The 288,358-nt window shown below is 42.4% G+C and overlaps 1 protein-coding gene across 2 annotated transcripts; it reads right to left on the bottom strand.

The window, feature by feature from the left end:
• Window positions 1-165,567: 165,567 nt before the first annotated feature.
• SNX10 (sorting nexin 10) lies at window positions 165,568-287,368 on the bottom strand. 2 transcript variants are annotated; one of them, XM_073630144.1, is made up of 7 exons: window positions 287,250-287,368; window positions 227,534-227,587; window positions 207,330-207,413; window positions 204,880-204,980; window positions 200,890-200,988; window positions 169,894-170,097; window positions 165,568-166,748 (listed from the first exon to the last, which is right to left on the bottom strand). In XM_073630144.1, the coding sequence occupies exons 2-7, from the start codon at window positions 227,555-227,557 to the stop codon at window positions 166,637-166,639; spliced, it is 624 nt and encodes a 207-aa protein (XP_073486245.1). In that variant the 5' UTR covers window positions 227,558-227,587; window positions 287,250-287,368; the 3' UTR covers window positions 165,568-166,636. The 2 variants fall into 2 exon arrangements, with proteins under 2 accessions (XP_073486245.1, XP_073486246.1); XM_073630145.1 differs by lacking the exon at window positions 287,250-287,368 and adding an exon at window positions 248,319-248,404.
• Between the last annotated feature and the right edge of the window lie 990 nt (window positions 287,369-288,358).

Genomic DNA, 288,358 nt, shown 5'->3' with positions numbered 1-288,358 from the left:
GTGCGTTACCGCAGTCCTTGGTGCATTTGCTGCACTTAGGGAGCCTTTACCATGTAATGACAACACAAACATGATGCACATTTGTAGCAAAATGTGTGTTTGCTTCTGTGTTTGGTGTGCCGTTAACAATTAATGACACTGAAAGCGCAACTAGGTAATTATAGGTGTATAAATGTGGCCATACACTATACAAATTAATTGTACAATCTTCTTTAGATTTACCAAAACTATATAATAGGAGGACACACCCTCTATCCAATCAATCTGTATCTGATCAGGCAGGCCCTTGCACTACATCAGGGGTGTCCCGTGGACTGCATGCGTCCCCAAGGAGTTCAGCATTCAGCCTGAGCCCATCTGGAGGGACCCTGGGGAAGCCAGGCAAATGCATGCGTGGACAGATGATGGGGATATTGTGCAAACATAGTTCATGGGTGAAGGGTGTGTGCTAATGTGGTCAGCTGGTAAACTCTTTCCTTTGTCTAATGCCCTGTACACACGATCAGACTTTCCGACGGAATATGTGCGATTGGAGCTTGTTGTCGGATATTCCGACCATGTGTGGGCTCCATCGGACTTTTTCCATCGGAATTTCCGACACACAAAGTTTGAGAGCATGCTAAAAAATTTTCCGACAACAAAATCCAATCCTTTCAATTCCAATCGTGTGTAGACAAATCCGGCGGACAAAGTGCCACGCATGCTCAGAATAAATTAAGAGACTAAAGCTATTGGCTATTGCCCCGTTTATAGTCCCAACGTACGTGTTTTACGTCACCGCGTTCAGAACAATCGAATTTTCCGACAACTTTGTGCTACCGTGTGTATGCAAGGCAAGTTTGAGCCAACATCCGTCGGAAAAAAATGATGGATTTTGTTGTTGGAATGTCAGATCAATGTCCGATCGTGTGTATAGGGCATTACTGTTTTCTCCATACCAATCTACATGCTAGCAAGTGATGAAGCTTTCCAATAAATCCATAAAGAGCTAAGGTAAGGCCGTGTTCTCAAAATCGAAAAAAGCTTGAATTTTTCTGCAATCAAGGTACATTTATGGTATATTTGTACATAGGGAAGCTGGATTTTAGAAAAAAGTGAACTCAGCCTTTAATAAATCAGGATGGTTACTAGCCTGCCAATTATTTATTTTTTTCTTGATTTATTTAAAAGCTCTGCATTAGGTCACTGCTTAGTCCTAGTGTTATTCAGATATATTCAATTTGAAAAAATAATATAAATATTCTATTCATATTTTCCAAGTCTCTTCTTATCACGGTATCTCTGATATGAACAGTGAATATAAATGCATTTATGGTCCAATCACAATTAAATGTTGAGTGTACTGTGGGAATGAGCTCCCAACATGCACCAATGCATGAAAAAGCTTGTATGTGCTATTTTAATGCTGAACACCATAATGTTGACATCATTTCCATCTGTGCTTTATGGTGTACTACAGTGCAGGTGAGGATTTTCTTACTGTATATGTAGGTGAAGTGTTATTCCGAATAAGTGGCATCCCACTGCAAAGCACATATACCCACACTTTAACATGCGTTGCAGTACCATGCGGTAAAACTAACATTTTACTGCATGTTACTGCAATGCACAAATATGAATTGGCCCTTAGGGTGTGAGTAACTTAATGTGTACCTAAGTAAAAAATTGTGCTATGGTCCGCAGCTTCCCTAAGCTACTGCCAGGCTATCCTGTAATCCAGTGCACAAGAGATTGAGAGGGAAAGGCACAGCTATTAGCCAATCAGACTTAAGCGGCCCATAGATGATTTTCTTTCCTTCCAATCGTTCGATTACCCTATCAGCACAGTCAATGTTGGTGGGGGAATGTCCCCACGTGGGGGAACCTTCCCAGTCAGCAGAACACAATGACTACTGCTAGTGGCTATAGCCACCGGCAGTAATCGGTTGCAAAAAAAGCCAACAGGCTGGTTGTACCAGCAAAGTGGATCGACTTGGGTAAAATCAGCCTGCCCATAGATGATTAAATCTCAGCAGGTCCCTGCTGAACCAGATGATTTTTTAACCATGTATGGCCAGACTTAACACTGAATATTATTACAGAAAGGAAGAGCTTAGGGGTGACTCATTAATTCCCTGCAGCTCACTCCTGCATTGCCAGATCACAGGCTGGGACAGGTCTTGGACCATGTTGCATTACTGCAGTATAGTCTGCAGAAAGGTCAACGACCTACTGTACAAACAAATGGCCACTGCCCTCACGTATAACTGGCCTTTGCAGCAAGGAGCACATGGAAGGGCAACAATTACAAATACATGCCTAAATTACAGAGCCTCGCCAAGGCACCCCAGTTTCTGTAGTCCTAACTCTAAATTTTGTGAGCCTCCACAGTGGAAGCACATGCATTATAATGGATAGGTAGAGGGCAGGTGAGTTTGGAGGTAGCCCATCTCTCCTTAAAGGCACATGGGCACAATGGACACCCAGCATATAGCACAATGGCAGCAAAGTTGTCAAGTGCATCTCCTCACCAATATATCAACAGTACAAACAAATGGCCACTGCCCTCACCTATAACTGGCCTTTGCAGCAAGGAGCACATTGAAGGGCGACGCATGCAAAACAAAACGCATGTGTTTTCAAATGCATGCAGACTAAACCCCTGTTTTTAATGCACACTGTTAGACAGGACAATTGGGTTGGTCGCAGACTGGTCAGTAAGTTGAGCCGGGAATTTCTTTCTTTCGACCTACTGTACAGTATAGCAGGGGACATATCACAAGACTGACTGAACAAAATTAAAAATCCTTTTGCAGGTGAAATATGTATACAGTTGTGCTCCTAAGTTTACATACCCTGGCAGAATTTATGCTTTCTAGATAATTTTTCAGAGAATATGAATGATAACACAAAAACTTTTCTTTCACTCATGGTTAGTGTTTGGCTGATGCCATTTATTATCAATCAACTGTGTTTACTCTTTTTAAATCATAATCACAACAGAAACTACCCAAATGACCCTGATCAAAAGTTCATATACCCTGGTGATTTTGGCCTGATAATATGCACATAAGTTGACACAAAGAGGTTTGAATGGCTATTAAAGGTAACTATCCTATCCTGCAATCTATTTGCTTGTAATTAGTGTGTGTGTATAAAAGGTCAAAGAGTTTCTGGACTCCTGACAGACCTTTGCATATTTCATCCAGTGCTGCACTGATGTTTCTGGATTCTGAGTCATGGGGAAAGAAAAAGAATTGTCAAAGGATCTGCGGCAAAAGGTAGTTGAACTGTATAAAACAGGAAAGGGATATAAAAAGATATCCAAGGAATTGAGAATGCCAATCAGCCGTGTTCAAATTCTAATCAAGAAGTGGAAAATGAGGGATTCTGTAGAAACCAAACCACGTTCAGGTAGACCAACTAAAATTTCAGCCACAACTGCCAGAAAAATTGTTTGGAATGCAAAGAAAAACCCACAAATAACTTCAGGTGAAATACAGGACTCTCTGAAAACATGTGGTGTGGCTGTTTCAAGATGCACAATAAGGAGGCACTTGAAGAAAGATGGGCTGCATGGTTGAGTCGCCAGAAGAAAGCCATTACTACGCAAATGCCACAAAGTATCCCACTCACAATATGCCAAACAGCACAGAGACAGGTCTCAAACCTTCTGGCACAAAGTCATTTGAAGTGATAAGACCAAAATTGAGCTTTTTGGCCACAACCATAAATGCTTCATTTGGAGAGGAGTCAACAAGGCCTATGATGAAAGGTACACTATTCCCACTGTGAAACACAGAGGTGGATTGCTGATGTTTTGGGGTTGTGTGAGATACAAAGGCACGGGAAATTTGGTCAAAATTGATGGCAAGATGAATGCAGTATGTTATCAAAAAATACTGGAGGAACATTTGCATTCATCAGCAAGGAAGCTGCGTATGAGACGTACTTGGACATTCCAACATGACAATCATCCAAAACACAAGGCCAAGTCGACCTGTCATTGGCTACAGCAGAATAAAGTGAAGGTTCTTGAGTGGCCATCTCAGTCTCCTGACCTCAATATCATTGAGCCACTCTGAATTTACAGGAGCTGGAGGCTTTTTGCCAAGAGGAATGGGCAGCTTTACCACCTGAGAAGCTAAAGAGCCTCATCCACAAATACCACGAAAGACTACAAGCTGCCATTTATATTAAAGGGGGCAATACACGGTATTAAGAACTGGGGTATGTAAACTTTTGATCAGGGTCATTTGGGTAGTTTCTGTTGTGATTATGACTTAAAAAGAGTAAACACAGTTGATTGATAATAAATGGCATCAGCCAAACACTAACCATAAGCGAAAGAAACGTTTTTGTGTTACCATTCATATTCTCTGAAAAATGGCCAAGAAATCATAAATTCTGCGAGGCTATGTAAACTTATAAGCACAGCTGTATGTGCAGCTTTGTCACATTTTTAAAAAGTCCTCACTGCAAATAAAAGCATTAATATTTACCAGTCCCACTACCTGCATCACTGATCTGTACTGAAAATATAAGTTTAATGAACAATTTTCTGCATCTAACACTTCTAGGATTGTTGTACGCCCGGTCCCTGTCTGCATCTTGTGGTTCCTTCCGCTAGCCCCTACCTCACTACAGGACACAGTAATGGCATAGGGCCAGAGTAGAGAACCACAGTGTGCAGCAGAGGACCAGGCAACTGATACACCCAGCAGTGTGTTGGATGCTGAATGACTCTTCTGCAAACTTGACTTTTCCAGAAAGTAAGAGCAAAATTCAGTGGTGTGGGTGCTGAGAAAAATTAATAAAAATGCTTTTCTTTGCAGGGAGGATTTTTTAAAAGTTTTTTCCTGTAGCGACAGAATTGCTTGTATTCAAGATTTTGCATTAAATAAACCCAGTGGTAAGAGCAGTTAACTGGGGTTGCCATGTTTCTTCATTATCAATATTTCTTACCTCAAACTAATCTCAGTAATACAGAAAATGAATAGTGCATTCTATCATGTTGGTGACTGGTACAAAATGGCTGACTCTTCATAGACAGATGAAATACTTTAGGAACCGTTTTTTTTCCTTTCAAAGTAAGAAAAGTCTCTTAACAGTTTATTGCGCGTAATCAATTTTATAAATAATGAAAAACATTGAAATTTACTAAACAACACCAGACTATAAATTATTGAGTCAACCAGAAGACAAAAATCTATTTTTCTGCTGAAATTAAATTATGTTTGACATTAAAACTTAAAGAATCTGTCATTCCCCGCAGCACGCCTGTATAATGAAAATGTTTGGCGTAAGTGAAAAACAGAATTAGTTGCGAATTTAATAATTGAAAGATAAGAGAATCACTTTCAGGGCAAACAGATGTACACTATTTTCACTTGTCTTTTTGTTTGGTACAGTACTTTAGGTTTTTAATATTAAAATCTCAATTTCTCGCTCTCTGCTCCCATTATACAAATTTTACTGATATTTCGTAGTGCGTCCTCATTACAAGACTGGGCTTGTCACATGGTCTCACTGGATACATTCATCACTCAGGTCACAGGGTGAACATTGTGATCTATTATGCACATAGAAAGCTAATGAAAAGCCACATAATTATCCAATTTAAAGGGATGCATGTAAAGGGAAGTACAGAGGGACATCAGCTATAATTTAAATTGTTTTGTTTCCCTGAAGCAAAAACGAGCAGTGATTGACAGCATGTAATGATAATTCTTATTGATATGGCGATGCTAATTGTAAAGATACACTTAATAAGTTCTAGAGGTAAATTCATGTTTTTAACCTACACCTGAACCTGAATCTTGACATGGTGCGTATATGAGGAACTGATACAGGCAGCTGAACACAAGTACATTTTCACTCTAGTGTGGCAGAATAGAAATTGGAATCTTTTATAGTTTATTAAAAGAATAATTTTCTCGACTTGCTCTCATTTCTACATATTACACTCTCTGAGGTGCTAAAATGTAAAGTTATATTTAACCTGAGAAAACTATCTTGTTTCTTTTTTCTATATCTATCTATATCTATCTATCTGAAACAGACAGACTATTTAAAAAACAGGTAAAACATAGTGGTTGCAGTGAATTAAGGGTATACTGTAATATCTTCATATGACAACAAAGATTTGCTCATCCAGTTTAGGAGGAGGAGATGGGGGGAATTATTAATACCACCCAACTCTTTAATCCCAGTTTCTAATAGTATTGTACTGATTGTGCAAAGTTTTAGTCCCTCTATTGGAGAACTGGTAGAATGTCAGAAGTAAGGTTGATCTTTTTGATATCACACCTTGCCGATGTAGCACCCTGCCCTAGGCTGGATAAAGTTAGTTTTTGACTATTCTGTACTCAGTTGAACAGCAATTAAATTTTTGAGGTCTGGTCGGGTCTATCCCTAAACCTGGGGGTTGATTGCTCCTGCCTGCCTCTGGAAAAAGTTTCCAGAAATAGAGTAGGCGGTCCAATCCCTGAGCTATGTATATTTATCTGACCACAGCCTATCCCTGGGAGGGACACCCAGTAGATATGGCAGAGGAGATGATAAACCTTTGAGAGGGCCTGTTCAGAGCTTTCTCCTGGGGCCTCTGGCCTGGGAGACAACCCATATTACTGAGGAGCTGCTGTTATCAGGCCTCAGCATATGTTTTGTTAGGGGCAACTCTTAAATAAGTTGCTTTAAGTTTATATTGCTTTGTCAAATCTTAGCTCTATAAGAAATAGACACAGAAGCAGGAGTATCCGTGTATCAGTCTCTGGTATTGAATGTCCCGTACTGAACTGAAAATGTCTTGTTTATTGCATCTTTTTTTATAGGGTTTGGTTACATAAACACAAGTTTCAAAGTGCAACATAGATATCAGATAATAAAAGCAGTTTCAACAGAGAATGGTGTATCAGCAGTCAAAGGTTACATTTCATAAGAGACTGCAACGCAGGCATTATTATATTTTATAACAGATATATTTCATAACAGACTCACACGTAGGCATTAGATTAAGTGAGAACTCTAAATCATGTCCCTAACCTTATCAATTTCCCCCTTTGACATCATCCTCTCCCTCCCCCTGGGTCCTCATGAATAAGTTCTAGTCAGTTTTTCCCCAGAGTACTTTCCCTGACCGCGAGTTGTCAGAGGGGTAAAAACCCATCCCCCTAGGTATTACCAACATCTTAAAATTCAAGAAGAGGAGTTTTATGGGAGAAGGGTGATGTCAATTTACCTTAATAGCCCCTTTCTATTCTTTTTATCTTTTTCTGTATTCTCCGATATATGCATATATATTGGTGACAGTGAGTATCATTAATGTTAATATTATAATTACCATAGGACTGAATAACCAACTGAATATGCTAGTTGCCGTGGGAGACATACCATTAAAAATATCGTACCATTGTGGAGTTATGTCATGTTGTATCTGGGAGGATAGATGTACGAGTCTGCCTTTGTCTATTACAGCGGATATAAAATTATTCTGTAACGTGTGTTCAAGCGTTTCAATATACTGCCTCAAAATTTCTGATTGCTCCAGAACCTCTCTTAGTGGATCTAATGAAATGACGAAGGGTGTAGTATCAGTAAGATTGGATACTTTATAAATTGAGGAGAATACTTTTTCTGCATCTGGCTCGAAGAGGTATGTATCATTACCCCACTTTAGTAACTTTATATTCTTAATACATCCTGAAAAGGCAGCTGATCTATTTAATGCTGACATGGTATAGTTACTACTTGTAATAATACATGTGTGCTGGGGTCCTATTTCAATAAATCTATTACTTTCATTCACCGGTGTTCTCTGGAGCCTGCATATACTAGTCTGATAGTTTAACAGGCAAGGTTCATACACCGGAGAACTTCTCCCACACACCATTCCTTTGTTCGTTCTTCCACATAGACCAAGATTATGGGTTCTGTTCTGCTTATCTACATACTTTCCATAGATTTCAGGATACTAGAACTCATTTTTTTATGTTGAGGGGCATTACCACTAATTTGCACATTTCTACTATCTTCTCCACCCTGTAAGCCTCAAACCTGCCCGTACACCACCCATCTTCACATTCTATTTCATTCCCTTCTACTTGGAACCATATGCCATCATTATCTAGTCCCTTGAAGTATTTCATCCAGGTGTGATAATTTCCTAATTGTAGCTCGGTTCTAGCCCGGTTTATTTGTATATGGTAGGATAAAAGATTAAAGGAACACTGGGTAAAATTTATGAATTGTTGAGTCAGATTCCACAGCCCGAGTTCACTTGTTATTGTATAATTTATTAATCCCCCCATAAACTGTAGTAAGGGTATTTCTTTAAGTTGGGTTTCAAAAGCTGTGGGTAGCCATTTACTTGTAATTGTAAAACTATCTGCTATATGTCCTCCTGCATGTTTCCATCTATTATTCATTTCTTCTATTTCTATCGAGTTTAGAACTCCCATCCCTGTACCTGACAGTCCCAGTAAAGTGTCATACCATGCTCGTCAGTACCTACATTTTGGAATTTCAGGAAAAGTTACATTAAATTTGACTTTTGTCTTTTGTTGTGATACTGATACATTGATACAAGTGTGGGGCACGGGTGTTAGCATTGATGATTCAAATGTGGGAACTACTTCTTCCTCCATCTGTATGTGAAACCCATAGGACTGTGCATTCCAATACCACCCGTCCGTTCTGTTTTCTCTCCACCAGGAGGCACAGAGAAAGGTACTTGATTGATTAACCCCCCTAATGTCCGTTAGATTGAACATTTCTTCGGATATATTTCCTCCCTCCGACACTGTTACCAGTATTTGATACATTTGCCCCAAGACTTGTATTTGGGCCTGTCTCCATATCTCAGAGGGTTTTAATTTTTGACATCTATGGTTTCTGGTATAATTAAAAGAAATCCCATACTAGTGTTTAATTGAAATGTTATATTTACCTCTGACTGTGGTTCTGCCCTTATCCATGCTATGTTTTGGTCTATGTGTAACGGTCTCTTGTGTCCTTTAACCGTGAAAATTACCCACTGTAATGTATTCGTCTATTTTGTAACCTGAAACATTCACTTCATTAGGATCGTCTATAACCCATTGTAAATTGGCTGTTTCCTCTACCTCAATTACATTAATACCAGGAGCCCATGCATGTATTTGTAAAACAACAATCTTCAACAGAAAATATGTAAGTAGATATTTCATCATGTTGTTTTCTCGGGTTGTTTCTTGCAATGTGATGCGTGTATCCAGGTAGGTTTTCCTTCCAGCTTTACTGAGGTGGCTGTGGTCAAGAGTACTTGATATGGACCTTCAAATCTAGGTTCCAATGTTTTTCTGGCGTGTTTCTTTACATATACATAATCCCCTGGTAGCAGCGTATGTGTACCTGCTATTGAATTAGGGTCTGGAAGAGAAGAATACACACTTTTGTGGATCTTAGTTAGACGTTGTTGTAATTGTATCACATATGCAGTTAAACTGTCACATTGCAATTGCATACTCTGTGGAAAGTATAAACCTAATCTAGGCGCATTCCCAAAAAGTTTCTCATATGGGGACAATCCTGTTTTTCCTGTTGGAGTGTACCTTATAGAGAATAAAGCCAAAGGCAGACATTCAGGCCATGGCTTGTTTAACTCTTGCATGGCTTTTTGTATTTTTAACTTTATTGTCCCATTTACTCTCTCCACCGATCCCGAACTCTGTGGGTGGTAAGGGGTGTGAAAACTTTGTTGAACCCCCAACATGGTCATTACATTCTGCATGATTTCTCCTGTAAAGTGTGTTCCCCCTATCTGATTCTATGGTTTCAGGAAGATCAAACCTAGGTATTAACTCAGTGATCAGTTTCCTAGCTGTGGCTTTTGCTGTAGCTGATTTTACTGGATAGCTTTCAGGCCAACCTGAGAATAAATCGATACACACGAGGACAAACTCAAAGGGGCCGCTCTTAGGCATTTGTATGTAGTCAATTTGCAGTCTCTGGAAGGGGTATTGGGTCCGGACCTGGTGTTTTCGTGAGGTTTTTACTCTCTGTCCTGGGTTATTCAGGAGACAGATTTGGCAGGCTGCACAGTAGTTTCTCGCAGTACTACTGAATCCAGGGGCGAGCCATCCTTGGTTCACAATCCTATACATGGAATTGGAACTAATATGTGTGGGTAGGTGAACTGCCGCTGCCATTGCTGGGTACAGAGAGGCAGGTAGGCATACTTTGCCTCCTTCCCTCCATACATTGTCAAAGTCTGGTGCTGCTCCCATTCTGACCCACTTATCTTTCTCGCTCTCTCCTGCTTGCTCCTGTAATTTACTCAGCTGCTGCCATGTTGGTTCTGGGATACTCACCTCTACCGCTGCTAAGGTCTCAGGGCTTCCTTCCCCTAGAGCTGCCTGTTTTGCAGTCAAATCTGCAAATGCATTTCCTTTTGCCTCAATTGTTTTTGCGCTCGTGTGTGCCGCTATCTTCATAATGGCCACTCGTTTAACCTTTTGAAGATTGTTCAGGACTCGCTTAATCCCTTCTCCATGTTTTACAGGTGTACCTGCTGCTGTCAGATAACCTCTAGCCCTCCATATATGGCCATAATCATGCGCTACACCATAAACGTAGGCGGAGTCAGTGTAAATATTCCCTTCTCGTCCTTTTGAGTATTCTAGGGCTTGTTCTAAAGCTTTTAATTCTGCTTCTTGTGCTGACATGTGGGCTGGTAAGGGCTGTGCTTCAATCACCTGTGTATCAGTCACTACGGCATACCCTGTGTGATATTTACCCTTGTCATCAGCAAACCTACTGCAATCTATGTACAAAGTGTGCTCAGCATTTAAAATCGGTGTATCTGTAACATGTGGGAATCCCATTGTCTCCTGCTCCAGGAGCTGAAAACAATCGTGCTCATCTACCTCTTTAAACAGAAGGGTGTCAGTTTCCTCATCTCCTTCCTTATTAGCACTATTATTCCCCCTTGCCAAATCTGGTGACTGAAGAGGCAAAAAAATGGCCAAATTTAAAGTTGTACAGCGCTGAAAAGTGACATTTGGAGGTAAAAGTAAAGTACACTGTAACCTTAATTGCCTAGCCATGGAAATGTGTTTGGGCTGTACCTGAGACAAGATTGCATGTATGTCATGGGTGGTATGCACTACAACTGGATTGTCTAGAACAATTTCTGATGACTTATCTATGATAATTGACACTGCAGCTACCGCCCGTACACAGGACGGTGAACCTCTAGATACTGGATCTAATGCTGCTGAAAAGTAAGCGACTGGTCTTTGTTTTACATGTGCCTGTGTCAGAACACCTGTGGCGTGTCCAGTGATCTCAGCAATGTACAGATTAAATGTCTTAGTATAATCTAAAGTGATAAACAACTCATAAGCTACTTCTGTAAGCATATACGGTACAATTTTCAAACAATCGTATAATGGCTGCATCAAAGTGCTAGCGTGTGGTATCCATTGTCTACAATATGACACAATACCTAAAAACATACGCAATTGTTTGAAATTACGTGGGGGTAACATTCCCTTTATCACTTGCACCCTCTCCTCAGTGCGATGTCTTGTACCCTGTGATATACAATGTCCCAAAAAGATAACTTTTTCCTGACACACTTGCAACTTTTTCTTATTAACCTTGCAACCTTTTTCTGCTAAAAAGTGCAACAAATTAAGGGTGGTGGCCAAACAAGTTTCCTTGTCCGGGCAGCATAACAATAAATCATCCACATATTGTAACAATACACAGGAATCAGGTGGTACCCATTCTCCCCTCAAGTACTGGATATATCTTGTGTGGTTTACGTTCTATGTCAGTATATGGGGGTGGGATGGTTGAACTAAGATTATTTAAAATTTCAACATTTTTTGTTCTTCTGTCTTTCATATCCCAACCATCACAATCTGGATTATATTTCCACCCCCCTTCTTTCGCTCTATTTGAAACCTTAATTAAGCATTGAACCTGACGCATCCATTGCTTCTCTAATGCCGCGTACACACGGTCGGACTTTCCGGCATACTTGGTCCGGCGGACCAGAGTGTGCCGGACAATCCGCCCGTTTGTGGGCGGCGGCGGACTTTTCCGGCGGACTTCTTCCCAAAAGCCCGCCGGACCTAGATTTGAAACAAGTTTTAAATCTTTCCGTAGGACTCAGTTTCGGGCGGAAGGTCCGCTCGTGTGTGTGCTGGTCCGACGGAAAGCCCGCTCGTGTGTAGGCTGGTCCGACGGACCAGATACGACACGAGGGCAGGGTATTGCATCTCGCGCTCTCTGCAATAGGAAAAACAAATTTTCCTATTGCGGTGAGCGCGGTGCATGCCAGGCCCTTAGGTCTGGTATGGATTATAAAGGGAACCCCCTACGCCGAAAAAACGGCGTGGGGTCCCCCCTAAAATCCATACCAGACCCCGATCCGAGCACGCAGCCTGGCCGGTCAGGAAAGAGGGTGGGGACGAGCGAGCGCCCCCCCCCCTCCTGAACCGTACCAGGCCGCATGCCCTCAACATGGGGGGGTGGGTGCTTTGGGGGAGGGGGGCGCCCTGCGGGGCCCCCCCACCCCAAAGCACCTTGTCCCCATGTTGATGAGGACAAGGGCCTCTTCCCGACAACCCTGGCCGTTGGTTGTCGGGGTCTGCGGGCGGGGGCTTATCGGAATCTGGGAGCCCCCTTTAATAAGGGGGCCCCCAGATCCCGGCCCCCCACCCTATGTGAATGAGTATGGGGTACATGGTACCCCTACCCATTCACCTAGGGAAAAAGTGTAAGTAATAAAACACACTACACAGGTTTTTAAAATATTTTATTAAACAGCTCCGGGGGGGGATCTTCCTCCGGCTTCGGGGGTCTTCTTCCGGCTTCGGGGGTCCCTCCGCTTCATCTTCTCCCGGCGTCCGGTTGGTTCTTCTCCGCTCTCTTCTCCCCGTGTTCCTGTTCTTCGGCCGGCTCCTCTGCTGTCTTCAAGTAGCTCTCTTGCCAGCAGAGGTCCGGACTTCTGGGCTTCTGGGCTTCTGGGCTTCTGGGCTTCTCTTCCCCAGATGTTGACACGACGCTCTCTCCTGCTGGACTGCTCTCCGAGGGCTGCGTTGTGACTTATATAGGTGGAGACCCCGCCCCCTTTTGATGTCACAGTCCCTGGGCATGCTGGGACTGTGACGTTTTAGGGGGCGTGGTCACTGGGTGATGTTGACCACGCCCCCTAAAACGTCACAGTCCCAGCATGCCCAGGGACTGTGACATCAAAAGGGGGCGGGGTCTCCACCTATATAAGTCACAACGCAGCCCTCGGAGAGCAGTCCAGCAGGAGAGAGCGTCGTGTCAACATCTGGGGAAGAGAAGCCCAGAAGCCCAGAAGCCCAGAAGCCCAGAAGTCCGGACCTCTGCTGGCAAGAGAGCTACTTGAAGACAGCAGAGGAGCCGGCCGAAGAACAGGAACACCGGGAGAAGAGAGCGGAGAAGAACCAACCGGACGCCGGGAGAAGATGAAGCGGAGGGACCCCCGAAGCCGGAAGAAGACCCCCGAAGCCGGAGGAAGATCCCCCCCCCGGAGCTGTTTAATAAAATATTTTAAAAACCTGTGTAGTGTATTTTATTACTTACACTTTTTCCCTAGGTGAATGGGTAGGGGTACCATGTACCCCATACTCATTCACATAGGGTGGGGGGCCGGGATCTGGGGGCCCCCTTATTAAAGGGGGCTCCCAGATTCCGATAAGCCCCCGCCCGCAGACCCCGACAACCAACGGCCAGGGTTGTCGGGAAGAGGCCCTTGTCCTCATCAACATGGGGACAAGGTGCTTTGGGGTGGGGGGGCCCCGCAGGGCGCCCCCCTCCCCCAAAGCACCCACCCCCCATGTTGAGGGCATGCGGCCTGGTACGGTTCAGGAGGGGGGGGCGCTCGCTCGTCCCCACCTCCTTTCCTGACCGGCCATGCTGCGTGCTCGGATCGGGGTCTGGTATGGATTTTAGGGGGGACCCCACGCCGTTTTTTCGGCGTAGGGGGTTCCCTTTATAATCCATACCAGACCTAAGGGCCTGGTATGCCCCGCGACGGGGCTCGCAAGGTGTCAATCTCGCCGATAAAAGCGGCAAGATTGACATCCTTTTCTAGTCCCGTCGCACCTGAGTCACGTTCAAAATGAACGGACTTGTCCGTGTGTGGGCAAGTCCGTTCATTCTGAAAGTCCGCCGGAACTCCGGCGAAAGTCCGTCGGAAAGACGGGCGGACTTAGCCCGCCGGAAAGTCCGGGTGTGTGTGGGCAAGTCCATCTGTTTTAAAGTCCGGCGCACCTGGCGGACAAAGTCCGTCGGAAAGTGTGCCGGACCAAGTAGGACAGAAAGTCCGACCGTGTGTACGCGGCATAAAACCTCTCCTTGTCTGTCCCTTTTTATTTCACTCCATACATCTGGGTCTAAACCCGCTGCTCCTTTCACCTTAAATTTACGAAAGACATCCTTTAAGTCCCTAGCCTCGTCTTTCCCATAAATGTTTTTAATTATCTGTGGCACCGTGTAATGTGCCACAATTCCCTGACGGGGTTTTGTGTTCCTCTGGCCCATTCTAACAGTCCTGCCTAGGTAGCGTGTGGGACACTTAGTGTACAATATAAAACACTTAACCAAGTTACACTAGTTCCTCGTTGCCTTCCTCCTAGGATGCCAGAATACTAAAAACCTTTCCTAGATGAGATTTCTGAAACCGAATTACTTTATATGCTAGTCAACTGACAAATATTATGACCAGACTGACGACTACAACATATACAAGCATTCCTTGAAGTGACCAGGTATCCGACTAGATCTCTGGACTTTATGGAGACCTTATTCCCCCCCCCCCCCGTATCTGGGATCCCTCTCATACACTCTTATCCCTGCTTTATGGAGCAGACAGGGCTTATACTTTCAACCCGTCTATGGTTTATGAACTAAATTGAATATCAAACTTAAGCGTCAGACCCCCCAAGTCCTCTTGCGAGGTAAGGGCGCATTCCGTTGCTCATTGGGATGATATTCTTTCAATTCATACCAACCTAGGCAAGGCTCATTCACTTTCTCAACAAGACAGACAAGACAGACAACAAATAATTCCAGCAATATAAACCAAAATATTCAGTAATTCTAGACTCACCACTACAGAGGCTGGTGTTTTAAAACCAGGAGAACCATAACTGACAGAACGGATAGGCACAAATCAGGGGAGCACAGAATATAAGAAAAATAAAGCTTTTTCTTACCTGCGCAGGTTTTCGATCTGTGGTTCCCGGAATGCCTGTCCTTTTGTTCCGTCAGCGTAGCTCAGCCACCTCTTGTAGCAACTTGGTGGGTCCCTGTTCGGGCGCCAAAATGTTAGGGGCAACTCTTAAATAAGTTGCTTTAAGTTTATATTGCTTTGTCAAATCTTAGCTCTATAAGAAATAGACACAGAAGCAGGAGTATCCGTGTATCAGTCTCTGGCATTGAAAGTCCCGTACTGAACTGAAAATGTCTTGTTTATTGCATCTTTTTTTATAGGGTTTGGTTACATAAACACAAGTTTCAAAGTGCAACATAGATATCAGATAATAAAAGCAGTTTCAACAGAGAATGGTGTATCAGCAGCCAAAGGTTACATTTCATAAGAGACTGCAACGCAGGCATTATTATATTTTATAACAGATATATTTCATAACAGACTCACACGTAGGCATTAGATTAAGTGAGAACTCTAAATCATGTCCCTAACCTTATCTGAGGGCGCTGAGGGCGTGGAGAAACCTAGATTTAAATACAATTGCTGGAGGGCACTGCAATAAATCTACAAAAAGACATTCCCCAGACTAAGCCTGTGTTTTTGGTGTCCTTTGGAACTGCTGCCTGGGCCTCGAAGTCAGGTAAGGGAGACCTGGATCATTTCCAGCGGCCCCTCCGGGGGTGAGCGCTAAACCATGCATGTTACATTCTGATTGTACAGTCTCTGTATAACCTTCATTAGATATACCAAAGAATATATCATACATACCTCCTGGATTAACCAATACGAAAAATGCACTAAGGCAAGGGGACAACACAGAGTTTTTCCCATAGCTACCAGAGATCCTCATACTTCTATGGAACTCAGTTACCTTTGTCAACTAGCCAACAAAGGTATATGAGCCCAATAAACTTCTATGGGGCTGTAATGTGCCTACACAGCCAGGAGAAAGAGGGCCTTTGGTGCAGGATGTAAAAAGGCAGCGAAGGCCATGGCAGTGTAAACACGGTAAGTTTACATATGTAGTCGGATCCCTGAGGGACACCTTTTTTGCACTGTGCTTACATTATCACTTGCCCCTAATCCAGCTCTGATATCATATAAGGGGTTTGTCACAGAAAGCATGTACCTATAGTGACAATGGCAAAGAGATGGCTTTTCCCTGTAAGGAAGTCAGCCACACATTGTCACCATAATTAGAAACCACAGTCATCTTATATAACCATTTTACAAAGTGTTAAAATAATCTAAATGATGTTAGGACCAATAAAGGAAGAATGTTCTTTGTAAATTAAGTGTTTCTTTGAAAAATTGTGTTGTTTTTGGTGTGAGTGGTGGTGGGTGGATTGGGTGTCAGTAGGCTACAGTGATAGAAATCCCACATCTACCATGCCAGGGATGTGGGGATGAGGTACCCTTCCTATGTTGAGGGCATATGGCCTGGTATGGTTCATGAGAAGCACATGCTCGCTACCCCTCCTCCTCTTAGCCAGCCAGGCTACATGCCTGGATAAGGGTCTGGTATAGCTATGGGGTGGGGAGCAATGCCATTTTTCTTTTTTTGTTTTATCGTCCTTAAAATCTATACCAGACTGCTAGCTAGGATAAGGGTCTGGTATGGATTGTAACGGGGACCCCACAACGTTTTTTTGCTTATTCTTACCTGTAGGGTATATGGCCTGGTATGGCTTGCATGCTTGCAGCCCCCCCCCCCCCCCCCCGTTTTTTTTCTGGCATCCCAGGTGCCCAGGTAAGGGATTTTTAGAGGAGACCTAAAAAAAAAGTCCTCTGCATCCAGACTCTTGCTGTACATGTGAATATGCATGTCAAACCGGCCAGGGAAGTGATGTAACTGCTATATTTGGTTATGACCGTAAGTGCACAATGGTGTCACCTGGCTAATTTACAATCTGAAACAAGTTGCCAGGTGGGCAACCAGAAGCTTTTAGTGATGATAGTAGAACCACAACTAAATAAATAGTTTCAGGTGCAGCAGCTAAAGGGTTGGGCAAGTGGACAAACTAGCCATATCTGACCATTTTGTTTTAACTATTTAGCTACCTGGAAACAGCTCAGATTGAGGTTGAACTCATGGCTGACCAAAACTTGAAGCTCAAACCTAATTATTGCATTGAGGAATTTAATTAATTCAATTAATAAATTATTTTCTGTTTCAGAAAATTGTTATTGCGCAATCATGGAAAACATAGGTACACTAGTTTTTGCGTCAATGTAGTTTCTATATAAAAGCACAACTAACAGTATTATGAAAAGTTCTGACAGACAAGATAAGAACATATGAAACATTCCCACAGAGTACATCGACACACAAATAGTATATTATACCAAAAGCTTAAATAACATAGGACCCAATGGTCCATCATTCGGGTTACCTGGCTGTCAGTGGACCCAAAAACAGAGGCCCACCAGACAAAATTAACTATTTAAGGCCAAAACAGTCTTAAAAATAGCTTAAAAGGTAACTCCACTTTCATGGGGAAAAAAATAGTCAATTAAAAAAATATATATAGCATATACAATTGTGACTCAAGTCATATTGTAATTGAACGTTATTGAAAATGACCTTTCCTTTTCAGTCTGCAGCTCATTATTTTCTGTAAAGTGCAATGCAATATGGCTACCTCAGGTGTTCTGTACACAGAATGTGTGCAGAATGCCCCCAAGAAACATAATTTCCTGTTTGTGTGATTGGCTCACTGATTTTCCCAGAATTCTACACTAAGATACAAGTCAGATATCAGGCATCCCCTGCAACAAAAAAATTACATATTTGGTGAGATACTTCCAATAGGAAATCATGTCTAAAGGGATGAAGATCTAGCAGTTTTCCTCATTAGAGCACTGCTGGTGCAGCAGCTGGTTGATAATTATGAGACCACTCCCATTTAGATTCACGTACCATATGGACACAAGTACGCGGGGATTTCTCCAGAATAAGAAAAGGTAGGACTCTGCAGCAAAGTTTGTTAAAATCCTTGTACATACCTCTCAACTGTCCCAGATTCACCGATACCATCCCGGGAATTCAAGTAAATCCCGGTGTCCCACAAATCTGTGCTGAGTCCCGCAGCAGAGCCCAGTGCCGGAACAAGTTGCATCTCTTGTCTGTTAGTTGTTGTGTTGTAGAAGCTTGCTGTTTACAAAGCTCGACAGCTTAGATGGAAATATACAGTACACCCATATTTGAATGAGTCAGAACAGTAACTCCTACCCTTCTTTATCCCCGCCTACTCTTTCAATTAGAAATAGAGAGTATTGAGGCAAGCAGCTTATGCTCTCTCTTTAGAGAACTTAATACTCTGTAAAACTAGTGTCATGGCAAACAAATAGCACATATATAAATCACCAGTTTAAAAACTTACGAATTTTAAACAAAATACAATTGAAGATTCCTTTAATTTATGCATTATACATTTTGGTAAGGTTTTAGTAACTACTAATGCAGAGATAATCCTTAGGATCCACCCTTTTTTTACCACTATATCACGATGACTGTGTTGCATATTATTATTATACAGGATTTATATAGCACCAAAAGTTTGTTCAGCGCTTTACAATATAAAGAAAGACAATACAGCAACAATACAATTCAATACAAGAGGGTTAGGAGGGTCCTGCTCCTGGGAGCTTACAATCTAATGCTTAATACACAACCCAGCAGGCTGAACAAACATGGGGACAAGGTGCTTTGGAGTGGGGGGCGCAGAGCCTACCCTGCCCCAAAGCACCCACCTCCCCATGTTGAGGGCATGTGGCCTTGTATGGTCCGTGAGGGGGTGCTTGAACGTTCCCCCCTTTCATGACCTGCCGGGCTGCATGCTCGGATAAGGGTCTGGTATGGATTTTGGGGGGTAACCCACACCTTTTTTTTCAAATTTTGGCATGAGGTTCCCCCTCAAGATCTACACCAGACTCAAAGGACCTGCTATGGTCGGATCCTGTTCATTGAAATCGTAGGGCAAAGTCGGATCAGAAGTTGTATTACTTCTGTGTCGGATCAGTGTGAGCATAGCCTTATAGGCATATATACACATGCACCATAAACATTATCGAACTCACCCCTTTAACTAAACCACCAATAATATTTGTTAAAAAAAAAAAACTAAATGCAGAAATACTTACCTAAATCTGCAATCACATAAGGAATCACATTAGAAAAGATGCCATATAGGGTCAAATAATCAGGTAATTTGAAAGGAACTTAGGCGGGGAGTTAAAAAAATTGTCAAAGGGTAGGAAGGTTGGGGTTGTTAGAAAAAAGGAAAGGCTTTAAAAAAAAGGAAAATAAATTCCTTATAGATCAATTACGCCACAAGGTAATTGTGATTGTGGTAATAGTGTTAACAAATCTCCACAACATGTTTCAATTACACAGTGAATCAAAGACATTTTTACTGAGAAAAAAGCATTAACCACAGTAGGTTGGTAACACAATGCACACAAATGAAAAGCTAGGAGCAAGATCTCGTTTTTATATTCCCCAAGCCATCACTGAAATATAAAAAGTTAATTGACATAAAAACATATCAGATGTGGATTATTGGTTTAGAACTTGATCCAGATCCCAAGAAAGCTGTCAAAGAGACAGAGAGAATGTTCAGCGGGGGGGAAGCTGACAGCTGCAGCTGGGGTAAGGTGCCAATTATGACTGCTTGTTTTAAACAGCTTTACATGCCAACAGTGAACAGTGAACAAAAATGATCAAAACCAGGACAAGCTCCCATTATTCAGCTAAGGTGCTAAAACCATTGGATCACTCCTTGGTGTTGCATTCGCGTCATTTTGTTTTCTAGTATCTATCTCCATGAACACTTACACTGTGGTCATGGTGCATTCAACTGTGGCCTGAATGGTTGATATAAGTATTTTATAGCCACAGTAAAAGGGCCTTATTGATTTAAATTGCAAGGCTGGTTCTCATCATCTTCACTTGAGGGCTAAAGCACCATAAAACATCCTGCAGGCTTAAAAGCAGACATATCACACAGAAAATCTACAGAGATTATTTTTTTTCCTTTTCCATATCATTCCCTGGTGCTATTTATTTGTCAAGACAAGGTTATCTTGTTTCTGCGTTAAGAATCTTATTTTCCTCAGATGCCCTGACGTCTATAAAAAGGGTCAGAAGAGCAATGAATTCTGGGAATTCAAGTTTGTTATTGCTTAACTAGGCATGCAATAATTTCCAGGATGGCACTCTTGTTAATACACTATTCACTTTAGATACAATCAGAGCTTTTAGACATGTGAGGGTATTTTTCGAAGGCAGAGCAAAATATACAACAGGTCAGTAACCTACTAAAGGCGGCAAATTCCCTACTATTGTCTACAACAGGATGAACAAAAAAAAAATCCAATTATCAAGCTTCACATAGGGCCTAATTCTTTTTAATAGTAAAACGTAATGGAGATAGCTAATAGAAACAAATCCATATATTTTGAATATTGTTCTGGAGAAACATAATAAGGGTTTTGTTATGCAGTAATATAATCACAGAGTTAATAAAATGTGTTTCTCTTTTATTTTTCCACTAGCTTGCTTTGGATAGAAGACTACAAGATCGCCTCCAGACACTTATATAAACAGAAAATGTCTATTATGTCCCTGACATTTGAAATAACATGTTTTGCGGGCTTGGCATTATAAGAGTCATTTCACTTCAAAATGTTTTTCTTAATGTAATTTTTTTTTTAATTCATTGTAGTATTATAGTCAACCTGAAACAGAGGTCAAATTCATTTCATTGCCTTTGTGTTTTCTTCCCAGAGTTAGACGAAATAAATGATTAAACTCGGAACGTTTTGGCAGTTCAGCGAATGTGCTCACTAGTACCACCGCGAGATCGATTTTCTGAACACAGCCGACTTTCTATGGTACATATTGCTTTACCTTGACATCTGTCGTGGTTGTCATGGCAGCCCCCTTCTTGTTCAGGGAGAGGTCAGGTTTGACAGCGAAGGCCTCACCAGCGTTACCCTATTCACTTCAAGGTTAACAACCAATAGAGCAAAAAGATTGGCTATTATACTAGAGTCAATTCCAGTTAGGTAAATATACAAGAATCAAACACATCCCATAAGAAAATTAAATGTTATGCTACTTCCAAATCCTAAAATAAAGGTATATGCCCTTTTACTAACAGTTTGAAAATACTTCCACATTTCAAAAAGCATCAGTAAAAGAAAGTAAGTTATTAGTATCAGATGTCATCATACTATAAATCATATTAGAGGAAACTCCAGTCAAAATTGAAAATTAAACCAAGATAAATACACTTTATGCTTAGTATTTTGTTTTTCAGGTATTGCTGTAGTATAATACTGGGGTGCCAAACCTAAGATCTAAGAAACCTTCTTGTGATGTAGGAGAGCTATTTCCACTTAAAAAAAAAAGATTAACGCTTAATTTAACTTCCTTACACCACAATAACCCATATGTACATCTGCAAAAAGCTGGGGTTTAACGACTACACACCCAGTGCTTTATTTTGGCCTAGGCCGACAAGGCCTAGGCCTAGGACGGTACTTTGTGGGGGGGGGGGGGGGGGTGGCCCCGGCAAGAAAAAAAAAAAACCCCTCCTCCTCCTGAGTCAGTCCACTCACTGCCAAGGTTGCTGGCTGCAGCGTCTCTCATAAAGCAGGGCAGTTCCCCCCTCCCCCTCCTCTCCACATAGACAGGAGAGTGGAGAGAGAACTGGTCAGCCATGTGTTGTGATTCCAGGACAGGTGCAGATGGAGCCTCCGGGGTCGGTCGGATTGTGGCTTCAGCTGGCAGCTATATTCTGCATATCCTGGAGGGGGTGAGAGTAACTAAGATGCCAATCCTCTTCACTAATGGGCACGTATGATCAAACTAGTCATACAGGCTGGAATCTCTATAGTAGGAGGGCCACAAATGGGCTTTGTAACATTACTGTTAGGATGTTTTTTTTTCTATTAATGATATAAACCATGACAGCATGCAAACTAGTGCATAAGAATCTCCAAAGATTAAAGACTCAGCCTGGGTTCCCACTATTGCAATGCGGGAACAGCGCGATTCCAGTGTCGGTTCCCGCATCTCCCTTTCAGGCAGTTCACACTGCCCTCTGCGAACAGCTGCAGGTGTCAATACAAAGTTAATGACACCCCCAGATCGGTTCGTAGATCGCAGTGCGAGCTGTGAATTTGGACATGAATCGAATTGCATGGGTGTGGACACCCATTCGATCTGATTCCAGTGCAGGGGAAAAAAGTTTCCTGTACCTTTTTCATGTGAATCCCATGCGAGTTCGGCCATACAAGTGTATGGCTGAATTCGCATTGCACAGACATTGCATGTGATCGGCACAGCAATGTGGTGCGAATCACATGTGATGTCTGTGTTCGCAATAGTGTGAACCTAGGCTGAAAGTCCTAGAGTGAGGATCTAGATTTTTCCAATTTTAGGTGAACAGGCACAGGATGCAGAATACATTTTCACTCCACGTTGAGGGCAGTTGTTCTATGTACAGTATGTTTTCATTTTTGTACAGCCACTGTTTGTTCTTCTGTTATATGCTATTTGGTGTAACTTGCAAATAAATGACCCACATTTTTCACATCACTTCACTGGGGTAATGAAGGCACAGAGGTGTATTTTTAAAGGGGAAGACCCATGTTCAGTCTTCCACTTGAATCAGCACTGGTAAACCCCACAGCAACAATATACCTCTCAGCAACAATATATCCCCCCAGCAACAATAGACCCATCTGCAACAATAGATCCCCCCACCCCAGCAACAATAGACCCCCCCCAGCAGCCAGCGACAATACACCCTCCAGCACACCCTAGCATCCCTTGTCATTACATACATTTAGTGCTGGGGTTGCCTAAACTGCATTCCCACTGAAAAAAACGCCCTGGAACACCTCATATTTAAAGCTGAATTACAGGGTTACCTCCAGGCTTGCACAGTTGTACAGGCTTCTCTCCTACATTGAAACTGCTTACTTTGATTTCACAGCACACTGTAGGCCTCTCAGAGTGTGCATTAGAAGCTGCAGGAAGTTAGATACAGCCCACCTCATTTCCTGGGTAGAGGACATCCAGCATAATCTAGCCATCTTCAGGCCCTGTCAGCCCTCCTGGCTGCAGCTGCCTCTCTCCACTGCCCCATTTACCACAGTCCACTCTTCTGGTTTGGCACCCATCTCAGACTGCATGCTCCCAGTCCTCTCAGGAGTGCCTCCCCAGTCCTCCCAACTGTGCTCCACTCACCAGCCCTCTTGGCTGCGACCAGTTGTCCTCACTAGAGTCTTTTAGTAGTGCTCTCTCCTGCTGTCCTCTCCTTGCTCTCTCTTGTGCCTCCGGTCCAGGACCTCTTCATGCATTCTTGAAGGTGGTCCTGACTGCATCCAAGCACAGGCCCAAGACCACCACCCCCCCAGACTGGGGAGCTCCATCAAAGGCCCGACAGCTCTTCCACCCGAAAACACCTCCCAGCTGGGCTGACCCTGAGTATTGAAGGAGGCCTGCCCCCTGCCAGTCTAGGTTGGGGATTGGTCAGGGCTCCTAAGAATACCCCAGGCATCTCCACCTCTCCTCTCCTCCTCTCTTTCCAGAATCTTCTGGAAAGAAAAGGGAGATCTCAGTGATGTTGCCTGTGAGTCACCAGCTGCTACTCTAAGCCACTCCCAGCCCAGATCAAATCAAAACAAACAGGCCTGGTGATCAGCCAAGCTTGCCTAAATGTACCTAATCCTAACCAAAAATCCTCACTCTAGCACCTACCTACCTAAAGGGTGCTACACTTGGATAGTCTGTATTCAAATGCTGTCTAGAAAATCCCACTTCTTCAGACTGATATCCACTCATCAAGGCATTTTGATATTTGCAAGATTCCATCTAAGAGCCAGCTAGAGATGTGAATGACAGAAAAATTTGTTTTGTTTCGGATTTGCTCGTTAAGTTAATAATTTTGTTTCATCATATTCATTATGTTAGAATGATTTATTGTTGGATTTGTTTTGTGTATGCTGATTCGTTTCGTGTATTTGTTATTTTCAAATTGATTCTAAAGTCAAAATTCTAATTTTGTAAGACAGCTATTCTATATTCATTCTATTTTATTCTATTCTAATCTACTTTTTTAAGTTTATTCTGTTCTATTCTCATTCTATTCTGTTCTATTCTACTCAATTTTTTCTATTCTATTCCTTTGTTTTCTATTCTATTCTTTTTTATTATTTTCTTTTTTTAACAGAAATAGAGTTTATTCGAAAATGTACACAGTAACATTGACACAGTGCACAGTCAATACATGAAAGCATAAAGTCAAAAGGGAGACAAGACATCAAGTGAATCTACTAATGAGCATCACATTCAATACATAACTACAGGCAGGGCAAGCATCACGACAATCACAGCCACCATAATGCCCTACGAGGGAAGGGGAGGGAAAGGAGGGGAAGCGAAGGGAAGGTAAGGGGGGGGGGGTAAGGTAAGGGGGGTGGGTAAAATCATAGGAATATCAAAAATTACATCACAAGTTTAGGATGCAAACATAAAGGTATCATATAAAACATCCCAAGGTATCTTCAGGCTCCAAGCCATGTGCATCGATCCATTGCGGCTAAACCTTATCAAATTTTTTGGGGCAGTCCCTGCTATCATAGGTCAGTTTATACAGTGGCAAGACAGAGTTATTTGTTGCTTTCCACATACTAAGCGTAGGCGGGGTAGGTTGCTTCCACCTGAGAAGAATTTCTCTTCTAGCGTAATAAAAGGCATAAAAGAGAAATCATTTCACTTGTCTAGAGGCCACAACATCCTCCATACTACCAAGTAGCGCTAAGGCCTTGTCCAGACCGAGGGACCAGTCTCCAAAGGCACCCAGGGCCTTAAGTACACTCTCCCAAAAGGGACGGATCAAAGGACACGTCCATACCATGTGAAAGAATGTACCTGGGGCACCTGGAGCAGAGGGGACTTATCTCAAAATAAATGCTGGCTAACCTCACAGGGGTGTAGTAAGCTCGGTGGAGAAACTTAATTTGGATGAAACAGTCCTTTGCAGAGATCATAGTAATAATATAACCACTTACAGAGTCCTCCCAATCTTCTTCAGTCAATCCAGGAATATCAGCCTTCCATTTATCATACACTTTCGTCAGAGAGGTCATGTGGGCCTAAGACAGATAAAAGTAAAGGGAGGAGAGATTCTTGTCTAGAATTCTGGAAATCAACAACCGTTCCGCTGAGTCAGTCTGAAGAGTGATAGAGCTGGGGAATTGGGCATGTGTCGCATGTCTAATCTGGTAGTATCTAAAGGTCATTGAGCTGGGAATAGCATATTTGTCCCTTAGTACCGAAAAGGAGGAAAGAGAGCTGTGCGTGAAAATATGTTTGAGGGCCGTAATTCCCCTAGATGCCCATAGTTGGGGATCCGGTAGCGTATAGAAATGCGGACGTCTTGGATTACCCCAGAGGGGGGTGTGAGGAGAAATTGTAGAGTCGGTTTTATAAACGGCCCCCGCCTGTTATCTCACCCGGATGGTCGTTCTCATAGGGGTCTTCACCTCAAGATGAGCTCTAGACCCTCTATAGACCAGGTTGCTCAGGGCCGCACATGACCCCTTTTATTATTTTCTAGTCTAATTTATCTAATTTGTTTTATTTCTATTCTATTCCTTTTTTTCTATTCTATTCTTTTTTATTCTATTCTCTAAACAGCCTAAGTAGAAATCATATTCTTGAGGCTGGGATCACACCAGTGCGAATTGGATGTGGGTTTCCCTGTATCCAATTCGCATAGCAGAAGATTGTGACCGGTACTCTGTGGAGCCGGTTTACACAACTCCGGAGCGGCTCCAGTGCGAAATGCACAGAAGCCCTGTGCATCTTTTGGTCCGTTTCAGGTCCGAATTCAACCCAAAATTTGGGCTGAAATCGGACCTGAAAGGGTGAATGGAGACGCACCGGACCCCTGCTGTGAGCCGCTGCGATCTCAAGTATGAACCCAGCCTAATTCCTTTGTATACCATACTGTATTTATTGCAATATGTTTCCATCTCAAATTCATGTTTGAATTCTAATTCATTCTCAAATTTGAATTTATTTTGAATTTGTGGAAATTTGTTACTATTGTGATTCAGAAATTTGGATACATCCGAATCTCCGAATAACAAAAACTTCATCCAGATTTCAATTCCGGCCGAAACAAATCACACATGTCTAAAGCCAGCCCACTGATTGCATTAAGGCAGAGGGCACTTAAGACTAGTACTGGGGAGGAGGAAATAGGAAAGGCAAAGTTAAGTTAAAAATAAAAAAATACATTTTAAGATTGAACTTTAGGGTTAAAGCTGAAGCCTGGGATAAGCAAATATTGTCTGAATACAAGAAGCATGTGTAATCTTACTGGAATCTTGAAGTACTTTGTGTCTTAGATTGTAAGCTCTTATGAGCAGGGCCCTCTAAACCCTCTGTATTTTATTGTATTGTAACTGTAGTGTCTCCCTTTTATATTGTAGAGTGCTGCATAAACTGTTGGTGCTATATAAATCCTGTATAATAGTAATAATAATATTTCTTCCACATCTGTGCAGTAATTCATCATAAAACTTTGCCTTTGAGCAGGTGCTTCCTGTGATAAGACCAGTCATTGCTCCTGTCTCTCCTTAGGCAGGGTGACTGGTCTTGTCTCCGCCCCTCCTGTAGTTTTCTGCAGGCAATCTGTAGTAGGTGGACCTGTTGGGTCCCTTCTAGAGCTCTTCTCTCTGCACAGGCTAAGTACAGTCCTGTGATGATGTCAGTGATACTTTAGAAAAGTGATATTTGTCTTGGCACAGACATTTGGCACACTCAAAGTGGATTTATATCCTTAACAGATGTAGCTTGCAAATAAATGCCATGCTGGTGATAAAACAATAAACAAACAGGGGGGATTCCAAGAAAGGTGCTCCGCTGTACAGTGAACTCTCTGGCACACTCGCTCTCACTCTGTTAGCGAATCCCTCTCCCTATGAAGTGTACACTTACCACCAGAACTCGGCAAGTGAAAAGCCTGGATGGATGGTCTCATCAATTCTCCTTGTGGGCTGTTAATAACGCTGCTGGATGATTATGGGTTGTCGTCCTCACACAGAGATCCCGAAGATGTTACTGTGACCTCATGAAACAGATAGCAGCACCATAGCGTAATTCCAAAAAAGTGATTTATTGATAGAAAACGTTTGAAAATCACATATGCTATGTGCATAGGTTCAAAAACTTGAATGGTTACAAACACCGGATGATAGGGTATCAGCTATGCGCTCTTATATTTATAAATGAAAGCAAATTGGAACCCCCTCTCGTCTCTCCGGCAGCCTAGCTGACCCTAAATGGACGCTGTGTGCTCAATCCCTGACATGTTTCGTCGAGTTGACTTCTCTGTGTGAGGACAATCGGGCGGTGGATGATACAGACGGAACGATCAGCAGGACGAGCCAATCATTCCCTGATGTCCAGACACACCTAACCCATATTTATCCAGCAGCGTTACTAACAGCCCACAAGGAGGATTGATGAGACCATCCATCCAGGCTTTTCACTTGCCAAGTTCTAGTAAGTGTACACTTCATAGGGAGAGGGATTTGCTAACAGAGTGAGAGCGGGTGCCAGAGAGTTCACTGCACAGTGGAGCACCTTTCTTGGAATCCCCCTTGTGGAACTGTTTGTTTATTGTTTTATCACCAGCGCTGCATTTATTTGCAAGTTACATCTGTTAAGGGAAGATGTAGGAACGCTGTTTGTTTCTGTTACATATATTGTTTGAGGATCTTTGCTTGTAGGTTTTTTTAAACAGCTGCCCACAGACTGATTATATCTGAATTGTTATATTTATTTTATTGATTTGTGTTCAATAAGTGCCTTTTTTTTCAACTGTGCCCTCAAGCACTTGGTGGTGTGGGCACCCATATACACTGTTTTCTATATTCATATTGAGAAGTATATTTAACCACTTCAGCCCCGGAAGAATTTACCCCCTTCCTGACCAGAGCACTTTTTGCAATTCGGCACTGCGTCACTTTAACTGACAATTGTGTGGTCATGCAACGTGACTCCCAAACAAAATTGACGTCCTTTTTTTTCAGAAATACAGCTTTCTTTTGGTGGTATTTGATCGCTTCTGCGTTTTTTATTTTTTGCGCTATAATCAAAAATAGAGCGACAATTTTGAAAAAAACGCATTATTTTTTACTTTTTGCTATAATAAATATCCCCCAAAAATATATATAAAAACAATTTTTTTCCTCAGTTTAGGCCTATATGTATTCTTCTACATATTTTTGGTAAAAAAAAAATCACAATAAGCGATTATTGATCGGTTTGCGCAAAAGTTATAGCGTCTACAAAATAGGGGATAGTTTTATGACATTTTTATTAATATATATTTTTTTTTTTTAATGGCGGCGATCAGCGATTTTTATCGTGACTGCGACATTATGGCGGACACATCGGACATTTTTGACACATTTTTGGGACCATTGTCATTTATACAGCAATCAGTGCTATAAAAATGCACTGATTCCTGTGTAAATGACACTGGCAGTGATGGAGTTAACCACTAGGTGGCAGTGTAGGGGTTAAGTGTGTCCTAGGGGCGTGTTTCTAACTGTGGGGGGGTGGCTACATGTTACACGTCACTGATCTCTGCTCCGATGACAGGGAGCAGAGATCGAGTGACACTGTCACTAGGCAGAACGTTCTTCCTCCCCGTGAGGCGATCGCGGGTATCCCCGCGGCGATCAAGTCCACGGGACCCAACTCACGGAGCTTGCCGCGGGCGAGTGCGCACCAGCACACGCGCGCCTGCTGGCCACCTCTTAAAGGGCAACGTACAGGTACATGGTTTTGCCTGTACGAGCCCTTCTGCCGCAGTATATCTGCGTGAGGCAGTCGGCAAGCGGTTAAGGAAAAATATTTTGCCCAAAGATCAGCTTAAAATTGAGTTTGATGTGTGCAATCACAATGCACAGATTGTGTGATAACGTTAGAATCCAGGTTTGCTGCTGGACTTGACCCGTGGTAGAGACCTCATTTATTGACCCCTCAGTATTTAGTAGAGCATTACTTTAATATACCTTCATAGACTGTTTTAGAAATGTAGAGCGAAAACAATATTAGAAAAAATAAGAAAATATGATTGCATGACATTTTCCACTTTTTCCTCTTCAGTGGATAAATACCTTAACATTTAACAAAATGTTATACTTCACACTGTAGAAATTTTTTTTTAAAGAGGCAGTTGGGAATAGTTAACATTGACCTCTGTGATGCATTAGATTAATTAAGAAACATTCCTTTACTACGTGATGTCCTTGCCCTACTTGACATCCAATATATATGTGGTAACATTCTGCAGTATAGTTCAGCTTGCTGTGTAAATGTTTCTGTTTTTTATCTTCAAAGCTTTAATGACACTTATCTCATACACATAAGGCAGGCAGTCATTTTATGGGTTGTATATCCATGGAAATACAATTTGCAATATACAAACCTTTGAATGGTGGCTCTAGCATTGGGAGAAAAATCTTTAACCTAAGGTCTCTAAACAAGACATGCAGCCACACAATGAAGTTGAACGAAAAGCAGTTCAATCCCTATCCATAGGGGGCTCACAGGCGCCGTCCCCCGATCCATGCATCCGGCCCTCTAATGTACATGAAGGGTGCCAGACGCATGGATTCTAATGTTTTTTTTCTTTCTTTAGCACGTGATTAGAGCCAGAGGCTCTAATTCACTTTGAAAAAGGGTGGGCTCAGGGCGCAGAGCACGGCATACTGAGCCCACCCAGTTGTGTGAAAATAGCAAATTAATATTCGCTATTGTTTTCCTGATTCTCCTCCTAGCCAATCAGGAAGCTGCTCCTGAGACCCTATTGGCCAGGGAGTCTCAGGACCCACTTCCTGTTCGGCCGAGAGGAGAAGCATCGGCCACGGAGCAAGGTCTCCAGGGATGGTTAACCCGCAGAGGCTCAGCACTCTAAAATAAAATTTAATACCGAAGATCAGAGAATTCTCTACAGGCACCGCCTCCCCTATATATAATTAGAAAATACCAAGAAACAAGATTGGGAGTTTTGAGGTACCAACAAATCAAATTGATAATACAAATTTCATAGTTTTATTTAAACATACATGATTTAAAAATCAATAAAGTTTTAAAACCAGAACATGAATGATCACGCGGTCACAATACAAAAGTTGGTTGTCTCTACATGTTTCGCCATAATCATGGCTTCTTCTGGAGCTTTTGTAGGACCTATATACAATGTCGCTAAAAGAATAAACAATCATTTTAATAAATACAAAGAAAAAAAGAAGAAAAAAGAAAGAAAGAAAAAGAAGACAATAGTACAAAGACCCCAAAGGGTGTGTTAAATTTACTATTCATATATTTACATGGTTACAAAAATATATATAGATTGTCTGATGAATGCACTCTCACGCCAAATGTGATTAAGGTTCCAAAGGACCCTTGGGGCCCGCCAGGATGTCCAATGAGGTATCAGTGTGCATGCAAAGGCATATGGTTGATTAAGCTAATACATCCTACTTATCATTCCTTAAGCCAATCATTTGACCATTAATTAGTCCACCTTAGACCTACCCTGTTGTGATAAGAAGTCAAGGAGTTCATAGGCTGATAATTATATCACTCCTATAAGGTTTAATTCATATACTTGTAGTAAGTTTCAAAGGGACCGTGCAATCTGAAGAAACACATAAAACATCACAGTTTTCCTACAAATGTAAGATTTTTCCGGAGGGATGTAATAATGAATTTAGCAAGCTCCTCTTACCTAAGCACTTCCTTCAGCGAAGATTACCAACTACTTTGCTTAGTATCAATATGATATCATTGAACCAGGGAAGTTAATTAGTCCAACCTAAGGGAATATCCCCTATGGAGGAACGATAGGTTAAAGTCAGAGAAGTTAAAAGTAAGTTGCTCTTGTGTGAGATAATGGCAATTTGATTTCAGCTCATTGCTGAACATAACCATGGTTCTGACTTTAACCTATCGTTCCTCCATAGGGGAAATTCCCTTGGGTTAGGCTAATTAACATTGGTCCCTGGTTCAATGGTATCATATTGATACTAAGGAAAGGAATTGGTAATCTTCTCAGGATCAAGCACGCACGAGTCCCCACATAGCAAGCGGCTTGCTATGAGGGCACTCAAAAGGGGGTAAAAGCCAGGAGTTTTGGTAAGGACCCAAGAAGAGGAGGATCAGAGGAAGTTAGTATGGCATGTTTGTTATTTTAAAAAAAATACCTTTTGAACTTTACCTATTTTAAATCCTGTAAATGGATTGGAAGGTATATTATATTTACTTGTTTTAACTTCCAGGTTTCTGGCCTAGACAAAAATGTCATGCATCCCAGAAGTCTTCATTGCCGTTTTTTTCTTTTATCTGTCAGAGGGGGGAGGGACTTTCTCAGCTAAGTACACCCTCCTGCCTGCATTCTGGAGCTAAAGGCAGATAGATTCCAGGAAGTAAATGTTGCATGAATCATTGCCCTTACTCAAGATGACTGTGGCTAGAAATGCTATGGGGGTGTTTTTGAAAGTGATTTCTCAACAGAATAAAGCATGGAGACATGGATGGATGGGGGAGTTTGCTTTGAATATTAAAAATTGATTAAATAGTGTTTGTGGTGCTCAGATACAGTTAAGTTTGGCTTTTAAGACAGTTTTCAAATTGTTAGAAAATGCTTACTTCTTATTTGCCCTTATACTCGAACCCATGGCCCAATACATCAGAACAAACCAAACTATAACTGGCATTGAAGTAGGAGGTATTACACACAAATTATGTATATTTGCAGACGATATATTACTTTTTCTATCATCACCACAGGTCTCTGGTCCTAACTTAATACCAGCTCTTGATGGATTTGCAGCCCTATCCGGCCTTATGATTAATCCTAAGAAATGCCTAGTGCTTAATATTTCACTCACAAACATGGAATTGATCCCGGCTAGGGCTGCACTCCCATTCACATGGGCAGAAAAATCAATCCCATATCTTGGAATTAATTTAACAGCATCTCATTCTGACTTATTCTCAACCAATTATCCTCCTGTATTAAGACAGATCACAAATCTAATAAAACAATGGTCGCAACTTCCTTTATCCTGGATGGGGAAGATTAATGCAATCAAAATGACTATTCTACCCAAATTGCTTTATCTATTCAGAGTCCTCCCTATTCCAATTCCTTCCTATTTTTTGAGAATAGTACAAAAAAGAGCAACTTCGTTTATATGGGGCTCTTCTAAACCACGTATACCTATACACACACTACATCTTCCCAAAAATAAAGGAGGCCTGGGATACCCTAATTTTACTAACTACTACAGAGCAGCACATTTGGCCAGTCTGTCCAAATACCATGCAAAACAGGAAATCCCATTATGGGTATTTATAGAGGCTTCAGAAAATGACCCTCTATTAATATCAAATTTATTATGGCTTGATCCTAAAGACCGCTTTAAAATTCATAATCCCATAACTAAACACTTCTTATCTCTCTGGGATAAACTAAAAACCAAATATCAGTTACAATCTCCACACAATCCTCTCCTTTCTTTTATCAGAAATCCGGCCTTTTATCCGGCATGGATCTACCCAAATTCTTTTAAAGCTTGGACAACATCAGGCATTCAGACACTAAATGACTTCATAGCATCTAAATCATTCCTTTCATTCCCATTGCTTAGAGAAAAATATGATCTACCAAACTCTGAGATATTTAGATATCTCCAAATCAAAAATTTCTATACACCATTCCTAAAGGGGGATACACCATTATCCCAATTATCCATTTTTGAATCAATCTGTACAAAAGATCCATTTGCTAAAGGTACAATTTCATCACTTTATAATCAATTATATGGAGTAGCAAATCTTAATAAACCCTCTTACGTTCAGAGGTGGGAGGAGGACCTGGGACGAACTTTAGAAGACACGGACTGGTCTAACATATGGCTCACATCTAAGTCATCTTCACCCAACATCTTAGCACTGGAGACAAATTATAAAGTCCTAACTCGCTGGTACCTTGTACCCGCTAGAGTGGCAAAATATTCACCTAATACCTCAGCTCTTTGTTTTCGAGGATGCCCAGAAATAGGCACATATTTACACATATGGTGGACGTGCCCAGTAATCCAAACCTTCTGGAAGGAAGTCTTCGTGATTGCATCTAAAATATTAAAAAAAATAATACAACCAGATCCATATTTAACTTTACTTAATCTAAAACCGGAATGGTTAACACTCTCTCAATTCAAACTTATGATCCAACTAATAACGGCTGCAAAACAAACAGTGGCCAAGGCATGGAAATCTCCTACATTGGTACTAGCAGAAACAATTCACAGAATGAATAATACAATGTCCCATGCTAAGATGGTAGCCATCGATCAAAATCAAATTCCAAAATTTGAAAAACTTTGGCATCCTTGGATAAAACAACAGTTCCTGTCAAACTTCAATGACTCTGTCCTGTTGCCATGGTAACAGATTAAATGACTTACAGAGACACCCATTCTAAGGCTTCAAAGAGAACTAAAAAGAATAATAAACTGACGAGCGGGACAACCTTGTGGACCATACCTCTACCTTTCAACCCTTTTTCTTCTTTCTCTTTCCTTTTCTCCACCTTACGATTAAAGCTCATTATCAGAATTTATTTGACCTATATACACTCTACTTGTAAACAATATGTATAGTAGGTATAAATCATTTAAATACCTTCAAAAGTAACTAAGGAAATGATATATATCTTTAATTTAGGTTTACGTGAACCCAATGTTTAATATTTGAAATTTCATTATATTTACCTATATAAACCCTACTGTAAAACAATGAGCTTACTTTATAGATCCTTGTAAACTTACTTTATGTATCTTTATAACATTGTATACTCAATAAACTTATTTTGACAAGAAAATGCTTACTTCAAATCTAAACATGTGGGCTCACATAAGAACTGGCAGTTGGATGAAGTCTAAAATGTTGTCATTAGATGTTTGGATATTATAAAGTGGGCCAGAAATCTTACAACCAATATTTCTACATGTAGATTGTGAGATATTTTCTTTTCTGCAACATTTAACTTTTGCATAATTGACTGCACCATTAGATTGCAATCTTAAGAATAAAAGAGTTAGTAACCTAGAAAAACTATTTTTTTTTGGGAAGATAAGATAGTGTAAGTTAGGATTAGGCCGGCCATGCACAATTCAAATCTTGGCCATTTCAGCATGAACCGGCCGAGATTCAAATCATTAATGGGCATGCTGAATGTACCAGGTTGATCTCTCGATCATCTTGGGTACAACAAGCCTGCCAGATTTGCTTGTGATTATCGCAAGCGGCTGCTATAGCCACTAGTGATAATCACTGTCTCCTCCTGGCATGGATGGCTCCCCCCACCCCCCTGCCCCCCTGCAGACAATGGCCCGCCAGAAGGGATTCCCGAATCTGTGTTGATGGGGGAATCAAACAATTTGCTCCGTGTATGGACGACCTTAGAATCCCTGTGCACGAAGTTACCCAGTAAGGACTAAGTGAATGAGTGGAGTTTAAAGCCGGCTATACACAAGTTTAGGAGCATTCATTCATTTTTCTAGTAATGGGGGAAAATCATTAATCATTTTTAACCGTAGTGATAAAAAAAAGGAGCTGGATGGAAAATATTCCTTGAATGAACAAAATTCTAACAGTGAATGTGGTTTTTCGTTCACTAAAGTCCATTAATTCCAAAATCAAAAATTTCAAAGAAAACTCAATTCTGAAATATCTTAACATACTTGATTTGATTGTAGCCGTATTAGTGCAATTGTGACAGAGAAAATTGAGTACTGTCCGTGATACTTTTTTTATTTGCACTAACATACAATTTTTCAGGACAAGCTTTCGGGGTATGTCCCCTTCTTCAAGGTCCAAGCAGTACTGACTCACAAATTTTTAAGCAGAATGTTAAAGGAGAAAAAAAAAAAAAAAAAAAAAAAAAGAGAGAAAACCAAACACATACAAATCAATGGTAATAAAGATAGCAGCAGAGTTAGTGAGATAGATAAGACAGAGGGAGAGCTAGGGGGGAATGGGGGGGGGGGGGGAATGCTAGTCACAGAGCGGTCGTAAAACTTTAGCATAATGTGTAAGGAAACCAATATCTAAATTCAGGCCATTATTCTTCGTGTCAAAAAGAAGTATCATTCTTAGTTCAAACGTTTTCCTTTCCTGGATAGTTCTGAAATTCCCTTTAAGAACTAAGACATTGAGGTCTTCTATAGTGTGGTCCGATTGTGAGAAATGATGTCCCACAGGTGTGCATAAACTGTCTTCTTTATGTTCTTTGATGGTATGTCTGTGCAAATTCATCCTCGCTTGCAACTTCTGTCCTGTTTCACCAACATAAGATCCTTTGCTGCACCTTTTGCATTGGATGAGGTACACAACATTACTTGAGGTACAGCTGTAAGATCCCATGATATTGAAGGTCCCATTTGTGTGTGTAACACTTTTGGATAGATTTATCTGGTTGCATAGTTTGCAGCGTTTTTTATTGCAGGGTTTGCTTCCATTATTTGTGACTTCATAATCAGAGTGAAGTTTCCTGCTGATTAGTTTGTGTCTGAGGTTGGGTGGTTGTCTGAAAGCCAATAATGGGGGTTGTTGGAATATTCCTTTCAGAGTTTCATCCTCTGTTATAATGGGTTGTAAATCTTTGATTATCTTTTTGATCCCTTCAAGTGCTGGGTTGTATGTGGTGACTAGAGGTACTCGGTTATTTGTTTTTTTCTCTGTGTATTGGAGGAGATTTTCTCTTCGGGTTTTCAAGGCTGTGTTAATGCTGTTGTTGATGGTTTTGTCTTTGTCAAAGACAAAACCATCAACAACAGCATTAACACAGCCTTGAAAACCCGAAGAGAAAATCTCCTCCAATACACAGAGAAAAAAACAAATAACCGAGTACCTCTAGTCACCACATACAACCCAGCACTTGAAGGGATCAAAAAGATAATCAAAGATTTACAACCCATTATAACAGAGGATGAAACTCTGAAAGGAATATTCCAACAACCCCCATTATTGGCTTTCAGACAACCACCCAACCTCAGACACAAACTAATCAGCAGGAAACTTCACTCTGATTATGAAGTCACAAATAATGGAAGCAAACCCTGCAATAAAAAACGCTGCAAACTATGCAACCAGATAAATCTATCCAAAAGTGTTACACACACAAATGGGACCTTCAATATCATGGGATCTTACAGCTGTACCTCAAGTAATGTTGTGTACCTCATCCAATGCAAAAGGTGCAGCAAAGGATCTTATGTTGGTGAAACAGGACAGAAGTTGCAAGCGAGGATGAATTTGCACAGACATACCATCAAAGAACATAAAGAAGACAGTTTATGCACACCTGTGGGACATCATTTCTCACAATCGGACCACACTATAGAAGACCTCAATGTCTTAGTTCTTAAAGGGAATTTCAGAACTATCCAGGAAAGGAAAACGTTTGAACTAAGAATGATACTTCTTTTTGACACGAAGAATAATGGCCTGAATTTAGATATTGGTTTCCTTACACATTATGCTAAAGTTTTACGACCGCTCTGTGACTAGCATTCCCCCCCCCCCCCCATTCCCCCCTAGCTCTCCCTCTGTCTTATCTATCTCACTAACTCTGCTGCTATCTTTATTACCATTGATTTGTATGTGTTTGGTTTTCTCTCTTTTTTTTTTTTTTTTTTTTTTTCTCCTTTAACATTCTGCTTAGAAATATCTTAAGATATTTATCAAGTCTCTAAAGGCATCATTAAATGTGCAAAATTTTTTATACGAACGTTCATATGAAAATCTACCAGTGTATGGCCAGCTTTAAGTATAACTAAAGGTAAAGCTTTTTTCTTTCATTTAAACAGTGGAGGAGGATCCTGGGTATATACATCTTATCTAACCACCAGCTCCCGTAGTGTTGCTTGTATGGTTCTACATGGACTATTGAGCTGATGTACTCTATGGGCTGTTTGGCGCCCTGTTGATTGATGGAAGCCAATGGCAACTATTGAGTTCCTCCTTTGCTGGATATGTGCCCTGTTATTGCTGGAACGTAATGGCAATGTGTTGGTTCTTTTGAAATTAACCTGGAGATTTGATGTATATGGAAACAGATGGTGGTCACCCATTTCTATTGACAACACCCTTACATCCATAGCGAAAAAATTTGAACTATGATCATTTGAATTTTGAAAGCCTCCTCATAAGTGAGACCCTTTCTTGCATTAAACCTGTATGTGTCCTGAAGAAGTTTTTACGAAACGCGTAGACGCATCTGGGTTCTTATCATGTATATTCCTATGTAGATGATTTTTTTACTTTTTGTCGTTGTCTTTGCTATGCATGCATTTGTATGCAATAAAGTTTACTATATTATTATTTTGACTATGCTTCACTGGATTTGCGATGCCTCTAAAGTCCGACCAGGGGCTCCTTTTTTGAACCCCCTTTTCTTCTTTCTTGCAACTTAGACCAGGTTAATATAAGATGAACTCAGATAAAAAAGGGTCTTAATTATTATGAAGATGATAGTCTTTAAAAAAATAAATAAATAAATAAATAAATTATAGAATCTATCAATATATCAATATATGCTGTCTGTGCTCTCAAATTTTGGGGTGTCACTAGAACAGAAATAGAGGAGAAATCTTCCAATGGTGACCCTGGTGACAACCAAGGATTCCCTCAATTTGGAGGGAATTCCTCTCACTTCCTGTTTTGGCTATGGGACAGGAAGTAAAGGGAAATCTATCCAATGAGACATAGAAGGCAAAAAAATGACAGGGATTATAACCCTCCCTTACTCTAAAATGAAAAACAAAAAATGTTTACCTTTAGTTTTACTTTAAAACCTCATTCAGTTTTGTGTATTTAAATGCTTTCTTTTATCCAGAGAAGAATTTACCACTACCAGCCATCAGGCATGGTCCTTGCTGGCACAAATTTTATATCCAATATTTAAAGACGCACATCTCTGACCCCAAACAATTTCTGATTCATTTCTTTCCTCTTTTGTTACAAAGGAACTTTAACTAATACCCTTTTGCAGCAATTTGTTATGATTCCTCCACTAATAAGTTAGTGTTTCAATTACATTTACCCTCCAGAGACAGCAGAACGTGGCACAGAAGCGACATGGAATCTTACAGTGCATGCATGGCACTTTTATGTCTAGCTGAATTTAGTTAATTAGCTTGAATAAGTGCATGCTTGTGTTACAGAAAATGAACCCACCACATGGCATTGTATTATATTACTGGCCTGAAGCTTTCTCTTGTCATAAAACCTGGCGGCCCTCAACGTGTGCTAAGGACACCAATGATTCAAGAGTGAATTAATGAAATAAAGTGTCAGTGGAATGACTTTATAATTAAAATATATACCGATAGGAAACAAGTGCCTTGCAGTCATTCGTCGAGGTTAGAGCTGGTGTGGCTTCTACCATTCGAAGAACTGCAACAAAGAAAGAAGCTTCCGTTCGCTGCCTCCATCAGCACAGCTTAGCTTACATCCTCATTTTCAATAACACTGCTCCTTTATCTCACTCTGCCTGATGCCTAATAAGGTGATTGCTATTTACTTTGCACCAACAGCTAATCCGTTAATGATTGATTTTAAATTTGTGTAGCCATTTGTTTGTGGCAGAGACAGAGAGGCTAGAATACAGACTTTGTTGGATTGATGAATTAAGATTTTTTTAAATCCTTATTTTATAAATATGAAACTTTTTTTTATCTTAGACATTACACTTGATTGATATTTAGGAACAACACAAGATTATATACACGTTTTTTAATATGTATGAAAATATCTAGCGTCAGGAAATGTGCCATAGTAATCCAGTTACAAATATATCTACAGACATTAGTAGTGAGGAGCTCAAATGCAGTATATATTTCGGAAAAGAATAAAAACACATTCAGCCTATCTCTGCAATGCATGCACATTTAACTACGGTATGTTTTGTCTCTTTAAAAGCACTGAAAGAAAGGAAAAATACCTGTTACTCTACCAGAAATGCAGTGTACTCCTAACTTCCTGTAGGGAGCAACAACACTGCCTCTGCTGCACCGAAATCCAAAATGATGTTGTCAGCCTGACCGAGCTCTGCCCTGCTAGACTACAGAATACCTCCACCTCTTCTCATCTCTACACCACGTAAGGGGGGGGGGGGTCATTCTGCTTTTGTATCTTGTCCTGAATACTTAGGGGGAATATTTATAACAGTGAAGGTGACATTCACCAACCATTCACTGCAGGTGATTTTTCCTGGTGTATGTGAAATTACAGGTAGTGACTCTTCTGCAGTAAATATTTGGTGACAGCCACATTCGCTACTTTATCTGCCCAACAGATTCCATAAATGTCAGTGGTATTATTCCCCCTACAGGGCCACTGTCCCCTGCCTGGTCCTTTTCCCTGCCATCCCTCTCCCCTTACTTTCCCCACCAGCTCCAGCCTCCAAGGGGGTTGACACATATATTCTCCACATAGATTTATTATTTGTTAATTCCACAAACGGCCTGGGCCAAGTGGATACTACATGTATCAAACAACTTGGCATCTAAACGTCCTGTGTTAAGTGTTACATGTTGTATGTAGTATCTGTATGTTTTTGATTCATATCAGCTTGTTCTTATTGTCAAGCTGAACCACCATATATGGTCCACAATGTATGACTGTGGCCACTGCATTATAATTTTAGACTTATCATGAAATAAAGAATTTATATTTTCAATTGATCAGTAGTTTGCACCCTTTGTCATCTTGATAGCCCTCCTTTTCTCTCTCCCCTTCTGGGGAAATCTTTTTTCTTTATAAACATGCCCCTTAAAGTGGTAGTAAACTCTATCACTTTTTTCTCATGGGCCCCCTGCAGTGTTATACCATAATGTGCTAGTATGCACCACATACTAGCACATCATAACAGACTTACCTTTAAAACAGAGCCCTCCAGTGCTCCTATCTTCACCTGGTCTTCCTACAGGATTTGCGCTTTCTGGCCATTTGAATGGTCGGGCCACAATGACATCACTCCTGCACGTAAGCAGAGAAGGCATCATCACAGCATGGCACTCTGCATTCATAGCACATTCAATGTTTCCTGAATGCTGAGCATCATAGTAAGTAATTGTTAAACCTCTGTCAGGCTTTTTCTTTGTCCCTTTTGGGAGAATTCTTACCCTCATCTTACTTTATCAAAAACCAAACAAAAAAGTTTTGTCTAGAGCAGGGGTGTCAGGCTCAATTTCATTGCGGGCCGTATCAACAGTATGGTTGTCCTCAAAGGGATGGTTGTATTTGGGGTGTGCTATGTACAGAGTTCAGAGTTTAGAAATGCATCACGTACAGTGTACAGAGTTCAGGATTACGCTACTTACAGAATGCAGAGTTCAGTGCATTATGTGCAGAGTGCAGGGCTCAGAGATGAGCTATGTACAGACTGCCGTTCCAGGGGTGCTCTATGCACAGAGTGCAGAATTCAGGGGTGCACTATGTACAGAGGGCACGATTTGGGGGTGCGCCAAGTATAGAGTGCAGGGTTTAGGGGTGCGTTATGCACAGTGTTCAACCCTAACCCCTCCCCAAGCTTCCTCGCATCCCCACTCTCTCCTACCTGGCCCTGTGTGGGCGCCCCTAGTACCTCCCTGTGTAGGCAGCTTTACTGCCCATGTATTTGGCTCCAGTACCTCCCTGTATAGGTGGCTCTCCCTTGCTTTGCAGGGAGATCGTTCACACTCTCAGATTCTGGAGATCTGTCCCCGCCACACCCCACCTTGAGTGTGTGCAGTGACATCAGGGAGCAAGAATGGAGGGTGAGAGCTGGAGGTAGTGGAATGGAGTTCCACCACATTCTGACTGCAAAACTGGGTGCGAGAGCCATACGACAAGGCACGGCAGGCCCAATTCGGGCCGCAGGCCTTGTGTTTCACATGTGTTTAAAGTAGAACTATAGGCAAAACTTTTTTTTTTTTTTTTCATTTTGGAGAGAGTAAGGAAAGGTAAAAAACTTTGTCAGTTATTTTTTTGCCATCTGTGTCCTATTGGGTAGATTTACTTTAATTTCCTGTCCCAAAGCCAAAACAGGAAGTGAGAGGAAATCTGTGCAAATTAAGGGAATCCAATGCCTTCACCCACCTCCCCAGGTCACCAGAAATAGTGTACGCATTTGAAGATTTCTCCTCTATTAGTTTTCTGGGGGACAACTCAAAATGTGTGATTTTCTTTTACATTCACTTTCAATGATAATGGTAAATAGGACAAATAGAGAAAGTGAATCTCCCTAATGGGGGCACAGACAGCAATAAAAACTGACAGCTGTTCTTATCCATCTACACTCTATCCAAAACTAAAAAAAGAAAAAAAAAAGTTTTGCAGAAAACTGCATTATTTGCTCTGTTGCAAAGCCAATTGAGAAACAATTTTTACATTTAAGCAGAGTTTATATACAGTATACTTCTTCTTTATGCCTCAATACTCCCTGTCAGATTATTGTACAGCAATTATGAAAATGTATGCTATAACAAAAGCAAAAACAAACACAATACTAATTAGACATAGCAGTGTTAATTGCAGTAGATGTTGTGGTGGTAGCAGTAGTGGTGGTAGTATCATTGGATTGCATGACCTGTATTCAGCAACATTGGCCACACTATCTACAGTATATGTTCCCCCTGTGATGAATGGGTGCTTTTTTGTCCATAAGCATTAATAATAAGGATAAAACAGCAGCTGGAAGACAGGATACATGAACCTAAACAATGGCCCTTTGACCCTTTTGTAACAGAGATATCAAGTGACATAGAAAAATGCCTCTCACTGGACAAGTTGGACACGGGAGAAAGTGTTAAATATAAGCAGGTGGACAGTGATGAATTGACACGCTAAAATATTGAACGCTTTGGCAATCAAGCAAGAGATATGGTCAACAACATTATTCAGTTTTGTCTAAAATCATTAAAAGGTGTACTTTAACAAACTCACACCTAATCTCAAGGACTTTTCATCTTCACGTAGACCCAGGGCTGGTGTCATTAACAGATTGCTGGGACATTACATAGGAAAGCTTGCAATGCACTTAAGTAGCATTACCTGCCTTTGATACGAGTCAAGTATATTTTATAATACTGTTTTAAAAACAGAATTTGTAAGAGACAAATTTGATTTAAAAAAAAAGTCTGCATGTTTATTGGAATATTTGAATATGACTGTGGAATTTCAGCCAAAAATAATAATGTAAAATGAAAATCCTATTAAAATACCAAAACCAGCTTTTGTTGCAGACATCCCAACCTGGAAAATCTAATTTCACTCCGTGCCCGCCACAGCCCCAATCCACCCTACCAACCCCCCCCCTTCCCCCCTAGCGGCAAATCACGTTTTCAATATTTTTTCATAGTGCTTCTGGGAAAGGGGGTGGGGGGTATGTGGCAGTGGACAGTGTCAGCAGTTTTTTATTTTTACGTATTGATTTTTTTACAATTTAATTTTTTTCACAATGCTTTTTTGGGGGAGGGGGTTGGAGCAGTGAACAGCGTGCGTAGGGTAGGAGGGAGTGGTGTCAGCAGTTTATTTTTTAGATTTTTTTTTACAATAATTATTTTTATATTTTTGGGGGGCTTTGGTGAGATATCAGGGGTCAAAACAGACCCCTGACATCTCCCGTTTGAGACAGAGAAAGGGACTGAGGACACAGAATCCCCAGTCCCTTTCTCAGCATTGAAGATGAATGAACAGGAGACAGAGGCTCCTGTTCATTCATGAACTGAGCAGAGTAATGCCCCGTACACATGGTCGGATTTTCCGACGGAAAATGTTCGATGGGAGCTTGTTGTTGGAAATTCTGACCGTGTGTAGGCTCCATCGGACATTTTCCATCAGAATTTCCGTCACACAAAATTTGATATCTGGATCTCAAATTTTCCGACAGCAAAATCCGTTCTCGTAAATTCCGATTGTGTGTACACAATTCCGATGCACAAAGTTCCACGTATGTTCTTAATCAAGTACGAGACGGAAGCGCTCGTTCTGGTAAAACTAGCATTTGTAATGGAGATAGCGCATTCGTCACGCTGCAAATTTTAAAATCAGAGCATTCTCTTCTTCTTTATAATGCTAGAATAATGAAGTTGTTTTGCTGCTGATATTCACACAGAGTTCTGACAAACTGATTTCTTTAGTATTTTTCGTGATCTCATGAATATTTTTTTTTTCCGTCGGATCTCCATAATAATGTTTAGAATTTTTGTGTATATATATATATATATATATATATATATATATATATATATATATATATATATATATATATTTTTTTTTTTTTTTATCCAGATCTCCTATTTTTATTTTGTTTTTTATAGCGATCTCCATAATTTTTTCTTTCATTTTGTGTCAAGTTACCACAACACCATTATTATCTTGTATTTTTTAACCTCAAGGAGGTTGGTGTTGGTATCCCTTGTTAATTTGACATTGTATTTTTGAAATGTACCTGCCTACTCCAAACAAACTGTCCTTTTTGAAGAAAAACACATAGGCAAGTATTTGTGAAAAATAAATAGCCATTTATTATGGGTCATAACAAAATAAAGAGGAAGGCAACGCTAGAGAAACTGCGAAGCCTTTGTACCCCAGGGCAGACATCAATTATTTTACAGTCAAATTGGTGGCCTAAGGAGTCATTATAATATAGTGAGCACAATTCGGTCCAGGACTACAAGAAATCAGGAACAGCAGCAGATGACATATATGTCCCCAGGCTGTGGTCTTACCACAGCCTGCGTCTTTTGTCAGACCAGACTGAACCCAGGCCATCACTTTCTTGTCTTCCTTCCACACGTGCGTCCAGGCTGTGGCTCTGGTGTTGGAGTTGTGGCAGGAGGTGGAGGAGGAGGACCATGGTTGAACTCGCAAACGTGGCTTTGGCTTGTAAGTTCGCTCCTCAACTCCTTACTTAGGGCTTGTACGCCAACTTCCTCACATAAGAGGCGTTGGCCCTCCTCCATTTCCTGCATTTTGCAGGCTGCCATGTAGGCATAGTCCTCTTGAATATTGGGGGGGGGTTCTGAGGGCCGCAGTAGGTTTCTGAAATAGGCCAAGTGCTGCCTCCTCCAGGTTACTCCTCTTCCTGGGCCTTTTTTTTGGAAGGCGGAGGGGAGGGACCTGGGATTCAGGCAGGCTACTGGGCCCAGCCACCTCCTGGCTGCCACTTTCCACAGCCTCCTCCTGGTTGAGATTTTCCTGTGTATGAAAAAGGGACATAGTTTTAGTTTTTGGTTCATCAATCACACACGATTTTCAGCTCATGACTGTTGCAAATTGAATGTTAATAAATAGAAAAGACTATCATTCTGACCCCAGCATTTTTCATTCTTGTCCCAATCATTTGTGGCCACTACTGTCTATTGATATGTAAAACACTTTGTAAAATCATAAATTACTGATTAATAATAACATCTTGTTAACATCATTAATTATTTGATAAGAAATATGTTGAACAATGCTATACCTGGCTCAAGCTGGGCTCCTCCACATCTTCCTGGCTGGAAGGCCCAGGTTGGAAGTCGGAAGCCTCAGCTGAGGTGGAAGGAAGCCTTGAAGGAAGACTGGAGAGTGCTGGTCTGGGTTCAGTCTGGCCTGTCAGAAAATGCAGTCTGTCATAGTACCACAGCCTGGGTACATAAATGTCATCTGCTGCAGCTCCTGATCTCTGGGAATCCTGGACCTTCTTGCGCTCTCTATTATAAGTGCTCCTCATGCCACCAATTAGGGCCTTCAAATAGGGGATGTCTGCCGTGGGGATCACCGGCTTCACAAATTGCAGCAATTGATCCAGCGCTGCCTTCCTCTTTGATTGTTAGAAAAGTGGTGGTTTACCTGCCACAGACAGGGCAGCTCCCTGTACATATCAATGAATGTGGGAATAAAGTCCTGATCCAATAGATCCATTTTCTCTGCAAGACACAACACAAGACAAACCCTAATGTCAGGCTAAACTCTCCTAATCTTGTCCCAATATAGGCTTCAATCTATAAGTAGTATAGACCACTGATGCACAATTTGAAATTGTACCTTTGTTCTAACGATCGGCGCTTCTGATACTCCTTCCTCCTTTCACAGATCGTACGTACGACGCACGCCTGTTACGCTTTATATTCACTGTGCACGTGTGAAACTCCTCCCGCCCCTGGCCTTCTTTCTAGTCTATTCCCCACCCCTTGTCTATCGGTGCAGTGGGAGAGTACATAGCGGAGAAATAGCAAGTGCATGCAGAGGAGAGCAGCAACGATGAAAGCCCGGAGCCACGAACATACCGATCCCGGAGGAGATTTAAGGCCTCAAATATGTCCTTTATAGAGATGGTGGAGATGGTGGACATCTTGAAGAGGGCCGACTATGATGGGAAGCATAGACCTTACCCAAACCCAAATGTCAGAAAGGCCAAGATCATGACTAAAGTTGTGAAGAGCCTGCATTTTGGGGTACAACGATCCAAGGATCAATTGAGGAAACACTGGTCAGACCTGAAATTGAGGGAGCAGGATCAGTACAGAAAGATCAAGAGAGGTATTCAAAAAAGTAAGTATTTGTCCTGTGTTCCTATTATTATTATTACTTGCATGCTGCTCCATGGGTTTTCTTTCCTGTTGTACAGTTTAAAATGGCAACTTTCAGGTTCGTGGACACAGTAATCGTTCATAGTAAACATTGTTCGTTCATCCACTAATACGATGTTTTTGGCAGATACAGGTTAACTACATTTGTTCAGGCCTATTTCTATTAAAAGAAGTTTATGACATTGTTGTCTAGATGGGTTTGTACTAGAACGAACTGTAAAAAAGGAAATCGCCAGCGCAACAACTATTTCTGATAGTAGCAGCTGAAATACTGGGGGTCAAAATATCAAATACCGAATAAGGCAATATAAAAAGGCAGTACAGCGCTAACAAAATAAGAACTAACAAAAATGATCATAATAAAAATTGGCACCAAAAACAAATAAAAAATTAAATAAAAAATGGAAAATAAAAAACAGTCCTTAGAGTCCTTCTTAAAGATGATTGCAAGAGCACTAGCAGATATCCAGTGATAAGAGTGAAGAGTTGGACAGGTACGGTGACTTCTGTGACACCCTCCACCAACAAGCGAAATGGCCCCTTACCTCATGCAGTGGACCCCTGAGTCAACCAGTCAGGTCAAAACAGCATTCCCATATGGGTAATTAGGTCAGCAAGCTCACTCAGCATGTACAGTGGAATGACGGTGTAAGTAACTAGACATGGATTTCTTCATCGACTCCAAAATGGGTACATGGAATAAAAGTAACAGTATCTAGTGCTCTCTGTTTTATAAATCAAACTGGTATTTATTAAAAGATAAATAAAACTCACAAAGCTCACACTGTACCCCAGTGCTAGGATGAATGGCAATACAAGGCGAAGTTGGTTTTTATTTTGTTAGCGCTGTACTGCCTTTTTGCATTGTCTTATTCAGGATTTGATATTTTGACCCCCAGTATTTCAGCTGCTACTATTAGAAATTGTTGTTGCGCTGGTTGATTTCCTTTTTTGCAGTTCTTTTATCAATTTATCACAACTTCAGCTGCAACTATGGATGTTTTTCAATATTTTGAGAATTGTGAGGTTAAGTTGTAAGAAGTTTTTTCCCACAATCCTCTTAACGACCAGGTTAATGATTTATCCCACTCTTTCAAAAAACTTGGTCTCCTGCACCACCATTCAACAATCACCCAGTCTATAGTTATGAACATCCTCCACCTGTCCCCCCACCCCCTAGTGGCAGTCAAGGATTCAGAGGGAATAACAGAGGGAAGAGGTGTAAAGGGAGGAGGATTGGTCCTCCTACCACTCCCTCCAGGATTAATTCTCAATACCAACGGAATTATGAATCATCACCAAAGAGAGATAACTACAGGTTGGACTCCCCCCATTATTACGGGAATCAAGGGAGGGGGTTGTCAGAGGCATCAAGAGGAGGGCAGGTGCCTATTTCCAATAGGTTTGCATCTTTACAATCTAATGGAATACGAGAAGGAGGGGATTTTTCGGGGGCACAGCGTGGACCAGGGAGGGGCCCACCTGTGCACCAATCGAACCAAGGAGATTGGTGGAGACATCATTCCCAGCAGTCTCCACAACCAAATGCCCAATACCGCAAAAGAAAAGAGAGAGGAAGGAGAGGGGGTAGGAGAATTCAAAAGACAAAAGCCCCAATAGGTGCTGGTATTTTTAATTTAAGCAGTTGTTCTTTGAGTGAGAATGAGATGAAAGTCCTGGATCGAGGGCTAAAATTCGCTCCCACTCAAAATCTTAGCATATCTTAATTCCTCTTTTTTGCAGGACTCCTATCATATACTGCCTTCCCAAAATCCATAAGGATAGCACCAACCCTCCTGGAAGGCCTATCGTGAATGGAATTGATTCTATCTCTTCAAGGGTAGGGCAGTATATTAATAGTTTCCTCCAACCACTGATTTCTAAAACGCAAGCGTTCCTTAAAGATACCAAGCACATTATTCAAATTATTGAATCAATTAAGTGTTCCTCTTCTAGTATCCTTGTTACAGCAGACGTTGGATCACTATACACTATTATAGGACATGAGGATGCCTTGTCCTCTGTACAGTGGGCGATGTCATCATTTTCTGATCTCATGGATAAACATCAAAAATTTATCCTGAGGAGCCTGAGTTTTTGCTTGGCAAGGAACTACTTTTGGTATGACCGACAATTCTATTTACAAATAAGGGGGGTTGCGATGGGGGCACATTTTCCTCCCAGTGTGGCCAATCTTTTTATGGCCCACTGGGAGGAGGACGTTGTTTTTAAGTGCCACCCCCTGAGTTGGTTTGTTACAAAAGGTTTATAAATGATCTTTTCATGATCTGGGAGGGTGACCAAAGTAGTTTGGATCTATTTATGCAGACCTTAAATCTTAATACCAAGAACATTCAACTCACTTGGAATTATAATACCGAAAAAATAATGTTTCTTGATCTAGAAATCTGGAAAGATGGTGATAACTTCCGGTTGTGCAATTATTTCAAGCCAACTAATCGTAACTCTTATATACCCCTGGGGAGCTGCCACCATAAATCTTGGTTGTACAACATCCCCAGGGGTCAGTTCGTCAGGTTGAGGCGAAATTGCACACGGGAGGATGATTTTCTCTCAATCGCAAGTGTTGTCTTCCAGATTTCAGGAAAAGGTTTATGATAAGACCACGCTAGAAAAAGATATAGAGTTGGTGCGCTCTATGGATAGGGTAACACTGGTTGCTGATAAAATGAGAGATACCAGCACCAGTGTTTCCAATTTTAGAATGGTGTTGGACTTCAATGTCAAATTTGCGAAAGTTATTGAAAAAAAATTGGTTTATTTTGAAACAAGACAGAGTGCTGGGCCTTTTGTTGCCGCAGCGCCCTGCTTTTATATACAAAAAAGCCCCGTCCTTGCGTGATAGACTTGTGCCGGGGTTGTGGACCCTCCAGTGCAATCTGAAAGTAGGTTGTTCTCCTTCTTCTCTGGTTTTTATGCCTGTGGGCGCTGCACAGCCTGCAGGCATTCCAAATGTAATGTCAAAAAACAAAAAAATTTTGTGGCAACGGCCACTAATAAGGAATATAAGATTAACCAACTCATTACATGTGCAACAGTTGGTGTTGTGTACATGCTCCAATGTGGATGTGGGCTCCAGTATATAGGGAGGACATCCAGCCCCCTCCATGTTAGATTAGGGGAGCAGGTAAACAACATCAAAAATGAAATCAAGTCGCACAATGTCTCCAAGCACTATAGATTAGTTCATGATAAAAATCCTAAATGTCTCCAATTTTGGGGCATTGAGAGAGTTGCCAAGCATTGGAGAGGTGGCAATTTCCTGCGACAAATTAGTCGCAGGGAATCTTATTGGATCCATGACACCAAGGCTCTTGTGCCTGGGGGTTTGAATATTGAATTTGATGTAAACTGTTTTAAAAAAAAAAATTAAAAATAATTTTTTATATATTATAAATTAGACATTTTAATATGCTTATTGTAATATATCATATGATGTTGGTATCCGAGGGGATCAGTAGGGATGCTGGTGGTTATTTTAATTTATTAATTTTCAAGCAATGTTCTAACCTTATTAGCAGTCCTTGCATACTGTTTTCGGTTACATACGGAACGCAGTGCTTGTTGGGGATTCAGCTTTCTTTACTTCCTGATTATCAGCGTTCCGTTGCCTGGTGGTTGTTATGGTGATAGGTACACATTCATCCCCATAGGCTAGAAGGATCAGCTGACCAGATCTATAACAGTGGGTGTTGAACGTCATGCCATCACCGCTGATAAAGTCCCGCCCCCCCTTTTTGGGACGTAATGCGTACGGATATCACATGACCCTGTTTGTGACGTCACCCGCGTCCCGCAGCGCTGATCCTCGTAAGATACACTTCGCCTTGTATTGCCACTCATCCTAGCACCGGGGTACAGTGCAAGCTTTGTGAGTTTTATTTATTTTTTAATAAATACCAGTTTGATTTATAAAACAGAGAGCACTAGATACTGTTACTTTTATTCCATGTACCTATTTCGGAGTCGATGAAGGAATCCATGTCTAGTTACTTACACCGTCATTCCACTGTACATGCTGAGTGAGCTTGCTGACCTAATTACCCATATGGGAATGCTGTTTTGACCTGAATGATTGAGAGGGGGGGCACAACTCTTCACTCTGATCACTGGATATCTGCTAGTGCTCTTGCAATCATCTTGCTTTAAGAAGGACTCTAAGGGCTGTTTTCTATTTTCCATTTTTTATTTAATTTTTTATTTGTTTTTGGTGCCAATTTTTATTACGATCATTTTTGTTAGTTTTTATTTTGTACTGTACTGTACTGCCTTTTTATATTGTACTAGAATGAAATACAAACTTAATTCAGTGTAAGGAGAGGACACTCACAGGAGCACTAGTGTGGGACATCAGAACAAACTTTTTAGGGTGTCCCACACAGGTGCTCCAGTTAATACTAAGGGTGTGAAAACCATGTGTGAAAATTGTACAAAAAAGTTAAGTATTCCAGCTTTAGAAAGGGCAAAAAATAATGTCTTCAGCTTGGAACTCTGCCAATAAAGACAATTGTACGACACTTCCAAGCAATGTTTCATATTACTATTTCTGGCCTCAAATATCTGTGCGCTAAGTATACCTTTTTTTTATTCACATAGGGGAGAAAAGACTCGGGACATCTGAGGACACCGGGGGCCCCCACCTCCGAAAGAAAAGCAAATCCCCATACCACAACCAGAAGATGTGGAGGAAGGAGAGGTTTATGAAGTGGGTGAAATAGTGACAACAGGTGAGTGTCCCAGACCACAGCTTCAGGTAATAGATGGATGCCTGCATATTTATAATACATGGGGGGTTATTTACGAAAGGCAACTCCACTTTACACTGCAAGTGCACTTGGAAGTGCAGTCACTCTAAATCTAAGGGGTAAATCTAAAATGAGTGGAAGCTCTGCTGATTTTATCATCCAATCATGTGCAAGCTAAAATGCTGTTTTTTATTTTCCTTGCATGTCCCCCTCGGATCTACAGCGACTTTACTTCCAAGTGCACTTTCAGTGCACTTTCAAGTGCACTTGCAGTGCAAAGTGGATTTTCCTTTAAAAATAACCCCCATGGTGTGTTTTTTAATTTTAGGTGTTGTGGATGTTGTGGAAGAAGATTTGCATTTCACAAGTGCAAGTGCACACGTCCTCATTGGGGAGATCATGCTGTGCAATCGTGATTTACAAAAGATCAAGGAAGACATCAATGATATTGGAAAAAGACTCAAAAACAAACATCAATGATGTTTTAGGCCGAATCTAAAAAACACCTAAAGTCTTCATTTTTTTTTATATTTTTCACCAATTTTTTAAGTGTCTTGAAACCCAAATTTTGAAGATGCACACAGAGAGGTTGATTTACTAAAGGAAAATAGACTGTGCACTTTGCAAAGTGCAGTTGCACTCTGCGAGAGCAGTTGCACCAGAGCTTAGTAAATTAGGAAAAGCTCTGCTGAATTCCATCATCCAATCATATGCAAGCAAAAAGGCTGTTATTTTAATTTTCCTTGCACGTGATTGGGTATTCTTTGCAAAGTAAAGCTTTACCTCATTTACTAAGGTCTGGAGTAACTGCACTTGCAGAGTGCAATTGCACTTTGCAAAGTGCACAGTCTATTTGCCTTTAGTAAATCAACCCCTGTGTGTCAACATGTGCTATCTGCCATCACAGGATATCAATGTATGGGCTTGGTGGGTGCAACCCCTTCCTCGCAACTAAAGTAGCTGAGAGGAAGAGGTTGCACCCCTGAAACACGTCCATTGATCCCCCATGATGGGAGCTAGCACATGTTGACATTAGGCATGGGATCAGGAGGGAAATCCCCATTTTGACTCTCAATTTGTGTGCATCTTCAAAATTTGGCTTTCACAGGGGTGACATCACCCCATCTGATGAAGGCAAAATCAACACAGTTTGGACATACTAACGTCTGATCTTGCCTTCATTTTTTCAAAGTTGAACTTTGTAAGTTCCTGAGTTGGGTATTGTTTTATGATTTTAAACATGCTGTCAGAAACCATGAACCAGACAGAGACAGAAGTACAGTAAAATCACACTTGTTTATTAATAAAAATAAAAAGGTAAATAGAGTAAGCGTAGGCAAAGCATAGCCAGAATCCAGTAACCGGATCGGGTAGTCAGCCAAACCAGAGTTCAGTAACCAGATCGGATAATAAGCCAGGCCAGAAGTCAGGGATCCAAGTAGAGGAACAGCAAGCAGGATAAGGAGCCGGAAGGGATGTCAGCAAAGCCAGTCTTTAAACAGGAACGCAGGAGATGGTTTCTTGTGATGTGACCAAGGCGAAGGCAGGAATGACGGGCGGGACTGACGAGCAGATCCACAACCAGAACGGATAGTCAGACAAGCTAGGATGTCAGGGAGCCAGGGATCAGCGTACTTCAGGACAAGCCTGAAAATCAGGAAACTGGAGACTCAGTGTAGTGGAACAGCAAGAAGGAACACAGGTACACAGGAGAAAGTCTGATATGTTGACCAGGCGAAGGCAGAGAGGATCTGGACTGAACAGCTTAAGTAGACAGCAGAACTGATGAGCAGGTTATCATCACCAGGTGAGACTCTGTGGAAAGATTAGAGCTGGCAATTAATCAACTTGAGGGGCTTGAGGGGAAAACATCTATGGAAATCATGGAGGAGGGCAGGAGCATGTACGTCCGAGGGCGAGACCCAGGAGTGTTCCTCCGGACTCTACCCCTTCCAATTCACCAGGTACTGTATGCGCCCACGGAACCTATGGGAGTCAACAATGGATTGTACCTCACACTCCTCATGGTTCTCAACCTGTATAGGGTGAGGACGTGGCACAGAAGTGGTAAAGCGGTTGCAGACCAACGGTTTCAATAAAGAGACATGAAACACATTTGAGATGCACATACTCCTGTGAAGGATACGGAAAGGCCCAATAAACCGAGGTGCGAACTTCAGTGAGGGAACACGAAGTTGGAGGTTGCGAGTTGACAGCCAGACCCTGTCCCCAACCTGGTAGGAAGGCGCAGGCAGGCGTCTGCAGTCAGCATGGAGTCTGTACCTATCATTAGCATGACGCAAAGCCTCCTGGACTTGTGCCCAAGTGGAACGAAGACCACAGAGATGCTCCTCTAGCGCAGGAATACTCTGCGGAACAAACAAGTCAGGCAACATGGAAGGTTGGAAACCATAATTCGCCATAAACTGAGACAATCAGGAAGCAGAGTTCAAGGCACTGTTGTGAGCAAACTCTGCCCATGGTAATAGGTCTGACCAGTTGTTGTGATGGTCAGAAATATAGCAACGTAGGAATTGCTCCAAGGACTGATTGGCTCGTTCTGCAGCCTCATTAGACTGCGGGTGATACGCAAGGGAGAAAGCAAGCTGAATTCCCAGCTGTTCACAAAAGGCTCGCCAGAACCGGGACACAAACTGGCTACCCCTGTCTGAGACAATCACCTTGGGTAGCCCATGTAAGCAAAAGATCTCCCGAGCAAAAATGGAAGCCAGTTCCTTAGAAGTGGGCAACTTCTTAAGTGGAATACAATGACACATCTTTGAGAACCGGTCAACCACCATAAAGATAACTGTGTTGCCCTGGGAGTTGGGCAACTGCACAATGAAATCCATAGACTGGTGGGTCCAGGGCCTCTCTCCATTGGGTATGGGTTGTAGGAGGCCCACTGGAAGGTGTCGTGGAGTCTTACTCTGAGTACACACGGAACAGGCAGCTACGAAGGCAGTTACATCAGCACGTAGACTAGGCCACCAGAATTGTTGGGAAATGGCCTAAATGAGTTGATTCTTTCCAGGGTGGCCAGCTGCCTTGGGAGAATGGTAAGTCTGGAGCACGGCAGTACGGAGAAACTCTGGGACAAAGCAACAGTCACAAGGTTTCTCAGGAGGAGCATCGACCTGAGCATCAAGAATTTTGTCACCCAAAGGAGAGGTAAGACTGGTGCGAACTGTAGCCAGAATACGATCAGGAGGAATCATAGGAACCGGAACCGACTCCAACTTGGAAGTGGAGGAAAATTGACGTGACAAGGCGTCAGTTCTTACATTCTTAGTACCAGGTAAGAATGAGACAATGTAATTGAAACTTGACAAGAAAAGAGCCCATCGTGCCCTTCTGGGAGAGAGGCGTTTAGCCTCAGACAAGAATTTGAGATTCTTATGGTCAGTAAGAATGAGAACCGGCACAGTGGTACCTTTGAGGAGATGTCTCCATTCTTTCAGGGTTAAAATGATTGTCAACAGCTCTCTGTCACTAATCTCGTAATTGCACTCGGCAGGTGACAATTTCTTGGAAAAGTAGCCACATGGATGCATAGCACTCTCAGAGGTAGGACGTTGAGACAGAATGGCGCCAACACCAGTCTCAGAAGCATCAACCTCAAGGATAAAAGGTAACGTAGGATCAGGATGTGTCAACACAGGAGCAGAAACAAAGGCAGCCTTGAGACTTTCAAAGGCCTTAATGGACTCCAGAGACCAACTCTGTGCGTTACCGTTCTTTCTGGTCATATCGGTCAGGGGCTTGACCAGAGATGAGAAGTTACGAATAAACTTACGATAATAGTTGGCAAAACCCAGGAAACGCTGCAGAGGATGTAACCCCATGGGTCGAGGCCACTGTAGGACTGCCGAAAGTTTCTCTGGGTCCTCCGAAAAACCAGCAGTGGAAATGACAGGAATTTAAAGCCCAGGAATTTAACCTGTTCCCGATGGAACTCACACTTCTCCAGTTTACAATAGAGATTGTTCTCTCAAATTCTGAAGCACACAACAGACATCTGTGTGGTGGCTCTCCAGGGACTTGGAAAATATGATGATATCATGGAGATAAACCACCACACATAACTGCAACAAATCTCAGAGGATATCGTTTATAAATTCCTAGAAAACTGCTGGGGCATTACAAAGGCATTACGAGATACTTATAATGGCCTGTTCTGGTATTAAACACAGTTTTCCACGCGTTGCCCTCCTTAATCCTCACAAGATTGTAAGCACCTCTCAGATCAAGTTTAGTGAAAACCGTTGCTCCTTTGAGGCAGTCAAATAACTCTGTAATCAACGGGATCGGGTAGGCATTCTTAATCGTGAAACGATTAAGACCCTATAATCATACAAGGTCTCAGTTCACCACTCCTCTTCTTCACAAAGAAGAATCCAGCACCAGCAGGAGACAAGGATTTGCGGATGAAACCCCGAGAAAGTGCATCTGCAACATACTCCTCCATGGCTTTATCCTCCAAGACTGACAAAGGGTAAACCCGGCCACGAGGGGGAGTAGCACCAGGTTGAAGGTCAATTGCGCAATCATACGGCCGGTGTGGAGGCAAACTACCGGCTTGACCTTTGTCAAAGACATCACTAAAATCACGGTACTCCTCTGGCAGGAGGAGAGTGAAGAGGTACACAGGAACTTGGCTACCCGCCGGAAGCATGTTTCACTGCATTGTGGTGTCCAGGAGTCAATGAGGCTGGCAAATGAGATCAAGCTCTCCAGCTCAGTGAGTATATCTCGGGCTGCCATCTCACCCTTGATGGAATCCGAGAGACCATGAGAAAAAGCAGCCACGAGGGAATCATTGTTCCAAGCAACCTCTGCTGCCAGAGTACGGAACTCAATGGCGTAGTCGGCAACAGTTCTCGTACTCTGTTTGATGGACATGAGGCACTTGGCAGCAGAAGAGGAGCGTGCGGGAACATCAAATACCCTTTTAAAGGAGGCCACAAACTCAGGGTAACTCAAGACAACAGGTTTTTGCATCTCCCATAGAGGGTTAGCCCAGGCCAAGGCTCTCTCAGAAAGCAAAGATATCATGAAACCTTTGCTTCTGTCCGTGGAAAACGCCTGGGGCAGCAGCTCAAAGTATATCTCAACTTGGTTGAGAAATCCTCTTCATTGAACTGATCGCCCCCAAATCGCTGGGGAAGCAGGGAGGAACCAGACATACCTCTTATAAAGGTAATACTCAAGGCGGGTGTCTGCACAGAGACTGGCACAGCAACAGGGATGGCCTGCAACTCAGGTTGTACCGGAGAAGCCACAGTGGGGGATTCCAGGTGAGCCATGCAACTCAGGAGCGTTTGTAACGCCATGGCAAACTGATCCATGTGGTGATCTTGCTCATCCAATCTGGAAAAAAATATTACCAACAAGTAGATTAACTGTATCATCTGAATTCATGGCCTTCGCCTACTGTCAGAAACCATGAACCAGACCGAGACAGAAGTACACTAAAATCACATTTGTTTATTAATAAAAATTAAAAGGTAAATAGAGTAAGCGTTGTCAAAGCATAGCCAGAGTCCAGTAACCGGATGGGGTAGTCAGCCAATACAGAGTTCAGTAACCAGATCGGGTAATCAGCCAGGCCAGAAGTCAGGGATCCAAGTAGAGGAACAGCAAGCAGGATAAGGAGCCAGAAGGGATGTCAGCAAAGCCAGTCTTTTTAACAGGAACGCAGGAGATGGTTTCTTGTGATGTGACCAAGGTGAAGGCAGGAATGAAGTGAGCTGGAGATCTTAAACTAGCCAGGACTGACGAGCAGATCCACACTTTTGCAGTGCACTTGTAGTGAAAGTGGATTTTCCTTTATTAAATAACTCCCACAGTGCTTTATAATTTGCCAAAATCATGTCATTTTCGTGACTCTGCAAAATTCATTCATGGTGCTGAAAATTATGTATATTTTTAACAGTAATGCATTACATACATTAACAACAAACACAAGGTGTGTGTGTAGCAGACCCACAACAAAATAATAGTTTGCTGAAGAAGAGATTGTCACCTCATGTATCAAATAAATTACGTTTGCACTATTGAATAAAATGTCAAAAAATAAAAGCCCATAGGAGAACCTAGGAGACAGCTAAAAGAAACACAAGTAGTAAATCAAAGGAAATATTATTTCAGTTTATACAAAAAAAATATTTTTAAAATGTTTATTAAACATTTTCTGGCATATCAATGGCCCCCCTACCCGCAAAGTACTCCATATATTTAATACGGACCTCGCGTGCGCTTTGGGGGGGCAAGCACTGAAAATCAGATATGAACCCACAAGCACAAACTGAAGAGCAGTAATGATCGGAAAAGCATGAGGCTGAAAAGCGTGAATCGTCTCTCACCAAACTTCTACTAACACGAGATTAGCAGAAGGAGCCCAAAGGGTGGCGCACTTGGTATTGAACTTCCCTTTTCTAGTGCTGTCGTATGTGTTGTACGTCACCGCGTTCTTGATGTTCAGAATTTCCGACAAGATTTGTGTGACTGTGTGTATGCAAGACAAGTTTTAGCCAACATCTGTCGGAAAAAAAAACATGGATTTTGTTTGATTTGTCCGATCGTGTGTATGCAGAATTACACACAGTTTACTCTGCTCAGTTATCACGGGACACAGGAGTGATCTCACTCACTGTATCCAATTCCTGACAGTTCCCTCGCGCAGCCAGCTGGAGTGGAGAGGAGATGATGGGGGGGGGGGGGGGGACACACCTGCATCTCGCAGGAGACTTGGGATGTCTGTTGTCATATTTATCTTTAATCCAGAAGTCACCCGCAGCATTTTTTCTGTAGTTATATGTCCTCGGTCTGATGGCGAGCATCATTCAATTCACTTCCTCTGAGCCCAGGTTGCCCAGGAAGCAGCACAGTGATGTGCTTATCTCTCTGTCACTCTGCTTAATAGCGTGCTACTTGTCAGAATGTGAGCTAATTGGCTCTTTGTACAGCTTCTTTCTCTTACACTCCAGTCCTTCTCTACTAGAACTGCAGAAGGCTGATAGCAGGTCAAAATTCAGGTACTTACACTGCTTGCATTTAAAAATAATTTCATTAAAGCTAAACTCCAAGCACAAAAAACTCATTTAAATATACGTAGCGGTACCCCCGTGAGGGCTCCTAATAGATTCTTTACCCCACTGGTTGCCTCAACTCGGCAGATCCTCCATTACCTCCGACACCCTGGGTTCAGTCATCTTACCAACTGTACTAATAATGAGAGACTCACACAATATTAATGAAACAGTTCAAGTTTGTTTACTGTATTAGTGAGAACACAGAAATAAGTATATTTCAACACTGTAATATAAGAAAGGCACGCTTATGAACACTATGGCTATATTTATGGAAAAGGCAATATAGTGGTTTAAAGCTCTTTCAACTGTAAATGAACCTAGATCAACACAGTATGATTCAAGTTCAATCAGATATTAACCCAACCACAGAAACTGTGAACAGGTCAACAGAAGGGTAGAGAACTGACACTGTATTTCCTATGTCAGGCTCACTACCTTCTGTCACCTCAACCCACAGGCCATTAATTGCACAACATGAAAAGAACAATATGCATATTATTATATTCAAATTGGCTGGCTCCCTTAAATGGAGACCAATGAAGCAAGTGAGGAAAAGACAACAAAAGGTGGGGAGGTTATTCCTTGAAATCCAGATGTCTTCAGCTAGCTTAGATGAAATGTGATTAGGGCAATCCTTGATAATAGGGTATAGCAAATTTGACAGAACTTTAGGGTATCCTTATTTATAAAAGGAAAAAACGCAATGTGTGAGCCCCAAAGCTGCATAACCCAAATGTATACAAAAAAATAGGAAGTTTCCCCAGGAGGTTTTTTTAGCAGCAGAGAATTTGTACAAAAGTAGTTGATATAAAAAAATCATTTATTAACAGACAATGATAAATCAATATAGGTAGTGCGACACAAAAACAAACATAGAACATCACTCATAGCAAGGAACATCCTATGTACAAGCATGGTTTGCCAATTGTATTTATGACGTATGTATCCACATGAAAAACCCTGATGCATTTTGACCCTTGCGATTTTTCAGTCTCTTCAGGGGGATTTATAGTCTAGGAAAATATCAAAGTATCTAATTAAAGTCGTTGGATATAAAGAATGTAAGTATAGCATTTCAAATTGAGCAAAATTATATCTCCATACACATAGAGGTATAGTTACCAATGGGTGGATGAAGACATGAAGATGTATCGCACAAATCAGCATTGTAGTTGTCCAAAGATCCCATCGCTGCCGCACATCCCCCCCCCCGCGTCCTCCGGGTGGGCGCATAGTCCACCGAGCTTGCAGGGGGCCACGTTCTAGGACCCGGAGAGGAGAATGGGGGGGGGTAAAACACCTGCAGATGGACATGCAAAGACTTTTTGTAAATAGTCGTTTAGATAATATTGGAGGAGTGTATAGAAGTGCTTGGCAGCTGTAGGCTGGTTGTTATTTGGTCACTAGTGGATTCATGTTATAGAAAAATTAATAAAGTTATACATGACATAGTGTAGTTTATTCGTTAGTTGGATTGGTTATAAAAAGCGTTGGCTAGCAGTGAAGAAAGGTTGAGTGGGGGATGGGGTGTAGTGATGTGATTAGTGAAGTGAAAGTGCATGATGTGGGATTGACTGATGATGGATCAAAACAAGTGTAAAAGTGAAAAAGTGAAAAAAACAAAAAAACACTGAAAAACAAGTGTTAAAAGTGTAAACAATTGTGTATATGTGAAGTGAGAAGATGAAATGATGAAAGTGAGATAGATGTAGGTGCCAAAAAAAAGTGATGTGACACTGAATAGTATATACAGTACGTAAGGTAAGAGGATATGATTAAGGTATTTACTACATAGGGATGGTAGTGTAAGGTAAAAAAAAAAATATCGTGATGTTGGAAAATGAAAATAAATGGGTATAACACAAGTACATAGATTAGCCAGTCAAACAGCATTCCAAAAGGCTGCACTTACCAAGCACTCCATTAGTTTTGTATTAGTATATAACAGCATTACCAGGGAATACCTCAGGATCTCCTGGGAGCTGTGGGGTTTTAAAGTGTCTGCATGATTGTCCATTGTCTGCAGGTGTCAGGCCCCTCCCCATCCACCCTCCCAATGGGTCTGCGGCGCCAAAAAGGCGTCGTCCGCGTGGTCCCCTCGGCGTTCCGGAAGGCATGGCCCCGGCATGAGCCGTCGCCTCCGACGCAAAAGCACAACGCCATTGACAGTCTGGTGGCGATCACAGGACGCTGCCGGCATGGGAGGGGCTCCCCACAGTGGCCCAGAGGGGGACTCAACTGTAGGGAAACACGCATTGGGGAGAATCGCAGAAGGCATCTGCATCTCACCACCATGCCAGGAAGCGGGGTGGAAAAGAGGCACCCACCCAATTTCGCAGGGCTGAACACAGCGGCCCGCAACGTGAGGATGGACAAAGTAAAACACTGCAATGCGTGCAAAGTGAACAAAATAAAATGATTTACAAATATTCGTATATTATATATAGGTATATAGTTGGTCAGAAGAGCCAAGGGCATATACAGTGCCATCGATTAAATAAAAAAAGTGGGGGGAGAAAAAGAAAATAGCTTTTTGCACCCCAAGAAAAAGGATTTGCTCCTATGCTCAAACAGTGATTCCACATGTCTGAGCCAATTTCAGGTGCCTTTCTATATAGGCTATTAATGCTTGATATGCGTCCCTTCATTGTCACCTCTAGGGTGACTGGAGGAAAATACCTGCATTGTATATATTTAAATATTCAAGAAATTGGTGATATGCCTTGGCTCGTATCGGGGCTCACATGTGTTGGAGGGGGAAGAACGGGTGTTTAGATCAACTACTTTTTGTACACCCCATCCCCCACTCATACTGACATTGTTGCGAAGCAAAGCATCGCGGCTGTGGCATTTTAGCAAAAATATAATTTGATATTTTCCGGGGGGGCCCTGTGAGGTAGCTGTGCAGGGCCCCATGATTTCTAACATCAGATCAAAACGACTGTACATTGCATACATTAAAGCTGGAGTTCAGTCACATAAAACATCAATAAATGTATTCAATAATGTAAAACAAGTGCATTAGTACATTATGATCAAAGGCCTTCATTGACTACGTAAAACAGATGTTCATTCAGAAGTTCATTCCCTCTGCCTCTAAAAATTTTTTTTTTTTTTTTTTTTTTTTATGGAGCAGGTACCTTTTTGTGACAGGTACCAACTCCCACTTCCTCACTTCTTACATAGGGATGAATTACACAAGGTGTGCCCCCACACTCCTCATCTGAGGTCTCCTGAAACACAGTACATGTGGAAAAAAGGAGAAAATCGCCCTGGGACTTTGAGTGAGGTGGGAGAGATTCGGTACACATTCATAGTGGTGTAATAAAATCATTTTAATAATTACAAAATGCTGTATAACCAAATGGGAATAGCAATGAGTGTGCATTACCCGGCATGGTGGCCAGGTTATCAGCAAAAGCAAAAAACAAAACAACAATCATTACACTCAATACATAACCATAAAACAACAATGCAATACATGGTAGATTGCTGCATCAGTTGGTAACCGTACACAGTGGGAAATGGGTAAATTATACATACATGAATAGAGTAATGTGTGAGTGATAATACCCACAACACAACAACAACCCAGCAATGAAAAGCATATAAAGAGCATCGATGGTGCCCTACGCATTTCGCGAGTCTCTGCTCGCTCTTCAGGGGCAGATGCATCAGTATAATATCTGAAACAAAATATGATAGAGTAAGTGGGTGTTGTATAGGTGAATGAGGAGGTGAGGATGGGGGGGAATGTGGTAATTGGTGGCAGGGGTCGAAGATAAAGGGGACCTCCTGCTTACCACTCCACTGGGTTGGGTCACCAAACGTTGATGCCAAGACGGTGATGAGGGGAAGTCCAGCTCGGGAGCTGAGGGGGCCCAGCGAACGGAAACCACAATGAGGAGAATCCAGATGCATGGCAAGGACTGCGTGAGGCATGCGATAAAAGATGTACGATATGGCCCAAAAACGTATCTAAAAAATGTAATGGGATGTATGTAGAAATATATAGGTCTCAAACATATACATATATGTATATATGAGGTGAACTGGTCTGAACAGTAACGTGAAAACCCAAAAGGATTGGCGAGGGGTGTGGGTATGGAGGCTGTGGAATAGAATAAAAAAAAAACTTAACTGAGAATAATAGATAAAAAGGATAATAGGAGTATGGGAATGGGCAATGGAAAATGAACAAACTCTCTGTAGTGTGAGGGATAAATATCACCCACATGATGAATGTAGAAAGTAGAATACCTGAGGGGAATTGAAAAACCCCCAAACTGAACGGTGCACTCCCGGACCTATGACCATCACGTCAGACCAGTGGAGATCGAATTTGAACCGCAGCCATGCCATGCCCCCAGATAAACCCACGGTGGATTCATACGCTCCGCCCCCAGCGTCATGTACGGAGGCGACGGACTGGCGTCGGAGACGTCAGCCGTCTAGGGAGGCGTGTGCAACGCAGACACCATCCCTGCCTCCGGGATGTTCCACACAGCCCACAACTGGAGTCAAAAAGCATCACAGTGTGGGCGTGGAGAACATGGCGCCGAAGTGCAGGTGGCCACGCCCGACCCAAGGGGCAGACGAGGACAGCAAGAGGTTAGGAATACCTCCCTGGTGCACAACGCAGTCCCCGAGCCGGACATACACCACCACCCTCAGGGCAAAAAACGAAGGGGAACCCAGCTCACCAAAGTGTGCCCCCAGGGGTGGCGGAAGCAAAACCTAACTGAGCAGGGTATCTAATGGAACTGGATATGCAAATGAGTAGCGGCCAGTGATCTAAACAGACCAAAAACCATGGGCATATTGGGTCTCTTCCACCCGGGTAATACGAACAAGAAAAAAGGGGTTAAGGTCTGGAACGACCACTCAACCACCTCCATCCCTAATTACACAGAAAAAAGGAGAAAATCGCCCTGGGACTTTGAGTGAGGTGGGAGAGATTCGGCACACATACATAGTGGTGTAATAAAACCATTTTAATAATTACAAAATGCTGTATAACCAAATGGGAATAGCAATGAGTGTGCATTACCCGGCATGGTGGCCAGGTTATCAGCAAAAGCAAAAAACAAAACAACAATCATTACACTCAATACATAACCATAAAACAACAATGCAATACATGGTAGATTGCTGCATCAGTTGGTAACCGTACACAGTGGGAAATGGGTAAATTATACATACATGAATAGAGTAATGTGTGAGTGATAATACCCACAACACAACAACAACCCAGCAATGAAAAGCATATAAAGAGCATCGATGGTTCCCTACGCGTTTCGCGAGTCTCTGCTCGCTCTTCAGGGGCAGATGCATCAGTATAATATCTGAAACAAAATATGATAGAGTAAGTGGGTGTTGTATAGGTGAATGAGGAGGTGAGGATGGGGGGAATGTGGTAATTGGTGGCAGGGGTCGAAGATAAAGGGGACCTCCTACTTACCACTCCACTGGGTTGGGTCACCGAACGTTGATGCCAAGACGGTGATGAGGGGAAGTCCAGCTCGGGAGCTGAGGGGGCCCAGCGAATGGAAACCACAATGAGGAGAATCCAGATGCATGGCAAGGACTGCGTGAGGCATGCGATAAAAGATGTACGATATGGCCCAAAAACATATCTAAAAAATGTAATGGGATGTATGTAGAAATATGTAGGTCTCAAACATATACATATATGTATATATGAGGTGAACTGGTCTGAACAGTAACGTGAAAACCCAAAAGGATTGGCGAGGGGTGTGTATATGGAGGCTGTGGAATAGAATAAAAAAAAAAATTAACTGAGAATAATAGATAAAAAGGATAATAGGAGTATGGGAATGGGCAATGGAAAATGAACAAACTCTCTGTAGTGTGAGGGATAAATATCACCCACATGATGAATGTAGAAAGTAGAATAATACCTGAGGGGAATTGAAAAACCGCCAAACTGAACGGTGCACTCCCGGACCTATGACCATCACGTCAGACCAGTGGAGATCGAATGCGAACCGCAGCCATGCCATGCACAAGGTGTGCCCCCACACTCCCCATCTGAGGTCTCCTGAAACACAGTACATGTGGAAGGAGGATGTAGGACCAAGCTCACTCCACTGTTGTGCCTTGCACATGCGCAGTGGGACATTGGCTGTGAGACTTCAGGAAGTCGCTTCTGGTTCCTATATCTAAGATGGCAGCACCAGAGAGCTGAAGCCTAGCAAAGAATCAACTCTGGTAAAGACATGGCTGGACTCCATGGTCTGGCAAGTGTTTGTTTCTTAAATGTCAGCAGCTACAGTATTTGCTGCTGACATTTAGTTTTTTTTTTTAACTCTTTAAAGCAATATTAAACCCAAAATCAAAAATATAATATATTGCAGCCTACCAATCATTACATGTGGTGGCTGTATTAGTTTTCATTTTTAGCTTTTTCCCTCTGTGTTAAGGGTACGAAAATCGGATGGAAAAATTAGTCTGCTGATTTTCGAATCGTTAATACGGTGCTTTCGACAGCTGATTTCGCTTTTTCATCAGACAAAAGCTGGATGTGCCGACTATAAATTTTTTGTTGGATGTGAACTCAACGTCCGATTTTCGTTTCATTAGTACGTTTTTTGTACGAAAAAAATCGTAAGAGCAAGACTAAGCATGCTCAGAAACGAAAAAGCATGCATACAAAACTATTTAACTATTTAACACATTACATCACTCGTTGTATTCTGTCATCCGTATTGTGAGTAACCTCTTGACTTTCGACATGAGACTAGCATGCAACAAAAAATGGACGTTCGGTCATCCGAAAATCTAAGCGTGTGTATGAGGCTTAAGAGTGCATCCAATCTGGATAAATGAGCACAGAGGGCACATTTGGACACAAGCATTGTAAGTCTGGGTGATGGGAGTGTTAGATGTGTAGCCCCCTGTCTGCAAGTAAAGGGTTCCCCACTGCTACACAGCCAGTCACATAGCATTTCCTTCTTGCATCCAGACACAGAAAACAGTCCTGAAACTTGTTTTTGTTGTTTTAATAGGGGATAATAACTTGGATGGGGATAGAAATTATGGGATGCCCAACTTGACAATAACAACAGAACCAGGGACGACTTCTTCCCTATTGTACAGCTCCTCTTGGTTCACTCCTTTAGGCTGGGTTCACACTACTTGCGGCCAAGGCTCACAGCAGGGGGTCTGGTGCATGTCTGTTCACCATTTCAGGGGCAAATCAGGTCTGAAATTTTGGTTGAATTCCCACCTGAAACGTACCAGAAGACGCACAGGACCCTTCTGCAATTTAGACTGCGTCCACCCTGGAGGTGTGTGATCTGGCTCCATTGAGAGCTAGTCACACTCTCCTGTCATGCGAATTGGATGTGGGGAAACCTACGTTCAAGTTACATCAGTGTGAACCCAGCCTCAAGAACTTACAGTCTTTTGTTAGCTTAGCAACAGCCTCTTAAAGGCTAGGAGCTCTCAGTCCCTTGGAAAAGTAGCACATGTGGAGTGAACTGCATCGTGTAACACCTTCTGCTTCCCTGTAGAATGCTAGCCCACTTGGCTGCTGCTTCACTAGCTGTCCACTACTGTCTCAAGAGAGACCTGCTTCATGTGGCAGGCTCCTCCCTTGTCTGTCCCTGCACCGTGCTGATCTACTCACTCTGTCTCTCCTTGCTCCCGCTCCCTCCCTGGAAAGCTTCCTCCAACTTGTTCTGTGGTAGGATCCTTCCAAGCCAGCCACCTGAGCCTCGGCCCGAGGTAGAGCCCCTTCTCAGCAGTGGACCCTCGAGGGCTACCGACAGACTCACTCAGCACTGCATCACCATATTCCACCCGACTACCCTGCTGGCATGACTCATCTTTATTTAAAGGCTCACTTAGTTCCCTGCCAGGCCCACTTCCTGGGGATTGGCTAAGGGCCCATAAACATGCAAGACAACCCTCCTAGTTTATAGATTATTTTCCAACATTCTAGAATGAGGGGGATCCACCAGAGAGCTGTCTAGATGAGTCACCCAGCTCTGAACTCTGATGAACCCTGACCCAGATTCCATGGCTCAGGCTTAGCCTGAGCCAGACTATAATTTACCCATACTACCACTAGTAGCACACTACAGTATGCTACAGATGTACTAACAGATTTAGACACTAAGAAATGCAAGCCAAACTCCAGCTCACACTTGAATCACACAAGCAGTTACAGTAACATTTTTTTTTCTTTTGGGATAAAGGTTTTACGTGAATAAAAAAAAAAAAGCTGATTGTTGCAAGCACCCCTGTCAGTGGTAAATGATTTGTCTCAACATTCTGTAGCAGCCTGGAGTTTAGTCGGGGTTGCTCCTTAGAAATGAACTGCCAGGAATAATTATCCTGGTTGATTGTTAGAGATCTAGTGATTTCTCCCTAAGTTTGGCCTTGTTGCACTTTTCTCTTCTACCACTAGGTGGCCAGGTACTTGGTGGTACTAAATATGAGAAGGGCAACGCAAGGTCAGGTTATGGGTATATGGGGTATCTCAGCCAATGGGCAGGGGTTTTATTGAATCCCTTGGCCTGCTTGGAGAGCCTATATATTTGGGTGGAGTCAGGTGATCGATGTTCTGTGCTACCTGGACAGCTGTCAGGGTGGACGTGTGTTGTACTGTCCGGGCTGCTAGGCCAGAGATTGGGCCTATCCCGGGCACATCTGACTGCTAGGGCCAGAAAATCTGTTGTGGTTGAAGGTAGAGGGGAAGCTGTCGCCGGTAAGGGACTATCCACCTAATTACAAGGGACCACAGTGAGTAGCTGAAGCAAGTAACGGAGCAGCATTCTTACCAACCAGGGACGATGAAGAATCGGTAAACTTCAGTGGGTATCAAGCCAGGGACCCAGCCAGCGGAGGTGATGCTTGAAGAGCAGCCTTGTGTGTCAAGCCAGGGACCAAGCAGGCCAGCGTGGGTGAAGCTTGAGAGGTATCTAGAGTGCCAAGCTAGGGACCCAGCAGAGAAGCGGGGATGACGCTTCAGGAAGATACCACCGTGAAGATTGGAGCAGCTCAAGGGATTCAGTGACAGTGAATGAGCGGGTCTAGTGAGAGACCGGGAGCTAAGTGGGCTGAAGAACTACAAGGAGTGATTGTAGTGGAATAGAAAGGAACTTTTAAGCTTTGTGTTAGGAACTGTTAAAGACTGTTGCCATAAGAAACAGCATGCCTGCACATGCAGATGTGGCGTCTTGCTGGATGCCATTCCCTGCATGGCTGTTCTCCTATCAAAGTCTCAGAGTCTGCCAATTGAATTTGCAACTACCTAAGGGTGTCCTGGCCCTAACCCTCTCTCCCCAAAAAGTTTGTTAAGAGAAATAAACTCTCTTTTGCATTCAAGAAGTGTCTGGTGCCCAATGACTTTAAACATCTTGCACCCACCATGCCTCACAACCCACTACACACAAAAGGATGTCAGCTATCTCTGGCCCTGGAGGTTCTCCTTAGACCGAAGGAGGCCTGGGACCTTGCTACAACTCTAATTCAGGGGTCTCCCATAATGCATTGCAAGGCAGACAGTTAAAAGCATGACTCCCACAGGCAGAGGCATGATGGGACTTGCTGGAGGGCTGCCAGTTTGAGACCCCTCCTCTAATTGCTAAATTCGTAGGAGAGCTTGAAAAACAACTGACTTACTGGCTAGATTGTTAGGTGAAAATAAAGGAAAGAAGCCTAAGAAAACTTATGCAGACATCTAAGAATTAATAAGCTGCAAAATAATAATCTTTTGGGTTTAATACCGCTCTAAATTCATCTTTACAGCAGATCTTCACTGTATCTGAGCACTACAAACAAATGAATGAATTATTTTTTATATTCAAAGCAAACTCGCCCATCCATCCATGTCTCTATGCTTTATTTTGTTGAGAAATCACTTTGCATCGCCTGTAGCCATTGATACACCTTGACCAAGTGGGATTTATTCCAACTAGAGAAGCCCATGACAGCACAATCAAAGTGTTAAATCTCATTCATATTGCACAGGAGACATATACTCTATGTATTATAATAAGTACAGATGCCAAAAAGGCTTTCAATTGCGTTAGCTGGAATTTTAGGTTTGCGGTCCTACGTCATATAGGTTTAGGGGAACATATGCTGCAGTGGATCCGTAAGATTTACTTGCACCCAACAGCACAGGTCAAAGTTAACGGAATCTTATTAGACCCCTTCCCTGTCTTGAACGGGACAAGACAGGGGTGTCCACTGTCTCCGTTGCTTTATGCTTTTATTCTTGGAACCTTTCCTCTGTACGATCCGTTTGAACCCAGATATTACTGCATCCAGGATAGGAGAGGAGCAACATGAGGTTTCAGCTTACGCGGACGATATGCACTTTTCTCTCACAAACCCCTCAGTGTCGCTCCCGAATCTTATATGTGAATTTGAGACATATGGTCGACTGTCTAACCTACGGATTAACTTTAATAAATTGGAGGCTCCCTACTGTGCTGCTTAGATTCCTACAGGCAAATTTTAAGTTTAAATGGACAAATAAAGCTTTAAAATATTTGGGAACGTATATCCCCTCTGACTTATCTCGGGTCTTCAAGCTTAATTTTCCTCCTCTTCTGACCAGAACACGTATTTCTTTGGAGACCTGGAATCGGGGATTACATTCGTGGTTTGGGAGATGCAACCTCCTAAAAATGAGTATCTTACCAAAGTATTTATATCTATGTAGCACTAACTCTCGGTGGAGCTGCTAGTTTAAAGTGGGCTGTTACCTTCACTCTCGATACCTCTGTTTCACCGGCACCGGGTCTAGGGTCCCGTTGAGTTTACCTCTGGACGATATAAGCACCAAACACCAGTAATAAAGGAAGAAGCAGGAAAGAGGCAGAAGGAAAGTTGCAGGGAAGCTCAATTACCTTTCCTTAGTATTCTTTAGAACATTCTGTGGAATTGAACACTTGTAGTTGAATGCACTCCCCTTGTGGGATTCAATCTTTGCCCGCCTGGATAGACCTCTCTCACTTGCCTAGCAGCCAGTACGTAGCACGAACAAAAGTCTCTGCCACAGACTTGTTTATAAAACCATATGATCCTCTGCCACAGGATGTATTGGTTTGCGGTGAATGTCAGACACAGTACTTGAACCTTTAAGCCAACCCGGCAGTACTATGCAGTAAGATTACTTCAGGATACGTCCTCCAACCGAGTCACCAGGCCCCTCTCCAGACCAGCACTATGCATGATCCTTCCATGACGTGTCCTCCCCTGGGATCTCCTCGGCTGTCCAGCTTCTTCACTCAGGAAAGACAGCTCAGGACCATTCCTCTGCTGCTGTGGTAGGCCCCAGACAGGCTTCTGGGCCCACCCACACGCCGCAGCGACGTGGGCCTCCGGAACGGAGGACCACGAGGTGGTACTCTTAACACATACCTGTTGGCCAGGAGGGCCAGCAGGTGGCTGAATACGAACCCCTAAACATGACGTCTGTCCCATAAATACCCTCTCCCAGAATGCAACTCGGAGGACCACCTCCACCGAGTTGTCTCCGGGACAGAGGAGCACCCATACGCTTCAACACGTTGCCTTCCCAACACCAGCCAATGGTGACAACGACACCCACCGGCACAGTGTGGAACTACACACAACTCAGCCAAGCTGGAACAGAGGCAAATCTAACTTCACCTAACAAGTAATCCACAAGATTTACCTATCAGCGGTAGATTAAAAATCTACCAGCGCTACATACTCCCCCCACTACAATAGACGTTGTCCTCAACATCTGTCAAAAAAAATAATAATAACTCCCAAGCCTGAGAGCAGGTATTTGAGCTTAAAACTTGGATTAGAGTAAAGAAGAGAAGCAGACAGTAGAGAGATATTACAATTTCAATATTTTTCTTTTAAACAATATGTTCACATCCGTAAACAAAACCACATTAATACTGTTACAACCCCACTATCTATCTAGCTGAAAAGCCTAACAGCTTGATAGCAGGTCCACTTGCTCCTGAAAAAAAACATAGTTAAACACACACAAGATATATACAGTTTTAGGAGCAAAGTCTCATTCTTAAAAAATGAAAAAATGAAATAATCTTTCCTATGTTCCCACTAAGGAACCAACTAAAATAACTTGAGGAGTCCATCCCTATATATATTTAGGTATGTCATATCTTTAAACGAAAGAAGTCCAGCTTGCGAAAAAACCGAGCCTTGGATTTAGAAACACAGAGCTGAACACCAAATCTTGACCTCGAAGATCTCTGAACACTGACACTATCTATCTACATACCCCACAGTTCTTTATCCATAATCACCAGTAGAACCGAGGATCTGGCAATGTCAGTGATTTTCCTTGTTTATCCGTTGTAGTGATAAAGTACACCACATCATCTTTTCCTGGTCTGCAAATGACCACTTTGTCAGCATAAATGTGCCGACCATAGTTCCAGTGTAGGAAACATCCACTGAAGCGTTCATCCATAGCGAAAGAACATCCAGTCCTCCGGAAAGGCTTAGGCACAGACAAATAGTCCCAAACAGCTTCACTGTACCACAGCTCCCGGTTAGCTTCAATCTCTTGCATAATGTCCTGGGTAACATATGGGAAATCCAAACCATATTCCCTAGCCAAACGCTTGTTAAGCATTCTCTGTAAACGTGCAAGTTTGGGCAACAATCTATTTTTCCCCAAACCAGGGGGCACACAAGAGTTCAATGACTTGCTCACCATAGACCAGACGGGTGTCGGCAACAAGGTAGTAACTTTAGGCAATGTCTCCCCGACAGTACTGTGTGGCTCCACACAAGGTGATGTTCTCCCAGAATTCAGGGCTGTCTATTCTGAGGAAGTCAAGGCAGAAGTAACGTCTTCACCCTGAGCCCATAACAGTTCTTGTGACATTGTCTCAAATAAATCATCATCACCAGAGAGACCTGACACGGAATCTATCTCCGAATCTCTCAACTCTTCTGCTGGCAAATATTTACACAAAGTCCCAGATACATTCCCCTCTGATCTCTCACCCGTTCCTGACGTGGACTTCTCCGGTTCGGGCAGTCCCTGGGGTAGGCCTCAACCATGGCCGCGGGAAGCCTTTACATATCTCACCTTCCTCTGGACAGGTACAACAGGGATAGGCGTAGTGGATGCGGAAATCAAGGTAATGTCCGCTGATGAGTCAGTTACCGCAGTATCTCTCTCAGGAACACTTTCGGTGACAACAGGCGAAATCACGGCCTGCCGTTCTCTCTCAGCAGTAGTAGCAGCTTCTACTGTGGCAATACCTGTAGCCCAGTCCATATGATAAGCACGGGGCGACATGGTAGGTTGTTCCACCACAAACAAATATTCTCCACATTGCGAGCAGCGAACAAATGGACGGAAAAGTATGACCAGTCCTTCGCACTTGTGGCAAAGCATGCCCAGTCTTTCAATATCTCCAACCATATAAAGAACAAACCTCCCCTGCTGTTTCAGACGAATGCCGGTATCTGTAAGCAAGGTTCCAGTCAGCATAGCACCCGCAGCAGTGCTGATAGTGAACATCTTAGGCCCCACAGTTGGTTGCATCACCGAAAAAGACATGGCCACACTCTGATCTTCTCAGCACGATCACGAGGCCTCTCTTCTTCTCTGGCGTCAACACACACACGCGTCCCACGCAGTGTCAGGTAGGCTAGGCTCCTCCCGCTTGTTCCTCTGATCACATAGCTCCTGGGCTTTCACTGGCGCCCGCCGCCTACGCAGTCAGAAATAAAGTCCTGCAACTTTTAACGTCTTCTTCTCCTGAAAAATTGACAAAGACCAGCTCTTACTGTAAACTCCCGGTGAAACACTTCTCCAGGTTGAAAGAACTGATGGCCAACAAATCCCGGACGACGCCCCCCATGTAGCACTAACTCTCGGTGGAGCTGCTAGTTTAAAGCGGCTGTTACCTTCACTCTCGATACCTCTGTTTTACCGGCACCGGGTCTAGGGTCCCGTTGAGTTTACCTCTGGACGATATAAGCACCAAACACTTGAGTATATTTTCCAATGCTTTAATGAACCAGTAATAAAGGAAGTAGCAGGAAAGAGGCAGAAGGAAAGTTGCAGGGAAGCTCCATGACGGGTCCTCCCCTGGGATCTCCTTGGCTGTCCAGTTTCTTCACTCAGGATAGACAGCTCAGGACCATTCCTCTGCTGTTGTGGTAGGCCCCTGACAGGCTTCTGGGCCCACCCACACGCCGCAGCGACGTGGGCCTCCGGAACGGAGGACCACGAGGTGGTACTCTTAACACATACCTGTCGGCCCGGAGGGCCGGCAGGTGGCTAAAAACGAACCCCTAAACATGGCGTCTGTCCCATAAATACCCTCTCCCAGAATGCAACTCGGAGGACCACCTCCACAGAGTTGTCTCCGGGACAGAGGAGCACTCATACGCTTCAACACGTTGCCTTTCCAACACCAGCCAATGGTGACAACGACACCCACCGGCACAGTGTGGAACTACACGCAACCAGGTTTGAGAGTCTATCACTTTTCCACTCTACGACAGACTAATTGTTTTTGAGCATCGCATTTTCTACTACCAGACAGATGGCCGTCCATAGCTGTATTATTGGAGCCTTCGGGCCCCTTTGGCCTACCGTTCTGGAATGCGTTGCAGCTCCATCATTTTCTCGATTCACTAAAGCCCCCGGGGAGGTTTAGCAAACAATTATCCACATTTGAAAAGTGTTGCTCGGAGGAGGGGACCCTAACGCAAACACTCTCGAAGATGTATGGTCTACTGATTACTCCCCCGGAACAACTATATCTTAGATGGAGAGGTGGGAAGAAGAGATGAACTGTAAGTTCATAACTAGTCAAAGACAAAAATATAATTGGACTCGCGTTGAAATCATCCACTTGTACCAAGATCCAGGAGACTAATTATAAAATATTGACACAGTGGTATCATACTCCACAAAAACTACATAAATTTCATCCTGAAACGCCAGATCGCTGCTGGAGATGCCAGGAGGGGGAGGTACGACGCTACACATTTTTTGGTCTTGCCTAAAGATAATACCATACTGGAGGGAAGTACGGAACATTATCCAAAAATGTTCTGACTATAAGATACCAGAGGACCCAGCTTTTTTCTTATTGCATGTTACGATTATCCCAGCTAAAAAAATATGAGAAATCTATACTAAGACACTTAGTAAACGCGGCAAAAGCATGTATCCCCCTTAGGCAAAAAAATATGTTACTTCCTACTATTGGATGCTGGCTTCATAAGGTGGGAGAGATTGATAAGATGGAAGATCTCATACTTTCAGCACAAAATAAACAAGAAAAGTATTCTGAGTTATGGAGATGGTGGAATACATTTATCCTCTCCGAAGAAGGTTTGACTTTGCTTAACTCATGAGTGTCGGGTATAGACGCTACAATTAGACAGCCGATAATTAGTTATCCATTGCTCATCAGGGCCATCCTTCCCCTGCTTCCCTCCCTTTCTTTCCCTTGTGTGTGTTTTTTCTCTTGATCTTTTGTAATGTAGGAAACGGAAAATGGATAAGGTGATTCCGGGTATAGCTGCTGAGGGTTTTTTTTTTTTTTTTTCTTTTCCCCCAGGTCGCTAAAAAACAGCTCTATATTTTTATAGGACAAACATAGAAGGTGTTGTGTATGATTTGATGACTAGGTGGATTATTGTTTGATTTTTTTTTTTTAATGTATTGGCTATGTTACTTTGTAAATTTGGCTCCGGAGAGAACCTGGATTTGCCTTTTTGTGATTAAATAAAATATTTGAGAAATCACTTTGAAAAACACCCCATAACATTTCTCGCTGTGGCCATCTTGAGTAAGGGCAAATTATTCATGTAGCATTTACTTCCTGGAATCCACCTGCCCTTAGTTCATGCTTGTATGCAGGTGTTCCGTCAGATTAGGTGACCCGTCAGAATGTGTAACGGAAGTGACGTTTCGTCGCGGCCATCCTGCTACACCCCGCACTCCTCCGCAATAAGGATAAACTGAGAAGGGGGCAAGCGGACATCTTGTTACACCCACCAGAGTTTTGCATTTTACACTTATTTTTTACAGTAAACTGAGTTTATATGGTGAAATACAGTACTTAGAACTCCGTGTAAATGTTTAAATGTTGAATTTCAAAGCAGCGAGCTTCTGTCTGATTAGCAAACCTGTGAGATCAGCAGGCTTGCCGATGCTTTTAAAATTCAACATTTAAACAGTCCAACCGAGTTCTAAGTACTGTAACAAGTGGGTGTAACAAGGTGTCCGCTTGCCCCCTTCTCACTGTATCCTTACTGTGGTGGAGTGCGAGGTTTAGCAAGATGGCGGCGACAAAACGTCACTTCCATTACAAATTCTGACAGGTCTCCGAATCTGACGGAACACAGGAAAGTGTGTTTAGCTTAGAAAAAAAACCCCTCCTCTCCTGAAGACTCCTCGGATGTATGACATCATTTGCCTAGGAAATAAAACAGGAAGTAATTGAGGAAATGTACAAAAAAATGTTTAAAACAAGTAAATATGATATACTTTCCTATCTATTTACCAATGCTAGCAGCATGAGGATTAAAAATAATCAATGCTGATTGGGAGAGTAAAGCTCCACTTTAAAGCCCTGTACACACGGGTACAATGTCAGGAGACATCTGCCAGTTAAAAAAAAACGTCCGACGATTCAGCCCGTGTGTATGTCAGTCTGTCTGACAAAAGCCAGCCGACTTTTGTCGGATGTGCATGCTGGAAAACCAGTAGACGACCGACTCCCGATCAGCGCTCACAGCCAATGGCAGAGACAGCTGATCAGAGTTTATGACGGGGGGCCGCCCCCCCCCTGTCAGAACACAACAGCTCAGCGGGGGAGATCACTGTACTAACCTTGCATGGTTAGTACAGTGTCTCCGATCGGAGCTGTCAGTTTCTTTTCGTTCAACTAGCGGGGTTGAACGAACAAAAAAATAGGCTTAAGTGTACTGAACTGTATCAGGTATCAGGTAACACAAGCTAATGTATTTTGCATGTTATTACACAGTGATATTCATAGCACAACTAAACCCTTACTTAACAAACACAAAGGAATATTTATTTGAGGACAAATTAGGAATCTATATGGCAATCACAACTTGCAGTGTAAGCTCAGAAGAAAAGCGAGCATGCTCTTTGTCAGTAAGTCGACAGGTCACAGTCTTGCAGATGCTTATTAATATTTTCATCTGCCTGCATGATAGCAATGACAAGCATCATCAAGCAGGCATGTAAAATGTTGAATACAAAGGAACTTGATCAGCTGTAACACCCAGTGAGTGTAATTCAGGTTAAGTAATATGCTGTGTCTGCTCAGATAATTGTGTCATAGGTTGCTGTTTGTTGGCTGATAGCTCCACTATAAAGCGACAACCAACCAGAGGGTGAAGTGGATGGATTCTTAGAATGTAGATGTCCCTGTGACCATATTCTGAAAGAACTCCTCAAACAGCAGAAATCTCTATTCATAAATGTACTTTGAATCTCTGTGTTTAATATACAGAATGTAATGACCTGATTCAGAACCATTAAAATGACTTATTTCTATGTTCGCTGACAGATGTTAAATGTAGCATGAACTCAGTCACTGCTCATTTCTTTTTTTTTTTTATTACCTCAAATTCTCAGACAGAGAAATTAGTTTGCTGTAAGTTTCCTGTTGGAAAATTACCACTAGTAACTGTTTGTTATTAAAAGATAATAATTAGCAACCAAAAGCTAAGACCCAATATTGCAGAAAACGAAGATTTTATCCTTAAAATTGTCATTAGTGTCAAGTTCTGTGTAACATATAGTGAAGAGCAGTCAGAAATTCGGGACAGCTGCAGAAAATATCACTTGAGTCTTCTTAAAGTAACACTGTCACAAAAAAAGAAGAGGTATAGTACATACCTATCCTGATGGCTGTGCATCACTCTCTTGGAAATCCAGGGCTGCTGAAGAATCTTCATCATCCAAAACACTTCCAGTAATGTCGGATGCCTGGTCCCCCACTGCACACTGTGGTTCCACCCACCGGTGGCTACATCATTACAGGAGGTAGCAGCCAGTAGGTGGAACAGCATATTGGTTTCCACAAAACATCTGAATTCCTGCTATTAATCTTAAAGTAGCCACTATGGGGTTATGTGTAGTGTTGGTTAGTTTAACTTTCAAAGGCCCCTGCTCTTTTTTCTACCAAACCAGTGTGGTAGAGCCAAGATTATGAGCATGGGGCATCTGACTGTGCTTCAGGGGGGAATTCAAACACAGCCCTTGCTCCACACTGTATGCATACTAGTCCCAACCAATATATGTGGCAGAGTCACAAAGTAAAGGATATAATACTTAAAGTGATATTAAAGCTTTGTTTTTTTTAAAACTAAAATAACAAATGTGTTGTACTTACCTGCTCTGTGTGGTTTTGCACAAAGCAGCCCCGGTCCTCCTTTTCTGGGGTCCCCTGCCAGCGCTCCAGGCCCCTCCTCTTCGGCGAGTGCCACAGGGAAAGCCACTTTCCATGGGGGCACCCGTGTGTGCCCTCTTTGATACGCCCAGTCTGCGTTTATTGACACAGATGACTCAGCCCTGCTCTCTTGACACAGCATTTCATTGACAGCTGTGGCAGCCAATGGCTGCGGCTGCTATCAATCTGCCCATTGAGGAGGGAGACAGCAGTGAGAGCCACTGCTCTCATGCACATCGCTGGATCGGATCAGGCTCAGGTAAGAATAAGGGGGGGGGGGGCTGGGAGGGCTCCTGCAGCACAGAAGGTTTTTATCTTAATGCATTACCACAGTTACTAGGGGAAACTTACAGCAAACTAATTTCTCTGTCTGAGAATTTGAGGTAAAAAAAAAAAGAAATGAGCAGTGACTGAGTATTAAAAAGCATATACTCTTACACAAAACAAAGTTAAAAAGCACAGGGAACAAATTAGGCGTTGTTCCTCGCCTTCTCACGTCACTTCCGGTCGGGGCCCTATCCGGCCAATCCCTACATGTTACGTTGTTTCACACAACTTCATCTGGGGAACCGGATTGTTTATTGGACCATGCTTTTATTGTTAAATTCCGGAAGTGGTTCGGCGGCCATTTTAGGAATGGGCGATATGGAAACATCGCGGCCATTTTATTGTAGTCTATTGTAGAGGTATATTGCGGTCACTATTTTCCTTGGTGCTAAGTCTACCGTCGGCCATTTTTTGTAAGTTTAGTGTCCGCAATGTAGGTATAAGACCCCAGCCATTCTTACAATCGCAATATTAAGCTAGTCAGGCTGCACTCTATAATTCGGGATCTATTTGAAGCCTGTAAGGTTGAATATAAATTTCTTACTAGTGAGTGTATACCTCACTGGTGGAATAGGTGCCTGATATAGTCGCTTAGCGTCTGTTTGGTGAGATAATGTATACTGCTCCATATACATAGTATTAAACATTCTTGATTGGGTCATCTAATCGATCTTAATCAAAATGTATATCATAAGGTAAATATTATGCATTTTACACACCAACCTATTATTACATAAACGAATAAAAATTATAATTCTTTATATCTCAATGGTAAGTTATTATGTGCTAAAATTAATTAATTAAAATATTTAGTAAATAATTAAAATTCATTCATAAATATATCCCAGAGCAATGATATGATTACATTATAATTTATAATATATATGAAATATATAATAAGTAATCTCCTCTTAGAGTTAGCTATATGTTTCCAGCACATACTGGCTACATATTTATCCATTTTATTATGAAGCTACTCATGTAAATGGGGTATGGATGTAGAAATGGAATAAATAGAATAAAAATAATTATGTGTATTAAAAATTACTTAAAAAACAATTCGGACCGAACTCTACGTTCATTCCCCCAGGTGTTAGTGTGCGCATAGTGTATATCCATTTGGATTCCTACTGGCTGATTGTTCTAATTTTGTGACTACCTCTTCACGCTTTTTGATATTTATCAATGCCCCAAAATTGGAGTTGTGAGGGATCTTTGTTATGTTTCAATAGAAAATGTTTTCTTACATTATGTTTTGGAAAACCATTTAGTATGTTTTGTATATGTTCCTTTATCCTTACTTTCAGTACCCTCTTGGTCCTTCCAACATACTGTAAATTACAGCTGCACTGGAGAACGTATACAACTCCTTCCGTATGGCAGTTGATAAAGTCATGAATCATGTGTATTTGGCCCATATTTGTGGCTGTAAATTCCGTTCTTTTGCCCTGAAACTTTTTTGCATGACGGCAGGCGTAACAGTTTTTGCAAGGGTAAAATCCCTTGCCATTGAAGAAGGTAAATGTTGGTTTCTTTGGTGGTTCTATTACTGATTTGACAACCAGGTCCTTGATCGTGGGAGCTCTTTTATAGATAATGTTCGGACGTTCTCGTAGTATCTTGTTTAAATCTTTGTCACTCTTAAGGATGTGCCAGTGACGTTTAATGATCCTGGCCACATCCTTATATTGGGCATTGGTCCAATAAACAATCCGGTTCCCCAGATGAAGTTGTGTGAAACAACGTAACGCGTAGGGATTGGCCGGATAGAGCCGCGACCGGAAGTGACGTGAGAAGGCGAGGAACAACGCCTAATTTGTTCCCTGTGCTTTTTAACTTTGTTTTGTGTAAGAGTATATGCTTTCTAATAAATACGTTTTTAAAAAAAAAAACCTGGCATACTGCACTATTGGAGGCCCCCTTTCTCTCCCTGTCCCCTCTTCACGGAGGTACCGCCCCACTTAAAAGGAGTGAGCGACTGAACGTGGTTATCTGAGAGGAAACAGCATCACGATATACCATCCAGAGGAGTGATGATCACTGTCTAGGAAAATTGAGGGATCCCCCCAGTGGTTACGGCGGTAACTGCATGTTATTATTAACCTCGAGGTAAGAGTTCTGGGAGACCAGATAGATAAAGGAGCCACAGTAGAAACATTGGGAATAATCATCCTTACCTGATCCTACATTTACAGAACTTTGTTATCCTCTACCCACTACAATACTTATTGGACTTCTTTTATATTGCTCCCTATCACTGTCATAGAGACAATTTAAAGTGAAGTTTATTGAGTCCAGGCTATATCTATTCCATCTATTTATAGTTCATTTGCTTGTATATATATTTATTTATTATTGACACTATTGTATGTAAAACACTGAGAATTCACATACGGATATCACTATTGCTATGAATATTATTTATTGATTATTTCCTAATAGAGATAGATTTTTTTATATCACGTGGTTTTATCCAATATGGAAATAATTTAAATACTCTCCTGAAATATTTTAATTGATCAGCTTGACACATTTTTAATATTTACGCGAAATCACCTTATTATTTATTTAATTTAATTAGTGGTTTGTGTTACACTAACAGATGTTGCTGCATTTATTTATGCACTATCACTTTTAAATTGTTTATTAATATTTTTTCACTCATCCATAGTAGCGCGAAGGCACTCCCCTCACTATAACCTCAGTCCGACTTCACAAAAAAGTAGACATGTGCGATTAGTTTCGTACGAATCGAAAATTCGTACGAATTTCCGGAAATTCGTACGAATCCGAAATACAAATTTTTATGCATACAAATTCTGTGCGAAATACGAAATTTCGTTTACGAATTTCGTATCCAAATTCATAACAAACATTCGTAATTGTTACGAAAAGTTAACCAACCTAAAAGTTAAAAACCCAGGAAGTCAGCACAGCACAGGGATGATGGGAGCCCCTCATAATGATAAATTCATCATAATGAAAATTCCTAATTGTTACGAAGAATTAACGAACCTAAAAGTTAAACCCAGGAAGTTAGCACAGCACAGGGATGGTGGGAACCCCTCATAATGGGCACAGCGGGTGTACACTCAGACCCGGGAACTCAGCTCAGGGATGGTGGGAACCCCTCATAATGGACACAGCAGGTGTACAGATCTGGGAACTCAGCAAAGGGATGGTGGGAACCCTATGGGAATTTCTATGCTTAAAAATTTTATACGAAATTTCGTTAACGAATTTCGGAATTTCCGATCCAAATTCCGTTACAACAGAAACGTGACTGGTGTTTGGTTCACCAATCAGAGGAAGTCAGCACAGCACAGGGATGGTGGGAACCCCTCATAATGATAAATTCATCATAACGAACTTTCGTTATTTTGCAAAAAGTTTACGAATCTAACAAAAATTTGTATTTCATACGAATCCGAACTGAATTTCGGACACGAATTACGAAATACGAATTAATTTTTGAACAAAACGAAAGTGAAGGAAACAAATTTATTGACGGCGCACATGTCTACAAAAAAGTTGCCTCAAAAATGGAGCTCATGTTCTGGAACTGTTTTTAGACAATGAACTTTAGCACCCTAAAAACGCTGCTCAAATACCGTGTGACATAAAAAATTGCAAAACACATAATTTTATTCTGTAGGTCCTTTGCTTTTAAAAAATATATATATAATGTCAAGGGGTTCTAACTAAGTTTTTAGCAAACAATACTGACTTTTACATGTAAACATAAGTGTCAGAAAAAGGAATGGAGGTTAAGTTGGAAAGTCAAAAATACAGCTAGCAAGCTGGTGTCAGTTGTGTACAGGAGATGGGGTGGTGCCTTGTGTTTTTTTACTTTTTTTTTAATTTTTGAAATGTCACAAAATGATAATTCATTCATTTCTATGCACCACAGCAGAGCTGCAGTGCAGTGACCAAAAGTGACTTCAGGTGAGATGCGGCATGGTGCAAAAAAAATGTGGTATGTCTTCATTCTATACAAAGCACTGCAACCTATCTAAGGCCCTTTTTACACTGAGGGACCGATCGGGTCCACTTGTCAGTTTTTCAGGTGGACCCGAGCGGACCATCCATAGCTCTCTATGGAGTGGCGAATATCAGCGGACATGTGTCCGCTAACGTCCGCGGGCATCCGATCCGGCCTGCTAAAAACAGACGGATGGGGATCGTTCCCCATCCATCCAACGGATTAGAACAGATGACAGTTGGATGGAAACGGATAGGCGATCCATTTCTGACCAACCCATAGAGAAGAGCGGGCTGTGTCCGCTCTGCATAGAGGAGTGAACATGGACCTGTCATCTGCCTGCTCAGCAGAGATCAGCAGACAGATCCCTCGCTGAGCAGGCGGAGTCCGCCTTGTCTCCAAGGGGCCTAAAGGCTTGTGGTGGTATCTGGTATGAACAGGGCATATACAAAATATTATTTTCTGTGTGCCCTTAGTTAGGCCTGAGTTAATTTGTGCAGAGGAACATGGCCCAAAAGAACTGGTGTGAATGAGCTGAAAGTAATCAAGTAGCTTTTGTGGCTGTTCCTTCACAATTGTTTAACTGGAAGAAAGTTTCAGACATATACAGTAGATCAATAATTAGCTTAAAGTGGAACTCTGAGATAAAACTATCTAATCTTAAAACTGTTCCCACCCCCCTTCTCACACCTATACTAACTATCCTGTGGAAGAAACATTTGTATATTTACCTATTCTCAGCACGCTCCAGTCCAGTCACATGATCAAGCCCCCTCTGTCATCTAGCCATGACTTCAGGGAAGTGGAGGGAGCACCGACAATTGATGGCCCATACTAAGCCCATGAGTGACGTCACCGCTCAGGCATTCCAGCCGTTGTCAGAGAGCTCTCTACTCTCCCCTGTAGCCGGAGCAGGCTGGCACAGAGGAGATCACGTGACCGGACTGGAACAGCCTTAGAATAGGTAAGTATATACATCTTTCTTCTACAGAGTAATTAGTAGAGGTGTTAGAAGAGGTGTGGGAGTAGTTTTAAGATTTATAGTTTTATCCAGGAATTCTTTTTTAAGGTTTCTTAATGGTCCTGATTTTTTGAACAAATAAATAAAATATTCATTAACGCCGACCATACGCATATATGGGGCCTCACTGAACTGAGCTTTTTTCCATATTTGCGTATCTCCCTTTGTGCTGGGAGCGTACCGCATGGTGCGCTCCCAGCACAGAGACCGGGGTCTCACCTAGAGCCCCGGACCCTGTTCTAATGATCGGGACTCGGAACATTTGATTCTGGGTCACCTGATCACTGTGATAGCCTCTCATTGGCTATCACAGTGATCAGTCACTGTGAAGTCCGCCCCCATGTCTTCAGTCTCTTGTATCTTGAATAGAAAGGAAAAAAAAGGTGTGTGTAGAAAAACAAAATAATAATTTAAAAAAAAAAAAGTTTAAAAAATACCTAGATCAAGGTTTGATCTAGGTCAGCCCCAAGGTTAGTGTTTGGGTCAAGGTCAGGGTCAAAGTTCAAGGTCAGTATTTTTTTAACATTATTTTTTTTCTAATTAGTATCAGTGTCAGTTAGTGCCAGTGTGTTTTAGGTAGGATAAAAAAAAGCAAAATGTGCACTATTGTTTCTGGGCTGTACTACGGGTACAAACAAAACCAAAGATATACATATGTGGTATCGCAGCGATCATCAGGAGCAGGAGACTTTATTTTGGGTTGTTCTTTGGCAGTAGATTATGGTAGTAGCAAGAAATATAGTTACATTTAGAAAAAGGGTTTGAGCTAGTTTTCCTTTAGATAATAAAAAAAACAGGAGACATCCATAACTATTTACCACCAAACGAAAGCCAAATTTGTCCTGAAAAAAATAAAAAGGTATAAGCCACCTGGATGCACAAAGCAGCTGTGATGATATGTTCGGTTTTGCTAACACATGTCAAAGTTGCAAAATTGGGCTTAGGCCTTTTGTTTTACCCTTAGGCACGAAGGGGTTAAACAGTTACATACTGCATATATGTCTTTAAAAAAAATTCTTAAATTAATATCTTTGAGGCTGATCATACCTTTTTGTTGTTTCCAAGGCACCACTTCATAGAAGCTATTAAAGTTGATTTACTAAAGGCAAATAGGCTGTTCCCTTTGCAAAGGGAGTTGCATTTTGAAAAGGAGTTTTCCCCAGAGTGTGTTGAAGTTCCATTTTGCAAAGAATACCCAATTGCGTGCAAGGAAAATAAAATAAAAAAATAGCATTTTTGCTTGCATGCGATTGGATGATGGAAGTCAGCAGAGCCTCACTTCATTCACTAAGCCTATTTGCCTTTAGCAAATCAATCCCATTGGCTCTATGTACCATGATGATGGTCAACATGCCTATATCAGCTGTATGCAGCTTGGAATAAATGGCTCTATAATTGTAGGCTAAATGTGTACTATAAATCAGCTGTTCTGGATGAACAGCTGGCTTGAGGCATAAAGGAATCCTTTACATAACTTCATCCAATGTTCTAAGATGAGGAGTAAACCCTTTTGGATACTTTTTTTATTTAAAAAGGCTCTACTGTTCTTCCAAGGGATGTTACAAATTGGGGCATTGCTTACTAGGATTGGAAGACTGGTGGGATGTGTACAGGTAAGCTAGGAAACAATAATGAGTATTTCCAAAAGTCAGACATGCTCCTTATTATGTATACATATAAAGGTTAGTCTGGGAGACGATAATGAGAGCTTCCAAGTATCAGAAGAGCTCATTAACGCATACAGAGATATTCCAATAAGTTGAAAATCTCTGCATATCTGGATCTAACCACTGAATTTTCTTTGAAAAAAGAGAACATATCTCCCACCATGCATGCAAACTGCATCTACATGTCGCCAATGCCAGGGAAAGGTTACAGTGAGACTCAACACTGGAGAGGAAAGAGAGAGCATAGGCTGTTCCCTTTCCTTGTCAAAAGAAGTTTATTGAGTATACAATGTTATAAAGATACATAAATATACATAAAGTAAGTTTACAAGGATCTATAAAGTAAGCTCATTGTTTTACAGTAGGGTTTATATAGGTAAATATCATGAAATTTCAAATATTTAACATTGGGTTCACGTAAACCTAAATTAAAGATATATATAATTTCCTTAGTTACTTTTGTAGGTATTTAAATGATTTATACCTACAATACATATTGTTTACAAGTAGAGTGTATATAGGTCAAATAAGTTCTGATAATGAGCTTTAATCGTAAGGTGGAGAAAAGGAAAGAGAAAGAAGAAAAAGGGTTGAAAGGTAGAGGTATGGTCCACAAGGTTGTCCCGCTCGTCAGTTTATTATTCTTTTTAGTTCTCTTTGAAGCCTTAGAATGGGTGTCTCTGTAAGTCATTTAATCTGTTACCATGGCAACAGGACAGAGTCATTGAAATTTGACAGGAACTGTTGTTTTATCCAAGGATGCCAAAGTTTTTCAAATTTTGGAATTTGATTTTGATCGATGGCTACCATCTTAGCATGGGACATTGTATTATTCATTCTGTGAATTGTTTCTGCTAGTACCAATGTAGGAGATTTCCATGCCTTGGCCACTGTTTGTTTTGCAGCCGTTATTAGTTGGATCATAAGTTTGAATTGAGAGAGTGTTAACCATTCCGGTTTTAGATTAAGTAAAGTTAAATATGGATCTGGTTGTATTATTTTTTAAAATATTTTAGATGCAATCACGAAGACTTCCTTCCAGAAGGTTTGGATTACTGGGCACGTCCACCATATGTGTAAATATGTGCCTATTTCTGGGCATCCTCGAAAACAAAGAGTTGAGGTATTAGGTGAATATTTTGCCACTCTAGCGGGTACAAGGTACCAGCGAGTTAGGACTTTATAATTTGTCTCTAGTGCCAAGATGTTGGGTGAAGATGACTTAGATGTGAGCCATATATTAGACCAGTCCGTGTCTTCTAAAGTTCGTCCCAGGTCCTCCTCCCACCTCTGAACGTAAGAGGGTCTATTAAGATTTGCTACTCCATATAATTGATTATAAAGTGATGAAATTGTACCTTTAGCAAATGGATCTTTTGTACAGATTGATTCAAAAATGGATAATTGGGATAATGGTGTATCCCCCTTTAGGAATGGTGTATAGAAATTTTTGATTTGGAGATATCTAAATATCTCAGAGTTTGGTAGATCATATTTTTCTCTAAGCGATGGGAATGAAAGGAATGATTTCGATGCTATGAAGTCATTTAGTGTCTGAATGCCTGATGTTGTCCAAGCTTTAAAAGAATTTGGGTAGATCCATGCCGGATAAAAGGCCGGATTTCTGATAAAAGAAAGGAGAGGATTGTGTGGAGATTGTAACTGATATTTGGTTTTTAGTTTATCCCAGAGAGATAAGAAGTGTTTAGTTATGGGATTATGAATTTTAAAGCGGTCTTTAGGATCAAGCCATAATAAATTTGATATTAATAGAGGGTCATTTTCTGAAGCCTCTATAAATACCCATAATGGGATTTCCTGTTTTGCATGGTATTTGGACAGACTGGCCAAATGTGCTGCTCTGTAGTAGTTAGTAAAATTAGGGTATCCCAGGCCTCCTTTATTTTTGGGAAGATGCAGTGTGTGTATAGGTATACGTGGTTTAGAAGAGCCCCATATAAACGAAGTTGCTCTTTTTTGTACTATTCTCAAAAAATAGGAAGGAATTGGAATAGGGAGGACTCTGAATAGATAAAGCAATTTGGGTAGAATAGTCATTTTGATTGCATTAATCTTCCCTATCCAGGATAAAGGAAGTTGCGACCATTGTTTTATTAGATTTGTGATCTGTCTTAATACAGGAGGATAATTGGTTGAGAATAAGTCAGAATGAGATGCTGTTAAATGAATTCCAAGATATGGGATTGATTTTTCTGCCCATGTGAATGGGAGTGCAGCCCTAGCCGGGATCAATTCCATGTTTGTGAGTGAAATATTAAGCACTAGGCATTTCTTAGGATTAATCATAAGGCCGGATAGGGCTGCAAATCCATCAAGAGCTGGTATTAAGTTAGGACCAGAGACCTGTGGTGATGATAGAAAAAGTAATATATCGTCTGCAAATATACATAATTTGTGTGTAATACCTCCTACTTCAATGCCAGTTATAGTTTGGTTTGTTCTGATGTATTGGGCCATGGGTTCGAGTATAAGGGCAAATAATAAGGGAGATAATGGGCAACCCTGTCGGGTAGCTCTTTCGATATTAAAGGCTTCAGATTTGTATCCAGCATATTTTATATAGGCTTTGGGTTTATTATATAATGCTTTGATCCATGTTAAAAAGTGGGGTCCAAAACCCCATTTTTGTAATGAATATTGCATATATTGCCAGGATACTGTGTCAAATGCCCTCTTAATATCGAGAGATAGAAAACATAAAGGGATTTTCCGTTTTTTAGCAATATGTGCCAATAACACTGCCCTGCGTATATTATCGCCTGCCTGTCTATTTGGCATGAAGCCTACTTGATCTCTATGTATTAATTTTCCTATAATGCTATTGAGGCGTTTTGCTATTATTTTTGCTAATAATTTAATATCGAGGTTTAACAGAGAGATAGGCCGATAATTCACACAGGAAGTATCATCAGAAAGGGGTTTTGGGATCATACAAACAATTGCCATTAGTGTTTCTTGCCGAAAAGAATGTCCATCTAGAAGTTTGTTAAAAGTTTCAGTGAGAATGGGAGAGAGTATTTCTGAGAATGTTTTATAGTATAGAGCCGAGTAGCCGTCTGGGCCTGGTCTTTTGTTAAGTTTTAGGTCTTTTATGGCGTTAGCAACTTCATCTATAGTTATAGGCTCATCCAAACTGCTTTTTTGATTCTGAGATAACTCAGGTAAGGTTATTTTTGAGAAGAAGGATTCAGCTTCTGTAGGATTAAATTCATTGTTTGTCTTGTATAAAGTTGCGAGATGTGAGTGAAATGTATGGACTATTTTAACTGGATTACAAGTGTAAACATTTTTTGATAATTTCAAACGTATTGGTTTGAAAGATTTGTTAGTTGAATTTAATGCCCGAGCCAAATATGTACCTGGTTTGTTTGTATTCATGTAGAAATTGTGTTTGGAGCGTTTGAGGGATTTATCAACTGATTCAGTGAGAAATAGATCGTATTCCAATCTAGATTTTTCCAGATGAGATTTTGTACTCTGAGATGGATTATCTTGAAATGATATGTAGGCTGCATTAAAATTGAGTTCTAGTTTTTTTGCTAGATTTTTGCGTTCCCGTTTAAATAGTGCCATTTGTCTTTGTATTGTACCACGCAAGACAGGCTTATGAGCTTCCCACAGTGTTATTGGGGAGATGTCTGTTGTATTATTAATTGATATGTATTCCTTTAAAGCTTGTTCAATGGCCATCTGATGTAGTGGGTGTTTGAGTATTATGTCCGGTAAGTACCACGTTGGATCATGCGCTTTTGGTATGGCTGAGGCTATAGTAGTGTATACTGCATTATGGTCAGACCACGGAATCGGAATTATATCTGATGCAATAATTTCTGGTATCATTCCTATTGTTAGAAAAATATGATCTATTCTGGTGAAGGTTTGATGAGGGTGCGAGAAATAAGTGAATTTCTTTTTCATTGGGTTACTTTCTCTCCATGAATCTACTAGATTGTATTTGGAAAGAAGTTGAGAAAAAGGTAATCTAGAGGTTATTTTGGATGGTGTAAAAGGTGATTTATCTAGAAATGGGAGGAGGACCTGGTTCGAATCCCCACACATTATCACTGTTCCTATTTTGTGTGTATTAATCACTTGTAATATATGTGAGAGGAATGGTGTAGGTTGTTTGTTAGGAGCGTAGTAGGAAATCACCGTGATTGCTGTATCCATTATATAACCCATGAGTATCAGGTATCTACCTTCTGGGTCTTTAATTTCTGATGATAAGGTGAATGGTGTGGATCGGTGAAATGCAATTAGAGTTCCCCTTTGCTTGGTACAGGCAGAAGCCGTGTAAATTTGTTGATAAAAAGGAGAAATATATTTTGGAGTAGAATCTTTGGTGAAGTGTGTTTCTTGGAGGCATACTATGTGAGCCTTCTTGTTATGGAAAGTACGGAAGGCTTTGGTCCTTTTTTGAGGGACATTTATTCCCTGAACATTCAGGGAAAGTATATTCAGTGGTGCCATGGCAATAGATCAAATAGTTTTGACTTACTTTTTGTTATGCAGAGCTGACTGCGCAGATCAACCTGTGTGGACTGAAGAGATGAATAGATAGAAAAGAAACCAGTGAATTCTGGAGTAAAGAGTAAACAAAAAACATATGAGATTAGATGATACATTGTATAAATTATTTTTTGCAAGTAATCACAATTTACCCGTGAAAGAGAATAAATATCTCTCTCAGGGGAATAAGTGCCTTTGTCACACTCCCACATAATATGGTTGGGAAAATGAGGAGGGCTAATGGGGGTACACGGATCTTCCGCTTACAGGAGAGAAGTGCTATGTCAAAAGACATCAAAATGATGTTTCATTAATTGGAGTGCAGAATATAGTTTTTGTTGAAATTATTTATTCCAGGGTGGTTGTATATGGTTAGTCTTGCCCTAGGCTAAATAATTCAGTTAGAAAGGTACTGTTAATAACTTTGGTATTGATGAAGATAGTTTGAATTATTTTGGGATTTTAACCCTTTTAGAGTAAACAATTACATATTTTATTCATATGTAACTGTTTAGATATGTTAACTCATAAAATTGAGGTTGTATTGCTTCAGATTAGAATAAACAAAAACATAATTCTAGGAACTAGTTAGGTAATAATATATTTGTTTTAAGAAAAGAAAGAAAAAGCTTCCATTACTTCTGGATTATTGAACATATATGTCCTAAAAAGTAATAAATCTATTGTTATTACCTGATAATATATAACTGAACAAGAATTTCCTTATTTCACTTATATATTCTAAGGCTATATGAATCAGAAGTAATAAGAAATATAACTGGAATGTAACATGATCCCATACAGTGTGTGACTATCAGAATGCAGTTACATTCAGTTATAAATATAGGTTTTTTTATAGAGAACCATCTCTTAGTATAATAAATGAAGAGATATCAGGAATTAGGATGTCAGTCCATTGAATCTTCTTGGTCCATGGATGATGTGGCATAACGGCCTCTTTTGTGAGAATGATGATTCCCATTTTGTTCTGAAATTTTCTGGGTGCTGCCTGAAGGTGAAGATGACGCCATTCTTCTGCATGTGGGAGTGTTGCTGCTTGTGGGTTCTGTCAGATTTAATTTTAAAAGGGTTTGTTGTAGTTCATCTGCTGATCTGCTTCTGTAAATTGTACCTTGGTAGTTAAATCTGACTGAAAAGGGGAAGCCCCATTGATACATAATGTTGTGGCGTTGCAGTTCCATTAGTTGGGGTTTCATGGATCGTCTTTTAGTAATAGTAAGTTGGGATAGGTCAGCAAAAATTTGATAATTGTGTCCTAGAAAATTAAGTTCTTTTTTTTCTCTTGCAGCAATTAGTATTTGTTCTTTCGTTCTGTAATAATGAAATTTTGTGATTATATCACGTGGGGGTCCATCTTTCTTTTTGGCTGTGAGGGCTCTGTGTACTCTGTCCAGTTCTAAACGTTCAATAGGGATATCTGGCTTTAGTTCTTGTAATAGAGCAGTAATAGTAGATTGCAGGTCTGTCACAGTTTCAGGTATTCCCCTTATGCGCAAGTTTGAACGTCTGGCTCTATTTTCGTAATCTTCGAGCTTAGTTTGAAGTATTAAATTCTCTTTTTTTAATTGTTCCAATTCTGTTATATTTTCTTGGGTTGTAATTTCAATTTCATCCATTTTTATTTCTAAGGCTGCGGTGCGGTTTCCCAGCTCTCTTATTTCTTTGGTTAGGCTTTTTGTTATTTGGTCTGAGGTTTGTTTTAAAGCCTTATGAAGCATCTTTTCAAATTGTAATAATATTACTGGGGATACTGAGGAGGCTTGTGGAGAAGTTTGTGAGAGGATTTGTTCTGTATCTGACTCAAATGGAGAGTCTTGCTGTGACATTTTCTGTCTGTGAGAGCGCCCTGATGTTGTATCTTGTGAGGTGACTGGAGCTGCTTCAGCTGCAGTGAGTGCCTGTGAGCTCTTTGTGAGGTGATTTTTATTTCTGCCACGGTTTCCTCCCAGTACCATATTTCCTGCCCAAACTTTCACAGTTTGTTCCGTGGGGCAAAAATGTTCAAATGGATACCTTTTGAGCCTGCAGGCTCCGCTTTGTCCTTCTCTTCTCTCCTCAGCGGTGTGGAGCTCTAACAATGCATGTCTGCTCTGCTAGGCTCCGCCTCCTGCCCCTCCAGGCTGTTCCCTTTCAATCTGAAGCTGGTTGGTGAGACATGGACATCTATGGCTAATCTTAGTGATAGTATTGGCATCAACAGGCTGAGATCTGTGGAAAAACCACACAAGCAACAGTGATAGTATTGGCATCACATTGTTATCACAATCAATAGAAATAGTATTGGCATAGACAGGCTGAGATCTGTAGAAAAGCCGCACAGGCAACAGTGCAGAAAGCGGTCAGTAAGAAGCAGTCTGCTTCTCATTTCATTATCTTACAGCGGAACTCCAGGCAAACATTTAATAAACACATGAATGACATGCAAGGGACATATGTTACCTGTAAATGGGTTTGTATTCTTGTTCATTAAATTCACACAGCATAGCTAAGAAGATGATTCTAGTTTAGCTGTTATAATTGACCACTTGACCTCCGATAAATTTAACTCCCCCTTTATGACCAGGCCATTTTTTACAATAAAGCACTGCGTTACTTTTCCTGACAATTGTGTGGTCATGCAATGCTGTACATAAATTAAATTTATGTAATTTTTTTCCCCAGAAATAGAGTTTTCTTTTAGTAGTATTTAATCGCCTCAGTTTTTTTTTTTTTTTTTTTTGCGCTATAAACAAAAAAATAGACAATTTTGAAAAATAAAACAATATTTTTTACTTTCTGCTATAAAACACATCCAATAGAAAATTTAATATAAACAAATTTCTTCATACATTTAGGCCAATATGTATTCTGCTACATATTTTTGGTAAAAAAAAAACAAGAAGCGTATATTGCGCAAAAGTTTTTATACTAGTAATGGTGGCAATCAGCAATTTATAACGGTAACTGGCACTTTTGACACTTTTGAAACTTTGTGTTTACTATGTGGTGCTTTTACTAAGGGATGTGCTGGATTTTATTCCCTGCTTTGCAAGGAAACAAGATCCAGAACATCCCAGCTGACAGGCCGGCGATCATCCATTGACCGGCACCCGCTGATCGGCTTATGCTGTGACTAATCACAGCAGAAGCGGCGTACACCCCCTACCCATTACAGCTGGATAACTAGATAACTAGATACTAGAAACACGATCCAGCACAGGGCAGCTGCAGCAGGCAGGGTCAAGATTCCGCCCGCTGATGTCAGTCAGGAGAGGAGGAGAGAGCTGGCCGGTCACATGAGCACCGAACGGCGCTCTGAAATACGGTATATACTGCTTTTTGTTTTATAATTCACAGAGACAGGAGCACACAGCATTAGCAAACACACAGGATTCTATAAATACTATAAGGACAAAGGAGAGACAGGAGAGCTGAGAGCTGATGACTGAAGCACATAAACTGACCACGATGTCAGGGCTCAGCGGCCATGATATATCGTGGGCAGTTTACGGGGGGGGGGGCAGAACCAGACAGGATCAGCCAGGTATTTCAGGTGATACAGAGGGCCAAATGACACAGCACAAGCACTGTGCTGTGTAACATGCTTTAACCACTTAACAACCGCGCTATAGCCGAATGATGACTACAGCGCAGCTCGATAACTCTTCTAGGTCGTACTATGATGTCCTCCCAGAATGGCGCTCCCGCACACCCCCTGGGCCGCGCACACGGGAGTATCCGTGACCGCCGGGTCTCAGCCATGCCTCATTTATGCAACATCCATGCCACTACAGTGCCCATCAGTGCCACTACAGTGCCCATCAGTGTCTCACAAAAGTGTAATAGGTAGTCAAATTAGATTTGACATTTATGCCCCTAGAACACCTGATGGTGCTCCCTGCATGTTGGGCCTCTGTATGTGGCCAGGCTGTGGAAAAGTCTCCCACATGTGGTATCGCCGTATTTAGGAGAAGGAGAATCTATTTTGGGGTGTAATTTTTGGTATGTACATGCTATGTGTTAGAAATATTGTATAAATGGGCAACTTTGTGTAAAAAAAATGCGTTTTCATTTTATTTCAACATTTTCCAAAAAATTGTAGAAAAAAATGACATGTTCAAAGGACTCATTATGCCTCAAAGATTATAGGTTGGGGTGTTTTCTTTTCAAAATGGGGTAATTTTTGGGGCATTTCCATTGTCCTGGTGCTCCAGGGCCTTCAAAAGTGCAAGAGGTAGTCAAGAAATTAAATTGTAATTTATGCTCCTAGAGCGCCTGGAGGTGCTCCCTGCATGTTGGGCCTCTGTATGTGGCCAGGCTGTGTAAAAGTCTCACACATGTGGTATCGCCATACTCAGAAGAAGTAGTAGAATGTGTTTTGGGGTGTAATTTGTGGTATACATATGCTGTGTGTGAGAAATAACCTGCTAATATGACAATTTTGTGAAAGAAATCTTGATTTTGCAAAGAATTGTGGGAAAAAATGACAACTTCAAAAAACTCACCATGCCTCTTACTAAATACCTTGGAATGTCTACTTTCCAAAAAGGGGTCATTTGGGGGGTATTTGTACTTTCCTGGCTTGTTAGGGTCTCAAGAAATGAGATAGGCAGTCAGTACCTCAGGTGTGATCAATTTTCAGAGATTGGCCCCATAGCTTGTGGACTCTATAACTTTCACACAGACCAAATAATATACACCGATTTGGGTTATTTTGACCAAAGATATGTAGCAGTATAAATTTTGGCCAAAATTTATGAAGAAAAATTACTAATTTGCTAAATTTTATAATAGAAACGAAGAAAAATTCATTTTTTTACAGAATTTTCAGTCTTTTTTCTTTTATAGCGGAAAAAATAAAAACCACCAAAAAAAGCTCTATTTGCTCTAAAGGACACAAATTTCATATGGGTACAGTGTTGCATGACTGAGTAATTGTCATTCAAAATGTGAGAGCACCAAAAGCTGAAAATTGGTCTGGTTAGGTAGGGGGTTTAAGTGCCCAGTGGGCAAGTGTTTAAGGGAACAGGATTTTATTTTTATTTTTTTAGGGTAATAAACACTTTAATGCACTATTCAGTGAATTGAGGAAAATTTTCAGGGAAATGGTAACATTTAGGCCAAAAAAAGTTGAACTAGAAATATTTGAATGGGAGATTTTTTTTCTACTTCAGCCACTTAGATTTTGCAATTCTCCTGACAATTCACCTTACTTCATTTTTAGTGAATAGACCCTATAAAAACTGAGACTTGCATAACTCATTGCTATAGACTTGTGGGGCTCTTGCTATAGGCTTGCGGGGATCTTGCTATAGACTTGCAGGGCTCTTGCTGTAGACTTGTGGGGCTCTTGCTGTAGATTTGTGGGGCTCTTGCTGTAGACTTGTGGGGCTCTTGCTGTAGACTTGCGGGGCTCTTGCTGTAGACTTGCGGTGCTCTTGCTGTAGACTTGCGGTGCTCTTGCTGTAGATTTGCGGGGCTCTTGCTGTAAACTTGTGGGGCTCTTGCTATAGACTTGCGGGACTCTTGCTGTAGACTTGCAGAGCTCTTGCTGTAGACTCTCCACTGCAACTTTGCTCTTGCTAGAGACTTGCCATGCAAGTTTGCTACAAATTGGAAAAGTGTCAACTAGAACTTGTGCTTCAAGTGCTTTGCAAGTTTACAACTTGCCAGTGAAAATGTGCAGCAAGCATAGGCATGTGCACGGGGTGTGCCCTACACGGCGTTTCGTAACAGGATTATGTCTTCCAGGAGCACGGGCAACGTGTCGCATCACCTCCTTATATAATACAAAGGGAGATTGGGCCAAGCCTCGTTCTGAGTTTTCGTTCTAACACCGGACTTCCGTGGCAGACTTGGATCGCAAACAACAGACTGTTTACATGCGCAAGCGCACCATCAATCTCTAGACGTGTAATTTTACCCATGTCTTTGCAGATGTCATATCTCAAACAGGGAGGTTATGATAAAGACTGTGGGACACATGATAGATCTATGGAACACATGGTAGATCGTACTGTTAAAAAACCTATAATCTAAATGTCACAGATGTAATATCGGTAACAAATGAATAAGTCTCAGATAAGATTTCTTAAGAAATACCTGTAAAACCTAAATCCAGGTAGGAAAAATGAAAAAAAGGGAGGGGGGGGGGGAATAAAGGAAAAAAATATATAATGAAAAAATATAGAAAAATTATAGAAAAAATATATCCAGACTCACAGGCTCCCTATTAAGACTGAACCTGATTGCGGGTATACCAACTTCGGTAGAGACAAAATTGGAGAATGTTGGGACTCCACATTCCCCATAATCAGTGACACATACCGGAAATGTTCATATTGGGATCATGGGGACCAGTTTATTGTAAAAGCCCCCTAGTGGTCTACTTGATAATTGCATGCATGACCTAGGCCTAGACTATATCAGATCGCACCACTCACATGCAATATCGATTGACTATTGATGTCAAAAACTAATTTGAGTCTAAAGATAGACCAACCGGAGGGTGTATTACCCATAACTAATAAACGCCTGGATGTGAATATTCTAGCTCTTTGGACAGAATTAGAGTGAATATAAAACATAAAAAATTAAATTAAAAAATTGTTTGTATGCACAAACAATTAATTGAATATTAAATCAAAATTAAAAAATATGATATTAGGGACAATAATTTTGTTATATAATGCAAAAAAGAGAATGGGAGTCCAAATAATTGGATAAAGGTCCAAAAAATTGGAAACTCTGAAGGGCCGGGCACAACAAAAACAATCGGGGTCCCCCTCCCCCCTTCCCCCCATATCCTCTCATATCTCTGATGTCAAAAGACCCCAAGGGTCTGAAAGGATAAAAACCAAAGGTACTAGCATGTATGTGCATACAAACAATTTTTTAATTTTATTTTTAATTTTTTGTTTTATATTCACTCTAATTCTGTCCAAAGAACTAGAATATTCACATCCAGTCGTTTATTAGTTATGGGTAATACACCCTCCGGTTGTTCTATCTTTAGACTCAAATTAGTTTTTAACATTAATAGTCAATCGATATTGCATGTGAGTGGTGCGATCTGATATAGTCTAGGCCTAGGTCATGCATGCAATTATCAAGTAGGCCACGAGGGGGCTTTTACAATAAACTGGTCCCCATGATCCCAATATGAACATTTCCGGTATGTGTCACGGATTATGGGGAATGTGGAGTCCCAACATTCTCCAATTTTGATAGTCTCTACCGAAGTTGGTGTACCCACAATCAGGTTTAGTCTTAATAGGGAGCCTGTGAGTCTGGATATATTTTTTTCTATAATTTTTCTATATTTTTTCATTATATATTTTTTTCCTTTATTTTTTTTTTTTCCCCCCTTTTTCATTTTTTCCTACGTGAATTTAGGTTTTACAGGTATTTCTTAAGAAATCTTATCTGAGACTTATTCATTTGTTACCGATATTACATCTGTGACATTTAGATTATAGGTTTTTTAACAGTACGATCTACCATGTGTTCCATAGATCTATCATGTGTCCCACAGTCTTTATCATAACCTCCCTGTTTGAGATATGACATCTGCAAAGACATAGGTAAAATTACACGTCTAGAGATTGATGGTGTGCTTGCGCATGTAAACAGTCTGTTGTTTGCGATCCAAGTCTGCCACGGAAGTCCGGTGTTAGGACAAAAACTCAGAGCGAGGCTTGGCCCAATCTCCCTTTGTATTATTTAAGGAGGTGACGCGACACGTTGCCCGTGCCCCTGGAAGACGTAATCTTGTTACGAAACGCCGCGTAGGGCGGAACGGAGCGACGTGATCGCGTCATCCCCTATCGCTGTTGTGTACCAGCAGGACGGGCTGTCTGTGGGTATCCGGCAGGTGCCCCAGACTTCTCTTCAGTCGTTCAACATTGTGATTTTACATGTGAGTGTTTATACATTTTATTTAATAAAACCATACGATTTTACACTATTTGGAGCTCTCTTTTCCATGTATGGTTAACCTTGTTGCGGAGGGTTTGATGCTCTGCCAATGATCCATCTGACACCGAGGCCCCCAACATCTCAACATAGCGAAACTATCTGGTTCCTTGATGGTGGTCCGGAGTAACCATTTTTTAACAGCTTACCCAGACCCTCTGTATAGGGGGGTCATGGGTCTCTGGTAAGCGGACAGCATTTATATTGGTGATGGTGGATCAGACACTTTATTCCTAATCATCAAGATTTTCCACATCTTTATTAACACTTGGGTGACCATCTTATCAACTTCATGGACTTTCAATATCCTATAAATTTGCACTGATGCACATGAAAATGCACTTCTGTGTGTTCATTTAATGCATACTTTTTGAGCACCATGTATATGTTTTATATACTTTTACGAGGTTTTTGCACTTTATGATGGTTAATTATCATCTGCATAAATTTGTTTTATTAGCGCAGTTTCATTTTTCTAATTGTTCATTTTATGTTTGTGTTACACATAGGAATTTGCAGCTTCACTTTTTGTTTATATAATTTTACCTATGCGCAGTTTTACTTCTTTCTTCTTCTGACTATCAGTGCCAACCTGTGCTGCCAATTGGTTCAGGCAACCAATGCTGCCTATCAGTGCCAACCAGTGCCAACCAATGCTGCCTATCAGTGCCAACCAATGCTGCCAATCAGTGCCAACCAATGCTGCCTATCAGTGCCAACCAGTGCCAACCAATGCTGCCTATCAGTGCCAACCAATGCTGCCTATCAATACCAACCAGTGCCAGCCAATGCTGCCTATCAGTGCCAATCAGTGCTAACCAATGCTGCCTATGAGTGCCAACCAGTGCCAACCAATGCTGCCTATCAGTGCCAACCAGTGCCAACCAATGGTGCCTATCAGTGCCAACCAATGGTGCCAATCAGTGACAACCAATGCTGCCTATCAGTTCCAACCAGTGCCAACCAATGCTGCCTATCAGTGCCAACCAATGCTGCCAATCAGTGCCAACCCATGCTGCCTATCAGTGCCAACCAATGCTGCCTATCAGTGCCAACCAATGCTGCCTATCAGTGCCAACCAATGCTACCAATCAGTGCCAACCAATGCTGCCTATCAGTGCCAACCAGTGCCAACCAATGCTGCCTATCAGTGCCAACCAATGCTGCCTATCAGTGCCAACCAATGCTGCCAATCAGTGCCAACCAATGCTGCCTATCAGTGCCAACCAGTTCCAACCAATGCTGCCTATCAGTGCCAACCAATGCTGCCAATCAATTCCAACCAATGCTGCCTATCAGTGCCAACCAATGTTGCCTATCAGTGCCAACCAATGCTGCCAATCAGTGCCACCAATGCTGCCTATCAGTGCCAACCAGTGCCAACCAATGCTGCCTATCAGTGCAATTCAATGCTGCCAACCAGTGCCAACCAATGCTGCCTATCAATGCCAACAAATGCTGCCTATCAGTGCCAACCAATGTTGCCATGCTAATCAGTGCTAATCAGTGCTGCCTATCAGTGCCATTTAATGCTGTCAATCAGTGCTCCCTATCAGTGACAATCAATGCTGCTAATCAGTGCCAACCAATGCTGCCTATTAGTGGCAATCAATGCTGCCAATCAATGCCAATCAATGCTGCCTATGAGTGCCAATCAGTGCCAATGAGTGCTGCCATTCAATGCCAATCAGTGCTGCCTATCAGTGCCAATCAATGCTGCCAATCAGTGCCAACCAATGCTGCCTATCAGTGCCAACCAATGCTGCCAATCAATGCTGCCTATCAGTGCCGATCAATGCTCCCTATCAGTGCCAATCAATGCTGCCAATCAGTGCTCCCTATCAGTGCCCATCAGTGCTGCCAATCAGTGCTGCCTATCAGTGACAATCAGTGTCCATCAGTGCTGCCTACCAGTGCCTATAAGTGTTGCCAATCAGAGCCCACCAGTGTTGTCTATCAGTGCCAATCAGTGCCCATAAGTGCTGCTAATCAAAGCCCATCAGTGCCACCTATCAGTGCTGACAATCAGTGCCCATCAGTGCCTCCTATCAGTGCCACCTATCAGTGCCCATCAGTGCTACCAATTAGTGCCCATCAATGCTGCAAACCAGTGCTACCAATCAGTGCAGCCTATTAGCGCCCATCAATGCCAATCAGTGCCCATTAATGCTGCGAATCAGTGCCACCCATCAGTGCCAATCAGTACCCAACAGTGCAGCCTATCAGTTCTGCAAATCAGTGCCCATCATTGCTGCCAATCAGTGCTGCCAATTAGTGGCAATCATTGCTGCCTAACAGTGCCACCAATTAGTGCCTATAAGTGCCCATCAGTGCTGCCAATCAGTGCTAACAATCTGTACTGCCTATCAGTGGACATCAGTGCTGCCTATCAGTACCAATCAGTGCCCATCAGTGCTGCCAATCATTACCACCTATCAGTGTCAATCGGGGGTCAGCTATTAGTGCCCATCATTGCTGCCAAACAGTGCCACCTGTTAGTGACAATCAGTGCTGCCAATCATTGCCCATCAGTGCCACCTATCAGTGCCAATCAGTGCTGCCAATCAGTGCCCATCAGTGCCACCTATCAATGCAAATCAGTGCCCACAAGTGCACTGAGTGCAGGGATGGGGAGATGAACTCCATAGCCAGGCACATTGCCCATGGGGGGGGGGGGGGGCGGCCTGGTGGGCACAACTGAAATCCGTTGATGTATATTAATGCCACATGCTGATCTTTCATATAATAGGTAATCACCACACCACTATTTACAAAAAACTACTGGTAAAATAAAAAAGTGTCAGTGAAAGGCCTGCCGCTAAGCACGTGTTCCCACCACAAAAGTGCAGTGCTAACTTACTAATCAATAACTTATCAATAATGGTGGAATCCTCTAATGTAAGGAAATCTCAATAAACTTCAATACTACCACAATACCGGTCTCTGTGATACGCAACTTCACATATAATACACATCACTCTGAAAATAGGCCATAACAAATAAAACTTAGCAGGGATGGTGGAAACCCCTCTACAGATAATTGCAATACAAACTAACTTCAAATGCAACAACTTTTTAGTTGGGAGGTTTACTTCATTATAGCACTTTGGAATTACATTTTTTTAGACTGTTACACTTAAGTCCCTGTCTTTATGGACCTTGCTTTGTGCACTGGTCATGTTTGAACAGGAAGGGGCCATCCCCAAACTGTTCCCACAAAGTTGGGAGAATGAAATTTTCCAAAATGTCTTGTTATGCTGATCTCTTAAGAGTTCCCTTCACTGGAACTAAGGGGGCAAGCCCAACACCCGAAAAACAACCCCATAACACAATCCCCCCCCCCTCCACCAAATGATTGGACCAGTGCACAAAGCAAGGTCCATAAAGACATGGATGAGCGAGTTTGGGGTGGAGGAACTTGACTGGCCTGCAAGTCCTGACCCCAACCCTATAGAACACCTTTGGGTTAAATTTGAGTGGAGACTGCGAGCCAGGCCTTCTCGTCCAACATCAATATCCAACCCCACAAATGCGCTTTGGGAAGAATGGTCAAACATTCCCATAGACACACTCCTAAACCTTGTGGACAGTCTTCCCAGAAGAGTTGAAGCAAAGGGTGGACCAACTCAATATTGAACCCTACAGACTAAGACTGGGATACCATTAAATTTCATGTGCGAGTCAAGGCAGGTGTTCCAATACTTTTGACAATATAATGTGTGTGTGTGTGTGTGTGTGTGTGTGTGTGTGTGTGTGTGTGTGTGTGTGTGTGTGTGTGTGTGTGTGTGTATGTATGTGTGTGTGTGTGTGTGTGTGTGTGTGTGTGTGTGTGTGTGTGTATATATATATATATATATTTACACGTATGTGTGTTTGAGCTTTGGGGTGCACACCCTAATGCAATAGGCTACGCACGCCTATGGCAGCAAGTTAACAAGACTTATGCCACGTACACACGATCGGACTTTACGGCATACTTGGTCCAGCGTACTGGATTTCGTCTGACAATTCGATCGTGTGTGGGCTCCAGCGGACTTTGTTTTCTCAAAAGTCTGATAGACTTAGATTTGAAACATGTTTCAAATCTGTCCGACGGAAAAGTCCGCTCGTCTGTATGCTAGTCCGACGGACAAAAACCGACGCTAGGGCAGCTATTGGCTACTCTCTCTTATCCATTGGCTTACAGTTCTGCCCCTCCCTCTTCTTGCCTTCTAGCTGTAAAGGGGATTGAAGGAGGCTGATACCACGTCAAATTCAGATTCTTTCACGGGTTGCATTTAAAAATACATTTAATGATGTATTCATGAAAACAGACCTGTATTTGTGTCTTTTTTTTATCTTTCTGAGCACAGTTTTTCCTGTTTGCAGCATAAACCAAAAGACATTATAATTATTTTATTATCAAAGGTGTGGCAACAAACATTTGAGGTCCTAGGTAATTAATTAACCCTATCCCACCTGTTCTGGCATCCTTTTAACTGGGCTATTACCCCCCCCCCCCCCTTGCAAGGCTGAAGGGCCTACCTAATTAAGCGACCACTGTTATTGGCTGTCACAGTGGTCACATGATTGGAACTGGTCCTTCCAATTCCCAATCATTAGAACAGACTCGGTCCCTGTGCTGGTAGTGCGTAGTGAGAACGCTCCACCCCTGACTCCACCCCCTTTGTCCTGCTCATGTGTAACATACCTTTTTAATGAAGCGCCCATCAAATGCAGCTCACCAGTGTCCATCAAATGCAGCCTCTCGAGCGCCCCTCTATGCAGCCTCACGAACGCCCATCAAATGCAGCCTCTCCAGCGCCCATCAAATGCAGCCTCACCAGCGCCCATCAAATGCAGCCTCACCAGCGCCCATCAAATGCAGCCTCACCAGCGCCCATCAAATGCAGCCTCACCAGCGCCCATCAAATGCAGCATCACCAGCACTCATCAAATGCAGTCTCACCAGTGCCCATCAAATGCAGCCTACCAGCACTCATCAATAAGGCTGCTTTCACACCTGGGCGGTAGGGGGCGTCGGCGGTAAAACAGCGCTATTTTTAGCGCTGTTTTACCGCGGTATTCGGCCGCTAGCGGTGTGGTTTTAACCCCCCGCTGGCGGCCGAAAAAGGGTTAAAACCACTCGTATAGCGCGGCTATAGCCGCGGTATTGCCGCGGTATAGCTGCGCTGTCCCATTGATTTCAATGGGCAGGAGCGGTTTAGGAGCGGTGAATACACCGCTCCTTCACCGCTCCAAAGATGCGGCTTGCAGGAGATTTTTTCTTCTCCTGCCAGCGCACCGCTTCAGTGCGAAAGCCCTTGGGCTTTCACACTGAACAAACAGTGGAGGCTGTTTTGGGGCGGTTTGCAGGCGGTATTTTTAGCGCAATAACGCCTGCAAACCGCCCCAGTGTGAAAGGGGCCTAAATGTTTGCTTGCTTCCATTTATTCGAGAGTCGGGACACAGACACAGTCCTCTTCCACCGCTGTGCCTCTGACACTATGTGCGAACGGAGCGGTGGCTACCTGCTGATGCTGAGACTTAGTTGCTTGCTGCAGAGAGAAGAGAGTAGGAACACCAGTGTGCCCTAGGCGGCTGCCTAGTTTGCCTTAGTGGTAGCACCAGCCCTGTGTGGGTCCACCCCACTACGTGATACAGGGGCGGCAACAGATAAAGTGGCCTACACTATAATCCTGCCCTGGACATTTCTTCCACCTTGGGCTAGGCAACCTTTGCTGTTAATATTTCTGTTAATATTCATATGATGCATACCATTTCCTTTAAATAACAATGCTAATAGCTAAATTCTCTTTTCTGTATACATTTTCTTAAAAACCAAAACGCTTTGAAATGCACACATCAACGGCGGTGAAAACAAACACTTGGGGGAACGCAATGTGCTCATCAGCTGGCATGTGAAAATAGGAGGAGGGGGTGTATGGAGGGAGCGTTCACAGAAACAGAAGCCATGGTTCTATTTGAATATCAGGCTCTGCCACACTCTGGGCTCGTCTGACAACTTCATTACCTCCGCATATAAAATGACTGCAGGGTAATGCAAATGGCTTTCCGTCACACTTGTGCATTCCGCAGTCAGGCAGAGGGCATCCGGAGACACTGTTGTGAGGGAGACAGCTTTTGTCCAATTTAATAAGATATCTTCAAGCAATAGTCCGCCCACTCCGCATTTGTTATGGGGCCCAGTGACCTAGCCTTTCAGAAATTTTAAGGGGTTGATGTCTTCGTCTTGACCTCAGCTGTCAGTCACAAATGAGAAAAAAAAGATGAGAGGTAATGTTGAGGCCTTTGCCTATCTGTGGAGAATTTCTAATGAATGTTGGGGAAATTTCACATTACTTGACAAGGTGATCTAATTAATATTATAGAAATGCCAACAGAATATCATTCGGCAGATTGGATTTATCACCTTGAAACGATGTATTACCGTCACTAACAGAACCAGCCTCTCCCCTGACAATGATTAAATTAGACATAAGCATCAATACGTGTTACTCACTGGGAACACAGAAAATCTCACAATTCCTTCTCACTTTGTCAAATAATTTGGGGAAATATTAGTATAATGTTGTTTGGAGCCTGAGTCTAAGAGCAATTAAGCACATCTTGGAATGCATTTTTACAGGTGATTAATTAGTATGTCCACAGGGGTAGATGTGTGTGTGTGTTCAGGTGTACGCATGTATGTAGTGGCAGTATGATGATGTACTATCTCTGGTCAAAAAAGACTAATATTTAAATGTTTCCTATTATATACCTAATAAAGCATATCTAAACACTACCCCTACTATGCCCAAAGTAACGTGTAAAGTGAAAAAAAAAAAATGTTTTTTTTTTTTGTGTTTTCTAAATGAAAAACACATTATACTTACCTGCTCTGCGCAATGGTTTTGCACAGAAAAGCCATCCCCAATGTTCCTCTCCCTGAGTTTCCACTACTCCTTGCGCCCCCCCCCCCCCCCCGGGTGCCTCCAGAGCAAGCTGCTTGCTCTGGGGTCACTGAGTGGGCTCTGGGGTCACTGGACGGGCTCCGGAGCGCTTAGACACACAGAGCAGGGCTCAGCCCCCCCCCCCACTGGCTGTGATTGACAGCAGCGAGAGCCAATGGCTCCCACTGCTGTCTCTGAGCCAATAAGAAGGGAGAGAGCCGAGAGAGCTTCTGCCCCCATCATAGGCGTGCGCACAGGGTGTGCCAGGTGTGCCTGGGCATACCCTAATCACCCTGCGTGGCAGAGATTCCCCCCTGTTTAAACCTCTGATATTTCACCAAAGCCCCCTAATGGGGCTCCTGAAAAAATTGTAAAAAAAAATCAATGAATAAATTTTTAAAATCAATAATTAAAATTTACTGACACCATCCACTGCCCAACTGACATCAATCTCTGCTCTACTGACACCGTCCACTGCTCTACTGACACTATCAGTAAATATACACATGCGCACACACACACATATGTGTTTGAGCTTTGAGGTGCACACCCTAATGCAATAGGCTGTGCACACCTATGGCCCCCATGAACATTGCTGGATCGACATCGGGGCTTGGGTAAGTATAAGGGGGGGGGGGGGTTGCTGGATGAGAGGTGAACCCCTGTCAGTTTTTTTGCTGTCTGATTCACTCTCTATTTTTCCTAGTGACCACTGTCATCAGGACTGAAAGTGAGGGAAAATCACTAATTTTGTGTCACCAAAACAGAACGTAAAAGGAAATCGGTAAAGTGTTTTTAAACCCAGGACCCTGCAATCACTCTATCTGGTCTCCCACAGTACACAAAACATGGAAATGCAATTATTTTAGTAAATATAAACTGCTAAATACCTTTTCTCATCAGCGGTATATAGCAGTCTTGTGACTTCTATGAGTCTGGTTAAAGCTTGAGGAGGAGTTTTCATTCTACTCTGACTGTCCTATGAGGCTGGCCATAATGTCAGAGAATTATCTTTATTATTGTCATATATCAGATTTACAATACAATATAAGGCATTGGGAAGTGAGTGTGATCTTTCATTCCTTTATACAATAGTGTGGCAGGAAGCTAAATAATCAGACACCTACCTATCTCTCCAGCATTGATGGGATGCCATTACTTCCCAGATAGCAAGGAAAACATGCCACAAATTTGTGGCAGTGTTGAATTGTAAGTCTGTTAACTTACTGCACATTTTCACTGGCAAGTTGTACACTTGCAGAGCACTTGAAGCACAAGCATAGTTGCCAACATTGTAAAAAAAATTTTAGGAACACTTTTTTGGCTGTAGGCGAAGTCTTATTTTAATTAGGGGGTGGGGCATGCATTTGTAGGCGTGACATAGGAAAAAATAAAAATGCGGCGCACGAAGCTCGCTGCGGCAAAAATTGGGCGTGGTTTACGCAAAATGGTGGGTGTGGCTTAAATGGGCGTGGCTCAAAGGGGTGTGGTTAGAGTCTGAGATGAATGAGGGATGAAGAGGGAAAAAGGGAAAGGGGGAAAGGGGGGAGAGGGATGGAGGGACAGCAGCCCCAGATCCTACACAACAATAGAAATATGTGTATTCTAGAAAGTTTAACAATCAGCAGATAAAGATACTCCAAACACCTGGTGTTAGCACTTCAATCATCCCGACACCATGGTTGTTGTGGTGTCAGGATGATTGAAGTGCAGTATTTCTATTATTACATTGTAGTATAGAATGAAATCATTCAACTCACCATAAAGCTGAATCAGTGGGACCCCTGAGCATGTCACCTGCCATGTCACCTGCCACCAGCAGAGTCCGTCCTTGCATCAGGTGTCCCTAGCAGAGTCCGTCCTTGCATCAGGTGTCCTAAGCAGAGTCTGTCCTTGCATCAAGTGTCCCCAGCAGAGTCGTCTTTGCATCAGGTGCCCCCAGCAGAGTCCATCCATGCATCAGGTGCCCCCAGCAGAGTCCGTCCTTGCATCAGGTGCCCCCAGCAGAGTCCGTCCTTGCATCAGGTGCCCCCAGCAGAGTCAGTCCCTACACCAGTGTTCCCAGCCTCAGTCCTTACACCAGTATCCCAGGCAGAGCCATAGTTTCCCCCCCCTGTACATAGTTACTCCCTCTCCTTGTACATAGTTACCCCTCTCCCCCTAGTTACCCCCTGTACATAGTTACCCCCCTGTGCATAGTTACCCCCTGTACATATTAACCCCCCGTGCATTGTTACCCCCTGTACATAGTAACCCCCCGTGCATAGTGCATAGTTTGCCCCCTGTGCATAGTTACCCCCCCCGTGCATAGTTACCCCCCTGTACATAGAAACCCCCCCCGTACATAGTTACCCCCCTGTACATAGTTAACCCCCTTGTACATAGTTATCCCCCGTACATAGTTAACCCCCCCTGTACATAGTCAACCCCCCTGTACATAGTTAACCCCCCTCCTGTACATAGTTAACCCCCCTGTACATAGTTACACCCCTGTACATAGTTACCCCCCTGTACATAGTTAACCTCCCTGTACATAGTTAACCCCCCCTGTACATAGTTAACCCCCCTCCTGTACATAGTTAACCCCCCTCCTGTACATAGTTAACCCCCCTCCTGTATATAGCTACTACCCTCCCCTCTGTACATTACAGTTTACATCGCTGCCTGGGCTTTACACTGAGGGGGATAAGCAGAGAGAGAGAGCAGAGGGAGAGAGCAGAAGAAACTCCACGAGCGACCGGCGCCGTGTGTTCAGTGGAGAGGGGAGGGGCCGATCTGTGCAGATAACCCCGGCTTCAGTATTGTGAAGAGAGAAGCCGATTCATTGGCTGCACGGATCGAGCCCCCTCTCCACTGAACAAAAGGGGAAAGCGGCGCCGGAGGCAATTTTGTTGGAGCCAGCTGCTGCAAAAGCAAAAATTCCTGATTTCCTTGGACAAAAAAGGCAAAATCCCCGAATCAGGACGGCCTCCGATCAGGATGAGGGTCCCAACATGGAGATTGTCCTGGGAAAATCGGGACTGTTGGCAACTATGCACAAGTTCTAGTTGACACTTTTCCAATTTGTAGCAAATTTTCATGGCAAGTCTCTAGCAAGAGCAAAGTTGCAGTGATGAGTCTACAGCAAGAGCTCTGCAAGTCACAGTGACCCCTGTGGTGTGATGACTATTGCACAACATAACTGAACCGGAACTTGCAGCAGACTTGCAGAATGTTTGCAAAGAAAGTTGATTTGGAGTCATGCAATGCAGACTTGCTGAAATTGTGCAACAAACTTGTGAAGCCTGGTATGTCTAGCAATAGCTTAGCAAGTAATTTTCACACTTGCAGCTCAATTGCTTGCTATCTGGGTTGGTGTGGTGCAACTTTTTTCTTTATTTGTGACTCTGGGCTGGATTAAGAACAGATGATGCACTAAGCACAGGCCAACAGTGGTGCCCCCCTTGGCTAGGGTTGCCACCTCATCCCTTTAAACCCGAACACATAATAATTACACAGGTTCTGTGGCTGATTAAGGTGGTAATTAAACTCACTTAGTGTCTTATCTACATTAAATCAGCCTCAGAACCTGTCTAACTCATATGTGTTTGGGTTTAAAGGGATGAGGTGGCAACAATACCCTTGGCCCCTACATTGTTTAAATACCAAGACATTCAAACTCAATGACTCAATAAGTGCTGAAAGTAAAATATACTCCGGTTTCCTCCCACACTCCAAAGACATGCTGATAGGTTAATTGACTCCAGTCTAAGGTGTGAATTTGTTTTTAGCAACCGCCCCTACTGGGAGAAGACAGTAATTATTGCTAGTGGCAATAGCAGCCACTAGTGACAATCGTAAGAGAATCCGGCAGGCTGGTTGTTCCCAAGTTGATCAATCAATCAACTTGGTACATTCAGCCTGCCTATTAACGGTTCGAATCTCAGCTGGTTCCTGCTGAACCGGCCGAGATTCGAACCGTGTATGGCTGGCCTACCTTGGCCCTAATATGTGTATGTGAGTTAGGGACCTTAGGTTGTAAACTCCTTACATGGACTGAAGTGGGCAGGGACTGAAGTGAATGTACAATATATAAATATGTAAGCGCTGCGTAAATTGATGGCGCTATATAAGTACCTGTAATAAATATAATAAACAAAAGTGTGAAAATGTATGGATGAAAATGTATAATTTTTTTTTCTTTCAGGTCAGCTTCAGGCCAGACCATGGCAGGGGAGCTGATGCGTGTGGCCGGTGGCCACAATGTCCGATCGCTCCACAGAGAGCCAGAACGGGGATCTGTCAGTGTAAACAAAGAAATCCCTGTTCTGACAGGGAAGTACAGAGAAATCATCTGTTCCTAGTGATTAGGAACAGCGATGTCTCTGTACTCCCAGTCAGTCCCCTCCCCCCATAGTTATAAACACCTTCCAGGGAACACATTTAACCCCTTGATCGCTCCTAGTGTTAAACCCTTCCCTGCCAGTGTCATATATACAGTAATCAGTGCATTTTTAAAGCACCGATCGCTGTATAAAGTGTCAAAAGTGTCCAACTAGTCCACCGCAATGTCACAGTCCCGCTAAAAATCGCTGATCACTGCCATTACTAGTAAAAACAATTAATAATAAAAATGCCATAAATATATCCCCTATTTTGTTGACGCTATAACATTTGCGCAAACCAATCAGTTTACACTTATTGCGATTTTTTCACCAAAAATATGTAGAAGAATACATATTGGCCTAAACTGGTGAAGAAATTTGTTTTTATTTATTTATTTACTTTTGGATATTGATTATAGCAAAAACTAAAAAATCTTTTTTTTTTGTTTTGTTTTTTCGCCCAAGGGTCTCAATATAGAACTCTGTGTTATTTGATATTCAATATATACACTTTAACACTCTCTAACGCTTTCCAATTTCATTTGATGTACTCTTATTGATTATTGATTTTTATTGTTTTTTATTAGCACTGATCATTTTATTAAGGATCGTTTTTAATCTTTTTTGGCCATGTTTTCAGTACGGCCATTTTTAAATGTATTTACTAAGTGCAATCTATTGTATGTAATTAAGATATACCATTTTTGTATAATATTCAGTTAGTAGTATGTAGTGTACTTTTTGTCTGGTTTAGATGTAATTCACCTTTTTGGCCAGATAGGTTTTGGATATCCAAAAAATCGCTATGCATTTTATTTATTTATTTATTTATTTATTTATTTATTTATGTCATTAGGCTGAAAGAGGGTTCGGCATGATGAATTAATGCTATGTAATGCTGGTGTGGATGATTGCACTATATAGGAGAGAATATGTTTATGGCAATTTAAGGAATGTCTATAGTGCTCCCATGGGTGTTCCGGTGGTTGCGCTGTGGAGCAATAATCGCAGCACACATACTGGGTGACTCTGAGCATTGTAGGCACTTGTTTTTTATGAATGGGTCACCTTCCACACAAAAAAACGGTATAGATGTGTTCAGTGCAAGCTAGGGGAGGGACGGACCGGAGTTGGCTGATTCTCCCACTGCTGACAGTATTGAGCATGGGAGCGGGAACCTATAACCTTCCCCGGACCTAAGGCTCTGCTGATTGGTAGCTGCACCCATCACACACATAAATACCGGCTTCCTGTCTGGTGTGGCATGCCTTCAGAAGAAGTCCGGGATAGGACGAAACGTCAGGGACGTGAAGCACCGGAAGTGACGCATGCGCTCCATCGACCGAGGAATCAGGAAGCGCACAGCTGTAACTACACACAGTGAGCGCTCCTGTCATCCCTATCGGATTGAAGGATGCAACAGGCACAGTGCACTTAATTTTCTTTGCTCTTATCTAATGATTATCTGGTACGCATGTTTTTAAAGGGAAATGTTTAGATGTTTTAATAAAAGTGTTTAGCGGTATCACACTATGTGGACATTTATTTCTCCCACATATTGCATTGGAACTACCGAGAATTAGACTGACATCTGGTGGTCGTTTGGAAATTGGTGCAGACCAACTAATACTAATCAAGGCTCATATTGATTAAATTTCTGATGAGTGAGTTTTTCATTGGGGATCCCAGCACGTGGTGTATCGCTTGGTGAATGGATTAACTACCCTCACAGAACACGAGATTATTGACTAGGGGGATTTTTATCATCTGTTTCCCATCTTCGCACTTTATGAACTTGATTGGAAAAAAGGACCCTATTAATTGGGATCACACAGCGCTGCTGCAATACTGAAGGAATGCTATTGACTTAACTGACTTACTATTGCCTATATATATATATATATATTTGTTTTTTAATTGTTGGTCTTTTTTTGTTTATAGCGTAAAAAATAAAAACTACAGAGGTGATCAAATACCACCAAAAGAAAGCGCTATTTGTGGGAAAAAAAGGACAACAATTTTGTTTTGGTACAGCATCGCATGACTGTGCAATTGTCAGTTAAAGCGACGTAGTGCCGTATCGCAAAAAATGGTCTGGGCATGATTTAAAAGCAAGCAACTAACTGAAGCCTTTTAATTAAAAATGAAGAGGGAAACCATTTTTTTGATAAATGATAATTAAAAATAATAGGATTTTTTAAAAACAGCTTACCTGTAAAATCCTTTTCTTGGGAATACATCACGGGACACAGAGCCTTTGATAATTACTTTGTGAGTTAGATAGTCACCATCAGGTGATTGGACACTGGCAACCCTAATTACAAGGCGAGTTCCTCCCCTATATAACCCCTCCCATATGGAGACCACCTCAGTTTTGTAGCAAAGCAATCAGTATCCCAACGTATAATCCCGAAGAGGGGCGGGAGATCTGTGTCCCGTGATGTATTCCCATGAAAAGGATTTTACAGGTAAGCTGTTTTTTAAAAAATCCTATATTCTTGTTCATACATCACGGGACACAGAGCCTTTTATAATTACTTAGTGGGATGTCCCAGAGCAATGCCCAAATTTGAGGGGAGGGAGACACAGATCAGAAATATGGACCGCCAACGGACAAGAGGACCTATACTGCTGCCTGCAGCACACTGCGCCCGAAAGTGGCATCCTCATGCCCTCTTACATCCACCTGATAGAATCTAGTGAATGTATGGACTGAAGACCAAGTTGCAAGCCTTGCAGATCTGAGCCATGGAGGCCTGGTGATGCACTACCTATGAAGCACTAACTGCTCTAGTTGAGTGCGCTTTAACCTAAAAAGGAGGCATCTGCCTGAACAATAACCTGTCAAATACATCTAGAGATAGTGGATTTGGACGCTGCCTGGCCCTTTTTGGGGCCATCTGGCTGAATAAAGAGACAATCAGTCTTTTGTATCTGAGCCATTGCCTGCAGATAGATTCTGACTGCTCTTACAACATCTAAAGAGTATAACAACTTCTCCTCCGCGGACTGGAAAAAAGGATGGTAGGACCACATCTTGATTCGGATGGAATCCTGAAACTACTTTAGGCAGTAAAGTCGGGTGAGGATGCAACACCACCCTGTCTTTATGAATAATCAAATATGGCTCTTTACAAGAAAGAGCTGCTAACTCCCATACCCTTCTAGCCAAGGATATGGCTACCAGAAAAAACAATTTCTTTGTCAAAAGAACCAAAGAAGCATGGTGCAATGGTTCAAAAGGTTGTTCCTGTAAAACAGACAAAACCAAATTCAAATCCCATGGGCACACAGGAGGCTTAACTGTCGGATTCAAGCGTAGTGCCCCCTGAACAAAGGCCCGGACCAGGGAATGAGAAGCAAGCGGTCTTTGAAAGAATATGGACAAGGCTGAGATCTGGCCCTTGATAGTGCTCAAGGCCAGCTTCATCTCTACGCCTAACTGAAGAAAGGCAAGAATCCTGCTAATGGCATACTTGCTAGGATGCACACCAGGAATCATATGCCTTCCAGATTCTGTAGTAGATGAGCCCAGAGACCAGCTTCCTAGCATTAACTAGAGTGAACAGGTCTGGCCCCGAGAGGCCACAACCCTTCAGAATGTGGGTCTCAACCGCCAAACCGTCAAATTCAGACTTCGTAAGGCAGGATGGAATATTGGACCCTGTGAGAGTAGATCTGGGCGCAGTGGAAGAACCCAAGGTCTTCCTTCTGCCATTTTTATGATCTCCGCATACCAAGGTAGTCTGGGCCAAGCCAGGGCCACCAGAATTACTGGCTTTCCTTCCCTTTTGACCCTCCGAAAGGAATCGCGGGAGAAGCGGAACTGGAGGGAACGCATAGATCAGAGAGTACTGATCCCATGGAATCGTTAAAGCATCTGACCCTTGTGCTAGCGGATCCTTTGTTCTTGACACAAAGCTGTCCAGTTTTCAGTTGAACCTGGAAGCCAACAGGTCTACATCCGGGGTACCCCATCTTCCACATATGGCCTGAAATATGTTGGGGTGTAGAGACCATTCTCCTGGACACAGCTGCTGGTGGCTTAGGAAATCCGCCTGCCAATTTTCTACCCCCGGAATGAAGACCGCAGAGAGGCAAGGAATATTCCTCTCTGCCCAAGAAAAAATTTGATTCACCTCTTTTTGGGCATCCAGACTCCTGGTGCCCCCTTGGTAATTGATATAGGCCACTGCCGTAGCATTGTCGGACTGTATCCGGACAGGACAAACCTGCAACCTGTAAGTCCAGACCCTGAGGGCTAGGCAAATTGCCCAAATCTCCAGAATGTTGATAGGCAAGAGCCTTTTGGTTCTAGACCATCTTCCCTGCATGGGAGCTTCTTCCAGAACTGCTCCCCTGCCTATTAGGCAGGCATCTATGGTTACGACTTTCCAAGTAACTGGAACAAAGAATTTTCCTTTCAGTAGATTCTTGGTCAGTAACCACCAATTGAGGCTGTGGCGTACCCATGGAGATAGGCACATTGGAAGATCCAAGGCTTGATCTCTTTTGTTCCAGGCAGAGAGGCTGCTGCACTGTAAAGGCCTTGAATGAACCTGGGCAAAAGGAACAGCCTCGAAAGAGGCCGCCATTTTCCCTAATAGTCTCATACATAGTCGAATGGAGGGATTTTTCCTTGCTATGACTACCCTAACCAAATCCTTTATGGCTTTGGCTTTTGACCCAGGTAAAAATACTCTGCTTTGGACTGTGTCTATGACCATACCCAAATACTCCAGACTTTTTAGGGGCTGTAAGGAAGATTTCTCTAGATTGAGGACCCAGCCTAGGTACTCTAATGCCGTGTACACATGACCGGACTTTTCGACCGAACTGGTCCGACGGAACGAATCCGTCGGACATTCCGATCGTGTGTGGGCTTCATCGGACCTTTTGTGTCGAAAATTCCGACGGACTTAGAAATAGAACATGTTTCAAATCTTTCCGACGCACTCGAGTCCGATCAAAAAATCTGTTCGTCTGTATGCTAGTCCGGACAAAAAAGGACGCAAGGGAAGCTATTGGATACTGGCTATGAACTCCCTTATTCTAGTCCAGTCGTACATCATCAAGTTCGAAACGATCGGACTTTGGTGTGATCGTGTGTAGGCAAGTCCGTTTCGTTGGAACATCCGTCGCAATGCCATCGGGAACTCCGTTGAAAAGTCCTTCGGAGTTCAGGTGGATGAGAAGTCCGCTCGTGTGTATGCGGCATAAGTACTCTACTGTGCTGAGCAGATTGCGGTCTAAGCGTGCTACGGACTGTTCTACGAGTAGCAAATCATCCAGAGAAGCTGTCACTGTTATGCCCCAAGCCCTTAGTTTTGCCAGAGGCGGGGCTAGGATTTTCGTGAACACTCGAGGAGCGGTAGCAAGACCGAAAGGTAGGGCCATGAATTGGAAGTGGCGCTGATCCACCGCAAACCTTAGAAATCTTTGGTGAATGGGAAATATTGGCACATGTAAATATGCATCTTTGATGTCTATTGATGCCGGGAATTCTCCCCCCTGAAGGATGGAAACTACTGAGCGGATTGACTCCATGCGGAAAGAACGAATGTCTTGGAACTGATTCAGGTCTTTTAGATCTAGAATAGGTCTGACATCTCTGTTTGGTTTTGGAACTGTAAAGAGGTTTGAGTAGAACCCTGAGCCTTGCTCTCCTGGGGTCACTTCTATAATTACCCCTTGGGATAATAGACGTTCTAAGGCCAGAAACAAGAGCCTCCCCTTTTTATAACGTGTATACTTTAGGATTGTCTTCACTTACCTTATCCCCGCCGCAGGAACTGCTGAGAACAGACAGATCCAACCTTCACCCATCACGGCGGGTAGCATTGTGCCAACCTTCAGGGTTTTGGGTTCCTACTCTTCCCTGGACCTGTAGAAGACTGCCAGAAACTTTTCACGCAACTTAAATTTGTGCACCAAAGCGCTGGATCCCAGAGCCCAGTCCTCAAAGAGAGACACTACAGGCAAAACCTCGTTTCTTCTTTCACGAGGCCCGGGTACCATTCATCTTAGGCGTATTTATTGGCCCGAGGCGTGGATCCGGTTTTATAGCTCCTAGGCCCCGCAGAGACCGTCAAACAGAGCTTTCTTCTTAGCACATCTTTAACATGACCAACCACCTTAGACACTGGCGAAAAAACTGAGGGGCTCTCCATATGGGAGGGGTTACATAGGGGAGGAACTCATCTTGTAATTAGTGTTGCCAGTGTCCAATCACCTAATGGTGACTATCTAACACACTAAGTAATTATCAAAGGCTCTGTGTCCAGTGATGTATGAACAAGAAAATAATTTTTACTGTATTTTTGTTTTGTTAACACTTCTCACTTTGACGTTCAAAAATACAAACTTTGATGTTAATAAAAATAAAAAATCCCAGCCAGGAGATGAAATTTAAAAAATATATAAATATCAGTTTAATAACATGTAGACTATTAAACAACCAAACCAGTTTTTATTGGTCACATCCACGTCCGCACTCTTGATGTTTCCATTACAAGAGTTTCCCACATTAACTACTGAATTCCCAAATAATATTTTATCAAGGGAAATGGAACAGAAGGTGCTGCAATGTGCAAATGAGATCAGGAACACCTAAAGCTCCTAGGTGGACGGGAACAGAGTAAGGAATAATGGAATATCCAAGACATAAGAAGCCAGGAGCTGACACAGCCCATCTGGCCCTATCTAAAACTAAAATATCACTTTTGGCTGGCCCCCTTAAATGATCACCTTAACCCTACAACCAGAAATAAAGTAGGATCTTACAATAATGTAATCAAAGCTAGAAATAAAGAAGTTGGTTTGTAACAATTAACAACAGCTATGAGGGCTGTAATGGCTGTACAACCTGAGATATTGATGGCACACAGGACTGTGGGAACCTACAATCGTCATCAGTTGTGCAGTTGCATGATTGGTTGGCGTAAACATTGCATTAACCTACAAAGCAGGTCACATTTATTTATTCACAATTCAGCACAAGGCAGCCAGACATAAGACAGCATCTGTGATTTCCAGTCATGCTGTAGCAAAATCAAGTGCCAGAGTATTTAAGCTCTGAAGGCCCTGGAGGTAACTTACAAAGGGTTTCCTTTTGAATAGCAATGCCTGTCACCTATAAATTATTTTATAATGTATGCCTGTCTGTATGTAATTTCCATAAAAAGGTGATGTCAGTAATTTCCACATCACAGCTATTATTTGTTCCTCTTTATCATTTTTTATTTTTAGTCCTTGTAATTTTGTAGCATTTAAACAAAAATAGGTTTATCCAGTAAAGTAGTGCAAACAGCAACAATGATGTTCGAATTAGAAAAACTCAAGCATCCAATGAGATTTCAGTTTTTATGTCATTAGCAAAAAATTAATTTGACTTAGTTACTGAGTTTTGCACTTTACACTTTTCCTTGTTAAATACATTTTAAAATAGCCCTACATTTATATTTTAGTAGTTCCCGTGGATCTATGCACGGCAAGCCAATTAATTTGACAATTGCAAGTTATATACCCAGCAATCCATCCATCCAGGCCACTGATGTAAAAACACTGTTTCCTGGGCAATAAACATTTACTAAGTAACATATACAATTATTTAATTTATGATTGCTTATATGAAATCATGTATTATTTAACTCTTGTTTTTCACATATAAACTCTATGAACTCCAAAATGTTCTTATATTTCATCCCGTGCCATGACAGATGGTTCATTAGCCACAGCTAAGAAACAGGTCTACTCTAGAGAGAACTGCAACTACTTAACACCTTTTCAAAGGAAAATTGTTGAAATTATGACAGCAAGTAGTGAAAACATGTCACTCCGATTGTCTAGAATAGCATTTTTTAAAAGTGGACTTCCAGGCAAAACTGTGTAATAGTACTTTCTACCTTCAGTGCCCATAACATTAAAGGCTGTAATTAGACAGCATGCTGCCCTAGGTCCATAAAACTGAAGATGCCCTTTTTTACAGCTCCACATTTGTCATGTCATGTGATTTTTTTAAAACACTTGAATACACTATTGGAAGTAGTGTACAATGTTCTTGAGAGCATATACTGTATCAGTTGTGCAGACTATCAAATGAAAAATGAGAGATGGTTTCATGTTTTCTGAACTACAAATAGTCTTTTGAATTTAACCACAAATATCCAGAGGTGGACAAGTGTGAAAAGTTACATCAATTCGGTGCTGCCCTTCTTTACCCTACTGCCCATAGTATTGCCCAATGAGTGCCAGTATGTTAAATACATCCCTAATAAATGGAAATGAGTGGAGTGATTTTGGCAACATTGATTTTGCCATTGTTAAGACTTCACCAAAGCAAAAATTATAAATTTCTCCCATAAAGCTGCTTTGGGGAAATTATCTTGAAAAAAAATGAACCACTATTTTTTTTATTTGTGTATTTTTTTCTGTTTAGAGTAGTATATTTTTGTTAGTTTTTTTCCCTTTTTCTGTATTTTATCATTATTTGTGTACAATTCTTTCATCTTATGGTTTTTACTTTGTTTTGTTTTGAGTGCAAAAATGTAAAATAATGAGGCAAAAAAGGAACTGCGTTTTGACATAAGAACAGATCTAGGGTGGAGCTTTCATAATCCAGAAGAGCCATTTAAAGCTCATTCACACTTAAAAGACACCTTAACATTACTTTTGCTATTGACTCCAATGCATTTTGCCTAAATAGTGAAAACTCCTGATTTGGGGAAAATTCAAGGAAATGAAAATTCTGCTCTACTCATCCTTACTAATGGTTTTACTTTAATATAATTTTTGCTTCATCTCCTCTCTGAAAAAAAAGTAGCCAGCATAAAAACTTGCAAACATCATGGCATAAGGTCCAGCCAACAGGGGTTTGTGGGACAACCCAGGGACTAAACTGTTAATTCCCGATTCACATGTGCATCTCCAAAGTTTTTTCTGTACTCTAAATTTTCATTGTGTTGAGGTGCTTAGGTTTTAGAGCAGTGGTTCTCAACTCCTGTCCTCAAGATCCACGAACAGGCCAGATTTGAAGTATTACCTTGGGGAGATGCAGACTAGAATACTGCAATCACTGAGCAGCAAATGATTTCACATGTGATGTATTTCAGTTATCTTGCAAACCTGGCCTGTTAGTGGGTCCTGAGGACAGGAGTTGAGAACCACTGTTTTAGGGAATGACATTACCTCTTTAACCACTTGCTGCCCGCCCGCCATCATATGACGGCGCAGCCTTCCAGGCAGCCCAGGGGGCGTGCGCGCGCCCGCCACATCGCTCGGTCCCAGTGCATGTGCCCGTCGGCCGCAATGTCTGCCGGGCACCCGCGACTGCCCAGTAACCGAGCAGGACCGTGGATCTGTGTGTGTAAACACACAGATCCACGTCCTGTCAGATGGGAGGAGACTGATGGTGTGTTCCTTGTACAGAGGAACACCGATCAGTCTCCTCCCCTTGTGAGTCCCCTCCCCCCACAGTTAGAATCACCCCCTAGCAACATATTTAACCCTACAGCGCCCCCTCCTGATTAACCCCTTCATTGCCAGTCACATTTATACAGTAATCGATGCATTTTTATAGCACGGATCGCTGTATAAATGTGGTCCCAAAAATGTGTCAAAATTGTCCCATATGTCCGCCGCAATATCGCAGTCATGATAAAAATCGCAGATCACCGCCATTACTAGTAAAAAAAAAAATAATAATAAAAATGCTATAAATCTATCCCCTTATTTTGTAGACGCTATAACTTTTGCACAAACCAATAAATATATGCTTATTGCAATATTTTTTACCAAAAATATGTAGAAGAATACGTATCGGCCTAAACTGAGGAAAAAATTTGTTTAAAAGAAAAAAAAAATTGGATATTTATTATAGCAAAAAGTAAAAAATATTGTGTTTTTTTTCAAACTTGTCACTCTTGTTTTGTTTATAGCGCAAGAAATAAAAACCGCAGGGGTGATCAAATACCACCAAAAGAAAGCTTTATTAGTGGGAAAAAAATTATAAAAATTTCATTTTGGTACAGTGTTGTATGACCGCGCAATTGTAATTCAAAGTGCGACAGCGCTGAAAGCTGAAAATTGGCTTGGGCAGGAAGGGGGTGAAAATGCCCTGTATGGAAGTGGTTAAAGTAGTGTGTCATCTGTTCATGCTATATATTCTTGGGAAATTACTATAAATACATCTCTTTACATTCTCCTGGCTGTGCCCAGACCTGCCAAGTATAAGAGATTGGAAGCTGGCCTGGGATCATTATATTTACTACTTGCTGCAAAGACACAACAGAAATTATATTTTTGTAGCCTATTTTAACAGAACTCAATGATATAATGAACAAACATAATCTTTTGGAAAAAATGAGAAACCACCTTTTGGAATTAGCAAGAAACCACAAAAATCTCATAAAATTAGGATATTTAATGCATAATAATTAGTCAAGACAAAAATTTCAATTCTCTGGGGGAGCCTCTTTAAAGGACCAGAAAACCTAAAGTGTATGTTGTAATATGGGGTGGATTTACCATTATGCAAGGTAGGCTTGTGCAAAGTGGCGCAGCATTTATTGTTTTTGCCCATCCTGACCTAAAAAAATTTAAATTATTTGACCTATATAACGGATTTACTATCATAATATTAGGCAAAAATATTAATACCATAAGGGAAGGTAAAATTATTCTGTTTAATAAAAAAGGCAACCTTGATACCTCGATAACCTTGGCTTGCACCATACCTTTAGGCTATGAAAAAGATGTCTATGTATCTGATGTCATCATAGTGAAATGATTTCTAAATAAATTTTGAATTCTATTTACATTATCACATGACATAACCTTATGATAGGTTTCTTATTATTATGGCACATACATTATACTGTTTTTTTTCCACAATTAAAGCCTAACTGCAGTTGATTAATATTTTCTTTTAGTCTCAGATTTAGTGAGAAGAGTTAAAAACTTCTGTCAGGTTTTTATTTCCGTCTGTGACACTGCTTACAGTTGGTTTTCTTTAGAAAATAGCCACAGCTTGAGTAGAAAAGGCTTGTTGATTGCAGAGCTATAGGTATAACTCAGCAGAGGGTGTGTCAGACCTCTGCAAAGATATGACTGCTACCTCCCCAAGATCTATAGTCCTTCTCTACAACATGCCAGCACAGGACAGGCTTGTCTACTGATGATCTGGCTGCTTTCTAAAAAAAAAAAATTAAAAGTAAGCAAACCTTTTGTTTTGATGCAAATGACATTTAGCTGATTTAAAACCCAACACTGGAAAACTTGAAAACTATCCATTGCAGTGGGGCTGTGCCCACAGTGCGGTGGTTAATTGCTCATATAGTCTAGGAGAGAATCATTACCTATTCCTCTGCTCCCCTGGCAGGCAATGCCCCCCCCCCCCCACGCTTTTGCGGTGGATTGCCCTCAGCCCTTATCACATCCAATGCTGGGTTATGGACCCTCGATTGGTCTTGAGGATGTCAAGACCTTAGACCGCTGGAGTGTAGGACATAAAATGCTGTAGTGACTGGTCCAGCAGCATGGAGGAGTGGAGAATTGGGTAAAGTAGGCTATATATATATTGAAATTCAGCCAGTTCAGCAACCAAATTTCGATGTGTGTGTGTCCTGTCGATTTAGCAGAAGCCGGTCAGTAGAAAACCAGCATTCAATCAGCCCATGCAGCCAATGGCAACAACGCTGATATGTGTATTCTGACAGGAGGCTGAGACCCTGTTGTCAGAAAACAATAGCACATTGGGGAAGATTCCCGCATCCATATCACTTGTGTGGAGGCAGGAATCTGTCAGTTCTTTTGTTCAACCCACTGATTGAGAAAACTCTGTATATACCCAGCTTTAACAAGTCTCCTAGTCCTAAATTAGGCTGCACAGCCCCAATACAATGGATATTTTTCAGGTTTTCCGGAGGTGGGTTTTAAACTGATAGTTCAATTGGGCTTTAAGACAGTTCAGTACCAAATTATAGACATAGTAATACATAAGGAAATATACCATTACATAGAAAAGCTATATGTATGTGCTCTTGCCACCTTTACCAAAAAATAGAAAGGAGGCGAGTGATGGGAAAAGGGCCAATTTTAGCATAGGTCATTGGTTCTCTTATGGGTATGAAGGTGGTCAGCAGGGGGTATTGAATTCTGATTGCCTGTAATCTTTTACCGTATGTTTTTGTATGATGTTGTAAAAGGACTCTCATAAGAGTATCAATTTCTGAAAGTTTTGCTTGGCTGGGCATAGCATCCCCATCTGACTGATACACATTCTGCTAATTGGCATTTCAACATTCTGAAACTACACGGAAGAAAGCACAACTTACTTGTCAAATACCAGAAAGGTCTGTCACATTCTCACAGTCACGTCCCATCTGTCATACAACATAAGTCTAGAAACAGTAGCTTTGACAAATCCCAACAGTCAGAGTATAAAACAAGCAAATATGTAGGCAGTAATTACAAGGGACTGACTTTGTTCTCAACATAAATGGAACTTCTATGCTCTTGATTATCCTATAAAATTATATGTTTTTCAAGAGGACAGAAGGCTAAGTAACTGTCCTTGTATACTAGGGGAAGTAAATCCCATAACATAACATGTTTTCAAGAGAACAGAAAGCCAAGCAACTTCTCTGTATACAGGAGGAAGCAAACTGCTATAAATGTGCATAATTTACTAATAATCGACTGGCAGTAATAGCAGCTTTACTGTATACAGCAGACTTGGCCCCATGACGAAATTACGAAAACGTTGCTAAACCTACCGTAACAATAGTAGCAATACCTTCCTATCTATTGGCCCCACTACAAACAACAAAAACTTTCTTGAAGCCTGTGTTGTTATTTTATAAAAACAGAACTGATGCAGCCTGAGTTCAAACAGTCCCACCAGGGCCCATTCAGACTTATGCAGCTGCAGTAACACGTTTTCACATCCAGAGCAATGACATGCAGCTGGCACGAAAGTTAGTGTTTGTAGACAAGAAGTGACGGAAAGAGGCACAACAAGACCAGCAGCAGCACTAAGCATAAAAATGGTGAAAACAGTCATGTTCATCCAGTTAGGGTTTATGTCTACTTTAAAGTGGACCTGAACTCACAAGTAAAGATTTGCTACATTAAAGTGTTGTTGTGCCAAACAGTTCCCTGGACAATGTACTTTTTTGTCTTGGATTCCGCCTGAAAAATAGCAGTATACTTCCTCGTATGTATAGCCGTATATCTGTTGTGTGAGATCTAAGGCACTGCTGCTTGTGTGAGATCTAAGGCACTGCTGCCTGTTCGTCTCAGGATATTTGAAGTGAGACTTGGGCACTGCTGTGCTGATCACTTTTTTTTTTGCTGGAGGTTCTGACATCTCCAAGATGATTTCCTCCACACAGTGACACACACTGAAAATCAAGCCATATTAGATTAGTAATAGGGCAAAGATCAGCTGTTGTGAGACCGCAGGCAAAACTGGTGACTAGTCCTCTGTCTGAATTTTTGGACACAGTTTCTAGAGTTTAGTTACTCCTTAACCACTTAATGCCAGGCAACATACTGGTAAGTCCCCCGACTTTGAGTGGTTATACCAGAATGATGCCTGCAGTTGCAGCCATCATCCCGGTATTGTTTTTTAGAGCCGGCAGAGCTCTTTCTTGTAAAAGCAATCCCACTGGATTGCTTTTACAGGCACTTTCCTGGGCTCTCCCAGCGCTTTTACAGGTGCTTTCCTGAGCTCTGAACCTGCAGCCTGGGGTTCAGCCGGCTGACCATATAGCTGATTGGGTAACTGGATGGCCCTGATCATCTCTATGGTATAAGAAAACTAAATATAATTTATGTTGTTTGTTGCCGATTCAAGGGCATGCTTTGCACTGGTCCAAATCATTTAGTCGGGGGGGGATTATGGTGTGGGTTTTTTTTTTCAGGGGTTTGGCCTCTTAGTTCCAGTGAAAGTTTGGGGATGGTCCCTTCCTGTTCTAACATGACTGCGCACCAGTGCACAAACAAAGTCAATAAAGACATTGATGAGCAAGTTTGGGGTGGAGGAACTTGACTGTCCTACATAGAGTCCTGACCTCAACTTTAGACAGCCAGGGAGTTAAAAAAAAGTTACGTTTACATTGTTTAAAAGTCCACTTATTCTTTAAAGTAGCTCTGTTACTAACTTCATAATGAGACTAAAGCTGGCCATAGACAGTGTGATTTTCTTTCCTGCAACCATAGGACCTAGAGCTGCACGATTCTGGCCAAAATGAGAATCACAATTTTTTTGCTTAGAATAAAGATCATGATTCTCTCACGATTCTCGCAGCGTAAAATCTTTCACATTATACAAAAAAAATTGGGCTAACTTTACTGGTTAGTTTTTTTTTTTATTAAAGTAATTTTTTCCAAAAAAATTGCATTTGAAAGACCGCTGAGCAAATACAGTGTGACATAAAATATTGCAACAACCACCATTTTATTCTCTAGGGTCTAAACTAAAAAAATATATATAATGTTTGGGGGTTCTAAGTAATGTCTAGCAATTTCTAGCAAAAAAAATGATTTTAACTTGAAAACAACAACTGTCAGAAAAAGGTTTAGTGTTTTTAGTGGTTAAACGTTCCTAATTTACATACAGAAGTCTATTCCTCTGATGTAAAAGACAAATTGATACAGTTGCAGTTGCAGCCATCATCCCGGTATTGTTTTTTTAGAGCCGGCAGAGCTCTTTCTTGTAAAAGCAATCCCACTGGATTGCTTTTACAGGCGCTTTTCTGGGCTCTCCCATCCCACCGATGAACTCAGAGCTGCAGCCTGGGGTTCAGCCGGCTGACCATATAGCTGATTGGGTAACTGGATGGCCCTGATCATCTCTATGGTATAAGAAAACTAAATATAATTAATGTCGTTTGTCGCCGATTCAGGGGCATGCTTTGCACTGGTCCAAATCATTTAGTCAAGGGGGGATTATGGTGTGGGGTTTTTTTTTCAGGGGTTTGGCCCCTTAGTTCCAGTGAAAGTTTGGGGATGGTCCCTTCCTGTTCTAACATGACTGCGCACCAGTGCACAAACAAGGTCAATAAAGACATTGATAAGCAAGTTTGGGGTGGAGGAACTTGACTGCCCTACATAGAGTCCTGACCTCAACTTTAGACAGCCAGGGAGTTAAAAAAAAGTTATGTTTACATTGTTTAAAAGTCCACTTATTCTTTAAACTAGCTCTGTTACTAACTTCATAATGAGACTAAAGCTGGCCATAGACAGTGTGATTTTCTTTCCTGCAACCATAGGACCTAGAGCTGCACGATTCTGGCCTAAATGAGAATCACAATTTTTTTGCTTAGAAAAAAGATCATGATTCTCTCACGATTCTTGCAGCGTAAAATCTTTCACATTATACAAAAAAATTTGGGCTAACTTTACTGGTTAGTTTTTTTTTTATTAAAGTAATTTTTTCCCAAAAAATTGCATTTGAAAGACCGCTGAGCAAATACAGTGTGACATAAAATATTGCAACAACCACCATTTTATTCTCTAGGGTCTAAACTAAAAAAATATATATAATGTTTGGGGGTTCTAAGTAATGTCTAGCAATTTCTAGCAAAAAAAATGATTTTAACTTGAAAACAACAACTGTCAGAAAAAGGTTTAGTGTTTAAGTGGTTAAATGTTCCTAATTTACATACTGAAGTCAATTCCTCTGATGTAAAAGACAAATTGATACAATGTTTAGACTTAAGATTCCACTGATAGAATGTTTTAAAACTTGGCAGACTGCCCAGACTTTGACTTTTGACGCTGAGAGCAGAGAGAAAATTCTCTGCATACCAAAGATCGGGAAGATCGGGAAAACCTTTGTCAAGATCGCAACCTGGAAAAAATTGCGATAACGATTCTTGATGATTAATCGTGCAGCTCTAATAGGACCCCACTAGACATCTGAAGCTATGTTGTGGTATCTGCCATCAAGGCATCAGTAGCGGATCATTTAAATCCTGTAAGTTGCGAGGTGGAGTCTCCATGAATCGGACTTATTTTACCAGCACATAACACACACTGAAATCTTGAGAATTTTGAGGTCACGTCAACACCTCAAACTCATTGTTGTGTTCCTCAAACCATTTTTGCAGTGTAGCAGGGCATATTATCCTGCTGAAAGAGGTCACTGTAATCAGGAAATACCATTTCCATGAAGGTGTACTCGGTCACCAACATTGTTTAGGTAGGTGGTACATGTCAAAGTAACATGAATGACAAGACCAAGATTTCCCAGCAAAACATTGCCCAAAGCATTACACTGCCTCTGCCAGCTTGCCTTCTTACCATATTGCATTCTGGTGCCATCTCTTCCCCATGTAAGTGACGCACAAGCACCCGATCATACACATGATGTAAAAGAAAATGTGATTCATCAGACCAGGCTACCTTCTTCCATTGCTCCATGCTCCAGTTCTGATGCTCATGAGCCCATTGTAGGTGGTTTTGGCTGTGGACATGGGTCAGCATGGGCACCATGACTTGAAAGCTTTTTGCTGCTTTCAACACATCAACTTCATGGATAACATGCTGCCTAATATATCCCACTAACTTTCAGATGCCAATTTAATGAGATAATCAATGTTATTCACTTAACCCAGTGGCAGAACTATCAGAATCGCAAAGGTCGCATTTTTCAACTGTTCCCTGGCATTCTGCCACTGTGGGGAGGGCGATCCGCAGTTCTGTGGTGCCGCAGAAGGGGAGAGGCCTCTGACCCGGGCAGGTATCGGCTACAGTGCACAAGCAGAGCGACTCACTTGTGTACTGAAGCTGGTGCCTGCCCGGGTCAGAGGCCCCTGCCCTCTCCACTGTATAGCTGAACTGCTGGCCAGAGGAGTAGAGGTGCGCGCACCACAGAGCTGCCAATCAATACGTGCAGGTGAGTGGCCATGAGGTGACCAGGATACTGAAAGTATGTGTGTTGGGAAGGTGGGGGAGTTGGAGGTGCAGAGATATGCAAATGGGTACAGAGCAGAGATATGTTAAAGGTGTGGGGGGGTGAAAAGATTGCTTGCTATGGTGTGGGGGGGTACGGAGGTGTGTAGGTGCAGAGATGTGTGGCAGAGTGCATAGATGTGCTGAGGGGTGGTGAGGTGTGGTGAGGAATACAGAGTATGCTGGGAGATGCAGAGGTGTGTGTGTGTGAGGGGGGTATGCTGCAGGTTATAAAAGCTTGCTCAGTGTATGGAGGCATACTGGGGGATCAGGAGGATTCTAGGAGGTGCAGAAGTGTTTGGGGGGTACAGAGGATGCTGGGAGGTGCAGAGATGTGTGTAGGAGGTACAGCGATGTGCAAAGGGGTACAGAAGTGTACTGGGGAGTACTGAGCTGTGCAGAGGTACAGGGGTTATTTGGGAGGTATAGCGACGTGCAGGGGGGCTTAGAGGCAAGCTGAGGGGTACAGAGGCATTCTGGAGGGTGAAGAGATGTGCAAAGGTGTATGTCATTAGGTGGTTCTTGAAGAACCACATCTATTTTAAATGCCCCGCCCCTAATTAAGATACGTTCTCCACCTACAATGGCTCGCTGAAAATGACCCTGAAATTTTTTGGAAAGATTGGCAACTATGCGGGGAGGGGTCCTGCTGCAGAACACGAGAAAGGGTCCCGCTGCAGGACTGTAATAAAGAGCCTTGAGACGGAAGTAAAGGGACCTGGATCAGTGGAAAGGGTGCTATGACCAGTGACAAGAGCCCCTGGATGGGGTCGGGGGCCCTTCATGGTTTCTTGCATTAGGGCCCTTAAGGTTCTCTGGTCTCTTACCTGTCAGTACCCATAAATTTATGGCTGATTGGTGTATACATTTTTGTTCATGAGTTTAGATACACTTTAAGAGGGCTAGCCTTAAACCAGCTAATCTATTTTGTATATTGTTTTGCATCTCGTTAGTTTGTATATGCCACATGCTAACTCTGGTGTAAAAGAGAATGCTATAAATTGTGAAACATCTTCAAGCCCAACTAATTATCTATTAGCAAACCATGTTTATAATCACGCAGTCTGTGAAAAGGAGTTCATTTAATATTTTCATTATTAATAAATTCTACAGCCCAGAAAGTAGTATTGCACGATTTATGCACCCAGCCTAATTATATGTGCTGATTGTGTGAGCTTTTTATTATTTACTTGACACGTGAATTTCTTTATGTTCTAAATAATTTACTTACTTTAGAAATTTCTGCTCCCAAGCATGCAATATTACACTGCTTTAGGAGTTTAGTTCCAGAAAATAGATATTGTTCTGCTTACAGCCCTTCTAACAGCCAATCTTTGTCACAACTACTGGGGGGAAAACAAATGTATTGGGTGTTTTAGGAGCATACTTGACCTGTGGCGGCAATTCTACATACACCCAATGATGTCATCCATCACATATGAAGCAAAAGCTTTTCACTGTTTTGCCACCAATAAACACATTACTAATTGTGATTAATTGCCTGCTGTGTGAGATACTTTAAAGAAAATATTTAATGCTTTTGTACATATTTTCATTCTTTTTTTATTTATCTATTATGTTTAGGAATAAACACTGAAATTGATTTATTGTTTTACATTTCTTTTTCGACGTGCAAATATGAATATATCACATTAACCATCTGCAGCCAGCAGGTAGTGGAATCAAGCCAGTTTTTCACCACTTTGCTGAGGAATTTTATCTTGTGGCTGTGGTTGAGATTCAATCTGTTATTATTAGTACTATTATTATTATTATTATTATTCAGGATTTATATAGCAATTGCTTTTGCAGCTTTTTTGCAAAATGGAGGGAGACAGTACAGTTACAATACAATTCAATACAAGAGGTAACAGAGGTCTTGCACATGGGAGTATACAATCTAAAAGACAGGGTCAAGTGATACAAAAGGTAATAACTGTGAGGGATGAGCTGATGGAGACAGTAAAAGTACAGTTTATTTACTAGTAAAAGGAGGGATAGGCCTCACTGAAGAGACTGTTTTTCAGGGATCACCAAAAAGATAGAGTAGGTGATAGTTGAACAGATTGGGGTAATCAAAGGATGACAGAGGCTCTGGAGAAGTCCTGGAGGCAAGGAGGTGACAAGAGAGCTACAGAGCAGAAGATCTTGGGAGAAGTGAAGTGAACAGTTTAGTTGGTTATTTAAAAAGAGGTTGATGATGTAGGCAAAACATAGGGAAAGAACCCCCAAATCTCCAGACAAGGAGCTTGGAGTAAGGGAATGTAAGAGTGTCACACAATACACAAGAATTTAATAGCATTTAAAAAGAAACAATACATCTTTATTAACATATATAACAAATGTTCTTGTTAAAAATTGATCCATATCTGCAATATACACAGGATACAAAAAGTAAAGCCTAGTGGACCGATGTGCTCCACATATATCTAGTTCTTCTTCAGGATCCACAAGCTCTTTATATCAAAATATGGGTACAATATCTACAATAAAAAGTCAATGGTTACAAAACTGTACACCACATTGTTTCATATTACAATTTTATATGAAAGCCAACATTGTGGAGAGATACCGAGCCACGAGAAAAAAAAAAAAACTCCCACCACCATGTTTCAAGACTTGCAAAGGGGTGAAAAAGATGGACCAAACACTCTAGGGCAGGCATGTCCAAAGTCTGGCCCGCAGGCCAATCGCGGCCCACATTCCGGTTTCGAATGGACCGCCTGGTAATTTGGACATATATATCTTTTGTGGCCCCAACGAATCCCCGAGCTCTAGGGGCCACAAAAGATATACATGCTGGCTGCCTTGGAGGGGACAGCGAGGAGGCTGGATGAGTGCCATACATACAGGTGTTTGCATGGCGGTCTCTGTAATAGAAAGTCCCGTCTCCTGCGCTGTCATTGGACGACTGTTCTGTCCATCATAGGAGGCGGGACTTTGTATTAAAGAGGCCGCCGAGAAAACAGATTCTCCTGTATGTAATCTGTTGGCGCTCATCCCGCCCCCTCCCTGTTCCATCTGGGGCTGCAGAGGGGCATAAATTAGGCTGCACTGATGGCAATGGTGAGTCTGCATTCATGACAATGGGGGTGCTGCATTCCTGGAAATGGAGGTGCTGCATTCCTGGCAATGGGGGTGCTGCATTCCTGGCAATGGTAAGGCATGGCAATGGTAAGGCTGCATTCAAGGCAATGGTAAGGCTGCATTCATGGCAATGGTGGGGCTGAATTCATGACAACGGTGGGCCTGCATTCATGGCAATGGTGGGGCTGCATTCATGGCAATGGTGGGGCTGCATTAATGGCAACGGTGGGGCTGCAGATAGGCATGAATTAGGCTGCATTCATGGGCACTGACCCTTATTTTGCTTCACAGTTCTTTATTTAAATTTCATTTTTTTCCTGAAACTTCCCTCTTAAAGTGAAGGTGCGTGTTATACGCCGATAAATATGGTATAGCCAAATAACACGCCCAAGCTCATCTCTTCACCACCCACAGCCACAAAGGCAAGATAATTCTTGTTTAGCAGTGTATTAGTGCTCGGACGAACACACTTAGACCGAATTTTAATGGTTCGAAGAATGTCAGGCAAAATGGTTGGCACTCACGCACGTTCACTTCATCAAATCTGGCCCTCTTTCAAAAAAGTTTGGACACCTCTGCTCTAGGGAGACAACAGAAACATAGACCAGACATGTTATTTCACCTAAAAACACCAATTAATGTCAAAACCAAAAGAAATCAACAACAGCTTCAATGATTACAGAGGAGCCAAAAAGAACTAAATTTACCTAACATCCTAGCAACCTAACTAGGAGGACATTACATACCATTTAGGCAAAAGGCGGAAACCTAGATATCCGATGGCCACTAATGCCCATTGGGCAGCACAGTGGCTAAGTGGTTAACACTAGAGTCATTGGTTTGAATCCCCACCACAGCACTACCTGTCTGAAGTTTTCATGTTCTCCCTATGCCTGCGAGGGTTTCCCCCCACTCTCCAAAGACATGCTGGTAGGCAGGGCCGTTTTTAAGGCAGGGCAAAAGGGGCAGCTGCTCTGGGCCCTGTCATCGTTGTGGGGCCCAAAGCAGCTGCCTCATACTTGCCAACTATGCTGGTTTAAATTTCCTCATCCCTTGAGGTTTTAGTCCTGTGCTGTGTCCCAATATCTCAGTGTGAAATGCTGCTACAATATACAAGGAAAGGCGCAAGAACCTGGGAAATGCCCAAAACCATCACAATCAGCAGTAATTGATCACAATTATAACACCATGTGTACAATGTGTAGACAAGAAAGGGATAAGTCTATATAGTCCATTAAAGTCTTTTAAAAAACGGGCTGTAGAAGAGGGTTTTGGTATGAATCCACAAACAGGGCTGCCTTCTAGAGAGTTGAAACCAAGCTCCAAAAATCTGTAGAAAAAAACATGGGGGAAGGCGCCTCTGGGTGTCTTAGGGAAGTCGTTTATTGTTAAAAGACAGTGTGCAAACAACTCACATTTCAGAAGTATAACAAAGAGCATCTGAGAAGCCAGAAGGGGGATCCATCGTGGGGTTGTACATCAGATGGGTCACGGTGGTGCGGTAGTCTGCAGCTCTTGACGAAGGAGCGCGGCTACCAGAATATCGTAGCCCGTATGCTCAGGAAATGCATCGCCCTACCAGTGACATCACGGCTGTGCGCCTGCTTCCCACGTGCGTTCCAGGCCTCGTTTGGAGTAACATCAATACCGCGGCCGGCTTCAGCGGTAAACAACGAGCCATACGGACACCATCAGGCACCACCGCACCACCGTGACCCATCTGATATACAACCCCACGATGGATCCCCCTTCTGGCTTCTCAGATGCTCTTTGTTATACTTCTGAAATGTGAGTTGTTTGCGCATTGTCTTTTAACCATAAACTACTTTCCTACTACACCCAGAGGCGCCTTCCCCCTTGTTTTTTTCTGAAGTGCTGCTACTAATGCTGCCCAGCTCTGCCCTATTGTTGTTTACAGATGACTCACCTGCAGACCCTGTGTTTACATGTAAATTACCGGCATTCATATCTAAATTGCGGCGACATTCATATGTAAATAGTGGCAACATTCATATGTAAATAGCGGCGACATTCATATGTAAATAGCGGCGACATTCATATGTCAATAGCGGCGGCCGGTGGCATTGATATGTATATCATGCCCCCCTGAGGTCATATCAACAGTAATCTCTAGCAACCAATCAACAAGCAGAAATCATGTACTGTAACCTCTAGCAACTAATCAGTGAGCCGTAATGTGTGCTGTAACCTCTAGCAACCAGTCAGTGAGCGGTAATGATACACTGTAACCTCTGGCAACCAATCGCAATAGCTGCCTGATCTGATACAGTAAACTGATTTTGAGTCTAGCTGCTATTTATTGCATGTCTCAGAGCAGGTGGAGAGCAAAACTGCATGGGGGGCCCCAAGAAAAGTTTTGCCCAGGGTCCAATCAATATTAAAGACGGCCCTGCTGGTAGGTAAACTAGCCCTAGCATGAATGTGAGTTTGGGACTTCAGATTGTAAGCTCCTTGAGGGCAGGGAGTGATGTGACTGTACTATATGTAAAGTGCTGTGTAAAATGTTGGTGCTCTATAACTACACATAATTGGTATAGTCATGATATATATAGTCACCTGTAAAGATGACCATACATGAATTCCCCCATCCACACATTTAAGGTGGATGGAGGAATCTTGCCTACTGTGCTATTGTATTCTGACAGTGGGGATCCCTCACTGTCAGAATACACCAATCAGAGCTGCAGCCATTGGTTACATGTGCTCACTGAGTGAAATTTTTTTAACTGTCCTGTTCGAGAGAAATCAATCATTAGATTGACTTCTCTGGAGCAGGAATGGCCATTGCTGAACCCGTACAAATTTCAGTCCATCAATGCCCAGCTTAAGATTTAACCATGAATGTGTGTAAGCAGGTCAGATAGGAATGCCTTCTCCCAAGTATATTTATAGCATGAAGCCTGATATCAATAGGTGTGATCATCTCAATGTAGTATCAAACTAGGTACAGACTGCCTGCTTGTATTAAAGCAGGCCGTATAACAATAGAATTTCATGCGTTCAATTTTCGAATGATTAGTGGAATCAAATAAACAGTCGCTTTTGACCGTAGAGATGTGAAAATTCAAAGGATCAGGATGGAAATTCAAACTGCGAATTCAATTTTCATTCTGTAAACTTGTATATACTGTAATGAAACCTGTTTATTAGTTCTAAGGATGCCATTCAAATAACATATAAATGGGCCCTGGATTCGTCACCACCAAGGACCATGCTGGCCAGGGGCCCCTCCCATCGTTCTCCTGCTCAGGAATGTGATAGGGCACTATTCCTTCCACGAACACCAATGATGGGGTACTATTCCTCCCCCAATACAAAAGATGGAACACTGTATTCTGCCACTGATGCCATGGCATCTTCTACTCCCACTGGCAAGTTTGGAGACCCCTGAACTAAATCAACATGCACATTAAATTTTTTCATTACAGTGGACCTAATCAGATCTATTTTTCATACCTGGTACCAAGATCACAGTACTTCTCATAACAATCTCTTTGTATGTTCTTCTCTCCAGAAGGACAGAGCCATATTTATGTACTCATTATCCAGGGTCACGATCTACTTCATGGACTGAGAAGTCTGAGAAGTCAACTCAGAGATGACACATTAATTTAACCACAGCTAAAGACGGCTACAGCGCAGGCTTAAATTGACATCCTCCCATTCTCGCGCATCAGGGGCACGCGGGTGGCACGCTCTGTGATTGTGGAGTCCGTGAGACTCGGCTGAACATTAATCAGGTAAAGGGCCAATCACAGCAGGCCCTTTACCATGTGATCAGTTGTCAGCCAGTGACAGCTAATCACAGAAATAAGCAGATGCTGGTTATCGTTTTTTTTTTTTCCTTCACGCTGTTATCGTGAAGGAAAAAAGCTGCGGCTTCAATTAGAGGGACATCGGTCCCCTTAGCACCCGAATGTGCTGCAAATCAGCACCTGCCAATGCCATCTATCAGTGCCCACCAGTGCCACATATCAGTGCCCACCAGTGCCATCTATCAGTGCCCATCATTACTGCCGACCAGCGCCTCATCATCAGTGCTGCATATCAGTGCTACCTACTAGTGCCTATTAGTGACTATCAGTGCCACCTATCAGTGCCCATCGGTGCCACCCATCTGTTTGCAAAATGTTATAACAAAATATGAAAAATATTTTGTGTTTTATTTTCAAAAATTTTCGGTCTTTTTTTGTTTGTTTAGCAACAAAAAAAAATCCAGTGGTAATTAAATACCACCAAAAGAAAGCTCTATTTGTGTGAAACCAGTGATAAAACTTTCATATGGGTACAATGTTGCATGACCGCGCAATTGTCATTCAAAGTGTGAGAGAGCTGAAAATTAGTCTGGGCAGGAAGGGGGTATAAGTGCCCAGTAAGCAAGTGGTTAAAACCTGTGCAATTCTTTGCCAAGTTCACAAATGCCTGGCACAGATGAGCCCCCAACTGCAATCTCTCACTTTCACTTGCTACTAAGTAACAGTAATGCACTGATCAGTGGTGGAGAGGAGACTATGGAAATGATTTCTATGGCCTAGCCTAAATTACTGAAGTGAAAGGCCCCTTTCACATGGGCGGCTGTAATGCCGCTGTTAAAAGCATGTTTTGTTATTTTGAAATTCAGAGAATCCTGGCACAGCATTCACTTGCAGTTGTACATTGCGATTAGCTGCGTTTACATGCGGCTGCAGTTAGCTGCAGTTAGCTGCGTTTAGCTGCGTTGGAACATTCTTGCCATTTCTGATGTGCTTCCTGTTGCTTTTCTTTCCTTGTTGCCGCTACTATCCGCAGGTGAAATAGCACACTGCGATTACCTGCAGTTATGTGCAAATAGCTGCAGATGGCTGCAATAAATCGGTCCTGGATGCAGTCAAATGTCTTGTTAAATGCCGTGTGCAAATGGGGCCATAGGAAAGCATTGTGTGAGTTTAGCTGCCGTAGATAACTTGATCTATCTGCAGCTAAAAGCTGAATTCTATCCGCCCGTGTGGAAGGGGCCAAACTCATGAGTTGCTTTTAAATCATAGAGGTGAAGCTTTTTTTTTTTTTTTTTTTTTAATTAACACAATTGTTGTATATTGTGACATGTCAGGAATTTATTTATGAAGACTTTACCTTTAAAAAGAGGGAAGGACTAGATGTGTCAAACAGAGATTTACCAGCTTGATGAAAAAATCTTTGTGAGTGGTAAATTGCACTGTTAACATGGTAGGCATAAAGAGGAGGAGACTGGGCTGCTTACAATTTTCACTTTACTTTTTTTAATCTTTACTGAGCACTTTTTATTTTCAAGCTGATATCTTAAGTTAAACTTGCCCATTGATTAGTTACAACATACTATGGAAAGTGAGGCCAGACATTTCATTTTTGCCATAGAAATAATTTACTGTTCAAACAATAAAAGGACCAATGATGCAGAGAAGAAAGGAAAACAAAAAGGAGAAAACACCAAGAACAGATGCAATATCAAATTGATGGACTTCTCATACTTTGGCTATTGTCTTTTGACATTTCAGTGGGATGACATTGATCCCTCTCAGCGGGAATGTGTACTGATATTCTTGGTTCCAGTCTGTCTTCTCACCGTTACTACACAGGACCCCACCGAGGTCTTATTAAAGCTGATCTTTTGTAACATGTGCTGTCTATGCAAAATGACAGTGATCTGATGGAACTCTTTGGAGGGTGACAAAGAACCTGATGGAACACTAGAAAAGGTGACAGCGAGCGCTGTGCAGTCCTTACATGTCACAGTACATGGAACATTTGCAGAAGAGGGGAATGAATAATCTAACCAGGGTTTTCTGCTAGATTTCTGACTCAGGGCAAATGATGCCTATCTTACCAAGATAGGGTGTCATACCAGCTTGTGATGGAGTAAGAACGTCACAGTAGATACAAGGGATATACATTCAACAATATTTATTCAAAAACACTCAATCAGATTTTTCTGTGTTTGCATTTAGTATTCAAGCTGTTATGGAAATCTAGCGTCCCTGTTTAATTCTTTTCCATAGACATTTCTGCATTAACTTTTTGGCTTGTTTTTTGTAAAATAATTTTTTTTCATCTTTTGGTTTTAAGATTATAATTTTAAATAGATCATTCCTTCCAAAACAAGAAATTTTACTTCAGTTCTAAATGGACTTCAGAGCTGTCCAAATCTGTTGATCCTGGTATCCGAAACCAGCACTAATTTTACTTTTTTAAAGTAAAACTACAAGCAAAAATTACAAAGATAAACTACATATAAGAGAGCTCTTTTACCTACCAAATAATTTTAATTTATATCCATCTAAGATACTGTAAATATAGCTCTGCAACACAGCACAGTCTGGCTGACACCACTTTCTCTGTTATGCCCTGTACACACAATCACACATTCCGACAACAAAATCCATCAGATTTTTTCCAACGGACGTTGGCTCAAATTTGTCTTGCATACACACGGTCTCACAAAGTTGGTCGGTAATTCCGAACGTCAAGAACGCGGTGACGTACAACACGTACGACGAGCCGATAAAAATGAAGTTCAGTAGCCAGTGCTGCTCTTCTGCTTGATTCTGAGCATGCGTGGCACTTTGTGCGTCGAAATTATCTACACATGATCGGAATTTACACGAACGGATTTTGTTGTCGGAAAATTTTAGATCCAGCTCTCAAACTTTGTGTGTCAGAAATTCCGATGGAAAAAGTCCGATGGAGCCTACACACAGTCGGAATTTCTGACATTTTCTGTCAGGAAAGTCCGACCGTGTATACAGGGCATTACAATGAAGGCAGCAGTCACAAACCTTTTCTTTTTTTAATTTTGGCGTTCACCTTAAAATCCATACCAGACCCAAAGGGCGCCGTTTTTCTTAACATTAATGTATTGCTGACGATGATATTGCATTGCCAGCAATTTAAATGTCATTTTTTTCCTTTATTAATGTCAGTTTTGCTGCAGCAGGCTCTATACATGGCACGGATGTGCCACTTTACAGGAGGACTACGGGGACCCCCAGACACTATATTTTTATTGTTTCACTTTAAGCATCATTAAAATTACTGCTCCTGTAAAAACTATCTTTTTTAAAAAAAAATTGGCATTGATACATGTCCCCTGGGGCAGTACCCAGGCCCCTATACCCTTCTTATGGCTAATAACATGCATGTAAGCCTGCAAAATGGGCAATTTTGATTTTTCAAGTTCGGGTCCCATAGACTTTAATAGGGTTCGTAGTTCGGGTCCTAACTTTTGAGATGTTCGAGAGTTCTGGTTTGAACCGAACCGGGGGGTGTTCGGCCCAACTCTACTGGGGATTGCCAACATCAGACCCACTCTGCTTGTCAGACATCATGTTCTATAGATCCTAACAGTTTCTCCCCATATACTGTATATAGAGTAAAATATTACTATTTACTGTATTTACCAAGTTTATACATTCCTAACATTTACTGGCAATCAAAGGAGTCTCTCATAGGAGTATGGGCAGTCAAACAATCATCCAACTTCTAGCCATCCTTGGGTTAATTTCTATATCAGTTTCAAAACCTAAAAAAGCTTTCTTTTTGTGCAAAGGAGAGAATGGCTAGGAGTCATCATCGCCATCTCACAAGCATAGAGTGTGAAATTAGTTGGTGATGTCAGTTCATTTGACATGAGTCAGGTGACCATATCTCATTTCGGATTGTGCTAATTGGCAGTCTCAGATGAGATAGCATGGGCTGCAAGAACATTTAGACAGATTGTAATGATAACCTTTGAAGTGCAACATTGGAACACTGAGACCTCGCTATGACATTGCTTTCTGCTTTGTACCTATTAGACAGACAAAAGAGAGAATGCTTTCCTGTTAAAGCACAGGGCTTAGTTTTCTACTAATTATGTACATTTTGGCTATGCACATAGAAGCGATGAGCTCAACTAGAGATCTCAGTATATATTACACAAGCTGATTGGAGGTAGTCATTAACGCACCAAGGGAGGAAGTGATTACCTTGATATGTTTTAAACATTTCCTAGTCGGAGTAATCTTTACCTATACTGAAATCTATAAAAGGAACCACAGCTTTAAATATGGTTTTGCTTGAAGGTAACATGATGTCTGCTACCTGTCACAGCCTAGGATCCTAGCCATTTGCAGACATTCTTATTGTCTGACCCCGCAGAAGCAGTGTTTATTTCAGGAAAGGGAAATGTTCTAGCATCAGCTCCAGGACTTGGGCAGTGACCAACCTAATTAACAGAGGGAAATAAGTAGGCCGCTATTGCTGGCTTCACCTTCAGAACAAGCTAGTGGCCTGGCTGTCAGACTTTACATTGACCTTGGTACATTATGAGTTACTGACCGGACTAATGTAGGGATCTGCTGCCCTCTGTTGTTTGAATCTGTAAATGCCCATAAATATATTATGTATACACTTCCTGTACCTGATTGATGGCTTTGAAACCCTGGAAGGAAGTAGAGAGAAAGAAAGTGGTATATTCACACCAGATGCGCTGGGGTGCGTTTGTGAGCACATTCCCAAATCATGGCAACCAAAAAATAATAGTTCCACATTAATGTAGTTCACGCCAACGGATTACGTTGCATTTGCCCAGCTCTGAAAAAAATGACGGCATGCAATACTTTTTTACAGTGCAACATAACGAGTTCAAATGACACAAACGCGCATAAACATATTGCGCACTGCAAGGCAAATCAAGGCAAACAAGCAAAAAACAATTGCAAGGCATGTAAAATGCACACCAATGCATTGCAACACATTACAAAAAACATGATGCAACATGCATATGTTAACAGATGAATTGTGGTGTGAATGAACTCTTAGCCACATGTCTTGTCCATGCTCCAAGCCAGAAGAGACAATTATACACTACTAGGGATGGACTAAAGTGCAAAGTAGATAGGCTGACTTCCATTCCAGTCTAGTCAGACAACAGTTGAAGAATCCCCCCCATGACTTCTGATCATGTCTCTGACACAAAGATAGACGCTGTATCACTCTCAGGGGCCCCTGCAACTGAACTTTGCAGCAACATTCTGGTGGTATCTCTATTCTGGTGCTTACATCTTCACCTGATTTACTTTCAGGTTCAGAGTCTTTGGCCTTCTTGATTGGTCAGGACAGGATGATGTAACGTGCATATGGGAGTTACTTTGTCCCAGTACAGAATCATCCTAAGTTTGTACAATGAGCTACACGTGCATGGCTCAGTGTACACTCAGAAAAATAAAACCACTAATAGGCAGTAGGAAGCATTTATGACAGAAGAGATATATAGAGTTTCTTCCATCATGAAGAGCCTACACATGTTTTTTTTTTCTTTTGTTGTACATGGGTTTAATTCTGCTTTACCAAGAAGGTTGGGGGCAAGAACTTTTGGGCATTACAGGCAGTCCCCAGGTTACAAACAAGATAGGGTCCGTAGGTTTGTTCTTAAGTTGAATTTGTAAGTCGGAACAGGTACATTTTTTAAGTGTAGCTCTAGCCAAAAAAAATACTTTTACATTTTTTGGATAGCACAGGGAAGGGTTAACACCCCTTTAACTTTTGTTTTGCTATCTGTCCCTGTTCAGAAGATTTCACGTCACATTCCCCCCCTATGACAATTGGGATTTTGACAATTTTGGGTTGTTTTGAAACAAGGATTGGTGATAAAGCTTCAGTGGAGACAACTTTTTCCCATATTAACTCTTACAGGAATGAATTTCTCTTCCTAGGGGTAGATTTCCTCATACTTCCTGTTGCCTCCCTCCATTTGTAAATAGGAGTCGTTTGTAAGTTGGATGTTTGTAATCCGGGGACTGCCTGTATATGTAAAGCGGCTGCAATGCACAGGCAAGTTTGATTTTATATAGGGCAGCTGTGGCAATTAACAGGTGATTACAGTGGAAGTTGTGGTTATACACAGTCAACTGGGGCACTATGCAAGCAGCTATGATAATATATAGGTGGCTGCAGCACTACATGGACAGCTATGGCAATATATGGATGCTTGGGGCACTACATGGACAGGCTTTGGCAATACATGTGCAATTGTGGGTGACATTTCCCCATCACACTTCTAGTTAGTTCTCCAGCTTCTCCTCCAGCAGTGTCAGTGACATCAGCTGTTTGGTCCTCCACTGACAGGAGTTGTAATGATGAAATTACTAGTCTAGTCAGTCAATCAGCAGGAAAGCTGAAAAATACAGCAGGCATTGTGTCTATTCAATTCAGGATAATTTGTGGCTGGCTCCATATGATATTTAGTCAATGACTAAGGTGCAATTAATACCCCACCGGTTACAGAATGTAATGCCAGTATAACCACTATAATATTCCCATACAGTCACTGTGGTCAGTAAAATAAATGCTGTTTAGCACACTTCATAAGTTGGCAGCCAAACAGAGAGCCAGTTCCTTGATGACAACACTGCAGCTAATGACTGAGGCAGAGATGGTAATACTGATGTGGGACTGAGGCAAAGATGGTAACACTAATGGGGGCCAGGTGCCAGATAGTTCAAACAGCAGAGACAGCGGGCAGCTGGTGATACCACAGAGAGGCAAACAGAGATTTGTAGGCCGGAGTAGCAATCAGTTAAATAAGTAGCACCAGGTTTTTTACACACAGTGCAAGTTCGGAAGCAGGCTGGGTCATAGGCAGAAAGGTAATCCAAGTCAGGAGGCAGAGTGTGATAACATGGGCCAAGATCGGTATAGACATGACCAAGCTGAAGAAAAGAAGCTAGATCAGAACACAGGAAATATAGCTAATTCTATGGTGAGCATGGAAGTAGAGTGGATGTACCCTTTTAACAACTTATGGGCCTAACAGAGGAGCGTTCAGTGAGTTAGTCTGTGAGAGGTTTTCCCTATCAATGGGGAAGTTTGTCTGATATAGCCTTGTCGGTGCAGGTGTCTAGAGCAGGTAGAATGTGTGTTTTTTCAGACCTTAGAAATAGTTTTTATTTGACACAGAAATAAGGTTTTTAAAACACTGATATGGACATTTAAAAAATTCCAAAAGACAATATATTCTCTTCCAGCCATGCTAATTGTTAGAAAAGACACTTTCCTAAAATGGTTTCATTCACCTGCCCTACCTATGTTACAGTATCTCACAAATGTAACAACACTGAAGAAATGACACTTTGCTACAATGTAAAGTAGAGGGCGTAGAGCTTGTATAACAGCGTAAATTTGCTGTCCCCTCAAAATAACTCGACACACAGCTATTAAAGTGTTGCTAAACCCACAACAGTAAAATTAGTCTGTATATGCAGTATAGTAGCATGCTTGTTATACTCACTGTGGAACTTAAGGGGTTAATCCTCTGAATTGTGTAAAAAGGCTGTTTTATCCTGTATGCAGTGATCCCTCCCTCCTGCACTGTCTATCTGGAGAAGGCCAGCTAATACAGGCAGGTTAGCCAACCTGCACATGCTCAGTTGTGTCTTTTATGCTGGAGAGAACATTTACTTGTTCTCAGAGCTAGCCAGGTCACATGATATTGGCATCACATATGTGGGCGTGTATACAGGCTGTAGTGGAAATCTCCTCCTATCTGAACTCTCAGCACTGGAGAAACTGTGCAGTTTATCACTGACTGTGATATACAGATCAGCCAAAAAGGTATATAGTGGCAATATTTAATGTAAAAAGAAGATTTATAATCTGTGGGCGCTGTGGGCACTGTGGGGGGGGCAGATGAATTATTTTCATATTACTGGGTTTAGTAACACTTTAATGTCTAAACCGCTGGCAACAAAAGTGAGTACACCCCTAAGTGAAAATTTCCAAATTGGGCCCAAAGTGTCAATATTTTGTGTGGCCACTATTATTTTCCAGCACTGAATTAACCCTCTTGGGCATGGAGTTCACCAGAGCTTCACAGGTTGCCACTGGAGTCCTCTTCCACTCCTCCAAGACGACATCACGGAGCTTGTGGATGTTAGAGACCTTGAACTCCTCCACTTTCCATTTAAGGATGCCCCACAGATGCTCATGTAGCAATGTGGACTACGATTGCAAAGTACAGCAATTCCCTGTCATTCTATAGATCATATTGTCCCTAGTGCCCAGCATCACTAACTGACATCAAATTTGTGGGCCAAACCAAAGGGATTGTGGAATTAGTAGTTCCTCAGAATGGCTATTCCTCCGCATGACTAGACACCCGGACTACATATCCCAGGGATCTTTGCTACATCAGGGAGATTGCTGGGAAGAACTATAAAAGAGGTCTGAGACCCGCCCCACGCTCTCTTCTTCCTGGGCCCGGTGTGTGACGGACCTCTCTGTACAGGGAGAGTGAGGTCGTGGCCTACCACGTGGTGTACAACATTCCAACCTAGCCGAGAAGGGCCTAGCACTGCTTGCTGTTCGTCAGACATCTTTCCAGCATCAACTCTGCAGGCTGACAACCCACACTCCATGCTTTGCATCAGGTGATCGTCACAAGCGGATCCGCTGGAAGGATGCCTCTCCGGGAGTCACTGTTCAGAAGGCATTGAATCGGCCTGGTCGTTGGTGAGAGGGCAATTGGATACCTTTGCAAAGCTCTCTTTGTTGCTTCACTGGGACACTGTGTACAGACAGCTTTACTATTGGGGAATACTTTACTGTACTTCTATTTGAACACTGTACATAGACACATTTAGCTTCAACCATTCCAAGAAATACCACTACCCTGTTACTGCACCTTACTGGATATAGTTAATGAGCTCCGACTGCTGGTGAAGACCATCAGGCCTGCAACTGGGACATTGCTGTCATTACTGCTTAAAGGACCCTCATACCATTCTTGTTTGTTTGATTTCTCATTAGGATTAAAGGTTAAATAGGCCTGGGTTTCCCTTTAGAAGTATTGCCAGAATTAATGCTTAACTCTTGCTTATCTTTTCACGTCATGCTCAAGTGGTATTTCATTGTACATACGTGTATATAATATCCTGTTACTGCCAAACTGCATTTCTTGTATTATTATAGAGGAATTCTTCTACTGAGCTAGGATTGTTATTCAAAGCTCAGTTGATCTATTACCTCCTCTGTGCAACAAGATATTATTTGAAGTACTCCAGTAAAGGTTATTAGAATATAAATGCACTGAGTTGTTTGACTTATTACTTCAAGGTGGTGCAAAGATGTCTGAACCCAGAGTGTCAGGTGGGTTGGAATGTTTACATGTTCATAATGATACAGATGAGCAGGTAAATTCAAGCAGTCCCCAAGGGGGTCATGCTACACCCAATAGGGTTTAGGTCTGGAGACTTGCTTGGCCAGTACATCACCTTTACTCTCAGCTTCTTTAGCAAGGCAGTGGTCATCTTGGAGGTGTGTTTGGGGTCGTTATCATGTTGGAATACTGCCCTGTGGCCCAGTCTCTGAAGGGAAGGGATCATGCTCTGCTTCAGTATGTCACAGTACATGTTGGCATTCATGCTTCCCTCAATGAACTGTAGGTCCCCAGTGCCGGCAGCACTCATGCAGCCCCAGACCATGACACTCCCACCACCATGCTTGACTGTAGGCAAGACACACTTGTCTTTGTACTCCTCACCTGGTTGCCGTCACACCCGCTTGACACCATCTGAACCAAATACGTTTATCTTGGTCTCATCAGACCACAGGACATGATTCCAGTAATCTATGTCCTTAGTCTGCTTGTCTTCAGCAAACTGTTTGCAGGCTTTCTTGTGCATCATCTTTAGAAGAGGCTTCCTTCTGGGGCGACAGCCATGCAGACCAATTTGATGCAGTGCACAGCATATGGTCTGAGCACTGACAGGCTGACCCCCCACCCCTCCAATCTCTGCAATAATGCTGGCAGCACTCATATGTCTATATCCCAAAGACAACATCTGGATATGACACTGAGCATGTGCACTCAACTTCTTTGGTCGAGGCCTGTTCTTAGTGGAAACTGTCTTGTTAACCGCTGTATGGTCTTGGCCACCGTGCTGCAGCTCAGTTTCAGGGTCTTGGCAATCTTCTTATAGCCTAGGCCATCTTTATGTAGAGCAACAATTCTTTTTTTCAGATCCTCAGAGAGTTCTTTGCCATGAGGTGCCATGTTGAACTTCCAGTGACCAGTATGAGAGATTGAGAGCGATAACACCAAATTTAACACACCTGCTACCCATTCACACCTGAGACCTTGTAACACTAACGAGCCACATGACACCGGGGAGGGAAAATGGCTAATTGGGCCCAATTTGGACATTTTCATTTAGGGGTGTACTTATTTTTGTTGCCAGCGGTTTAAACATTAATGGCTGTGTGTTGAGTTATTATGAGGGGACAGCAAATGTACACTGTTATACAAGCTGTACACTCACTACTTTACATTGTAGCAATGTGTAATTTCTCAAGTGTTGTCACATGAAAAGATATAATAAAATATTTAAAAAATATAGTGTACTCACTTTTGTGAGATACTGTATGTATCTTACATTAATTTGTTAATACTAAGATATATGAAATCTGATTACTTATTATGGGCAACCCCAAATATGTAGATTGCTTATTTACTATACAACTGGCTAAAACAGAATGTGATGTCAGAAATTGCGTGACCCCAAGCTAATACCATCTGTTTTTTTACAGTATAGTAGAATGGTATGTGAGACTGTCATTATAGAGAGGGCACAGATATGTTTCAAATGTTTTCTCCATTGGTATGGCCACTCAATGATCGTTGATATCCTATTACATTCCAGGGATTGAAGACAAAGTAAGAATAGATACCTACAACATAGCATAGATAGAGCATCACAGTAACCTAATACTAGAAGATAAACCAAGCCCAGCAATATACTGAGTGGACAGACAGTGAAAAAGTATATGGTAACTGAGAACATGTTCTTCTACTTGAGGATAATGGGAAACTGTCATTGCTAAATTTTAGAAGTGAAATTCAATGCTGGCTGTGATTGGAAATGTAAATGCTAAAGCTTATTCCTGGAAGTGGAGTGTCAGGGATCAAGAATGCCGATAGCTAATAAACTGACACAAAGACTCTCAGCGCATGTTATTTTCTTTACTGACACATAAAGAGAATGTGCTTATTTTGCTTGTAACCATTTTTAAGCATTAAAAAATGAATTTCAGAAAAAAATAAAGCCCTCCGCTGCTTCGGGCCCCTGCCCGTGTGGTAACACAGGTACTTTCACTTCAACAGCTCTAGGTTTTACGAGGAGCCAGATAGCAGATATAGGTAGAGATGTCTTGCATCCTGACACAAATTATTACCTTGCCTTATGATTATTCACTCATATACCTCATTAGAACATGACAGGCAACAAGCAGCCTTTCGGACAAAAAACACATTGAGTGCGATAGTTGACAGCCTATGCCGTCCTTTCTCAGCCAAGGTTCCATGGAACGCTAAGTTTCCTGCAGAGGTTGCTTGGTGTTGTTTTAGCTGTGGCTGAATGACATTCCATTTGATGGTGCCATCATGACACCAATGATCTTTTTTAGCTGTCCATAAGGGTGAAAGGGTGAAACACCATTATAAGGGGGACATTCTTCCCATTGACCATCAACGTAAGGTGCATTTTTCCCATTGATGCCTAATGAACTGATTTTAGCAAAGGGTTCCCCTGGACCTGAAATTTTTTTCATAGGTTCCTCTGGGTTAAAAAGGTTGAGAAAGACTGACCTATGCTGTCCTTGCCTGACATGCCCTGAACAGTGTATACTAGCCATAAAATAAGTATTCCAACTCCAATTTCTGTGTAGGAAATTTAGGAAGCAGACTCTCAGCTTAGGTGTAAAGGCACTATCTACTTGTGCAGTAAAACTAAGGGATCCTCACCTCCCAAATCTCATTTGTATATAATAGCTGGACCCCATCAAGCTGGAACTTTCAGTGTGTTGATGATTCCAAAGTTCAAGCCCTGTGTGAGAACCACTTTATGTCAGCATCATCCCACAATTCCAGCTTAGGAAAAGTACTGGATCCTTAGACAGCTGGCAGTTGGTAAGTTTAGCAGTTATTGCATAGCCATTGACCAGCAGAGTCTAAGAAGTGGCCACAATTACAGATTATACAAAACTTGACTTATCTTCCGCACACAGATAAAAGTCACCCCAGGAAAATACCTACAGATTTTCAAAACGATATGATGCATATTGTGAAGAGGTTGTAAATATGGAGGATTTATGAGCAATAAGAGGAATTTGCCTTCTTGTGCACGAAAAGAAGACACTCCCTGGCCTCTCCCAACTTTTGAAAAAAGTCTTCTGGTGGCTAAATGAGCATCCCATATAGACAAATGAGTTTTTACCCCAAAGTGGGCGCTGGTTAGGGTAAAGGAGATTTAGTATTGAATGTAGGGTGTGTGTGTGAGGTTAGGTAATAAAGTAGTAATGTAGGTGGTGTCCTACACCTACAGTACATTTGTATCTGCATAATGTTGCAAAGAACACTATATGACAGGAGGAGAGCTTGGTCACATGACTTTGACAGGTCATATGACTGGGCTTTACACCTCCTGCTTATTTTTATTCCCCATTAATTTAAATGAAGGGGACTTTAGAAGCTTGAAACAAGTGAAACAGATGACAAAAAGTCAGTGTTTCTTGATTTTTTTGTTTCTTTGTTTGTGTAAAACGGATTTTAAAGGCTCACTTTAAAAAAAAATACTAAACATGTTACACTTACCTGCTCTATGCAGTGATTTTGCACAGAGCAGCCTTGATCCTCCTCCTCTCAGGTCCCCCTGCCGGCGCTCCTGGCCTATCCCCCCTACCAAGTGACCTCATAGCAAGCAGTTTGCTATGGGGGCACTCGTGCGTGCTCGGTCCCGAGCAGCCTTTTTGTGTCCATAAGACACAGAGAGTGCGGCTCATCACCGCCCTCGCTTCCTCCTCACTGCCTTTGATTGACCACTGTGTCTTAGCCAATGAGGAGGGAGAGACCCAAGAGAAACGCTGCTCTCATGCACATTGCTGGATCGAGATGGGGCTCGGGAAAGTATTAGGGGGGACATTGGGGGAGATGCTGCACACAGAAGGTTTTTAGCTTCATGCATAGAATGCATGAAGCTAAAAAACCTTCAGCCTTTTCAACCACTTTATTATACCTTTTTAATTTTTAATCTTTATTTAAAGGCCAACTCCCTCACCATTTCAGGTAGGTGCTGGTGGTTTACAGTCTAACTCCCAGCAAACAGCTAAATGCACAGTTGAAATATATACATATGAACTGTCATGTCTGTTTGCTCATTTATTTTAAGTCACACTTGTATTTACACATCCCTGCCACATAGCATATATAGGTAGGTGATCTCAGTTTTCTTTACCAGGGGTGAGCAGTACTGCTTGGCCACTAAGCTTACTTACTGGACATGCACACAGATGAGTTCATCACTCTGCTTTCTCCCACTGTCAGGATGCTCCCAGTATTAGCCTGACAGTCATGGCAGTGCAGCAGAGCTTGAAAGATGCATAATGGTGGCCATCCACTATATGTAATACTTTGATCCTACCTCTTAGATTGTAAGCTCTAACAAGCAGGGGCCTCTGCTTCCTCTTGTATTGATTTGTACTGTCACTGTAATGTCTGCCTTCATTTTGTAAAGCGCAGCGCAAACCGTTGGCGCTATGTAAATACTTTATAATAATAATCCCTCACTCAGACTGTGTCTGCTATGAAGGAAAGTAAATAAAGCATTTCAGGATTTTTAAATTAACATATGCTATTTTAATGCTATCTTTAATTACATTTGTACCAAGTTGAACTTGAAATCCTGCCTACCGGATCTGCCAGTTCTGTCTTACTGCAGTAGCCATTACAAAACCAAATGATGGTGATACACTCTCTTGATGGGATTTTCATACTGTGGAGTGCAAATATACTATTACTACTACTACTACTACTACTACTACTACTACTACTACTACTATTGCATTTCTGCTTGGAGACACAAAATGCCATGGAAAAATCTCTCTACCAGAGTCTTAAAGGTTGGTGGGGGACTCTACTACTGGGTTACCAGCCCCAAAACTGAAATATCAATTTTAAATAGAGCTGAGGTTTATTAAATGGCATTTTTATTTTATTTTACACATTTACAGAATAACAGAAGCAAAATAAAGAAACAAGAATGTATCATACCTTCCTTACCTTCCTTGTGATTTCTAGTTTTCATTTTTAAGATAATAATTTAAACATGTATGATTGCTGAATTTTCCCCCATCAGATAGGAGACATAATTAAATGGACTTCAAATAACTAGAAGCTGCTTCCCATAATTGTGAATGTTAATGCTCAATGTACATTTCAGCATACTGAGCATTATCTCCACCCTTTCATGCAACACAATGATGTCCTCTCCCTTTTTTCATTATCTGTTAACTGAGAACAGTGCCGCTGATTACAAAGAGAGGCAGTTTGACTTCTGCAATAGGTCTTCCTCACTAATCCTCACTGTCATGAAAATTCTAACTGCTACAATGAATAAGAGGTTCAATCCATATTTGCCAGGCCTAATATGAAATCTGTCAGAGCCCAAATTAATGAGTTCCAAATTCCTTACATCACGATAACAGGTTAAGACTGGTCAATTAATTACATAAATCCTTCCCGATTCATTGTGCATTTTCAGCTGAGATTGTGTCTTACATCACTTCATGACACAAGGCCTTTTGGCTCTTGTTGTTGCATGGAAAGGCCCCATTTAAGCACAGGCTGCCTTCCACTGCAAATGTTAAATGTCAGATGTTAAATTTGCACTTTTCTGTAATTGCTTTTGTGGGGGGAAAAAAATCAAATTAAAGTCCTCCGCTATTTCAGTGGGCGCTGTATGACTCAGATAAGAGATTTAAGAAACTAACAACCTGCAATTAGAAAATAAACCAGGGTGCATACAAACAAATGCTTTATGTAGAAGTAAATTTCTTCAGTTCAATTCATTTTATATATTTATTTATTGTAGGTACTTATATAGCGCCAGCCAATTTACGCAGCGATTTACATATAGTATACATTCACATTAGTTCCTGACCTTAAGGAGCTTACAATGTATGGTCCCTAACTCACATTCTAAAATTACAGGTTTTAGGGGTGAAAGAACTAATATCTACAAAGTGAGATTTGACCTGATCAGGATATCTGCATTTCATACCAACAGAGCTGGTGCCAAGTTCATGGTTAACTTTTGGCAGGATCCTTCATGCTGCCTGGGATGACACCCCCCACATCCGTGCCTGCTGACCCTTTTCTACATCTTATCTGGATATCCATGTGGATTAAACACTTCATACCAGGCCGTGATGTTACCACACATGCGTGCATCCTGGGATATGTAGTTACTTTTAGCGCCAATGTCATTTATTTTAAGGGAGTATTTTTAACCATGTTTAATTGATTTTAACTCCAGATTTCACACTATTTGGAGTGTGATCATTTCAATAATAAATGTGCATCCAGTCCTATCCTTCAAAGAATACCCATATATGGGTGGCACAGTGGTGTAGTGGATAGCACTCTCACCTAGCAGTAAGAGGGGTCGCTGGTTCGAATCCCAACCACAACACTGCCTGCCTGGAGTTTGCATGTTCTCCCTGTGCCTGCGTGGGTTTCCTCCGGGTACTCCGGTTTCCTCCCACACTCCAAAGACATGCTGGTAGGTTAATTGGATCTGGTCTAAAAATTGTCCCTAGTATGTATGAATGTGAGTTAGGGACCTTAGATTGTAAGCTCCTTGAGGGTAGGGACTGATGTGAATGCACAATGTATATGTAAAGCGCTGCATAAATTGACAGCGCTATATAAGTACCTGAAATAAATAAATATATATTGTACATCAATATGAAGTCCCACATCCAAATGTGATAAACCAGCACCAAATAAAACAAATACAAATATTTTGTGTTGAACTTCAATTTTTATGCATCTCCTTCACCTCATGCAATTACCACGTGATGGTAAAATTGCGCACTCACCCCCAGGGCTTTGACCCCTAATTAAAGGAAGATCATAAAGTGCTTAGTTCACCTGTATCTGGATATCTTGGTTTTCTCCACTCCTCTGTGTGGATCTTGTTGACCTCCCAATCATACACCATACACTGTTTATGGGGCCATCTGTTCAGACCGGGCAAGGAGTCATGTGATGTCCCCCGTGGCCATCTTTGGTTTATCTGTATAGAACGCTTGTGTACCTGGCACTTGGTTTAAGTGCCATGTCTGTAAGTGCTTTTCTTTTTATTCCAATACAATTAGCTATAGCAGAGAGCACTATATTTTCTATACTTATTTACATGTACTGTGTGGTTCGGAGATCTTTTTTTGGCGGCAATACCCAGGAGGGTATGGGCTTATGTATGTATCCATCCCAGTCCGTTTTGCCTTATGATTGATTCCACCATATCGGGCCTTTCACTAACAACAGATGAATACACCAGGCGATATTGCATCGATTATAACCCTGTATGGGAATGCGCTACTGACATACCTTTTTTGGTTGAACTAGATGGACTTGTGTCTTTTTTCAACCTGACTAACTATGTAACCTACCTGTTAATTCAGGAGTCCACACATTGAGGTGAGCTGCTAGCAAATTTGTGGTGGAGGTTTTGCACCGATTCACCCACAAGAGACTTTCTAGATGCACATCGTGACACTCTTTAGGAGCCTGTGTGTCCTGCTTTCTATGAACTTTTTATATATGTTTTTACATTTCCAGCGCTGCACTATTGCATATCTATCTATCTATCTATCTATCTATCTATCTATCTATCTATCTATCTATCCATCTATCATCATTTTAGGAAGCAACTGAAAGTGTAAAATAAATCATCACCAATAATTGGTGAGTTTGTGTGTTTATATGTATATATATATATATATATGTATATATATATATATATATATATATATATATATATATATAAAATTTAGCACAATGCTCCCTACCCACCTGTTGCCACTGGTGCTACCTTCACTCTGCAGGCTCTCCCATTTTCTTTAACTTCCCTGCAGGTGCTGTACTGCTGCTCCCCTATAACCTGTACCAAGGGAACATATTAGAATGGCATTACACTGGTCTATACTCTTGAAAATTATTTTTTGCCAAGCTGTTAGGACAATTCAGTAACCTTATTTGTTTTTGAGTTTTTGTGCAGATCAGAAATTCTAACTTTACTTTGATTTGTTGCTATGCTCATCAGTTCAGAAAGTATTCAAATCAGTGACCAGGCAACTAGCATGTTGAGAAGGGGCTGGTAATGGCAGCCTCCATACTTATCCCACTACAGATTTGCTTTAAATGTGGATGTCTCCAGTACAATATCACTTTAAATCCTCCTATCCTGGGTGAGAATATTGCGACTGTTTAATTAATTTTATACTATCAGGCCTACTGGACCTAATAGTACATCTGGCCCTGTGTGTAAGCCAAGATATTTCTAATTATTAACCAACTAAGCGGTTGAGAAATGTAGAATCTGCCTACAGGTGACCCAGAATAGCTGAAAAACAGTCAGGTCCATAAATATTGGGACATCTACACAATTCTCATCTTTTTGGCTCTATACACCACCACAATGGATTTGAAATGAAATGAAAAAGATATGCTTTAACTGCAGATTTTCAGCTTTAATTTGAGGGTATTTACATCCAAATCAGGTGAACGGTGTAGGAATTACAACAGTTTGTATATATGCCTCGCACTTTTTAAGGGACCAAAAGTAATGGGACAGATTAACAATCATCCATCAACTTTCACTTTTTAATACTTGGTTGCAAATCCTTTGCAGTCAATTACAGCCTGAAGTCTGGAACGCATAGACATCACCAGACGCTGGGTTTCATCCCTGGTGATGCTCTTCCAGGCCTCTACTGCAACTGTCTTCAGTTCCTGCTTGTTCTTGGGGCATTTTCCCTTCAGTTTTGTCTTCAGCAAGTGAAATGCATGCTCAATCGGATTCAGGTCAGGTGATTGACTTGGCCATTGCATAACATTCCACTTCTTTCCCTTAAAAAACTCTTTGGTTGCTTTCACAGTATGCTTAGGGTCATTGTCCATCTGCACTGTTAAGCGCCGTCCAATGAGTTCTGAAGAATTTTGCTGAATATGAGCAGATAATATTGCCCGAAACACTGCAGAATTCATCCTACTGCTTTTGTCAACAGTCACATCATCAATAAATATAAGAAAACCAGTTCTATTGGCAGCCATACATGCCCACACCATGACACTACCACCACCATGCTTCACTGATGAGGTGATATGCTTTGGATCATGAGCAGTTCCCTTCCTTTTCCATACTCTTCTCTTCCCATCACTCTGGTACAAGTTGATCTTGGTCTCATCTGTCCATAGGATGTTGTTGCAGAACTGTGAAGGCTTTTTTAGATGTTGTTTGGCAAACTCTAATCTGGCCTTCCTGTTTTTGAGGCTCACCAATGGTTTACATCTTGTGGTGAACCCTCTGTATTCACTCTGGTGAAGTCTTCTCTTGATTGTTGACTTTGACACACGTACACCTACCTCCTGGAGAGTGTTTTTGATCTGGCCAACTGTTGTGAAGGGTGTTTTCTTCACCAGGGAAAGAATTCTTCATCCACCACAGTTGTTTTCCATGGTCTTCTGGATCTTTTGGTGTTGCTGAGCTCACCAATGCATTCTTTCTTTTTAAGGATGTTCCAAACAGTTGATTTGGCCACACCTAATGTTTTTGCTATCTCTCTGATGGGTTTGTTTTGTTTTTTCAGCCTAATGATGGCTTGCTTCACTGATAATGACAGCTCTTTGGATCTAATATTGAGAGTTGACAGCAACAGATTCCAAAGGCAAATAGCACACTTGAAATGAACTCTGGACCTTTTATCTGCTCCTTGTAAATGGGAAAATGAGGGAATAACACACACCTGGCCATGAAACAGCTGAGCAGCCAATTGTCCCATTATTTTTGGTCCCTTAAAAAGTGGGAGGCACATATACAAACTGTTGTAATTCCTACACAGTTCACCTGATTTAGATGTAAATACCCTCAAATTGAAGCTGAAAGTATGCAGTTAAAGTACATCTTCTTCGTTTCATTTCAAATCCATTGTGGTGGTGTATAGAGCCAAAAAGATTAGAATTGTGTCGATGTCCCAATATTTATGGACCTGACTGTACATATGCTTTTGTTTGTAAAGAGATCTCTGTCCAGATTTTTTTTTTAAATCACTGCCAGCAATGTAAAGCCCTAATAAAGAGGTGTGAGTCCCCAAAATGCACTAGCTTTACTCTGTAGTTACGTTCGATAAAAACTTACTGAGCCTCATACTAATTCCTTTTCACTCTCCTCCTTTCTACAATTTTCAGACTGTTCTGGGGACCCTTGAGAAAACCACAGTGCATAGAAAGTTGCCTCCTGAGTTTTGATTTCAAGCCCTGCCTGTTTTTAAATCTTTGGTCCAGCACTCCTCTAACACTTTTCTGTTTAACTCACTATATATATATATATATATATACCAGGTTTACATAAAAAGTAAATATGATTTAAAGCAAAACTCCCAGAACAAATAACAAAATAAAATGAATAGCCCGTTAGGTGATAAAATAAGAAAACCTTTTTTTGCTGAAATATTAGATTTAAGTCCAGAGATTTCCCCGAAAACCTTTTTCCTGCCACTAGATGTCCTCACCCTCATAGCCAGCATCATTCAACCCACTTCCTCTGAGACCAGGTTGCCCTGGACCGACCCTGCCTGTTACTAGACGGTGAAAGAAGCAGTAAAGCGATCAGCTAATGTCTCTGTTCCTCTACATTTTCTTCTTATCAGCATGCTTCTTGTGAGCACATGATCTGATTGCCTCTTTGTGTTGCTTCTTCCTCTTACACTGCAGCTCTGTGTTAACATTAGAGATTAGAAGGCTAGGAAGCTGCCTTGTCACTGCTGGGAGGGGGGAACACAATGAGCTAGACTGCTCAGTGAAAAAGCCTTTTGCTGGAAAATGTTAAAGATTACTTACTCCGCAGTGCATGCAGCTACAGTGGGCAGTGTGGACTTGTTGAAACCTTTATTTACTGCTTGTTATGAATATGTAGATGTTTGAATATAGTTCCTTCACAATTCTATTTTAAAGCAAACCTATAATGAAAAAAAGGGCTGCCATTGCTGACTTCCAGTCTAGTCTTATCTTGTCATGCTTAGGTATTTTGAATAAGAGAACTGTGACAAGTATGTCAGGCAACCAGCATTTTCATAAGGAGGTCAGCAATGTCAGCCTTTCATGACAGGTCTGCTCTATATGAAATAATGAAAAAAGAATCTTAGCGTGCATTATAGGACAAGAACGTTTTTAATCACTTCTTGTATGACAGTTTCATCGTGAATGTGATATGTTTTCATGACGGCCATCCAATTAAACCCAATGCTACAGAAGTTCTGACAATCTGCAGCCCTGTCATTGATTGTCACCAGGCTGAACATGAAAAGAATCACAACATACAGACGTAGACGCAGTGACACTGGTGGGACTGATCGAAACCGCCTGGCTGCTTAATGTGCAAACAAAATCTACGTCAGTTTCCTTGTAGAGTTCTTTGGTTTAAGGCCAGGTCTAACATCAACCCATAAAGCAGACATTCAGCTTTGTGTTCTTCTCACATGTCACTGCAGATGCCGCTCATTACAAGATGAAAACTGCAGCTGCAGTATGTAAAGCCCCTGGAAAGTTAGACTTCTGATAAATTAATTCTGATTGGTTGCTGTGGCATTACTGTACTTTGCTTTTTTTGATCAAGACCAGCACTGTGTGCCTGTAAAATGTATAGAATGAGAGATTTATTCATTTTTATGACTTGCTGTTCAAAATAAAGAATTTATTCTGTAGTGAGTTTTGGCAATTTTGTTTAGTTTTCCTACATCTAAATATGTGTCCCAACTAATAGGCGGTGTGGGAGGATTATAGGTATTCAGAATGGCCCTTCATCCAGGAACTCTGTATGAATATTGAGGCTTGATTCACACTTTTGCATTCCATTAATTCACACATGAAAGCAGAACTCCAAGCAGAGTTCAGAGAATACAAGGCATCCTGTGAACAGCCAAGAAGAGAGGACAAACAACGGTTTAGTGCAGGGGTCTCCAAACTTTGTAAGCATGGGGCCGGTTTACTGTCCTTCAGGCTTCAAGGGGCGCAGGGCTGTGCTAGTGGGAGTAGAATATGCCCCTGCCCCAGAGCACCATCATTGGTTTCAATAGGAGGAATAGTGCCCCATTAATGATGTCAATAGGAGAAATCGTGCCCTATCATTGGTGTCTCAGTTTGGAGACCACTGGTTTAATGTATGAGAGCTGCAAGTCTCAAATCCGCAGCAGTCTGTACAGTACAGCGATAGCTTTGTTTACACACCAATAATTTAAAAAATCCCTCTGCCTGGAATGCCACTTTAAAGTGGTTGTAAACCTCGGACATGAAATATGAACAAAGCATAACCCTCTATAGTGTCTACTTGTCTCAGTCCAGAGCACTAATTACTTCTGACAATGTTTCCTGACACCAGGATAAAAAAGGTAACAGGGGAGGGATCTCCAGCTGATTAACAGCCCCGGCTCTGTTCCTGTGTGCTGTGTGAAGAGGGGTGTGACGTCACCGCTCGGGGCTCAATAGGAAGCTCAATAGTGTGATACCGTTTAAAATGTATTTAAAATATAATTAACAATCTTCCGTTTACATAGGGTACTCACATGTTATAGGTGCTAAAGTGCACCATCCTGTATGAGCCAGAAATAATAAAAATTGCTGTCTGATGTGTCCTCTTCTTTGCTGAGACCTCTAGATCGTCTTACACGCCATCCTGTCCCCTCCCTAATGCGTGTTGGCACCTTTTGTTAACCACCTTTATAGATCAGTGATGTGTCACACACAGCCCCTCCCCCCCACAGTTAGAATCACTTCCTAGGACACACTTATCCCCCTACAGCGCCACCTAGTGGTTAACCCCTTCACTGCCAATGACATTTTTACAGTAATCAGCAAGGGTGAGTCGGTTTACAATTGGGCATATAGTTGTACCACATGCAATGTTTACAAGAAATGAAACAAGATCCCCAGGTGGCGGACTTTTAAGGCACAAAATAGTAAAAAGGTATATTCTAATATGAAAAGTATTTATTGAAATATGAAAAATACACAACATTTAATAAAAAAACATGTTGAGAATAAACATTCCAGTGTTGTCATACAAATCAGAATACATATAACGGACTAGTGTTTCCTGTACCCAACGCGTTTCGGAGTGAAAATGTAATCCTCCTTCTTCAGAGGTATAGGTTAAACAAGAAACTCAGTATTCTACATCAAAATAGAGAAAATGATAGCATAAATATACAAATATATAACATATTGTATATCCAAATATAAAGTGTCAGGCAGGATTCATGGAAGGATAATAAAGGGGAGAGCACTTACATAGACTGGAAGTCACAATTGTTTAAAAACATAGAGGTGCCAAGAGGAGTTGTTTCCAAATTGCTTGAGCCACAGAGTTCAATATGTAGGCATACCTCAAGAACAGGAAAATGCCTGGCCCGTATGTGCTGGTCCAGCTCCCCCACGCCCACTAAAACACCAACCCGGAGGAGGGAAAGCCAGAGGACCCACTGGGGCCGAAAAGCAGGAAAGGACCCTGAAAGCATGAAATGAATTAATGAATGTAAGGTATTAAAAAATGTGTACAGGTTTTCTTTAAACAGTTTTTTCAAAAAAGTCTCAAAGTAGCGATAGACCCTCCCTTAGGGTACAAAGCTTTAATGCAATGAAGTATATTAGCCCATTATAAAAAATAGCTTGGTTCTAAAATATTGTATATAAATTGTTGACAAAAAATATATATATAATAAATATACCTGCACAGTGATACGTGGAAATGACTTGGCTGCGTTGCTATTTGTGTGGTAAGAAAAACGTAACAAGAGGAGAGGCTGTCTGCGAATGCCACAGCTTGCCACAGTAGCTGTGGCATTCGCAGACAGCCTCTCCTCTTGTTGCGTTTTTCTTACCACACAAATAGCAACGCAGCCAAGTCATTTCCACGCACCACTGTGCAGGTATATTTATTATATATATATGTGGAAGAATATGTATCAGCCTAAACTGAGGAAAAAAATGTTTTTTTAGATATTTTTTGGGGATATTTATTATAGCAAAAAGTAAAAAATAATGCGTTTTTCTCAAAATTGTAGCTAGTTTTTTGTTTATAGCCCAAAAAGTAAAAACCGCAGAGGTGATCAAATACCACCAAAAGAAAGCTCTATTTGTGGGGAAAAAGGACGTCAATTTTGTATGGGAGCCACGTCGCACGACCGCGCAATTGTCAGTTAAAGCGACGCAGTACCGAATGGCAAAAAGTGCTCTGGTCAGGAAGGGGGGTAAATTCTTTCAGGGCTGAAGTGGTTAATGCATGACTAGTTTTGCACAAGAGCACTTTAAGCACAAATACGTGGGTTTTTTTTATAGTAGTAATCAAAGGTGGATGCACTTAATATGTAGAGTTGTATATAGTCAATTTAATTATTATTGTATATATTCATTAGTATCGCATATGATTGTAAATTTTAATCGCATAGGATTATTACTGGTATTATAGTACAAGATTGCAATTTCCAACTGCATAGGATCGTAATACATGTGTTGCGTTGACTGCATAGGATTGCAGCACTTTCACATATGACTGCAATTTTTAATCGCATAGGATCATCGGTGGTAATATAGCATAGGATTGCAATTTTCCAACTGCATAGGATAACAACACATGTATTGTATAGACTGCATAAGATTGCAGCATTATCGCATGTGATTGCAATTTTTAATCGCATAGGATTATCATTTATATTATAGTATTAGATTGCAATTTCTAACTGCATAAGATTGCAATACATATATGGTAGTTACTACATAGAATTGCAACACTTCACAGGACTATATTTTGGGATTTATATTGAATATGACAGCCATATGATCGCATTTGGATAGCGCAGCATTTATTGGTTTTAGAGATTGTTCACATAGGCAGATCGCCGCCGTTCTGCCTCTGTCTGAAACAATTGTCGGACCTGCTGATTGGTTCCCACTGTGTCCAATCATAGCGGGAGCAGGTCGCCGCAGACCCAGAAGGCCAGAATGACATATACAGGTAGGTAATTCTGCCCAATGAAGCTGAAAAACTATATAATGTGGGGACCTACCAAAACCATCAGGCTCTTGTGCTACATACTTATTGGTAGATTGTACAATGAGATTATAATGTGTATGGTGAGCCTTAAGTGGGCCCCCTTTTCGATTTCAGCAGCAGAATCTGTTGTGAGCTTCGGATCAAATATCTGCGCATGTGTTGGAGAATTGATCGCAATTCAGATCGATTAAATGATCTTTTAAAATGTAGAATTGATAGATCATACTTTTTTCATTTGAGATTTTCAGTCGATGGCAAAAACTGGAACAATACTTTGGGGTTCATTTACTAAAACTGGAGAGTGTAAAATCTGGTGAAGCTGTACATGGGAGCCAATCAGATTCTAACTATTAGATTGTAAGCTCTTTTGAGCAGGGCCCTCTGAATCATCTTGTATTTTATTGTATTATAACTGTATTGTCTCCCTTTTATATTGTAAAGCGCTGCGTAAACTGTTGGCGCTATATAAATCCTGTATAATAATAATAATAACTTCAGACTGTTCAATTAAGCTTTGTCAATAAAACCTGGAAGCTGATTGGTTTCTGTGCAGAGCTGCACCTGATTTTTGCACTCTCTAGTTTTAGTAAATCAATCCCTGTATGTTGCATCTTTCCATAAGTTAACCGATAGATCACTTGCTTGCAGTCGCTCATATCTAAATCAATCACAATATCACCCTATAACTTAGAATGCAAGGTAATCGTACAAACATTTACTTTGCATTCTAATCAGTGATCAGTCACTATGTTAATACATTCCTCTTATATGAGTCTGTTGATCAATTGTTAGGCTATTTTTTTTTCCTAATGTCCAACCCCACAGGCAGGGCTAGAAACAGAGCACCCTGAGGCAAGGCTGGAGATGGAGGAGCCCAGTCTGCAGTGTTAATTGGAAGTGTTGCAGCTCGTCAGTCAGATCTCTGATTTATACAGAGAAGGAAAAGAGAAGCTTCATCAGCTCTCCTCCCTGTCCAGGGGCTGTGCTGGTTGCTATGAGTTACTGAGGACGCCACTTAGTACCTGCAGTGCGCCTGCGCTGGGAGGACAGGACTGCATTCATTGCTCCATCAGCGGCTTCTTCTGCACAAGGTAAGATCACAGAACTGTCATCTGTCCTGTATCATTACACTTTATACAATGCTATGTGTCATGTTATCGTTTGGCAAGGATAGGCAGGCAGTTGCACCATACATCTCAATCAGCCCTGTGTTATGGAGACTGTCCTGATCACCAGGCACCCCTATGAAGGATGATACACAGCAGTTGTGTGGATCAAAAACTTCTGCACCGGGTACCTAGCACACTGACAGATGCTTGTGTCTAAACATGTACCTTTAACTAAACACCAGCATGCTAAATGATGACCACCTGAGCAGTGTGTTCCATTTATCAGGAATCTGGACAGCACAAAAAACTTGCCTGATTTCCTTATAATCACAAAGGAGCCCTAAACTAATGGAAATTTCAATATGAATATTGCTGGCAGAGAAGTGGCCTGCAGGCACACAAAGACATGGGAATGTGGAGGAGGAAATAAGGTGTAAACTTTCTGCAATCAGAAGCAGAGCAGAGGATTGCTGTGTGGATTGGAGTTATTGATCTGGGCTTGTTAGAAATGCATTGCTGGAGGGAGGACTGCCAGGACGGTGATGGAGGAAAAAAGAATGGAACCAAGTACTGTTGAATGGGGCTTCTTGTATTTACTGCATTAAAGGGAAGGTTTACAAATACACCTGCAGGGGGATTTCTCTACAACTCTGCGTGATCCAAGTTTAAAATCCTGCTGGTTTGATAGAACGATTGTTTGATGTAAGGTTATATTTTCATTAGAACTTTTCTCCAACTTGGCAAAAGTACTTCTAGGTACACAGAGCACAAAACTAAATGCTCTGCTACAGAGCAGCTCATAGATCGCAATGTTTGAACTGCTAAATAGTCATCTGTATACTTTTATAGCATAAAAATAATGAGGATGATTTACTAAAAAGGAGCTGATAATCTTTACATAATACATTGAGACCCAATAAAATGAATTTGGAGCAAAAAATAAATAGAGGCCGATTTACGACTTGTTCACACCAAAAATATTCTGTGTGCCCTGTTCACATTATATATATATATATATATATATATATATATATATATATATATATATATATATATATATATACACTGGTTTGTAGAAACATGCAATAAACAGGCCCTAAAAGAGTTGAAAATATTTGCACAATAAATTGAGCATGATTTACTATCGATAAACTAATGGAAAAGGAATTGAATATCAATAAATTAAGGCTGATTTATTAAAGGGGTTAAAGATCTTTTCACAATACACTGAGGCTGAGTGATACTCTACACAATAATTGAGGACAATTTACTAAAAGGAGTTAAAGATCTTCACATAATAAATGGAGGCTGATTTACTAAAGGAGTTAACGATCTTCACATAATAATTTGAGGATGATTTACTAAGGACTTGTTCACCCCAACAATTGTTTTCTCTGTTCCCCATTTACACCATTTATGTGCGCTGGTGTGCAGAAACATGCAGCTCAATGGTGTGCAGCTGCTCTAAAGGAGTTGAAAATCTTCACACAATTGAGCCGGGTTTACTAAAACAAATACAAATCTCATAATAAATTAAGCCTGATTTATTGGAGGAGTTGAAGATCTTATCACAATACTTTGACTCCTTTAGTAAACCCTCTTCTATTTGTGTGAAGATTATCAAGTTTTTTGTATATCAGCCTCAAAGATCTTCACACAATAAATGGAGTCTGATTTGCTAAGAACTTATTCACCCCAACAATTGTTTTCTATGTGCCCTGTTCACACTATACTACATGCGCTGGTGTGCAGAAAAAGACTGGCTAAATGGGAAGGGTGTGAACAAGCCCTAGGAGGAGTTGAAAATCTTCACACAAACTTGAGGCTGATTTACTAAAGACATCAAAATTTTTGCCAATACGTTGAGGCTGTAGGATACTGCTGGATCTCACAATACATGGATACTGATTAGGGATGAGCTTGATGTTCAGGTCGGAGATAAGTTCGACTCGAACATCGGGTGTTCGCCCGTTCGCTGAAGAGCTAACATTATGGGGCGTTCGCAACAAATTTGAGCGCCGTGGAACGCCCCATAATGCACTACGAGATCGCAGTGCATTGTTGTATGATGACTGGCCAAAGCATGCACCTGACCTGCATGCTTTGGCCAATCACACAGCCCTCTGCTAAGAGAGCCATAATTGGCCAAAAGCAGGGTGCCTTTGGCCAATCATCGCTCAGGTCGACTAAGTCCACGCCCCACAGTATATAAGGCTGCTTACAGTATATAAGGCAGCTTGATTTAGATTAAGCAGGCAGGTTATTCAGTTAGTGGCAGTGTATTTGATATATATACACAGTCGTGTGTGTGTGTGTGTGTGTGTGTGTGTGTGTGTGTGTGTGTGTGTGTGTGTGTGTGTGTGTGTGTGTGTATACACACACAGTGGGGACGGAAAGTGTTCAGACCCCCTTAAATTTTTCACTCTGTTATATTGCAGCCATTTGCTAAAATCATTTAGGTTCATTTTTTTTTCCTCATCAATGTACACACAGCACCCCATCATATTGACAGAAAAGCACAGGATTGTTGACATTTTTGCAGATTTATTAAAAAAGAAAAACTGAAATATCACATGGTCCTAAATATTCAGACCCTTTGCTCAGTATTTAGTAGAAGCACCCTTTTGATCTAATACAGCCATGAGTCTTTTTGGGAAAGATGCAACAAGTTTTTCACACCTGGATTTGGGGATCCACTGCCATTCATTCTTGCAGATCCTCTCCAGTTCTGTCAGGTTGGATGGTAAACGTTGGTGGACAGCCATTTTTAGGTCTCTCCAGAGATGCTCAATTGGGTTTAAGTCAGGGCTCTGGCTGGGCCATTCAAGAAAAGTCATGGAGTTGTTGTGAAGCCACTCCTTCATTATTTTAGCTGTGCGCTTAGGGTCTTTGTCTTGTTGGAAGGTAAACCTTCAGCCCAGTCTGAGGTCCTGAGCACTCTGGAGAAGGTTTTCATCCAGGATATCCCTGTACTCGGCCACATTTATCTTTCCCTCGATTGCAATCAGTCGTCCTGTCCCTGCAGCTGAAAAACTCCCCCACAGCATGATGCTGCCACCATCATGCTTCACTGTTGGCACTGTATTGGACAGGTGATGAGCAGTGCCTGGTTTTCTCCACACATACCGCTTAGAATTAAGGCCAAAAAGTTCTATCTTGGTCTCATCAGACCAGAGAATCTTATTTCTCACCATCTTGGAGTCCTTCAAGTGTTTTTTTTTAGCAAACTCCATGCGGGCTTTCATGTGTCTTGCACTGAGGAGAGGCTTCCGTCGAGCCACTCTGCCATAAAGCCCCGACTGGTGGAGGGCTGCAGTGATGGTTGACTTTCTACAACTTTCTCCCATCTCCCGACTGCATCTCTGGAGCTCAGCCACAGTGATCTTTGGGTTCTTCTTTACCTCTCTCACCAAGGCTCTTCTCCCCAGATAGCTCAGTTTGTCCGAACAGCCAGCTCTAGGAAGGGTTCTGGTCGTCCCAAATGTCTTCCATTTAAGGATTATGGAGGCCACTGTGCTCTTAGGGACCTTAAGTGCAGCAGAAATTTTTTTGTAACCTTGGCCAGATCTGTGCCTTGCCACAATTCTGTCTCTGTGCTCTTCAGGCCGTTCCTTTGACCTCATGATTCTCTTTTGCTCTGACATGCACTGAGAGCTGTAAGGTCTTATATAGACAGGTGTGTGGCTTTCCTAATCAAGTACAATCAGTATAATCAAACATAGCTGGACTCAAATGAAGGTGTAGAACCATCTCAAGGATGATCAAAAGAAATGGACAGCACCTGAGTTAAATATATGAGTGTCAGCGCAAAGGGTCTGAATACTTAGTACCATGTGATATTTCAGTTTTTCTTTTTTTAATAAACCTCCAAAAATGTCAACAATTCTGTGTTTTTCTGTCAATATGGGGTGCTGTGTGTACATTAATGAGGAAAAAAATTAACTTAAATGATTTTAGCAAATGGCTGCAATATAACAAAGTGAAAAATTTAACAGGGTCTGAGTACTTTCCGTCCCCACTGTATATATACTCTGCATTTAGCATAGACTATATATTCAGTGATTACTCTATATTCAGTCAGTGCAAGCAGTGTATTAACCTTCCGGACGGTATTCCCGAGTGTGGCTCGGGGTGGATTTTCAGCGCCAAAAGCGGTAACCCCCGAGCCACACTCGGGATCGCATCGCAGGATCCAGGTACAGCAAACTTACCTGTCCCCAGGATCCTGCGATGTCCTCCCCGCTCTGTGTGTGAGCCGTCCTCCGCGCGATTCATCACAGCGCCGAGCTCCGTTCCCTGCGAGCGTTGCGGCGCACAGGGACGGAGAACGGCGCCAAATTCAAAAAGTAAAAAACACAATACATATACAGTACACTGTAATCTTACAGATTACATTACTGTATCAATTTATTTCACATCCCTTTTGTCCTTAGTGGTTTGTCCAGTGCCCTGCATGCAGCTTTATATTATAAATACTGTTCTTTCTACCTGGAAACTGGAGATTGTCCATAGAAACCCAAAACCGTCCCTTTACATCAAAAAGTTGTTTTAGGCCAGCTAGAAAACAGCGATAATAAATTAGAATCACTTGCAGAATTGAGCGATAGTGATTTGTTGGGAAATCCATCATCAAATACTGAAAGTAATGACAGTGACAATTCTGCAACTGAGCAAATTTCAGTGTTTTTGATTTGATTACATTATTGAATAATTTTTATTATATTATTATTTGTTATAATTATTTATAGTTATTTATTATATTATCATTTTTGATTTCGTGTTTCAAACTTTATCACACCCGGGATGTCTACTAGACTCTTGTTTGGACAGATTTAAGTGTGTTATTCCTAAGAATTACAGGCCTACAATATAAAACGCCAAATTTTCATGTAAAATAATTGTACCGCTTTCAGCATCAAAAATCTGAAATAATCATACCGCCAGGGAGGTTAATTGTGTATATATATATATATATATATATATATATATATATATACACACACACTCTACATCCAGTGTAACCTATATCTACAGTGCATTCCGTGGTTTCTAATACACTTCAGGCGGTGTACACAGTATCTAATACAGTGTGTACAGTGTCTACTACACTTCTGGTTGTGTACACAGTATAAAATACAGTGCAGCCATAGTACAGTTGCTAATACAGTGCAGGCGGTGTACACAGTATCTAATACAGTGTGTACAGTTTTCTACTACACTTCTGGTGGTGTACACAGTACACAATACAATGCAGCTGTAGTACAGTTGCTAATACAGTGCAGGTGGTGTATACAGTATCTAATACAGTGTGTACAGTTTCTACTACACTTCTGGTGGTGTACACAATACAGTGCAGGCAGTGTACACAGTATCTAATACAGTGTGTACAGTTTCTACTACACTTCTGGTGGTGTACACAGTACAGTGCAGCTGTAGTACAGTTGCTAATAAAGTGCAGGCGGTGTACTCAGTATCTAATACAGTGTGTACAGTTTCTACTACACTTCCAGTGATGTACACAGTATCTAATACAGAGTGTACAGTGTCTACTACGCTTCTGGTGGTGTACACAGTATCTAATAGTGTGTACAGTTTCTACTACACTTCTGGTGGTTTACACAGTACACAATAGAGTGCAGCCATAGTACAGTTGCTAATACAGTGTAGGCAGTGTACACAATATCTAATACAGTGTAGTGTGGTGTTGAAAAACAAAATATACATCATGTCCGGAAGGCCACCAAGGAGAGGCAGACGCTCACAGGGCACTAAAAGAGGGCTCCTCATCTGGGATCTCCAACCCTACTATACCTCCAGTTCTCTCAAAAACCTGCACTGAGGAATGAAGGTATAGCAATAGGTGTGCCAAGTACTTGCAGCCAATCTGCTAGCAGTACACCACAATCTGATTTTAGCAGACAAATTTCCCTACCCCAGTTGGGCCAAATTGCTAGGACTGCAACTGCTGCCTTTTCAGCTGGTAGACTCTGCCCCCTTTCGTGAATTTGTGGAATGTGCTGTACCTCAGTGGAAGGCAATGTTTTGGCCTCGTTGGACAGGGCGGTCAGCAGTAAGGTGCATATTACCGCTGACTCATGGTCCAGCAGGCATGGGCAGGGACGTTACCTTTCCTTCACAGTGCACTGGGTAACTGCTGGCAGTTGGGAAGGATGCAGGACAGGGTTCGGCCAGCTTAAAGCTGTCCATATGCAGTCAAGATCCAACCACTACACTACCTGTCTGGAGTTTGCTTGTGTGGGTTTCCTCCGGACATGCGGGTCGATTAATTGGATCCCATTTAAATTGACCCTTGTATGTGAGTTAGGACCCTTAGATTGTAAGCTCATTGAGGGCAGGGACTGATGTAAATGTAGAATACACAGTTGTGCTCATAAGTTTACATACCCTGGCAGAGTATATGATTTCTTGGCCAATTTTCAGAGAATATGAATGAGAACACAAACTTTTCTTTAACTCATGCTTAGTGTTTGGCTGAAGCCATTTATTAATCAACTGTGTTTACACTTTTAAATCATAATGACAACAGAAACTACCCAAATGACCCAGATCAAAGGTTTACATACCCCAGTTCTTAAGTCCGTGTATAGCCCCCTTTAACATCAATGACAGCTTGAAGTCTTTTGTGGTATTTGTGGATGAGGCTCTTTATCTTCTCAGATGGTAAAGCTGCCCATGCCTCTTGGCAAAAAACCTCCAGTTCCTATAAATTCTTGGGCTGTCTTGCATGATCTGAACATTTAAGATCTCCCCAGAGTGGCTTAATGATATTGAGGTCAGGAGACAGATGGCCACTCCAGAACCTTCACTTTATTCTGCTGTAGTCAATGACAGGTCGACTTGGCCTTGCGTTTTGGATCATTGTCATGTTGGAATGTCCAAGTACATCCCATGCGCAGCTTCCTGGCTGATGAATGCAAATGTTCCTCCAGTATTTTTTGGTAACATACTGCACTCATCATGCCAACAATTTTGACCAAATTTCCTGTGCCTTTGTAGCTCACACATCACCAAAACATCAGCGATCCACCTCCGTGTTTCATAGTAGGAATGATGTACATCATAGGCCTTGTTGACTCCTCTCCAAATGAAGTGTTTATGGTTGTGGCCAAAACGCTCAATTTTGGTCTCATCACTCCAAATGACTTTGTGCCAGAAGGTTTGAGGCTTGTCTCTGTGCTGTTTGGCGTATTGTAAGCAGGATACTTTGTGGCATTTGCGTAGTAATGGATTTCTTCTGGCGACTCGACCATGCAGCCCATCTTTCTTCAAAGATGCAAGGGTCTGTCAGGAGTCCAGAAACTAATTGACATTTTATACGCACACACACACTAATTACAAGCAAACAGATCACAGGTCAGGATGGTTACCTTTACTAGCCAGTCAAACCCCTTTTTGCCAACTTGTGTGCATGTTATCTGGCCAAAATCACCAGGGTATGTTTGGGTAGTTTCTGTTGTCATTATGATTTAAAAGAGTAAACACTGTTGATTGATAATAAATGGCTTCAGCCAAACACTAACCCTGAGTGAAAGAAAAGTTTGTGTCATCATTCATATTCTCTGAAAAATGGCTAAGAAATCATAAATTCTGCCAGGGCATGTAAACTTATGAGCACTGTAAAACTGTATATTTGAAGCGCTACATAAACTGATGGCGATATGTACAGTATTTTTTCGCTTCATAAGACGCACCTTTTCACCCCCAAAAATGGGGGGGCAGGGGGAATATCTGTGCGTATTATGGAGCGAATACTGACCAGGCCTCCCCGTCCCCATGTCACAATACTGGACGACCATCTCCCACGAGAGTGCCTGGCGATCTCCTGGCTGAGGCTGTCACTCACAGAAGACAGAGCAGCCCCAGCGGCTGACTGGAGTATGGCCGTGGTGGCCTGCTCTGTCTTCTGAGTGAAAGGCAGATGTCATGATGTCCTCCCAGTCAAAGGTCAGGCTGCATTTCATGGGCACAGGTCAGGCTGCATTTCATGGGCACAGGTCAGGCTGCATTTCATGGGCACAGGTCAGGCTGCATTTCATGGGCACAGGTAAATATTTTAGTACATAGTTTGGTTCAGAATATTTTCTTTCTTGGTTTTCCTCCTCTAAATGCTAGGTGCGTCTTATGGAGTGAAAAATATGGCAAGTACCTGAAATAAATTAAGATTTCTTTTGTTTATGCTGAATCAACTGACATTTGTTCCGTGAATGGATGAATCTTCAGTGCAGGCTACGGAATTCTGACAGCAGGCACCTGTGGCTGTCAGAATACCCGAACAGTGCCTACATCTGCTTGGATAAGGGCACTGTTCAGCCAAAAAGTTTCATCCCTGCCTGTTCAATAAAATGGCAATTTTTGTTGAGCCAGGTGAGAACGACAAGGCCACTCATGGAATGAATTTCATTCAATTCAGAAGGATAGACTGAAGTTCAAGCTGTGTATGGCCAGCTTAGGATAGTAACACATTGGGGTTGATTTACTAAAGGCAAATGCTCTCTGCACTAAAAGTGCACTTTCAAGTGCAGTCACTGTAGATCTGAGGGGAAGATCTGAAAAGAGGGGACGCTCTGCTGATTTTATCATCCAATCATGTGCAAGCTAAAATGTTGTTATTTTCCTTGCATGTCCCCCTCAGATCTACAGCGACTGCACTTCCAAGTGCACTTCAGTGCAAAGTGGATTTGCCTTTAGTAAAATAACCCACATTGTGAACTTAAAGGGGTTGCAAAACTTTGTGTTTTTTCACCTTAATGCATCCTCTGTGCAAAACAAACTGCACAGTGGAGGTAAGTATGACATGTTTGTTATAAAAAAAAAAAAAAAAAAAAAAAAAAAACACAAAAACAAAAACAAAAACAAAAAAAAAAAAAAAAAAAAAAAAGAAAACGAACCTATACAACCCCTTTAAGTAGCCTGGACTTTCAGACAGATTTTACCTACAGATAAGCTGCATGGACAGACTGCAAGGATAGATCGGGGGGAATTCATCAAAACTGGAGCAGACAGAATCTAGAGCAGCAACCAATCAGCTTCTAACTTTCATTTTCAAGGCTTAGCTAAACAAGGTGAAGCTGGAATCTGATTTGTTGCCATGTGCAGCTGCTCCAGATATGGTCTGCTCCAGTTCTGATATAAATCCCCCCCCCCATGTGTAGTTTGAAAAAACCATACCAACGCAAACATTAATTCAACAATCTTTATTAAAGTACACAGATTCCACATAAAAATTCAATCCAAGACATACATAGTAAATTCAAAAGCAAAACAAAAAAGACCAGCAGCACCTGTCCAGGCAGAACAGTACATATACATATAAAGTACTATATGGCATCTCGCACAGCATTTCACATTGTAGTCAGCTGTCCTGACCGGCATAAAGTGCATACAGTCTTGCTGAAAAGTGTGTGTGAGGGTAGGCTGAATTATGGAATGGAGAAAAAAAATTGCTCCCAGTATACAGGTTGAAAAAATAAACGAAAAATATATATGTTTTGTTTTACAGACAGACATTGCTTCACAACTAAAGACTCCTTGTTTAATAAGGCAGGTAAGCAATAATCTGAAGCAACCAATCAACTTTCCTCATTCTCTCCACTCAAAAAGGATGAAAGGTTTACTATAAAGCACAGTGTAGTAAAATGTACCAGTGTGTCCTTGATTCATTTACAAGCTATGCCCATCAAATAAATACATATGTTGTACATATACAGTAATCATCTCAGTTGATTTTGAAGTTGAAATAAATGACTTTCTACACACTCTACAGCTAATATTTTATTGAAAATATCTACATTTGCTACATACGTCTATGTTTAAATAAAATATACATGGGTATTGTCAGTAAAATGAAAACGTAACATATCCTCTACTATCTGTACAATGTTAAATATCACTTCAATACCATTATCTGGAAAACTAGTATCTTTTTTCCTCTTTTCCAGAGAAATGGACTGGTTTGCATATTTCAAACTTTGGTTCCCTTTAAGGCATTTTGGAGTAATACTGTATGTACTTAAACATAAAGACCCTTACTTCATAAAGGCAAAGATTAAAAGTACACCAGAAATGATCCTTTGGTACTCCATCCTAATGGCAGATGACGTCTGGTTGCTATGGGTTTCTGCAAATAATCTATGCACTACTCTAGTCTATATGCCTGCTAATGGTACCTTCTAAATAAACCTATGACAACAGTTCAATAGTAAACTAAAGCATTACACTTCTGAATCTGTACAGGAGAGGAACAGAGGTCTACTTTGAAGGTGATGGAGCCAAGACAGTTGTCCATGCATCTCCTTGCTCTTTGCTGTGTTTGCAGCCTCGTAGAAAACTGGCGTCAATTGGGTGTCCGAGCACAGATGAACTGTTGGGAGATGAATGCAAAACAATAAACAAAAAGAGTAATAAGAGAATAAATTATAAATATATATATAAAATGTTATTTCTGAGAGTGTTTCAGTTATTACTATAATGTTTAAACAGTAAGAATTCTGAGAATTGCTCCACCTTTAGCAACCTAGGCAGCATATTGCATTTAATGAGCCTAGCGATCATTTTATCCACATACTTGTAAGCCTAGGTTCACATATGTGTGGTATGCTTGTGCACAAACATCATGGGTACAGCAGCCCATTCATTGGAATGGGTTGCTGTACCCGCTGAAATGCAGGGGAAAAGTTGTTTAAATCACGCTGCACCGAGTCACATGGTGCAACAGCACCATGCGATTTGGTGTGCTCAAAATCGCTCCATGTTTTTTGATGCATGGGAGTGCCATTAAGAATTTTTGGCACCCCCTTGCATCTTTTAAAGTGCAGTGTGCTTTCCTTGCACAAGTGTTAACCCAGGCTAGGATAAGAGGAGCAGTAAAAAGATAACCACTGTGCTGCATTACTAAATAGGATGCACAGCAGTTGGACAAAATTAGAAAGATAGCTGGTGAGTTATATATTTTATCAAAAAAACCAAAAAAAAAAAAAAAAAAAAAAAAAACAAAAAAAAAAAAAAAAAAAAAGATACATCTACAGTGGGGACGGAAAGTATTCAGATCCCCTTAAATTTTTCACTCTGCTATATTGCAGCCATTTTCTAAAATCATTTAAGTTCATTTTTTTCCTCAATGTACACACAGCACCCCATATTGACAGAAAAACACAGAATTGTTGACATTTTTGCAGATTTATTAAAAAAGAAAAACTGAAATATCACATGGTCCTAAGTATTCAGACCCTTTGCTCAGTATTTAGTAGAAGCACCCTTTTGATCTAATACAGCCATGAGTCTTTTTGGGTAAGATGCAACAAGTTTTTTACACCTGGATTTGGGGATCCTCTGCCATTCCTCCTTGCAGATCCTCTCCAGTTCTGTCAGGTTGTATGGTAAACGTTGGTGGACAGCCATTTTTAGGTCTCTCCAGAGATGCTCAATTGGGTTTAAGTCAGGGCTCTGGCTGGGCCATTCAAGAACAGTCACGGAGTTGTGAAGCCACTCCTTCGTTATTTTAGCTGTGCGCTTAGGGTCATTGTCTTGTTGGAAGGTAAACCTTCGGCCCAGTCTGAGGTCCTGAGCACTCTGGAGAAGGTTTTCGTCCAGGATATCCCTGCACTTGGCCACATTCATCTTTCCTTCGATTGCAACCAATCGTCCTGTCCCTGCAGCTGAAAAAACACCCCCACAGCATGATGCTGCCACCACCATGCTTCACTGTTGGGACTGTATTGGACAGGTGATGAGCAGTGCCTGGTTTTCTCCACACATACTCCTTAGAATTAAGGCCAAAAAGTTCTATCTTGGTCTCATCAGACCAGAGAATCTTATTTCTCACCATCTTGGAGTCCTTCAGGTGTTTTTTTTTAGCAAACTCCATGTGGGCTTTCATGTGTCTTGCACTGAGGAGAGGCTTCTGTCAGGCCATTCTGCCATAAAGCCCCGACTGGTTGAGGGCTGCAGTGATGGTTGACTTTCTACAACTTTCTCCCATCTCCCGACTGCATCTCTGGAGCTCAGCCACAGTGATCTTTGTTTTTTTTTCTTTACGTCTCTCACCAAGGCTCTTCTCCCCCGACAGCTCAGTTTGGCCAGACGGCCAGCTCTAGGAAGGGTTCTGGTCGTTCCAAACGTCTTCCATTTAAGGATTATGGAGGCCACTGTGCTCTTAGGAACCTTAAGTGCAGCAGAAATTTTTTGTAACCTTGGCCAGATCTGTGCCTTGCCACAATTCTGAGTTCCTCAGGCAGTTCCTTTGACCTCATGATTCTCATTTGCTCTGACATGCACTGTGAGCTGTAAGGTCTTTTATAGACCGGTGTGTGGCTTTCCTAATCAAGTCCAATCAGTATAATCAAACACAGCTGGACTCAAATGAAGGTGTAGAACAGTGGTTCTCAACTCCTGTCCTCAGGGCCCACTAACAGGCCAGGTTTGCAAGATAACTGAAATACATCACAGGTGATCTCCTTTGCTGCTCAGTGATTGCAGTATTCTAGTCTGCATCTCCCCCAAGGTAATACTTAAAATCTGGCCTGTTGGTGGGTCCTGAGGACTGGAGTTGAGAACCACTGGTGTAGAACCATCTCAAGGATGATCAGAAGAAATGGACAGCACCTGAGTTAAATATAGAAGTGTCACAGCAAAAGGTCTGAATACTTAGGACAATGTGATATTTCAGTTTTTCTTTTTTAATAAATCTGCAAAAAATGTCAACAATTCTGTGTTTTTCTGTCAATATGGGGTGCTGTGCGTACATTGAGGAAAAAAATGAACTTAAATGATTTTAGCAAATGGCTGCAATATAACAAAGTGAAAAATGTAAGGGGGTCTGAATACTTTCCGTCCCCACTGTATATTTTGTGATTGTGGATGTGATCACATTCTCTCCCCACATGGGCTTATTTACAGTGCCCAATAATTAAAAAAAAAAAAAAAAAAAAAAAAAGTGTATAATATATAATACACACACTTTTTTTTTTATTACTGGTCACTGTAAATAAGCCCATGTGGAGAGAGAATGTGACCACATCCATAAACCTACAAAATATAGATTCCCTTTTCTTGGGGGGTGGTATAATCAGGATCAGAGAAGTGAAGAGGGTGCGCAGCAAGGGAGGGGATGAGTAGGGGGATGGGGAGAAGGAAATTGGTTTTCACAACACACTCAAAGCCTGAGTAGCAGAGGAGAACTTTAATTATCTCCAGTCAGAAAGAGAGACAGGAAATTTGGACTTTTAATTAGCCATTTGGAGTGTGGTTAGATTCTTTTTTTTTTTTTTTTTTTTTTTAAACCAGATAATTTAAACGCGAATAATTCAAGTCTGACTAAATGAAATTCACATAATCAGAATGCAGATAATTGAATTTCTACTGCATCCATTAATTCAGTGTGGAGGTGTGCGAGGCCTCTTATGAGAAGCCTGTCACAGCTCAATAAAATCTCAGTCAATTAATTTTTTCATTATCGAAGTATTATACCAACAACAGAAAATAAGCGGGGCTACCACACATGAAAGTACCTCTCAGGAGCCACGTTACAACTTGTTTGTTCTTCCTCCTCTTCAGGAAACCGCCGGTTTGATTTGGCAAACTTGTGGATAGCCTCAGCCACCGAGTATTTTGTCTGCCCGGATACACAGGCTTCTATTTCCTCTGGAGCGAGCTGGGTTTGTAAGAAAAGGTGAAGGCGGCTGTCTGAGAGTAATAGCGGGCACTGTACCACCCTGCAAGGGAAACAGAGGAAGAGATAAATTTTAAAGCCGGTTTCTGCCACATGGTTTGGGTTAAGCATTTGAATAATTGGAAAGTCCATACATGTCACTTAAAGAGGTTTACAGGAAAAGAGGTTATCATTTGCATTTGTGTTGCTGATCAGGCGCTCCCCTCACTTACTGCCAATGGTAAAATGTTAACGGACAGGAACAAAGCTCTGGATAGCAGTCAAAACCCAACAAAGGTTCTAAATCTTCCCCTACCAAAAAAAAAAAAAAAAAAAAAAAAGCCACCACAAGAACGCGAATCAAATAGTCTTTTCTAGTATTTGAAACTATGGGGAAGGGTTTAGAATTTTTGTGCAACTTTATGTATTGATTGTTATGTTCCCATTGAGGAGATCCAACTTACTTTGGTGAAAACTGTCAAAAGTTGGGATTTACCTTTATTTGTGGCAACTTTCCACTTCCCGAAGAAAGGAAGTGCAGGAAAAATCTACCCAATGGGGATATAGCAATAAGAATCTGACAGAGGTTCTTTTCACGCTATTCAAATCATAGCAATTCCACATATTTCTCTGGGACACTGCTGGTGAGATTTCAGCACAAGTTGCTTGGCCTGCACAACTGCTGTGGTCATCATGAGTGCTCTACATGAGGGGTTTTTATTAAGACTAGATTTACAGTTAAATGCTTGCATTGTAGTGCATGTTTTACCCTCTAGGCCTCATGCACACTGGACGCTTTTGCAGCTGCTTCTAGGGGATGGTGTTTTTTTTTTCTGCTTTTAAACTCCCCTGCACGTTAGCCTCTATGCCCATGCGCACAAAGGCTTTTAGCAGCATTTAGTGGCAGGGGCTTTTAGAGGAGCAAAAGAAAAAAAAACCCCACTGCCAGTGCGTCCAGGAACAACAGCATTTTGGCACAAAAAAAAAGCTTGATGCTTGTTAACACTAGGCGCTCCTAGAGCTAGAGTCAATTCATTTCAATAGCCAGAATAAATTATTACTCTGGCCAATAAAATGCATGCCTAAGCGACTGACACTTAAACTCATTACAAACTTATAAGCGTCAACCGTTTTTTCTGCCAAAATGTTGCTGCCAGGAAGAAAGGCTTTTAGGCAAGTTTCTAAAACATCCAGTGTGCATGAGGTCCTATGGCATGTTGACATTCCTATCCAAAGCCCTGGGAAAAAAAAAAAAAAAAAAAAAAAAGCCACAACCTTTTCGTGGCCAATGCATTGAATTAATGTGAACACTATTAAAAACAATGGAAACCTTCTACACATGCATTAACACAACGTAAGGCTTCATACACACTGGACATTTTTACTGCTGCATCTAGGGGTGTCTGGCTTTTTTTCCCCCGCCTCTAAAAATGCCACCCCATGTTAGCTTGTGTGTCCATGCACACATACGCTTTTAATTCAATCTGATTTTATTGAAAAAGAAAGAACATACAAGAAAAAGTACTTCACATAGACATCATTAGTAGTAGTAGTGTTGATAACAATAGATCCAATGTAGTCGCAGGATACATATTGTAGTACGTTATGTGTGCAGATCACAAGGAAAAAACATTGTTTAATTAGCATAATGAAATATAACAAGGATAATCGGAGAGCCCTCACTATATACTGGAGGGGATTACAGGTAAACTTCGTGTGTGTTTACAATCAACTTATTCCAGGGATCTGTTACGTTGTATAGGATTAGCTTGTGCGGGCCGTATTCTGCGTCTAAATTTTAAGGAATACATTGCTATGCAAAGGAGAAGGGTTTGGGGGAAAGTAGAGAAACAGAAAGGTTAGGAACTGGAGTCGCTCCAGCATGGTCATGGGGCGGTACCGTCCAGGTTGCCCTCTGCCCAGGGGATGAAGTCCGATGAGTATCGGAACATGGACCACGAAGTCCATGTAAGAGAGAACTGGTTGTCTTTATTAGATTCCTCAGCCAACAGGCGTTCAAGGTCCCTGATGCGGTCCACCTCAATAGCCCACTCCCCCAGGGAAGGTACAGTTCTTGACTTCCAATATCTTGGGATCACCATTCTAGCAGCAGCCAGGAAATGGCGTAATACATCTTTTTTAATGGATTTGAGTGTGCCCGGAAGTATGGACAAGAGAGCTATCTCGGGTGAAGGAGAGAGAGCCGTCGCCATCAGCCTGCAGTATAGTAGGAAGATCTGTTGCCAGAATTTTTGTATGGGTGGGCATTCCCACCAAATGTGGAGCATTGTGCCCCTGGAGTTTAAACATCGCCAACAAGTATCTGGATTTGTCAAGTTGAAGCGATGTACTGTCGAAGGGCATCTATACCACCTCGTCACCAGTTTAAACCCCTTTTCTTGAGTTTTAGTGGCTAGGGAGAGCTTGTGTGTTAGAATAAAGCATTTTTGCCAGTCAATGGGGGAGATGGAGTGTTGGAGATCTTTTTCCCAAGCCTTTGTGTAGGGTGGGAGATCAGGGTGAAGAGCATTCAACAAAAGGGAATAAAGCTGTGATACCATGTGTGTTGGAGGATCGTTTTGGAGGAGCATATCCTCGAATCCTGTGGGTTCAGCTAGAATATCTTGTATTGAATGGAAGGTTTGGATATAGGAAGTCAATTGTTGTTTCTGAAGCCATTGCATAGGGTATCTAGAGAGCGATTCGGGGGGAGTATCTGGCATTAGAGTGGGGTCTGTACGGAGAACCTGAGAAAGCCTCCTATGGTCTTCTTTCCGCCAAGGTCCAAAGCTTGTCACGTGCATAGCCGGTGGGAAGGCTGGGGTCCCAAATAGGGGGGTCATAGGTCCCGAAGGATTGGATATGTTACCTCCAGAGTTTAGGCGATCCCAAATTTGGATCGTTTGGCGGGTGAGGTCACAGAGGGGGAGTGAACCCCTACGAATTGCGGGTGTGGTCCATGGAAGAGCTGAGAGATCAATGCAGTTCATATGGTTTTCCAAGTGAACCCAGAGCTTAGTCGTATGGTTATGGAACCAGTCCAATATGCGAGTAAGTATTGCTGCCTTATGATACAATGAAGCGTCCGGGGCCCCAGCTCCCCCTCTCGCTTTCGGAAGAGATAACGTTTTGTATCTAATTCTAGGACGAGCTGAATTCCAAATAAATTTAGAGAACAGCTGGTGCAATTTCCGAAAATAGGAGTTAGGTATGTATATAGGGATTGTCTGAAATAGGTACAAAAATCGGGGAAGGACATCCATTTTCAGGGTGTTCACCCTACCAAGCCAGGAGAGCCGTTTAAGTGTGTAGTTAGACAAATCGGCCTGAGTTCTGAGGAGTAAGGGGGTAAAATTCTTGGAAAAGAGTTGGGATACATCCTCCGGTATCTGAATACCGAGGTATCTGATGGAGGTGGATCCTGTTTTAAAGGAAAAGGCAGTAGAAAGCCTGCATAGGTCCGACTTTGGCAGAGAAATATTGAGAATTTCCGATTTGTTATAGTTTACCTTAAAGTTACTGACTTCCCCGAATCTCTGGAACTCCTGCATCACTGAGGTTAAGGACAAGTGTGGACGTGTCACAAATAGAAGAAGGTCATCTGCAAACAGAGCAAGTTTAGTTTGAGTGGGTCCGACTGTTATTCCGTGCACAGAGGGATTGTTTCGCAAAGCAATGGCTAAATGTTCCATGGTGAGAACATACAGGAGGGGAGATAGGGGGCATCCCTGTCGTGTCCCGTTAGAAATAGAGAATGCCGACGATAAAGTACCGTTCAGTCTTATCCTAGCGGATGGAGAGGAGTATAGGGACATTATCCTTGAGATCATGTGGGCTCCCAGTCCTATTTGTTGTAGAGATAACCGAAGGAATTGCCAATCTACTCGGTCGAATGCCTTCTCTGCATCAACTGTTAAGAGGCATAAGGGAATATCGTGGGTTCGGGCATAGTTGGATAAAAGAAGGGTTTTCAGGGTGTTATCCCTTGCTTCTCGGCCACTCACAAATCCTACTTGATCCAAGTGGATCAAACTGGGCAACAATGGTTGTAACCTGTTGGCTAATACTTTAGCGAAAATCTTTAAATCCACCCCGATCAAAGATATTGGCCTATAATTTGTACATAAAGTCGGGTCCTTCTCTGGTTTTGGAATAAGGGAAATATGAGCCTCAAGTGTTTGTGGGGGAAACACTGAGCCCTCTGATACAGAATTGAATACTTTAGTGAGGAAGGGAATAAGGAGGGGAGCAAATAATTTATAAAACTTTGGGGTAAAGCCGTCCGGCCCTGGGCTCTTGCCAGTTGGTGTACTTGCAATGGCTTTCGCAACTTCATCTGCTGTTATAGGTGTTTCAAGTTCGGTAATGGTGTCCTCATCCAAAGTGGGGAGCGCGGTTTCCCTGATATAAGAGGACTTGTGCTCCTCTGTAGTAGAGGGGGAGCCTGACGATTGGGCCACAGGTATGTTGTATAGGGATTGATAAAAATCCCTGAATGTCTGCGCAATCTTAGAAGGTGAGGAGATTAATTCTCCATGTGGTCCTTGGATATGGGGGATGAAGGTAGAGGATTTTTTTGGATGTAGGGAGCGGGCCAGTGACCTGCCACACTTGTCTTGGAATTTATACTGATGGAAAGCAAGTTTGTCCGCAAATGTACGTGCAGATGTCTCATATAGTCCTCTGAGGTGTAATCGGGCTTTGGAAACCTCAGTGAGCGTTTCGGTTGTTGGGGAACGCTTATGGTCAGTTTCCAGGTTTCGGAGCTTCTGGATTGCATCCACTATAGCGGCTGAGCGTTCCCTTTTCAGACGAGATCCTAATTGAATGAAGGTTCCACGTAATACTGCTTTCAGTGCCTCCCATTGGATGGGGAACGACGTGGTATCTTGTGCGTGGTCCCCAAAAAAGTTAGAGATTGTTTCCGAGATATGTGTAATACAGTCCGAGTTAGCTAGCAGTGAGTCATTCAAGCGCCATGTCCACTCCTTGATAGGTGAGGAGGGGAGCGAGAATGTCAAGTATATAGGGGAGTGGTCTGACCAGATCATAGAATCTATTTCACACTCGGGAGACCAGTCTAGGCAACTGTGGTCACTCAATAGATAGTCTATGCGACTATAGGTCTGGTGTACCTGAGAAAAATGTGTGTAGTTACGAGTCTTGGGGTATAATACCCTCCAAACGTCTACAAGGCGTAAGTCGTATAGTACTCGTTTCAGGGCCCTCAATTTGGGGAATGAAATACGTGACCTTGAAGTGGAGGAATCTAAGACTGGCTCCAGGGGAGTATTAAAATCTCCACCGAGGATGAGTTTGCCCTCCATGAATTCAGATAGGATCCTCAGATACTGCAAAGCTGATGGAACTTGGTTAACATTTGGCAAGTATATATTAGCTATCGTAAATTTGACTCCCCACAGCAAAAATTTCACAAAGACATACCTTCCCTGAGGGTCGGAGAGGTGATCGAGCAATTCAACGGGGAGGCTTTTGTGGAAAGCTACAGATACTCCCTTAGTTTTCTGAGATGGATTAGTACTATGGATCCATCTGTTAAAATATCTGTTAGAGCAAGGGGTGGAGGCTGATTGAAAGTGCGTCTCTTGCAAGAGGAGTACATTAACTTGGCATTTATGCATTTGGTATAGTATTTGTCCCCGTTTAGAGGCAACATTGAGTCCATTTACATTGTATGAACATAATTTAAGTCGAGGGTGAGACAACACTGTATAGGCCATGGTGGAGCGAAGAAATAGGAAATAATTTGAAAGTCTAGAACAAGAGGGGGAGGCGGTTGGGGAAGATACGGAAAAGAGAAGGTAGTTGCAAAAGGGGAAGAGGAATGGAGAATGGCTAGTTAGAGGACACCTGGGAAAGGTGTCTCAAAACAAAATCTAATGTGTTCGCAACAGCAAAACACTCCGTGAAATATCACGTGCTAGGCACAAATCGTGCCAAACCTATTTGGGGGGGGAGGTCGGATTAGAGAGGTCTGAGTTGTGATCCCGACAACATAGCAGGCATATATAACGTATATGTATGACACCCGTCAATCATAGTATATTGAATATTTGATATTTTAGGTTATAGAAGAACATGTCATATATCTAATCAGTGTTCAAAAAAAAACAAAAAACACTTAAACACCCATAATCAGTCAGCAAGCAATAGTATGTATAATAAACATTTAAATGATGTAACATTGAGGAATTCCACTAGTTCTATGGTGTAGGATAAGTTAGGCCCTGGACTGAGAGGAGACCAAGAAGCCCATAACAGGTAATAAGGTATCTTCTGGAAGACTCCCAGTCAGTCAGCGGGTCCCCAGGCCCAAAGGGCTAGAAAGGCACATTGGTTACAGGTATCACCCCAGAGACTTAGTGGTGGGCTCCACTCGGGCCAGGCCGCATCCCAAATAAAAGAATCATAGGGTTCTGGAGAATTGTATAACAGAGCAAGGTCTCTTAAGGAAACGATGCTCCTAGCATTCAATTTGGTCGTAGTATGGTCCATGTGTGGATAAGTGTACATTTAAAGCTAGGGACGTCTGGTGTCGAGTGGAGCCACCACGCAGCCATAAAAAGCAGTAACATTACCACCGTCTAATCTACACCCTTTTTTAAATGTAACTGTAACTGTCCCATTAAGGGCAACCTAGCACCCCCCCACCTCCTGAGCTTAGTAGACTTCTATACTATCCCTGTAAATGGAGTGGTATAGTTAGTATGAGTTCATAGGAGGGTACAGAGAAAACACGGTATCATTGCAAACCTGGACCAGTCCCTTAATGAAACTGTGGAGTGAAAGGTGTAGATCCATTGTAAAACATTGAACAGGTAGAACAAGTAACAGTGTTGACTCACGTGGGGAGCCAAATCAGTCTTCCGGGGATGTTGGACGTCTTGCTCTAGGACCAAAAGAAGCAGATCTAGATCTTGAGCGTCTGCGACGTTGTGGGAGAGGGCCCTGTAGTCGTTGACGATCCTCTGGAGGGTCTAGCCAGTTCGGGATGCTGATAGGGTCTTGTGCGAGGAAGGTGAAGAAGGCAGGAAGTTGTTCAGGGTCTGACAGAACAAACTTACAGTTGTCGTCTCGGGTTACCTTGATACTGAATGGATGGCCCCAGGTGTAGGAAGCCCCTGCTTGACGTATCAAATCCAAAAGTGGGCGGACCGCCCGTCTCATGTATAAGGTGTTGCGGGAGAGGTCCGGATAGAGGTGTACTGTAGATCCATCGAATTCTACAGGACCTAAGCGCCAGGCCTTACGCATAATCTCTTCCTTGAGGGTATAGTAATGGACCCGGCATAGGACATCGCGGGGGCGGTCGCTGCGGTCTCCCCCCATGCCTCCCACTCTATGTACTCTGTCCAGTTCAATAGGGGATGTAACTTCCCTGCCCAGGACCTGGTTGAGGATAGAAACGACAGTGGGTTTTAGATCAGTACCTGAGGTTGCTTCCGGCACTCCCTGTATCCTAATGTTGTTCCTGCGGCTCCTGTTTTCGCTGTCCTCTATGCGGAGTTGGTGTTGCCGCAAGCGGGATAAATGTGAGGTGGTTGCAGATTCGAGGGCCACAATACGAGCCGCATGGTCATCTTGGGTAGTAGCCAGAACGGATACAGCATTCTCTGTCGTTGAAACCCGATGCTGAAGGGCTTGTAGTTCTACATGGAGGGAGGCTTCCATCTTGGACGCCCAGGATTCAAAGTCCGCCCTAAAGGCAGAAAGAAGGGCTGTAGTCGCAGAGCCGGCTGATCCGCCCGAGGCCGGAGGAAATAGCTCCGCAGGGCCATCTTCGGAGGGGGTGTCAAGGGGCATAGCGGCCATTGAATGGGCCGAGGGCTCACCCGTAGCGTCCTTGTATTTTGAGGAGTCCATGTGAGCCAGAGAAGGAGGTTTAGGCTTGCCTGGGGTGCGACTGGCCGCCAGCTTGTCTTTTCCCGTGCGGGAGTCGAGCGATGATGTACGTAGTAGGTAGCGCTGGATTGTACCTTGCTGCAGCTCAGCGGAGTCAGAGGAGTGAGAGCTTGAGGATGACATAGAGATTCCGGGTGTAGGTAATTTGCAACACAGCCTGATAATGTCGGGAGAGCACAGAGCTCAGTAGCCCATTTCTTCAGCCGTCCATCGTCAGCCAGTAAACATGATATCTACTATGGGGGATAGGACGGTCGCCACCTGCGACTCTGGAGCCAGGACTGCTGGTTTTTACACCACAGTATGAGATGGAGATGTGTTGCAGAACTATGGCGAGGTAGCAAACTGTCAGCCAAGGAGTATTTATTCTGGGAGAAGGGTTACAGGTGGCAGCTGGGTCCTCTGGGCAGTTCTTGTGACAGTGTAGATACACAGTGATCCAGGAGCTGTTTAAGGAACAAGTGCCTACACTGCAGCAGGGTGAAGCAAGATGGCCGCTCCACGTGGCCTCAGGGTTATTTTTATAATCCACCCCACGAGTGGGGGTAAATATTAGTTTAGTCCCTTTCTGAGGTCACAGTCTGCTATATCAGGGCACCCTGGTGTTTAGATTGGCCCTGGATTGAGCACAGGAGAGATGAGGAGGCTACTGAGGTGTAGTAAGATGGCCGCCACTTACTGTGTGAGATGGTAGTCTTCCAGGCTGGCATGCAGGAGTGGCACAGGGGAGAGTGCAGGCTTCGGTCAGTAGGCTGGGCTGCTCTGGAGTCTGTGTGGAGGTAGATCCAGGTGCGGAGTAGCCAGGAAGGCCTGGATGTGCAGGCCGGGTGCACCAATATGGCCGCCGCTCCCCCTGCCAAGGCCGAAGCCGCGGCCTGTAGTTAAAACGGCCGGACCACGGGATCGCCGTGTCAGCGGCCCCAGGCTAAGCCGTCCCGGTGTTCGTGTAGGGGGAGAACTAAGCGTTGTGCGGCCAGGAAGATCCGGATGCGGCCTGTGCGGGCCGGGTGTACCAATATGGCCGCTCCCCTTGTGAAGGCCGAAGCCGCGGCCTGTAGTAGATTCGGCCGGCTCTCGGGATCGGCGTGTTGGCGGTCGCAGGTGACACCTCGGTGTGCGGGGGGACCCCCGGTTCAGTGGCAGTGGTGAGGTGGTCCTGCTAGGGGGAAAAGGATGAGGTTATTCCCCAAAACGGCAGGAGCTCTCACTGGGCACGTCTGATCAGGTCTCCAGCCGGCCACGCCCCCACACACATACGCTTTTAGCAGCGTTTAATGGCAGGAGCTCTTAGGAGGCAAAATAAATAAATAAAAAAAAAAACCCACGCTACTAGAAGCGCCTAAATGCTAGTGCTTGCGCATTAAATCATTTCAATGGCTGGCCAATGAAAGGAATTACCGCCCAAAAGCTTCACGCCTGTAAAACTTTGCGAAAGTTTTAGAAGACAATTTCTGAAAAAACGCTGCTGGCTTCCAAGAGAGAGTAAAAAATAGATAAATTATTGCTGCCTCAGCGGCAGCGCTTTTAACCCTTTATTTGTTCGCTAGCGGGGTTAAAAGCACCCGCTAGCGGCTGAAAAGCGCCTCTAAAACGATGGTAAAGCGCCGCTAAAACTAGCGGTGCTTTACCGCCGACGCCCCTGTGCTTTTCAGTGTGAAAGGGCTCTTAGATCAGGGGAGGAGAGCGGTGGGAGATCACGTGACAGCACAGAGGCGATCTAAAATAAGGTATTTATCAGCATCATTTGAAACAAACATTTACATTGTGTAGTATATCTTGGTATAACAGAGGGGCTGGCAGTAATCCTATTCTTTACTACTACTTTGAGCTTTTAAAATGAAAGCTAGAAGCTGAGTGATTGGTCATCATGCACAGCTGTTCCAGATTCTGTTTGCTCCAGTTTTGATAAATTCTGCTCGCTGTTCACTAGCTAGTTTAAGGGGAACAAGCATTGTCTAAGGTAGGCTACATAACCTGGTGTAGGTCCCCAAAAATATATGTGTATTATTTTAATTATTTAGGTTGTTGTACATAGTACATTCAAAAACACACACTGCCACAATTTAACCAATCATGGACCCAGGTTATTCCTTAGCTTATGATGAAAACAAAATCCATAAGCAGAGGAAACCTTCATTAAAAATCCACATGAAAGGTGATCAGCAACCCCAGAGATACAAGCAGCTGAACTTCTATGCAAATCTTGACTTCTGTCTAGCTTGCCCGCCTCGCTCTTCCTAGCCTCCCCATTGGTTTTCTAATGAGATGGGTAATCTCCTGAGACTTGGTAGGTCAGGGCCTAGCTCAGCTTTCACAAGAAAAGTCATGATTTCATACAGTCTCGGTCTTCCAATTGTTTTTGAAGACCTTTACTTATGCCGTTTTCCTTAAACTTGTCACAACATTTTACACTTGATTTTAGAATATATTATGTGTCATCTAGAGTTCTGCTTTAAAACTCATTTAGAACATGCAATAAAAGCCTCTCTCTAAACAGTTTTAGCTTTATTCCAGTGGTATGCATTGTGTCTTAAAGGACCCTTCCATGACAGAAGATGCAGCCTTCTCCACCCTGAGGTGTCACAAGTCCAACCTGTTCTCTCCTAGACTTGTGTAGCTGAGCTCTCATTCCTTAGCATCATACTGTGTATGTCCTCCGTGTAGATCTGGTCAATACACTACAGTTACAAATGACTGTAAATGATGTTTGCGCTGTAATGGTTCTCTTAAGACACCAAGGGCCATATTTATCATGTAAATTTATACGAAAGCAAATTATCGTAGCAGTAGAGGTTTCTGGTGAATAATACTTCTGTCATCTTAACTACAATGTAATCTATATATCTTTCAAATAAATATCTAGCGTGCCACATAACAAACAGTCTCTTTAAAAACAAGTATGGGCAAAGCCTGGACTAAATCATTATAACAGCCATGTGTGCACATGAATCAGAAGCAGGACAGGAAGAATTTGGAGTCTGGAGAGTTGGCAGTAACAACGCAGGAGAACGAAAGAAAGATCATTTACTGGCCACCAAAGAGCTTCTACAGCAATGCCCAAGATGCAAATAATAAAAGCTGGCTACACGGCCAGAACTCAGCGTGGCAAGCTGAACTTAGAAAAGACTATTCATAACCCATAAGAAGCAAATAAAAAATAGACGGATGTGTTAATCAATGGCCAAATAATCAAAAGCCAGAAAAACTCAGGAGCTAAACACCACACATTATTTTAACTGCTGCTAAACTCTAAAAGTTTACAGTGGTGAATAAGGGTATTAAAGTGAGCATACACATCCTTCTGATAACATGACCTGGAATTGCAGCACTGCTATCGAATGCCGCAGCAGCAAACTGGAGCAGAGTCAATGGTGCACGAGAGGCTCAAATCTATTCTCTCTGACACCAAGTTCCTGAAGTGATGGGACCCCTCGATTACCATTAATGACAGTCTAGGTCAGCCTTTTTTTGAAATAGGGTGCCCAGGCAACCTGGGGTGCCTTCACCTTCAGGTTTCTTCAGGGGTGCCTTAGCAAAAGACCTAAAAAAAATTGCCCAAAAATTGTATACAAGCCATTACAACCTTCTAGCTGCCGGTGTCCTGTCAGAAAGCCGCTACCCATCAGAATAAGTAACGGAAGATGTTCCAGCACGGTCATCTTGGTACACCCGCACTCGCCATAGTAATCCTACAGTCAGAAGGCGGTAAGCGGACAACTTTTTACACCCACTTAAGTCTTGCATTTCACACTTACCAGTAAACTGAATTTATATATTCAAATCCAGTATTTGGAAGTCCGTGTGACCGTTTTGATGTTGAATTTTAAAAGCATCGGCAAGCCTGCTGATCTCACAGGTTTGCTAATCTGACAGAACACTGCTGCTTTTAAAATTAAACATCAAAACAGTTTGATGGATTTCTAAATACTGTATTTCACTACATAAGCTCAGTTTACTGGTAAAAATAGGTCGGAACTGCAAGACTCCGTGAGTGCAAAAAAGATGTCCGCTTGGCAGACTGTAGGCTTACTGCAGACGAGTGCGGGTGTACAAAGATGACCGTGATGGAACGTCATTAAGGTTGCATTTTCCGATGGGTATCAGCTTTCTGATGAACACCGGCATCCTAACAACCAATGACGTCCTCAGGTGATAAGGAGAATGTCGGACCCCTGCACAGCATCCCTTTTGCCCCTCTCCATCACCACTGGGGTCACATTAGCTGAGTGAGGGAGATGAACTGAGGGAGAAGAGAAACACAGGAATACCAATCAGTCCCAGTGTGCAGCAGTGTATCTGCTTTGGAAGAATAAACCATCTCTAACTTTGGGTGTCCTACGTGTGTGGATGTTGCTGCATTATGTAAAGCTTTTTTAGTTTTTTACATTTACAAAGAATGGGGTGCCTCAAGATTGTGCATCATTTTAAAGAAACATTTTGAGAAACACTGGTCTAGGTTTGGATTGTACCGTTACAGATATTATGACTACTTGAACATACTCCTCTCTACCCCCCCAGGCAAGCTCCCCTTCCCTTCAGCACCCCTATCCCTCTATAGACCACTTAGGATGATAGGGGGCCCTCCTTTACCCCTTCCCTCTGGCGCCCAGTCCCAATGCTCTGGGCATCTTCTGTCATTTCCCTACTCTCCTAGAGGCATAAAGCCGTATTGGCAATACATTTCTTCACGGTTTTGCCTTCTGAGTCATAGTACTATTGGATTTGTATATTTTCTAGTCTTGTTCTCGGTTGTGAAGAAATTGTGTACTCTATGTCCAAACGGGCTTGTTGTCATGTACCACCCTCTACTGCACTACCTTTCATCTTTCGTAGAATTACCAATGCCCTTGTCAGTGTATAACTCTTTGTACCTTTGAGCTTTTCTTCACGTCATAACAGTTTCTCTCCCCTTAAATCTAGGGATGCAAAAGCAACTTGACTTAGGTCAACTGGACCAGTAAATTAATTTGAAAGTATCTAAGAAGGGTCTCAAACTGATGTCAAAAGTATGCTGCATTTTCTCATAGGGACAAGCCTAAAGTAAGTCACCTGAAACGGGCCCTTATGCACATTCAAAGCTACTCTGGCATACTCGAATGTCTACATAATGGTTTAGAATTTAATGAACTCTTATGCTGGCCATACACTATATGAAAAAAATCAGCCGAACCCATTTTCGAAAAACGAACATTCGGCCGTGAGAGCAAACCATAGTGCCATCATGTAAGGACTGATAAATCGTTCAGTGGACATAAATTAATCAATTTCTTGTTTGTTTTTTTTACATATACCTAGTGCAAAACAGTTCGGAAGGGAATCACATTAACCTTTTGATTTATCGTTTGTTCAGAAAATTTACAAACCTGTCCTTCGTTTTTTTGGCTCAAAAACGTCCCAACGATTAACGATTTTGTGCCCATTAACTGGCCGAAAAACGAACAAACTGTCTAAATGACAGAATTTCGGCCGATTTTTCGTATAGTATATGGCTAGCATTAGATTAGGTTCACTTTAAAAGAGAACAGCATAATATTTCAATAAATCTTCAACAAAATAGTGAGATGCCTCAGGTGGAAATCTGCCACATTCAGACTGTGCTGCAACACCATTTCCAGGATAGAGTAGTAAACTGCATCAGGCTTTACCACAGGTGATCAGTTCATGAAACCACTACGGAGCGCACAATTACAGATTTCATCCAAGGCTTCTCACAAGCTTCTGTGATAGATTTCCTTCCAATAACATGTTCTCATGCCCAGACAACAAAGTAAAGATCACAACTCATGAGATTCTCCAATTATTTTTTGACCTGCACCAAATGACAGTTCAGTTGTCATGGCAATAAGACCACTTTCCAGCTCAGGCACTTAACACCATAGACTTTAGCATTTGTAAATTGCAGATTTGAATATTTTACATTATTAGTACATTAATTAAAAGATGCCACAGATGAACCGCAGTCAGCTATGCAAGCACACTCTGGCCAGTGAACTACTACTTTGCCAATGTACAAGTTCTCATCAGGTTTGTGCTTAAAGAGTTGTTATTAAACAATAGCGATCAGCCAGGAAAATCCATTCTGGCTCATTGATTCTAGACAATAGCATTAGAAAGATCTAAAGATGCGAATGTTCTCCAGACAGACATTTAAAGGCCAAAGAGGTAATCCTCTGATATCTGGAGGCACCTAAAAATAAACCTGCATCCAGAGCACGCATATGTAAAAGAGGGTTTACATATTCTTACAATATAAGCACTTTAAAAAACAATCCCCCAATTCACCTCTGCATTTATAAAGCATGGTGAAAAGTTCAATGTTCACAACACAATGAAATATTTTCCTTTTTTCCCCTGTAAAAAAAAATAAAAATAAACCTTGGCAGCCTGGCACCTCTCCAATGTTAAAGTGTAACTCCAAGAATGATCTTTTTTGCATACCAACATCCCAATGCAAATATCCATATCGGCTACCTGGAGGGCTGTGGAGGAGGTTTGTAAATTACTGTAGCGTAGTCTACACTTCATACTGTACTGATCGCACCACAAGCATCTCCTCTACAGACACCTCATCCATAAAGCCTTGTATTCACTGAAAAAAAATGCAAGGCGTGGTGTGAATGGTGGTGGTGTCAAGAAAGTGATCTCCTGTGCTTAGTAAGCAGAGAGGAAGCCACCCCAGCAACACTCGGAAGATCACAGCCATTACTGTTTGTAGCACAAACTACTTCAATAGTTTACAGCATCCCCCTCTGGATATCAGATATCATTCCCGGAGTACTACTTTAACAACCAGCAAGTGTTCCTGACCCGGTAGACAGACTAAAGCTCAAGCCTGTGTTGAGATCTTTGAGAATGAATAAATGTACATTGAGGGCTTGTTCACACTAGTTGCAGTGACCTGCCTTTTTCCATGCTGGATGAACACCGATCACTGCTAGGGCACATAGAAAACAATTCATGCTATTTGCCCTGGTGAACGTTGTTTTCAGGACTAAAGTGAGAAAAATCCAAAAATTGATTTGTCACCAAAAAAGGACCTGACGGAATTTTCCCAATGGGTATATTTGGAAGATTTTGCCAACTCTGGAGAGAAGTCCTCTTATGCCTGGTACACACGATGAGATCAGGTGAACGATCGTCTTGTTTTTTTTTTTTACATGCTAGTCCCATAACGAAAATGAAGAGTTTAGTAAAGTGCCAAAAATTCTCGTTTGACATAATGAAAAATTCAGAAGTGATGTAATGTGTTGTATTTTCGAATGACAATTGTACTGATTAAATGAAAATCGTATGTACAATCTGGTATATGAGAGATTTTTTTTTTTAAATCTTTATTTCAATTTTTTACATACAAAATAATCAAACATCCAAAGCAGCAGTAACAAAAACGAAACAATATATCTACCAATTCTTATCCCCCCCCAACTAAACCTCCCATCCCCCTCCTGCAACTTTCAAGGAAGGCTTAGGTTTCTTCTACTCTATTTCCTAGTCTTATCCCCTTTGCAATTAACGGGTAATATCCTCAACATATCTCCACGTTTTTTTAAAAGCTTGCCACTTTTCCCATTTATCCTTACGTTCCAACTCTTCTTCTGGTTCTACTCCCCTATCATCCAAGCTCTCTATGTTGTAGATTTCATTCACACAAAAAATCCAGTCCCGGATTTTGGGACTTTCCTTTTCCTGCCATTTTTTCGGTATCTGGCTTATTGCCTCATTCAACAAAATCGGGAGCGATGGATGTTTTATATTGTTTAATTGATTCCGCTGAACCATGGAAAAAACATGCCCACGGGTCTTCCAGGATCTCTTTATTAGTAATTTCTTTTATTAACTGCAAAATTTGTTTCCAAAATTCTTTAATGATGGGACAATCCCACCATATGTGGGCCATTGTTCCTAGAACCTTGCATCCTCTCCAACAGTCCGCTGATTTGTCCGGTTGGAATTTACTTATCCTGTCTGGTGTCGTGTACCACCTTGCTAAACACTTCTATTTTGTCTCAATCATCTCAGAATCTGAGGCACAATGTACCAATTTCTAAATTTTTACTAAAGTGTGGTTGCTACAATGTGATCCTAATTCATTTTCTCATTTCTTAATGTAGGGCGGTACCGCCAGCTCCTCTCTATGCATTTGTATTTTATATAGTCGCAAAATGTTGTTTGAGTTTTCTCTCAAACAAAGTTGTTCCAACGGCCTATAATCTTCCTCACCTCTAATCGGCTTTGGGAGTTTTTCAACAAAATGAGTGAGCTGGATGTACCGCCATGCATCAATCGTCATTAAATCAGTGTCGGATCTTAAATCCGAAAAAAATAAATAAAATCTAATGACCTGTCATGATCAGCTCACGAAAGCTGTGTACTAATGATCAGATTATCATACGATCGCTTCAAAAGGTATTTTTCTTAAGATTTTCTGATCGGGTGTACGGGTCTTTAATCCCTGCTGAGTCTCTGAAAACGCAAAGTAAAAAAAAAAAAAAAAAAAAAAAAAAAAACTCCAATAGGACACTGACCCAATTGTTGTCAGAGCACCCTCTGCCATCGCATTGGCATGTTCCAAGTCTGCCCTTGGTTTTTGAATGGATTATTACACAGGGTGGTGAGTTGTGGGTGGCAAAATACTATCCTTGCATCCTGTATTTTTAATATGCTCTATTGCACCAAACGAAGTTAGCCTCATGTTTAGGAGATCGAGATTATATATAGAGATTAGAGATAGACAGATAGAGTCACTCCTGTCAAGCCTTAAAAAAATCCAACTGGATAATCCAATAGTGGGCACCTATAGTTCCACCAAAATACAAAAAGGAAGGCATGAGATATCATCATGATGTAAAAAAGCTTACTTCTAGAATCTGTATACACACAAAAAAGGTCATGCCAAGCAACAATATATACAGGTTATTCTATCGGTAAACTCTATAGCCAAGTCCATATTTTGATTTCTTCACGGACTACCAGCAAGGTTAACAGCAGAAGCGCCTGCAGGAATATGACCAAGATGATCTCATTTAACTAGGTAACAGGTACTCCAGATAATTAACAGAAATGCAAGTTCTTCAAATTAAAACCACTAATTGTGCAAGCGTACAGAGCTCTAATAAGCTGCCAAATTAACATTAGAAAATGTGCTTCCGTGACAAAGATATTCAGCTTTATCATGTAGATTTTTATGCAGCATAAATGACTAAATTACACAAAATGTGGGTAGGTGGCATTCTGCGCTGGAGACCCTGAGCTGCCTCTGGTGCACATACCAAGGACAAGAAATTACACAGGGAACTCGCTATAGACCTGGTACAGAGACACGGATAAACATGAGTTTATTGCCCTAGAGCAATGATATTTATCTGTCTAAAAAGAGATCTATTCTTCATAGCTATAGCAAACAGATCATCCATTTTATCCAACCACACACAGAGACAGTGTCTGATTGGTGGCTCTGGGTGACTAGAACACTTTTTCTTTTAGACACACTGATAAAGTGTATAAGGTTTTGCATAAATGTATTTGCAGTACGGTTCATTACTTTTAGGCATCTGAAACATGGCGCATACCCTTCATCAACCATCTGGATGAGTAGGAGGCAGGTTTTTTTTTTTTGCCATTTAGAAGTTAAGCTTACCACCAAAAATGAAACCCTTAAGTGGCCGTAAGCCTCGGACATGAAATATGACCAAAGCATATCCCTCTAGTGTGTACTTGTCTCACTAAGAGCACTAAGTGTCATTTCTGTCTGCTGCTTTGTTTTTCTGCCATCAGCAGGAGTCACTTGTGACAAGTTTTTTCTGAATGCTCAGACAAGCTTTATAAATTCTGCAATTTGAATGGCTGTAGTGAAGAGAAGACTGCAGATAAACAGGTATTATCTATGTAGGAGGATTGGTTTCATCTCTGTATCACCTGAGGCCAGTTATTTCACTGGGTATCTGTAATGTTTTACAACCACTTAAACGCTTGATCTACTGCCATAAAAAACACACTAATGTCTCATGCACACAAGGCATCTGTTTAGCCCTCTGAATACCAGAACTCAGGAGAAAAGCTCCTTAAAAACACTCTGTACTGCACACACGTTTAGGCACACCAAGTGTTTAAACATTAATTGATTCCATTGGCCAGAACATTCATTTATTCTGGCCATTGAAGTGCATTTCTGCTCTTCAGCTCCTCTCCTGAACCTGCCTTTTTATTTTGTCATTGTTAATCTGTGTTGAGATATATAGGCTGCCACTGCTGACCTTCAAAACATGTTCGTATCCAAGCTGGCCTGCTAATCCAGAAGCTTTACCACATTGTCCATTGCTAACAAAAAAGGTTTGTAGACCAGGAGTTCTGCCTTCACTGGCTGCATGCTTTTTTCCAAAACTTGAGGGTCACTGATCTAAAACAAACTGCCGGGTAATACTTTCACATTCAGGTCAGAAATCACTGCACCCTTTCCGAATATGCCCCCATGGCCAACTACTGGAAAATGTTAAAAAAAAAAAAAAAATAAATAAAACCTCACCTACTAATGCAATGCACAGAGTAATTGTGCACGCCAAAAAAAAAAAAAAAAAAAAAAAAAAAAATCATAGACCAGCTTTCGAGGTTTAGCGTAGTCAAGACTACTGAGCTATAAGCCTCGTACACACGATACGATTGTTGGCCAACTGAGCCTCCGATTTTTGTCAAAAGGGCGAGTGCCAGGATCTTGTCTTGCATACTAACGTTACACAATTGTCGTGCCACAAACATGAACGTAGTGACGTACTAAGTGAAATTTCAGCTCTTGAGCGCCACCCTTTGGGCCCCTTCTGCTAATTTTGTGTTCGGTGAGCATTGATTCCGAGCATGTGTTTGCACTTTCGACTTTTGATGGATTTGTGTACTGACCATCAGAAAATCTGACGTCAAACCGTCGTCTGCCAAAAATTTACTAGCCTGTCATCCAACATTTGTTGGCAGAAAAATTGGACAATTGTCAAAAGGAGCATACTAACAGTAAGATTTTAGGACAACAGTCTGTCAGACAATTCCCTGCCAACAATCATACCGTGTGTACGAGGCTTTAGTCCACGTTCAAAAAAAAAGGATCAAAATGCAGCGCTAAAGTCAACGTTCACATCGTACTTTGACATGTCAAATCGCCATCTATTGACGTCAATATCCAAATCAGTGCGACGCCGACTTTGCGGCACCCACAGATTCCTGAAAGTAGTTCCTGAACTACTTTTGGCGACTTTGGGGGCAATTTGAAGAGACATCTGTGCATGAACCCAAAAGAGGTCTGTCAAATGGCCCCCGAAGTTGGACTGAAATGCCGATTTGAGATCATGCAGGTTCAGCTGAACTTGCACGATTTCAAACCGGCCTGCAGTGTGAAATGTGGGCTTATTCTGCGATTGGTTGCTGGTGTTCATTTACACCACTGCTCATTGATCCAGTCAGCAGTTAGAATCTAATGTAATTTAAAAAAGTCGCGCTAAAAAAATGACTGAGAGTAGCAACAATCCAGTGCCTCAAGTGATGAAAAGGGAATCTGAATAAAAAATATTATTTGAAATAATACCTAATGTATATAAACTCCACAATGAAATGGAATAAATAATATACAAAAAAAATTATTTTCTATGTGAAAAATAAATTGTGAAATAAAATTTACATGGTTGAATGTGAACAACACAAAATATTTTCCAGAGCACTATAGGCACGTGCAACAATATAAAGAAATAATGTAAAGACACTAAACGTATATCCTGTGAAAACAAAAATTAAACAATATGAATTATAACAAAACTTGAAAAGTCCATAAAAAATCCAAGTCCAAAAGAACAGTGATTATTGAAGTTCGTGCATACTGTAGAAAACAGGCAAGTAGATATCCCCCAGTGCTAGGTGAGATGCAGAGATAAAACTTGCTGAAGTGACAAAAGGTGCATGGGCAGACCTCCACCGTCTAAAACAACTGTCTCTTACCAAAGAGAGTTGGTCTCTAGATTATAGGAGACCTAGGGAGCGGATGGCTGCAACCCCAGCCAGGGATCTAAACAGCAGACGCTTGTTGTTATCCGGGACCCAGAACTCGCTCCGTCACACACAGCAAACAGAATAGGATGGCTCCCCATAAAAGAAATAAAAGCTCCACATAGCATAAAATCCACGACTTTATTTAGTGAAAAGTAAAGATTGCACTTACACAATGGTTGTAAAAAACAAGCATCAGAACGCCGGCCGGCTAATAAACTCCCCGTGTATTCCGGGTGTACAGAACGCGGTGTCGTCGGGACGTAGCTCCTCCTCCCTACGTCGTTTCGTCACAACAGGACGTGGTCACGGGGCTTTAGTCCACGTTCAAAAAAAAAGGATCAAAATGCAGCGCTAAAGTCAACGTTCACATCGTACTTTGACATGTCAAATCGCCATCTATTGACGTCAATATCCAAATCAGTGCGACGCCGACTTTGCGGCACCCACAGATTCCTGAAAGTAGTTCCTGAACTACTTTTGGCGACTTTGGGGGCAATTTGAAGAGACATCTGTGCATGAACCCAAAAGAGGTCTGTCAAATGGCCCCCGAAGTTGGACTGAAATGCCGATTTGAGATCATGCAGGTTCAGCTGAACTTGCACGATTTCAAACCGGCCTGCAGTGTGAAATGTGGGCTTATTCTGCGATTGGTTGCTGGTGTTCATTTACACCACTGCTCATTGATCCAGTCAGCAGTTAGAATCTGACATGTAGTAACTTTACATAAGAATATATAAAAAAAAAAAAAAAAAAAAAAAAAAAAAAAACTAGAACACAATCCAAGAGATGATTAGACAAATTGTCCTGCCAGAAAGCCCTGCCTAGAAATTATTACTCCAGGAGTGAAGGCCACCAAAAGCTGCCAGGAAGATCTATTCACTGTCTGCTTTGTAAATGCCCCCTACATATTAGGCCTCATGCACACTGCAGCTCAAAAAAAGCCACTTCTTCAGCGTTTGAGCCTCTTCTTTTTTTCCCCCCTGCTCCTTTAAACTCCTCTTCATGTTCGCCTATAGGGTGTATGGACACATAGGATGTTTCAGGAGTTTAGTGGCAGGGGCAATTAAAAAAAAAAAAAAAAAATCCTGAATGCAATATTTGTGCATTGGGGAGAGGAACTTTGAGCATAAAATTAAAAAAGGTGCAATAGCGCCATCCCCACGTTAATGCATTCTAATGACTGGAATTTTGGCCAATAGAATGCATTAAACACCAGACATGAGAATGCGCATGCAGAAACGCAGCTTTTTACAGCTTTTTCAATGTTGCAAACTCCTGTAGGAAGAAAAAAATCTTTAAGCTTACAGTGTGCATAAGGCCTTAAAGTGTAAGTTTTGTAAAATGTTCTTTCATTTTAGACATCCTGGTGTACAATCTGTGGGTTATAGTCGTTATTGCCACCCCTTCCCTACATCCCTCTAAAAAAGCAGCTAAAAATGCTTTCTACCAGTTATTCACCTTCAATATTTCTATAATTAGGTAAAACTCAAGCAAAAATGGAAAATAAAGCAAACAAGATCTAAAATTCTTAGTTTACATTCCCATCACTGCAGGCTAGATTTCTATAGAGTCTATTCAAATAAATAATTTTAGGAACTAGTCCAGCCGGAAGAAGACACATTGCTCTGCAATTAGGGAGCTGGTAATTCATGTATCCATTATCGTGATTACCTAAACATAGGAAAATACCTATCAATAAAATAAAATGAGTGGGGAAAAAAAAAGGGGAAAAAAAAACAAAAAAAAAAAAAAAAACAGGTTGTTGAAATCATCAAAACACTCCCTTGTACGGTTAGTATATTTCTTGATCCCACTCAAAGTATTGAAGCCTTTTGCAACAGTGGCCCAATGACCCCAATGCACCATGGTGGCCCGACCACCGCTCACAAGCACAGGAAAGCAACTCAATCCACCTCTGCAAGAACAGATTTACTGCATATGGCAGCTGTTTGCACTCTTCTGATAAAAAGAAGCCTACATCTGATTTAATGCATAGGTACTATGCAGCCAAAAAAAAAAAAAAAAAAAAACCACAGGAAGTAACCCATCTCTGCTGCCTTTTTATGAAATGGGTTAATCTGCACATGAAATCCTTCTAACAATGAAGTCGGGTGAACTGTCAGTGTCTTGGCGCCCTCTACTGAGCAAACAGAGTATAGGTCAGACACAGCGTACACACCCAGATTTATATTCTGCACATAAAACATGAGCATACCCAGCGGTTACTAGAAGAAAGCACTTCACTGCTTTGTGGCTGTAAATATTGGATTTCACGTGTTATGTCCGGCCTGCAGAAGCAAGTCATACAAAATAAAATAATGCTGCTGTCTGGGAAGGCCAGTTCAGAGGGAAAAAATAAATAACCGTACTAAAAAGCAGAAACATCCAGAAAACACGGATGTGATTTTAAATTGACACAACTAAACCTAAAATGTTTATTAGAACCGAGTATAAAAGGAGGGAAATTATCTGCTAGTGGTATTACTATGGTGCTCCTAACAGAATACCAATATAATACAGACCTTACAATAAAAACTACACACCCAGCATTGGCTTCTCGGGCAAAGAAATTGTTACATCCGTACAGGGGTGTGTGTGGACCTTATTAATAGAGTTACATAAGTGTATACAGAATATGCATGTGTGCATTCTCTTTGTAGATTTACATTATTGTGTTACAGATGCTTAAACTGATTGACTACTAACAGGCAAGTGTGGCGCCAAGAGATCCTGCCCTAAAAATCAAAATTAACATCCAACTCAAGAAGACTTAAATTATCATTAATTGCTCGTTTAGGTCTAGGGGACTTGTTAAAGAAGATTTACCTACCAAATCCGTCGCACTGTAAACTGGATCCCATAGCGTCTCCTCCCCTATGCTCCAGCAGTCTAAGGTCCCGACTTTATCAGGACCAATTCAGACCATAGCCCTGCACTGATGTAATGAAACCAAAAGGACAATCCACCGCCGCAGCATAGGTGAGCACCATCTGCCAAGGGAGCGGAGGATCAGGTACAGTAAGCTAAAGTGCTTCACCCCCCCCCCCCCCCCCAAAGACTGAATAAGCAGTTAACTTTTAAAGTTGGGTGCAGCCCCACTAAAAAAGGAAAGATTTTCAAATTTTCTAGAGTTGGGATTTCAAGTGGTTCTAAAAAGGGAGAACATTTTTTTTACCTTTAATGCATTCTCTGCATTAAGGTAAAAAAATCCCAGTATTTATATCACCCCCCCCCCCCCCCAAACACTTTGAGTCGCCACTTGATTCAGCAATGTGCCCATCTGCAATGGCTCTCCCCCCTCTCAGGACAGAGGGCAGCAGCGGGAGCCATTGGCTGAAATCCTGTGACTTGGGGTGGGGTCACACGGGGCTGAGCGTGTCTCTGTGGACACAGAGCAGACCTACACTTGTGGCACCATAGGAAGTGGATTCCTATGCTGGTACACAGAGAAGAGAAAGAACTCAGAGCACCGACAAAGACACCAGAAAGAGGTATAATCGGGGCTGCATAATAAATGTAGCAGTGCCAGGACAGATGCCAAACTGTTCCCCTCATTGTCGTGTGTCATGCCCAATCTTTCTTTGCAGATGGGATCCCATCATGCTTGTCTCACTGCGCAGATCCAGGTCCACCAACTGAAGTTCACGTGGACCTGGAAGTTCACAGTGACGCATTGGAGCCTTCCTGCTGTGTGTTTGATGCCGTTCTCCTTTTACTAACTAAATAGCACCAATCCAGCCACAGAAGAAACAAAAAAGGCATGGCACACACGTGATGAGGGGAGTGCAGCTTGTCACCCCTCCTACACACACCGCCTGCTGTCCCTGTCCCCTTCCCCATTATAGTCCTAAGTGCAGCCTCTCATTCTCTGCTGTCACATCTCAATGCTCTGCCATTTGCCTGTCCCCACACTTTTCCGTTTGGCCCATAACAATGACAGTCCAACAGGAATGGGCAGGAGGCAGAAATGGCAGGCAGGCTTTACATCATCAGGAAGTACTGACGCTTTCCCAATTATATCTTTACATGACTTCCTTTATTTGGACAGATTTTCAAGAAATATAGTTGCTCTGGTTTGGGGTTAAATTTGTCCCAATGACTGCCATGCTTCAAGTACAAATGCTTAAGTGTCAGGTTAAAAAAAAAAAAAAATTAGGCTGCATTGACACTTTTTTTAATCTCTGCTGATGCGATCTACATTGAAATCTATAAAACACTTGGCAACATATGTTTTTGTTCAACGTGTTGCAATGCACTTAGTATTGAATGTCAAGACATGTCAAAGCTCGCATCAACATGTGTTCACACGTCAACATGATGCATTTACGTGCAAAAGGGTGCATTGACATGCATTTTGATGCGCTTCCACAGATTTCAATGGGAGATCCATCAAGCAAAAAACGCAAATGGTACGAATCCGGTCTTAAGGTCGCTGAATGGAGACGACTCTCCCCTTTCAGCAGCTCGTCTCTCCTACCTTTTCTCCATTCCAGGGATACAGTCTTCGTAAGACTCTTCAGCATTCAACACTTCCAGTAGAGTTGGATGCCCATGTTCCCACCGCACAATGTGGGTCTATCTACCAACCCGTGTCACTACTGTGATCTACCAGGTAAGGGTCGAAGGATAGAAATATTACACGTGGCAGAAGAGATAAGCATCTGACTCTCTAGTGTACAATGTTTAAAAACCAGATGGAGGCTGCAGCAGTCTCAGAGTTGTTCGGGTTATCAGACACAGGACAAAGATTGGAGTGGAACATTCCTTTCGCAGGGACCTTCAAGCTGATTTTCTTTTTTTTAAACCCGAATCTGAACAGGGTCATTTTAAGCCTGTAATCGGTTTATTAACACATCCTGGAATGTATTTTTTTAAAATAGCGATTCAGTCTATCTTTATATCAGGCAGGTACCGTTTTTTCAGCACAGCAGGGTTCAGATATGGAGCAGCACAAGCCAATCAGCCTTTACTTCCACACACAGTTCACAAGGACCTGGCCGACAAGAGCATAAGGTTGACCCTTTCAGTGTGCTGCTGCTCCTTCACCACCCTGTCACAGTTTGACCAGCCCTTGACCACTGCTTAAGAAGACCCCTTTCACATGGGCGGATAGAATTAAGCTTTTAGCTGTGGATATATGAAGTTATGTACCGCAGCTAAACTTTGACAATGCTTTCCTATGGCCCCATTCACACACTGCGTTTAGCGACAGTTTTGTGCGGTTAGAAAAATAAATTTAACTGTGTCCAGGACTGATTTATTGCAGCTATCTGTACATAACCACACGTAAATTGCAGCGTACCATTTCACCTGCAGATAGCAGCGGCATCAAGGAAAGAAATACAACAGGAAGCACATCAGAAATGGCAAGAATGTTCCACTGCAGCTAAACGCAGCTGCATGTAAACGCAAGTAAATCGCTCTTAATTGCAATGTACAACCACAAGCGATCACTGTGCCTGGAGTCTTGGAATTTCAAAAACAACAAAACATGCTTTTACCAGCGGCAGGACAGCCGTCTATCTGAAAGAGGCCTAAGGCATACAGATTAGTGTTTAGTCGAACAGACCTATCTTCTGAACTTAGTAGGGGTGAATAACTAAAGTAATAGAGCATGTGCACATTCAAAGTTAATGATCTCTTTGGGAAGAGAATTTTAACTCCTCTTCCGTAAGTAAAATTAAATTTTGCAAAAAGTATACAAACCATGCGCAAGAGAATAATACAATTTAAAAAGGATTTTTGCTTGCACAGGATTGGATAAGTGAAGTCAGCACAGCTTCACCACATTCACCCAGCTAAATTAGGTGAAGCGGACTCCAATTTCCATTTTTTTCAAAGTGAATTTTTACTTCATTCACTATATGTGAAAGTTTGCTTTGAATGTGAACACTCTCTACTTCTTTAGTAAATAATGATAAGTGTACACCTTCTTGGGTTTTAAAAAGTATGCAAATTTTAAATACGATTTGACATGATTTCATGGGGTTGGCGTACAGTTCCTGTATTAGGTCTCATGCACACGGATGTTTTTACAGCCGCTTTTTTTTAAGTGTTTTTTGCAGCTTAAAAACGCCTGTCTATGTTAGTCTATGGCTTCATGCCCACCTAGGCGTTTTTGAGCTGCAAATGGCATGGGCGTTTTTAAGCTGTAAAAAAAACCCAGGACCAGTGCGTTGCGTGGCGCTAGAGCTGTAAAAACGCAAAAAAAAAATGCTTTTTTTGCTCCAAAGAGAGTGCATATAGCTGAGAGACGCGTTTTTCTTTAAATGCTCCTTAACGCTAAAAAACGTGCAAAAACGCTAATGCAAAACGCGGTTTTAACACCACTTTTTCCAGGCGTCGGACCTAGCTCTACAGCACGTTTTTTAAAACGTCCATGTGCATGAGGCCCTAATGTTCATTTTTCATATCATGTCAGAAAGCAACAAAATTGCTCGCTGCACAACCCATACACAATTTTGGGTTGTGGCAAGGCATGCTAAAATGCACCACAATACAGGTCAAAGCACCTGTCCTATGTGCAGTGAGTTTCAATGCATGATGCACTGCAGTAGTTTTGAAAAAATAATGAATGAACGCAAGTTAACGCATGCATAAATGTACATTAACCTGCTGCAATAAATTTAGTGTGAATAACAGGATAAAACAAAAATATGCAAACTGCCAGGGCATATAAAAGCACAGAAGTGTGCAGTTTTAGATTTGTTTAACTGTACCACGATGCATAACCAGGATTCCAGCAATGTACAGCAATATTATGCGATGTAGTAGTGTCTAACTGTAATAAGCAAACATGGGGTCAATATACAGTAATTACAAGCCATTCACAGAATCATGATTTTAATACATACTGCTAAAACTATTTACATATGTCTGATGACTCTCCGTATGTATAGCCAATTAATAACCTCAAAACGATTCCTTCTGAGATTAAAATTCCTCTAGACCTTCTCGCTCCCCCCCCCCCCCCCCCCCCCCCGCTACGTCCAGGACATTGGCTGCTGCCTCCAGCAATGCACAAGACCATGGTCTCCCATCTCCTAACAGCTCAGTAGCATAATCCCATAGAGTTAGCCACACAGTGCTGCAGTCTCTGTTCGGACATTCTGATAGCTGTGGCTTCCCACTGTCAGACAATAGCTGGAGGATCGTCCATCCAAGCCATTTAGGGTTTAATCTATGGAGATATCTTTACATGCATGGTGTCAGCTTAGGATACTCTCTACCATAGACTTCTATTCAACTGCCCTGACTGTATATTTTTGCACGATCAGCACGGGCGGCAATAGGCTGCAGCGCTGATCTTAGTGGTTTGACAGTAAGGAAGTCTCCCCACTGTCAAAAACAAATAGCACAGCGGAAAGGGTCCCCCCTCCTCCCATCTACCTCAACTGTGAGGATGAGGGGATTTTTTTTTTTTTTTCATTCAACCCATTGGTTAAAAAAAAAAAAAAAAAAAAAAAAAAAAAAAAAGGACCCCTATATATGGCCAGCTTAAGGGCAGCCCTTAGGCCCCTGTCACACTTGTGCAGACTTTTCCTGCGACTTTGGACATCAGAGTCGCATGACAACTCATACCCCATGACTCTCAACGATTAACCATTCATATCTGTATGACTTCAAGTCGCACCGACTTTAAATTAGTCCCTGTACTACTTTGGTCTGTCTTTGATGTGACTTGAGGTCCATAGACCTCAAGTAGCACACAGACATTCCCTGAAATAGCTATAAAATTACACGACTTTCATGTCACGGCAGTGTGAAAGGGGGCTTAAAGAAGAACTGCAGTCTGCTCTACATAATTTGTAATAAACATCTTTGCCATTTCTGAAGCTTCCCTCCAACCACTTTGCATATTATTTTATTATATTACTGTGATTCTGTACTTGACAAATATTGCTGCAGAAATCTCCCTCACCTGAGTCTGGCTGCAACCATTTTAAATGTGCGCAGCTAAGGCTGCTGCCTGTTCACCTTCTGGATTTACACAGACACACAGGAGGCACACCTCCAACTCATTCCCCCTCCCTTCCTGGCAAACTCTCACGAGAGTGAGAACTGTGTATGATGTCATAAGGCTAGGCTAATGACCAAAACAAGAAACCAGGTGGGCTGCATAAGGTATTTACTAGCAGAAAAAAAAATATGTTTTACTATCCAAAGTTAAAACAAGGGCAAAAGATTTAATAGATGGAAAAATTGAAAAAAAAAAAAAAGACTTAAGGTCCGCTTTAAGGCGTTTGTCACCCAAACACTTCATATCCCGATATGTGCCTGCTGTACCATATACTTGTATGAGAAAATATCCTGTTCTTTTTGTATTGCTTTCTTTGTGTGAAAGTCCTGGTGTACCTGCCAAGTCCCTCTGCTTTTCATTTAAATACCAACCAACCACACTAAAAACGAGTGTACAGCGTGGTCAGTTCTCTAGCTACGCTGGGAACCCAGCCTGCACTTCAATAATCAGACTTGTCCTGACACGTACCCGCTGCACAGCCATTCACTGGAAAGCTCAGTGTGCCGCTGCTTCTCCCTCCCCCCCAGCTCTTATGCAGCTGAGAAAAAAAAGAAGGGAACGTGGTCACTTATAAAAAGGTATTTGTTTTTTAGATCTATACAAAAAAAAATGTTTTATATTTAATTTCTATTTTAAACTGAATGGGTTGTTTTACAAGGTGATCGTTTACAATACTTTAAGTTGAATGGTCTGGTATTGCACTGAAATATCCAAGATTAAACAGGCATGCGCCATTTTTGCCAACACAGCATACCACCACGCACCGTAGTGCTTTACCATACTGTAAGTTATGTGGTGTTGGGAGGCTCAGTGCCTTTAGTGCATTGGGGTTGCCATTCACAATAACCCCACAATGTACTAATGCACACAAGGTCCATTGCACCAACCCGCTGCAGCCCAAACGGTTTCAGCTGTTAAAGTCTAAGAGCAGCGGTGATTGCGGTCTCAACACAACATGTCCTGTGCGTGTCTCACAAGCAGACAAACACAGGCTGTCTGTAATACCAACATGTCAAGGGTCCTATGACTAATTACAGCCCGCTGTCCATCAAGTCTGTAAAGCAGAACAGAATCTTGAAAAAAAGGTAATATCATTTTTGGCTGTTCTGTAAGAAGTTAGAAAAAAAACAAAAACAAAAAAAAAAACAAAAACATAAAACTGCATTCTCATGAACCAAAAGAAAGTGGTGCCTCCAGCATCCACTTCAAAGGGGCCAAAACATGCATGCCTGATTCAGTATTTACAGCACGTGATTTCTCGCATGTGTAATACAATATAGGATTTAGAGAGGCCAATGTATAGGATGAAAAGAGTGTGAACAATCAACTCAAAACTGCAAATAAGCAAAACGTATCCACTTAAACCCAATGGAGTGTGGAAACAATAAGCAATCTGTTGGAGGAGCTATTTCAGTACACTTGGGAAAAGGCGGCAATAAGGTGAAAGCTGCTTTTTTTTTTGGTTTTTATTAAATTTTTCCCTAGCTCATTCTGCCTTGCATGGTTACAAATACTGAGCCAATAGGGTCACAACTGCTTTAGGACATGGGTGCTCAACCTGTGGCCCTCCAGCTGTTGCAGAACTACAAGTCCCATCATGCCTCTGCCTTCAGGAGTCATGCTTGTAACTATCAGCCTTGCAATGCAACAAGGGATTTGTAGTTCTGCAACAGCTGGAGGGCCACAGATTGAGCACCCATGCTTTAGGAGATATCCAAGAATGCTGTACCTCTAAGAAATGCACAGGATTTGACTTCAGGGCAATTGTATTAAAGTAGAACTAAAAAGCTTTTTTTTTTTTTTTTTTTACTTTTGGATAGAGTAAGTGAGGGTTATAACCCCTTGTCCCATAGCCAAAACAGGAAGTGAGGAATACCATCAAAGCAAGGGAATCCCTGGTTATCACCAGAACTAGTATTCCCAATGGAAGATTTTCCCTCTTAGGCTCCGTTCAAACCTGAGCGATCTGGATCACGGGCGGAATCTCCAAGATTCCAGAAATGGGGGGGGGGGGGGTGTCGACGACACAGAACGCGTTTGCAATGCCATTATTTCTTAATTGCACCCCAAACGCGGGGCGAATTTGGCATGATTGACGAGCAACAAATTGCGCTACAATTGCGGCAAAAATTGCAACCGCTCCTGGCTCTGTACCAAGATGTGGTACATGAGCTTCTTTGGAGCAGAGGGAGGGCCATTCAAATGAATGGCGCCGCTCCAAAAAGCACAAAAAGAAAAAAAAAGTAAGCTTAAACAAGCTGCAGCAGCTGTCCCTGCAGAACCCTCAGGTGTGAGTGGAGCCTTACTCTTTTGGGGACAACTCAAAAATTGGCATTTTTTTTTTTTCACTTTTGGATCGGACAGATAGAGAGGGCAAGTCTCCCTAATGGTGCTCAGACAGCAATAAAAACCCTGACGGGTTCTAATCCGTCTCAACTCTCTCCAACAATATATAAAAAGAAAAAAAAAAAAAAAAGTTGCCTTCAGTTTTATGGCCTATCAGTATAGGAGCAGTTTTATTAACACACGACACGTCTTAGCCATCGCTTTTTAATTTTGTAGTAGTAGGCTTTCTTTAAAGGAAAAACGATGCATATATTTTAAGCAATGGGGAAAAAAAAAAAAAAAAAAAAAAAAAAAAAAAGGTTTGCATTAAAAATCCCCCTTTGTATCCTACTACGCGGCACTTTTTCTCCTCGGATTGTTTCTATAGGCATGGTGCCCTTTCAGCTGCACGCTTGAGCGATGGGGGATGGGCGGTTCAACAAAGGAGATGGAGCACAGAATACAAAAAGGAGTTTCCGACCATCCGCGGACCACCACTAGATGGCTCTGTTACACAACACATGAATGATCCGATGTGTAGTCTTATATTCTAGAAATACTCACTTATTCAAGAACTCTTGTAAGCCACGGATGCGCTGTTCCACAGTCTGTGCGTTACTGATGTTGAAGAATGGGGTTTTAGGTGGCAATTCTGGCAGCTCACTAAAATAAAAAAAAATAAAAAAATTAATAGTCTTAGCTTGATCACCATACAAGTAATACACAGACAGAAGGTGGTATGGGCTGACGGCCTTCTTTATGGTACTATTTAGGGGGAAGTGGAAATGTCTGTAGGGAAAACCCAAACTACCGCAGTCATGTTTCGCAAGTGCAGGCTTCCCTATTATATTCCTTTAAGTGTTTAAGCAATAAGCACACTTGTCTATTCCAAACCATTTATTTTGTGTGGATGGGGCAGAGCCGGTGTTCTGTCAAATTAGCCAACTCGTCAGAAACTCCAACCACGTCACTTCCAGTTTCTTTAAACCAGCAGTAATTAGAGATTTTAACGAATTGCTGTTTGGACACAACACTGGCAACCGAATACAGTCCGGAACAGGAAGATTTAGCCATTTTGACAGCACAGAGGCTAACATGGACAAAGTTGTCACCGCCTCGGAGGGAGACATTTTGTTGGCTAGTATCGGAAGGGGAGTAACAATCTCTGCTCAGAATATCATGCACCGGACTCTATTCGGTTGCCGGTGTTGTGTCCAAAATCTTCAATTACGGATGGTTTAAAGAAACCAGAAGTTAAGTAGTTGGAGTTTGACAAGTTGGCCATTTTGACAGAACACCGGGTTTAAACACTGTTTGGGTTGTGGGAGTTATTCAAACACTGGCAGGAAGATCTTCCACACTGCTTCTACAACTAGAACCAGCTGAGCTTGGTTTTTCAGCTAAGCTGCAGATGTCACCAGAATACACGGTATTCTACGAATCACAGATAAAACCCCTTTCTGGGTCCTGCACCTCCACAGACTCTCTATAGAAACCTATAGAGAATTTACTCAATCTGAAAACAGTAGTTTGTACAAAAATCCAGTCTTTGCCCACCAGAGCAATTCAAATTTGGTCTCCCCATTTGGTTCTTAGTAAAGCGAAAAAACAGAAATGTATCCGGTCTCATTCCACCGTTTTAGTATGTATATTGAGCCTGCCAATTACATATGCGGGATCTGCTTCCTGCTGTACTTCATAATGTACGTCCTATTCTGCTCTCCCACAGTGAAAACCTTTGGGTTGACTTTGTGTTAGGGGTGTAAATAGGAACAAATGTTTTTAAAACCAGAGCACACTTTGATAAGATCATGCATATCTTACAGCTTTTGTCCTGCCATTTAAATATGCGTGTGAAAGAAAAAAAAAAAAACCTTTTAAAAAGACTACTTTGTTTACCAAGATTATGCATAATTTTCTTCCTGCTGGGCTACACAATGAGAGGTTTCTTTTCACAATGAGGCCTCATGCACACTTTTCTGCGATCACAGACATTGCATATGTGCAATGCGAATTCAGCCATACAGATTGTATGGCTGAATTTGCATTGCATTTGGACCAAAATTGTGCAGGACCCATTATATCCATAATCGGAATGCATGGGTGTTCACACCCATGTGATCCGATTCCTGGCCGAATTCACAGTTTGCACTGTGATACGCAAACCGATCTGGGGGTGTCATTAACCTTGTATTGACACCTGCAGTGGTTCACATAAAGCAGTGTGAACTGCCTGTGAGTTGTATGCAATGTGGGAACCGACACTGGAATAGAGCTGGTTCCCGCAGCGCATATGTGTGAACCGGCACTGAGCGTTACACCCTGCTTTAAGGGGCGTCTGGTATTTTTTCTGCCTATAAATGCCCCTCCATATTTGCCTATGTGTCCATCAACAACCACTGCAGCCCCGAAAGATTTACCCCCTTAACGACCCAGACATTTATTTGCGATATGGCACTGCAGGTAAGTCGGTTTGCACAGCCGAGTCGCCTTGCTACAGTATATATGCGGAAGGTGGTTGGCAAGTGGTTAAAGGCAGAGAAAAAAAACAAAAAACAAACACAAAACACACACACACACACTGTCCAGGATAGGCAGAGTTTTGGCAGAAAAAATTACTGACGCATATAAATGCTGGGCGTGTCAAGCGCTTAAGGGTTCATCAATTATTATTCTGGCCAATGAAATGAACACCCAAACACTTGACGCTCCTAGATGTATTTACACGCATTAAGCATTTTTTCCCGCCATAAGGATGCTGCCAAGATGAAAGTGTTTAGGAGAGCTGGGTAATCACCTTTTGTGAATGCTGCCTAAAAGTCTCTGGGTCGGTTTTGTGTAAAGTGTAAATAGAAACAAAAATTATTAAATTAGCAAACTTGTTAGGATTATGTGCATCTTACCATTTCACGGCCCCCACCCCAATTTAGATATACATGATGAAAATATAAAAAAAAAAAAAAAAGATAGGACTACTTTCTATGAATTTATAGGACCATGGAAGGGTGGGGGTGGCACAAGATAGGAGGAGGAACTAAACTCAAATCTCACAGAATAACTCAAACATATTCACATTTATTCCAGTGCGCCATGGAAAAAAAAGCCAATGCTGGAAAATCTGTACAGAGCCAACTCAACTTTTCCTCATTGTTTTTCCTTTATCGGCAACAGTATCTTCTGGTCTTATCTTCCTCTGCCACCTTAAGCTGGATAAAATTCTTAAGAAAAATTCCATACGAGGCACGAATGTTCAATTTTTGTATAGTGTATGCAAAGATTTCAATATCCAATGCAGACTTTCCAAACAAAAATTTCCGAAGGGACAAACGCCAAAATTTTTCTTGTACATGGACCATTTATTGTGTACTATTGTGTACTGTTTTCGTACATGAAAAAAAATAAATAAATCAGATCCAAAAGACTGTACATGATCAGAAACAAACAAAATTTTAATGAATCTCAAAGGAGCTTCCCAGGTTTAAGGTCCAGGCTCTATGCAAGCCACTCCAGTTCCTTCAAGCCAAACTTAGCAAACTGTCTTTTTGGACCTAAGGCTAGGCACACATGCTTTGATTTCCCTCGCTGGCCCCCCATGACCTGAACAAAAAAGTCAATTGGTTCCCCCATCCACACTAAAGTGGCTGGAGGAACCTGTTCCTTTGACTATTGTACTCAAGCAGCTTTAACACCAGCAGATGCCTGAATACCAAATCATGACTGCATCTGATAGAATGCGATTACTGTTGGGCCAACAATTTTCTACCTGGGCAAGTTAATTTTCACATTTTGTTGAAAGCCATGGCTTGAATTTCAAGCAGAAGTGTTAGCAGAAGTCAGTTGAAATTTGAGCTTTGCATGGCTAGCTTAAAGCAGAACTTCACCAAAAAGGTGAAGTTCCGCTTGTTTGCCTCCTCTAACATTTAGCATTTTTTTTTGGGGGGGGGGGGGGGGGGGGGGGGGGGGGGGGGGGGGGGGGGGTAGCGGGTACCTCCTTTTGATGGATACTCGTTCCCAATTCCGTCTGGATTGCCTAGGCCAGTGATGGCGAACCTTGGCACCCCAGATGTTTTGGAACTACATTTCCCATGATGCTCAACTACACGGCAGAGGGCATGAGCATCATGGGAAGTGTAGTTCCAAAACATCTGGGTTGCCAAGGTTTGCAATCACTGGCCTAGGCAATCCAAGCAGAAACAACAACACTTCACAGCTGGTTTCTCTTTGTTAAGATGCTGGCGCTAGGGACCCAAAGCCCAGTGAAGAACTGGCTTGGGTGAGGACAGCGATGGACCCCTAGACAGGTAAGTGTCCTTATATTAAAAAAGTCAGCAGCTACAGTATTTGTGGGGAGACTGAAGCTCCTCTAAGTTTGTGCATCTGAACTCAATTTGGAGAGGTACCATTTTTGGCCACAAAGGTCTAACTATACTAGAAAAATACCAAAAAAGTACTCAGTCTTAACGAAATATCCCAGCACTATGAAATCACAGCATACATACATAAGTTACTCCAAGATGTAAAAGTATTTAAGAAGAGAGTTATAAGGCTGCTTACATTAACACTGCATTGCTCTGAAGCTTCTGACGTAGCCATACAAATTCCCGAAATCTCCTTCTGACCCGCGAGGTTTTCATGGTGAAGCACATGCTGTTTGTCTGCAAACATAAATAGGCAACATAAGTACTGTGCATGCCTCACATGGCATCTGCTGACAACACAACTAACAGGTCTGAGCACATCGACACAACAGAGGTGGCAGGAACTATGCTCAACTCTGACATTACCTGCTCTGAGGCTACAGACTGCCTAAAAGGGTAAATGTCATGTCTACTGCATAAAACACACGTGTCTCCTCCCAGTATACCTGTGCCAAACAGCTTAAAGGGCTATTGTATATGGACATTTAATGTATACTTGCCGACCATTTGAGATATGTTTAGCATTTGTTATATATATTTATTTTTTTATTATTTTTTTCACACACACAGGGAAATTTAACATCTTAAAAACTAATCTATGGGATGCCCCTTCTCCTTTGGGGCTCATGCACACAGGACGTTTTTACAGCTGCTGTTAGGGGCGTCTGACTTTTTAAAAAATTTTTTTAACTGCCTCTAAACGCCCCTCTATGTTAGCATGTGTCCATGCACACAAACTGTCAGAGGCGTTTGGAGGCATAAGCGTTTAGGGGCAGTAGAAAAAAAAAATAAAAAATTAAAGAAAGGGAGGAGGACAGCCTGTGCTTCCAGGAGCAGTAAAAAACAAAAACAAAAAAAAAACAAAAAACGCTCAAAAACGCTGCTAAACGATGTAACAAGCTGTTAGACGCGTTTGGCGTTGTTAGGCATTTTTACATTATAGGGAGTGTTAATGAAAAAACACCCAAAAACAAGCAATAATGTTAATGTAAAAACACAGCTAAACGCAAAAAAAAAAAAAGTCATTTTTAGAGCTGGTGTTTTTAAAATGTGTGCATGAACCCCAAGTTAACACTGAATAATAATTTTAAAAAATTATTAAATAATAATAGGGAGTGAACATTTTACTCTTGTACAATTCTTAGGCCATGGGTGCTCAACCCTCCAGCTTTTTCAGGACTACAAGTTCCATGAGGCATTGCAAGCTACTGGAGAGTTACAAGCTTGACTCCCAAAAGCAGAGGCATCATGGGACTTGTAGTTCCGTAACAGCTGGAGGGCCACAAGTTGAGCACCCATGTCTTCGGCTCAGCACACGTTACGTTACAATGCGACCATACAATCCAGTTTAGATCAGCCAAAGCTGTAATATAATAAAATAAGAACCTGTCAAATCAGTTTGTATCCAGTCATGTAGACCCTTGAACTACAAGCTTGTTGGTAGATCTAAGTTTACCACACAGGTTACAATCTGTACAATTTCCCTTACATATATGAGTTACTACGTAGTGCAAGCTCTGGCCTAATTGGATACAGACTGATTGGAAAGTTGAATCAAGTTCCTATTTTATATAGTTTTGTTAAATCTAAATATACAAAGATTGTATGGGCAGATTGTAATGTGTATTATAGTGGACATTAGAGTTGCCAAAACTTAGGCTCCATTCAGGTGTGAATAGAGTCTTAGGTGACAGCCTACCGAAACAATAAGACAGACCTTGTGCTACATCGTTAAACTACATAGAAAATTGCATGTGATATGCACATTAAATATTAACACCTATGGCTAAGGAAATATTATTAAATTAGATTTCTGCATGGCCTAATAATCCGTTAGGCTCTGTTCACACCTGTCCATGCCATGTGAGGTGCACTGAAAAAAAAAAAAAAAAAAAAAAAAAAAAAAGTCTTGCTTGCTGCGTTATAGAGCGTACAATAGTAACGTGCCTAAAAACGCATGTAAAGAGTGCCTGAAAAACAGCACCGCACAGATGTGAACCAGACTTTACTGTCAAGTCATATAAAGGAATATTTGAACTATTTTTTAGCACTAACTGCCTGGGCGGTTTAAAAGTAATCAGAATGTAAAGATATGAAAACTAAAAATGATCAAACTTTATTTGATAACAGAGATTTTATTACAGCGTGGGAAGTGCAATGTGCAGGATGAGCCAGCAAACACAAGGAAGTTTGCACGAGTTTGTGTACTTCACAAATAAAAATTGAAAGCTGTACTGTATAAATATTCCAGCACAGCCAAGTTGAAGCCAATATAAAATCAGCACAATGACAGAATAGACATGATAAAAGTCTTAATGCAACTTGCATCATGCTTATTCACAAGGAAAACTGAAGTCTTATTAATAGATTTTGCATTAATAGATTGCTCTACACTTTCTGCTATGGCATGGTACAAAAAAAAAAAAAAAAAAATGTACTAAAGCTATTTGAAATCTCCAAGTTTACAAAATATTAAATATACTGTTTATGCCCCTATTTCAACATGAAGTCAAAGTAAAAAAAAAAAAAAACAGAATTGGTTGAGATCTAATAATAATAAAGTGCGTCTCATACAGCTATACTTACATGAATGCAGATTTCATAATCCAGATAGGAGTGCCAGTCTTCTTTCTGTATTTTGGGGTCTCTGACCCAGATACAGATGGTCTCCTGTAAATGCATAGTACAGAGTTAGAAGGCTGTGCAGTGTCAAGCTAGCAGAGCTTCCTCCAAATGAGCTCTGAAAGGAGGAAGTCAACTCTTATAGGCTTTCAGGGAAAAAAAAAAAAAAAAAAAAGTCACCAGACACTTTGGAAATTCTCTGTGCTGAGAGCCAATAAGAGTTTCAAAAGGGGAAGGGAAAAGTTGGGGGGTTTTCCCAAAATTACAAATACAGCTAGCGATGCCTTCATTGTATTAAAAAAAAATAAACACACACAAGTACGTACATTAGATTAATGATTCCTAATCTCAGGGTAACATACTGGTCATATAAAAAGTAGACAGCTCTAGGGTTTTTTTTTTTTCTCTTTTACTTACATAAATATCTCTGTCTTCTGAATGTATTTATATTTTATTTGTTACTGGCTAAGTAGGGCCTCGTGCACACAGGCACATTAACATACCGCTATGTACACTGGATCTTGCTGCCAAGAGCTGGCAGGAACATCCAGTTTAAAAAATACAAAGAAAAAATCTTGCCACAACTGCTTACGCACGGCGTTTAGAAACATATGTGCATTGGCTAATTCTATTGGCTAAAATTATTCATTTATTCTAGACTTTCGAATGCATTTACATGTATTTAGCCATGTTTATGTGCATTCATGTAACCAGCAAGTGTCTCTCTAAACACAGATTTTGGGCATTTTCTTTATGCCCCAAAACGCTGCTCTAAAAGCACAAATCTAAAAACATCACAATATTCATGAACACATTGGCTTAAATAGAGCTGCATTTTAGAGGCATATATTAAAATTAAAAAAAAAAAAAAAAAAAAAAAAAAAGAAGAAAGAAAGGAAGAAGGGGAAGAAATGTGCATTTTCTGCCCATGTTTACGAGGCCCTAGGCGTTTTATTCAAATCAACAATATAAAAAAAAAAAAAAAAAAAAAAAAAAAGGCACTTTGAGTGTTGCCATCTCCCACTGAGTGCCCGCAACTTTTTAGGAGGAGCTCCAGTCATTTCTATGTTTATTAAAAGTCAGCAGCTAGGAAGTTTAGCTGCTGACTTAATAACCGCACACTCACCTGAGCCATCGCTTGTCTCCCTCTTCTCTTCCCTGCATTTCAACTGTGGGCACTTGACTGACAGCTTGCGGTTTCAGAGCCGGGTGCGCACGTTGCGCTGCGTGTCCTCAATGGTCTGGCAGTCATCTGGGACCTGTGATGTGCCCCACATGACTGCAGAGAGGGAGGGGAGAAATTCCGCTTGGATCGCCTAGGCAATTGGAGCAGAAGTGGGAAAGAAAAAAGGGCCCCAACATAGACCAATGTGGTCTACTGCTGTGGACTCTTGCAAACATTTTGGGTGAACCCATGTTCTAATTAAACAGAGACCTTTGGTGAGAATTTCACCGTAATGGCAAGTTTCTATCTAGAGTCTAGACTGTATTAAAAGCAGAGTGAGCCACTGTTGGAAGCAGGTATGGTTGGGGTGAAGTATGTTTGTACAGGGACTGGAGTCTGATAGAAAATGCTCAGTTCTAATCTGCCCCAGACTGCACAAGGCTGTACTCAGGTTCCTTAACCACTTGACCCCTGGAAGATTTACTCCCCTTCAAGACCAGGACATTTTTTGCAACATGGCACTGCATTATTTTATCTGACAATTGTGTGGTCATGCAACGCTGTAACCAAATAAAATGTTTCCCCCTCCCCCCCCACAAACAGATGTCTTTTGGTGGTATTTTTTGCGCTACAAAACCAAAAAAATAGCAACAATTTTGAAAAATAAATAAAAATATTATGATTACTACTCTCTGCTATAAAACCTATCCAATAAAAAAAAAAAAAAAAAATAATCGAATTTCTTCATAAAAGTTAGGCCAATATGCATTCTGCTACATTTTTTTTTTAACCAAAAAGCCAATAAGTGTATATTGATTGGTTTACGTGAATGTTATTAGTGTGTACGACCTATGGGACAGATTTCTGAAATTATTTATTACTAGTAATGGCGGTCAGCGAATTATAGCGGACAATCTGACAATTTTTATATTTTGCGGGAACCAGTGTCATAAATGGTGATCAGTGCTAAAAATATGCATGGTCACTGTACTAATGATACTAGCTGGGAATAGGTTGAACATCTAGGGCGATCAAAGCATTAACTGTGTGCCTAGCCTGTATGTGTTGTGCTACTTTTACTAGGGGAAGTGATGGATTTTATTCCCTGCTGTGCAGAGACACAAACTTCATCCCTTCTCCCTTGTCAGAAAAGAGAGATCTGCCTTGTTTACATAGCACCCACAGATGGGCTTATGTTGTTGCGCGCCTCCTGCAGGCAGTAGTGCAGAAAATATATTTGTAATATTAATATATACATATATACACATATACACACACACACACACACACACACACACACACACACACACCCTGTAGCAGTAAATCGGGGGTTGTAAACCTTTACATATACCCAGTGAAGTGACTGGCCTCAGGTGATACACATAGATATAACAAATCCTCCTAGAAAAATTAAGTTGTACCCTTTTATCTGCAGTCTTCTTTCATCTACAACCAAAGTCCAGAATTTATAAAGCTTGTCTGAGAGCTCAGAAAAAAAAGGGGGCGGAGAGCTAAAGTTACACTCTGCAGAGCTCAGTGAGTAGAGCCGATTGGAGGAAACGGACACACCCCCCTTCACACAGGAACAGACCTGAGGCTGTCAGTCAGCTGGAGCTCCCGCCTGGTGTCAGAAAAACTTGTCAGAAGTGACTCATGCTGATAGAGGAATGAAGAAGCTGACAGAAATTACACTCTAGATTTAGACAAGTATACACTATAGAGAATATGCTTTGTTCATATTTCAGGTCTGAAAAAATTTACAACCCCTTTAAAAAGGGGTTGTAAACCTTCGAGGTTATTCACCTCAATGCATTCTAGTGAAAAACCTCCTGTAATGCTGCAGCCCCCCCGAGCCCACCTGTACCCCCTCACTCATCCTGGGGACAAGTACACCAGCAAAAGCTGGTGTCTCGGGTCCTGATTGGATGGATTGATAGCAGCACAGGTATTGGCTCCTGCTGCTGTTAATCAAATCCAATGACACAGGGGCCAGGGGGCGGGGCCAAGTCATACATACAGCTTCTATGGATGTTGAATGAATGACTCGGGAGCGAGCCCGCAAGGTAAGCTCCCGGGAAAGCCCTTCTCTCAGGGGGTTATCTAATGCGGGGAGGAGCTGCCGAGGGACCCCAGAAGACGATGTTTGGGGCAACTTTTTTTTTTTAAATAACAAAGCTTTAGTGTCACTTTAAGCTGTGAACTATAGGTTGTGAACTATACTTGAAGCTGCTGTTAATGTTATTTCCAAAAATTTTACCTTTTTTTTCCACTCTAATGTCTTTATAGACAACAGATCCAAAAAAAAAAAAAAAAAAAAAAAAAAACCCCACACAAAAAAACAAACAAGCAAGCAATGTACAGATACAGGAGGAAGGAAAGTACAACTGCTTTCAAAAGGAAGCATGGCAGAAAAGTGTTTGAGAGCCCCGGGTGCAGTACAATGGCTTAAGTAAATCATTTCAAATTTACATTCAATCAGATAAGCCATCAAAATTATCTAGGTGTTGGCCAGTATTTAAAGATAGTCATTCAGGGGTTAGTGAAAGACGGTCTACTCCCCCTATTCATGCTCAACATGAGATGTGGGAATCTCCACTCCCAGCTATTGTATTCAGCAGCATATGAAAAAAAAAAAAAAAAAAAAAAGGGGGAAGGGTGGGGCAGACAGGTGCCACCAGAAAGCAATCAAAAGGGAGGATCAACCACAGTGTAGTTTGAATGAGATATAAAGCTTTATTAGTGAAATACAAATCAAAGATCACTCCAGTCAGGGCGGTACTAGAACCCCCTGAGTGGGTGACGTTCATAGAATGCAAAAAATCATGAACAAACAACGTTGTCAATGATTAAAAACTCTAGACATTAGCCCCGCTGGTCCAGTATGTAAGCCCCAACCCAGAAAAAATTAAAGACAGTGATGCCAAAATTATCTCTTCCTGAGTAATGATACACTTATTGATGTAAATCTCGGAGAGTGGACCTCATTGTATACATGTAATTCGGAAGGGATAAATGTGACTTCTTTGGGTTAACGTAACAGAGACCATTGATGCAAGCAGAGACTGATTTAAGGCATTCTAGTTGAATCACATGCAGTCATAGTATAGACGTATAGCGATCAATACAGCTCTGGATTTCAAATGGTTTACCGTAACCCCAATGTGCCAACTCACAGAAACCCCTTTTCAATATGGCATTAATAGCTGAGGAGACCAAGCTGGTAAAATAAAGCGCAGTGAAAACTTAGTTCATCAGGGACAATAGTACCAATTGGCCTCAGTTGGCTGCTGTATGTAAGCTGCAGCTCGGCTAAATGTCTGTTATTGCCATCTTGGCTAGTGGTGCTAACGATTTTATTTCCAGTCTCCGAGTTTCAGCAGTGAAGTTCACCAGTTCTGAAGAGCACTTCTTCAAACAGTGTAAAACGCTGTAGAGAACACGGTGGACCGTGTTAAGCTCGAGGAGGAAATAGTCACTCTGCAAGAGTTATGTTGGTCAATATCTGTAGAAGCTGTGAGTGTACACATGGAGGAGAGGAAAGATGTTAGTCCCAATATGGGCGTTCTTACCCCTGTTGTGCCGTGGCTCCAGAATCAGGACAAACTTTCACTGCCGCTGTGCCCTGCTGCAATTGTCCATAGCGATGGTTGTAGAGACCAGAGGGATGTCAGGATGGTGATCCATATTCGTTGGCCGTCAATTTACCCAGAGGGGTAAAGGAGGTACATCCGGTTCATCACCAGTGGAGCAGAGCTACGGTGGCCTGTAGGTGAATATCAGGTCAAACATTCAGAGTATGACATATGCCTGCACTCCTCTATGACCCCCCTCCACCCAGGCCAGCAAGGTGTTTTTTCACCATCTATGCCGAAAGGCCAGACTCTGAATATTTGACCTGATATTCACCTACAGGCCATCGTAGCTCTGCTCCACTGGTGCTGAACCAGATGTACCTCCTATACCCCTCCGGGTAAATTGACGGCCAACGAATATGGAATACCATCCTGACATCCCTCTGGTCTCTACAACCATCGCTGTGGACAATTGCAGCAGCGCACAGTGTCAGTGAAATTTTGTCCTGATTCTGGAGCCACAGCACAACAGGGGTAAGAACGCCCATATTGGGACTAACATCTTTCCTCTCCTCCATGTGTACACTCACAGCTGCTACAGATATTGACCAACATAACTCTTGCTGAGTGACTATTTCTTCCTCGAGCTTAACAAGGTCCACAAAGTGTTCTCCACAGCTTTTTACACTGTTTGAAGGAGTGCTATTCAGAACTGGTGAACTTCACCGCTGAAACTCGGAGACTGGAAATAAAAATCGTTAGTACCACTAGCCAAGATGGCAATAACTGACATTTAGCCGAGCTGCAGCTTACTTACAGCAGCCAACTGAGGCCAATTGGTACTATTGTCCCTGATGAACTAAGTTTTCACTGTGCTTTATTTTACCAGCTTGGTCTCCTCAGCTATTTATGCCGTATTGAAAAGGGTTGCTGCGAGTTAGCACACTGGGTTTATGGTAAACCATTTGAAATCCGGAGCTGTATTGATTGCTATACTTCTATACTATGACTGCATATGTTTCAACAGGAATGCCTTAAATCAGTCTCTGCTTGCATCAATGGTCTGTTACATTAACCCAAAGAAATCACATTTATCCCTTCCGAATTACATGTATACAATAAGGTCCACTCTCCGAGATTTACATCAAAAAGAGTATAATTACTCAGGAAGGGATAATTTTGGCATCACTGTCTTTAATTTTTTATGGGTTGGGGCTTACATACTGGACCGGCGGGGCTAATGTCTAACGTTTAATATCATTGACAATGTTGTTTATTAGTGTATTTATTCATGATTTTTTGCATTCTATGAACGTCACCCACTCAGGGGGTTCTAGTACTGCCCTGGCTGGAGTGAGCTTTGATTTGTATTTCACTAATGAAGCTTTATATCTAATTCAAACTACACCGTGGTCGATCTTCCTTTGATTGCTTTCTGGCGGCACCTGTCTGCCCCATCCTTCCCCCTCTTTCTTCAGATTAAGCCCATGCTTTCTGGGAGGTAAACCGTCTCACTGACGAATTGGTGGTTGGTTTGTTTTTCATTAAATTGTAGGGAATTCATGTGGATTCAGTTACCATTTAATAGTTTATTGTATTCAGCAGCCCTGGGCATCTTATCAGATGGATTCACTGTTCAGCCAATGGCTTTTCCACCCAGCTCCATTGATTTTTAAATCAACTTGTCATGCCAGGTGGTGCTTGCAGGGCCAACCACGACTTGTCTTTTGGCTGATTCAGCAGGAAATGACCAGCTCTAGGTTTTAATGTAAAATAAGACACTTTGTTGATTTACTAAAGGAAAATGGACTGTGCACTTTCAGTTCCTCCAGAGATATGCAAATGACGGAGAGCTCTGTTGACTTCTATCATCCAATCACATACAAGCAAAAATTAAATACATTTTGTAAAAAGAATTTCCTTGCATGTGATTGGGTATGCTTTGTAAAGTCAAGCTTTACCTCATTTACTAAGCTCTGGAGCAACTGCACATGGAAAAGTGCACACAGTATTTGCCTTTAGTAAAGTCACCCCTTTAACTCATAATTCTTTTCCAGTACGACAAAACTATGACGGATCCAAACGCACACACCCTTACTTGAAAATCCATTTACATGTTTCCCAGAAACATACCTGCATTTTTTATTTTATTTTTTTTTACAAATGCCTGCAAAAAGAAAAAGTGATCGTGCATTGTGTGTACTTGTCGGCAGCTAACAGTCTATTCTCGGAAAATTTTGCTTAGATGTTCACTGTCACTAGCACAAGAATACATTCTTTGATTTGGCTGGCTTATTAGGAAGCTTCTCTTTCCCAACTTCCTAGCTTCCATGCTAATCCAGAGTGCCCATCATTGAAAAGTTGCATATATTTTTGTTGGGTCTGTGGCTCAAAGCCCAAGACAACCATGCAATTAGCACCAAGATAAGTTAGGAATAGCAACCCCCATATTTCTACCAGCACAGGTTCCATTTAAAGTATATCTACAGCAAAAAAAGAAATACTCCATTTTGAAGGTATGGTTAGAACCTCTGTAAGTTACATATTTCAAGAGTCAAAGATGCATATGAAGCATTGGATTGTTTGTTCCAGTAAAGGTTTAGTACAAATCTGCTACTGGTGCAATCTCCATGTTAGGCATTTCATAGAATATCAAAAATGTAATTTCAGCAATTCAAAAAGTGAAACTCACTCATTTACACAGCGATATACATTTCAAGCATCTTTCTTTTAATTTTGATGATTATGGCTTACAGCCAGTGAAAACCCAAAATTCAGTATCTCAAAAAATTTGATTACATAAGACCAAATAAAAAAGAATACAAAAAAATGTAATGTTGGCTTACTGAAAAGTATGTCCATGTACAGTTTTGTATGCACTCAGTAGTTGGTCTGGGCTCCTTTTGCATGACTTACTGCATGAATGCGGCCTGGCATGGAGGTGATCAGCCTTTGGCACTGCTGAGGTGTTTTGGAAGCCCAGGTTGCTTGGATAGCAGCCTTCAGCTCATCTGCATTGTTGGGTCTAGTGTCTAATCTTCCTCTTGACAATACCCCACAAATTCTGTATGGGGTTTAGGTCAGGCAATAATGCTGGCCAACCATGCTCATTAAACCAGGTATTGGTACTTTTGGCAGTGTGGGCAGGTGCCAAGTCCTGCTGGGAAATTAAATCAGCATCTTCATAAAGCTGGTCAGCAGAGAGAAGCATGAAGTGCTTTAGAATTTCCTGGTAGGGGGCTGTGTTGATGTTGGATTTTATAAAACACAGTGGACCAACACCAGCAGATGACATGGCTCCCCAAATCTTCATTGCATTTAATTTGGAAATCAGAGTCTGGATGAAGAGTGGAGAGGCACAGAATCAGAGTTGCATGAGGTCCAGTGTGAAGTTTCCACAGTCCGCGATGATTTAGCGAGCCATATCTGCTGCCGGTGTTGGTCCACTGTGTTTTATCAAGTCCAAAGTCAGTGCAGGCCTCTACCAGGAAATTCTAGAGCACTTCATGCTTTCCTCAGCTGACCAGTTTTATGGAGATGCTGATTTCATTTTCCAGCAGGACTTGAAATCTGCCCACGCTGCCAAAAGTACCAATACCTGATTTAATGATCATGGTATCACTGTGCTTGATTGCCCATACAGAATCTGGTGTATTGTCAAGAGGAAGATAAGAGACACCAGACCCAACAATGCACACAAGCTGAAGGCCACTGTCAAAGCAGCCTGGGCTTCCATAACACCTCAGCAGTGCCACAGGCTGATCGTCTCCATGCCAGGCCGCATTGATGCAGTAAGTCATGCAAAAGGAGCCCAGACCAACTACTGAGTGCATACTATACTGTACATGGACATACTTTTTAGTAAGCCAACATTTCTGTATTAAAAATTTTAGTTTTTTTTGTCTTCTGTAATCTAATTTGAGATACTGAATTTGGGGTTTTCACTAGCTGTAAGCCAGAATCAAAATTAAACAAAAGATGCTTGAAATATATTTTCCTGTCGCATCATGGCAGCATACACTTTGGGTTGTGACTCCGCCCCCACAACCTGATAGGACCACATAGCTATAAATTGTAGAGATGGCCCCCGCCCCAGTATTCTCTTATTTTTCCTCACCTGTCAGGACCGAACGGATTAAGAAGCACCCCCTTACCGCATTCACCCCAGCCAGGTTCTAGCCTCTCCTGGGTGGAAGTCCTTGCCTGTACAGCCTCTAAATGAGCTAGATGGAAGGAACCCCACTCTGGTGGTCTCAGGGGTATGTTGCGGCTCCAGTATAAGCCTTAAATAAGCTTGGTTGTTGTACAGCGGTCTCCAGAACTTTTGTTTCACTTTGTTGTGTGGTCTCCTTGGTGTTGTAGTCCCCCTGTGCCTCCCTGTGGCCGCCGAGCGTCGCTTCCGCGCATGCGCGGTTCACAGCCTCAGGACGTCCTTCGCTCTTTGCCAGGTTCCAAGATGGCGCCAAACGCGGCGCTGCTGCGCATGCGCGGGGAGGGGGGGGGGACGTGGCTTCGGTGGCCATGGCGGCGTTTTTAAAAGGGTCTAGCCTGTCATTCTCTGCTCCTCCTGTTCCCTGAAAGGTACTCTGCATACATTTCAGCCGGTTTGCACTCCTGTCATTCACCCTTCTGGGTAAGTGCTTTTCCTTTCTCCATGCATGTTCTCATCCTGGTCTGCCTGTGTGTTTATACCTGCCTGTATCTCTCCCAGGTGTATCACCTTCCTTTCTATGGAGGCCGCTGCCCCATCAGATCACCATCAGCCAAATAGGTAAGGGGGGGGGGAAGGATTCCCATGGTAAGTAGTGAAAATTGAAAAAGAGCAGGATCGTACTAATGCTGCCTAATTGGTCAGCCCTATCAGGTCATCAAAATCAAGACGAAGAGAGACCTCGCACAGGAGAAGCCGCTCCAGCCATAGGCGAAGCCGCTCACGCTGAAGAAGCCGCTCAGGCCATAGGAGAAGCCGTAGAAGGAGTCGTTCCTATTCAAGACATAGAAGTTCCTACCACAGAAGATCCCCTGCACGCAGACACCAGTCTCCTGTGCACCCCTCCCGTCCGGCTGGAAATGCTTGCTGGGTATGCGGGGCCACAGCCCTACCAGACAAACTAGCTTGCCGCAGATGTATTGATGAGGCCACCAGGGAGAAAGAGCTGGCTACTATAGAGCCTTTGGGTGTCCCTGCTCTGCATGTCTCAACTCCGGATGTAGAGGTTACAGCCCAGAGCGCTTCACCATCCCATCCCACTACATCAAGGGAACAGGAATTCCCGTCAGATGATGAAGAGCTGGAAGCATCAGCTGGTTTTGATTTCTCGCTTATAGGTCCTTTCGTGAAATCGGTCAAGGAGGCGATAAGCTGGGAGGAACCGGAGGAGGTTCAGCAGAAGCAGAGGAAGTATTTTCCGAACCTCAAAAGGGTTCCAGAAGCTTTTCCGTTCATCGAGGAGCTAGATGACCTGATTAAAGAGGAATGGCAGAACCCCGAAAAAAGATTAGTCTCTCCAACAGACTTGCCAAGTTATACCCGCTGAAGGAACCCAATGTATCTCCCTTGGTTTCTGCTCCGGTAGTAGAAGCTTCTTTGATGCGCCTAGCCAGATATGTGACGCTTCCTATTGAAGATGCAGTGACATTCAGGGATGTGCTGGACAGGAAGGTTGATACAGATCTTAAAAGGGCTTACCTATTCGCCTGAAGACCAGCAGTGACTCTGGCCGCCGTTGGGAAAGCTATTTCCAGTTGGTCTTCAAGTACCGCAAAACTAATCACTGAGGGAGCAGATCAAGAGCAAATCATTAAAGCTTTGCAAGAACTTAGCCTTGCAGGGGACTTTGTGGCGGAGGCCTCCATGGACACTATTAGATCCGCATCAAGATCCATGCTAGCCACTGTTTTGGCCAGAAAGGCGCTATGGCTTAAACCCTGGTCGGCCGACCCTGCCTCAAAATCCAATTGGTGCCGAATTCCATACGATGGGGTAAAGCTGGGGCAATGCTGGATGCTGCAATTTCTAAGGTGACAGGCGGAAAGTCAGGTCTCAACCCATCAGACAGAAGGCTGAAACAACAAAGGCCGCCTCCCCTGAGGCGCAATCTCCCAGAGAGATATAGGGATGCGAAGGCCTATAGGCCCGGGAAAGAATACAGGAGAAGCTGGAAGAACCCTCAGACTTCCTTCCTCAAGTTCCAGAAACCCAAAACCCCTGCCTCCAATGACCAGAAGTCTTTTTGAAGGTGCGCCCGCCCAACCAGCAGTAGTGGGTGCCAGACTCACAAAGTTCAAACTGGTTTGGGCGGGAATGATAAAAGACCCGTGGACAGTATCCACCATCCATCTCAGACACAGATGGTCTTTCAAAGGTCACCCCACAAAGGATCAATTTTGTTCAACCAAACTTCCTCTTTCCCAAGAGAAAAGGCTAGCTCTAGTCCAGTATATTCAAGACCTGCTCCAAAAGCGAGCAATAGTGGAGGTCCCAACATCACAAAGAGGCAAAGGTTTCTATTCCCCGCTCTTCCTAGTAAAAAAGAAGTCAGGGGACTTTTGTCCAGTCCTGGACCTAAAGAACCTCAACCGGTCAATCCGGATAGAAACGTTCAAGATGGAGAGCCTACAATCAATCCTCCAGGCAATAAACCAGGGAGATTGGATGCTTTCAAATCGTCCTCCAGGACGCATACCTACATACCCCTATCCACGATGAATTCCAGAAATTCCTCCGTTTCACTCTAAGCTGTCGGCACTTCCAGTTCCGAAGTCTCCCGTTCGGGATCTCCACCGCACCCAGGACGTTTACGAAGGTCCTATTATCTGTAATAGCCCACTTGAGAGAAAAAGGATTGAGGGTCCACCATTACCTGGACGACATCCTGCTTCTCTCAGACAGCAAGGAGTCTCTCATCCAACATCGGGAAGTTCTGGTCTCCACATTACAGTCCCTAGGGTGGCTGATAAATTGGAAAAAAAGCAACATCAATCCCACACAGAGAATGGTCTTTCTGGGGGCCGAGCTGGACACAAGGGAGAACACAGTGGAGCTTCCACGGGAAAAGATTCCTCTACTAATTCAGAGGGTGAAGAGGGCAATCTCAGCCACAAGACTACCAGCCAGAGCATGCCTCAGTATCCTGGGCTCCTTAGCGTCCACCATTCCAATGGTCCAGTGGGCTCAATGGAACTCGAGGCCTCTCCAAATATCCTTTCTGCACCAGTGGAACGGTACGTCAATGTCCCAGCCGATCTACATCTCTCAGGAGGTAAAACAATCATTGCATTGGTGGACACGACCTTGCAACTTGAGAAGGTGCAAACATATAATCACTCCTCATCAAGAGATAGTGACCTCAGATGCCAGTCTGCAGGGGTGGGGAGCTCACTATCAGGACTACGTGGCTCAGGGCCGCTGGCCATTCAGGACACAGGACTCAGTGTCGAATGTTTTGGAGATGAAAGCAGCACTTCAGGCTCTCCTGGCCTTCAGTTCCCTCTTGAGGGAGAAGCATGTCCTTCTGAGGATGGACAACAAAGTGGCGGTCGCCTATATCAACAGGCAGGGTAGCACCAGAAGCAGGTCCATGATGCAGGAGGTCCGTCCTGTTCTAGAATGGGCACAGCTGAACCTATTGGACTTAAGGGCGGTTTATGTTCCGGGAGTCCAGAACGTCTTGGCCGACTCGCTGAGCAGGAAGTTCACCTCCAACAACGAGTGGTCTCTGAGTCCACAGGCCTATGCTCTCATATCCCGGACCTGGGGTTCACCGGAGATAGACGTAGCTGCAACACCGGAAAACACAAAATGCCAGAGATTCCCGTCAAGGATACCCTTTCCTTCGGCGGAGGGGACGGATTGCCTCCAGCACCCCTGGGACTTTCGCCTGGGGTACATTTTTCCTCTGACTCCCTTCATAGGGAGATTCCTCCTGAGGCTCAAGAAATCAATGGCAGTGGTGGTAGCAGTAATTCCTTTCTGGCCAAGAAGGCCATGGTTTACTATCCTCATGCAGCTGAACACGGCAGATCCCCTGCTCCTCCCATTATCGACGGACCTGCTCTCCCAAGGTTGTCTTCTTCACCCGAATCCGGAAAAGCTACATTTGATGGCCTGGAGACTGAAAGGGCTAGGTACCTAGAGCAAGGCGGCTCCCAGAAGGTGGTGGATACCTTACTCAAGGCCAGAATACCACCAACAATACATACAGACGGGTCTGGGAGAAATTTGTCACTTTCACTCAACAGCAAGGTTGGACTCATCCTCCCCATTGGTGTCACAGATCCTGGAATTTCTTCAATTAGGCCTAGAGAAAGGCCTTAGGTCAAGCACCCTGAAGGTTCAGGTGTCGGCCCTGTCCGCCTTGACAGGAGTTAAATGGGCACAAGATCCCCTTGTAATTCAGTTTCAAAGGGCCTGTCTAAAACTGAGGCCCCCCAGAAATCCTTCCTTCCCGGTCTGGGACCTTTCAGTTGTTCTGGAAGCACTATCGAAGGAGCCTTTTTTCCCCAATTGAGAACATCTCCCTCTGGGATCTAACTTTGAAAGTTTCGTTCTTAATAGCCATAACATCGGCTAAAAGGGTGTCAGAGATGCAAGTCTTAATGGTTAGTGAACCATATCTGGTTGTTTTTCCGGACAGACTAGTCCTAAGACCTTCGGATCGCTTCATCCCCAAGGTATCCTCATCCTTTCACTTCAACCAGGAGATTAATCTCCCAGCACTCAGCATGGATCAGGGCGATCCTCACCCATTAGTTGTCAAAGGTAACGTCTTGGAATACCTCTCGGCAACCAAATCCATCAGAAAGACGGAAAGTCTCCTAATCATTCCGCATGGATTCAGGAGGGGTCAAGCGGCATCCTCACGCACCATCGCTTCATGGCTAGTAAAGACCATCAAGAAGGCCTATTCATTAAGTAACCATCAAATACCTGAGGGCTTAAGGGCACACTCCACCAGGGCAGTGGCAATCTCCTGTATATTGTAGAGTCGCGGCGGAGACAATTTGCAGAGCGGCTACCTGGTCTTCCAGGAACACCTTTATGTCTCGTTATAGGGTGGATTCCGCACGCTTATCCACAGTGGATTTCGGGAGATCCGTTATCCAGGCCAATTCTTCTATTCTTTGTTAATAAATTTAGTTTGCATTCCCACCCAGTTGTGCGAGTTATTCCCCAAAGTGTATGCTGCCATGATGCGACAGGAAAACGGAAAATTGTATACTCGCCTTTCCATAATTTTCCTTTCCTGTCGCAACTTCATGGCAGCATACTTCACCTGGACACGGCGCATCTCCGATCGGTAGGAGGGCTCTGCTCGAATCACAGCAGTCATGTGATGTAAACACAGAGCCGGTTGCTAGGCAATCTGCTCTCCTCTCACGGAAGTTGTCAGTGAGGAGAGGAGAGCGGATCGCTGCAGCCGGCTGGTGATTAGTGAGTATGAGCTGTTTTTTACTCACTGATCACCAGTCTAGTGTCCCCACACATATAAAAAAAAAAAAAAAAAAACAAAGTAAACACACAATGTCCCCAAAACACGTCCAAAAACACCTGTCCCCCACATATGTCCCAGTAAAATCACATGTTCCAATGATTATCTGCACACATATGTCCGTGACCACCTGCGCACATCTGTACATGATCATTTGCGCACATGTGTCCGTGATCACACTACCCAATTATTATACACTTAACGGGATTTTTTTTTTTTTTTTTTTTAACAAAAACATGTAGCAGAATACATTTTGGCTTAAATTAATGACAAAATACGATTTTATTGGATTTCTATTAAAATAGAAAGAAGAAAAATAGTTTTTTTTCCAAATTTCCGCTCTTTTTTCGCTTATATTGCAAAAAATAAAAAACCGAGTCATGAATAAATGCCACCAAAAGAAAGCTCTATTTGTGTGAACAAAATGATAAAAATTTCATTTGGGTACAGCATTGCATGACTGCACAATTGTCATTGAAAGTGCGACAGCGCTGAAAGCTGAAAATTGGTCTGGGAAGGAAGGGGGCGAAATTGCCCAGTATTGAGGTGGTTAAAAATCCTTTTTTTTTGTCTTATGTCATTCTAATTTTGAAATTTGGGTTTTCACTAGCTGAAAGCCATAAATTCTCAAAAGTAAAAAAGAAATGCTTGAAATATATCACTCCATGGGTAATGCATCTATATAAAATTCATTAGTTTTACTTTTTGAATTGAATTACTGAAACAAATGGACTTTTTGATGATATTCTAATTTTAGGAGATGCACATGAGTTTACTTTTTTTTCTGCCAGAAAGCTCCAATCAGAAACCCAAACCAGAAGGTTTTTTTTTTTTTTTTCGGTCTAAACATGGAGCTTAAAATATGCCTGTAATTGTCTTAATGTGCATGGACACAAAAAAACATTAAAGCTGCTTCTACAGGCAAAACACCAAACTCTGGTAGAAGCAACTATTTTTAAGCCAGTGTGCATGGGGCCTTAGGAAGGTGTCAAAGTAATAGGGGCCGTAGGCCAGCAAGGGTCTCAGATAGATTGTGGTGCAAGGAGGACAGCAGACATGTGTGAAAGTCCTGTTTTTAATATAAAACATGTTAAATACAAATGTTTTTCAAAGTTATACATTTCCCCCTCCCACCAGGGCTTAGTAAATGCTGAACTGGACATAAAGTAACTTGTGTGAGAAATTGCAGAAGGCATACAAAATGCAGCCAGAGTAAGTTCTTACGAAGTAATATTAACAATAAATAGCATATTCACATTTATTACTTTCTTCAGTATTCACCAAGCCCTGATAGAGGACTGGTTGAACCACAAAAAACAAACAAATAAAAAAAAAAAAAAAAAAAAAAAAAACAACAGTATCTGGATTCCTAACATTCCTCTTTCACCCCAAAGCATTTCTGTCTACATCCCTACTTCTCCCTTAAGACAAAACCAAATTTTCACTATTCATACCATTAAAAGGACTAGTTGGTTGTGTTTGCCTCCTAACCTAGACCTTTCTTTTCTCCCTTGGTCTAAGTGAAAGGGGCTAGGGCTGCAACTAACAATTATTTTCATAATAGATTAGTTGGCCAATTATCGTTTCGATGAATCGATTAATAACCTTAGAAAGAAGTGTGGTGTATAACTTAGTTAATATGTAAAGTTTTTTTTAAAAAAAGGCAATTTATTCTTAAATATCTCTATGCAATGGTAAATATAAATAACCAACTATATGGTTGGGGAGCAAAATATCTAATCCACTCTAAAAATAACAGACAGAAGAAATATACTGTATATACTATTAGAGGAGATATACTGTATATACTATTAGAGGAGATATACTGACTATATTGATCTGTGTGGCCAGCATAAGGCTCGTTACACACCTATGCTTTTGATCTGTTTCTGCCGTGCTTTTTGCTGTGCGTTTTGATTTTTGCACACGTGATTTTGCGGCGATTTGCATTTTTGCAAATTTTTTTGGCCAATTTGTTGCTGGGCAGATTAAAAAACAAATTGCTGCAAAAACACATTACATGCTTTTCTACAGCTTCTCCACTGAAGTATATTGAACCAAAAAAGCACCCTTTTGCGTTAAAAGTCCTTGACCCTTTCCAAATACGCAGCGGCTGAAAAAGCATAAATGTGAACTTGTCCCATAGGAAGCCATGGTAAATGAACTGTAGTGCGTTTCTGCAAAAAGCACAAAAAACAAAAAAACAAAAAAACAAAAAAAAAAAAGGCAGATAATCACTACTGTAAGGGGTTTTTTTTACTGTAGAACTGTGAAAGTAATATTTACAGTAGCAATTTGCTCTTTTTGTACTATAAAAGGACTCATCTTAGTTTTTTTTAACCCCATTATGTTACTGGCTGATTAATCGATTATTAAATTAATTGATTACTATTTTCAAAATCGATTAGTTGTTTCAGCCCTAAAAGGGGCCCACCAGTGATATCTCCACAGACATATTAAACTATCTTGAATGACTGGATCTTGTGTACATCATATGGTCCAATGTAAAGACGAGACCTTGGAATAAAGCTATGGTGCAGTCACCATATCATTGAAGCATTTCAGCATGAATGTTATGGCACAAAAACGGTCGTAAAGGAGAACCATACCTGTGAACACAGTAACTTCTAAGCACTTCCAATGTAACTGTACACAGTAAAATGAAAACCAATTGATACTAAAATTGCATAACAGTTGTTGTATTGCTTTACTGAGTTAGTCCAAACGCCTAAAAATAAGGAGGTGCACTTTACCAGCCTACAGATTTAACAACATTACCCAGCAAATATTCCCAGCTTTTATTTACAGAGCTCAGGAAAACAAAAAAAAAACAAAAAAAACACACGTATCTATTAAACAGGTGACAGGTGAACCAAACAAGCAGCGAATCAACGATTACCTTGCTAACCCTTGAAACATGTCAAAGGAATTGAAGCAAACCTTTAACATACTTTTTCTTTCTTGGAAAAGTAAATAAGTGGTCATTCATAAAATGGGCTATAAAGTGGAATTCCTAGAAGCATGTATCAGCTTTATGGCCTTCCACATCATCAAGAAGCATTCCTCAAGTCCGCAAGTGCAAGGATTTCCTCCAGTATATGTAATTTTATGACTGCAGGATTCAAAACAAACAAACGTATATATAAAAAAAAAAAAAAAAAAGTCTCCTTGTAAAATACTATCTGAATGAATCATACCCAACAGTGATAAACCACAGATCTAAGTCCTCAAAAACTCAGTCCATGATTTTTCAGTATGGGCACAGAACATTAAAGGTTGACTGGCCGATGTCCCTCCACCAGACCTCAATGTCACGTGACTTGACACTTCCCTCTTCTGAATAAAAGGATTTCCCAGCAGTTTGCCAAGAGATTTTCAAACTAGAAAAAAAGTTTTGTGAATATTATTGGACTTTTTATAAGAGAACCGCATAAGAACCACAAGTTATTTCCCCATAGAAAACCCCAAAATGGCCCACTCTGAACGTCACATTGGGCTGTTGAATGATTATGGGATTGGGTTGCTTATGGCCCACCTAACTCAATGAAGCAAGCACACTCGTTGGAAAGAATACCTCCTTAGAAAGGTGCCTTAAAAGATTGCCCACTGACAAAGTTAGGACTCATAGCCTCGTTGAATGATCTGTGTATACCCATATTTCAGGGGTGTGGTCCAACTAAGAGAGTCACAGTGGTATGCATATCTGTGTAAATGCATGAATGAGAATGCATTTCCTGCTCTGGCGTTGCCACCATTCCCCTACTTAACGCTCAGCACAACCTGGGAAAGATGCTGAGTGTTTATTAGTGTGTGTGTTGTTCTTGTGACCAGTTCCCTGATCTGTGCTTCTGCTATACTGCATTTGACCTGGCTCACCTCCATTGCACCCAAACATTCCACTGCTGACCTTGGCTTGTATCCCACCTCCACCTTCTGCCTATTGTTTGGGTACCTCTGCTGCTAGTTCAATTCTGGCCTGGACACTAACTTTGCTTCTATTTTTGAAGAGTAGATCTGCCGCTTGCCTCAACTAGGATTCTGCTTCCTGCTCCTGCATGTTCCTATGTCTGATTTGCAAACCAGCATTCTGCAGAGATTCAGTCTGAACCTTGCCAATACCTCAGCAGTGTCCAGAAGGTCTCCACACTTTGCCGCATCCGAACTTACCACAAGCACCCCCCCACTTCTCATCCTGCTACACCCGGTCATAAACTCCAGGGGGGTGTTGGACAGTAGGTGTAAGGGAACCACTTGTCATTTCAGCCTTCACAAGGCATACAACATCAACCTTAAAGTTTAATGGAAAAGGGAGCTGCCATAGTTTACGTGTTCTTAAAGTTGCAGTTTCTATGCAGTCATCTTTATCCTTGCTATACATCAAGTCACTGTCCAGGAACAAATATCTGCATATTAGCATTGAACCACCTGTATGCACATGCTTGCTTCAGGTCAGTGCCTTAGCAAGTAGAGAATTGAAAAAGAAAGCCTTGGAACATGTACTTTGAAAAAAAATTAAAAACGAATCTCCGATTTCTGTGTGACGAAAGGTTCCTATTAATACCCAAACTGCTTTCAGTTTATTGCCCGTTTACAATGTAAAGGCTCCAGCACCTACACACTAGTTCCAAATTTGATCAGATGATACCAGTATGTTTTTAGTTTATACCTGTGCAAACACGAGAAGAACATACAAATTCCACCTACATCTTAGGCCCACTGGAGGAGGCGGCAGTATATGACTGCACTAATGAGAGTGGAATATAGAGCACACAAACCAGTGTCAAGTTTTGAAAAATGTGGCAGCTCAACGCTCATCATTCTAATAGGCAGAGGAAGAATAGCAAAATGTCGACACATTCAATAATACAACATGAATTTCAGGGCACACCAGTGCGATAGTAAAGAACTGGGAATTTCTGAATCAGGAAGGGCTGCTTTCATTCAAGTATTTTACTAGTGGAAAAAGCACCAATATGTAAAGTGACCATCTTTCACAATTGCTAAAGTGTTACTAAACCCACAACAGTAAAATCTGTCTGTATATGCAGTAAAGCATGCTTGTTATACTCCCTGTGCAACCTAAGGGGTTATTCCTTTGCATTGTGTAAAAAGGCTATTTGATCCGGTCTTCTCTGATCCTCTTCTTCCACTGTCCCCAATTCATCTGCTGATAGAACAGAGCCTTGGGGGCAAGTTTTTACATGCTCAGTTTGGTGTGTATTGCTAGAGGTTTTTTTTTTTTTTCCTTTGGAGAGTGCAGGTTATCAGCACAGACCCACTCAGCACTGTCCAGACAGGGGTCCTGCAGCCTCTTAGCACAATTAGGGGAGAATAAAAACTCCTCCTCCAAGATTTAACCAGACACTGATAGAAGTCAAAAGACTGCTCTAACTGCTTATAAGAAAAAGGTGTTTAGCAGTTTAGATTTACTAAAACAATTGCATTTCTGTGTACTGTGGGAGACCAGATATAGTGAATGCAGATTCCTGGGTTTAGTAACACTTTAAGCTAGCTATACATGGTTCAGCCTTCTGGCTGAAGGGAAAAAAACTGAACAGATATCCCCCATTTGCACATTCAAAGTGGACGAGGGAATCTTGCACACTGTGCAATTTTCTTACAGCGAGGAGACTCCCCCACTGTCAGAATACACAGATCAGTGCTGCAGCCTACTGCCTGCAGAGCTGATCGAGCAGCTTTTCTCAGACAGGACTGTGGAACAGAATCTACAAATTGACTTCTGTTCTACTGCTTTGGTCACACAAGGAATGAAAATTGTGTGGTCCCTGCTGAACCAGACAAATTTCTATCCATGGATGACCAGATTTACAGAAGCTGACTGCCTACCTGCTTGGCTCTGGTTCTCATCTTACCAGAATTGGTAGAAACAGTGTACACAGTACCACAATGTCAAGCCAGTACATTGTAATAGTTACTTACCCCTTTCTTGTCCCTTGGGAACATAATTCAGTAAAGCAGAATCACAGGAAAAACCTGCAAAAAAAAAAAAAAAAAAAACAGTGATCAGAGTTAAAAAGGAGGAGAAAAACACAAAGCTTGTACAACATGTATACTCAGTTTAACAGGTTAAAAACGGAATGGATAGTCTTTTTTTATACACACATACATAAAAATAGATCAACTTGAGGTTCATATTCCTAAAATCTTGTTCTATGCATAGTTTCCCCAGGAGTCAAACAATTCATTAAAAACAAAAACACACTCCTACCCAATACTTGTAGGTAAGGAAAAGAATATATGTCTTGCTTCATTTGACAGTGCTTGTATTTGCTGATTGGCATAGTGGTGTCATATGGGGGTCTTAAGAACCCTCAGCTCTGCAAGCTCTGACTACAGCAACTTGGAGCTTCCGCAACGTTGTCCTTCATTCCTGGGAATGGATCAGAGCAGGAGAGTGAAGCATGTGTCATGAGCATGTGTTGTGGGGGGTGGCGGCATAAAAAAAAAAAAAAAAAAAAAAAAAAGGGAACCAGTTGCTTTGGGAAAAACACATCACATTAACATCCTTCCAAACTCTGGAAGCTGAGAAATGAGGACCACCACCTTGGGATGGAGAAGGCATCCAATGTGCCGAGCATGCCATGATGAGAATGGGTGGAGCTAAACTACATTAATGGGTGTGGCTTAAAGAAGCATAGTCAAAGTTTGATCCTACATACACGGTCAGTCTGCAGTCCTTCTACCCGAAAAAATACTCAATTACTGTGCTATAAGCGACAGCTTCACTACAAAAACGAAAAAATTTAATGAAAACTGAATATACACCGAGAGCTAGGCGTTGATGTCAAGTCATTGCTTTGAAAGGTGCCTGTTCACATCAATGCGTCATGATTTTGGAAAAGGGTCCTGTAACGATTTGTTGTGTTTTGGATGTGATTTGCATATTCTCTGGGGACAAAATTGCACTGGAATTGTACCAAAAAGTCACACTACATAATCACACTGAAAATCAGATCTTAAGGGGAAAAAAAAAAAAAAAAAAAAAGGGGGGGGAGGTGTAAAAATAGACACATAAGGCAGCACATGCTGGAAATGTGCTTCGCCCACAAAAATTTGCCTCACAGAAAACACACAAGCTAAGGATCAAGACCGACTAAATCAAGAAAACTAAAAGTTAAACTTCTTGCTAAGGTCTTTTCCAGAAGTCTTTTAAGACAGCACCTCTGAGAGAAGGCTCTCCCCCTTTTCCCAGGAAAACACTGCAGTTGCAAACGTCTAGAGTGCCTCCTGCCAGCCCTTCAGTTCTTTGAGTACCTCAAGCCAGGTGGGAAGACACAAAGTACAAACAATAGCATAACCTTAAATCACCATCACTTAAAACGACTGGGCGTGCAGTCGCTGCCATCCTGAAAGGCTTCTGGAAAAGACGTGATTGGTAGAGCAACTTTGGTTTTCCCTAAGGCATCTCAGGACAGCACATCTGACAAGATAACCCAGTAGTTACCACCTAGGGAGGGACTACAGCCTGCAGGACCTTGCACATGAAGTACTTTTCTTTGGCCGTCAAAAAGTCCAACCTGTGGTGCCTGACAAAGGTAGAGAAGCTTGTTCGGGTCGCAGCTCTACAAATTTGCCCCAGACTGCCATCAGCCCATTCCGCAAAGGTTGCCACCATTGTTCTAGTGGAATGTGCGAAGATCCCCTAAGGAACTCCCAACTCCCTACATAAGCGTGCCGGATTGCTAGCTTCAACCATCATGACAAGGTCTGCCTGGAAGCCCTAAGCGGTTTACTGGCCCCGAAAATAAAACAAAAAAGAATCAGTCTTCCTAAGCGCCTTGGTCAACTGTAAATGTAAGACACTCCTCACATGTACAGTGCCTTGAAAAAGTATTCATACCCCTTGAAATATTCCACATATTGTCATGTTACAACCCAAAACGTAAATGTTTTTTATTTGGGATTTTATGTGATAGACCAACACAAAGTGGCACATAATTGTGAAGTGGAAGGAAAATAAATGGTTTTCAAAATATTTTACAACATAAAATATCTGAAAAGTGTGGCATGCATTTGTATTCAGCTCCCTTACTCTGATACCCCCAACTAAAATCTAGTGGAACCAATAGCCTTCAGAAGTCACCCAATTAGTAAATAAAGTCCATCTGTGTGTAATTTAATCTCAGTATAAATACAACTGTTCTGTGAAGCCCTCAGAGGTTTGTTAGAGAACCTTAGTGAACAAACAGCATCATGAAGACCAAAAGGGACACACCAGACAGGTCAGGGATAAAGTTGTTGAGATGTTTAAAGCAGGGTTAGGTTATAAAAAAAAAAAAATATCCCACGCTTATACCTAAACCGGACAAGGATCCCTCCATATGCGCTAGTTACAGACCCATCGCGTTACTGAACTCCGACCTAAAAATCTTTACCAAACTCCTTTCCAACCATCTCAATCAGATCCTCCCCTCCCTGGTCCATAAAGACCAGGTGGGATTTGTCCCGCTCAGAGGGAGGGCCAGGCGTCTTTGCTGTTAAGCCTGGACGCGGAAAAAGCATTTGATCGTTTGGGTTGGCCTTTTCTGTTCGCCAACTTACAATTTATGGGATTTCGGGGGCCTTTCTTACAAGCGGTCAAACACTTATACACTAATCCCTCATCCCAAGTTAGAACCCCTTTCGCACTCTCTCCAACATTTTCAGTGGCGAACGGGACTAGACAGGGGTGCCCACTCTCGCCCCTCCTATTTGCGTTCTGTGTAGAACCCCTAGCAGCATCCATCAGGAGCAATCCAGATATTTATTTTATTTATTTATTTCAGGTACTTATATAGCGCCGTCAATTTACGCAGCGCTTTACATATATATATTATACATTCACATCAGTCCCTATACCCTCAAGGAGCTTACAATCTAAGGTCCCTAACTCACATTCATACCTATACTAGGGCCAATTTAGACAGGATCCAATTAACCTACCAGCATGTCTTTGGAGTGTGGGAGGAAACCGGAGTACCCGGAGGAAACCCACGCAGACACAGGGAGAACATGCAAACTCCAGGCAGGTAGTGTCGTGGTCGGGATTCGAACCAGCGACCCTTCTTACTGCTAGGCGAGAGTGCTACCCACTGCGCCACTGTGCCGCCCCATATTAAGGGGATCTCGGTCAGAGGTAGAGAATTTAAAATCTCCCTCTTCGCCGACGATATTATACTCACACTGACTCAACCCCACATTACCCTTCCGATCCTACATACAGAAATAAGCCGCTTTAGAGCTCTTTCAGGATATAAAATAAATGAGTCGAAATCAGAGGCACTCCCAATTAATATCCCGGCCACGGAGGTTACGCTCTTAAAATCCAATTTTCCGTTTACATGGAAAACAACATCCCTGAAATACCTGGGGACGCACATCACCCCCAAATTCAACACCCTGTACCAGGAGAACTTTCCCCCATTATTCCGCTCAATTAGATCCTCACTGCTCCAATGGAAAAAGCACCATATTTCTTTACTAGGTCGAATAGCCTCGCTCAAAATGACTATCCTTCCGAAGCTCCTTTATATCTTTTTCAAACACTACCCATACCAATTCCACTCCACCAATTGAAAAAACTCCAGTCTGAACTCCTACAATATATTTGGAATTATAAAAAGACACAGAGTACCGGGAACAGTGTTGATGGCGTCCCGCAATGAAGGGGGACTGGCATTCCCTAACATTATTAAATACTACTACGCAGCTCAACTACGCGCAGTAGCATCGTGGTACACCCACAAGTCCTACAATAAATGGACAGAAATTGAGAAGTTATGGCTAGCCCCCACACATCCAAATAACTTATTATGAAGTGCGAATGCGGATGTGGCCCCTGAACGTATGCTAGGTCCCATGTCCCTCTTGCAGAGGATATGGCGTAAACTGGCTTCTACTTATGGGCTGTCATCAGAGAGATCGCTCCTGACCTCTTTTGTCTGTAACCCCAAAGTGCCGGATAGCCTTACCTATCAAATGTCACACCCCTGGACCTCCCGGAATTTATTCCATTTTGGAAGCCTGGTGGATCCTAGGACACGGAAACTTTTGCCATTTACTGATCTACAAAATAAACATGAACTCCCTAGACAGGCGTTTTATGGGTATTTACAAATCAGACATTATTCACTTACTATAACACCTAACCTACAATTTTCACCCCCCTCCCCATTCGAAACTATAATTCTGGCAGGCAACTCCCAGAGAGGGCTCATATCGGGCATATACAAGATCCTAAACACATTCTCCCAAGATGGGCAGGGCAAACATTCTTATATGACCAAATGGGAAAAGATCCTTGGTGAGGACATCCCTATGACACAGTGGCAGACCATTTGGTCCCAAGCGGCAAAGAGCTCAATATGCTCACTGTATAAGGAAAACTCCTATAAAAAATTCTCCTACTGTGGTACATGACCCCAGAGGTGCTCTTCCCTAATTCCTCCGATAGGTGCTAGCGTTGCCAAGGAGCAAAGGGCACCTTCTTACATATATATTGGAACTGCCCGCTGTTGGCCCCTTACTGGTCCACAGTTCAGAGATTATTAGATCGCCTTTTGGACACACAGGTCCAGGCGTCCCCGAAATTCTTTTTATTGGGTCTAATCACCACTCAAACTCTCCACCCCATATAAGAAATTAGTGCGTCATGTCCTAACGGCAGCAAGATTGCCTCATAGCTTTACACTGGAAACGCCCTACCCCACCAACTGCTGAGGATCTTTATGCCAAAATTAAGGACATGGAAGTGATGGAAAAAATGACAGCCAGAGTACAAGACAGACTGGAAGCACATAACAGGGTCTGGGAGCCATGGCACCTCCGGGAGGATCCACCTTGACCAGGTAACACCACCATTTCAATGACTTCTATACCCCTCCCCCCTTTTTTTCTAATTCTCATTCCCCCCCTTTTTTTTTTCTTCTTCTTTCCCTCCTTCCCCTCCCTCTTCTTCACCTCCCTCTTCCCCACTACCCACCTCTATCTTCTCTTACTGCATAGTCTTATGACTTCTACAGTTATGGAATATATAATCACAGTTTTGCAATAGTGAAGCATGTACTCCAATAACATGTAAAACAAATGAATCACTAAACGACAAACATTGGACTACCGAAGGCATCTAGTAATGTTCTTGCCTATGAGTATAGAAGTTTAGCATCAGCAAATTATAGGTTAACTTAAGTTTATGTAATACCATTGCACATACTGTTTTCTTTTAAACAATGTATTGCACATGTGTTTGAAAATAAAAATGTTATTTGGAAAAAAAATATCCCAAGCTTTGAACATCTCAGGTAGCACTGTTCAATCCATCATCGTAAAATGGAAAGAGTATGGCACAACTGCAAACCTACCAAGACATGGCCGTCCACCTAAACTGACAGGCCAGGCAAGGAGAGCATTAATCAGAGGAGCAGCCAAAAGGCCCATGGAAACTCTGGAGGAGCTGCAGAAATCCACAGGACTAGAGGTCGACCGATATGGGTTTTTCTCTGGCCGATGCCGATATTTAGAAATTGCGGCGGCCGATAGCCGATATATGATGCCGATTTTTTTGGGCCGATATGTTAAGCCGTTTTTTTTTTTTCCCCTCTTTCCTCCTTCATCTCATAAAATCTAACAGTTAGACCCCTTTCACAATGGGGCGTTTTTCAGGTGCTTTTGGGCTAAAAATAGTGCCTGTAAAACAGCTCCCCTGCAGTCTCAGTGTGAAAGCCCGAGTGCTCTCACACTGAGGCGATGCGCAGGCAAGATGTTAAAGTCCTGCAAGCAGCAACTTTGGAGCAGTGTATACCGCTCCTCCACCACTCCTGCCCATTGGAATGAATGGGCACCACTGCCGAAGCGCCTGCAAGGCGATTCGGGAGCAGCACTTCACGGGCACATTTAACCCCTTCCTTGGGCGCTAGCTGGGTTATAAGCACCCCACTAGCAGCCGAATAGCGCCGCTAAAATGACAGTAAAACGCCGCTAAAACTAGCAGCGTTTTACCATCAACACCTGCCCGCTCCAGTGTGAAAGCAACCTTAAGTAATAAGTGATACAGAAAATTTCTTACATTTAAACATTTATTAAACAAAAACAAACCTCCAATCAGTTCACTTGTATGTATAATTTAGATAAAAAAAAAAAAAAAAAACACACAATCTTAATTATTACATACACAAAAACAGGTAAATCAAAACTTTTAAACGAAAAAAAGGGCTAACTTTACTGTGTGTTTTTTTTTAAAATTCATTAGTGTATTTAAAAAAAAAAAAAAAAAAAAAAAACTGCGTTTGAAAGACTGCTGCGCAAATACCGCATGACATAAAATATTGCAGCAAAGCCATTTTATTCCCTAGGGTCTCTGCTAAAAAAAATATATAATTTTTGGGGGTTCTAAGTGATTTTCTACCAGAAAATACAGGATTTGTACTTGTAAGCAACAAATGTCAAAAGATTTAGGCCCCTTTCACACATGCGGACCGTATGTCCGTATTTCATCCATCCGTTTTCGGATGAAATACGGACATACATGCATCCCTATGGGATAGCGGGTGTCAGCGGATGTACATCCGCTAACACCCGATGTTGTCCGGCTCCGCTCTCGTCCGATTCTGTGGACGGAGGAAAATCCTATTTTTCTATCCGTCTGCAGAGCGGATCAGATGAACACGGACAGACGGTCCGTGTTCCTCCGATCCCCCATAGGGGAGAGCGGAGATCTGACAGGGCGGTCCCTGCACAGTGTGCGGGTCCCGCCCTGTCATCTGCCTGCTCAGCTGGGGAAAACGGAGCGATCCCCGCTGAGCAGCGGATAAACACGGGGCGGATCAACACGGATCCGTCCCGTGTGAAAGGGGCCTTAGTCTTTAAATGGTTAAACTGAGAACTCCTACACATGGAGTTCAGTTCATTAATAAGTAGAAACATTGTATCTTTTTAGCTTCTTTTATCAGACTTGGCAGGCTGCCCAGAGAGAAGAGAAGTCACTCCACCAAAGACTTACAAATAACTTCTGCAATAGAAGTCAATGCAAGTCACGCTGAAGTTATAATCTGCCTTTTTTAATCAGCACAATCAGCCAATGCCAATTAAATTAAAAAACGCCAAATATCGGCCGATATATCGGTCGACCTCTACACAGGACAACTATTAATCGTGCACTCCACAAATCTGGCCTTTATGGAAGGGTGGCAGGAAGAAAGCCAAAGAGCCATAAGAAGTCCCATTTGCAGTTTGCGAGAAGCCATGTGAGGGACACAGCAAACATGTGGAAGAAGGTGCTCTGGTCAGAGGAGTCCAAAATTGAACTTTTTGGCCTAAAAGCAAAACGCTATGTGTGGTGGAAAACTCTGCACATCACCCTGAACACACCATCCCCACTGGGCAATCTTTGAAGAAAATCTGTTAGAGTCTGTAAAATACGAGACTGGGGCGGAGGCTCACCTTCCAGCAGGACAACGACCCTAAACATACAGCCAGAGCTACAATGGAATGTTTTAGATCAAAGCATATTAATCTATTAGAATTGCCCAGTCGCAGCCCAGACCTAAATCCAATTGAGAATCTGTGGCAAGACTAGAAAATTGCTGTTCATAGGACGCTCTCCATCCCATCAGACAGAGCTTGAGCCATTTTGCAAAGAATGGGCAAAAGTTTCACTCTAGATGTGCAAAGCTGGTAGAGACATACCCAAAAGGACTTGCAACTGTAATTGCAGCAAAAGGTGAGGGCTGAATACAAATGCACACCACACTTTCAGATATTTGTAAAAATTTTGAAAACCATTTATCATTTTCCTTCCACTTCACAATTCTGTGCTACTTTGTGTTGGTCTATCACATAAAATCCCAATAAAAAACACACACATTTATGTTTTTGGTTGTAACATGACTAAATGTGAAAAAAATTCAAGGGGTATGAATACTTTTTCAAGGCACTGTAGGGTATGAAACCTTTCCTGATCGCAAGCAGGATTTGAACAAAAGTAGGCAAAATAATTTCCTCCAACCAATTATAGCTCATGGCTACCTTGGGCAATAACCCTGGATCTATCTTAAAGACCATTCGGTGTGTGAAAATTTGCAAAAACAGCTTTAAAATAGATCGAGCTCCCAATTCACTCACCCTCGGAGATGTTGTAACAGCAACTAAATAAAATTATTATTAATTACAACAACTTCAGAGCACATGCGTCAGTGACGTCACCGGCTGCATGTAGAGTGAATATCTTCTAAAACAGTGCAAATTTAGGAGATATTCACTGTACCTACAAGTTTAAAAAAAAAAAAAAAAAAAAAAAAAAAAAAAAAAAGGTATAAATACACGTTGTTCAGGGCTCTAATACACAAAAAAACAAAAACAAATAGAGGGCAGGGGTCAGGTATATGCAACGGCAGTCTGACCAATGCAATGAGAATGTATTATAGGGGCCTTTTACATTGATGGGGCAAGATATAGAGTGGAGGGTCCCATCCTGCACATTATATTTGCTCAGAAGCTCTGGAATGCTAACATTTCCTGGAAGATTATTACTTAAAAAAAAAAAAAAAAAAAAAAAGCCACATGACAACTTGTTGTTTATATTACTCAGCACTTGGTTTTGCAGAGCACTTTGTACAATTGTAAAAGTAGTATTTATCTTTAAAGTACATAAGTAGTGTGTCATAGAATACATGGCACAAATGGTCAAGGGTAGAGAAGGGGAGGAAACAAGACACAAACTCATGTATGGAAGCCACAGACGCTTGTGCCTAGAGTTCCACACAGTTAAAAAAATGGAAAGCTATTCAATGGATTACAAAATTGTAAAAATACAGTGTTTGTACTCAGGATAAGCTTTTAATGCATACCTAAAGTATTCTTGCAGTTTCATCCTTTCAAGACACCTATGCTGTTCCTCTGCCAGAGTGACCTACTAGTAGACCAGGGCATTATAAAAGGTAGAAGATGAAATGTCTTAATGAAACTAGCAAATTTCTGAATTTAAAGACGCTCTGCAGGCAGCACAGACTCTGCATGGATTGTGTGCTAATAAAACTAAAACAAACATTCAGTTCCTGTTAATAAAACCATGGATTCAAAGCATCATTGAGCTTTGGCGGCCATGTTTAGAGGTCTGTGAATCCATCTAGAGTAAGGTGACCAGATTTTCAAAATAAAATCTGGGGACACCCTACTGAGCACACCCAATTTTAATAGGGGTGGGGCAGAGTAGGGACAGGGCTAAGAGCAGAAGGGGGCCAAAGCGAGCAACACATGCATGCAGAGGTCAGGAGTAAGAAACCCACAGATTGCAGGGGTACGTTATGCACAAAGTGCAGGGATCAGGAGTAAATGGCTCAGAGTGCATGAGTTAGCAGTAGGTAATGGAGAATGCAAAGGTCAGGAGCAAGTAAAGATGGGTATACACTAGAATTGCATTCGATATCTTCCATTGTAAGAATGGCGATTCCTTTTTCTATACATTAGTGGGGTCAAATTTGATGTCAAAAACTAAGGCGGGATGGAAAGTTTCTCGAGTGTACGAATTTCTAAGTGCGTGTGGTTTTTGTTTGGTAAAAGTAGATTCAGTCTAAAATTAAATGTTAAAAAAGCAAAAAAAAAAAAAAACTACATCTTCAACTACTTTTCAAAAATGATAATTAGAATGCTTTTTTGCTCTGGTGGTTCAAAAAGGAGGAACGGTGAGCATTGTTTTTATGTTACGGATATGCTTCTATTCCCTTTGTATGCTATGAGGTCAGTATCTTACACTCACACTATAAGTGATGAGATGTGATGGGTTTCTTGTATGGTTTCCTAAAAAAAAAAAATAAAATAAAAGTCCAATTCTATTTTACAGATTGTGCTGTGCTCTCTGCAGAGTTACCCCTGAAGGATCTTTTTGACTCAAACGCATTGGGCATCTTTAGGACAACTCTGCATATCAATTTCACGCAACAATCTTGTAATAAATTCAGTGTAACGACAATGCAGTTGATTTGCATAAAAGAAAAAAAAATAAGGCGCAAAACTATTTTATTTACATGGTTTTATTGTCATTGATGTAATAAAAGATAAAAAAAAAAAAAAAAAAAAAAAAAAAAAAAACACTACATTGAACACGTTCGTATATTTCTTTTTCGGCTTCCAAAGTCCCACGGATTGACTCACAGGTGCTACCGCCGCCATTCCTGGTAAGGGAACCAGGCAGTGAAGACTTTCGGCTTCACTCCTGGTTCCCTACTGTGCATGCACGAGTCACGCTGTGTGTTCTGAATGGGCCCTGCTGTCTTCTGGGACCTGTGCGTGGAGGAGGAGGGAGGAGGAGATGGCGTAGCTCTTTCGCTGGAAGTGGGAGCAAATACCTGGATCTGCTCCCCCTCCTCCCTGAAAGGTGCCAAATGTGACACCGGGGGGGGGGGGGGGGGTATGGTAGGAATCTGATCAGCGGAAGTTCCATTTCTGGGTGGAATGGGAGAGCGACCTGAAACTTACATACACTGAGACACAACTTGACCATTTATATAGCCTTACCTGTTCTAGTTTCGTAGACACAAAAACCGTTTTAAAATATTAACTCGATAGTACAGAGTGCTTAATTTGCTAAGATTTACCCTGCCCTCTCTGATGCCTGCGGGAGATTATGTGTACCTTCCTCCACATTTGGTGGGGGTGCCCTAAGCTGCGGGCCTTTTGGCAGGACATCACCCCCCTACTTACCCCTTTTCCCTCTCGCCCTTAGGATTGTTCTCATTACTGCCTCATTGCGTCCAAAATGTGGCATTTGGTCTACATAGCTCTAACGGTACAGGAGGGGACAGGATGGTTTGTGAGAGAGTGGAGTGTTCTCAGAGCCGGAGGGGACACATCAGTACTGCGCCTTTATATTTGTTTGGCTTGATACAGAGTGGTGCGCTCATAGCACCTATTAAATGTGAGTACCCTAATATAGGGAATATGGTCAGTTTTTATTTATTGTAAATAAAACCTTTAAAAACGGTGATACACTATCCAGTTTCCTCTGTTTTCCATATGAATATTGCTGCATGCAACCATCCAAGGATCTAAATGCTGACCATAAGAGGTGGTTTAAAGGAGCTTGGGTGCAAGGTCACACGCTCTATGGTGAGCGCATACACCAAAGGGGGAGCACAAGAGTGGACACGAGCACTTTACGGTTATATCATCTGCAATGCGCACCAGAAGAATGGAGTAGTTATGAACGGACTTTAAGCTGCGATTTTACAGATTAAAGCTCCATACACACTATCAGATTTTCTGCTGATTTTTTCCTTCAGATTTACCAAAACAATATAATATGAGGTCAAACCTTAGGAGTTTCAATTTGTATGCAATCAGGCAGGCCCTTGCACTACATGGTTTTGGTAAATCTGAAGACAAAAATCAGCAGAAAATCTGATAGTGTGTATGGGGCTTATGGCATAAATTAGTTTGGCACAAGAGCACTTTAAACACGGTTCACTTTATTTCTATATTGATTATTGTATATTGATGCACTTTTATATAGGATTTATGTAAATAACAGGTTGTCACTGCGATTATCACAGAGGGTTGCAAATTTCATATGAATGCTACATGTGTATATAGAGGTGTGTATGCTACACAGGTTGTCATTGGGAGGATCGCATAAGATTGCAATTTTTAAATTGTTCATGACACATAAGATTGCATTATTATGTTCACTAGATTTTTTTTATATAGGAATAGAATATCTCACCACCACCATTTAACTGCAGCCAGTAATATTATGATTTAGTACGGTTACATCTGGATAGCGCAGCATTATATTGGTATAAAACATTTTGGCACGAGCATATGGGACGTGATCAATGCTAGCAGCTTTCCTTTAATCTCCAATTATCATTTGGATTTTCACATGGTAGCTCGCAAGATTGTGTTTTTTTTTTTTAGTGCATAGACAGGCCTTGAGCAATACAATGATGTCACCTCTCATGGGTTTCAGCATTAGTGAAGTAATCTTTGCTTGTATGCCTCTTCTATGGGAAGGTCAAGCGGACCCCATGCTATGCAACATAGTCACAGTGGTTATTGATATCCTGTATTTATTTTGCAAATTCATAAAGATAATGCAAAATCTCTCTCATATATATATATATATATATATATATATATATATATATATATATATATATATATATATATATATATATATAGGATTTTTGACTTGCCGTAAAATCCATTTTATTAGGGTTATATCGCCCCCTACAGGAGTAGGACACTAGGCAGAAAAAAGACTTGGCTACGCCCATGGGCAGTCCTAGGTGATATACACCCCCCTCTCTGCTATAGGCCTTCAGTTTTGTCAGAAGCATTAAAAACCTCCATAGAAGGGTGGGTGCTGTGCCAATGAACTCAGAGAAATGGATTTTTACGGTAAGACAAAAATCATTCTCATTGGTTCATTGGCACAGCGCTTCTTTATTCAGAACTATAGGGATGTCCCAATGCAGTGCCAAACATGAGGGGTGGGGCAGCCAACAAAAATTTAAAAAATAAAAAAAAAAAAAAAAAAAAAAAAAAAAAAAAGAAGAAGAAAGAAGGACAACCACAGGCCAACCATACAACCTGGAGCCCAACCTGAACAGCAAGAAAACCCCTTCATGAGGGAAAAACAATCTAGACCGTAGCCTGCAGAACCTTGCGGCCAAAAGAGGCATCCATAGATGCCAGCACATCCACTTTGTAAAATTGTGTGAAAGTGTGCACCGACGACCAGGTGGCCGCCTTGCACACTTGCGTCAGACTTCTGATGACGAAAAGCCCAGGAGGCACTCAGCGTCTAAGTAGAGTGCGCCTTCACCGGGAAGGGAGGAACCCGACCCCTGACAATATAGACCCGAGTCACCATCTGTCTGATCCATCTAGAAATGGTTACCGAGGAAGCAGACAGCCCCTTCTTTGGCCCACCCGCGATCATGAACAGGGAGTCTGACCTCCGGAAGGATTTAGTGGCCGCCAAATACACCCTGATCGCCCAAACCACATCCATCCAAGGTGTGCAAGGAAAATTCCCTTGCATGTTGCGGCCTGGGACACAGGGAAGGCAATCCAATGTCTTCATTTAAATGGAAATCTGAAACAACTTTTGGAAGGAACGAAAGGACAAGGACGAAGAACCACCTTGTCCTTATGAATCACCAGGTAGGGCGTGCAACAGGATAGCGCAGCCAATTCTGACATCCTGCGAGCGGAGGTGATAGCCACCTTCTGACAGAGTGAGCCGGGGAATTTCTCGAATATTTTCAAACGGAGGCTTCTGTAGAACCAAAAGCACTAGATTCAAGTCCCACGATGGCAAGGGAGATCGCATCGGTGGAACCACATGTCACACACCCTGAACGTAGGTACGCACCAGGGAATGTGAAGCCAGGAGGCGCTGAAAGAAAACCGCCAAAAGGCAACAACTGGCCCTTGATAGTACTCAAGGCCAAATTCTTTTCAACGCCCCTCTGAAGTCAAAATCCGAGCCACCGAAAAGGAACGTGGGTGAAACCCCACTGACTCACACCATGAAATGTACGCTTTCCACGTACGATGATATATCTAACAAGAATTAGACTTCCTAGCATGGAGTAGTGTCGGAATCACCAACGTAGGTAAGCCTCTATCCTTCAACACCTGGCTTTCAACAGCCAGGCCATTAAAGCCAGCGACGCTAAAGCAGGGTTGAAGATCGACCCGTTGGGATAGCAGATCCTCCCTGAGAAGCAGCCACCAGGGGGCGTCTGCGACCAGATGCACCAGGTCGGAATACCAGGACCGACGAGGCCAGTCCGGAGCCACTAGAATGACCGGAATTCGATCCTGCATAACAGCCAAGGCAGAAGCTTGAGAAAAGGAAAGGCAAAGATCAGAGACACAGCTAAGATCCAAGGAATGAGGAGGAAGCGGTCTCCTTTCATCAGATCTCTAGTGGATGTACACGGTTCTTTTGAAGTGAACACTCTGCTGATGTGTACCCACCATTCTGGAGGTGAGCACTTTGGAGCATTGCTCGGACATCTGAGGGGGGGATATTCTTTTCCATGAAGGCTGAGGTTCATCTGTTGGAGGAAGCACCCAAGGATTCCAGTGTTGGTGTCACTATGCCTTTTAAATAGGGCTTTCTGGTAAGCCTCTAATATTCTCAGGGTAAAGGGCGGTATATTGCAGTGGAAGTCACATATATACATCTGCAGTGAAGTCACTATTTCATCATTGCACATGTTTAACAATATATGGACACTAGGAGTTTATGAAAATCATATTTTTATCTTTATTTCATTATAAAATTCCAAAGTAACTTATATTCTGGGATCACTTATTTATATTTATTAATTTTAATATTTGCATTCTCTGTAAATATTTATATCTAATTTTGTCACAGTACATTTATCCGGCGCTGCACTTCTGTTCTGTATATGTTACATCTGTGCCCCCTATCAGGGTTATAAGTGTTCAGCTGCAGGGTATCTTCACAGGTTTCACTTATTTATCAATTAGATTTACTTGTTCACCTAGCGCATATTTTTTCCTTTAGAATTATAGATCAGACGATACTGGCCCCACCAGTGTCTGAGGCGTCCACTAGAGGGTCCTGAGACCTGGCCACAAACCTCTGCACCTTCCTGTTGACCCTAAATGCAGTCAGATCTACCTCTGGAGAGCCCCAATGCAGACATATCTGTTGAAATAGCTCCTGATGAAGGGATCACTCCCCTTGGTCCAACACTTGTCGACTGAGGTAATCTGCCTGCCAGTTGTCCACCCCCGGAATGTGGACGGTGGAGATGGCCGGGACGAAAATGCTCTGTCCACCGGAGAATGCCGCCTATTTCCAGGCCCGCTAACACACTCCTTGTTCCTCCCTGGTGGTTGACATAGGCCACCGCCATGGCATTGTCCGACTGGATCCGTATCAGGAGCCCCAGAAGTCGATCCGTCAATGATTCAGACAGAGTCCGATCGCCTGGAGTTCCAAGATGTTTATTAGGTAGCCTGGATTCCTCCAGTGACCCTGAGCAGAGCTCAGGCCCAGGACTCCTCCCCACCCGGACAGACTGGCATCAGTGGTGACCACAGTCCAGTACAGAGGGAGAAAAGATTCCCCCTGCTGAAGAGCCGGGGAACAAAGCCACTAAATCAGGGACCCTTTGGTTCCTTGGTTTAGCCAAATCTGACTGTCCAGTGACCCTGGACAGTTGCCACATTTTAACAAGATCTCCTTTTGCAGGGGTCTCGTATGGAACTGAGCAAGTGGGACCGCCTCGAACGTAGACACCATCAGGCCACCATCAGGCCTAGCACCCGCATGCAAGTCCGCAGGGAGACCCACCTGCTGGACAGCAGTAAGCGGGTTGCCGCCTGTAACTTTTGGAGTTTGTCCTGGACAGAGTGGAATCCAGAGTCAGACCCAGATAAACCAATTTCTGAACTGGAATCAGCGCAGACTTGGCAACGTATTAGCCACCCAAAATCTGCCATAGTCTGAATTGCGATCTCCACGTCACCCTGGCTAGGGACTCTGCTCGCAGCAGCAGGTCGTCCAGGTAGCCCAGAACAGCAATTGCCCGCCGGCACAGCAGTGCCAGAACCGGGGCCAATACCTTGGTGAAGACCTGAGGAGCGGAGGGTAGATGCTCCTCTCACACAGCGAAGTGGAGGAACCGCTGGTGTTGTGAACATATCGGAGTGTGCAGGTAGCCATCCTGGATGTCGATGAAGGCAAGAAAGTCCCCCTGATGAAGAGATGCCACCACGGAGCGGATGGTCTCCATTCTGAACTTCCGCACCAGCACAAAGTGGTTCAGGGCCTTGAGATCCAGAAATCGGTTCCATACCCTCTTTTTTAGGGATCATAAACAGGTTTGAATAAAAACCCTGAAACGTTCCGACTTCAGAACCGGGACAAATCACCCCTTGAAGCAACAGGCCTTGCACCACGCCCCTGAGGCAGACGTAGATTGGACGGAAAAAAAAAAAAAAATTGACAAGACTGGAACTCTATCTTGTAACCAGACAAAATTTCTTTGTGGACCCACATGTCGTTTATCAGAGAGGTCCACGGGAAACCAGCGAAGACGTCACCCCCCACCCGAAATGCGCGTGAGGGTGCCCCCTTGATGCCGAAGGAGCCTTATCTGAGGGTCTGGAGAACTCTGCTGTCAGTTTGCCCGACCAGGGTCGCTTGGAACCTCCCAAAGAGTGCTTGAAAGAATTTGAGCCTTTATCAGGGGACCCTGAGGGACGGAAAAACAAAACAAAAAAAATGTGCGCTGAGAAAGAAGGACCACGCTTGTGACGTGGCTCCTTCCCCTTTTTTTTTGAAGGTGGAAGAAAAGTACTCTTCCCCCGTGACACTCTTAATACCATCCAGCGTGGCCCCAAACAAATGATCGCCTTGAAAAAGGCAGATCAGCTAGGGCTTTTTTTTTTTTTTTTTAAGAGGCCTGATCTGCAGTCCAACACTTCAGCCACAATACCCTTCGAAGCACTACCACTGAAACAGACAGCTTAGAAAGCAAGGGAGCTGCATCCAAAGAGGCATCGCAAACAAACTGCAGCCCCTGGACCAGCCGGTCTGCCAATTCGGTGAAGGCAGGTGGAAACTCATGACCCTCCAGGTCACGGCGCAACAGCTTTGCCCACTCTGTCAGTGTTTGAGACACTAGGGCAATGGCCAGGACCGGCAATAATGAACAGTGTGGCTCAGAGACTCATCCTTCCTGTCAGCCGGATCTTTAAAAGCCGGAGAGTCTTCAACCAGAATTTTGGTGGCTTTGTATAATCAAGAGACCGAGAGGATCCACCAAAGATGGAATCGTCCACTTCTTGAGAAAAGACTCTCCTGAAAAAGGATAAAGCACAGCAAAAGGAACGTTTTGGACGCTCCCATTCCTTATAGACAAATTTGTCAAAAAAGGAGGGATAAGGGAACAATTTTGCTGCACGAGAAAGCTTGCGAGTGCTAAAAAGGGACCCGCACCTCCACTGCAGCTGCATCCTCCATTTTTAAAGTTTCCCGCACAGATGCAATCAGTGCGTTCACCAGCGCCTCCTAATGCGCAGCCACTGGGGCAAAGCAATCATCTTCACTGTCCGAATAATCTAGGAGCGCGGCCACAGACCCCGCAGGGTGGGCCTTGTCCACGGCAGCCGAATCAGATTCAGGATCTGACGAGACAGAAGAAGGGGACGCTTCTTGCTAGTCTGCCGCGCAAAAGCCACCTTCACCCGGGACACAATAGGACTCCAGGGTAGCCGTCAGTGCGTCAACGGATGGCTGGGACCCAGAAGGACCTGCAGCCTCTGATAGGGGGTCAGGTGTGGAAAAAAAATGCTCTTGAAACTCCATAGGGGAAGACCCTCTACACCAAGAGCGACCACCGCAAAGGGACACCCCCCGCGCCAGTAGCGGAACGCGAGGACACCCAACAGACTGCAGAAGAGAGAGGAAGGTACCCCCAGCAGACTCACCACCCCAGAGGAGCTTCCGCCTGCTAAAAACACCATCTGTGCTACACAGTATTGGCCGCCGCTGCCTGAGCACAAAAACCACCAAATCATGGCCGCCGAGCTACACAAACATGGCCGCCAGCCATAAGTCGTCAGCAGGCACTAGGGGGAAAAAAAAAAAAAAAAAAGAAAAGACGCTGGCTACGGCTGGCTATGGCCTCGGCCGCGCTACACAAGGCTTACACAGATACCAGGAAAGCCCCTGAAAGAGGATCCGGGCACCGGACCCTGGGAGCTCCCAGTGCCTCTACCCCTCAGTAAGCACTGCACCTGGCGGCGAGCACCCCCTGCCCACCAGTACTCAACCCTATCCCCCAGGATCCATCATGGCACCACACTAACCCATATAGAAGGTGGAGGGGTAAAGGGGGGCTACCGGCAACCTCCAGGGACCCTCCACCCCAGGAAGAGAGGGTGCAAGGGTGGAGGGAAACCCGCAGGACCGACTGACCCGGGGAGGGGTCCAAGTCCACCGCAAACCCACCAAGGGGAGCGGGGGGGACATTTACTCACCTTACCAGGGCCAGGCAGGGCACCGCTCCAGACAGAACCTCCTCGCCACCGAAGTGGGGGGGGGGGGGCGGTTGGCCATGAGGGGCGTCTCGAGCCGAGACCCCGGTTGTATGCAACCTCACGAGCCAGCCCCCATCCAGTGGGGCTATGTCGCGGCCAACCAAGCGTGTAGCTGCAGTCTGCACACGCTCGCAGGCCAGAATGAGGGGACCACTGGATCAAATGTCCAGCCCGTCGCCCAGTGCAGCAGTTGATTGGTTTATTTTTTCCTGTGAGAGCTGCAAACAAACAAAAAATAAAACTTGCCAGGACTAGGAGATCCCAGCAGGGAACTAGGTCCTTACTCCTGACTAGGCTGAAAAAAAAAAAAAAAAAAAAAAAAAAAAAAAACACACCCCTCAAGGCCTATAGCAGAGAGGGGGGTGTATATCACCTAGGACTGCCCATGGGCATAGCCAGGTCTTTCTGCCTAGTGTCCTACTCCTGTAGGGGGCAATATAACCCTATGGTTCTGAAGAAGAGCTGTGTGTCAATGAACCAATGAGAGAATATAATATAATATAAATCACACACACACACACCAGTCCCTACCCTCAAGGAGCTTACAATCTAAGGTCCCTAACTCACATTCATACATACTAGAGACAATTTAGACAGGATTCAATTCACCTACCAGCATATCTTTGGAGTGTGGGAGGAAACCCACGCAGGCACAGCGAGAACATGCAAACTCCAGGCAGGTAGTGTCGGGGTTGGGATTCGAACCAGCGACCCTTCTTACTGCTATCCTCTACTGTGTGTGTGTGTGTGTGTGTGTGTGTGTGTGTGTGTGTGTGTGTGTGTGTGTGTGTGTGTGTGTGTGTGTGTGTGTGTGTGTGTGTGTGTGTGTGTGTGTGTGTGTGTGTGTGTGTGTGTGTGTGTGTGTGTGTGTGTGTATATATATATATATTTTTTTTTTTCGTATTTTGTTGCCTCACAACCTGGAATGAATATGGTTTGAGGATTTGCATAATTTAATTTACAGAACATGCCCACAACTTTGAATATTTTTTTTTTTTTTTTTTTTAATTGTGAAGCAAACGACAAAAAGGACAAAACAGAAAAAAAAGGCTCGCTTTGGATAAGTCTCTATGAGCTTGCCAAATCTTACCACTGGGATCTTTGCCTATTCCTCCTTGCAAAACTGCTCCAGATCCTTCAAGTTGGATGGTTTGCACTGGTGAACAGCAATCTAAGTCTGACCACAGATTTTCTATTGGATTGAGGTCTGGGCTTTGACTAGGCCATTTCAACACATTTACATGTTCCCCCTTAAACCACTCAAGTGTTGCTTTAGCAGTGTGTTTGGGCTAATTGTCCTGCTGGAAGGTGAACCTCTGTCCTAGCCTCAAATCACACAGAGTGGTACAGGTTTTGCTCAACAATATCCCTGTATTTAGCATCATCCAACTTTCCTTCAACCCTGACCAGTTTCCCAGTCCCGACTGCTCCTTCCAAAAATTAATAGTCAGCAGCTACAAATACTGTAGCTGTTGACTTTTACCATTAGTGCACTTATCTAGGCATCCTCACCCAAGCAGATTCTTGAATCAGCTCTCGAGTGCTGGCACCATCTTGGCTAAGGGAAACCAGCAGTGAAGCCACCGCCTTCTTGGCTATGGGAAATCAGCAGCAAAGCCTTGCAGCTTCACAGCCGGTTTTCCTACAGCATATATCGTACTGTGCTCTGTGAATGGAATGTCCCGGCTGCAGGGGGAAAGAGAGATGGGGGTCGAACTTCTGGCTTACTTTGCTGCGGCATAGTGAGCCAGAAGTGGGAGCAGGTACCTGTCAAAATCAGGTACCCCTCCCCCCCAAAAAGGCAGGCGAGGAGGGGAAGCAGACAAGCTGAGCGCGCCCTTTTGGGTTGAGCTCCGCTTTAAGGTTTTGTTCCAGTTCAAGCAAATAAAAGTTTTTTGTTGAATAAAAGACCAGCATTATAGTGAATGAAAAAAATAGCTTTTATTAAGCAGCAGAAATTTTTAACAAAAAGGATAAAGCTGGATTTGCGCAACACCAACCATGACACCGATCAATTCCACTCAATCGCTAGAATAGCAATTTCCTAGAATACAATAATAGCCTCTATTTTCTAACTGCTCACTAGTTAAGTGTTAAACTTGTGGCATGCATCCTGTTTCTACAATATTAAAAGCAGAACTGGAAAATTCACATATCACACAGCAGTATTTAGATCAGCAGAGCTGGAGAAATCATGAACACAAATAGCCTAAAGGCATTTCTGGATTGAAACTTGAGTAGCGAGAACATTCTGGGGTGAATCGTTATATACAGTACAGCAATAGCCAAACATCAGCCTTTAAAATGACGAGACTGGTAGCACTAAGGTCATTAGTTTGAATCCCTACCATGGTACTACTTGCCCAGAGGTTGCATGTTCTCCTTGTGCCTGTGTGGGTTTCCTCCAGGAACTCGGGTTTCCTCCCACACGTCAAGACAGACATGCTGTTAGGTTAATTGCCTCCTGTTTAAAATTGGCCCTAGTATATGTATGAATGCGAGTTAGGTACCTTAGACTGTAAGCTCCTTAAGGGCAGGGACTGACATGAATGTACAATATATATGTATAGAAATGTGTAAAATTGTTGGCACTATATTAAGTATCTGTAATAAAGACCCAGAGCTAATGAAATGTACATACCCGCAAACAAGTTGCTTGTGCTTAGCTGGAGAGGCCACTATTCCGCAATGAATACAAGTAATCTCACTTCCTTAAGCAGGAGGAAATAAAAATTACAAAGTTGTACAACAACAGCTGAAATCCCCACGGGCGTACCGCATTTAGCTTGCAGGTGAAAAGGAACAATCAAGAAAGCACATAAGCAGAAGCTGCTTATAGCATATAAAAAGAAGAACGGAAAATCACTTCTTAAAAACAGTATTAAACCCAAAAAAGTATTATATTGCATCTTACTAATCATTGGTGGCTGCATTAGGTTTTCTTTTTATGCTTTTTTTCCCCCCAACTTTGGTTTTCACCTGGTGATCCGGCCATTAACAGATTTACTTTATTAAAGTGCCTCCACTCTGGATGAAGGAGCTCAGGGGGTCCCTTTGGACAGCAGCACTGAGTGCCAGGGGGGGGGGGGGGGGGGGGGCGGGGTTAATGCATCGAAAGCAGATAGCACATTTAACAAAATAAAGCCTAACTCCAGCTTAAAAAAAAAAAAAAACAAACAACTTTATAAAGCAGATACAGCAAACAGTTTTTTCCTTTTGTGATAAAGATTTTACATAAATAACGCTGATCATTGCAAGCACCACTGTCCATGTTAAATGGTTTGTCTCATCCCTGCAAGTGATACAATCTGCTGAAAAGCTTGTGCTTTTGAAAAAGAACAGATTTGCTAGCTAGATCACCAGATGAAAGTAGAAGGAAAGCCTTAAAGTGGGAGTAAACTCCCACATATGATTTTTACCTCTAGGCAAGCCTACAGTGCGTCCAGAAAGTATTCACAGTGCTTCGTTTTCCTCATTTTGTTACAGCCTCATTTCAAAATGGATTAAATGCATTATTTTCCTCAAAAGTCTACAAAAACGAGAGAGAGACAGAGAGACAGAGAGAGAGATTACATATACACACACACACACACACACACACACACACACACACACCACCTTTGCTTAATACTTTGCTGAATCACCTTTGGCACCAATTAGTCTAAAAAAATTTTAATTCAAAAAAAGGAAACATTTTGGTACTTTAAATGAGGCTGGCACCAAAGGGATGCTCGCCTCCGTCCCGGTCATTGGTTAAAAAGAAAGAGAAGTGGGAGTTTAAATGAAGCACACAGCAGCACAACTCAGGTCAAGTGACCAAAATTCATTTATTTGGTATAATCTATGGTATGTAAAAAACATTTTGGGCATCCAACCTCTAAAATGCTGTGGCCATCAAGCCTCTATATAATAAACCATGGGTTGATTATACATAAAATACACATAAATTACCCAATAAGTCATGATCCATTGTCACACAGAGAGCAAAGATATCAATAAATATGCATGTGTACATTTGTTACTATGATTAGACCCATGGTTTATTATATAGAGGCTTGATGGCCACAGCATTTTAGAGGTTGGATGCCCAAAATGTTTTTTTTACATACCATGGATTATACCAAATTAATTTTGGTCACTTGACCTGAGTTGTGCTGATGTGTGCTTCAAACTCCCACTTCTCTCCCTTTTTTTTTTTTTTTTTTTTTGTGTATGATGTTACAAGCTTGGCACGCATATTTTTGGCCAGTTTCTCAAGCTCCATCAGATTAAACGGGGAGAGATGTTCAATCAGGTTCAAGTCTGGGTTTTGGCTGGGCCACTGAAAGGCCATTCATACAGTTGTCCTGCAGTCACTCATCTGTAGGGGTGCAACGGATCATCACCAATCCGTGATCCGAGCGGTTCACCCCGTTCAGATCAGCACACCTGCGATCCGCGAAGCGCTCCGCTGCCTCGGCCTTAGGAAAGGCCGTGGTTTCGGCCTAGATCTGGAGCGGTGGCCATCTTTGTACACCCGGCGGTGGCGGTGAGCTTACAGTGGGGGAGATTGTGAACAGCGGGGGTTATGTTTGTCTTTTTTTTTGCTGATCCGAAAATGATCTGATCCGAGGTACGGTCCTGACTGAGTTTTTTGATTCGTTGCACTCCTACTCATTTGTCATCCTGGCTGTGTGATTAGGGTCGTTGTCCTGTTGGAAGATGAACCTTCGCCCCAGTCCATGGTCCAGAGCAGGTTTTCATCAAGGAGGTCTCTGCACATTGCTGCATTCATCTTTCTCCCAGTTCCTGCCACTAAAAAACATCCCCACAGCATGATGCTGCCACCACCAGTGCTTCACTGTAGGGATGGTATTGGCCAGGCGATGAGGGGTGCCTGGTTTCCTCAAGACATGATGCTTGCCATTCAGGCTGAAGAGTTCAATCTTTGCTTCTCATGATCTGAGAGTCCTTCGGGTGCCTTTTGGCAAACTTCAGGTGGGCGGTCATTTGCATTTTACTGGGTGGCGGCTTTCGTCTGGCCACTCTACCATGCAGGCCCAATTGGTGGAGTGCTGTAGAGATGGTTGTTCTTCTGGAAGGTTCTCCTCTCTCCACAGAAAAACATTGGAGCTCTGTCAGAGTGATTATCGGGTTCTTGGTCACCTCACTGACTAAGGCCCTTCTCCTCTGAATGCGCACTTTGGCCGGGTGGCCAAACGTTAAATTTAAAGATGATGGAGGCCACTGTCCTCCTTGGGACCTTCAATGCTGCAGATTCTGCACCCTTTCCCAGATCTGTGCCTCGATAAAATCCTGACAGAGGTCTACAGACAATTCCTTGGATTTCATGGCTTGGTTTGTGCTCTGACATGCACTGTTAACTGTGGGAATAGGTGAATATGAACAGGTGTGTGCCTTTTCAAATCATCTCCATCAACTGAATTTACCACAGGTAGACTCCAATCAAGTTGTAGAAACATCTCAGGACTGATCAGTGGAAACAGAATGCACCTGAGCTCAATTTTGAGTGTCTGAATACTTATGTACATGTAATTTTTTATTTTTAATAAATTTGCAAAGACTGCAAACAAACTTGACAACTCATGTTGTCATTGTGGGGAATGGTTTATAGAATTGGAGGAAAATTATGAATTTAATACATTTTGGAATAAGGCTGTAACATAACAAAATGTGGAAAAAGTGAAGCGCTGTAAATAGGGCTGAAACGATAAATCGTTGACGATTTTCTTTATCGATTCGTTGGTCTGCACACACTTTCCTCCGTGTGTTACACAATCCCCTGCGTACATATCTAGTAGCATCCAGCACAAACACTAAGACAAGTGTAAATCAAAGAATAAGTAAAAAGTGAAAATTATGTGCAGCGCTCAAAACATTGAAATACATATGTATACAAACTAAATGTACACTGTGCAATGACCAATAATAGGAGAATAATGAAAATGAAATGTGAATTTCACACCCAAACTAAAGTCCATGTGCCAGCATACAAAAGTCGTTTTAAAACAAACATAGCAGTCTTTAAATAAATGGTGAAAACAAGTTGTGTAACTAGAAGTGGGATTCCACATGACATCAATGTTGAGGTGAGAACACAGACAAGAGAACCACCACCAGTTGGTGAGGAGGCTTACTGGAGTGAGGACTCAAATGGGCATATGCTCAGTGAGTCAACAAGGCTTATGGTGCAACCACCAAAATATGGGACCTCCACGTCTGGGTTCCAGATCAAGTTGTAAGGCAATCCAATTGGTCAAGAGATGTCAACAAGAAAACCTTCTGTGGTGCTGCAGCCCCCCTCAAGCCCCCGATCCTTCTCCGGCCGGGAATGAGCACACCAGCTCTACCTGGTGTCGTGTCCTGATTAGATTGATAGCAGTGCATCCATTGGCTCCTGCTGCTGTCAATCAAATCCAATGACTCTGGGGCAGGGCCGAGTCCTGCATACTGTGTGAATGGACACAGATGCGGGCCTCGGGAGCACGCCCGCAAGGGTGTCCACCAAGAAGGGCGCTTCTCCAACGTGGACCTTCGATACAGGGGGAGGAGCCACCAGAAGATGCGGATCAGGGTCACTCTGTGCAAAACCCTTGCACAATGGAGGCAAGTATACCATGTGTGTTTGTAAAGGTGTGTTTTTTTATATTTTTAACAAACACACCTTTACAAACATGGTATACTTACATCCTCCGTACAAGGGTTTTGCACAGAGTGGCCCTGATCCTCCTCTTCTGGTGTCCCTCAGCGGCGCTGGTGGCTCCTCCCCACATCAGGTACAATTTCATTTGGGTACGGTGTTGCATGACCTCGCAATTGTCAAAGTGTGGCAGCGCTGAAAGCTAAAAATTTGCCTAGTCAGGAAGGGGGTAAAAGTGGCCAGTAGTTAAAAACGCTTTAAAGTTGGACTCCAGGCAGACATTACTCAACGTAGTTTTGCATTCATTTGGAAAAAAAAAAAAAAGGTTTCCGTCCGTGCTATAGCCGAAAGATGGTTTACATGGGACGTCCTTCGGAATCAGCTGATCACAGATCGGGGTAAAGGGCCACTCACAGCAGCCCTTCACCAGAGAGAAGAGGAGAACCGATAACGGACTTGTGTTAAAGGGACATCGGCACTGATTATCAGTGCAGTCCCAACAGTGCCCACTAGTGTTGCCAATCAGTACCGCCTACCAGTGCCCCCATCAGTGCACATCAGTGGAGAAAAAGGAAGAAAAAAAAAAAAAAAACAACCCAGTTTAAAAATAGGAATGAAAGACAAAACTTGTGTAAATGTTTGCAAAATTTTATAACAATGAAAAATGTTTGTTTAAAACATTCTCGGGCTTTTTTTTTTTGTTTAGCAAATAAATAAAATAAAAATAAAAGTGGTGATTAAATACCACCAAAAGAAAAGCTCTGTTTGTGTGAAAAAAAAAAAAAAAAAATAAATAAATATATAAAAAATGTCATATGGGTACATGGTTGCATGACCTCGCAATAGTCATTCAATGTGCGACAGCACTGAAAAGATGAAAACTGGCCAGGGCAGGAAGGGGGTAAAAGTGCCCAATAGGCAGCTCATGTTGGCTTTTCCTTCCCCAGCTCTTATGCAGCTGAGAACAGAGGAAATGTGATTACTTACACAAAAGTTTTGTCTTTCATTCCTATTTTTAAACTGAATGGGTTGTTTTACAAGGTGTTTACAACCACTTTAAACTTCATGTAATCTTCTGTACAGAGACCTAGAGGCAGTATTTCCTATTTATATATCAGAGGAGATATATTTTGTATTCTGGTAAATCGGACAAAGCTAACTTTTCCGTCAGTTATAACAATTTTCCATGTTACAGTTTTAATCCAAATGAGTCACCTGTATCGTTGTGCTCAGCCTTGCTCCTGCAGGCGGCCAAGGTCATGTCAGACTGGCAATGCAGATAAGTGGAAGATACAACTTCCCCCAATTGATATCTCCCCCTTTGCTGGCCCAAACGCCACAGAACCTTCGCTAGAGAAGGCACAGCAATGGAATGATGCCGAAGCTGAAGGTAAGGGATCTCTTACGGTGGCCATACACACTTCGATAAATGTCTGTTTTCCAATCAATCACTTCCAACAGAGGAACTCACTTCCCAGATATGTCTGCCATAATGTGCCAATATGCTGTGCGTACTAGTACCTTATGGCTAAAAGATCCTGGGATCCAAAATTAAAAAAAAAAAACAAAAACAAAAAACAAAAACAAAAAAAACGCAACAACACTTTGTCAGAGGTTTTATTCCACTTTAGGCACATTAGATAGGTGTAAACAGGACGCCAAGACAATAGGGCTCCTTTTGTCACACATTCTTGCGCAACAGCTGATCCACATCAAATCACATAGGCGCGCACAGAATTACAGGTGAGATAATGTAAACCATGTGCAGCACCCTTACCTAGCAGTGTGGAAATTACACTCTGAGCCTTGAGATTTGATCGGTTTATGCCAGTGGTCTCAAAACTGCGGCCCTTTGCTTGCTTTTATCTGGCCTTTGGGGCACTTCTCCCACTGATAAGCTATTCCTCCCAAGGGACGCCAACGATGGAGTGCTAGTCCTCCCAAAGATATCAATGATGGGACGCTATTCCTCCCAGTGATACCAAATGTGGTGATCTTTACTCCCACTGATGCCAGGAAAATTTCCACTCCTGTGGGGAGTTCAGCCCCCCTAAAGTCTGAAGGACAATAAACTGGCGCTTTGTTTGAAAAGTGTGGAGGCCCCTGGTTTATGAAGTATTTACCAAGCGTTTGTTATTGCGGTAAATACCACAAACTTACAGTGAGTTTACATTTTCATCATCAAATGCAATATTTGGACACAGGACCCAAATATCACATGCAATATCCTTTAGTCAGCAGGGGTCTCAAACTGGCGGCCCTCCAGCTGTTGCGAAACTACAAGTCCCATGAGGCATTGAAAGGCTGACAGTTACAAGCATGACTCCCACAGGCAGAGGCATGATGGGACTTGTAGTTTTGTAACAGCTGGAGGGCTGCCAGTTTGAGACCCCTGCTTTAGTGAATTGAGCCCATTGTCTTTAATATCTGTAGACGAAACCGTGCTGTGCCAAGCCTGTAAAACAGAACAAGCAGTCAGTTTTCATAAATCTGTCCATACAAAGATTTTGTAGGTAGATACCAACATCTAAATGTTGAACAATATCAGTATGTATGTAGTAATATCCTCATGCAAGGCCAACATCCTCATTACAGGAGGTAAGATTAGTTGAAGGGATGGATTGGTTGGGTAAACATCTCATCTCTTCCTGAATAGTATTTACTGAAAGTTTTCACTCAATACCAAAAAGGACAAGAGGTACATCTGGAAACAGATGTACATAAAAATGCACAGCACGAGTGATTTCAGATACAAACTTTGCTAAAATTACAGACAGAACACACACGGACTAGAAAGCAAAAACAATATCATAAATTTGTGAGGAAACAGATGAACTTTATATAGTAGTGTATAGGTTATTATATAGTATCACACTGAGGAATGTACAGTGGGGAAAATTATTATTTGATCCCCTGCAGATTTTGTAAGTTTGCCCACTTACAAAGAAATGAAGGGTCTATAAATTTTGATCATAGGTGTATTTTAAATGATAGAGACATAATATCAACAAAAAATCCAGAAAAAAAAAAACAAACAAAAAAACCCAAACAAATGAAAAAAAAAAAAACACAAATGTTATAAATTGTGTTGCAGTTCAGCGAGTTAAGCATTTGATCCCCTACCAACAATAATTCTCTCGCAGACTGGCTACAGTATGTGCTCATTTGGTACACAGGATTAGTCCTGTCAGATTAAGAAGGCACTCCTAACGACAACTCGTCACATGTATAAAAGACACCTTTCCACAGAATCTTTCTTCCATTCAAACCTCACTATCATGGGCAAGACCAAAGAGCTATCAAAGGATGTCAGGGACAAGATTGTAGACCTGCACAAGGCTGGAATGGGCTACAAGACCGTCAGCAAGAAGCTTTGGTGAGAAGGAGACAACTGTTGGAGCGATTTGTCGCAAATGGAAGAAATACAAAATAACCATCGCCCTTGGTCTGGAGCGCCATTAAAGATTTTGCCTCATGGGGCAAGGATGACCATGAGAAAAGTGAGGGATCGGCCCAGAACTACACAAGAGGAGCTTGTGAATGATCAAGGCAGTTGGAACCACAGTCAAACAAACCATTGGTAACACAATACGCCTCCATGGATTGAAACCCTGCAGTACCCGCAAGGGACGCCAACAAGGAGTTGTAAACCCTCACGATTTTTCAGCTAACTGCATTCATTCTAAGCATTAAAGCGGAAATTCTATCCTAAAAAAACATTTTTACATATTTACAGTCCTTTCATAGTATTAAACATTTGAGAGGGAAAATTTTAGTGGCTCCTAATCTGCCACTTCCGGGTCCACGGAGCTCCGCATCACTTCCTCCCTCACCTGTGGGATGACTTACATTTCCCAGGAGTTACTGGGCAGTACTGTGAGCTAAAAAAATTGCGTTATTTCCCGACAGGAAATGACAATTTAAGGCGGATCACATCCATGTTGCCATAACAACGGGGCGGGACCTTCTTCAGTCGCCGCCCGTTGTTATGGCAACTTTCTAAACAATCGGGGCTATGGCCAGCGGAGCATGCGTTACCAAACATGCACCTCTCGATTGCAAATCCAGGAAGAGGTTGTGATTGGGCTCCATCATGGCAACCGCCAGAAGAGGATTTTCTTAATTGTACGTAAAAAAAAAAAAAAGTTAGATCCAATAACAAATAAACTATTTTGGTTAATGCATTATGATGGGATGCCAGAAAAAAAAAAAAAAAAAAAAAAAAAAAAAAAAGTATAAGGCCAGAACTCCGCTTTAACCGCATGCCGACCAGCCCCCGCAGCTGCGGCAACATGGCTCGGCTGCGCGAATCGCCGCCTTGTTACGTCGGTAACAAGCGGCCACTAGGGGCGCGTGCCCCCTGCTCGCCCACGGAGGCGATGCGAGTGCCCGGCGGTCGCAATCACTGCCGGGCTCCTGCGACTGCTCGGGGCACACCGAGAACTGGGATCTGTGTGTGTAAATAAACAGTTTCCGGTTCTCTGAGGGGAGAACAGACAGATCGTCTGTTCATACAGAGTATAAACAGATGATCTGTCATTTCCCCTGCACAGTCCCATCCCCGCTTTAGTTAGAACACGCTTAACCCCTTCACTGCCCCCTAGTGGTTAACCCCTTCACTGCCAGCGACATTTTTACAGTAAATCAATGCAATTTTATAACACTAATAGCTGTAAAAATGCCAATGGTCCCAAAAATGTGTCAAAATTCTCCGACCTGTCCGTCATAATGTCGCAGTCCTGCTAATATATATATTAGCAGGACTGCGACATTATGACGGACAGGTCGGACAATTTTGACACATTTTTGGGACCATTGGCATTTTTACAGCTATTAGTGTTATAAAATTGCATTGATTTACTGTAAAAATGTCGCTGGCAGTGAAGGGGTTAATTGCAAATTGCAATAAGCGTATATACATTGGTTTGCGCAAAAGTTATAGCATCTACAAAGTAGGAGATACGTTTTATAGCAATTTTATTTATTTTTTACTAGTAATGGCGAAATAAATAAAATAAATATATTTCGCCATTACTAGTAAAAAAGAAATAAAAATGCTATAAAATGTATCTCCTACTTTGTAGATGCTATAACTTTTGCGCAAACCAATGTATATACGCTTATTGCAATTTTTTTTTTACCAAAAATATGTAGCAGAATACCTATCAGCCTAAACTGAGGAAAAAAAAAATTATATCTATTTTATGGGGGATATTTATTATAGCAAAAAAGTAATAAAAAAAATGAATTTTCAAAATTGTCGCTTTTTTGTTTTTAACGCAAAAAATAAAAACCGCAGAGGTGATCAAATACCACTAATATAAAGCTCTATTTGTGAGGAAAAAAGGATGTCAATTTTGTTTGGGAACCACGTCGCACAACCTGGTCTTTGGCCAGCCAAATGGTCCGGGGCTGAAGTAGTTAAGGTGAAAAACCTGTGCTGCAGCACCCCCCCCCCCCCTTTTTCTTACCTGAACCCGATCGCTCCAGCGACAGGGACGAGCACAGCAGCTCCAGCCGCTGTCTCAGGTCCTCATTGGATAGATAGCAGCGGGTGCCACTGGCTCAGCAGCAGGACTCGGGAGTGCGCCCACACCAGTGCTCCCATGGAAGGCGGCTCTCCGTGGGGGCACTCGAGAAGAGGAGGAGCCAGGAGTGCCGCCGGGGGATCCCAGAAAAGGAGGTTTGGGCCACTTTGCAAAACCCTTGCACAGAGGAGGTAAATATAACTTGTTTGTAAAGCTTAGTTTAAAAATAAATAACATCACTTTAAGAAGGAACATATACAGGCCTGTCTGAAGGTTGCCAATGAACATCTAAAATGTGTCAGAGAAGGATTGGGAGAAAGTGCGGTGGTCAGATGAGACCAAAATTGAGCTCTTTGGCATTAACGTGACTCACCCTGTTTGGAGGAAGAAAAATGCTGACTATGACCCTAAGAACACCGTCCCTACAGTCAAGAACAGAGGTGGAAACCATTATGCTTTGGGGCTGTTTCTTTGCTAAAAGGGCACAGGCTGACTTTGCCACATTGATGGGCTTATGGACGGGGCCATGTATTGTAAAATCTTGGATGAGAACCTACTTCCCTCAGCCAGAACACTGAAGATGGGTCATGGATGGTTCTTACAACATGACAATGACCCAAAACATAGAGCCAATGCAACAAAGGAGCGGCTCAAGAAGAAGCACATTAAAGGTCACAGAGTGGCCCAGCCAGTCTCCAGACCTTAAGGCCCCTTTCTCACGGGCGGATAGAATTCAGCTTTTAGCTGCGGATAGATCAAGTCATCTACCGCAGCTAAACTCAGACAATGCTTTCCTGTGGCCCCATTCAGCAACGGTTTTGTTACATGGGGGTTGGTGCGGTTAGAAAAAATAAATATGACTGCGTCCAGGACCAATTTCATTGCAGCTATCTCCACTTAACCACAGTGTACCATTTCACCTGCTGATAGCAGCGAAAACAAGGAAAGAAAAACAAACAGGAAGCACATCAGAAATGGCAAGACTGTTCCAACACAGCTAAACGCAATGTGTAACTGCAAATTAACCAGGATTCTCCGATTTTCAAAATAACAAAACATGCTTTTAACAGCAGCAGAACAGCCGCCCGAGTGAAAGGGGCCTAATCCTATAGAAAAATCTACAGAGGTAGATGAAACAGAGTTGCCAAGCGACAGCCAAGAAGCCTTAAAGTGTTACTAAACCCAAAATGTTTACCTTAATGCATTGTTTGCAATAAAAAGGCTAGTTTTTTTTTCTATAAAAACAAAAAACAACAAACATGTTACTTACCTGCGTTGTTGCAGTGGATTTGCACGGAGCAGCCCAGATCTTTTTTCCTCTGGTGTCTCTTCTGTGCTCCTGGCTCCTCTTTCCTGTTCAGTGCGCCCACAGCAAGCAGCTTGCTATGGGGGCATCCAAGCCGAGTCACAGCTTCCTGTATCCAGACACGGACCCCCAACCCGGACCCCTCTCTCCCCCGATTGGCTAGCTGACTCTGATTGACAACAGCGGAAGCCAATGGTGCCACTGCTGTGTCTCAGCCAATCAGGAAAGATCATCTGGACGGTTGAGACACTCGTGGACATCGGGACCTCAGGCAAGTATTAGGGGGGGCTGCTGCACAGAAGGCTTTTTATCCGAATGCATTAAGATAAAACATTTTTTTACTTTTTGCTATAATAAATATTCCCAAAAGGACATTTCTAAATCAGGTTTAGGCCAATATATATTCTTCTACATATTTTTGTTAAAATAAAAAAACAATCGCAATAAGCGTATATTGACTATGGGAAAGATTTATGGCATTTTTATTATTTTTTTTTTACTAGTAAATGGCAGTGATCTGCGATTTTTAGCGGTATTGCGGCGGACAGATCGGACACTTGACACATTTTTGGGACCATTGACATTTATACAGCGATCAGTGCTAGAAAAATGCACTGATTACTGTGTAAATTACACTGGTGGGGAAGGGGTTAACACTAGTGTCAGAAACCATGAATCAGACTGAGACAGAAGTACAGTTAAATCACACTTGTTTAATATAAAAAAAAAAAAAAAAAAAAAAAAAAAAAGGTAAAACCGTAATCGTATTCAAAAACATAGCCAGAGTTCAGGAACGGATAGTCAGACAAGCCAAAACGTCAGGGATTCAGAGATAAGCGTAGTAGAACAGAAAGCAGCATCTGGAGCCAGAAGCAATGTCAGCCAAGCAAGTCTTTAACAGGAACACAGGAGAGCGTCTCTAGAGATGTGACCAAGGCGAAGGCAGAGATCATCTGGACTGGACAGCTTAAGTAGGCAGGACTGACGAGCAGGATAGCAACAGGTGAGTCACTGTGGAGAGAGGAGCTGGCAATTAGCCGACAGCTGAGCGGCTAGCTTTAAATAGTTGGCAAAGCCAAGAAAATGTTTCCATCGAAAATGGGTCCATCGAAAAACCAGCAGTAGAAATGACATAACCCAGGAATTTAACCTGTTCACAATGGAATTCACACTTCTCCAATTTGCAATAGAGATTGTTCTCTTAGTTTCTGAAGCACACAGACATCTGTGTGGTGGCTCTCCGGTGACTTGGAAAATATGAGGATATCGTTGAGATAAACCACCACACATAACTGCAACAAATCTCAGGAGGAAATAACTTGAAATTGGATTATCTCATGGTGAAAAGCCCCTACGACAATGGAACAGTCTCATGAGTCACATGGGCAGGCTGTAGAGGTCTCCCATCAAGAGCCTCAATGGCAAGTGGAGTATCACACAGCTGCAGCAGAATCGAGTGCTTTGATACAAAGGCAGCATCAAGGAACAGGCCTGCAGCCCCAGAGTCGATTAGAGCCTGTATCTCGACAGACGACACAGCCCAAGAAAGGGTAAACAAAACCAGTGGCTTATCCTTCAGGATAACTGGAGACGAAACAACGCCACCTAAGGTCTGTCCGTGACAGGACCTCAAGGTTTTGGCGTTCCCTGGACGGGTAGGACAAGACCTGCCTGGCCACAATCTCTCCCTCCTCCTAAGGGTTCTCTCATCCATAGAGAGACATGTGAAGCCCAAGTGCATGGGTTCATCTTCACTGACCAACTCTGTACCAGGAGGCATGGGAGGGGAGGGAGGCAAGGGTGGGACTGCAAAGCTCAGAGAGGAGGGGAAAAAAAAAAAAAAAAAAAAAAAAAAATATGTACAGGAGGCCTCTGCAAGCGCGCTTTTTTTTTTGTAAATTTTTTATTAAAGGTTTTCCCACATAGAACATAATAAACGTTCAGCACTACAATTCAGCTCCCATATCTAATAACAGACAGACATCAGAAATCTATTCATATAAAAATCATAGCGAAGAGGAAAAGGAGGAAGGGGGGGGAGGACATATACAATACAATATCCCCCAATAGCCGTAGTAAAGGAGATTATAAATTCCCATCTAGGTTTACCCAAGCCTCACTATCTGCCACATAGTTCAACTAATCACCAGGAGCCAAACCATCTGATGCCGTTGAATTGTCATCTATCCAGTTACCCCACACCTTTTTAAACTTATCAGGTACCCCTCTACTGAGATATGTAGCTTCATACAGCGGTAGAGCCTTGTTAATCAATGCCTTCCAGGCTATGAGCCATTGGTTGCTCCCACGATAAGATAATCACTTTGAGAGCATAATACAGGAGCAATGTGAGCAGAGTACGGATCACATTTTTGGGTGCTAATGTGTGTACCAGGCCCAGACAGACAAATTTCAATAGATGGTGCAATAGCAATTGTAGTTACCGACCTAACACAGTCCATTACACCCACCCAGAACCACCGGATGTGCGGGCACAGCCAAAAAATGTGCAGAAAATCTGCTCCAGGTGCATCACACCTCCAGCAGTTCAAGGGGTGCGCAGGGAAAGTCCTTGCTAATTTAGCGGGTGTGTAGTATATCCTATGAAGAAACTTGAACTGAATCAGGTGATCACAAGCCGACACCAGTCTAGCAAATGTAATGTGCCAGACATCATCCCAGTCATCATTGTCTAACTGCGGAAAATCCACCGTCCAGGCAGCACGACATGATGTGAGAGTCAGTGAACAATTGCCTGTATATAGTAGATAAGGCTTTGGGTAATTTCCTCCCCTGAGTAATGATTCCAGGTCACCGTCCTTCTAGCCAACTCCCATGCTCTGATGACTGAGTGCATTGACCCCGTCATGGGATAAGGGGGGGCCCCCCTGCCCCTGTACAGTAGGTCAGACAGTGCCTCATATGACCCAACCACAACAGCCTCCAAAGTTACCACAGCATCATCTTCTGGTTGAGTCAGCCATCCATGTGCGAAAACCTAATGCCCTGCTAAAAAAGATCTAACAAAGTTGGGTACCACCAACCCCCCTCCTTTCCAGGGCTGCTGTAGCACTTGCAATCTAATGCGTGGAGTCCCCCACCCCAGAGAAAGTCTAATCACTCTATCAATGGACTGGAAAATAGTCTGAGGTATCCAAACCAGAGAATTCCTAAAGATGTAAAGGAATAGGGGGAGAAATTTCATTTTCAGCAAGTTTATTTTCCCAATCAGGGGCAATGGTAGGTTACACCTTTACTGTAAGAGCGGCAAGGATGTGGAATTCCCTTCCACAGGCGGTGGTCTCAGCGGGGAGCATCAATAGCTTCAAGAAACTATTAATCACCTGAATGACCGCAATATACAGGGATATGTAATGTAATACTGACACATAATCACACACATAGGTTGGACTTGATGGACTTGTGTCTTTTTTCAACCTCACCTACTATGTAACTATGTAACTATGTAACCAGGCCTGAGTGTGCAGCTTAAGCGTCTGAACAATCAGAGCGACATTGGAGGGGAATAAAGTCAGATACCGACTGGGTAATATGCAGTCCCAGATCTTTCACCTTATCCACCCACTGGAGTGGGGAGCCTGTCAGGGCCCTAAGGGTCAGGGATGGGACTTGCAATGGCAGAATTTGTGACTTATCCCAATTTACCTTAAGACCAGAGAACCGGGAGAAGGTGTCTAGAATGGATAGGGCTATGGTCAACGAGTGGTCATGATCCCCCAGGAGCAAGCGCTTCTTAACCACTTCAGCCCCGGAAGGATTTACCCCCTTCCTGACCAGAGCACTTTTTACAATTCGGCACTGCGTCGCTTTAACTGCTAATTGCGCGGTCATGCAATGCTGTACCCAAACGAAATTTGCATCCTTTTCTTCCCACAAATAGAGCTTTCTTTTGATGGTATTTGATCACCTCTGCCGTTTTTATTTTTTGCGCTTTAAACGGAAAAAGACTGAAAATTTTGAAAAAAAAAAAAAATGATATTTTCTACTTTTTGTTATAAAAAAAATCCAATAAACTAAATTTTAGTCATACATTTAGGCCAAAATGTATTCGGCCACATGTCTTTGGTAAAAAAAAAATGTCAATAAGCGTAAATTTATTGGTTTGCGCAAAAGTTATAGCGCCTACAAACTAGGGTACATTTTCTGGAATTTACACAGCTTTTAGTTTATGACTGCCTATGTCATTTCTTGAGGTGCTAAAATGGCAGGGCAGTACAAACCCCCCCTGCCCCCCAAATGACCCCATTTTGGAAAGTAGACACGCCAAGGAAATTGCTGAGAGGCATGTTGAGCCCATTGAATATTTATTTTTTTTTTGTCCCAAGTGATTGAATAATGACAAAAAAAATAAAAAAATTTACAAAAAGTTGTCACTAAATGATATATTGCTCACACAGGCCATGGGCATATGTGGAATTGCACCCCAAAATACATTCAGCTGCTTCTCCTGAGTACGGGGATACCACGTGTGGCACTTTTTGGGAGCCTAGCCGTGTACGGGGCCCCGAAAACCAATCACCGCCTTCAGGATTTCTAAGGGCATACATTTTTGATTTCACTCCTCACTACCTATCACAGTTTTGAAGGCCATAAAATGCCAAGATGGCACAAACCCCCCCCCAAATGACCCCATTTTGGAAATTAGACACCCCAAGCTATTTGCTGAGAGGCATGGTGAGTATTTTGCAGCTCTCATTTGTTTTTGAAAATGAAGAAAGACCAGAAAAAAATTTTTTTTTTTCTTTTTTCAATTTTCAAAACTTTGTGACAAAAAGTGAGGTCTGCAAAATACTCACTATACCTCTCAGCAAATAGCTTGGGGTGTCTACTTTCCAAAATTGGGTCATTTGGGGGGGTTTTGTGCCACCTGGGCATTCCATGGCCTCCAAAACTGTGATAAGCAGTGAAGAGTGAAATCAAAAATTTACGGCCTTAGAAAGCCTGAAGGCGGTGCTTGGTTTTCGGGGTCCCGTGCGCGGCTAGGCTCCCAAAAAGTCTCACACATGTGGTATCCCCGTACTCAGGAGAAGCAACAGAATTTATTTTGGGGTGTAATTTCACAAATCCCCATTGCATGTTTGAGCAATATAACATTTAGTGACAACTTTGTGCAAAAAAAAAAAAAAATTTGTCTCTTTCCCGCAACTTGTGTCACAATATAAAATATTCCATGGACTCGACATGACTCTCAGCAAATAGCTTGGGGTGTCTACTTTCCAAAATGGGGTCATTTGGGGGGGTTTGAACTGTCCTGGCATTTTATGCACAACATTTAGAAGCTTATGTCACACATCACCCACTCTTCTAACCACTTGAAGACAAAGCCCTTTCTGACACTTTTTGATTACATGAAAAAATTATTTTTTTTTGCAAGAAAATTACTTTGAACCGCCAAACATTATATATTATTTTAAAGCAAATGCCCTACAGATTAAAATGGTGGGCGTTTCATTTTTTTTTCACACAGTAATTGCGCAGCGATTTTTCAAACGCATTTTTTGTGGAAAAAACACACTTTTTTAAATTTTAATGCACTAAAACACACTATATTGCCCAAATGTTTGATGAAATAAAAAAGATGATCTTAGGCCGAGTACATGGATACCAAACATGACATGCTTTAAAATTGCGCACAAACGTGCAGTGGCAACAAAATTAATACATTTTTAAAAGCCTTTACAGGTTACCACTTTAGATTTACAGAGGAGGTCTACTGCTAAAATTACTGCCCTCGATCTGACCTTCGCGGTGATACCTCACATGCATGGTGCAATTGCTGTTTACATTTGACGCCAGACCGACGCTTGCGTTCGCCTTAGCGCGAGAGCAGGGGGGACAGGGGTGCTTTTTTTTTCTTTATTATTTTTTTGCTTTTTTATCTTATTTTTAAACTTTTCCTTTCATTTTTTTTTTAAAATCATTTTTATTGTTATCTCAGGGAATGTAAATATCCCCTATGATAGCAATAGGTAGTGACAGGTACTCTTTTTTTGAAAAAATTGGGGTCTATTAGACCCTAGATCTCTCCTCTGCCCTCAAAGCATCTGACCACACCAAGATCGGTGTGATAAAATGCTTCCCAAATTTCCCAATGGCGCTGTTTACATCCGGCGAAATCTAAGTCATAAAATGCTCGTAGCTTCCGGTTTCTTAGGCCATAGAGATGTTTGGAGCCACTCTGGTCTCTGATCAGCTCTATGGTCAGCTGGCTGAATCACCGGCTGCATTCTCAGGTTCCCTGTTGAGACAGGAGAGCCAGAGAAAAACACGGAAGACGGTGGGGGGGGGGGGCGCATTCCCTCCCACTGCTTGTAAAAGCAGTCTAGAGGCTAATTAGCCGCTAGGATTGCTTTTACATGAAAGCCGACCGCTGGCTAAAAAGAATGATACCAAGATGATACCTAAACCTGCAGGCATCATTCTGGTATAACCACTCAAAGTCGTGAATGGCGTACCTGAAGACAAAAAAAATGGTTAACAATAAAGCACAGTAAACGGTAAAGTATAAAAAATTGCATACCTGAAAAGCAAACATGATAAAACATAATAACAATAAAACATTGCAGAATATAATACAGTAAAAAAGAGCAGAACAATAGAGAGAGAATAGAGAGAGAGAGAACAATGAAACGACAACTATTTTTTTTTTATTTGTGTTTTTTTTTTTTTTTTTTTTACACTTTTTTTTGTAACTGTAACTTTTATAACTGTAACCGGTTCCAGGTTCGGGTCTCTCAAAATGCGATGGCATCTTGGGAGACCCTGTGATAGTGTGCCTAGTCTGTGCAATGCTGTACCCTACGCTAATACTCAACTAGTGAACGGTAGCGTTCAAAACATTCACCAATGCAAAGACCAGGATTATCAGGACAGGAGGGACAATAATAGCGGGTGTCACGTCTATATCCGCGCTTGCTGCAGACACAACATCTTTTTTGGGGGGGTTCGTTGGGTAGGGGTACTCGGGAGGACATATAAATGCCTCTCATGCAGCCGACTGCATTTGGTTGGGGATGTGAATGGGGGAAGTACGGGCGCTGCACAAGCGGTGGGTTCCCAATTAGGATTGGCGAATGCAGCAGGAAGGGCATTATGGGCACGACAGGCCTAGGTTTGTCTTTTTGGTGGCAGTGGGACACTACTTGTGCTTGCCACCTCACCAGCTTGAACTGCACTTATGGGACTCGCCACGTCACCAAGTGTTACTGCAGTGCTCGTTTGACTACGACCGGGGTGTACTAGGCCGCTGGTGCTTGCCAGTTCACCAAAACGCTACTAAAAAAAGTGACAGTGATCGATCGATACTGCACTTGGGTGGGCTGGGCTGGGCCGGGCGGAGGGGCAAAACGCAGGTGCTAGCAGGTATCTGGGCTGATCCCGCTAACACTGCGTTTTTGGGAACCCTAAACTGCTGGGGACGCTAGTATAGATCTGATCGGATCAGATATTGATCCGATCAGATACTATACCACTAAGGGTGGCGTATGCTGCGTGCGTGGGTGTTAGCGGTACTGGCGCTAATCTGACGCTGCCTGGGGCTGGTGCTTGCCAGTTCACCAAAATGCTACCAAGAAAACTGTTAGTGATCGCAGGGATCAGGCCTGACACTGCGAACGCTGCAGTTATGCGTTTAGTGTTTTGTAAGTGACAGTGATCGATCGATACTGCACTTGGGTGGGCTGGGCTGGGCGGAGGGGAAAAACGCAGGTGCTAGCAGGTATCTGTACTGATCCCGCTAACACTGCGTTTTTGGGAACCCTAAACTGCTGGGGACGCTAGTATAGATCTTATCGGATCAGATATTGATGCGTTCAGATACTATACCACTAAGGGAGGTGTACGGTGCATGCGTGGGTGTTCGCGGTACTGGCGCTAATCTGACGCTGCCTGGGGCGACACATATCACCGCCGGGCGATCAGGGGGCTAAACCTTTATTCGGTAATAAACGGCGGGTGCCCTGACACTATAAAAAATAAACGAACTAACCAGCGTCACCCGTAACAGTTATACGGTGATCAGTGGTGAAAGGGTTAACTAGGGGGCAATCAAGGGGTTAAAACATTTATTAGATAGTATATGGGGGTCCCTGTCGCTATAAAACGCTGACAGCGAACCTAAATATTTACGTTCCTAATTAGCGTCACCAGTGACACTAATACAGCGATCAGAAAAATGATCGCTTAGCGACACTGGCGACAGGGGGTGATCAAGGGGTTAAAACTTTATTAGGGGGGGTTAGGGGGGTACCCTAGACCTACAGGGGGCTACCACTCACTGTCCTACCACAGTAACTGTCACAAACTGACACTATGCAGTAATCAGGAAAAAAAAAAAAAAAAAAAAACCTGCTTGGTGTCAGTTTGTGACTGGGGGGGGGGGGGGGGGGGGGGGGAATCGGGGGTGTTTAGTGTGCCTAGCATGTTCTACTGTGTTGTGTGTGAGTGTTGGTGCACTTACATGTCGTCTCTCCTCGGCGCTGGAACGGAAACTGCCCAGCCGAGGAGAGATGACATCACATCCTCTGCCTCTGTGTACTATACAGAGGCAGGGGATGTTTCTCATTGGCTGGGAGCGATCGCGAGGGGGGGGCCACGATCGGATGGTCTCCCCCTCGTCTCTCATCGCTCCCAACCAAATTCCGACCGCCGATGGCACCGGGGGGGGGGGGGTCCGATTGGACCCCCCGCCCGCGGGAAGGCAATCACGATTTTGCCTGCCCGTGCCGCTCTGCTCACGTATATAGACGTGAGGCGGTCGGCAAGTGGTTAATAGAGTCTCTCCAAGTCTGGAGTCAATGAGGATGGCAAACGTTATCAACGTCTCCAGCTCAGTGGGTATACCTTAGGCTGCTATCTCATCCAATCTGGAAAATTACCACCAAGTGGACTGACTGCATCTTCTGAATTCATGGCCTTCGCCTACTGTCAGAAACCATGAATCAGACCGAGACAGAAGTACAGTTAAATCACACTTTTTTTTTTTTAATTAATAAAATTAAACAAGGTAAATGGAGTAAAACGTAGTCAAAACATAGCCAGAGTTCAGGAACCGATAGTCAGACAAGCCAAAATGTCAGGGAGCCAGAGATGAGCGTAGTAGAACAGCAAGCAGGATCTGGAGTCAGAAGGAATGTCAGCCAAGCAAGTCTTTAACAGGAACACAGGAGAGCGTGAGAGATGTGACCAAGGCAAAGGCAGAGATCATCTGGACTGGACAGCTTAAGTAGGCAGGACATCATCAAAAGGTGAGTCACTGAGCTGGCAATTAGCCGATAGCTGAGCGGCCAGCTTGAGAAGGAAGGGCTGAGCCCAGCTCTGACAACTAGGGGGCGGTCAAGGGGTTAAATGTGTGTTTCCTCTGTGTGGTCTTACTGTATAGGGATAGAACTGAGTAGGAGAGGTGACATTTCGCTGTTCCTACTTACTAGGAACAAGCGACATGTCTCTTTTCTGACAGCACAGAGATTTGTGTGTTTATATACACAAACACACACAAACCCCCATGCTGGCGCTTGTGCACGCGCCCTCTGGTGGCTCTTAAAAGGAACCCTGTATATATACACGCGGGGTTTTGCGCAGAGGTGCCATTGTGCCGCAGTATATGTACGTGAGCCAGTCGGGAACCGGCTTAAGTAAAAAAAAAAAAAAAAAAAAAAAAACCTTTCAGTTTCTCTGTGCCCCCTGTGTAAAGGGGAAAAGAGATCAGCGCTCTGCACGGCTGCATCTATTCTCCCCTTTTTTCCTCTTTACACAGCACTCGAGCAGCAGCAGGAGCCATTGGCTCTTGCTGCTGTCAATCAGATGCAGTAAAGAGGAAGTGGGGGATGGGCCTAAGTTTTGCTGTGAAAGGCTATGGAGCACAACCCCATAGACACACAGGTCGGGTGCGCGCAGATCGCCGCCAGGGACTCTAGACAAGGAGGATCGGCTCTGTGAAATACCACTGCACAGAGAAGGTAAGCATAACATGTTTATTTTAATTTAAAAAAAATACTTTTAGTAACAAAGGATTTAGAGAAGATCTAAAAAAAAAAAAAAAAAAAAAAAAAAAAAGTGGACCAAAACCCCTACCAAGATGTGTGCAAACCTGTTGGTAACCAACTACAAGAAAAAAGTCTTACCTTGGAGAAACCCTTGTTGGCAAGCACAAAGTCAGGTCTTTCTTGGGGATCAAATACTTATTTTACTCACTGAACTGCAACTCAATTTATAACATTTGTATCATGTGTTTATGGATTTTTGGTTGATATTCTGTCTATCTTTTAAAATACACCTATGATAAAAATTATAGACCCTTCGTTTCTTTGTAAGTGGGCAAACTTACAAAACTGCAGGGGATCAAATAATTATTTACCTCACTGTATATAACCCCTTATAGTGAACAAAATAAAAAAAAAAAAAAAAAAAAAAAAGGTTAAAAAGGTGAGGAGTGCTCAGGAAAATTAGGGAGCGCACATGCAAAAATAAATAAATAAAAACACAAGAACGGCAGAAAGAATAGAAAGTAGCCAAGTGAGGGGAAGAGCAGTGAGGGCTGTCCGTTTGGTATAATCCTTTGCACACCATACTGGAATCGACTATACGATTAAAAGGGTGCTGCAACAACTCCCATCTGGAAACTGTGTACTACATGGATGAAATATGTCGCCAGCATACAGACAAGCTTACTCACAAACTCCATGCAGATCAAAACTTGGTGGGAACTGAACCCAGGAACTCTGAATTTACCCTGATGAAAAGAGCCAACTACTTAGCAAGTATGTTGCACTACAACTAGAATACCAGGCAACCTTGTTTCAAAGTGAAAAGCTCTTTATTCTTGGCCCTTTTTTCCCTCCTCGAGACTGCATTCACACTTCAGCGTTTTGAATCGTCGCCATCATTTCAAAGCACTGATGTGTGAATGACAAATTGCGGGACTCATATTTGAGATGCGGTTCATTGGAATGACAGCTAAAATCGCAGGGCAGGTCTGCTGCGATAAATCGCACTGCGATCGCAGCAACCAGCATCGCGTGAAGCATGTCGCCCAAAGGTAGCTCAACTTTTTTAGGCGACAAGCTTCACGTGATGCAGGTTGCTGCGATTTGTCGTGCAACAATCGCGGCAGACCGGCACTGCATTTTAAGGTGTCATTCCAAAGGGCAGACTATAGTTGGTGGCATTAAAAAAGGAGAAAAAAAAAAAACCCCACACATCACACGACCCATACATACTGTACTCCCCTCCCTGCTGCAGCTGTCCTCCACCAGCTCCACTGAATAATCCCATGACTGCCGATCGCCCAGTTCTAGCTCCGCTCAGTCACCGCTCTCTACTCCTCTAGCACTTACTGGAGTGCCAGGCAGGAGTGGGGGTTAAAATGGCTGGATTAGGCTCTCAGGGGCTTGCCAAGAGGCTGGGCCAGCTGCTCTCTAGGCATCTGGGTGGATCCCCACATTGTTGGAATCTTTCCTGGATCAGCCCCATTACATCAGTTGACAGCAGGCTTTGGTACATTGTCGGCTGATTCTGCATCACAGGAGTGCAGAAGTGCACTCATATGACCCAGAAGAGAAGTAAGATTCAGAAAAAGCTTTGGCCGTACATTTTTTTGCTAATCATGGGATATTTTGGGAGGTTTATTAGTAGGGTTGTCCCGATACTGATACTAGTATCGGTACCGATACCGAGCATTTGCCTAAGTACTTGTACTCGGGCAAATGCTCCCGAAGCCTGATCCGATACCTAGAAGACAGCCGTGATTGGCGCGTGGGGGAGTTACAAGGTTCTCCCCAGCAGCTTTCAGGGGCTTTAGTGACATACAGCGGTGATCGGTCACTGCATCCTCCTCCATGCCCCCTCCTTTCCGCTGTCCCCTCCGTTCTGCTGTGCCTCTCCGCTGTCCCCCTCTCCTTCTCTGTGCCTCTCCGCTGTCCCCCTCTCCTTCTCTGTGCCTCTCCGCTGTCCCCCTCCATTCCCCTCTCCTTCTCTGTGCCTCTCCGCTGTCCCCCTCTCCTTCTCTGTGCCTCTCCGCTGTCCCCCTCCATTCCCCTCTCCTTCTCTGTCCCCCTCCACTGTCCCCTCCGTTCTGCTGTCCTCCTCTCCTTCTCTGTCCCCCTCCGTTGTGCTGTCGTCCTCCTCCTTCCTTTGTGAATGGACAGAGTCAGCTGACTCTGTCCATTCACATAACTGAAACATTGTAATCTCCTGTGATTACGATGTGTCAGTTTATGAATGGAGAGGAGCCGCTGTCTTCTCTCCATTCATTCTCAGTGCAGCTGAGGCTGCAGAAAAAGGGGACTGGGGAATCTCTATCCTCCGTCTCTTTCTCTGTCTCAAGGGGGAGATATCAGAGGTCTGTTAAGACCCCTGATATCTCACCAAAGCCCCCCCACCCCCCCCCCCAAAAAAAAAAAAAAAAAAAAAAGTGTATCGGTAATTGGTATCGGCGAGTACTTGAAAAAAAAAGTATCGGTACTTGTACTCGGTCCTAAAAAAGTGGTATCGGGACAACCCCCATTTATTAGGCCCCTAGATCCTCCTCCCATAATATACAGAAGCAGATATCTACAATGTTGTTGCTGGAAAAAGGGAGTACTCCAAATATGCAGAATAGTAGATTGGCATCTCCCAGTAAACAGAGGGCAGTCCAAGTGACAAATTAGCTGAATAAAACCATGCAATGTCAGCTTGCATGCTCTTATTTTAGAACAGTGACCAGTCTTTAACCCCTTCCATAGTTGGTGCATTTGGTGACAGAGCATCTGGAATTCCTTCTACTTCATAAGCCCAATCCTGTGAGACTAGGCGGGTCTACATCGCGTTAGGCAGGCCATACATATAGATAGGCATAGCCAGCAGCACGGATTGTTTGGGGAAAACAAAAAAAAAAAAAAAAAAAAAAAAGAGACACACAGGATGGTTGTACAAGGTCGATCAATAGATCAATGGCTTCTGAACGCCCAGGGTCCCCACACATGGATTGAAATTTGGCCAGTCCTGCTGAACTGGCTGAATTTCGATCCGTGTATAAAATCAGAGAAATAAAGCTGGCACCAGGATGTCTCAAAAATAAACATATTTTATTAGATCCAGCCATTAAAAGGAATCAATACCTGTAATTGACGAAATTCAGCCTCTAACAGTGCACCTGGAAAGTATTTACAGAGCTTCACTTTTTCCACATGTTATGTTACAGCCTTATTTCAAAATGGATTCAATTCATTATTTTCCTCAAAATTCTACAAATAATACCCCATAATGACAATGTGAAAAGTTTGAAATCTTCGCAAAAAGAAAAAAAAAATCCATGTTTATAAGTATTCACATATTTTGCTGAATACTTTGTTGTTTTATAACCTTTGACACCAATTACAGCCTCAAGTCTTTTGAGGATAAGGCCTCATGCACAGCTGCAACATCCCTAGCTGAATTGGGGACATGAACAGAAGCTGGAAGATAGAGAACAGCCGAATCAACCAGTTTCTTTGCAAAATAAAGAAAACGAGTATGAACAGCACGTATTGACAGTTTTTTTATGACGAGCGTTTATTGACACTTTAAAGCATAGTTTCCAAATCATTTTTCAGTCAAGGTACCCTTTACAAATTTTGCACATTATAAAATAAAAATAATAGTTTTACATAATGCAGCAACACCCATATGTGTAGGACACCCAACATTAGCTGTGATTTAGTCTTCTAAAACAAACACCTTTGCACATTGGTACAGACTAGTATCCCAATGTTTCTCTTCTGCCTTAGCTAATGTGACCCCGGGGTTAAGGGCAGGGGCAAACAAGGGTGCTGTGTAGGTGCCCACCGTCCTCCATAATAGCTGATGACGTCATTGGTTGGACACTGGCAGCTAGAAGGTTGTAATGGTGCTAAAGGTGGACCGATATGGGTTTTTCTCTGGCCGATATATGATGCCGATTTTTTTGGGCCGATATGTTAGGCCGATTTTTTTTTTTTTCCCCTTCATCTCATAAAATCTAACAGTTAGACCCTTATTAACACTGGAGCATTTTTCAGGTGCTTTTGGGCTAAAAATAGCGCATGTAAAGTGCCTGCAAAACAGCTCCCCTGCAGTCTAAAGCGATGTGCTGGCAGGAGGTTTAAAAAAAAAAAAAAAAAAAAAAAGTCCTGCAAGCAGCATCTTTGAAACGATGTATACCGCTCCTCCACCACTCCTGCCCATTGAAATGAATGCGCACCGCTGCCAAAGCGCCTGCAAAGCGATTTGGCAGCGGCGCATTTCATCGGGCGCTAGCTGGGTTATAAGCGCCCCGCTAGCAGCCGAATAGCGCCGCTAAAACTAGCAGTGTTTTACTGTCAACGCATGCCCGCTCCAGTGTGAAAGCAGCCTTAATTAATAAGTGATACAGAAAATTTCTTACATTTAAACATTTATTAAACAAAACAAACCTCCAACCAGTTCACTTGTATGTATAATTTAGATGATAAAAAAAACAAAAAAAAAAAAAAAACTATATCTTAAATATTAAATACACGAAAACAGGTAATCAAAACTTTTGGACGAAAAAAAAAAATGGGCCAACTTTACTGTTTTAGTTTTTAATTCATTGGTGTATTTTTTCCAAAAAAAATAGCATTTGAAAGACCGCTGCGCAAATACCGTGTGACATAAAATATTGCAACAACCACTATTTTATTCCCTAGGGTCTCTGCTAATATATATAAAAAATTTTGGGGGTTCTAAGTGATTTTCTAGCAGAAAATACAGGATCTTTACTTGTAAGCAACAAGTGTCAGAAAAGATTTAGTCTTTAAAATGGTTAACCGGTTAACCTGAACTCCTACACACAGAGTTCAGTTCATTGATAAGTAGAAACATTGTATCTCTTGTTGGTTCTTTTATCAGACTTGGCAGGCTGCCCATAGAGGGCAAAACAAGTCGCTCCACGGAAGACTTCAGGCAGCTTGCATTGACTTCTATTACAGAAGTCATTTGCAAGTCGCGCTGAAGTTATAATGGGTCTCTTTTATCAGCACAATCGGCCGATGCCGATTAATTAAAAAAACGCCAAATATCGGCAGATATATCGGTCGACCTCTAAATGGTGCACAGTGAAAACATGTGGCTTTATGTAACCAATAGGCAGGTTTGATCCACCTTCTGGCTTGTATACCATTTTTGGTTGAAAAAGGCTGCTTTAAAGTCTAACCAAACTTTAAAGCATTTGTTTTTTGTAAAGGGGTTCAAATCTGTCAGGTTTTTATCCTTGCATGTACTAGGGAGGCCTACATTCTTTATACTGAAAGTAAAAAAATACAACATTTTGGGGGAAATTTACTAAAACTGGAGCATGCAAAATCTGGCGTGGCCAGGTTTTATTGTGAAAAAATAATTGAACCAGCTGAAGTCAGATTTTGAGTGCTACAGTTTTAGTAAATCCCTTCTTTGAGTTCAAGAAAACAGGAATGGAGGAGAAAGCTTGCAATGAGGACAACTGTTCCAATAACACCCAGGAGGGGATTTTCCTTTGGAGAGATTTCCTCTCAAAATACTTGATATGTATACCAGACAGAAAACAAAGGGACCTCTGCCCCATGGGACATGGCTACCAAAACACCTGAAAGGGACTTAGACTCTTCCCCATTCTATTCCAAATAAAATAATGGTGGCTCGGGGGTTTAGATATAGTTTAACCTCTTAGCGACCTCCACCGTAGATCTACCGTGGCAGGGCGGCCGCTCTGTGCCAGATGACGTACCTAGTATGCGATTTGACACTTGAGACTGGGGCGTTCCATTGTGATTGGACACAGCGGGAGCCAATCAGTGCATCCAGCAGACACGATGACCTCTGGGACCTGACGATCGTTCAGGAGAAAGGCAAAACGACTGCCTGAAAACAGCAAAAGAAAAAAAAAAAGTCTGGTGCCAGAAAAATGGGGACATTTGTAACAATGGGGGTAATTCTTGTGCCCAATAAGCAGCTATATGGATGAACACACCAGGAGAAATGTGATCAAAGTGCATACAGTCAACGGCAACCATACGGAAAAGCGCTATTCGAACCAGTCTTGGGTGGACAGAAACAGGCAAAAAAGAAGAACCATTTATCGATTTATTGTTGCCATAAGATGATTTTTTTAATTAAAAAAAAACAATTAAAATTCTCCTTTGCTTAGATGGTAGACAATCAGCTTGCTCACCACTATAATGGTACCTTATGGCGGTGGCCAATGGACCGACTTGTTGATAGATTTGCTGCAGTGATGGATAGGGGTGTGGAATTTAAATCGCTGCATCGCGATTCGGGAGTCCCTGATGCAGCATCGATGCAAGCACCCCGAAAAATCGATGTCGGGTGACGTCATCCTGACTTGCCCCGCCCCTACCGGAAGACTGCACCGCGCATTTGTCAATATGGCTTTTGTTAATACAATTGCAATCCATTAAATGGCCACCGCTGTATGTGTTTTTTTTAAATATATGCAGCTTCATACCTCGTTTTGTAGTCTGTGTATATAACTGTATATCACGCTCATGTGACTGCTCAGTCCGGCCCGCCTCTCTCCTCACGTATCTGACGTCAGCCCCGCCCGCCTCTTTTGATCTGATAGCTACAGTCGGTGGGCGGGGCTGAGAACTCCCACTAACATCAGAAGAGACAGAGAGACGTGAGACAGAGGAGAGACGTGGTCCGGACTGAGCAGTCACATGAGTGGCTTATACAGTTATATACACACAGACAAAAAAAAAAAAAAAAAAAAAAAAAAAAAAAAAAAAAAAAAAAAACACGAGGTATGAAGCTGCATATAATTAAAAAAAAAAACACATACAGCGGTCACCACTTAAATGGATTACAATTGCATTTATTAACAAAAGCCATTTTGACAAAAACACAGTTATACACACACACTAAGAAATGAGGTATGAAGCTGCGCTGCATATATTTTTAGATACACATACAGCGGTGGGCACTTAATGGATTACAACTGCATTTATTACCACACAGGTATTTTAACAGCAGGATGTAGAGTACAAATGTGTTTGTACTCTACATACACTGGCTCCTACCTGTGCTCTGTGCTTCCCGGCTATTTTGGTGCATTTCCCAGCTTCCCCCCACCCCTCCATCATTTGCACATTCTACTGTGTTAAGGCCCCTTTCACACGGGACGGATCCGTGATGATCCGCCCCGTGAACATCCGCTTGCTCAGTGGGGATCGCTCCGTTGATCCCCGCTGAGCCGGTGGATGACAGGGCGGTCCCTGCACACTGTGCACTTGAGCAGGGACCGCCCTGTCAGATCTCCGCTCTCCCCTATGGGGGAATCGGATGAACACAGAACGTCCGTGTTCATCCGATCTGCTCTGCAGACGGATAGAAAAATAGGATTTTCCTCTGTCTGCAGAATCGGACCATAGCGGGGACTGATGATATCTGGTGTCAGTGGATGTTCATCCTCTGACACCCGCTATCCCATAAGGATGCATGTATGTCCGTATTTCATCCGAAAACGGATGGATGAAATACGGACATACTGTCCGCACGTGTGGGGTCTAACTCCTAGTGTGCTGGAAGGTGCAAACAGGGGAGCCCAGAGAAATGTCATCACAGAGACAGTAGTACAGGGAACTTCACAGGGCCGTTTGTCAGTTGTGGATTCTAATCCTTCCTGACCTCCCAGCAGCCGTGTGTGTGAATTCCTGTACCCTGTAGTGCACCGGATTAGTGCACTTTTTAAAGTGGAGTTCCACCTGTTTTTTAGTTTATTAAAAGTCAGCAGCTACAAAAAGTGTAGCTGCTGACTTTTAATAATCAGACACTCACCTGTCCCACGGTCCATCGCTGCGGCCGCACAGAGCATACGCTTTGTATGCCTCACAGATAGCTCCCCTAATCCACCTAGCAATAGGACTTTTAGACGCTTTTGACCCCTTCTTGGGGCCACTGAACAAAACCAACAAATTGGGAGGAACTCCTAAAACCACTGGACTTTTCTAGATAAAGCAGAAGACATCTCTTTACATCTAAACGACAATCTTTTCTCCTCCGCATTCTTGGGAGAGTTGCAGAAACTAGGAAGGACCATCTCCTGGAACCTATGTAAGTTGGAAAAAACTTTGTGTAAATAGAAAGGATCAGGTCTAATCACTACCCTGTACTCTAGAATCTTCAGGAAGGAGTCTTTACAGGAAAGACTCTAGATCAGAAATCCTTCTCCCAAACATAATAGCCAAAAGGAAGGAAATCTTCAAAGAAATAATTTTCAGGGAAGCCTCATGCAAAGGCTCAAAAGGAGCGCTTGTTAGTGCATTTAATACCAACGACAGATCCCAGGGGGGGGGAATATGTTTGATGACCTTGGGAGCATGTCTAGATCTGGCTGAAAGGAAGCTCCTGACTAAAGGGTCCTCTGCTAGTCTTCTCTCTGTAAACAAAGATAGGGCAGCAATCTGAACCCTAAGGGTGCTGACAGAGTCCCTCTTCCACTCCCCCCTGCAAAAAATCCAATATACAGGAAGTGGAAAAAGAATCTAAACCAGTTTTCCTCTGCCAGTAATAAAAGTTTCAGACTTTCCCATAGATTCTTCTCATGACCAACTTACGGCTGTCCAGGATAGTTTGAATAACCCCATCTGAACACCCACTCAACTATAGGATGCGCCACTCAGCCTCCAGGCTGTCAAATGGAAGGTTTGAGGGTATGGATGCAACACCAGTCCCTGATGGAGCAGATCTTTCCGAACTGGTAGGGGCCAGGGAGGACTCACAGAGAGGGCCTTCAGAGAGGAGAACCAACTCCTCCTGGGCCACCAGGGGGCAATCAGAAAAACTTCTGCCCGGTCCTGAATAATTTTCCGAACTACTAGAGGTAAGAGGGGAAAAGGAGGGAAGCCGTAAGCCAGAGTGAAATCCCACAGGAAGGAGAGAGCATCCGTCTCCAAGGACTCTCTCTCTCTCTAGAGAGAAGAACGCCAGCAGTTTTCTGTTGAGACTGGAGGCAAAAAGATCCGCTGTGGGAAGACCCCATCTTAGCACCACCTCCCGGAATGTGCCTTGATGTAGTTCCCAACCAATGGAACTGATGCTCACCCTGCTCAAATAGCCCGCCAGCACATTTTCTGACCCCTTGATGTGGACTGCCCTGACTGAAGTGACATGGATCTCCACCCAGGATAGAATCTGCTGGGTTATTGACAGAAGCGACTGCCCCCTTGCTTGTTCAGGTACGCCACCGTTGTGGCATGGTCCGAGAAAATTAATAGGTCTTTTGAATAGACCCGCTCTTCCAGAGACACAAGAGCTTTCCCCACAGCTAGAAGTTCTCTGAAATTCGAGGAGCGGCCTGCCTCCTCTGGCAACCTGGCTCCCTGGGCTTGCCAGTCCTGTGAGTGAGCACCCCAACCCCACAGACTGGCATCTGTGGTAATTTTTACCAGGGAACGTTGTGCCCAATCCTTCCCTCCCTGCAGATGTTTTTGCTGCTCCCACCAGGAGAGATCGAGAAAATTCCCTCCTGGTAGCTGTACCAGCTGATCCAGAGAATTCTTCCTACGATCCCAATGGAGTAAAAGAAAAGCCTGAAGGGGTCTGGAGTGCAATTGGGCCCAAGGCACCCCTGGAAAGGCCGAAGTCATCAACCCCAGCAACTGCATGATCCGCCGAAGGGAGCAACTTGAAGGTCTGCACGGAGAGAAGAATTTTCAAAATCTTCTCCTCGGGAAGAAAAATATTTTGGACAACAGAGTCTATTAGATAACCCAGGAAAAGTACGCTTCGAGAGGGTACCAGGCAAGACTTTTGCTGGTTGACCGTCCACCCCAATTTCTGAAAGGTCCGCAAAACCAACTGCAAATCCTGAACAAGGGACTATTTGTCCCGAGCAAAGAAACGTCTAGATATGGGACGATAGATACACTTTGAATCCAAAAAAAAAAAAAGCCATGACTTCGGCCATGTTTTTGTAAAAATTCTCGGTGCTGCCGAGAGACCAAAAGGAAGGCCATTGAACTGCCAGTGAGATGGCTCGTGTCCCATGAGAACCGCAAACCTGAGGAACCTGCGGTGACTCTGGCAGATTGGTACATGAAGATAAGTGTCCTGAAGATCCAGGGTCACCACGAAGACCCTTGGTAACAACAGATTCTTTACAGAATAAATGTTCTCCATTCGGAAATGTCTGTAAACTATGTATTTGTTCAGGACGCTTACATTTATGACCATACGAAAGCCGCCAGAAGCTTTCCTGACCAGAAAGACATGAGGATAAAATCCCCGGAACTTCTGAATTTCCGGGACAGGAGAATAAACCCCCTCTGTTCCCCACACAGAAATCAGATTTATCATGGCTTGCTGTCTTTCTTGGTCTCTCAGCAGATGGGTAAGAAAAACCCTCTGGGGGAAGACTTTTGAATTCCAACCTGTAACCCTTTTCCAATGTTTGAAAAATAAAGGAATTGTCGGAAATCTCTGCCCATTCCTTGATGAAATGGCAAAACCTTCCCCCTACCTCTAACCTGGCGTCACGGGGGATTTTTGAAATGGGGCTGAAGAAGGAAAGAGAGCCCCCGTTTTTTGCTTGTCTGTTAAAAGACCATTTCTTCTTTGACTGTTGCCTTTAAAATTAGCCTTGTTTTGGAAGCCATGAAAAGGCCTCTTATTCTGGGGTTTATTCCTTTGGGAAGAAGGGAATCGTTTACTCTTATGGGGTATAGGTGTAGCGCTATAGAAAGATCATAATAAAAATGTCCATATGTTGAATAAATGAGAAAAATTCCAGGCTTAAGTATTCTGAATCAGTTCATTAGAGATCTCTGTAGACGTGAAAGGAGAAAGAACCCATCACCATCACCCAAACACACTGACCCTTACCATCAGCAAGTGGATTAAACAGCATAGCATTATTAGATGGTGTCCACATTTCCCATAAATCGAAGAAATTCCTCTCGTTGCCCAGAGGTCCTCACTCCACTGATAAACCCAAAATTAAAAAGGTATATGCCTGAATGTGTAAAAGTTGCGCTTATCACATAGGGGGAGACCTTTTGTTGGGGCTCAAGTTGGTATTGCCAAATACATAAGGGAAAAGTGTGCCCCTTTTGGTGCTACACCCCTGTGGACGGCTTTCCTTGCTGTGTGTGGCCATGTAAACATCCCTTGTAATAGGAATAAGCAAGACAGGTGCACTTTACAGTGAGATATGGGGTCAATAATACCCCACATCTCACCTCTAGGGTGGGAAGCCTGAAAAAAGAAAAAGGATCACCGCTTCCCAGCCGAAGCGGCGTTTTTTTTTTTTGTTTTTTTTTAATACAGGAGGACGGGCATGACGTCATAACATCGTGCCCAGCCTCCATCTGGTCCGCCGGAAATCTCTATGCTCAACATCCAGGGCTGGCGGATCCTGTGTCCGACTCACCGATCATAGAGGTGAGTCGGTAGAAGCACCGGAGGCCGGCGGGAGGGGGACGTCCCCTCTTGCCTCCCGTAAGAACGATCAAGCAGCGGAACAGCCTCTATGATCATTCTTATGGTGCACAGGTTCGCCGGCTCTAAAAGACGATATCTGAATGATGCCTGTAGCTACAGGCATCATTCAGATATCCCCGCTCAAAGCCGAGGACGTCATTTGGGCACGGCGGGCGGGAAGCAGTTAAAGAAAACCTCCTCAAACTCAGACTGAAAAGGAAATCATCTTTGTGTCCCCTGGATTGGAACAAGCTTTTCTCAGGTTCTCTCCATTCAGACAGAATCATGTCCCTAAATGACTGGTGTACCGGAAAAGCTTTTGATTTCTGCCCCTGTAGACCCCTATACATTTTATCCTGTACAGATTGGGCTTGTTGTGGCAACTCAAACTGCTCCGAGGTATATATTGACTTTAGTAGTTCAACAATATCCTCAACAGGAAAAAGATATTTAGATGAGCTACCTGTATCCTCCTCTGATGCAGAATCCTCATCAAATGAAGAAACTGGATTCTCACCTTCCTCCAGATCAGAAGGATTGCGTGAACTAATGGTCTCAGACACTAACAAGGGAAGGGATTTAGCAGAGGCTGAAGATTCTTGAGCTATGGGTCTAGATGAGGAAGCCCCTAGACCAGTGATGGCGAACCGTGGCACGCCGTGACATTTGAGAAAATATACATTGCACTGACAAATCACTGAATCGTCCACACCGCACCGCAAACTAAATCTCCCACAGTTCTCTGGGCTAGCGGTGATGTGTGAGTGGGCGTGACCCATGCTCCGAACGCGAGCGCTGAAGCCACGCCCCTCGTTCTCGCACATCTAACGTTCTCTGCCGACGCACCTGCTGATGTGCCTGCTGTGGGAAATCCCTTCCTCGGAGCAACGAACACCACCGGAGTGACCGGGGACTGAGCCCACACCGCAGCCAGCTGGAAACCGGAGGACAACCGACTGATTTGAACTACTGAAATGTGAGTGTAATTGTAATGCACTTGCCCACCGGGCCATAGCTGAAAGACTGCTACAGCGCGGTCGGCTTATTCTGGGAGGGCGTCCATGGACGTCCTCCCAGAATCTTGCTCCCCCGCGCCCTACGAGGGGGAGAGAGATCATTTGCTGAGTATGGGTACTGAGCAGCGCTGTGGGCACTACAGATCCAGCCCACAGTGCTGCACTCTGCCCATAAAAAAAAAATGTTTAATGGAAATGTCTGTTATTGTGTTTTTCTTTTTAAACAAAAGCTGTTAATTAGTTTGGACAACTGTGCAAGTTGTTTTTTCTAAACTAAAACCTCGGTATTCAGGTGTAATTGCGGTGTTGGCACTTTGAAAAAAATAAGTCGTTTTGTTTTGCAGTTTGGGCACTCGGGCTCAAAAAGGCTCGCCATCACTGCCCTACACCAGTAACCCTGTCATTAAAGGGACCGAAAGGAGTCCACTACCTCATTCATAGAAGACATTAACTCTTTAAAAACTCTTTGGCCTAGAAAAAAGCAGAAACAAGGACCATAAATAAAAGGTTCCATACAAAAAAGTCCCCTGCTGTAGAACTATCCACAGACAAGGGCTTACCTTGGGGGCAGTATGGGACCCGGATGCTGCCGCTGGTTCAATACGAGCGGACGCGCCATCCTCAGACCTGTCCTCAAGCTCCATGAAGCAAGCGGAGATTTGCCATAGAGTAGACTGCTGCTGTACTGCAAAATGCACTTAGACCGGCGTTTAGTAGACCATTCCCCTGCAGCATGTCCTCAGTGTCCCCACGCCGTGCTTCCTTAAGAAAAAAAAAAACGGCATCTGGAAGTGCGTCACGTGACTTCCGGCGCCATCTTGCCGCGTCACCGGAAGTCCTCCGACGCCATCTTGGTACACCGCAATGAAGCGCAAGGGGGACACAGCTCCACACAGCAGAGCTGGAAGAAAAAAATGGAAGGGAGTTGCAACTACTCACAACCCAGGTAGGCAATTAACCCCAGAAATAGGGAACCCTTTTGTACTATTAAATGCAACTAGTGTTCTGGAATTTGTCTTGGTATCCTCTGCTAATATTAGTCTGTACAGGATACGGAGACAGGGATGGGAGCACAAGACTATCACCCAGGACTTGGCCACAACTAGTCCTGGATGAAACCAGAGAAGGGGGGTCCACCAACCACAGTTACCAGACCTAAGAAAACAAAAAACATGTTGGTGCTCCTGGAGGGTCTGGAAACACAAAACAACTGAGGGTCAGAGGAAAGGAAGGGGCCTTTTAAAATTGTATCCGATTTGTGTTTCCTGTAGAGGGCAGAGACAATCATCTCTCAAGTAGCTGTCCTAGAAGGTGAGGGGGGAAATGCCTTGTTTACATAGGCATCTCCCCATTCTGCCGCTCTGACATGATCGCGGGCCCCCGGGCGGACACGAGTCCGCGGGGTGCGCTCATGGAGTATGCATCGGGCGCACGCCTACTATGCCGCGATTTAAAGGGGATGTACCTGTACACCCATTTGCCCAGTCGTACCATTGTGTCAACGTATACCGTCGCACGCTGGTCGGCAAGGGGTTAAGCACCAGAATCAGCATCATCTCACAGCAACCCATCCTGCTGGTGTTGGACGAAGAATATGCATTTCCCTCCATCCATCCAGTCCTGAGATATACACGCACCCGACACAAAAAGAGGACAAGTAGGTGACCTGACCTTTCTCTGTTCAGGCTGTACAGCCATGTCATCTCAGCCTGTAAGTGGACAATAAAAGGAGCAGCAGCAGAATGATAAGGTGATCTTTGTTTCTTTCCTCCTTAGTTCCTTATCAGCATATGTTCAATGCAGCACTCTGATAGGCTCTTTGTGCTCCCATTCCTGTCTCCATATCCTGTACAGAATAATATTAGCAGAGGATACCAAGACAAATTCCAGAACACTAGTTGCATTTAATATTTATTAATACATAACTGTATTAACTGGTGTCTTTATATCTGCCTTGAGTTTGGTGTTAAACACTCATATACAACTTCTCACTTTCTGAGAAATGGGACTTTTGCAATAGAGGTCAGAAGTGCATCCTATACTTATTGTAGAAGAATACAAGAAGTAAAACTGGCTATCCCAGTGATCGGTAACTATACAACCGCCCTTCTGTTCCTCCTCTTAAAAAGGGAAAAAAAAAAAAAGCATTTATTTCAGGTACTTATATAGAGCCGTCAATTTACGCAGCGCTTTACATATAAAGTGTACATTCACATCAGTCCCTACCTTCAAGGAGCTTACACTCTAAGGTCCTTAACTCACATTCATACATACTAGGGACAATTTAGACAGGATCCAATTAACCTACCAGCATGTCTTTGGAGTGTGGGAGGAGACCCACGCAGGCACAGGGAGAACATGCAAACTCCAGGCAGGTAGTGTTGTGGTTGAGATTTGAACCAACAACCCTTCTTACTGCTAGGTGAAAGTGCTATCCACTACACCACTGTGCCACCATTTCTCCTCCAGCATGGAGAAAAAGATGTAAATAAATGAAGCAAACAAAAACAAAATGGCTAGACCATAGTTTGAGCTAGGTCTGGGTTTTAGGTAGGATATTAAAAACACCACAGCTTCAATCCTTTCAATCCTTGAGTAAAAAATGCACAAAGAGAAGTGAAACACATGTGAAGATTATTACAAATTAAAAAACAGAGTGGCGGTGCATGTGCAGAAAAAACAAGTGCTGTGGAGGGACCCTCTCTCATAGTGGGGACCCCAACCCATAATAATACTAAGAGCACCCCCAGGGTGCCTAACACCACAGGCTCTCTGCCTCCTTGACCCTGGGCCAGACAAGGCAGTAAAGCTTAAATCTGGAGGCAGTGGGCCCTTTGAAACCCTCCACACCAGGCAAATACACCCAATCCTGACCTTACCCAGTGGCCACCTAATTCAACCTCTCTCAAGAGAAGGGCATTCAGGGCTCCCATCACACCAGCAGCGATACTAGACAACCAGCCCAGCCAAAAGGCTAAAATAACAGCACAGCACCCCTACTGGACAATGATAAAAACAGATACTACATTTAAAGAACAACAACACTTTCGTAGAGGGAAAAAAAAAAAAGGCAAATAAAGAAAAAAATAATATCGCGTATACAATTGCGAAACAAGTCATTGTAATTGAATGTTATTGAAATTAACTTTCCTTTTCAATCTGCAGCCAATGTAATTTTCTAAAAATGCAATACAATATGGCTACCTGGTGTTCTGTACACAGAATGTGTACTGACCACTCCCCAGAAACATAATTTCCTGCTTATGTGATTCCCAGAAGTTTGTCTAAGATACAAGTCAGATATTAGGCATCCCCTGCAACAAAAATGTCATTTTTGGTGAGATACGCTATGTAGGAACACGTCTAAAGGGATGCAGACCCAGCAGATTTCCTCATTAGAACTGCACAGCTGACTGATAATTATGAAACCACTCCCATTAGACCCACTCATCACAGACAAACAGTGATTTCTTCAGAATAAAAAAGGTAGGAATCTGCAACAAAGATTGTTATAATCCTTGTAATGTACATAGATCACCCGGAGGGGAATGTTTTTTTTCTCAACAAAAGTGGAGTTACGCTTTAATCTTAGATAAAAGGTCGAGCCTTAGCTCCCGATAGACAAAGTTCAACTTTTCTATGTTCTATAGCATGCTTGTGATATCCATTTTTCATGGAGCGGCGCCACCCCCTGGCGACTGTGCTATAGTCGAATGACTGCTACAGCGCGGTCGTCCAGTTCAGGGAGGGCGTTGATTGAAGTCCTCCCAGAACTGCACCTGCTGCGGCAAGCACCCAGTGTGCTCTGTGATCAGGGGGCCAATCACAGCGTCTCTTGACCACATGATCAGCTGTGTCCAATCACAGCTGATCACAATGTAAACACACTTGCTGGTTATTGGCATTCCTTTCATCATGCTGTCACAGTGTGAGGAGAGAGAGCTGATAACATCTACACTGATAATCAGGGCATGGATCATCAGTGTCCTAGTTATCAGTGCCTCCTAATCCTCTGCCCTGCTGACCACATATGTGGACAAATCATGTCTCAGCGTTTGTTGAGGCCATAGTTATTCACTGTGAATGGCTGCAGCGTCCTTATCAGACCCTGAGACAAGAATGGTAGAACTGCTGAGGTGTGAGAAATTCAGATGGGGGCGCACGATTTTAGTCTTGCCTAGGGCAGCACAAAACCAAAATACACCACTGGGCAGGACTGGACACACAGAGTGCGGGTCAGAAGCAAGCCAGCATGAGCACCCCTATAGCAAGTGCCCTGCTGTGGGGGGCACTCGCCAGAGAGGGGAGCCAGGAGCACCGGCGAGGGACCTGAGAAGAGGAGGGATCAGGGCTGCTCTGTGCAAAACCACTGCACAGAGCAGATAAGTATGACATGTTTGTTATTTAAAAATAAATAAAAATTGTAGGTTTACAATGACTTTAATGGCCCGTACACATGACATGATCTGAAAATCGTACAAAAAAAATTCCGCTTTCTTAGCGATCGTACGATAATTGGATCGTTAGTACAGAGCTGATCACGACAGTTCATCCGATATTATCCAATCAGACAAACATGAAAATTATTCTCGTACGATACCAGATCGTATGATTTTCGTTTAATCATTAGTTGTCTGAAAATACAATACAAATTTTATTCTGTCGTATGAGAATTTTCTTAACTTTAGTAAGCTCTTCATGTTCTGTATATAACTAGCATTGGAAAAAAAAAAAAAGGCGGGGGTGGGCTGGAAGGAGGACGATCTGTTGTCAGATTTTCAGATTGCGTGTATGGGGCATAAGGCGGATCTCCAGGGATGATATATTTTGCATACATACAGTGGGCTAGCTTGGCATATGTAAGAACACATACGATCGGCCTCTGTGGAAGCTGTAAAGCACTGTATTAGGCTACATTCACAACGGCGATTTAGGCCGGTGCAGGAATCAGAAAATTGTGCTGTAGCTGTGAGAAGTAAGGAGCATCCGCTGACCCCGTTCACCATTTGATATCCCTCATATAGACGCATTGAATTCGAATTCCGGGTATCTCAATGAATGTGAAGTGTTCTGTGATTGGATGAGGCAGTGCGATCACCAGTGGGAACGTAGCCTTAGCCAGAGCTTGTACAGTGAGAGCCGCCATCTTTTGGTGCAACTGCCCTTCTACATAGCATAGTAACCACAAGGGGGCGCTCATTCTGTATGGCCACCATTCACAGAACACCTTGTATTTTTATTAACGAACACTGATTGGATAAGGTTACTGCCCCGCCTCATCCAATCACAGAACACGTCATTCAGTGAGATAGGTGGGGTTCCACTTCATTGTGTGTAGAGGAGGAGGGTTATATATATTTTTTTTTTTTTTTTTTTTTTTATTTTTTTTTATTTTTTTTAAGAGTGTGTATATATTTTTTTGCGGGGAATGTGTTCCCCGCGTGATCGGAGATCAGAGAAGAAAGTCTCCATAGACAATGTGGGAACACTCACTGTACAAGGACAGCTTTATCTATACCACAACAAAACAACAATTGTATCCAGTAGCTGTGAGCCGTCTTCCCCGGGGGGAAGTGATAGAACTCGAGTTCAGCTACAAGGAGCCCATTGATCCGATGCCCGGAATACTCACTGTGATCACACGCGCCGCCAGCTGATTCCCGGTTACGTCACGTGAGTACGCGGCTCAGCCAGCGGAGGAGATAGCGTATAGGCCACGCCCACCGAGCTGGCTGCACGTTCCGGAAGAGCCGTGCTGGGTGAAACCATTGCTAACTAACCAGCTGGGGGGGGGGGCGTAATGGGAGGGCTCCTCCTCTGCTGGAGGCTTACATGAGGAATGTGAAAGGAATGAGTCATTAGACTAAGAGGAAGCAAAGAGCCGTGAATAGGAGCGCAGAGGTGAACGTGTGTTCACATAATCCCAATTAACCCCTTCTATGTAGAAGGACTCTTCCTGTTTCTGTACTACCATCCCCCACTCTGGTCACTGCACACCCCACCCAAGGGGGTCTGCATTCCCAGCTGTCCCTGTCCTGGACCCATGGGCCTCCTTCCTCCTCCAGTCTTCCTCTATGTTGGGTGAAATGCACACATTTGCCTATTTCCCCGATCAGCACAGTGTTGATGCAGGAATCCCTCATGCCGGGTCATTGTCTTCTCCCAGCGGGGGGAAGCCATCCACATTGGGAGAAGACAGTGATAATCACAAGAGAAATTTGCTTAGTCTAAAGCCGAACACGATCAGTTTGTTGGCAGGGGATTGTCTGTTGACAGACTGTTATCCTAAAATCGGACGTTAGTACGCTCCTTTTGACAATTGTTGTCCAACTTTCTGCCAACAAATGTTGGATGACAGGCTAGTAAATTTTCGGCGGACAACGGTTGGTTGTCAGATTTTCGGATGGTCAGTACACAAGTCCGTCACACAAAAGTTGAAAGTACAAACACGCATGCTCGGAATCAATGCTCACCAAACACAAAATTAGCAGAAGGGGCCCAAAGGGTGGCGCTTAAGAGCTGAAACTCCTCGTAGTACGTCACTATGTTCGTATTTGTTGGCCGATAATTGTGTACCATTAGCATGCAAGACAAGATCCAGGCACACGCCCTTTTTACAAAAATCAGACGCTCGGTTGGCCAACAATCTGATCATGTGTACCAGGCTTAAGTTTCACCATTTACATTACAATCTGATTGAACAATCTCCTTTAGAACCACCAATAACTATGTAGAGTATGA

This window comes from Aquarana catesbeiana, linkage group LG05 (genome assembly GCF_042186555.1).
Source record: "Aquarana catesbeiana isolate 2022-GZ linkage group LG05, ASM4218655v1, whole genome shotgun sequence".
Lineage (NCBI taxonomy): Eukaryota > Metazoa > Chordata > Amphibia > Anura > Ranidae > Aquarana > Aquarana catesbeiana.
Note: the sequence above shows the minus strand (reverse complement) of the source record. Positions and strands in the feature narration are given on the sequence as shown.

Coding starts and splice junctions, on each gene's coding strand:
- SNX10 (XM_073630144.1), bottom strand. CDS start 227,557: ATGTTCCCAAGGGACAAGAAAGGG. Junction 204,981..207,329: donor ATTATGAAATCTGCATTCAT/GTAAGTATAGCT, acceptor TTATGTTTGCAG/ACAAACAGCATGTGCTTCAC. Junction 166,749..169,893: donor TGTAACGTGGCTCCTGAGAG/GTACTTTCATGT, acceptor ATCTCCCAACAG/TTCATCTGTGCTCGGACACC.